General features: G+C 40.0%; 2 protein-coding genes and 2 pseudogenes across 3 annotated transcripts; all 4 read right to left on the reverse strand.

Moving 5' to 3' along the window:
• Nucleotides 1-16413: 16413 nt before the first annotated feature.
• LOC149141841 (putative pectinesterase/pectinesterase inhibitor 61) lies at nt 16414-18304 on the reverse strand. Its single transcript, XM_089451347.1, has 3 exons — nt 17632-18304; nt 16905-17030; nt 16414-16577 (listed from the first exon to the last, which is right to left on the reverse strand). Exons 1-3 carry the CDS (start codon nt 18302-18304, stop codon nt 16414-16416), a joined length of 963 nt encoding a protein of 320 aa, XP_089307473.1.
• A 13127-nt stretch (nt 18305-31431) lies between these two features.
• Nucleotides 31432-132165, reverse strand: LOC149141842 (protein CLAVATA3 INSENSITIVE RECEPTOR KINASE 6-like; annotated as a pseudogene).
• Nucleotides 40198-42297, reverse strand: LOC149141843 (pectinesterase pseudogene; annotated as a pseudogene).
• A 106963-nt stretch (nt 132166-239128) lies between the features above and the next one.
• LOC149141844 (putative WRKY transcription factor 4) lies at nt 239129-279457 on the reverse strand. Of its 2 annotated transcripts, XM_089453146.1 has the most exons (5): nt 278486-279452; nt 240940-241763; nt 240688-240846; nt 239928-240208; nt 239289-239756 (listed from the first exon to the last, which is right to left on the reverse strand). In XM_089453146.1, exons 1-5 carry the CDS (start codon nt 279254-279256, stop codon nt 239668-239670), a joined length of 2124 nt encoding a protein of 707 aa, XP_089309272.1. In that variant the 5' UTR covers nt 279257-279452; the 3' UTR covers nt 239289-239667. The 2 variants fall into 2 exon arrangements, with proteins under 2 accessions (XP_089309271.1, XP_089309272.1); XM_089453145.1 differs by having other exon boundaries at nt 239129-240208; nt 278486-279457.
• Between the last annotated feature and the right edge of the window lie 3043 nt (nt 279458-282500).

A 282500-nucleotide genomic window follows, 5' to 3' on the forward strand; every position in this document is an offset into this window, starting at 1 on the left:
GCACATCATCCTATCAGTCAGGGTGGGGTTGCACAACCAAAAACGGACATAGGAGTTGGAGCTAGTATCGTTCATATATCTGTTGACCCATCGATTGGATTTCATTAAGGGCTGGGTGGATAGATAGATGAGAATTCCTATCCACAGGGCAAAAACAAAGAATGTCAAAACATATAATGCAAAATGAAATTTGCTCGTCTCATCTGCTGCATCACCCACCTGGTAATAGGGATCAGGTATACCCCCCTCGTTGTAGCCACCTGGTAAATGAAGGATCCGTGGGACATGTCATCTCCCCCGCGTTTAAAGGGGATGTCACAGCAGCTCTTCGGATACATAGAACCCTCGCATCAGCCCAATAGCAAACAACTAACTGGGGCAATAGACTCCAGAGCGCCCACTGGCTGGCGCTGTATCGCCCGCCTTGCTTGCTATGCTGCGCCGGTTACCAAACTTGACTTCGAAACGGGTCCATTTCAAAACATTGGAAATGTCGAAGAAGTCATAAACCTACCTGTACAAAACTATTGAATGTATCACCGTATATGATATGGAAGAGTTTCACATCTCTCCCATTTGGCTGGGGTTTTCCTAGCCAAAGACGAAATAGGACTGGGGGGGAGAGGGGGGGGGTACAATCCCTCTCCCATTGCTAATATTTATTTTGACCTTTCTCGATGGCCTTAAGCAAACAACTTTAACCACTCACTAGGTTGGGTGAAGATATATCCCAGAGTGATAGGAAGAGGAAACTCTATGCTAGCGGGTTATTATCCATTCATCACACCTTTTCAAGATCAAAAGGCAGATAGATATAGGTCTAGCAAATCATCTGATGAAGCAGTAGAGGATATGGGTCTGATTCCCGTTATACATGTTGCGGTTAATGAAAAATACCAATCCAGAGAGATACGCCCACATTAAGATCTAAAATCGTCATCCACCTCCAGAAAATGTTCGTCGAAACAAAAAAATGACAAGAATACAATGCCGCATTCCCCGAAGATCAAGAAGCAATAGAAGATCTATTAGGAAAAATCTTTCTCCGAGACAGAATTTTCACAGTTACATCAAATTACAAGCCATACAAAAGTCGCTCCTTTCTCATGGAAATTTACCCATCACAAAGATGCACGGAGGGACAGAATGAGCTTCACATATACCTTTTCCACTCAATCCAGAAACAAGATCATACATCATCCCGGTTCGTCTCCATTTCCGTGAAACTATTCCTCAAGCAAGGCAACCGATAAGTCACCGAAAGATTCGTGTGATAACAATTCGTCAGCGATGCCCGGAGTTCTAAGAGGGATGGAGATCCCTCATATAACAAAGTGATGGCGGGGGACAACTGCCCCAAATAGCAATGAATCCAAACCCTTAGGTATCTACAAAAGAAGATGAATCCAACTAGCAAAAGGATGTAGCAATCCCAACATCAGCTAGTTACAAACATCCAGGAAGTTGCCTTGAAAAGAAACCACAGACCCAAAGTTTGAACTCAACTCAAATCGTATTGAGGAATATATCTAATACATGCCAGACCACACCATAATCAAGAATTACTAGGCTTTGGGCCCTCGGAAAAAAGCCCCCTCTCAGTGGATCCAACATAAGTGGAAGCTAAAGGGCCATATTAAGCTGGAACTTGGAGCTAAAGGCTTCTTAACCATTAGGTTTTCCAACATAGAAGAGCGAATGAGAACATTCGAGAATGGCCCATATTATTTTAATTATGTGGGATAAATCTAAACACATAAAAGACACAAAAATGTATCGATTGCAACAAATATTAAAACACAAAAGCAAGCTAAAGATATGGAAAAAGGAAATAAAATTGAAATATACTCCAAGCTAAACATGACTTAGAAGCCCAAACGGAGAACATTCAACAAGAAGCTATACACTAGGGCCAGTCGAATGAAATAATAAAGGAGAAAGCTAGAATCCTGTAACACCCTCCTCCCACATCAACCCGAGTAACCAACCAACTAGGGTAAATATGCAAGGAGAGGCCACTATGATATGATTCGACCTCCTAAGTCACATTAAGGAAGTGGAACCGACGGAAACACACCATACAGACATTCAACATCAGCATTAGGACCCTCGGGAACCAATCCAACCTTTTTGCCAACCAGCCCCTGGGTCCCACTAAGATTTTGGACCACTTGACCTCTGGACGCTCTCATGCTATGGGCATGCCAACGTCTAGGGACCTTTGGACGCTCTCACAGGCCTGCAAGCCAACGTCCAGGGACTTTTTTGCATAGTGTTGTGCCAGCGTCCTGAGATTTGAGCCACTTTTTCAGGCCCAAAGCCCAGGTCACTGCCCATAATAGAATGACATCTTCAGAACAGTAAGATAACAGGGAAATGACAGTGCAAAAGAAATTGCTTGAATAAGACCTTGACTGGACCCCTACTAGCCATGACAGGTATTTCGTCAAACATATCACAAATATGTAATCTGCAGGTGTAAATAACAGATCTGAGCATAGGGGTCTCATACTTATATGAGATTCTCTATGAGGCATTGTTTCCTTGTCACTTTAACCGCAGTTTCATCCATTAGGCCATAGATACGTTGTTCATTCATATACAAGTAAAAACATGATGGGAGCCACACATAGCCATTGTCATAATACATATTCATAACCAGCATAATAACAATAGAAATACCAAGGATACAATAGCCATAGAATCCACATATAAACCGATATATTACTCATAGAAGTACAAGGAGAAATAGCCTCATATTACTGATGCAAAAGCCAACCCGGTATGGGACTTCCTCGTTCCACCCGATCGTAGAATGGCTAAGACAAATCTCTCTTCAGCCATTCACCCCAATGCCATGTTCCAAGCACGAATGTAGGATCTCATAAAACACATCAATCAAAACCATCCAGGGCTTCCAGAGGCGAAACACCTAAACCCATCAAACAATGGTTCCACCTCACGGTGGGACATCACAAAACCATCATGAGATTGGTCTCCACCCAAGCCTTCTAGGGCTACAGAGCGTTTGCTCCAACCCAGCTTCCATGACTAGTAACTCAACCCACGGCTGCTACCAGGGTCCAGAGCATTTGCCCAACCCAAGGCTCCACGACTAGTATCTCATCCCACAGCTTATACAGGGCTCTACAACGTTTTTCCAACCAAGGCTCCAGGTCTAGTAACTCATCCCACAGCGTATACAGGGCTCTAGAGTGTTTTTCCAACCAAGGCTCCGGGACTAGTAACTTAACCCACCAAGGGCTCCAGAGCGCTTGTCCAATCAAGGCTCCAAGACTAATAACTCAACCCAAGCTGTTGCAGGGCTTCCAGAGCGTTTGTCCAACCAGGCTCCAGGAACTAATAACTCAACCCAAGCTAAAGGGAACATGAGAACCAACCAGAAAAACAAAGAAATGAACCCACAACACTAGGGCTATCCAGGAAATGGCAAGGCTACGAAAAACCATTGTCAATCCAGACAATCCTCCATGCCAATGACAACTCATAACCAAGAAACCACATGCATGCGAAAACTAGTGAGGAAAACATACATGAAACTCGGTACCTGCAAGAAAAACCTGTTGTAGCTGCTAATCACGATGTCCTCTTGTGCTTTCCTGCTCTTCCTTTGCCTTCTTGCTCCAAAACTCCAAGTGTGCTCCAAGAAAACTCTAAGTGTCCAAGAGTATGAGAGAGAGAGCTCCCAAACTTAACTGGCATAAGCTAACACTGACCAAGCCTTGCCCATTGATCCTCAGAAGCCTTTTTATGAACGGGGCATCTATTTTCTTCATTTCCCATTATTTTCCTTCATTTTCCTACTCGCATGCAACCTGTGACCTTTCACCTCCCTTTTCTCCTAATTTCCATTATTTTCATAAATAAATCTGCCAAAATGCAATTTTTCCTTTCCAAAGCCTTTTCCATTGCCTTTGCCCATTTCCTTAGCCATAATAAACCGGATGAACACCCACTAGGATATTTTTCCCACCATACAGATTGGAATACATGTCCCGTGACTGTGGTCTTATATATTTTTACATGAATTTTTAACCAGGGTTGTTACAAACCCTCACCTAACTTGAGGAATCGAAGAAAACGGGATGAAATCTTTGGCATCACAAGTCTAGAATATGTTGGTCGAAGGGGGAGAGAAATACAACCTTCTTCCATAACTCGATGCTTCAACGCCGCCATCATAATTAAATCTCATCCATGAGAAATTAGGAAGGCTCAAGGATCACGACCGTGAGGCTGTGGCAAAAAGAGGTAGTGCACTTTTACAAATATTTATTGTCTGAGCCTATGCCTCATCGAAAGGAAGCCGCCACACAAAGAAACGTGCAATGTGTACCTTCATTAGCCACCAACATGTCGAATCGAGCCTTCTTACATGAAATCACCGTTGAAGAAGTGGAATAGGCGGTTGAATCTACACGCAAAAATAAATCTCCTAGACCGGATAGTCATCTATGGGAAGCCGTGGAGGAATCAAGAAAGTCAAAATCTATATCGAAAGCTTTGGATGCCACCTTCATCACCTTAGTCCCGAAGAGAAATAGAGTGCGGGACCGAGAAAAATTTATCGTATTTTCCAATGATATTTTATTTATAAGGTGACCGCTAAGATCATTTCTGGTCCCCTTAGACCTCTCCTCCCACACCTCACCTTGGTTGAGTAAATAGGATATGTGGAAGGGCGAAAATTTTTGGATGGAATCATGATTGCCCATCAAACCACTCACTCTTTGAAAACTTTCAAAAACTAGGCATCTTGCTTAAATTGGATCACTCCAACGCTTTTGACAAACTCAATTCGAACTGTCTTTTTCAAATCCTTCACACTTCTAGTTTTGACCATGAATGGAACAGCTTGACCAAAACACTCATTTCTTCCGCTTTTTACTCTATTGCTTTAAATGGATCTCCCCATATTAATCCTTTCGTCGCCTCCTCAAGAATTTTGCATGTAGATCCTCTCTCCTTGTTCCGATTCATTTTTGCTATAGAAGGATTGGGTAGGTCTTTCAAAGCAATGATCTTAGATAAAAAAAAATATCAAAGGATCGTGTTCCTTTGGAGAAGATCTCCCGCTATCACACCAACAATGTGTGGATGACACCATGTGCATGGGAATTCCAACAATTCATGAAGTATAGTCTGAGCTGAAGTTTTGGAGGGCTTGTCACTTGCCTCATTTATGGAAATCAATAATGCTAAATCCCAATCATGGAAGAAAGGGACAAATACGCCTTATTTAATTCAGAGATAACAAAAGTCTCCAAGATTCAACGAACTCTCCTTGTTGGAGCGCACAATGTTTGATCTCTCCTTGATTGTGTGAACAAGAAAGCGAATGTGCTAGAGAGCGAGAAAATAATATAGAACTCCATGATTCAGAACTCTGTAGATCAGTTCAAATCTCCAAGATTCAAAAAATTCAGAAATCAAAACTCTGCAATTCAATTCACGTCTCCATGATTCAAATAAATCTCCATCACTCTGCGTACCATATTTGAACTCTCCTTTCCTGCGCGAACAAGAAAACAAGAAACATGTGAAAGAGGTAGTAGCGACCAAGAAATGAAACGCAGTAGGAAAAAGTTTTTCTTTTGAAAATTGAAATGTTTGACCTTCAATTAAAGCCTCTAAATTTTTTGTGGTTTAATATAATTAATTTAATTAGTTATTTAATTTAGTTGTTTTCTTTGTTTGAAAGTTTAGTTCATATTAAGGACATCTTTTGTTTTACATTTACTGTGGATACGAGAATCATAGATGGGAAGAGAAAGCTATATAATTACATTGGCTTAAAGTTCAACAACCAAGATAGTAGCAGTTAAATCAAAATCGACATCTTGGTTTGAAAAGGTGCTCGAAGCCAAATCCAAGTTGGTGCCTAACATATATCAAGAATCCGTTACAATAGCAATGTGGCTACAAGACTCCAATATCATACCCAACTTAATCGTAAATGGTATTGACCCAAGCAACCTTGGAGAAAAAAGGTACTATAATTCTTGAGGGCGGCAGAGAAATCAACCCAATAGGCTATTCATCAAATCTGATGGAATGGCTTGGGCTTCTTGTATCAAGATGGAAGGGTGTGTATTTTGTCACTTCACTTTCTTAATACTCTCTTGTAGCTTGATCAAATCTTTATGTAACTTCTTCATATCTTAGTCATTTTGTATCTCAAACTTCTTCGATCTACTCAAAATGGATCCCCGTTCCCAGCAATTGTTTTATGTGCTTTTCAACATTTCTTGTAACTTTGATGAGGCATTGTGTATCACTAACTAGTTTGATTTCCAGCACTACATTTTCTCTTCTAATTATAGAACTCTTTTCTTCAACATTTCATACTCTTCTTGAAATTTTTGGTTTATATCTCGCAAATGTTATAGTCTTTCTCATTGGTTTTTCAATGGCCGTTTCAGGTCTCCATAAGACAAGAAACGAGCTCTAATATGAATGCAATATGTAAACAAACTATCAATATTCCATAAGGAAACTCATCAATATAGATCCAAACATGATACTACAAATACAATGAGATTATACTCTATTTCCTAGTGATTACTTAGATTAAGCTCTACTATGAGTAGCATACTATTTTATTAATGATAAATAACTTAGTAAATAAGCTCATAACTACAATAGTAGATAGACTACATCATTAACGTTTTGAATGCAAGGCGTACGTTCGAGATCTAAGAGGCTGAAACTCTAAAGAGAGATGAGCATTATGCCTTTGTAGTTTATTTCTGAAATTTCTAATGCAAAATGCAAAGAAAGATTGACCCACGGTGGAGAAAATAGACATGGTGGTCTGTGATGGGATGCAACAAATTGCTCCGTTTTTTTTCTTTACCTTGATAACACCATTTGCATCGCTCAAGTTAATGGAAGCAAAAGTCATTACAACAATTACGAAATCGATTTCTTTCCTTGCGACTTGCTTTTTAATGTCTCCTTATAGCTAATAGGGTTAGGACTTTCTTCCTTTCTAAAATATTGGTCTTTTCTTGCTTAGGATGTTGTGGTGTAACAAACTCGGTTGATTTTCCATGTAAATAAAATAAAACCAAGATAATGGGACATGTATGCCAAGTTGAATGGTGGGAAAAACACTATAGTGGGCATCGGTTGTGGATTAATAATGACAATGGAAATTGGCAAAGACAAAGGGGAAATCATTGGAATTTAATTATGAAAATAAAGTAAAATAAGATAAAAGGAAGGTGAAGAGACACAAATTTGCATGCAAGGGAAATTAGAGGGAACATGAAAGAAAATGAAGAAAAAGGGGAAACCAATTATGAAAAGGCATCACAGAAACAATTCACAATTTTTGTCAGTTTTTGGCTAGCTTTTGAGAGTTTGGTGTGGGGGGGGGGGGCTCTAGTTCATTCTCTCTCTCTCATACTCTTGCACACTTAGAGCATTCTTGGAGCACTCTAGCATTCAATTGGATTGGAGAAAGGAAGCAAGGGAGCATAAGGGGGACATTTGGATCATCAAACAACAAGGATACTTTGCTGGTAACATGTTGCATGTGTGATCTCCTTGTTGATTTTTGGATGCATGGTATATTCATGCGGTTCCTTGGCTATGTGTTGTCATTGGCATGGAGATTCGCCTAGATTGACAGTGGTTTCAGTCTTGCATTGCCATTTTCTGGATAACCATGGTGTTGTGGGTTTCCCACTTGTTTTTGTAATTGGTTCTTAGGTTCCCTATGGCTGTGGGTTGTAACAAATGTTCTGGAGCCCGGGAAGGACTTGGGTTGAGTTACTAGTTCTTGGAGCCTGCGGATTTGGATGAATGCTCTAGAGCCTTGTGGGTTGACTTTTTAGTCCCTGGAGCCGCGGGTTGGAACAAATACTTTGGAGCCCTGATTTAGCTGTGGGTTGAGTTACTAGTTCCTGGAGCCCTGGATATCTTGGGTAGACACTGATGCGGTTGACTTTAGTGATTTCTGGATTGTATGGGTGAGATCACTATGGTTGAGGGTTGAGGTGGTTTTGCCTCTAGAAGCCCATGTTGGTTTTGTTTTGGTTTAACATTTATGATCCCACATTCATGCTTGGAATATGGCGCGGGAGTGATAGGATGAAAGAAAGATTTGGTTCAGACCAATCTATGGGCGAGTGGTACGTGGAAGTGCCTGACTTGGTTGCCATTTTCATATGTTAATATGATATATTTCCCTATTGTGATATACGGGCATTTTTACCGATTATTATAGTAATATTATGGTTGGTTTGTCGTGGTTTATATTCTAGTTTATATGTTGGTTATATGATGGTAATATGGTCTATCCTATTTATGGATCTTGCCACGTTTTGATAAGTTAATGAATGGTTGATGAATGCATGGACTAACTAATGTTGTTCCAACTAGCTAGGGAGGGAATAGAGCCTTCTTGGTGATTCTCAGAGGAAGATTATCAATTTATGAATAGATATGGATTCGTGACCTTTAGCCGTCATGTTTACCATATGTTTGATGAAATGTCTATCAGGGATTAGGCATGTCTAGGTCAATTTCTTGCTTGAGTTTTGATTGATTAGCTTTGTCAACACGTTTGAATGCATTTTGGAAAGTTACAGGAAGTTATGGGAAGTGGTCTATAGGAAACTTTTAAAAAGTGGCTTAGACCTCCGAACTACTCGCATTGAGCAGGGAATCTCGGCCATAACCGCATGGAGGCAAACCTATGCATGCGGTTGGAACCTCATAACCACTCTGATGTTGTGTTGTGCATGCAGTTGCGAAGTTTCTCTCGTGAAAAGATTTCCCGCTCAGGGATTGGTCACTTGAGTTGGCTTGCAGACTCTTAAGTGGTCTGTAGTCCCGAGGGATGTCTATAAAGTTGTCGGTGTGTCGTCCCCACTTCCATAAGTGAAATTGGAGGTCGGGACATATCATAGTGACACTCGTCTCATGTTTACCTTGGAAAGCTTGTAAAAGTGGGTAAATGTGGGTGGGGCGTTGCATGTGGGTACCCTTTTATTGTGCTATATGCTAAAAAATAGAGATGCTAAACTCGTATGACCATAAACCTATAAAATTTGTTCTCGCGTGGAGAAATTTTAGGTCAAGAAAATACGGAGTGCCTAGGATATTGATCCATTTTATGGTTTCAGAAGCTGTTTTTATGGAGTGCTTGAGATAAGATGCCCAAAGCCAAATCCAAGTTGATACCTAAGAGATATCAAGAATTCATTACAATAACAATGTGGCCGCAAGAATCCAATATCATATTAATTGTAAATGCTACTAATCCAAGCGACCTTGAAGAAAACAAATGTACTACAATTCTTGAAGGAGGGAGGGAAATCAATGTGATAGGCTATTCATCAAATTAGATGAAATGGCTTGGGCTTCTTGTATTAAGACGGAAGTGTGTGTGTTTTTTGTCCCTTCACTTTGTTAATACTCTCTTATGGCTTGATCAAAACCCAAAAATAAAATTTTATTTATATATTGGACACAATATTTACGTGGAAAATCTATCTTTCACTATAACAACAATAAAATATTACATTTCACTTGCTTGTTTTTCACCCACTTCCTTTTACTCAAAATTGTTAAAAAAGGTTAGATTGGAAAGTGCATTGGGAAAAACCCAAAACTAAGCACTTTGAACTCCATGGTTCTAGATTTCTCGCTCAATGGTGTACTTTATTACAACCATTAGTTTTCCAAATAGATTTTCCCTAGCTATCATCCAAAATGGATTTAAACGAGTGCTACACAGTAGCTATTCTCTGTCTCTTAGTTTAAATATAACTAAATTAAAGTAAAATGATTGAATTCAAGTTAGTGTTAAGGTTTACAATTTGGTCCATTAAGGTTTCACTAATTGGTAAATCGAGGTAATTTCTTAAATTGTAATTATCTATTGGTTTGGAGGTAAGAACAACTTTGTTGCTAATTTCATTTGTGATATGAAGTCATCCACCACCATAAGTGGATTATGATCTAAAACTACTTCTCATTGGCTATTCGATTGTCTTCTTCTTATGTGAGAAGACATGTAAACTAACCCCCCAAAAACATTTGGCATGAGTGAAAGTTCCCCCCTAAAAAATTACCAGCGAAGAGTATTTTGGATGGTCATGTTTTGTCAGTATGCACATGATACCCCTAAAAAACTACCAGCAAAGTATTTTGCATGGTCATGTTTTGTCAATATGCACATGATGGTGGCGTTGCATATTAGCATCTTAGACATTAATAGATGATAGATCAATATCTTTGAAATGATCCCAAAAAACTATTAATTTGATTTTTTAAAATTGATTAGAATTTTAGATTTATGAGAATTTCTACTTTTATATAGTTAATTTATGATAATAGAAGGCAAAAAAAAAAAAAATTATTACAAAGCTTATTATATTAATATAGCGCTAATAATTAAAATATTTACCATTTTTATTAAATTTTTAAAAACTAAAAAATATATATTATATATAAAAAAAATATAGGGTAGTAAAAAAAATATAGTTTTAACACTTTAAGAATTACAAAAATATTATATATAAATAATATGTTGTAATTGGAAAATGCAATTTTGGCACCGTAAAAAGTAGAAAATCACTTAATTACACTAAATTAAATATGTTGTAGTTGAGATTGAAATTTTGATATTTTAAATCAGTTACAATACAAAAATAAATGAAAGAGATAAGTAAACTTCACTTCACAAGGCTTGGAATTTAATGTAGTTTTATGGGGTTGTATTCACACAACTTTACGTGTCACACGGATCCACTAAATTAGCTTAGCCAAAGAACGTTAAGTTAATATCGCCTTATAAAGTTTCATCACATAACACGTTGCGTGTAATTTAATGTTGATTTTTTCTCAATATTAAATTAAGACATCGCCTTATAAAGTTTCATCACATAACACGTTGCGTGTAATTTAATGTTGATTTTTTCTCAATATTAAATTAAGACATTTCAGTGGGGGTATTTGCAAAACTTTTAGCATTCCTCGGAAAAAATCACATCACAGGGGTGAACGTGAAATCAATAAAATGAGATAGATCTTTTTATTTCGATCAATTTTATTTAAATCCCATAAATATTTTTAAAAATCATAAATTTAAGTTATTTAATTCGTAAAATTGAAGCGTTTCAAGATTTTTGAGGACACTAAATCTATATATACATTAAAAACTCATTGCAAATAATAAAGCATATTTAAATATAGCTATTACTTATTTTTACTAAATTTATAAATAATTATGTATATGTTAAATAAAGCATAAGCGTCCATATAGCCATGAAAAACCAAAATATTAATTTATATACATTAAAAACTCATTGCAAATAATAAAGCATATTTAAATATAGCTATTACTTATTTTTACTAAATTTATAAATAATTATGTATATATTAAATAAAGCATAAGCGTCCATATAGCCATGAAAAACCAAAATATTAATTTATTCGCTGAATTTAAATATGGAACAACACTTTTTAGTAGACAAAATAATAAATTTAACGAATCCAAATTACTATTTGTTTTATCATTTTGGTTTGTTTTACCTTACTGGGAAGAAAGGGATGTTCTTAAATATGGAAAAACACTTTTTAGTAAACAAAATAATAAATTTAACGAATCCAAATTACTATTTGTTTTACCTTTTTGGGAAGAAAGGGATGTTGGAGCACTTAGGAACATGCCTGCACCAAAATCTAGGAATCATATTTCTATAGGCAACCTGGTCCTACAACATGATTCTCCGCAAAGTCGGGATATCCTATATTCAATCAATAAGCAAGAGATTAAGTAAGCATGTTAATAAAGACTAAGCTCCGTTTGTGCTTTTATTGATGGATTCAATGAATAAGCAAGAGATTAAGTAAGCATGCTAATAAAGACTAAGCTCCGTTTGTGTTTTTATTGGTGGAACTGGCATCAATCGCCGCACTATATGAGCCACTACTACTTTAAGTGTACCAGCAACCATAGAAAGCACGAGACAAGACAAGAGGGAGACCACATCTCCCATCAAATGATCAATTTCCAAGGTTTTTCGAAATATGATTTGTTTAATGTGTTTATTTATATGTTGTATTGTTGGTAATTAATATTATTATCTAATCACTCAATATGAACCCAAAGCAAGAGTAACATGCTCATTTTGATAGCCAATCAATTTGAATATAAATAAATTAAATTATTTTTTAAAAATAATAAATTTTAATTTCTAATGTTAAACTATTGAAATATTGCATTGGGTTTTTGGTCAAAGCCAAACTAATATGGTTTGACCAAAAACCCAATGCAATATCTACTACCTCCCACAGAGATAATAAGATTTCCTTGTAACAATATCCTAAAGACATAGGTCATTTCAACTTCCCTGATTACAAAGATTACACATGTTCTCTTCTCTCCCTATCCTATCTGGATTTTGACGAACGACCCACTATTGAAGTGTCTTAACTAGAACTCTTAGAGGTTGCTCTTAGCTTAGCTTACAAGTGTCACCACACATTTTGGAAGCAATTTATGGTAGGACTACACTTTGAAGTCTTTTGACTTACAGTAGTAGTCGTGTGCCAAACATGCCCTTATTTTGCTTTTAAATTAACCACTTAACATGCCCTTATTTTGCTTTTAAATTAACCACTTCCAAGAATCACATATTTGCTCCACGCTACATAATTTGGAGCAACTCAAAAATCCTTGCATAAAGAAATTTTAAATGCTATAGTGCAACTTTTAGTCAATGTCCCAACTTGAGGGTTGAGAAAAGCTTAATTACTTGATAGAAAACTATATTGGAGGAGCTATTCTAGATTAAAAATTTTACTCAAAGTTATCCTCTTGAGATTTATGATTTACTTGGGCCTCCTCTTGAGAAAGGCGAGCCACAATGCGCATGTGGGAGCTTAATCAACATGGTAGTAACGTCTAATCCCAGTGATTTGCAAACTCAAAAATAAAAAACCTGCCTCGGTTGTGGTAAAATTTCTAGAATTTGCAAGTAATCTTAGCAAAAATCCATCGACTCAAAGTCTAACAAGCTATATGCAAGTAATTTGTGCTTATATTCGTCACTTTGGTGCAGAAAAACCATGTTGGAAATGTAACCTAGAGGTGAGATTAGAGAGTATACTACAATAATTTAACAAGAAAACACCCAAAGCAGTGGTGCCATCATAGTGCACCTCACCGTGAAATTGCAAGGAAGCTATAACACCCAACCCTTCTTGGTGGAAATTCAAGATGCTCCAAGATAAACAAGCCTCCAACATGTCATAGGTATACAATTCCAAACATGAGACCAACATTTATCACAAGTCTCCGTGGACTTGAGAGTTCCATTGCTTTCGAAACCAATGATGAATCTTCATCGATAAAGTTAGAATGCCTCTCGGATATGATTTTCGTCCCCTTATATTTTAAAAGTTCCAACCTTTTGTGAATCTTCCCTCCTTTCTTCCCATCCATCACCTTCCAACATCCTAACCGCTCCACACATCTTCTGGCAATGACCAAGGTTAAACTGAGTGCATAAGAGTCCTACTTGCACCATCTCCTCAAGTTCAACTGTGTCATAACTGGGTTTAATATCCTTGTCTATCATGATGTCAATTTAATCATTTCGAACAAAATTATCAAGAAGATTATTGAACTTGGCCCTATGTAGGGGTTAGCTCCATCGATGTTGGCTCTAGCAATGTTGGATCATCACCCTTAGCCTTGGAATCACTATAAAATTAGACCAGAATTTTCTCAACAAAGGGAATGCAACGACCGCGGTAATGGAAAATTAAAAACACCACCTGATACCACTACATGGGCTTTGATATTGATCGTATTGGGATGTGCGTTGAACCTGCCATGTCCGAGCACTTTCTGAATGGTTGATTCCTCCATCGTTGCCGCCTCAAAGAGTTTTCTTGGGGGCACGAATTTTTATGGACCCTTTATTCATCATTCTCTCACATCCTCCCCCTCCATTAGCGATCCAACTAACCTATTTTTTCTTGGCCACAAAGATTGGATAATTTTTTCTAGCAGTTAAAGGCAACGCTCTGTTCTAAGCTTGTTCTACACCTCCGAGCCGAGCAACAATCCAAGCAATAATACAAAGCCATATGCATTTCCCATTTGGGCGGTGGGCATTTTTCTTAATCTTTCCTTTGTATTCTCTCTCAGTCGTCTGCGGAGGTCCTTTGTTCATCGATTTTTCTTAATCTTTCCTTTGTATTATCTCTTAGTCTTCTGTGACGGTCCTTTCTTCATCGCAGAGCGACAAATATATTTGCAGAACTAGTAATCCATGGACTTGTGTGGATTGGCCATGGTTTGCTAGTCAGCTAATAAATGATCATGGATTTTCTTGGAGTCAGAGATATAGATTAAAGGTGTGACTCGATTTTGGAATATAGTAATGTGGTCCACCGTGTGATGCATCAATAAAAGTGAAATTCACATCATCCCCCCCATTGAAGCCACATCCGGAAGGGCAAGAAAGTATACGATAAAAGTGTGAGACGTTAACTGTTGGGCTTTAAAATCTGACCTGGGGCAATATGTCCATATGAGCCATCGAACACCTGACATTACATTCTCCTGACCCAGGATCTCTGCAGCTCTGGCCAGACCAAAATCAGAATCCAGTAATATGTTATCTGGTTTAACATCCCTATGTATTATTGGAGGGGAACAACAATGATGCAAGTAGGAAAATCCCTTAGCAGCACCAAAAGCAATCTTATAACAAGTAGGCCAATCCAACGTTCCCCCTTCAGTATGAAGCTGTTCATATAGGCTACCGTTTGGCATGAATTGCTACACTAACAGATCGTAATCTGAGCTAGATATGCAACAAAGCAGCTGGGCAAAGTTGCCATGCCTAATCTTCCCTAAAGTCTCCACCTCTGCTCGAAATTCTCTGTCTTAGTTCTAGTTGTTCAAGGTCCTTTTCACAGAAACAATATCATCATTTTCCAGTTTTGCGTTAGGATAATGACTAAAATCATGACAAGACATGCTGTGACCATTCTCGGTCTTATGGGAATGATGATCATCCATGCTCACAATTTCATAGAGGTGAAAGTGTTCTGGGAAAAGTTGGAAGGGAGGGAATACTCTCTACTAAGTTATTGACTCAATATGCAATGTGCATATATTATTGAAGACTTATCTACTAACTTTGAGTTACTTCCTCAAGACACTGACTTAATGAATTTTCCCTCTGCAAATTTACTATGAAACTCTCCTCCCTTGTTCCTTTCCTTGCCATTCTCTATTGAGGACTTTTTAGTTTGTTCCTCGGGTGTATGCAATAATTTTATCAGGGATGCAAACCTTTCAGTATACCTCGGCACAATTTACTCCCCTGGAGGGTTTTTATTTGGCATGCAAATGATTCTGGAAGTCTAATGTAATTATGAGGTCAAAAATCATGGTTCATCGCATTGTAAACTCTTAGAATATGGCAACTTGAGCATGTCTGTTGAATAGCCCAAGATTTTGTATTTTATATGAGCACTAATAAAAACAAATTAAGGATTTGAGTTGTTGAAAAGCATACACATTTTAGTGTCCAAGCAAAAACAGTGATATCTTTATGTGAAGAAGATTGGGGGAGGTATTATAATGTAAGTGACCAGGAAACACAAATCCACTTTACACACTGTAAAACCAGAATTAAATCAATTCATAAGCTTGGGGTTTAATAGAGCATCACCAAAAAAAAATATACATCACACTGCATATTCACCAACAAATATCAAAGCCAGAAATCGAGTGAATAATCAAATAATCCTTTTAGAGTCATAAACACTGTAAACCAACCTGTGCATATTCACCAACAAATATCAAAGCCAGAAATAGAGTGCATAACCAAATAATCCTTTTAGAGTCATAAACACTATAAACCAACGAGTGTCCAAGCTAAGTATATGTGACAATGTCTACGTACCATATCATCCAAATAAGGTCTGGACAAACCACTCATTGTGAGGTGGAGATGAGATTGCATCATCTTTGGTGAGTTATGTAAAAAAAAAAAAAACCTTTGAATTTTTGAAATCAAGAATAACATAACAGTATAAAAATGAAAGACCAGAAAAATAACATGTGAGAGATTATACATATAAGAGTTATGGATTACATTTTAACATGAGATGAGAGGAAGTGCATGATTTTTGGCCTCCTCTCCTCACGGTATTGCATTTCGGCATTTCAGAGTCCAGTAAGGATTTAAAATATTGTATCCTTATTGCCATAAAAAAATAATAATAAAATTTGTAGGCCTTCTATACAAGGGATCCCACTGCAGAAGCAGAGATAAAAAGAATAATAAATTTGCAGGCCTTCTAGATAAGGGATCCCACTGCAGAACCAGAGATAAAAATAGCCACACTGTACTATTTTGCTTCCTCATCAGTTTCAATCACCCTATAACCAGGCCAAGTTACGCGCTCATCTAGAATTGCACCAGGCCCAGTATTCATGTATTCCCCGAAGCATGAGCTTTTTAATGCAACTTCTCCAGACCGTTCCAACCAGCCAGCAGGATCAATCAGGTCACCTAAAAATGATTGCATGTAAACAGGTCGAGGTACAATTTCCAGGTCCTCCCGAGGTATGTTGAATAGAATTCCATCAAGGGAGGGACATCATTTGCTGCTGTAACTATACAATTTTGTATTGAGATGCCGGTGTTCTGGTTGGGGTCATTCCTGCCTTGGGCAGTGATGGTGTTCTTTTGATTGGGCATGCCTTGTGGAGCATAAATGTTACATAACTTAAAAACCACTGCTGCATTGCCAAAAATGAAATCAATTGTTCCAAAGATGTCATGTTCTCTATAAAACTGCCTAAGAGAATGAACGTAAAGAGTGTCTTGGTAACCAACAATGCCTGCAATGATAAATCGCTGCAAAATCGGCCCCCAGACGTAGAGCCACAGCTTGATGCTTGTCAGGCCCAGCATTGTTCATAAAGGTCATGTCACGTGCAACAAATCCTGCACCGGATGCAACTGCAATGCAGGGATTCACTAAATCCGTTATCAATCTCGCTCTTCATTGCCGATGTCAAAACTTGGCTCAGTGCCGCTCTCACAAACCATGATACATGCGTCGAGGGTTTCCAGAACTTGATTGGAGGCAAGGCCGCTCACAGTTTCGCCACTGACATACAAAAAGAAGCCAAAAAGTTCTCCCAGTTGATCAGCAATTCGTTGGCTCTCTTCCAAATCAGCTTCCAAAATAATGCTTTACCTGGTGAACAGACGAATAAGTCTGCTGTTACACAAAACCCTCGACGGGTTATGAAACATGGTTGAAAAACCAATTAAACAGCTACAGAGAAAGAGGAGGAGTAATTCAAGATATTGGATTAAACAATCAAACAAAAATGCATGTATGAAACATGGTTGAAAAACCAATTAACCAGCGACAGAGAAAGAGAAAGAGTATTTCGAGATATTGGATTAAACAATCTACGAAACAAAAATGCATGTATGAAACATGGTTGAAAAACCAATTAACCAGCTACAGCGAAAGAGAAAGAGTATTTCAAGATACTGGATTAAACAATCAAACAAAAACGGATGCAGACAGAAAGGGTTGGAAAAGTACCAAAGGTAGCCGAACTGAAAGCAGTAGAGCCCTCTTTCGCATTTTTGCTGGAGACAACAACAGTCTTTCCCTTGCCATCGCCAACAAACATTATGTTGGTTTTTCGTTTAGAAATTCTGACAGTCTCACCGTACATTATGTACTTTCTACCTCTTAAATGTGAGGGTGCCTTCTGGACAGCGTCGGTTATGCTTACATAGTTGCCACTGCCATCCTGACCCACAACAGCATCAGGTTTCAAGTCTGCAGGGGAAAGCTGTAGGAGTAAACGATCAGTTGCTGATAACCACATAGGGAATTCATTCATGTCATATCCACCCAACAACCCATAATGCTGATAGAATTCCTGATCCAGACCAGCATTATGCTTTGCTAACATCCGTCGAGGGTTTTGTGTAACAGCAGACTTATTCCTCTGTTCACCGGGTAAAGCATTATTTTGGAAGCTGGTTTGAAAGAGAGCCAACGAATTGCTGATCAACTGGGAGAACTTTTTGGCTTCTTTTTGTATATCAGTGGCGAAACTGTGAGCGGCCTTGCCTCCAATCAAGTTCTGGAAACCCTCGACGCATGTATCCTGGTTTGTGAGAGCGGCACTGAGCCAAGTTTTGACATCGGCAATGAAGAGCGAGATTGATAACGGATTTAGTGAATCCCTGCATTGCAGCTGCATCCGGTGCAGGATTTGTTGCACGTGACATGACCTTTATGAACAATGCTGGGCCTGACAAGCATCAAGCTGTGGCTCTACGTCTGGGGGCCGATTTTGCAGCGATTTATCATTGCAGGCATTGTTGGTTACCAAGACACTCTTTACGTTCATTCTCAATTTTGTGTTATAATATAATTAATTTAATTCGTTATCTTATCTAATCTAATCTTATCTCGTTGTTTTCTTTGTTTTGAAATTGTATTTCTGTTACATGCCTTACAAATTAATTCTCATAGATGGGAAGGGAAAGCTATCTAAGGGAAAGCTATCTAATTACATGCAATTAAATCAAAATTGAGGGTTTGGTTTGAAAAGGTGCTCAAAGCCAAATCCATGTTTGGTGACTAAGAGATATCAAGAATTCATTACAATAGCAATAGCAATGTGGCCGCAAGAATCCAATACCATGTCCAACTTAATCATAAATGTCACTTATCCAAGCGGCCTTGGAGAAAGCAAGGTACTATAATTCTTGAGGGCGGGAGGGAAATCAACATATTCATCAAATCCTGTGAAATGGCTTGGGCTTCTTGTATCAAGATGGAAGGGCGTGCTTTTGTCTCTTCACTTTGTCACCCATGAAATGGCTTGGGCTTCTTGTATCAAGATGGAAGGGTGTGCTTTTGTCTCTTCCCTTTGTTAGTACTCTCTTGTACCTTGATCAAATCTTTATGTAACTTCTTCATATCTTACTCACTTTGCATCTCAAGCTTCTTCAATCTACTAAAAATCATTACAACAATTATGAAATCAATTTCTTTCCTTGCGACTTCCTTTTTAATGTCTCCTTATAGCTAATAGGGTTAGGATTTTCTTCCTTTCTAAAATATTGGTCTTTTCTTGCTTATGATGTTGTGGGTGCCTTTTCATTGCACCGTATGCTATAAAAATAGAGGTGTTAAACTTGTGTGATCATAAGCCTACAGAACTTGCTCTCACATGGACAAATTTTTGGTCAAGTAAAGATGAAGTGTCCAGGCTATTGATCCATTTTATGGTTTTAGATGTTGTCTTTATAGAGTGCTTGAGCTCTAAACATAGACAGGAACGAGTAGTATTTCATACCATGTACCTATTCTTCTTCAAATTCGAAAGGATGATAGAATGAATCCAATCCCATTTAAGCTCAATTCAAATTGGGTAAAAGGTTAATAATTCATAAAGTTAGTGACAAAAGAGCGCACGAGATATGAACCAACGTCTGATGGTTCATTGATGTTCCAAATCAATATAAACCTAAAGAAAGTGGAGAAATCCATTATGGAATGGGAAAAGAACAAAAATTCTTCTTACAACGTGTTAATGAGAATAAAGTGGAATTCAAATCAATGGAGGAGGGGAAGAGGAACTTGTTATAACAGGAAGAGTTAAAGTGGAGGCCGATGCAAGTTTTTTCATAAAAAATGTGAAGAAGAACTTAGTAGAAGTGCGCTATGTTATTTAAAATACCCTAATTTGTCGACGTCAACGCTTGGTTTAGAGACAGTCGTCAGCGATGCCTGGAGTTCTAAGAGGGAGTGGGGATCCCTCGTATAACAAAGTGATGGCGGGGGACAACTACCCCAAATAGCCAGTGAATCCAAACCCTTAGGTATCTACAAAAGAAGATGAATCCAACTAGCAAAAAGATGCAGCAATCCCAACATCAGTTAGTTGTAGACATCTAGGAAGTTGCCTTCAAAAGAAACCACAGACCCAAAGTTTGAACTCAACTCAAATCGTATTGAGGAATATATCTAATACATGCCAGACCACACCATAATCAGGAATTACTAGGATTTTGGCCCTCGGAAAAAATCCCCCTCTTAGTGGATCCAACATAAGTGGAAACCAAAGGGCCATATTAAGCTGGAACTTGGAGCTAAAGGCTTCTTCACCATTTGTTTTTCCAACACATAAGAGTGAATGAGAACATTTGAGAATGGCCCATATTTTTTAACTATGTGGGATAAAGCTAAACACATAAAAGACACAAAAATGTATCGATTGCAACAAATATTAAAACACAAAAGCAAGCTAAAGATATGGAAAAAGGAAATAAAATTGAAATATACTCCAAGCTAAACATGACTTAGAAGCCCAAACGGAGAACATTCAACAAGAAGCTATACACTAAGGCAAGTCGAATGAAATAATAAAGGAGAAAGCTAGATCCTGTAACACCCTCCTCCCACATCTACCCGAGTAACCGGCCAACTAGGGTAAATATGCGAGGAGAGGCCACTATGATATGATTCGACCTCCTAAGTCACATTAAGGAAGTGGAACCGACGGAAACACATCATACAGACATTCAACATCAACATTAGGTCCCTTGGGAACCAACCCAACCTTTTTGCCAACCAGCCCCTGGGTCCCACTGAGATTTTGGACCACTTGACCTCTGGACGCTCTCATGCTATGGGCATGCCAACGTCTAGGGACCTTTGGGCGCTCTCACAGGCCTGCAAGCCAGCGTCGAGGGACTTTTTTGCACAGTGTTGTGCCAACGTCCCCGAGATTTGAGCCACTTTTTCAGGCCCAGAGTCCAGGTCACTGCCCATAATAGAATAACATCTTCAGAACAGTAAGATAATAGGGAAATGACAGTGCAAAAGCAATTACTTGAATAAGACCTTGACTGGACCCCTACTAGCCATGACAGGCATTTCGTCAAACATATCACGAATATGTAATCTACAGGTGTAAATAACAGATCTAAGCATAGGGGTCTCATACTTATCTGAGATTCGCTATGAGGCATTGTTTCCTTGTCACTTTAGCTGCAGTTTCATCCATTAGGCCATAGATACATTGTTCATTCATATACAAGTAAAAACATGATGGGAGCCATACATAGCCATTGTCATAATACATATTCATAACCAGCATAATAACAACAGAAATACCAAGGATACAATAGCCATAGAATCCACATATAAACTAGTATATTACTCATAGAAGTACAAGGAGAAATAACCTCATATTAATGATGCAAAAGCCAACCCGGTATGGGACTTCCACGTTCCACCTGCCGTAGAATGGCTGAGCCAAATCTCTCTTCAGCCATTCACCCCAGTGCCATGTTCCAAGCACGAATGCGGGATCTCATAAAACACATCAATCAAAACCATCCAGGGCTTCAAGAGGCGAAACCACCTCAACCATCAAACAATGGTTCCACCTCATGGTGGGTCATCACAAAACCATCATGAGATTGGTCTCCACCCAAGCCTTCCAGGCTCCAGAGCGTTTGTTCCAACCCAGCTTCCAAGACTAGTAACTCAACCCACGGCTGCTACCGAGGTCCAGCGCGTTTGCCCAACCCAAGGCTCCACGACTAGTATCTCATCCCACAGCTTATACAGGGCTCTACAACGTTTTTCCAACCAAGGCTCCAGGTCTAGTAACTCATCCCGCAGCGTATACAGGGCTCTAGAGCGTTTTTCCAACCAAGGCTCCGGGACTAGTAACTTAACCCACCAAGGGCTCCAGAGCGCTTGTCCAATCTAGGCTCCAAGACTAATAACTCAACCCAAGCTGTTGCAGGGCTTCTAGAGCGTTTGTCCAACCAAGGCTCCAGGAACTAATAACTCAACCCAAGCTAAAGGGAACATGAGAACCAACCAGAAAAACAAAGAAATGAACCCACAACACTAGGGCTATCCAGGAAATGGCAAGGCTACGAAAAACCATTGTCAATCCAGACAATCCTCCATGCCAATGACAACTCATAACCATGAAACCACATGCATGCGAAAACTAGTGAGGAAAACATACATGAAACTCGGTACCTGCAAGAAAAACCTGTTGTAGCTGCTGATCACGATGTCCTCTTGTGCTTTCCTGCTCTTCCTTTTCCTTCTTGCTCCAAAACTCCAAGTGTGCTCCAAGAAAACTCTAAGTGTCCAAGAGTATGAGAGAGAGAGCTCCCAAACTGAACTGGCATAAGCTTACACTGACCAAGCCTTGCCCATTGATCCTCATAAGCCTTTTTATGAACGGGGCATCTATTTTATTCATTTCCCATTATTTTCCTTCATTTTCCTACTCGCATGCAACCTGTGACCTTTCACCTCCCTTTTCTCCTAATTTCCATTATTTTCATAAATAAATCTGCCAAAATGCAATTTTGCCTTTCCAAAGCCTTTTCCATTGCCTTTGCCCATTTCCTTAGCCATAATAAACCGGATGAACACCCACTAGGATATTTTTCCCACCATACAGCTTGGAATACATGTCCCGTGACCGTGGTCTTATATATTTTTACGGAATTTTTAACCAGAATTGTTACAAATCCTCACCCAACTTGAGGAATCGAAGAAAACAAGATGAAATCCTTTGGCATCACAAGTCTAGAATACGTTGGTTGAAGGGGAGAGAAATACAACCTTCTTCCATAACTCGATGCCTCATCGAAAGGAAGCCACCACACAAAGAAACGTGCAATGTGTACCTTCACTAGCCACCAACATGTCGAATCGGGCCTTCTTACATGAAATCACCATTGAAGAAGTGGAATAGGCGGTTGAATCAATGCGCAAAAATAAAGAACGTCAAAATCTATATCGAAAGCTTTGGATGCCACCTTCATCACCTTAGTCCCGAAGAGAAATAGAGTGCGGGACCCGAGAAAATTTATCGTATTTTCCAATGATATTTCATTTATAAGGTGACCACTAAGATCATTTCTGGTCCCCTTAGACCTCTCCTCCCACACCTCACCTTGGTTGAGTAAATAGGATATGTGGAAGGGCGAAAATTTTTGGATGGAATCATGATTGCCCATCAAACCACTCACTCTTTGAAAACTTTCAAAAAACTAGGCATCTTGCTTAAATTGGATCACTCCAACACTTTTGACAAACTCAATTGGAACTGTCTTTTTCAAATCCTTCACACTTCTAGTTTTGACCATGAATGGATCAGCTTGACCAAAACACTCATTTCTTCCGCTTTTTACTCTATTGCTTTAAATGGATCTCCCCATATTAATCCTTTCGTCGCCTCCTCAAGAATTTTGCATGTAGATCCTCTCTCCTTGTTCCGCTTCATTTTTGCTATAGAAGGATTGGGTAGGTCTTTCAAAGCAATGATCTTAGAAAAAAAAAATATATCAGAGGATCGTGTTCCTTTGGAGAAGATCTCCCGCTATCACACCAACAATTTGTGGATGACACCATGTGCATGGGAATTCCAACCATTCATGAAGTATAGTCTGAGCTGAAGTTTTGGAGGGCTTGTCACTTGCCTCATTTATGGAAATCAATAATGCTAAATCTCAATCATGGAAGAAAGGGACAAATACGCCTTATTTAATTCAGAGATAACAAAACTCTCCAAGATTCAACGAACTCTCCTTGTTGGAGCGCACAATGTTTGATCTCTCCTTGATTGTGTGAACAAGAAAGCGAATGTGCTAGAGAGCGAAAAAATAATATAGAACTCCATGATTCAAGAAATCAGAACTCTGTAGATCAGTTCAAATCTCCAAGATTCAAAAAATTCAGAAATCAAAACTCTGCAATTCAATTCACGTCTCCACGATTCAAATAACTCTCCATCACTCTGTGTACCATATTTGAACTCTCCTTTCCTGTGCGAACAAGAAAACAAGAAACAACATGTGAAAGAGGTAGTAGCGACCAAGAAATGAAACGCAGCTGGAAAAAGTTTTTTCTTTTGAAAATTGAAATGTTTGACCTTCAATTAAAGCCTCTAAATTTTTTGTGGTTTAATATAATTAATTTAATTAGTTATTTAATTTAGTTGTTTTCTTTGTTTGAAAGTTTAGTTCATATTAAGGACATATTTTGTTTTACATTCACTGTGTATACGAGAATCATAGATGGGAAGAGAAAGCTATATAATTACATTGTTCAACAACCAAGATAGTAGCAGTTAAATCAAAATCGACATCTTGGTTTGAAAAGGTGCTCGAAGCCAAATCCAAGTTGGTGCCTAACATATATCAAGAATCCGTTACAATAGCAATGTGGCTACAAGACTCCAATATCATACCCAACTTAATCGTAAATGGTACTGACCCAAGCAACCTTGGAGAAAGAAAGGTACTATAATTCTTGAGGGCGGCAGCGAAATCAACCCAATAGGCTATTCATCAAATCTGATGGAATGGCTTGGGCTTCTTGTATCAAGATGGAAGGGTGTGTATTTTTTCACTCACTTTCTTAATAATCGCTTGTAGCTTGATCAAATCTTTATGTAACTTCTTCATATCTTAGTCATTTTGTATCTCAAACTTCTTCAATCTACTCATTTTTGTGCTTTTCAACATTTCTTGTAACTTTGATTAGGCATTGTGTATCACTAACTAGTTTGATTTCCAGCACTACATTTTCTCTTCTAATTATTGAACTCTTTTCTTCAACATATCATCCTCTTCTTCGAAATTTTTGGTTTATATCTCGCAAATGTTATAGTCTTTCTCATTGGGTTTTCCAATGGCCGTTTCAGGTCTCCATAAGACAAGAAACGAGCTCTAATATGAATGCAATACGTAAACAAACTATATAGATCCAAACATGCTACTACAAATACAATGAGATTATACTCTATTTCCTAGTGATTACTTAGATTAAGCTCTACTATGAGTAGCATACTATTTTATTAATGATAAATAACTCAGTAAATAAGCTCATAACTACAATAGTAGATAGACTACATCATTAACGTTTTGAATGCAAGACGTACGTTCGAGATCTAAGAGGCTGAAACTCTAAAGAGAGATGAGCATTATGCCTTTGTAGTTTATTTCTGAAATTTCTAATGCAAAATGCAAAGAAAGATTGACCCACAATGGAGAAAATAGACATGGTGGTCCGTGATGGGATGCAACAAATTGCTCCGTTTTTTTTTCTTTACCTTGACAACACCCATTTGCATCGCTCAAGTTAATGGAAGCAAAAATCATTACAACAATTACAAAATTGATTTCTTTCCTTGCGACTTGCTTTTTAATGTCTCCTTATAGCTAATAGGGTTAGGACTTTCTTCCTTTCTAAAATATTGGTCTTTTCTTGCTTAGGATGTTGTGGTGTAACAACTTCGGTTGATTTTCCACGTAAATAAAATAAAACCAAGATAATGGGACATGTATGCCAAGTTGAATGGTGGGAAAAACACTATAGTGGGAATGAGTTGTGGATTAATAATGACAATGGAAATTGGCAAAGACAAAGGGGAGATAATTGGCATTTAATTATGAAAATAAAGTAAAATAAGATAAAAGGAAGGTGAAGAGACACAAATTTGCATGCAAGGGAAATTAGAGGGAACATGAAAGAAAATGAAGAAAAATGGGAAACCAATGATGAAAAGGCATCACAAAACAATTCACAATTTTTGCCAGTTTTTGGCTAGCTTTTGAGAGTTTGGTGGGGGGGGGGGCGGCTCTAGTTCATTCTCTCACTCTCATACTCTTGCACACTTAGAGCATTCTTGGAGCACTCTAGCATTCAATTGATTGGAGGAAGGAAGCAAGGGAGCATAAGGGGGACATTTGGATCATCAACTACAACAAGGATACTTTGCTAGTAACATGTTGCATGTGTGATCTCCTTGTTGATTTTTGGATCCATGGTATATGCATGCGGTTCCTTGGCTATGTGTTGTCATTGGCATGAAGATTCGCCTAGATTGACAGTGGTTTCAGTCTTGCATTGCCATTTTCTGGATAACCATGGTGTTGTGGGTTTCCCACTTGTTTTTGTAATTGGTTCTTAGGTTCCCTATGGCTGTGGGTTGGAACAAATGTTCTAGAGCCCGGGAAGGACTTGGGTTGAGTTACTAGTTCTTGGAGCCTGCGGGTTTGGACGAATGCTCTAGAGCCTTGTGGATTGACCTTTTAGTCCCTGGAGCCGCGGGTTGGAACAAATACTTTGGAGCCCTGATTTAGCTGTGGGTTGAGTTACTAGTTCCTGGAGCCCTGGATATCTTGGGTAGACACTGATGCGGTTGACTTTAGTGATTTCTGGATTGTATGGGGGAGATCACTATGGTTGAGGGTTGAGGTGGTTTTGCCTCTAGAAGCCCATGTTGGTTTTGTTTTGGTTTAACATTTATGATCCCACATTCAAGCTTGGAATATGGCACGGGAGTGATAGGATGAAAGAAAGATTTGGTTCAGACCAATCTATGGGTGGGTGGTACGTGGAAGTGCCTAACTTGGTTGCCATTTTCATATATTAATATGATATATTTCCCTATTGTGATATACGGGCATTTTTACTGATTATTATAGTGATATTATGGTTGGTTTGCCGTGGTTTATATTCTAGTTTATATGTTGGTTATATGGTGGTAATATGGTCTATCCTATTTATGGATCTTGCCACGTTTTGATAAGTTAATGAATGGTTGATGAATGCATGGACTAACTAATGTTGTTCCAACTAGCTAGGGAGGGAATAGAGCCTTCTTGGTGATTCTCAGAGGAAGATTATCAATTTATGAGTAGATATGGATTCGTGACCTTTAGCCGTCATGTTTACCATATGTTTGATGAAATGTCTATCAGGGATTAGGCATGTCTAGGTCAATTTCTTGCTTGAGTTTTGATTGATTAGCTTTGTCAACACGTTTGAATGCATTATGGAAAGTTACAGGAAGTTATGGGAAGTGGTCTTTAGGAAACTTTTAAAAAGTGGCTCAGGCCTCCGAACTACTCGCATTGAACTGGGAATCTCGGCCATAACCGCATGGAGGCAAGCCTATGCATGCGGTTGGAACCTCATAACCACTTTGATGTTGTGTTGTGCATACAGTTGCGAAGTTTCTCTTGTGAAAAGAGCTCCCGCTCAGGGATTGGTCACTTGGGTTGGCTTGCAGACTCTTAAGTGGTCTGTAGTCCCCGAGGGATGTCTATAAAGTTGTCGATGTGTCGTCTCCACTTCCATAAGTGGAAATTGGAGGTCGGGACATATCATAGTGACACTCGTCTCATGTTTACCCTGGAAATCTTGTAAAAGTGGGTAAATGTGGGTGGGGCGTTGCATGTGGGTACCCTTTTATTGTGCTATATGCTAAAAAATAGAGATGCTAAACTCGTATGACCATAAACCTATAAAACTTGTTCTCGCGTGGAGAAATTTTAGGTCAAGAAAATACGGGGTGCCTAGGATATTGATCCATTTTATGGTTTCAGAAGCTATTTTTATGGAGTGCTTGAGATAAGATGCCCAAAGCCAAATCCAAGTTGATACCTAAGAGATATCAAGAATTCATTACAATAACAATGTGGTTGCAAGAATCCAATATCATATTAATTGTAAATGCTACTAATCCAAGCGACCTTGAAGAAAACAACGTACTACAATTCTTGAAGGAGGGACGAAAATCAATGTGATAGGCTATTCCTCAAATTAGATGAAATGGCTTGGGTTTCTTGTATTAAGACGGAAGTGTGTGTTTTTTGTCCCTTCACTTTGTTAATACTCTCTTATGGCTTGATCAAAACCCAAAAGTAAAATTTTATTTATATATTGGACACAATATTTACGTGGAAAATCTATCTTTCACTATAACAACAATAAAATATTACATTTCACTTGCTTGTTTTTCACCCACTTCCTTTTACTCAAAATTGTTAAAAAAGGTTAGAAGACTCCCTCTTTGTTGGAAAGTGCATTGGAAAAAACCCAAAACTAAGCACTTTGAACTCCATGGTTCTAGATTTCTGGCTCAATGGTGTACTTTATTACAACCATTAGTTGTCCAAATAAATTTTCCCTAGCTATCATCCAAAATGGATTTAAACGAGTGCTACACAGTAGCTATTCTCTGTCTCTTAGTTTAAATATAACTAAATTAAAGTAAAATGATTGAATTCTAGTTAGTGTTAAGGTTTACAATTTTGTCCATTAAGGTTTCACTAATTGGTAAATTGGGGTAATTTCTTAAATTGTAATTATCTATTGGTTTGGAGGTAAGAACAACTTTGTTGCTAATTTCATTTGTGATATGAAGTCATCCACCACCATAAGTGGATTATGATCTAAAACTACTTCTCATTGGCTATTCGATTGTCTTCTTCTTATGTGAGAAGACATGTAACTAACCCAAAACCCAGAAACATTTGGCATGAGTGAAAGTTCACCCCCCTAAAAAATTACCAGCGAAGTATTTTGGATGGTCATGTTTTGTCAGTATGCACATGATACCCCCTAAAAAACTACCAGCAAAGTATTTTGGATGGTCATGTTTTGTCAATATGCACATGATGGTGGCGTTGAATATTAGGATCTTAGACATTAATAGATGATAGATCAATATCTTTGAAATGATCCCAAAAAACTATTAATTTGATTTTTTAAAATTGACTAGAATTTTAGATATATGAAAATTTCTACTTTTATATAGTTAATTTATGATAATAAGAGGGAAAAAAAATATTATTACAAAGCTTATTATATAGCGCTAGTAATTAAAATATTTACCATTTTTATTAAATTTTAAAAAATTAAAAAAATATATATTATATATAAAAAATATAGGGTAATAAAAAAAATATAGTTTTAACATCTTAAGAATTACAAAAATATTACATATTATTTGGAAAATGCAATTTTGGCACCGTAAAAATTAGAAAACCACTTAATTATACTAAATTAAATATGTTGTAGTTGAGAATCAAATTTTGATATTTTAAATTAGTTACAATACAAAAATAAATAAAAGAGACAGGTAAACTTCACTTCAGATGGCTTGGAATTTAATGTAGTTTTATCGGGTTGTATTCAAACAACTTTACATGTCACACCAATCCACTAAATTAACTTAGCCAAAGGACCTTAAGTTAACAACGTCTTATAAAGTTTCATCACATAACACGTGGCGTGCAATTTAATGTTGATTTTTTCTCAATATTAAATTAAGACATTTCGGTGGGGGTATTTGCAAAACTTTTAGCATTCCTTGGAAAAATCATAGGGTAAAATGAAATAGATCTTTTATTTTGATCAATTTTATTTAAATCCCATAAATATTTTTAAAAATCATATATTTAAGTTATTTAATTCGTAAAAATTGAAGCGTTTCAAGATTTTTGAGGGCACTGAATCTATATATATATTAAAAACTCATTTCAAACAATAAAGCATATTTAAATATACCATATATACATTAAAAACTCATTTCAAATAATAAAGCATATTTAAATATACCTATTACTTATTTTTACTAAATTTATAAATAATCATGTATATGTTAAATAAAGCATAAGCCTCCATATAGCCATGAAAAACCAAAATATTAATTTATTCACTGAATTTAAATATGGAAAAACACTTTTTAGTAAACAAAATTATAAATTTAACGAATCCAGATTACTATTTGTTTTATCTTTTTGGTTTGTTTTACCTTTCTGGGAAGAAAGGGATGTTCTTAAATATGGAAAAACACTTTTTAGTAAACAAAATAATATATTTAACGAATCCAAATTACTATTTGTTTTACCTTTTTGGGAAGAAAGGGATGTTCGAGCACTTAGGAACATGCACGCACCAAAATCTAGGAATCATATTTCTATAGGCAACTTGGTCCTACAACATGATTCTTTGCGCTAGATTTATATGGCAAAGTCGGGATATCCTATATTCAATCAATAAGCAAGAGATTAAGTAAGCATGTTAATAAAGACTCAGCTCCGTTTGTGTTTTTATTGATGGATTCATTCAATAAGCAAGAGATTAAGCAAGCGTGTTAATAAAGACTCCATTTGTGTTTTTATTGATGGAAGTGGCATGAATAGCTGCACTATATGAGCCACTACTACTTTAAGTGTATCAGTAACCATAGAAAGCACGAGATAAGACAAGAGGGAGATGACATTCCCCATCAAATGATCAATTTCCAAGGTTCTTCGAAATATGATTTGTTTAATGTGTTTATTTATATGTTGTATTGTTGGTAGTTAATATTATTATCTAATCACTCAATATGAACCCAAAGCAAGAGTAACATGCTCATTTTGATAGCCAATCAATTTGCATATAAATAAATTAAATTATTTTTTTAAAATAATAAATATTATTTTCTAATGTTAAACTATTGAAATATTGCATTGGGTTTTTGGTCAAAGCCAAACTAATATGGTTCAACCAAAAACCCAATGCAATATCTACTACCTCCCACAAAGATAATAAGATTTCCTTGTAACAATATCCTAAAGACATAGGTCATTTCAACTTCCCTACTTACAAAGATTACATATGTTCTCTTCTCTCCCTATCCTATTTGGATTTCGACAAACGACCCACTATTGAAGTGTCTTAACTAGAACTCTTAGAGGTTGCTCTTAGCTTAGCTTACAAGTGTCACCACCCATTTTGGAAGAAATTTATGGTAGGACTACACTTTGAAGTCTTTTGACTTACAATAGTAGTCGTGTGCCAAACATGCCCTTACTTTGCTTTTAAATTAACCACTTAACATGCCATTATTTTGCTTTTAAATTAACCACTTCCAAGAATCACATATTTGCTCCACACCACATAATTTGGAGCAACTAAAAAATCCTTGCATAAAGAAATTTTAAATGCTACAGTGCAATTTTTAGTCAATGTCCCAACTTGAGGGTTGAGAAAAGCTTAATTACTTGATAGAAAATTATATTGGAGGAGCTATTCTAGATAAAAAGTTTTACTCAAAGCTATCCTCTTGAGATTTATAATTCACTTGGGCCTCCTCTTGAGAAAGGCGAGCCACAATGTGCATGTGGGAGCTTAATCAACATGGAATAACTTCTAATCCCAGTGATTTGCAAACTCAAAAATAAAAAACCTGCCTCGGCTGTGGTAAAATTTCTAGAATTTGCAGGTAACCTTAGCAACAATTCATCGACTCAAAGTCTAACAAGCTATATGTCAGTAAGTTGTGCTTATATTCGTCACTTTGGTGCAGAAAAACCATGTTGGAAATATAACCTAGAGGTGAGATTAGAGAGTATACTACAATAATTTAACAAGAAAACACCCAAAGCAGTGATGCCATCATAGTGCACCTCACCATGAAATTGCAAGGAAGCTATAACAACCAACCCTTCTTGGTGGAAATTCAAGATGCTCCAAGATAAACAAGCCTCCAACATGTCATAGGTATACAATTCCAAACATGAGACCAACATTTATCATAAGTCTCCGTGGACTTGACAGTTCCATTGCTTTTGAAACCAATGATGAATCTTCATCTATAAAGTTAGAATGCCTCTCGGATATGATTTCCATCCCCTTATATTTTAAGAGTTCCAACCTTTTGTGAATCTTCCCACCTTTCTTCCAATCCATCACCTTCCAACATCCTAACCGCTCCACACATCTTCTGGCAATGACCAAGGTTAAACTGAGTGCATAAGAGTCCTACTTGCACCATCTCCTCAAGTTCAACTGTGTCATAATAGGGTTTAATATCCTTTTCTATCATGATGTCAATTTAATCATTTCGAACAAAATGATCAAGAATATTATTAAACTTGGCCCTATGGAGGGGTTAGCTCCATCGATGTTGGCTCTTGCAATGTTGGGTCAACACCCTTAGCCTTGGAATCACTAAAATTAGACAAGAATTTTCTCAACAAAGGGAAAGCAACGAGTGCGGTAATGGAAAACTAAAAACTCCACCTGATACCACTACATGGGCTTTGATATTGATCGTATTGGGATGTGTGTTGAACCTGCCATGTCCGAGCACTTTCTGAATGGTTGATTCCTCCATCGTTGCCGACTCAAAGAGTTTTCTTGGGGGCACGAATTTTTATGGACCCTTTATTCATCATTCTCTCACATCCTCCCCCTCCATTAGTGATCCAACTAGCCTATTTTTTCTTGGCCACAAAGATTGGATAATTTTGTCTAGCAGTTAAAGGCAACACTCTGTTCTAAGCTTGTTCTACACCTGTGAGCCGAGCAACAATCCAAGCAATAATACAAAGCCATATGCATTTCCCATTTGGGCGGTGGGCATTTTTCTTAATCTTTCCTTTGTATTCTCTCTCTGTCGTCTGTGGAGGTCCTTTGTTCATCGATTTTTCTTAATCTTTCCTTTGTATTCTCTCTTAGTCATCCGTGACAGCCCTTTCTTCATCGCAGAGCGACAAATATATTTTCAGAACTAGTGGTCCATGGACTTGTGTGGATTGGCCATGGTTTGCTAGTCAGCTAATCAATGATCATGGATTTTCTTGGAGTCAGAGATATAGATTAAAGGTGTGACTCGATTTTGGAATATAGTAATGTGGTCCACCGTGTGATGCATCAATAAAAGTGAAATTCACATCATCCCCCCCATTGAAGCCACATCCGGAAGGGCAAGAAAGTATACGATAAAAGTGTGAGACGTTAACTGTTGGGCTTTAAACTCTGACCCGGGGAAATATATCCATATGAGCCATCAAACACCTAACATTACATTCTCCTGACCCAGGATCTTTGCAACTCTAGCGAGACCAAAATTAGAATCCAGTAATATGTTATCTGGTTTAACATCCCTATGTATTATTGGAGGGGAACAACAATGATGCAGGTAGGAAAATCCCTTAGCAGCACCAAAAGCAATCTTATAACAAGTAGGCTAATCCAGCGTTCCCCCTTTAGTATGAAGCTGTTCATATAGGCTACCGTTTGGCATGAATTGCTACACTAACCGATCGTAATCTGAGCTAGATATGCAACAAAGCAGTTAGGCAAAGTTGCCATGCCTAATATTTGTTGACACCTAATCCTCATGATTGGGTGAATATATGTAAATAGATAAATGAGTAATATGAACAGTCATCGGGAGATGAACTAAACAATCTCTCGCTCATGTATATAATGAAGACCTACCTGATGGAATAATACATACGAATCATTTTTGCCTTGAGGAGTTACTGCCTGGCTTGACATGGTATCAGAGCCAGCTCCATTTTTTTAACTTTTATGTCCTTTGTAACTCCCTAGTCTGCTCATTTGCTCTCCGTATAGAAGCACTGCTCCATATAAAAGCGATGCTCCTCCATATAATTCGTTGTCCATATAATTCAGTGCCTATACGCTTGTCTATATATTTCGCTGTCCATATAATTCAGTGCCTGTACACTTGTCTATATATTTCATTGTCCATATAATTCAGTGCCTGTACGCTTGTCTATAATTCGCTGTCCATATAATTCAGGGTCTGACATTTTCGCTGTCCATATATTTTCGCTGTCTGTTTGCAGCCCAGGTTCTAACTATTCTCAGTCACTGTTTACACAGCTATCATGCTGCCACCATAGTGGCTACCGCTACAACTCTCCACCTCCGCCATCCGAATGAGCTTGTCTTTGCATTTTTGTTATTCACAAAACCATATTTGGTCTGTCGGTTCTTGTCTGAGGGGCAGAAGAAGGATACCCAAGTCGTGTTACCATTGCGCCATGTGGGTAAACCCACGACCTCACCTTTGACAACGCACTGTTTCACTTCCTTCAAACGCTACCCAATAATGCATTGTTTCATTTCCTTAGCGCCGGGGTTCCGAGCTCATGCGTGGAGGCACCATGAAACATTTTGAAGCGATAAAATTTTGATGATGCTTTTTTCTATTAGGGTTTCACTATAAACACATGCTTCGAAGTTCGTTCATTTGTGCGATTGGTTTTCGTAATTAGTTACATTTTATGGGCCTCATCTATTCAACAAGGAGGTATCAAATCTCAGGGCCTCTTACTGGGAATATAGACTCGTTTTCTCATTGTTATGTTCATGTGCATGTGAGTGCACCAGCCGAGAATTCCAACTGCACCTTACAATCCACGCTCACCGCCCCTTGGTGATTGTGAGAAGACTTGTCCGTTGTTACTGCATTTTTTATTGTGAGAAGATGCAAACGTACCTTTGTTGGAGCGTTGTCCAGTTGAATGCCTTATAAAGTTTTGTATATTTATAGAGTTTTGTGTATTGACACTATATTTTTCTTTCCCATTAAGAGTAAAATTTTGCAGCAGAAGTTTTTTTTGTTACAGTATGCATTCAATCATATCCATGGTGGGAATAGTTCTCACTGGCAAGGAGAACTATCTTGAATGGACCTGGATGATAAAACACACCCTCATTTTCAATGAGCCGTGGAAAGGAGTGTGTGTCGGAGACAAAGACAATGAACCTATATAGCCTACCTCAGACAAAGAGCATGTCATTTGGGAAAACAAGAACAACAAAGCTTATGCATTAATCACAACATCTGTAAATGAAGAGGTGAGTCGCCATATTTCATCATATTCCACTACCTTTGAAGCCTTACAAAAGCTGAAAGAACTCTATGACTCACATTCTGCACTTGAAGTTGTTCAAATCATGATTAAACACTTCACTCTTGAACTGCAAAATAATGATCCTCTTGCTCCTGCATCTGAAGTAAAGTCTATAATGCATGATATCAAATCCACTAAGGTTGAATTGGATATTCCTCTTATCACTTTTCTCAAGGCACTTTATCCTACTTACTCCAATTATCTTGAGTCATTGCAAGCAAATGGAAATCTCAAAGATATCACCTTTGACTCTCTTGTGAAAAAGTTTCCTGAAAGAGAGAAAGCTTTTGGAAAGAAGACAGCCCCAGAATCTTCTGAAGAGGCTGTGTGCCTTGCTCATAAAGAAAAACATCCTACTCAAAATTCTTCAAGAGGAAGAGGTGGTCGAAGAGGAAGAGGAAGATATTTTAGAGGCGGGGGGGCAGACATTCTCAAGGAGAAAAGGCAGATTTGCACTGCATTCACTGCAAAAGAAATGGATCATATGATGCCTCTACATGCAAGCTACCATGGGACAAAATTGAGCAGAAAAGAAACCAATAGAAAGGTAAAACTGATGATACAGACAAAGATAAAGCACCTGAATCCGCTCACTATGTTGTGGCGTAATGTAACATTGGAGTAAATGAAGATTTATTTAATGCTTCACTTGCTTCTTGGAAAAATGATTGGTTGCTTGATTCAGGAGCAACCTGCCTCATAACTCATAGAAAAGATTTTTTTGAAGATTTCACTAACAATTTTGATGGAGCAGTATACTTTGCAGACCAATCAAAAATCAAGCCATCAGGGCTTGGCACAATCAAGCTTAAACTGCCTGGTCTTCCAGACTTTCTTCTGCATCATGTTCTATATCTCCCATAGCTCAAGAGAAACTTGTTGTCCTTGGTCCACATCCGCCAGAAAGGTCACTCCATTCATATGTTTGATGGCAAGCTTGAGGTAAGAAAAGCATCTGACCACTCACTTGTCATGAGGGGAATAGAAGAAGAAAGGCTTCTCAAGCTGGAAGGAACCTCTGCTCGTGCACAACATTTCTCATACAATTCTTATCATGAAGAAGGTACACTTCCATCAAGTTTATTATGGCATGCTAGATTTGGACATTTGAATTGTGACAGTCTTTGCTTGTTGAAGAAAAATGGTGTTGCTGGTTTGCCTACAATTCCTAGGAAACTTAAGCAATGTGATGCTTGCATTCTAGGAAAGCATAGCAAATAGTATTTTCATGATTCACATTCAAAAGCACATAGAAAACTTGAACTCATTCATTCAGATTTATGTGGTCCAATGCCTATTCCTTCTACAAATGGAAATAAATATATCATGAAATTTATTGATGACTACACCAGAATGTGTTGGGTTTATTTATTGAAGAACAAATTTGATGCTTTTCAAACATTCAAGAATTTTCATAAATGGATTGAAAATGATGCACAATCTCATATTGGGTCTATTCGCAGCAATAATGGAAAAGAGTACACATCAAATGAATTTGAAAACTATCTTCGCCAACATGGGATCAAACATCAAAAAACTGTGCCTTATAATCCCCAACAGAATGGTGTAGCTGAAAGAATGAATAGGACAATATTAAATATGGTACGATCCATGCTCTTCTTCAAAAATGTAAAGATAATGTTTTGGGCTGATGCTATTCTATGTGCTGCATATATAAAGAATATTTGTCCATCTAATGCTATAAGAAACAAGACTCCATATGAAATGTGGTATGGACATGTTCCTTCGGTAAAGCATCTCAGGGTCTTTGGTTCCACTTGTTATGCCTTGATACCAAAGGTACATAGAAACAAACATGGTGCTATAAGTCGTAAGTGTATCTTCCTGGGGTATTCAAACACCTCCAAAGCATACCGTCTCTATGATGAAGTAAATAAAAAGTTTGTTATATCTAGAGATATAATTTTTCTTGAATTATCCAAAACTGACAATGTTGTTGAGCGGCAACTTGATCGCTTGGATAGATTCGCAAAAGCAGAATCATTTCAAGAATTTGATAATCAGATTCCACATCTTGAAGGGGGGATTCCTATACTAGATCAACATGTGGAATCTTCTTTTGAAGAACACTCTCCCCCGCATGAAACTCCAACAACAGATGATGCTTTAAGTTATGTGATTGATAGAATTGGAAGACTCAATCTTGATTCAATACCAACTCAATCAACGGAGCAGCGTGGACCATCTAAGAAAGGTCCCCCAAAGTGGCTGACAAAGACAGTTCATCCTGATGAGGTTGGAAAGACAGGAACTCGAAATTCAAACCGACAAAATGGAGGTGATGTAGATGACTCTAATTCACCTATTGATATGGATGTTTCTTATGATTGTGAATTGAACTTGTCTACAGATTTTGAACTAACTTCCTTCAAAGAAGCTGCTTCTCATAATGAATGGAAAGAAGCGATGCAAAAGGAGTATGATGCCCTCATAAAGAACGACACTTGGAAGCTGGTTGATCCTCCATTAGGAACCAAACCAATTGGCTGCAAGTGGGTCTACAAAAACAAGTATAAAGTTGATGGTTCACTTAACAAGCACAAAGCTAGGCTTGTGGCAAAAGGTTTTGCACAGAAGGAAGGGGTCGATTATGAGGAGACTTTTGCCCCCACAGCAAAATGGGCTACCATCCGAACACTCTTTGCCCTAGCAGCTCAGAACGGTTGGAAAATCCATCAAATGGATGTAAAAATTACTTTCTTGAATGGAGATCTAAAAGAGAATGTTTTTAAGTCCCAGCCTGAAGGATTTGCTGTGAAAGGACATGAACATATAGTATCCAAATTGGTGGAGTCCTTGTATGGCCTCAAACAAGCACCGCAAGCCTGGTATGAAAAACTAACTGAGCATCTTATGAAACTCAATTTCAAACATTTTGATCTTGATGATGCAACTTTATTTGTCAAGAAATTTGGCAAAACAATTGTATATCTTGTGGTATATGTAGATGATCTTTTAATGACAGGGAACAATGAAAGGTACATTGCATCCATAAAGAAGGAATTGGGGAAAAGTTTTGAAATGATTGATTTGGGATATGTTCATTACTATCTTGGTATTGAAGTAACCCAACATCCGAAGTCCATATTTCTTTCTCAAAAGAAATACATTGGAGATCTATTGAACATGCTTGGCATGACAGAAGGCAATCCTCTTACTACTCCAATGGAACAAAACTTAAAGCTCACATCTATTGAAGGAAAAGAATTTGGGGATGCAACAAAGTATAGACAACTTGTAGGAAGTCTCAACTATCTAACTACTACCAGACCAGACATTTCGTTTTCTGTTGGAATCCTCTCTAGGTTTATGCACAAGCCTTGTGAGGGACATTGGTCTGCTGCAAAAAGAGTTCTAAGGTACTTGAAGGGAACTCAAGACTTTGGAATCAAGTATACACAGGTGGACGACTTCAACTTGATTGGATACTCTGATTCAGAATTCGATGGAGACAAAGAAATTGAGGTATCTACTTTAGGATATGCTATGAGTCTTGGATCAGGAGCTGTCTCCTTGAGATCACGCAAACAATCAGTTCCAGTAGATTCCACAACAGAAGCAGAATATGTGGCAGCCGCTGAAGCAACAAAAGAAATTGTGTGGCTAAGGAAAATTCTTGAAGATTTGTAGGTAAAACAAGTACAATCAACTCCACTCATGATTGACAATACCTCTGCAATAAAGTTGGCCAAGAACCCAAAGTTCCATGATCGAATGAAGCACATCAATACTAAATATCATCTGATTCGACATCATGTTGAGGCCAAAACAATCCATCTCCCTCATTGTTCCACAAATGAGCAAATTGAAAACATCTTCACCAAAGCACTTGGAAGAGAAAAGCTTGAACGATTCAGAACGATGCTTGGACTCACCAACATCCCTTCAGATTAAGGGGGGGAATGTTGACACCTAATCCTCATGATTTGGTGAATATATGTAAATAGATAAATAAGTAATATGAACAGTCATCAGGAGATGAACTGAATAGTCTCTCCCTCATGTATATAATGAAAACCTACATGATGGAATAATACATACGAATCATTTTTGCCTTGAGGAGTTACTACCTGGCCTGACAATCTTCCCTAAAGTCTCTACCTCTGCTCGAAATTCTCTGTCTTAGTTCTAGTTGTTCAAGGTCCTTTTCATAGAAACAATATCATCATTTTCCAGTTTTGCATAAGGATAATGACTAAAATCATGAAAAGACATGCTGTGACCATTCTCGATCTTATGGCCATTTTGATCATTCATGCTCAAAATTTCATAGAGGTCCAAGTGTCATGGGAAAAGTTGGAAGGGAGGGAATACTCTCTACTAAGTGATTGACTCAATATGCAATGTGCATATATTATTGAGGACTTATTTACTAACTTTGAGTTACTTCCTCAAGACACTGACTTAATGAAATTTCCGTCTGCAAATTTACTATGAAACTCTCCTCCCCTGTTCCTTTCCTTGCTATTCTCTATTGAGGACTTTTTAGTTTGTTCCTCGAGTGTATGCAATAATTTTATCAGGGATGCAAACCTTTCAGTATACCTCAGCACAATTTACTCCCCTAGAGGGTTTTTATTTGGCATGCAAATGATTTTGGAAGTCTAATGTAATTATGAGGTCAAAAATCATTGTTCATTTCATTGTAAACTCTTATAATATGGCAACTTGAGCATGTCTGTTGAATAGCCCAAAATTTTGTATTTTATATGAGCACTAATAAAATCAAATTAAGGATTTGAGTTGTTGAAAAGCATGTATATATGTCCAAGAAAAAACAATGATATCTTTATGTGAAAAAAGAAAGGGTGAGCTATTATAATGTAAGTGACGAGGAAACACAAATCCACTTTACACACTGTACTACACCATAAAACCCAGAATTAAATCAATTCATAAGCTTGGGGTTTAATAGAGCATCACCAAAAAAAAATTATACATCACAGTGCATATTCACCAACAAATATCAAAGCCAGAAATAGAGTGTATAATCAAATAATCCTTTTAGAATCATAAACACTATAAACCAACCCGTGCATATTCACCAACAAATATCAAAGCCAGAAATAGAGTGCATAACCAAATAATCCTTTTAGAGTCATAAACACTATAAACCAACCAGTGTCCACGCTAAGTATATGTGACAATGTCTACATACCATATCATCCAAATAAGCTCTAGACAAACCACTCATTGTGAGGTGGAGATGAGATTGCATTATCTTTAGTGAGTTATGTCCCAAAAAAAAAAAAAAATCTTTGAATTTTTGAAATCAAGAATAACATAACAGTATAAAAATAAAAGAACAGAAAAATAACATGTGAGAGATTATACATATAAGAATTATGGATTACATTTTAACATGAGATGAGAGGAAGTGCATGATTTTTTGGCCTCCTCTCCTCATAGTATTGCATTTCGGCATTTCAGAGTCTAGTAAGGATTTAAAATATTGTATCCTTATTGCCATAAAAAAAAATAAAAAAAATAAAAATTTGTAGGCCTTCTATACAAGGGATCCCACTACAGAAGCAAAGATAAAAAAAATAATAAATTTGCAGGCCTTCTAGATAAGGGATCCCACTGCAGAACCAGAGATAAAAAGAGCCACATTGTACTATTTTTCTTCCTCATCAGTTTCAATCACCCTATAACTAGCCCAAGTTACGCGCTCATCTAGAATTGCGCCAGGCCCAGTATTCATGTATTCCCCGAAGCGTAAGCTTTTTAATGAAAATTCTCCAGATCGTTCCAACCATCCAGCAAGATCAATGAGGTCACCTAAAAATGATTGCATGTAAATAGTTTGAGAGTACAATTTCCAGGTCCTCCCGAGGTATGTTGAATAGAATTCCATCAAGGGAGAGACATCATTTGCTGCTGTAACTATACAATTTTGGATTGAGATGCCCGTGTTTTGATTCGGGTCATTCCTGCCTTGGGCATTGATGGTGTTCTTTTGATTGGGCATGCCTTGTCGAGCATAAATGTTACATAACTTAAAAACCACTACCGCATTGCCAAAAATGAAATCAGTTGTTCCAAAGATGTCACATTCTCTATAAAACTGCCTAAGAGAATGAACGTAAAGAGTGTCTTGGTAACCAACAATGCTGCAATGATAAATCGCTGCAAAGTCAGCCCCCACCTGTAGAGCCACAACTTGATGCTTGTTAGGGCCTGCATTGTTCATAAAGGTCATGTCACGTGCAACAAATCCTGCACCGGATGCAGCTGCAATGCAGGGATTCACTAGTCAGTGATTATTGATTGACCTTATCTCCATACGTACATGTTATGAAACATGGTTGAAAAACCAATTAAACAACTACAGAGAAAGAGAAGGAGCATTTCAAGATATTGGATTAAACAATCAAACGAAAATGCATGTTTTAAACATGGTTGAAAAACCGATTAACCAGCTACAAAGAAAGAGAAAGAGTATTTCAAGATATTGGATTAAACAATCTACGAAACAAAAATGCATGTATGAAACACGGTTGAAAAACCAATTAACCAGCTACAGCGAAAGAGAAATAGTATTTCAAGATACTAGATTAAACAATCAAACAAAAATGAATGCAGACAAAAAGCATTGGAAAAGTACCAAAGGTAGCCGAACTGAAAGTAGTAGAGCCCTCTTTCGCATTTTTGCTGGAGACAACAACAATCTTTCCCTTGCCATTGCCAACAAACATTATGTTGGTTTTTCGTTTAGAAATTCTGATAGTTTCATCGTACACTCCAGCTTTTACGTAGATTATGTATTTTCTACCTCTTAAATGTGAGGGTACCTTCTGGATAGTGTCGGTTATGCTTACATAGTTGCCACTGGCATCTTGAGACACAGCAGCATCAGGTTTTAAGTCTGCAGGGGAAAGCTGTAGGAGTAAACGATCAGTTGCTAATAACCACATAGGGAATTCATTCATGTCATATCCACCCAACAACCCATAATGCGGATAGAATTCCTGAACCAGACCAACATTATTCTTTGCTAACATCCGTCGAGGGTTTTGTGTAACAACATACTTATTCATCTGTTCACTAGGTAAAGCATTATTTTGGAAGCTGGTTTGGGAGAGAGCCAATGAATTGCTGATCAACTGGGAGAACTTTTTGGCTTCTTTTTATATGTCAGTGGTGAAACTGTGAGTGGCCTTGCCTCCAATCAAGTTCTGGAAACCCTCGACGCATGTATCCTGGTTTGTGAGAGCGGCACTGAGCCAAGTTTTGACATCGGCAATGAAGAGCGAGATTGATAACGGATTCTTCTTGTTGGACATGCCTTTCATTTGGACCAGCGTGGCATTCATATGATATATTGTATCGTGGAGCATCTCCACACAATCCTGCTAGGCCACACCTTCGTCTCCCCAAACAGGAACAGGGGCTCATCAACACCTAGATATGTGACCACCGTAGACACGCACAGCTCGGGATGGAATGTCTTAGAGAAGGCGGTATGTATAAACTGGGAACAATTTTGATTGGATTTCCAATCACCTCCTCCTCCTCTACCATCAGGGCTAGGGCTAGCACTGGACCTGATTCTCCAAATTACAGTCCCGGATACAGAACCCAGAAGAAGAAGGCAGGCAATTACCATAATAACCAACACCATCAACACCCATTTGTTCCTCGCCCGCTCATCGCCGGGCGTCATCATTAAAGGGACAATTCACAAATCTCTCGAGGATTCAACAAACTCTTATTGTCAGTGTTTGCTTGTGCCAACACTTGAGTGGGAAAACAATTCAGATTGCAGATTGCTTCTGCGAACGCTTGAGCGAGAAAACAATTGAGATTACAGATATCATGTTGGTGCCTAAGAGATATCAAGAATTCATTACAATAGCAATAGCAATATGGCCACAAGAATCCAATACCATGTCCAACTTAATCATAAATGTCACTTATCTAAGTGGCCTTGGAGAAAGCAAGGTACTATAATTCTTGAGGGCGGGAGGGAAATCAACATATTCATCAAATCCCATGAAATGGCTTGGGCTTCTTGTATCAAGATGGAAGGGTGTGCTTTTGTGTTATGAAACCAGCTCAAAAACATGATGGGAGCCACACATATCCACTGTCATAATACATATTCATAACCAACATAATAACAATAGAAATACCAAGGATACAATAGCCATAGAATCCACATATAAACCAATATATTACTCATATAAGTACAAGGAGAAATAACCTCATATTAATGATGCAAAAGCGAACCTAGTATGGGACTTCCTCGTTCCACCTGGCCGTAGAATGGCTGAGACAAATCTCTCTTCAACCATTCACCCCAGTGCCATATTCCAAGCATGAATGTGGGATCTCATAAAACACATGAATCAAAACCATCCAGGGCTTCTAGAGGCGAAACCACCTCAACCCATCAAACAATGTTTCCACCTCACGGTGGGGAATCACAAAACCATCATGAGATTGGTCTCTACCCAAGCCTTCCAGGGCTCCACAACGGTTGTTCCAACCCAGCTTCGAAGACTAGTAAATCAACCCACGGTTGCTACTGGGGTCAAGAGCGTTTGTCCAACCAAGGCTCCACGACTAGTAACTCATCCCACAGCTTATACAGGGCTCTAGAGCGTTTTTCCAACCAAGGCTCCAGGACTAGTAACTTAACCCACCAAGGGCTCCAGAGCATTTGTCCAATCAAGGCTCTAGGACTAGTAACTCAACCCAAGCTCTTACAGGGCTTCCAGAACGTTTGTCCAACCAAGGCTCCAGGAACTAATAACTCAACCCAAGCCAAAGGGAACATGAGAACCAACCAGAAAAACAAAGAAATGAACCCACAACACCAGGGCTATTCAGGAAATGGAAAGGCTACGAAAAACCATTGTCAATCCAGACAATCCTCCATGCCAATGACAACTCATAACCAAGAAACCACATGCATGCCAAAACTAGTGAGGAAAACATACATGAAACTCAGTACCTGCAAGCAAAACCTGTTGTAGCTACTGATCATGATGTCCTCTTATGTTTTCCTGCTCTTCCTTTGCCTTCTTGCTCCAAAACTCCAAGTGTGCTCCAAGAAAACTCTAAGTGTCCAAGAGTATGAGAGAGAAAGCTCCCAAACTAAACTGGCATAAGCTTACATCGACCAAGCCTTGCCCATTGATCCTCATAAGCCTTTTTATTAATGAGGCATCTATTTTCTTCATTTCCCATTATTTGCCTTCATTTTACTACTCACATGCAACCTATGACCTTTCACCTCCCTTTTCTCCTAATTTCCATTATTTTCATAAATAAATGTGCCAAAATGCAATTTTGCCTTTCCAAAGCCTTTTCCATTGCCTTTTCCCATTTCCTTAGCCATAATAAACCGAATGAACACCCACTAGGATATTTTTCCCACCATACAACTTGGAATCATGTCCTGTGACCGTGGTCTTATATACTTTTACATGATTTAACCAGGGTTGTTACAAATCCTCACCCAACTTGAGGAATCGAGGAAAACGGGATGAAATCCTTTGGTATCACAAGTCTAGAATACGTTAGTTGTAGGGGAAAGAAATAGAACCTTCTTCCATAACTCGATGCTTCAACACCACCATCATAATTAAATCTCATCCATGAGAAATTAGGAAGGCTCAAGGATCACGACCGTGAGGCTGTGGCATAAGAGGTATTGCATTTTTACAAATATTTATTGTTCGACCCTATGCCTCATCGAAAGGAAGTTGCCACACAAAGAAATGTGCAATGTATACCTTCACTAGCCACCAACATGTCGAATCAGGCCTTCTTACATGAAATCACCATTGAAGAAGTGGAATAAGTGGTTGAATCAATGCGCAAAAATAAACCTCCTAGACCAGATAGTGATCTATGGGAAGTAGTGGAGGAATCAAGAACGTCAAAATCTATATCGAAAGCTTTGGATGCCACCTTCATCACCTTAGTCCCGAAGGGAAATAGAGTGCGGGACCCGAGCAAATTTATCGTATTTTCCAATGATATTTCATTTATAAGGTGACCACTAAGATCATTTCTAGTCCCCTTAAACCTCTCCTCCCACACCTCACCTTGGCTGAGTAAATAGGATATGTGGAAGGGCAAAAATTTTTGGACGGAATCATGATTGCCCATCAAACCACTCACTCTTTGAAAACTTTCAAAAAACTAGCCATCTTGCTTAAACTGGATCACTCTAACGCTTTTGACAAACTCGTTGGAACTATCTTTTTCAAGTCCTTCACAGTTCTGGTTTTGACCATGAATGTATCAGCTTGACCAAAACACTCATTTCTTCCGATTTTTACTCTATTGCTTTAAATTGATCTCCCCATAATCCTTTTGTTGCCTCCTCAAGAATTTGGCATGTAGATCCTCTCTCCTTGTTCCGCTTCATTTTAGCTATAGAAGGATTGGGTAGGCCTTTCAAAGCAATGATCTTAGAGAAAAAATATCAAAGGATTGTGTTCCTTTTGAGAAGATCTCCCACTATCACACCAACAATTTGTGGATGACACCATGTGCATGGGAATTCCAGCAATTCATGAAGTATAGTCTTAGCTGAAGTTTTGGAGGACTTCTCACTTGCCTCATTTATGGAAATCAATAATGCTAAATCTCAATCATGGAAGAAAGGGACAAATATGCCTTATTTAATTCAGAGATAACAAAACTCTCCAAGATTCAACGAACTCTCCTTGTTGGAGCTCACAATGTTTAATCTCTCCTTGATTGTGTGAACAAGAAAGCGAATGTGCTAGAGAGCGAGAAAAGAATACAGAACTCCATGATTCAAGAAATCAAAATTCTATAAATCAATTCAAATCTCCAAGGTTCAAAATATTCAGAAATCAAAACTCTACAATTCAATTCACGTCTCCACTATTCAAATAAATCTCCGTCACTCTGTGTACCATATTTGAACTCTCATTTCCTGTGCGAACAAAAAAACAAGAAACAACATGTGAAAGAGGTAGTAGCAACCAAGAAATGAAATGCAACGAGAATTTTTTTTTTTTTTTTAAATTCAAATGTTTTACCTTCAATTGAAGCCTCTAAAATTTTTGTGGTTTAATATAATTAATTTAATTAGTTATTTAATTTAGTTGTTTTCTTTGATTGAAAGTTTAGTTCATATTAAGGACATCTTTTGTTTTACATTTACTGTGTATACGAGAATCATAGATGGGAAGAGTGTTACAGGAAAATTTGGGCACATCAACCCCGACTTCCAATTTCGTATTATTAGGGTCCATTAACCCCTAATTTAGTTGTTTTCATTCCCTAATGAAGTTAACCTACATCATGCTTTCCTCCCAAGAGTTTCATGTCACCATTCATCCAAAAAATGCCCCTAGAGAGATCAGCGCAGATGGCTCTTTATCAGGCTACAATGCATTGCAGGAACTGCACTGTCTGGGTGCTATGCATCGCACCTAGCCTTTGTTTCACTTGCGATGAGCGAGATTCATTGAATTTTTTAAATGAATCCATTTGATTCCTCATCCAATGGATCCTTCTGGAAGTTTCCAGATGGATTGGAGCTCGCTTTTGGATGAGGAAGAGGATGAATGAACCTTAATCCATTATTCCTTCCTCCATGGAACCACTTCCCAATTATGGAAAAGCATTCATGAGGGCCATTAATGGCCCAACTTCCTCCATTCAGCTATACATGGACCAAGCATTCAAAGGCTTGGGGAGGTTGGAACTTCTTGAGTTAAGGAAATGTTGTTTGAGTGAGACTTGAAAGAGAGTAATGTTATCATGTCAAATTGTTGCTTCATGAGGAGAGAAGGGTTTGAAACTAGAAGGAAGACACTGAATCAAACATGGCTTCAAGGGTTGTAATCTTTCCTTTATCAATAAAGAGTTCTATGCTTTTTCCCATTCATGTGTTTATATGATGTATATTGTACTTTCAATTCTATAATATGTTTAGTTAACAGATCGATATGTATGCTTTGATGGTTTTCTGTCTCGGCTTGTGTGTAGGTACCTTCCAAGCGAGTTAAGTACGGAAGGGAGCGGTGAAAGCAGTCAAAGGGAAGAGGGATTGAGCAAGAGATACAGGTTGGTTCTTTTGTTCCTCTTTATTTTATCTGTTAGCTATAGGAAAAGCAATGGAATTACTTTAGCTGTTGTTCTAGACTAGCTACTAGGTCTACGGGTTAGTAGTTTGAAGAAACACTAAATTTGCCCAAAACAAATTGGCAACTCCACTTGGGAATGATCCTATCCCTTGTAGTAGCTTATCCACCTCCTTAGACACCTTGACATACTTTACTTGTTTTAATTCAACCTTTTGCATTGAATTTTGGTCAAAATTTGAGGTTAGATGACTCTTGAGTGGCCTCACAGGAATCTGTGCAGGCTGGCCTTAGATACAATGCTATGCATCGCACTTAGGCCTTGTTTGACCTGTGCTGATTAACAAAGGAATATTTTAATCAGCGCAGTTTTGCCCTCTTTGGCGTGCGTTGATCAATGCAGACTGTCCCTCTTTGACCTGCACTGATCAGTTTTCAATTCATTGAAATCAGCGCAGTTTTTAGTGAGAGACAATGCTATGCAGCACAGTTAGCCCCTTTTTGACCTACGCTGATCAACCTTAAGTTAAATTCCCACATTTGGTTTGAGTTTTGCCAAAATTCTTCTAATTGCTTGCTTGCTGAAAATTAATGATGTCTTATCTCTGAAAATAGTTTTTTCATCTCCTTAGCCAGCCATCCCTACTTTGATTGGATTGATTAATGTTTCTTTAATTTTTTCTTTGTCATTATGAGTCTATCGTTAAAGTTAGAATATAATCGATTGGTTTTGTCAATAGAAAAGTGTCGTAAAATCGTCATTTTCTTCGAAAAATGAAGTGTCGTAAAATCTTCCTTCATAAATTATGGATTGATTTATTTGTGCATTTGATTTGTATTTTCATTTAAAGTGTTGAAAATCTTCATTTCTTTAAAATCAAAAGTGTCGTACAGTCTTCCTTTCCCTTTAAAAGAAATTGTCGCAAATCGTCATTTTTTATGAAAAGAATTTTGAATCATTTGTGCATTAGTTTTTCTTATTGCATCATTCACATTAAGAGAAACTGAAAAGAAAAACAAGCATTGTGCATACTGAGTTTGTGAATGATTGAAAGGAACGGTTTATGGAATTGCATTAGTTTGTGCTCTTTGATGTTTGTTCAGAAAGTACTTGTATGCTCTATCCCTCATAGCTAGGATTTTCATTGTTGAAAACAAATGGAAAGAGTGCTTCTCATTCTAGTTGCATTCTTAGGAATTTCGGGAAACATCTCGTGGTGAACCCTCAAAGGCAAATTTTAAGCAAGATCAACCTAAAATTTACATCAATTAATCTAATAATGGATTGGAACTTAACACAAACATCTAGAGGTCTAGGCTAGAGATGTGTTCCGACATCTTTAAACCTAGTGGCTGTTGTTTTCATTGAGGTTAGGTGATTTCTCCTCTATAATTTGATAAGTACTAGTACGGACTTGTGCTCCCTGTACCGTCGAGTATATAGTGGGAGACTCCAATAGGTTGAAATCCTTTATCTCTAGGAAGTCGAGTCTGCCGCCTAACCAATCACAATGCACCGAACACAGCATTCGGGAAGACTGAGTGTCGTACGGTAAATCCTTGGTAATTTCTCTTTCATTTACCACCAAGGTGTATATTGCAGTTTTGTGATTAGTTTAGTAAACCCTCTTGTCTAGTATCTCCACAGCAGTCACTTTCATTCCTTTTCAACTCCTTAAAAGAAAAGGTTCATCTGAGCACTTGGCCCTTGAAGCTCATTAAACATCGAAGGCGACTAGAGTCATCTTTTTTTTTTTTCTCAACAATTTAAAAATGAAAAAGCGAAGTTGTGTTCCAGTGTTGTAAAAATTAATTGACCGTGGATAACATCCTCCACACTTTTTTCTTAGTTGATCTTAGGTTGAAACATATGGCGACGAATCCAGAGTCCACCAATCAAGGAATTCCTTTTGATGGGAATCCTAGTCATTTTCCTCCATTTGGAAATATTGGTGCTCCATATATGGCTACATTGTCCCTTATGAGATTTACCATTGGCTTGCCAATATGGTTGTTTTCAACCTCCTTTGTTGAAAATAGCGTGATTTCTCCGCAATTGAGTACACCTCCAACTGGACAAAATCAACCTCCAATTGATCCTAAAGTTGACCCTTTGCCTTCTTCCTCCACTGTTTCTTCCTCCCCTTCTTCCTCTTCGCATGGTGAAAGTATTGGTACTAGTAACCAAGTGGCTAAGAAGAAGAAGAAGAAGAAAATTCAGCAAAGGCAAAACAAAGCAACCATTGCTTTAAATGCAACATTTGATGAGAAACCGTCCATCAAGCCTCACAAAGTTCGATATCCATTCAAACTTTGTGCGGGAGACCATCTTCTTTGAAATTGTCCTGATATTCCTCAGAATTTAGAAGAATGGTCTTCCCGTTCACATCATCATATGTCATCAACTTCTGGAGATCATGTTGGTGACACACCATCAACTAGTGGTAGTAAAGATCATGGAAAGAAGGGAAAATTTAAGTTTCCATGTAGGTTATGTGAAGGGAATCACCCCATTCACCTTTGTCCTTATCTGGATGAAGCCAAAAGAGTGTTGGATAACTGTGCTACTTCACAGCGAAAGAGAAATAGTATTTCATGATACTAGATTAAACAATCAAACAAAAATGAATCCAGACAAAAAGGTTTGGAAAAATACCAAAGGTAGCCGAACTGAAAGCAGTAGAGCCCTCTTTCGCATTTTTGCTGGAGACAACAACAGTCTTTCCCTTGCCATCACCAACAAACATTATGCTGTTTTTTCGTTTAGAAATTCTGACAGTTTCATGGTACACTCTAACTTTTACGTAGATTATGTATTTTCTACCTCTTAAATGTGAGGGTGCCTCTGGAGAACGTTGATTATGCTTTCATAGTTGCCATTGCCATCCTGAGCCACAAAAACATCAGGTCTTAAGTCTGCAGGGGAAAGTTGTAGGAGTAAACGATCAGTTGCTGATAACCACATAGGGAATTCATTCATGTCATATCCACCCAACAACCCATAATGCTGATAGAATTCCTGAACCAGACCAACATTATTCTTTGGTAACATCCGTCGAGGGTTTTGTGTAACAACAGACTTATTCATCTGTTCACCAGGTAAAGCATTATTTTGGAAGATGGTTTGGAAGAGAGTCAATGAATTGTTGATCAATCGGGAGAACATTTTGGCTTCTTTTTGTATGTCAGTGGCGAAACTACGAGTGGCCTTGCCTCCAATCAAGTTCTCGAAACTCTCGACGCATGTACCCTGGATATCTTTGGTAGACATTAATGCAGTTGATTTTAGTGATTTCTGGAATGTATGGGTGACATCACTATGGTTGAGGGTTGAGGTGGTTTGGCCTCTAGAAGCCCATGTTGTTTTTGTTTTAGTTTAACCTTTATGATCCCACATTCATGCTTGGAATATGGTGCGGGAGTGATAGGTTGAAAGAAAGATTTGGTTCAGACCAATCTATGGTCGGGTGGTACGTGGAAGTACCTGAGTTGGTTGGTATTTTCATATGTTAATATGATATATTTTCTTATTGTGATATATGAGAATTTGTACCGATTATTATAGTGATATTATGGTTGGTTTGCCATGGTTTATATTCGTTTGTATGTTGGTTATATGACGGTAATATGGTCCATAATATTTATGGCTCTTGTCCTATTTTGATAAGTTAATGAATGGTTGATGAATTCATGGACTAACCAATGTTGTTCCAACTAGCTGGAGGTGGAATAGAGCCTTCTTGGTGATTCTGAGTGGAAGATTATCAATTTATGAATAGAAATGGATTCATGACTTGTAGCCATCATGTTTACCATATGTTTGATGAAATGCCTATCATGGATTAGGCATGTCTAGGTTAATTTCTTGCTTGAGTTTTGACTGATTAGCTTTTTCAACACCTTTGAATGCATTCTGGAAAGTTACAGGCATTTATGGGACGTGGTCTATAGGCTACTTTTAAAAACTGGCTCAGACCTCCGAACTTCTCGCATTGAACTGGGAAATCTCAGTCATAACCGCATGGAGGCAAGCCTATGCATGTGGTTGGAACCTAATAACCACTCTTATGTTGTGTTGTGCATGCAGTTGGGAAGTTTCTCTGGTGAAAAGAGCTCCCGCTTAGGGATTAGTTACTTCGGGTGGCTTGTAGACTCCTAAGCGGTCTGTAGTCCCTGAGGGATGTCTATAAAGTTGTCGGTGTGTCGTCCCCACTTCCATAAGTGGAAATTGGAGGTTGGGACATATCATAATGGCACTTGTATCATGTTTACCTTGGAAATCTTGTAAAAGTGGGTAAATGTGGGTGGGACGTTACATGTGGGTTGTAGAAATTCTCTACAAATATTGCTTTGAGACCATGTAGAAAATCTAAATATAGGTTAACCCGATAATGAAATATAAATCAAAGAAGAATACTATAACCTACTTCTACTATCAATTTGCGGAAGCTTAAAGATCGAGATGAACACATATAACCAGAAGAAGAAGAATCAATGCACAATACACATGAGAATACTTTGGGGAAAGCCTCAGCTAAAAACCTCACTATCTATATTATCATACAAGGCAGAAATACATAAGAATTATACAAAGCCTTAGCTCTCACAGCTAGCCAGCTCTTAGTACAATCCTCACAGATGCTCACAGTTAATCTTGGCTGCTCTCCAAGCTCTTATTTGCTTGCGCTGTTCCTAGTGGATGATCTTCACCTCAGCAAGTGGATGACCTCTCTCACACACTGTCAGAACTGCGCAATCCTCAAGTAATGATTCCTTGACTGCATGCTTGAGTTTTCTCTATAAGAAAACACATGCAACTGATAGTACATTGTCATTGACTTTAATCTCAACTGGGTCTTTCTCAGAATAGACATGCATGAGTTTCTGATGAGGGAATCTTCAGTTAACTGGAGTAGCACTAGTTGAGTTTCATCAATTGACTGTTAACTCCCTATTAGTTCCTCAAACAATATGGAAATAATTTAATTGGACTTAACTCAGTAAACTGAGTTAACTAATTACAACTCAAATATCACTGAATATTATCTCCATAATTTAAGGGATAACTGTTACATGACTTCGGAAAGGCTTCTAACTTGAATTTCTCCAAATAATTAAATTGAAACAAATTAATTAATTATTTCCAAGTAGCTGTTAAGACTAAATTCAATTTTAATTCACAATTTAAATCAAGGATAAATTAAATTGAAATATTCTTGTTGCCACATTTTAACACTCCCTCTCAACAAGAAAGGGATTAATGTCCACCCCGATCTTGTCTCTATGGAACTCGAATTCACACTTTGATAATGCCTTTGTCAAAATGTCAGCATCTTGCTCCTCTGTCGAAATATACTGCAGCAACATGATCCTCCTCACTACACAGTTTCTGAGATGATGATACCGAATGTCAATGTGCTTGGACATATCATGAAATACTGGATTCCCAGAGAGTTTGATACAACTCTGATTATCACAATAGATCACAGTTGGATCCATCCTCTGGTCAAACAAACCAACTAGGATTTTCTGCACCCAGATGGCCTCCTAATGTGCTCTTTCGATCTGATGGACTCTCTACCCAATCTGCATCAGTGAAGCCCTGTAACTTCACTCCCTCTATCCATTTGTACCATAATCCATATTGAGATGTGCCTCTGAGGTATCTCAATACATGCTTCGCCGCATTCCAAAACATCTTGGTAGATTGAACCATCGCTTGACTCAGCTGGTTCAACGCATAGCACAAATTTGGTCATGTCTTCACTAAGTACATCAAGGAACCCACAAGATGCCTGTACGCAGTAGCCTCTACCACTTCTCTTAAAGTAGCATCTTCATTCCTCTAGTTACCTGTTAGAGGAGTCTGCATGGGCTTTCACTTCTCCATGTGGAATCTCCTGAGTATCGCGTTGGCATACTTGCCCTGAGACACAAACAACTCCCCATCCTTTTGCCACACTTCCATGCCAAGGAAGTAATGCACAAGACCCAAGTATTTCATCTCAAATTCTCTTGCAAAGTCCTCCTTGCAAGACACAATCAACTGATCATCACCAGTCAATATGAGATCATCAACATAAAGTACAATGATCAACAACTTACCTTTCACCTCGATGTGGTACAGGTTTTCATCCACTTCACTCTTTGTGAAGCCCAACCCGATGAAGTAGTTGTCTATCCTAGTGTACCAAGCATGAGGTGCTTGCTTCAGCTCGTACAACGCTCTCTTGAGTCGGAACACATGCGACTCACAATCCAAGGTATCAAAACCTTCCGGCTGCTCTATGTAGACCTCTTCCTCAATCTCGCCATTGAGGAATGCAGTCTTCACATCCATCTGATGGATATTCCAACCCATCTGTGCTGATAGTGCTAACATAGATCTAATAGACGAGTACCTTGCAACAAGAGAAAAAGTCTCATCATAGTCAATCCCCTCGACCTATGAAAAGCCACGGGCAACAAATCTTACCTTATGCTTTTCCACACTACCATCAGCGACTTGCTTTACCTTGTAAAGCTAAGAGGAACTCACAACTGACTTGTTCTCTAATCTCGGAACCACGTCCCAAACATTGTTACGAACTATGGAGTCATACTCCTCCACCATAGCATAAACCCAAATCGGTGGCTGCACTGCTTCCTGAAAGGAAGATGGCTCGGTCTCAATACATTCCTTAGCAAGGTCCATGTATCTAGCGTACCTCTCAGGTGACCTCCTCTATCTGCACTGAGAAGATGGTGCTCCCACATTCTCTTTCACATCCTTCAAAAATCTGTCAGCTCCTCTTGTGCGCTTTTGTCCATCTATGGAAGACTCTGCTTGAGTGGATGTCTCCACTCCTGGAACCTCTGCATGCGGTTGCTCTGCATCAGTCTGTGGCTCCTCCTCCTTAGGAACCAACAGTTCCTCCACAGCCTGTAGTTGGAGCTCCCTCTCAAGGGAAACTCGCATGGCCTTCTGTTCATAACACTTGAGATCTCTGCGAAGCACTATCCTCCGACTGGTAGGCAAGTACACCCGATAGTTGTGAGTTGTATCAGTGTACCCCACAAGTATTCCCAACTTTGCTGTCGGCTTAAGCTTCTTCCATGCATCCTTTGTCACAGGACAATATACCGATGAGCCAAAGATCCTGAAGTGACCCACATCTAGTCTCTTACCGGAGAAAGCTTCCTCTAGTGTCTTCATCCCAAGTATGCGATGCAGGCTTCTATTATGCAAATAGACCGTTGTGTTGCATGCCTCCGCCTACAAGTGAAGTGGTAGGACTTGGTCATGCAACATTGCCCGTGCTGCCCCTACAGTAGTTCTATTCTTCCTCTCGGCCACCCCATTCTGCTGTGGGTTATGAGGTGCCGTCAACTCCCGTTTAATTCCTTCCGCTGCACAGAAGTCCTTAAACTCTTGAGAGACATATTCTCCATCGTTGTCTCTTCTCAAGGCCTTGATCTTCTTCTCTGACTCTTTCTCGACCAAAGCTTTGAACTCACAAAACTTTGTGAAGGTTTGGTCCTTCTTCTGCATGAAATAAATCCAGCATTTACGAGAATAATCATCAATGAAAATCACAAAATACCTTTGCTTCGCTGTGGGTTCCATCGAGAATGGTCCACACACTTCAGTATGAACTCACTCTAGGATGGCCTTTGTTCAATTGTCTTGATCTTGAAAGGAAGACTTGGTGTACTTTCCCAAGGTACAACCTTTGCATTTGTCAACTTGCTCAAGTTTACCTTTGGGAAGTCTTGTAGATATTTTTTGCATTATCTTCAAAGCCCCATGATGCAAATGGTCCAACCACCTGTGCCACAACTCGCCAATGTCTTGGTTTTTCACCAATTCTGCTTTCGTACTAAATGCTGCACAATCATCTACCTCTAGTTTATAGAGATTCTTCACCCGAATCCCTATCCTCTTAGTCTGACCTGTGGCTATGCATATTAGGAACACCTTTCCTTTACTGAAGACAACATCGTAGCCTTTGTCCTCCAACATCGCGACCGATACCAAGTTCTTCTTCAGTCCAGGCACATACTTCACATTTGTCAAGGTGATAGGAGCTCCATGCTCCCTCTGAAAAGCAACCGTGCCCACTCCTGAAACACTATACTTTCCGTCATCACCTATCTCTATGCCCATCTTGAGGTCTTTCTCCTCCAAGGTACTGAATAAACTTTTATTGTTGGTCATGTGGAATGAGGCTCCATTGTCAAGATACCAGACACAACCCATCATCGATGACACCATGTATGAGATGAGGGTAAAGTCCATTTCGAACTGAGAGGCTAATGCCTCACCTTCCGATCCTTCCGAGGATCCCTTCTTGGACTTCTTTGATGGGCAATTAGTCGCATAATGTCCCATCTCATGACAATTAAAGCATCTCACTTTAGGCATGTTACCCTTCTTCCCTCCATGAGAAGAATTCGATTTGGAATGGGAAGCCTTCCCCTTCCCTTTCCTTGCCTCACTCGCTAAGGCCAGATTTTCTTCATCATCATCCTTGGATGAAGAACCATCTCGTGTGCTCCTCCTGATCTCCTCCTGCATAGGATCCGACCAAAGTTGTTCCCAATCCCGCAGTTTCTCCCTCCCATTCACAGAGTCCTGGTAGCTATTCCAACTCTTTGGAAGGCCAAGGAGAGCGAGGCTCACCCATATCATCATCAGGAGTAGTTATTCCCACACTGCCAAGCTCATCTCTATAGGTGGTGAGCTTTTTCAGAGATGTGGAAATAGTATCGCCCTTCTCCATCTTGATTCTTCGAAGCTTATCCTTGAGCACCAATTTCATTTGGTCGCTACTGTTCTGGTAGAGGTCCTTCAATGTCTTCCACATTGAAAACGGAGTATCCTTCCCATGGAGACTTGAGACAACATGGTATCGAACTCCCTCAAGGATGATCCGTCTCGCCTTTGCCACACACTTCTTCCACTCAAGCAACTCTTGTGCATTAGTTGAAGCTGGCTTTGGGATTTCTTGATCAATGAAATCCTTCAAGCCATTGTCTTCTAATACAACCTCCATTATATCTTTCCATGCTATGTAATTCGAGCTACCTTCCAAGGCATACTCGAGTCTCAAGCCATAGAATGCTATTGGCCAACCTTGAAGTATGATAAGAATTCGATTTTCACCTACAACCCTGAACTTCAAACTTCAAATTTGTTGAGATTGCAACAAGATGATGGAGCTTAGTGAAAAGAGTCGCCTTCACTAAGTGGGCCCGCAGGCTATTTTTGGCGCAAGTCTATTTTTAGACTATGTCTATTTTTAGACATATGGATCATGTCTATGTTTATGGATGATTGATCAAGTTGGGAAAATAGATGGACTTCTATTTTTGATGAAAGTGTGAGTGATCACAGTGTGAGTGATCAAGTCTATTTTTAGACTGGCTGTCAAAAATAGAAAAGTCAAATATTATTATCTCACAATAATATTTGGACTATAAACTTAATCTTATTCTCTTGGAGCACTTCAGTTTGAGCTATGGAAGTGGCACATGCAGCTGTCAGAAGGAAATTCGTTTTTCTTATGAGTCAGTTGAGTTGTTGCATGCATGACTTCAGTTAGAACTCAAGTGAGTTGAGTTTAGTGGACTGGAGGTACAGTTGATGGAGTTGTGTTCAGTTTAACTTAGTTAAACTGGTTGTAGTTAGTCTAACTGCAGATAGACTAATGATGAGTTGTTAAACTAATTATTAACTCATAATACAACTAAAGAATACATCAGTTAACTCAGTTGCATGTCAGTGCATGTTCAGTTCAACAGGGACAGGTGGTAGAGAATCAGATTGCTATCAGTTGTGACTATAGTTGTGCACCAGATCTTGCACAATCAAAGGATTGAGTATGCCAATGAGTTTGCTCACGTATTTGGCCCGCATTTTAGCCTTTGCTCACGTCCACAAAGAGTGAGTGACTATTTTGCAGGTGAAAATCGAGTTTGGGAAGCAATTCTCATCAGTTCTCGAGCAGGTATTGAGCAGTGGAGGCAGGCAAGCAGTGGAAGAGATTTGGAGATCAAATCTGAGCTGTATTGTGTGTAACAGGTGGAGATACTTGTGAGAAGTATTATGCTTTGTATTGTTACATGATTCAATCAATATAATATACAGATAGTGTGGGGTTTTTAGCGAGATGCTTTCCCCAGGATACATACTGTGTTTATGAGTTTGATTGATGCTTCTATGTGCGCCTGTGAATGTTTCTGCTTCTGTAAAATGATGATCAACGTAGAGGAGATTATGTATTATACATGTTCCGCTTATAATTGTATGATCAGGATAATCTCTGTGAATATGTGTTAAATTATTCAAAATTTCTACATGGTATCAGAGCTAGATAATTGTAGAAAAAGTTTCTACATGGTATCGGAGCAGCTTGATTTGTAGAAGAGATTTTTACAGGATATCAAGCGAGGGTTGATCGGAAGCAGTTGAGTTGGTTGCTGGTGGAATTCGAATTTGCAGCAGTGTTGTTGAAAATGTCTTTCAACGAATTGCAAATGTTATTCCAAAGCAAGAGCGACCTGGCGCTCAAGGATAAACTCAGTAACAATAAAGGTGAGAATGGATCTTCATCAAAGGTATCTGATGAAGAGAATTGTGCTTTGGCTGCCAAGCAAAGAAGGGGAAGAACGAGAAAGCTTCTCATTCCGGTGCGAAAGGCAAGAAGCAGGATATGTCCAAGGTGAAATGTTTTCACTGTCACCAGCATGGACACTATGCCACAAATTGTCCGCAGAAGAAGAAGAACAAGCAAGCTGCTGGATCTGCAGGGGGAGAGGCCTTAGCTTCTCAGTTTGAGCTTGATTTTTCATTGATCGCATGCTTGGTTTCAAGTGTGATGGGATCAGTGTGGTTCTTGGACAGTGGTGCGTCTTTTCACATGACGGGAGATAGAGATTTGTTCTCTGATCTGGAGGACAAAGATCTTGGAGTGCACATCGAGATGGGCGATGATGGTAGATACAGTGCGACCGGTATCGGTACCATTTCCTTTGAGAGGGAGTCTGGTAAACCCTTTGTATTGAAGGAAGTCATGCATGTTCCAGGATTGAAGAAGAATCTCATCTCAGTGGCGATGTTAGAAGATAAGGGGTATGATGTTGTTTTCAGCGAGGGAAAGGCCTTCCTGCGCAGCAAGACAACTGGTGAGACCCGGAAGATAGGGGTTCGAGTGAGGAACCTTTATCAGTTGCATGTAGATGGATGCGCAGCAATGGCAGGCAAGGCAGAAGGATTGGTGAGCCGGGATGATGGCGAGTTGTGGCACAGGAGATTGGGTCACCTTCACCATGGAGCCTTGAAGATACTGCAGCAGATCACTACAGGGCTTCCTAAAGGCACACTTGCGCAGTCAGATCAATGCAAGGGGTGTACTTTGGGGAAGTTTGTGAAAGCCACCTTTCACGAGAAGGATAGTCGCGCCACGACGATCCTTGAGAGAATTCACACAGACGTGTGTGGACCTTTCTCAGTTGCTTCGACAGCAAAACACAGGTATTATGTGATTTTTGTTGATGATTTCTCTCGTAAGTGCTGGATCTTCTTCATGCAGAAGAAGAGCGAGACATATTCAAAGTTCTGTGAATTCAAAGCACTGGTCGAGAAGGAGTCGGGGAAGAAGGTGAAGGCTCTTAGGAGCGATAATGGTGGTGAATACATCTCGGACGAGTTCAAGGATTTCTGCAAGGCAGAAGGGATTCGTAGAGAGCTCATAGCTCCCCATAACCCACAGCAGAACGGGGTAGCTGAGCGGAAGAACAGAACAATTGTGGGTGCTGCACGGGCAATGTTGCATGATCAGGGCCTACCCCTTCACTTGTGGGCGGAAGCATGCAATACAGCAGTTTATGTGCAGAACCGTTGTCCTCATAGGATACTTGGCATGAGTACACCCGAGGAGGCTTATTCTGGTAAGAAGCCTGATCTTTCTCATTTGAGGATTTTTGGTGCTAACGTTTACATGCATGTGACGAAGGATGCCAGAAAGAAGTTGGAGCCGACTGCAGAGGTTGGGATATTTGTGGGGTACACTGATACGCCCCACAACTATCGTGTGTATTTGCCAGACAGTGGTAAAACTGTTGTGCGACGGGATATAAAATTTCAGGAGGAGAAAGCCATGAAGTGTTCGCTTGAGAGGGAGCTACACTTGCATGCAGATGAGGAGCTATTAGTTCCTAAGGATGAGCTTCAGGACGTGGATCAGCCACAGGACGAGGTTCATGGAGTGGAAGAGACCACTCATGCAGCGCCAACCATCAGAGGGCGAAAGCGCTTGACAGAAGCTGAGCGACTGGCTCAAGATGCAGAGAAAGTTGTAGGACCACCTACAGCCCAACGCAGGCAGAGACAGTCACCTGATCGGTACACTGGATACATGGCTCTTATGAGCAAGTGTGTTGTGAATGAGCCATCCTCTTTCAAGGAAGCTGTGGAGGATCCCGCATGGGTAGACGCCATGGTGGAAGAGTATGATTCTATTGTCAGAAACAGTGCATGGGAGATTGTTCCTAGACCGGAAGGGAAATCAGTGGTGGGTTCGAGATGGATCTACAAAGTTAAGCAGGCAGCTGACGGGAGTGTGGAGAAGTACAAGGCAAGATTTGTTGCCCGAGGCTTTTCACAGATTGAGGGGATCGATTATGAGGAGACCTTTGCACCTGTCGCAAGGTATTCTTCCATACGGACGATTCTTGCTCTCTCAGCGCAGATGGGATGGCACATTCATCAGATGGATGTGAAGACTGCGTTCCTCAACGGAGTCATTGAGGAGGAGGTGTACATTGAGCAACCCGAAGGCTTTGAAGTCTTCAGCAGCGAGTCGCATGTGTGCAGGCTCAAGAGAGCGTTGTATGGGTTGAAGCAAGCACCACGTGCTTGGTACACACGGATAGACAGCTATTTCACAGGACTTGGATTCTCCAAGAGCGAGGCGGATCCGAACCTATACCAGATTGTGGTGGAGGGTAAGTTGCTTATCATTGTACTGTATGTTGATGATTTGATTCTAACGGGTGATGAGCTGTTGATACTGTCATGCAAGAAGGATCTTGCTACAGAGTTTGAGATGAAGGATTTGGGCCTCCTTCACTATTTCCTAGGATTGGAAATATGGCAGCGCAGTGGTGGACTGTTTGTTTCTCAGGGCAAGTATGCTCGGGAGATACTGGAGAAGTTCAACATGCATGGTTGCAAGCCTGTTGATACTCCTCTTCCTGGAGGTTGGAGGAAGGAGGATGCCACTTCGGGAGAAGAAGTGGATGCCACTGTTTATCGACAGTTGGTGGGGTCGCTGATGTATTTGGTCAATACACGACCTGATATATGCTATGCAGTTAACCAGCTTTCACAAGCTATGGTTAAGCCTACCAAGCTCTTCTGGAAGGCGGGCAAGCATGTATTGCGCTACTTGAGAGGCACATCGGGATATGGTTTGTGGTACAGACAGGAGGATGAGGTGAAGCTATGTGGCTTCACGGATGCAGATTGGGCAGGGAGCCCAACGGACAGGAAGAGCACATCAGGAGGGGTCTTCAGTATCGAATCGACAGCAGTTTCTTGGTACAGCAGGAAGCAGATATCTGTGGCACTCAGTTCAGCGGAGGCCGAGTATATGGCAGCAAGTTTGGCTGCATGCGAGGCTATATGGATGAGGAAGATCCTGGTTGGTTTGTTCGGTTCTCATTTGGATCCTACTGTGATTTACTGTGATAACCAGAGTTGCATTAAACTCTCGGCTAATCCTGTATTTCATGATAGATCTAAACATATTGACATCAGGTACCATCATATCAGAGATTGTGTGCAGCGGAGGATCATGTTACTTTCGTACATTCCAACGGAGGATCAGGATGCTGATATTCTGACGAAGGCTCTCACCAGGAGCAAATTCGAGTACCACCGAGGCAGGATAGGGGTTGCTGATAATCCATATCTTGTCGAGAGGGAGTGTTGAGATTGCAACAAGATGATGGAGCTTAGTGAAAAGAGTCGCCTTCACTAAGTGGGCCCGCATGCTATTTTTGGCGCAAGTCTATTTTTAGACTATGTCTATTTTTAGACATATGGATCATGTCTATGTTTATGGATGATTGATCAAGTTGGGAAAATAGATGGACTTCTATTTTTGATGAAAGTGTGAGTGATCACAGTGTGAGTGATCAAGTCTATTTTTAGACTGGCTGTCAAAAATAGAAAAGTCAAATATTATTATCTCACAATAATTTTTGGACTATAAACTTAATCTTATTCTCTTGGAGCACTTCAGTTTGAGCTACGGAAGTGGCACATGCAGCTGTCAGAAGGAAATTCGTTTTTCTTATGAGTCAGTTGAGTTGTTGCATGCATGACTTCAGTTAGAACTCAAGTGAGTTGAGTTTAGTGGACTGGAGGTACAGTTGATGGAGTTGTGTTCAGTTTAACTTAGTTAAACTGGTTGTAGTTAGTCTAACTGCAGATAGACTAATGATGAGTTGTTAAACTAATTATTAACTCATAATACAACTAAAGAATACATCAGTTAACTCAGTTGCATGTCAGTGCATGTTCAGTTCAACAGGGACAGGTGGTAGAGAATCAGATTGCTATCAGTTGTGACTATAGTTGTGCACCAGATCTTGCACAATCAAAGGATTGAGTATGCCAATGAGTTTGCTCACGTATTTGGCCCGCATTTTAGCCTTTGCTCACGTCCACAAAGAGTGAGTGACTATTTTGCAGGTGAAAATCGAGTTTGGGAAGCAATTCTCATCAGTTCTCGAGCAGTGGAGGCAGGCAAGCAGTGGAAGAGATTTGGAGATCAAATCTGAGCTGTATTGTGTGTAACAGGTGGAGATACTTGTGAGAAGTATTATGCTTTGTATTGTTACATGATTCAATCAATATAATATACAGATAGTGTGGGGTTTTTAGCGAGATGCTTTCCCCGGGATACATACTGTGTTTATGAGTTTGATTGATGCTTCTATGTGCGCCTGTGAATGTTTCTGCTTCTGTAAATTGATGATCAACGTAGAGGAGATTATGTATTATACATGTTCCGCTTATAATTGTATGATCAGGATAATCTCTGTGAATATGTGTTAAATTATTCAAAATTTCTACAAAATTCTCTTCTCAGTATACTGTTCACAGCTCCGATACCGTGTAGAAATTCTCTACAAATATTTCTCTGAGACCATGTAGAAAATTTGAATGTAGGTTAACCCGATAATGCAATATAAATCAAAGCAGAATACTATAACCTACTTCTACTATCAATTGGTGGAAGATTAAAGATTGAGCTGAACACATATAACTAGAAGAAGAAGAATCAATGCACAATACACATGATAATACTTTGGGGAAAGCCTTAGCTAAAAACCCCACTATATGTATTATCATACAAGGTGGAAATACATAGGAATTATAAAAAGCCTTAGCTCTCACAGCCAGCCAGATCTTAGTACAATCCTCACAGATGCTCACACGAAATCTTGGCTGCTCTTGAGCTTTCCTCTCTGCCCTCCAAGCTCCTATTTGCTTGCACTGTTCCTAGTGGATGATCTTCACCTCACCAAGTGGATGACCTCTCTCACACACTATCAGAACTGCGCAATCCTCAAGGAATGATTCCTTGACTGCATGCACGAGTTTTATTTATAAGAAAACACATGCAACTGATAGTACACTGTCCTTAACTTTAATCTCAATTGGGTATTTCTCAGAATAGACATGCATGAGTTTCCAATGAGGGAATCTTTATTTAACTGGAGTAGCACTAGTTGAGTGCATGCATGCATCAACTCATTGTCAACTCTCTATTAGTTCCTCAAACAGTTTGGAACTAATTTAATTGGACTTAACTCAGTAAACTGAGTTAACTAATTACAACTCAAATATAACTTAATCTTATCTCCTTAATTTAAGGGATAACTATTGCGTGACATCAGAAAGGCTTCTAACTTGAATTTCTCTAACTAATTAATTAATTATTTCCAATTAACTGTTAAGACTTAATTCGATTTTAATTCACAATTTAATTCAAGGACAACTTAAATTGGAATATTCGTGTTGCCACATTTCAACATGGGTACCTTTTTATTGTGCTATATGCTAAAAAAATAGATGCTAAACTTGTATGATCATAAACCTATAGAACTTGTTCTCATGTGGAGAAAATTTAGGTCAAGAAAATATGAAGTGCTTAGGATATTGATCTATTTTATGGTTTCAGAAGTTGTTTTTATGGAGTGCTTGAGATAAGCTGCCCAAAGCCAAATCCAAGTTGATACCTAAGAGATATCAAGAATTCATTACACTAACTATGTGGCTGCAACAATCCACTATCATATCCAACTTAATTGTAAATGCTACTAATCCAAGCCACCTTGAAGAAAACAACGTACTATAATTCTTGAAGGAGGGAGGGAAATCAACGTGATGGGCTATTCATTAAATTAGATGAAATGGCTTGGGCTTCTTGTATTAAGACAATGTGTGTGTTTTTTGTCTCTTCACTTTGTTAATACTCTCTTATGGCTTGATTAATTTATATATTGGACACAATATTTATGTGGAAAATCTCATTTGGGGAAGGCAAGGGATTAGTATCTTTTTATTATAATAACAATAAAATATTACATTTCACTTGCTTTTTTTCACTCACTTCCTTTTACTCTAAATTGATATTAAAGGTGTCAGGACTCTAATGACAGCTAAGTTGCTTTGACACAACAAAGCTGCATCTTTACAAGTTTCATGCTTGGACCTGTGGGTTATGGGTCCACGTATTAATCGGAATCCTTCAAATCAGCGAACTTCATAATAAAACCCGACCAATCACCGTCGGTCTCGATGGATGGAAATCAACGAGGTTTTAATCTCGTTGTATAAAACTTTATCGCCTACGTTTCAAATGTTAGCCTTCTCGCATATTTGGAAGCGATATGCGTCCGATCACCATCCAACGAACGGTCTAATCACTCGGAACTGTAAAATCCTTTTAATAAGTTTATCGGGTCCGTTAGGCAAGATAACTTGCTTGCAAGTTTCCGTGGGATCACCGTGGATCTTCTTCCATCGCACTGTTGTCGCGTCATTCACTCGTCAATTAGGTCGGATGATCTCCATCGTCGATGTGACCTCGCTCCCTCTAATGGCTATCGAGCAATCTCGCGCTCCAACTAGCATGATAATTAATATTCCGAAAGCACGTAAGAAAAGTTGTTTTCCAGTGCTACATGTCAACCGCCAAGGTTAATCGTGTAGAATTCAGAAATACAACTTCCCACCTTTAGGCCGCGCGAGAAACTGCTTACCACTGGCCGAATACCACCCACGTGCTTAAATCAAACCCTTAAAGGAACTCGGCTTAATAAAGGGTTAATGCTTAATATTCGTCGATCTGGCTGATCCGAAGGTTTCTACTGTGCTGTTCAATTGACTCCAGTTTCGATTGAACACTTCTCCTCCGTTGATTTGTTCTCTATCCAACGACTCTCTCTTTTTCTTATTGATGGAATTCACATTGCGCACACATCTATCTCTGCCGTACTTTTTCGAAGGCGAAGTTAATAGAACTTCATCCTTTACACTCACATACACATATTTATTAACTTATAGTAAGAACATATATATAAAGACACAAATACACAAAATACAGATAACACACATATTTCCATTATATACAGATCTCGATTATAGGCTACAACCTTTCGACGTTAGTCACAAATTTCCCTGCGACTACTTTGTGTACTTCATCCTCTATGTTATTTTATACAACACAGACTCTTTTATATAAGAAATTACAAAAGGCGTGGATCATCTAGGATCCACGATTTCATCCTACAATCGCTCAATCAAATCCCTTAAATCTCTCTATACGCATATATGGCAAATAATTACATTAAATCAAGCCTTATCAATTCCATCAATTTAGTTCTATTTAAAAAGAATTTGCCTCGGTTTGCAATGATTGTCCACGTTTCCCTTTTCACAGCTCAAAATTTCAATTTTGATTAAGGGTGGTCAGATGCTCCTGCATTAGACTCCCAAGGCACAAAAATTTATGACCTCCTAGTCATATGCTTCCTCCATCCCTTAGCAATTATACCCACATCCTCTGTGGAATTTCCTTTATGATCTTTCTATGAGTTGCAACAAAACCTCTGCAGTAACAAGTCCTCCCTGCTACACGATACCTCACCAAGATTCTCTCCTTTGAGCTTAGTATTTCGGCATCTCTCTAGTTCTCTCTTATTTGGAACCATTTGATCACTCCTAGCTCTAGGTTGCTGCAATCTTCTCACCTTCTTTCGTAGCACAAAAATATAAAGACCATACGCTTACCAATCTTCAACATATTTGCACCTTCTTCTTTTGTACGCAAAATCTTCTTTCTCATAGGAAACCTTTTCCTGCTCTGACACCAAAAATGATGACAGCTCAGCTGCTTTGACATAGAAAAGCTGTATCTTTACAAATTTCATGCGTGAACCTTTGGGTTATGGACCCACATATTCATCGAAATCCTTCAAATCAGTGGAATTCATAACAAAACCCGACCAATCACCGTCGGTCTTGTTAGCACTCCAGGAAACTCTCCTAGGTTGTAGCTCGGAGATGCCTGGAAACATATAATTCGTCAATATCATTCTCTGAACTATTGGAATGGATTGGGGTTTGGATCAATTCAGATGACCGTTTCAACTCTGTTTTCACTCAAGACATGCATGAACACCCTCAGCTTGACAAGGCTTTTGACCACTAATGCTCAATAGTTTATAGATTCAATGAATAGATGGAGAATCCTGACTGTACCAGCAGATACATACATAAACACATATGAATGGCTAGTTACAGAAAGTAAATGAAGCTTACAAATCTAATTCATGAACGCAAAGATAAGATGATAGTTATCTGGCATTCGACACAGAAGAAAACATGAATAACCCATTCAAGTGCAAGCTTAGAATAGAGGAGAAGATGGCGATTGAACATGTAATAGCAAAAGAATCTTGTATTACTGGAATGAAGATGAGACACTGGGAGGAATAGAGTATCCATAGTCTCCAAAAGTTGAACCCCTCTTCCTTCAAATGTTCAGCCATTTATATGCTTTTTACAACACTCTCGAACTCTCTAAGGCTTGAGATGTCTTAATCTATCCCCTGTGTCTTCTAACTACTTAATGTTGTAACTAGACAACATGAGCTCAGAGAACTCTGTTTTTAACAAATACGGTAATCAAATGCTGGCAATTTCACCGTGTTGTCAGGTGGTTCACTCGTGCCAGCGCATTCCATGATCATTACTATTGGTTCGGCTACATCGTGTTGTTGTTTTTTTTCCCTTTCGGCCATGCGTTCTGTTATTTCAGTTCAATTGTCCGACTGTCAAAAACATTGACAAAGCCAACAAATTTCCTCCCCAGGTGACTGGTGGGAAGTGGGGTATGGGGCCGTTGGATGGTGTGGATCGACGGTTGGTCTGTTGCTCAAGCGGCAGAGATCGAGCCAAGGAAGAATAGATAAGAGAGTACGCAAGAGCCGTCAGATCAATATGATCAATGGACATGATCATATCGCTAATCGCAGAGGTGAAGGGTTGGCAGACAGTGCGATGAAATTGCGATACGCAGATGGGCGATTAAGCGATGCATGATAGTCGTTGGATCGGCGAATGAAATGGATGGTGGAGATCGATCTGATCGGAGAGGAGATCGATCTGATCGGAGATCGAAGAAATGAGAGCGTAGTGGAAAGGAGATGAATCGAGAGTGGATCGACCGATTTTATGAGCGTGGATGTATATTTTTTTTAAGTCTGCCTTATGGCCAAAGCGGAGCAAGAGGAGATGTGGACCTTCGAAGCTACAACAAGGGACATTTATGTTAAAATTGTAGCACTGCACCTCAGGGCTAATGCTGGATCCTTCTGAGGATGAAAGCCTCCCTATGAGGTTTCAAGAACTGTAGACTACTACCTTTCCAGTAACAACCAAAACAAACTTATCTCCAAGTGTTCCATTGGGCATGGAGTTTATTTGCATAGAAAACAAAAACTGAAAAAACCTATTACAATATTAAGGCCTTAAAGCCTCATATGAAGTAAAGTAAACACCTTCCCCCTCCAAGTTATGCAGAATGAAAGTATTGTTCATCTGAACTTGAGCAATGACAAACGGTCCCGTCCATAAGGCATCAAATTTACCATGGTTGCCATTCTTTTCCTTCAATGCATCCCATTTGAGAACCCAGTAACCAACCTGAAAACTGTCCATTTTTGCCTTTCTATCAAAGGTTTCTTTGATCTTCTTCTGATGAATTCTTGACTTCTCAACTAGTTGTTCTCTGATCTGTTGTAATTCAACCAAGTTACTCATTCTCCTCGCCATGTCATTCTCTTCATCTTGTTCTTCTTGCAAGAACTTGGCCATAGGGAGAATCAGGTGGATATGAAAAATAACATCAGTGCCATAAACCAACTTAAATGGAGAATTTCCTATGGACTTCTTGTTGGTAACTCTGTCAGCCCATAGTGCAAACTTCAACTTGGAATCCCAGTTCTTTTTGTTGTCTTCCAGCAGTTTTTTGATTATCCTTACAAGACTCTTTTTAGATGATTCTGCCAGGGCATTGCCTTGAGGATAATATGAGGTAGAATGCACCAATTGAATGCCCATGGATTCACACATGTCCACCAATTATTCTGCCCTGGAAGCTACTGCATTATCATTGACTAGTTTGGTTGGGCAACCAAATATAGTGAAAATATTCTCATTCAAGAACTTTATGATAACCTGATGATTAGCATTTTTAGTGGGTATAGTCTCAATCCATTTGGTGAAATAATCAGTGGCTACCAAGATCCATTTGTGATGGCCACTGGAATGTGGATTGATCTCACCTATGAAGTCCAAGCCCCACTGCTGGAAGGGGCCATTGGCATGTACCGACTTCGAGGGAAGATATTTTAGCTATTTTCTTCCTGCAAACTTCTGACATTTGTCACAAGAATTCACAAAAGAAAACACATCAGAGAACATAGTAGGTCAATAATACCCATCTCTCAAGATCTCGTGGGCTGTGGTTTTCCAATAATGATTCCCTCCATAGATGCTAGAATGGAACTGGTGCATGACTTCCATAGATTGTCCTTTGTCTAGACATCTCAAGAGGATCCCTGATGGGTCTTTCCAATAAAGTAGGTTTTTAGTAATGCAGAATTTGGATAATCTGAGCTTAATGGCTCGGGCTTGAATTGAGCTATGCCCTGGAGGGACTTTTAGCTTCTGCAAAAAATGAACTACATTGGAATACCATTCACAAGTGGCTATAATTTTAGCCAAAGACTGATTCTGCTCTTGCTCTTCTACTCCTTCCTTTGTCCGCTCACCACCTAAATTTGAACCTATGCAATTGGTGTCTAACAAACTGCAATTTTCCTCAGCCATAAGCTTAGCCAAGCCCTGGCCTTTGACAAGCTTCGTGGGCTCCACCTCTAAGTTGAAATCTATGAATTTTGCAATCCATTTAGCTCTCTTTCCATCAATATCTGGCTGAGTTAGGAAATCTTTTATTGAGGCCGAAGGTACATACGCAACCACTTTGGAATGCATGATATAAATTCTGAATGTCTTTAAAGATTTTATGAGAGCATAAGCTTGTTTTTCAATAAGGTCATACCTTAGTTCAACCTCCCTCAAAGTTTCGCTAAAAAAGGCCACAGGGTGCTTTATACCTTCATCATTTTTCTGCAATAGAACTACTGCAAGTGTATCATAAGAGGCAAAAGAGAAGATATAAAACTCCCTGGTATAATCTGGACTAATTAGAGTGGGAGCTTCCATGATAGCTTGTTTGATGGCTTCAAAAGAGCTTCTTGCACCATCTGTCCATTTTATTTCTCATCCTTTCTTCAACATGGAAGTGATGTGCTTCACTACCTCTGCAAAGTTTGGAATAAACCTCTTGACAAAGTTAATCTTACCCAGGAAAGATTGAATGTCCATTTTTGACCTTGGGATGGACAATGTATGCATTGCTTGAACTCTTGCTAGATCAATCTTCACACCTTCAACAGAAACAATATGTCCCAGAAGTTTTCCTTCTTCTAGAGAAAACTGTGACTTCTTTGGGTTCACAGAAATTCCAAAACGTCTACACTTTAGAAACACCTTCTTCAAATGCTGCAAATGGTCCTTGTGACTGCTGGAAAAGACTGTTATGTCATCAAGGTAAATAAGGACAAACTTGTCCTTCTCTCCCACGAAGGCTATGTCCATAGCCCTCTGAAAAGTAGCCCCAACATTCATCAGCCCAAAAGGCATCTTGGAGTACATGAAAGTGCCCCAAGGAGTAGTGAAGGTGGTCTTTTCCTGATCTTCTGGATGTATAATAATCTAATTGTAACCTGAAAATCCATCTAAGAAAGACATGACTCTAGCCCCTGAAACTTTTTGCAGTAAGTGTTCCATCTTAGGCAGGGGGTAGTTGTCTTTTCTAGAGCATTTGTTCAGATTCCTGAAGTCAACACAAAGCCTGATTTCTCCATTCTTATTTCTTACTACCACACGGTTAGCTATCCACTTTGAATACCTTAGGGGAACTATGATCTTGGCATCCAACAACTTCTTGATTTTCTTTTCAATCAAAGGCAATAAGAGAGGGTTGATAGGTCTTAATTTCTGCTTAAAACGGATGGTGTTCTTCTCCAGTGGAATCTTATGCTAAATGATGTTGGTGCCATAGGTCTTGAGATCACTGCACTCCCAAGCAAAAATATCAACAAATTGTTTCATCAGGGTGCAATACTCGGAACTTTGGGTAGAAAACAAGTGAGTGGACAAATTTATGTACTTTGGATGGGCTGAACTCCCTACATTATGTCTATGAACTGCAGGCTCATTTTATTTTTTGGCAAACTTATAAGGTACATCATTATGATCAAACAACTTCTCTAGGGGCACCAATCCTTTGAGTATATGGTTACTAGGCAGCTGAACAATGCTACCCTGACCAGTCTCGTCCTTTAGCTTGGACTGGTTGCATTCTTCAATGGTTTCGTTTTCTTGGTCAATGTGTATTTCAGAAAATTCATCAATGACTTGTAAAAACCTATTAATTTCATTATCATCTTCAAAAAATTTCTAGTATTTGACATTGTCAGGCATAGATGGTCTATATTTCACTTGAACTTCATAAGTCAATTTAGGAGGCAAAGGAGGAATAAACATGCTAGCAGACACAGTAAGGGAATCAACAAGCTGGTTCTTCATTCAAGGGATGTAAGAAATGCTAAAACTATTAAAAGAACCCTTGAGCTTCCATACCTCATCTTTGTATGCTTTCAGCCTTGTACGCTTTGCTTGGAAAGTTTTGTTGACCTGCTGAATGATAAGGTTTGCATCTCCAAACACCTTCAGACCTTTGATGCCCATTTATTTAGTAGCGTTTAAGCCCAATATCAAGGCTTCGTACTCTGTTATGTTATTTGTGATATGAAAAGTTAACTTGAAAGATAAATGAATGCATTCTTGTTTGGGGGACACAAGGACTACACCTGCCCCTGTAGCTTCCTTAGAGCAAGCTCCATCAAAGAACATGTCCCAAATTTGTGGGCCTTCTTCCTCTGTGATCTGGAAAACCAGTTTCCTAAGCTACATGGAGGCCAACTGGGATTCTTCAATCTAAAGAATACAGGCTCCAAAATCAGTGTCGACAACATAGATGGGATGATTAGTGGGATTCCTTTCATCACTGATGATATAAGCCAACTGAGCTTCTCTGTATAATCTCCTACTCTCACCTCCAAAAATTGGGACAATAGCATAGGACAGATCATTTTGCAATGTTCCACCTAATCTCTTGATCCAACCTCTGGAAAGAAACATGCCAAACTTGGGGGGTACATTTGCTACCACAATATCCATCATCATGCTCTTCATGGGCAGCTGAGACAAGGTGATGGCTAGGTCTTTGATTAACCCCAAACATTTCACTTTTCTAGAGTCAAAAGAAAACAAGTCATGATAAGACTTGGTAATGTTAAGACCCAACTCATCCATGACAGCCTTGGGCATTAGATTATGGCTGGCTCTTGTGTCCAGAAGGCAATTGTGAAGGATTTTGTCATGAATAGTCAAACAAACATAGAATGATAGGGAGTTGTCCTCACAATTTTCAATCATTGGGCTGAGAACAACAGCTGGTTTGTCATCTTGCAGATTTACATAGTCAATGGAGGCTTGGATGGCTTTAGGCTCAAGGGCCTTGAGGGTAGATCTCTTGAAGGACTCATTCTTCACTAGTTCAATCAGAGGTATAGGTATGCTTAGCTTTTGAATTTTTGTTTCAAAACTGAAAGGAGAAGGAGACTTGTCAAGGCCTCTTACCTCGTGAGCTGGAGCTTTGAGGATGATGGGATCAACTGGCGGTTGTTTCTGCTTATTAGCTTGCTATATTGCAGGGACATCAACTCTATGAACATGAGTTTCCTTGGCATTATTCATCTTCGACCTTAGATCATATCTGTGTTGATCATCAGTTTGCAGAACAGCTCCACCATCCCACTCTTGGCTGATCTGGTCATTGAATAATGACTTTCCATAGGCAGCTGAGGTCAAAAAGGAGGCACAGCCTTTGTCTTCCAGACAATGGATCTCATCATCATCTTCAAACTGCTCTTCTTCCATGACTACATTCTGGAAAGTGATCTTCACCCTTTGGTCTTCATTGGCATCTTTTCTTCTTTGCAGAATCTGCAACTGCTCATTAGCTCTTCTATATGGATTTGGATTTCTAGGAGCAAAGGTATTAGGAAATCTTCCTTTCCTAGGGTGCTACTCAACCTTTAATTTTGAGATTTTAGAGGCTAATGACTCTATCATCTTGGTCATTTTATCTATCTTGGGATCTGAAGATGATGAAGATTCGCCCCTCTGTGTCCTTCTATCAACATTCCCCTTGAGCTTCTCTGCAGCCATGATGTTTGATTCTACTTCCAAGGTTGTATCTTGCATTAGCAAAGGTAGCACATCATCTCTCCCTCAACAGTAGACAAAATTTAGAATCAAAGGCACTGGCATAGGTGAGTTTAGTAGAGGTGGTGGTGGGTTTTACATCAGCTAGTATCTTGCTGTACATGTGGTTAAACCTCTTATTAAATTCAGACAACAACTCACCATTTTCCCTCTTTAAGTTCCCAAACTCGGTGTGGTAGTAGAGTAGATCCTTCTTATCCCCCCAATGCTTTAGGAATGCATCATCTAAAGCCTCAATATCTGCTATAGACCTTGGGGTCAGTTCTCTGAACCATTTTCTAGCCTCTCCATCTAGACTTTGGACAAAGACTCTCATCCATACATCAGCTTCACTAATGTCCAGGTTATCAGCATAGCTATAGAATGATTCAAGATGTTCCTCAGCTGTAACACCTTCAGTCCTAGTGAACTTAGGCATATACTTCTGATATTCTCCAATAGGCGCGAAATTCAAAGGAGTGGGCAGTACTAGAGGTCCATACCTAGCAGCTATGATTCTTTCCATTTTGGTAGGTCCTTGTGGACTTGCCATAGCTATGGTGGCTATAAGGATATTGGAAGTCTGAATGACAGAGGGTTGAGGAGTGACTGATAGGACTAAAGGAGTATGATGGATAGGAGGAGAGGCTTCCTTTGGGCTTACAACGAAAGAAGAACCTAAAGAATAAGCAGGGAAAATTTTAAGAACCCCCCCAAATTTACATGTATAATAAATGGGCGAATCTCCATGGTATATAGGAAAAATGGAAGGCGATTTTATCAATAATATGATATGTATATATAATTTTTTGGCGAATCTCTCACCAGGCATGGCAAATATTTTACTCAATTATAAAATCTTGTGTTTATTGAATACACAAATGAAATCATTGCATTTCTTTAAAATATCTTTTGAAATCAAAATTACCGAAATTACATATCGATAACCTAGTGGGTGTAGGATAAAATTCAACCGTGCCATTCACAGAAAGCATGAGAAAAAACCTAATACTATATATAAAACCAAGAAAAATTCAAATTCATCACTTCTAGGGACCTCTCGTAACCACCCTGCCAATACACAAGTATGTTCCTGTTTGCAATTAGAAAAATTACCGAAATCACAATCTGTTTACTCCAGCATATGTTGGAAAGTTATAGAATGATGACTAGTGCAATCAATCCATTCCTTTTAGCCCTAGATTTGTTTCAGTTTAAAACAGAAGTATACAAATATACTTGTCCAATGTCTATGCTTTAACCATTCACCTTAAGATGTTTTTACAATATAAAATCCTAAGTCTATTTAATATATTCATTATCATAAAAACCAACCTATATCCATCTTAACTCCACATCTACCACTCTTAGGGGATGAAATCTATTTATCCCTCTGAGCACTTGGTAGACCCAGAATTAAGATGGATCTAAGATGATAGAATTTCCCCTTTAAATAGTCTATGCTCACATGAATACCATGGTATTACCATGGGTCAATACCATGGGTTATCATAAAGCTGGAGCTTAAAAATTACTATTAGTAATTTATAAAAATTAATAAAATTAATAGTTGATTTTTATTTTATTTTTTATTTTAACCAAGCTAAAATGTCTAACATACATTAAATTACAACATCCATTTTTACTCTTGATCGGATCAAATATTTTTTCACTCTATGCTAGTTTGCATATCACGATATTTGATACCTCTCGGGGGAGTAAAGATGGATCTATGCTGGTTTAATTCCCCCATTTAAATAGGCTACATTCCAGGTGAATACCATGGGTCAATACCATGTGCCATTTTGGTGAATACCATGGGTCAATACCATGTGCCATTTTTATTTTTATTAATACTAATATTAGGGTTAATAATGTTTTTTTGCATGGTATTAATAACAATCTAGTCCATGGTATTTGTCCCATAGTATTTTTCCCATAGGTTTCACCTAAATATAACGCATTTTTTGAGTGTTCGTAAATATAAGGTGACTTATGGAGTAAATATAAAAAAATGTTTTATTTGTTTACCATACCTCTCGTTTATTTATATTTTTATTAATTTACCATACCTCTTTTACAAATATGGTATTTGGCCCATAGGATTCACTTAAATAAAACCTCTTTCTTGAGCCTTCATAAATAGAACGAGGGTTATGGACTAAATATAAAAAGAGGTTTTATTTATTTACCATGCGTCTAGTTTATTTATATTTTTATTTATTTACCATACCTTTTGAGTAAGTATAAAAAGACGTTTTATTTATTTACCATACCTCCACTTTACTTATATTTTTATTTGTTTACACCCTTGCATGTATATAAGGTGACTTATGGAGTAAATATAAAAAATGATTTATTTATTTACCATACCTCTCATTTATTTATATTTTTATTAATTTACCATACCTCTTTTATAAATATGGTATTTGGGCCTTTGGCCCATAGGATTCACTTAAATAAAACCTATTCTTGAAAATGGGCGAATGGATTCACTTAAATAAAACCTATTCTTGAAAATGGGCGAATGGAAGGTTGTAACTCCTAATTTCAAGGGCTAAATTTACCTTTTTTACCCTCTCCCTTAAAATAAGGTGGGCTATTTGAGGTGATTTGTAAAAATGTACTATGATACAAAATATTCGCCCACTAAAAATTTAAAAACCCTTAATTTCGCCAAAGGGCGACCCTAAAATTTTCTATGAGAATAAGGAGCTCTATGAATCTTTGAGATTTTTCCTTCACTGCTAGTATTAGATGCTATACTCTCAACACATATTTGTTCTATTACAGGATTTTCTTGAAGAGATATAGAATAATGTTTAGAGCTACCTGAACCTGATGCTCCTTTTTGCAATGCCTTTCTTTATTTGATTATTTTTTTCAGGGTCAGGTATTGGGTCAGCTCGTGGCATCTAAGGATTTCCCCGATTATGCCTCACAAACTGAGCCAGAACTATGGAGTGGAGTCGCCAAGAGGTTTGTCCTCCAGTAGAGTCGCCAGATAGATGACTACAACCCAAATAGTGTCCAGAATTTGTCTATCATCAAAGATGGATATGTGTCATCTCCTAGGGAAGCTGAGCTTTAGTATCCTCTCCAAAACAATGATGCCAATTATGTTAGCACTCCAGGAAACTCTCCTAGGTTGTAGCTTGGAGATTCCTGGAAACATATAAATCTTCAATTTCATTCTCTGAACTATTGGAATGGATTGGGGTTTGGATCAAGTCATATGATTGTTTCAACTCTATTTTCACTCAAGACATGCATGAACACCCTTAGCTTCACAAGGATTTCGACCACTAATTCTCAATAGTTTATAGATTCAATGAATAGATGGAGAATCCTGACTGTACCAGCAGATACATACATAAACACATATGAATGGCTAGTTACAGAAAGTAAATGAAGCTTACGAATCTAATTTATCAATGTAGAGATAAGACGAAAGCTATGTGGCATTTGACACAGATGAAAACATGAATAACCCATTCAAGTGCAAGCTTAGAACAAAGGAGAAGATGGCGATTGAACATGTAACAACAAAAGAATCTTGTATTACTGGAATGAAGATGAGACGATGGGAGGAATAGAATATCCACAGTGTCCAAAAGTTGAACCCCTCTTCCTTCGAACTTTCAGCCATTTATAGGCTTTTTACAATACTCTCGAACTCTCTGAGGCTCAAGATGTCTTAATATATCTTCTATGCCTTCTAACTACTTAATGCCGTAACTAGACAACATGAGCTCAGAGAGCTCTGTTTCTAACAAACACGGTAATCAAATGCTGGTAATTTCGCTTCGTTGTCAGGTGGTTCACTCGTGCCAGCACGTTCCATGATCATTATTGTTGGTTCGGTTGCATCATGCTGTTGCTTTTTCCCCTTTCGGCCATGCGTTTTGTTATTTAAGTTCAACTGTTTGATTGTCAAAAACACTGAAAAGCCAATAAATTTCCTCCCCGGGTGACTGGTGGGAAGTGGGGTACAGGGCCGTTGGATGGTGTGGATCGACAGTCGGGTTGTTGGTCAGGCAGCGGAGATCGAGCCAAGGAAGAATATATGAGAGAGTGCACAAGATCCATTGGATTGATATGATCAATGGACAGGATCATATTGTTAATCGCAGAGGTGAAGGGTTGGCGTACAGTACGATGAAATTGCAATACGTCGATGGGTGATTAAGCGATGCGCGATAGCCGTTGGATCGACGAATGAAATGGACAGCAGAGATTGATATGATCGGAGATCGGAGAAATGAGAGCGCAGCGGAAAGGAGATGAACCGAGAGTGGAGCCGCCAATTTTATGAGCGTGGGTGTATAATTTTTTAAGTCCGGATTATGGCCAAAGTGGAGCAAGAGGAGACGTAGATCGTCATAGCTAAAATAGGGGACATTTCCATTAAAATAGCAGCACTGCACCTCAGGGCTAACAGTTCTTGATGGCCGGAACTCAACGAGGATTTAATCTCGTTGTATAAAACTTTATTGCGTCCATTTCAAATTTTAGCCTTCACGCACATTCGGAAGTGATATGCATCCGATCACCATCCAACGAACGATCTGATCACTCGGAACTATAAACTCTTTTTAATGAGTTCATCGGGTTCGCTAGCCGAGATAACTTGCTTGCAAGTTTCCATGCGATCACTGTGGATCTTCTTCCATCAGACGATTGTTGCATTGTCCGCTCTCCAATTAGGTCGGACGATCTCCATCGTCGATGTGACCCCGCTCCATCCAATGGTTGTCGCGCGATATCGCCCTCCAACTAGCATGATGATTAATATTCTGAAAGCACGCGAGAAAAGTTGTTTTCCAGTGCTATGTGTCAACCGCTAAGGTTAATGGCGTAGAATTCAAAAATAATGCTTCCCACCTTTAGGCTGCATTAGAAACTGCTTACCACTGGCCGAATACTACCCACATGCTTAAATCAAGCCCTTAAAGGAACTCGTCTTAATAAAGGGTTAGCGCTTAATATCTATCGATCTAGACGATTCGACGGTTTCCGCTGTGCTGTTCAATCGACTCTATTTTCGATTGAACACTTCTCCTTCGTTGATCTATTCTCTATCCAACGACTCTCTCTTTTTCTTATTGATGGAATTCACATTATGCACACATCTATCTCTGTTGTACTTTTTCAAAGGCGAAGTTCATAGAACTTCGTCCTTTACACTCACATACGCATATTTATTAAGTTACAGTAAGAACATATATATAAAGGCACAGACACACAAAATATAGATAACACACATATTTCCATTATATACAAATCTTGATTATAGGCTAAGGCCTCTCGGCCTTAGTGACAAATTGCCCTGCGAATACATTGTGTACTCTATCCTCTATGTTATTTCATAAAACACAGACTCTCTTATATAAGAAATTACAAAAGGCATGGATCATCTAGGATCCATGATTTCCTCCTACAATCGCTCAATCAAATCCCCTAAATCTCTCTATATGCATACATGGCAGATAATTACATTAAATCAAGCCTTATAAATTCCATCAATTTAGCTTTGTTTAAACAAAATTTGCCACAGTTTGCAATGATAGTCCACGTTTCCCTTTTCATAGCTCAAAATTTCAATTTTGAATAAGGGTGCTCAGATGCTCTTGCATCAGACTCCCAAGGCACAAAAATTTATGACCTCCTAGTCATATGCTTCCTCCATCACTTAGCAATTCTACCCACATCCTCTGTGGAATTTCCTTTATGATATTTTTGTGAGCTACAACAAGACCTCTGTAGTAACAAGTCCTCCTTGCTACATGATACCTCACCAAGCTTCTCTCCTCTAAGCTTTAGTCTTCCAGCATCTCTTTGGCTCTCTCTTCTTTGGAACCATTTGAGAATTCCTGGCTCTAGGTTGCTGCAATCTTCTCACCTTCTTCTGCTATTACTTTGCACAAATACCATGCACTTACCAATCTTCAACATATTTGCACCTTCTTCTTTTTTATGCAAAATCTTCTTTCTCACAGGAAACCTTTTCTTGCTCTCATACCAAAAATGATGACATCTCAGCTGCTTTGACACAACAAAGCTGCATCTTTACAAATTTCATGCGTGGACCTGTGGGTTATGGGCCCACGTATTCATTAGAAGCCTTCAAGTCAGCGGACTTGATAACAAAACCCGACCAATCACCGTCGGTCTCGATGGCTGGAACTCAATGACGTTTTAATCTTGTTGTATAAAAATTTATCGCATCTGTTTCAAATGTTAGCCTTCACGCACATTCAGAAGCGATATGCATCTGATCACCATCCAACGAACGGTCTGATCACTCGGAACTGTAAACTATTTTTAATGAGTTTATCGGGTCCGCTAGCTGAGATAACTTGCTTGCAAGTTTCCACACAATCACCATGTATCTTCTTCCATCAAATGGTTGTCGTGTCGTTCGCTCGCCAATTAGGTCAGACGATCTCCACCGTCAATGTGACCCCGCTCCATCCAACGGCTGTCATGTGATCTCGTGCTCCAACTATCACGACGATTAATATTCCGAAAGCACATGAGAAAAGTTGTTTTCTAGTGCTACGTGTCAACTGCGAAGGTTAATCGCATAGAATTCAAAAATATAGCTTCCCACCTTTAGGCTGCGCGAGAAACTACTTACCATTGGCCGAATACCACCCACGTGCTTAAATCAAACCCTTAAAGGAACTCGGCTTAATAAAGTGTTAGCACTTAATATTTGTTGATCTGCCCGATCCGATGGTTTTCGTTGTGCTGTTCAATCGACTCCAGTTTCGATTGAACACTTCTCCTCTGTTGATATGTTCTCTATCCAACGAATCTCTCTTTTTCTTATTGATGGAATTCACATTATGCACACATCTATCTCTGTCGTACTTTATCGAAGGTGAAGTTCATAGAACTTCGTCCTTTACACTCACATACGCATATTTATTAACTTACAATAAGAACATATATATAAATACACAGACACACAAATACAAATAACACACATATTTCCATTATATACATCTCTCAATTACAGGCTAAGGCCTCTCGGCCTTAGTCACAAATTGCCTTGCGACTACATTGTGTACTCTATCCTCTATGTTATTTCATACATGTTGTGGGGGAAAGTATCCAACTCGGAATGACCCTAACCCACTCTAAGGGTGACAGTTCCTTAGCAACAGCTGAAAGCAAAGCTATCTAAAGTTTCTTCTTTATGACATGCAAGAGATAAAAGTAAGAGATCCACTTACCAATGTCTTGCGCAAATGGTCGATCCAATCTCCTTTGATTGCCGCTTGCTCCCAGCTCCAAGTCTTTTCACGGGCCCAGCTACACGAGATCCTGCAAACAAGACAAAGAAAGGAAACTACAAGAAGCATGCATTCATAATCGATTCAAGGATTAGCATAAATCAAAGACGCAAGTAAGACAATACACCATTGAAACACATGCGAATAGAAGAACCTCAAAAGCTTTATTAATATATGGAAGTAAGGTTCAGGCGGTGATACAACCATGAGAGGTCCAATCCAGCATCACCTTCCCGGCGGAGAGAAATCTCTTCTTCACCTCCCTCAAGCAATCACCCAATGCTCACAACTGTAAACCAACAGCAATTCTTTGCACTAAATTCCGGCCTCCTAGATCCCATGGGATGAGATCCTTATATAGAGTTTTGGAGTGAAGATAAGTCAGCTTGATGTGTGACTTGTTGTCCTCTTCAACTCCAGTTGTTCTTCAGTTCTTCACTTGGAGTTTCTGTCTTCCACTTGGAGTTTTAGAAGCTCTTAACTCATCATTAGGCGAATCTTATCATCAAGTGTCTTTTTAGAAGCTTCCTGGGCACTGGCACTTTGAGAAAAAGATTTCTCCACATGTCCAAGTACGCCCAACGCAGGTAGCCTTTGTTCTACTTGCTATGCAACACAGGTAGCCTTTGTTGTACCTGCTATGCAGCGCAGATGCCTAGTGGAGCAGCTGCAATGATCCAAAACTGACCTGTTTTTGAGTGTTTTTCAGTGGAGAACTGACTTGCAGTGCTGTGGTTTTCTGACCTTGTTCCTCTAAGGGTAAGAACAACTTGTTTAGGGACTTTGGATCCCTTAGATTATTGACATTTCATGCTCTATGCTATAAGGCACAAAAATGTCTATAACAGTTGCCCCCTAAAGTATGAGGTCGTTTATCGGGTGAAATGCTTTATTAGGAGGATCCGAAGTTCATTCAATCGCCGGGAGGTGACCTGTAACAAAATACAATACAATACATTATCTTTTCATACTTTCTTTTCATGATCTAGCTGATGCGGGCATTTCCCATGCTCAGCTTTATAAATACATTTGCTGTACATAAACAGACGATCGTCTGATAGTAGACTGATAATTCTCTGCTTTTAATTATCATCCTTTTAGTAGGATGATCATCTGCTGCACATGTCTATGTTTTTATCTCCTGAATATATATCGCAGCCCGGATGGATGAAACTAGATCCGGGGTCTTCAAACTTCCGATCTTCACACTAAGTACAAGTCGATCCATGTGAGAATTTCTTGGAGTCGAACATGGAAAGACATCGCTTGATTACCAGTCAATAATGTAAACTGTTAACAGGCGCGAGAGGAATCACCGATAATGATGATGACCCTCAAGGTACTGCAGCACAATTCACGTGGCGTGAATATAGGATCTGACGTCGAACACCACGCAAAGTCTCCCGGTCGAAGGTCATTAATGTATACCTATCGCCGGAAGTGAGAAACTTGCCATTGAGGCATGCAAGCTTCAAAGTACTGAGGGGGTGTTCCTAGATCAACTTCTTGGATAGTGAGCTGATGTCGACAAGAAGCGATCCGTCAAAGGAGGGCCTTAATGAATCCCACATCAGTGACACGGAACGGAACTAGTGATGATGGTGAAAACGATCTGTGAAATATGATCCAGGGTGGCGGTCATGGAAGGATGAAAGATGATGTATGGTAGTGGATGGGACCCGGTTGATACTTTCTGAATGACATCTCTTGAACATATCTCGACACTGATGTGATGGATCGGTAGCATTACCCCATTTGGATGGTATGGCGAGACCATGGTGAAGGGACCGGTGAATGATAATAACCCAACCCGATATTTACGGAGGCAAAAGTGTCATGTTCAAGAGCGACTTGCTACCATTAAGCTTTGAGGTTCTTCCCAATTTTCCCCAGTCATTTCTGACCAGTACCTCTTTATTTTTGTCAAGCTTGAGGAGGATAACATATGCTTGTTCTATAACCTGCCCTTCGGGCAAGCCCATCGCTATTTTTTAACGAGCCTAGCGATAGGGAAACTCGTTCTCGTCCACAGACAAGTTTGTCGCTATCTAATATTTTTAACGAGCCCAGCGACAAAGACAACTCGGTCCTTTTCATTTTTAGAGAGTCTGAAAAGTGTACATAAAGTAGACTCCAGGGGTCCTTTTTCGTCATCTAATCCCTTAAGTCCGAAAAAGTATAAAACAATACAAAAGGGATGAATGTTCGATATCTTTATCGAGCCGAACTAGACAAGCGCTCGATCTTTTTGTGCAATAATCCCTCAGGTCCAAAAAGATTAAAATCTAGAGGAGGGATAGCTCTTCCAGTCCTTTTAACGAGCTGGAAGGCCAAAACTCGGCAAACTTTTCATATTTTACGAGTCAGTGAAAAGAGCTCAAAGAAGACTCGTATTTTGAGGAACGAGTGATAAACAGGGATAGCAGCAGATTCCAGGTACGGGTTGGAATTTTCCAATCACGGCAGTATTACAAGGATGGCTAGGTGGGATCACTCTTCGCAGCTGTTCCTCAAAATAGGTAAACAATCGAGTGGATGTGAATGATCGGCCAAATGAAAAGTGGAGGTGACGGTGCACAAACACGACCAAGGCTTTTATGGCTGATGAATTTACGGTCTCAAATGGTTATTTACCGGTTCATTTTTTCTGAATGAGCTTGAACTCTGGAGGAAGCCTGCTCACATGCTTACGTTTATTTTTTAACGAGCATGAACTTTGCCAAAACTGCTCGTTTATTTTGCATGCCCCCAGCATCATAATAATGCATGTCAAAGGAGGGTGCCCCCCAAGCTTCATTGCATTCAACTTGGTGGTTGGAATGAAGGTTTACCTTTGAATTTTGAAAAGGGGATTTGTTTCATTTTTTTAATGAGGTTGACATAGTAAAAGAACTATCCTCGTGACTCCTTGTTTCATTTTTTAACGAGGTTGACACGAGATAAGAACCGTCCTCGGAGCCCATGTATTTACAGTATTTCCATTAGGGCGATGATCCATGCTGACAAAATGTTTAGGAATCTTCCGAATCCGTTAGATATAGAAGATTTCACATTGTAGGTTTCCACTGTGGCTACTTCCGCCAGATTACTCGCCGGCGGTAGGGCAAAAGTACCCATCAAGGCAGGGTCTTTTAGGAGACCTACTCCAATATTTTGAAGCGAACGATCGCTTTCATGGATCATTGGAGCGCTTCCCGTAACTTGTGAACTGTCGGGGAGGAAAGTTTGTTGGTCGACGACTGTAGTTCCTCCTTGAAAGGGAAATGCAATCTTCCTGAAGTAGGTCGACACAACTGCGGCCATGGCATATATCCAGGGCCTTCCTAGTAGGATGTTGTAATCGAGGTTTCCATCGATTACTTCAACATCGACTTCTACTGTTTTGCCCCCCAGTTCAACTTGCAAGTTACTTAAAATCCCGTATGGAGTGTATGATCGTCCATCAAATGCTTTTAATGTCGTTGACGATTTCGACAAGGGTGGTGAGCCTAAATTTTTCCAGCAACTCATCGACATAAGACATGTAGATGCCCCCTCATCAATAATTGTTCGATGAACAGTCTTGTTGAGGGCTTTCACTTGAATAAGGAAAGCTAGTTGAGCTGGTAACTTAGGGTCATATCCTTTATGATCAAAAGCCACAAGATTGGAATCCATTGGGCCAATCCCACCTATGGCTGATAATAAAGCTTGCTCTTGGGAGGTGCAATTTTGCGCTACCTCAAGTGTCGACATAGCGGACGACGATTGGGCGAGGTCCTCTATTATATTATAATCCTGTGTTATTTTTTCACGAGGATTAAATGTCGATTTGTGTACTACTCCCTTTGGCGACTTTATCATTGGTTTAGGAACGATGGGTGGCACGACTTTGGTCAAAGTTGTTGTTGAACTACTAGGTTGTTTATTTGCCTTGTTGTTCAACTGCTTTGGATTCCTGTAATCTTTATTCCTTGTCAAAGCATTATTCTGCTGCTTTGAGGTAGACAACATAAGCACTTGGGATCGGGAAGCATTTTGATTAGCAACCAGGTTTTGTCTTGGATTAGGAAATGGATCAGTCAATACTGCTGGGGTTTTTGAACTCTTGAAGAGTTTCTTAACTTCAGCTATATGTGGACAATCTTTCGTCCAATGATCCTCATCGCATATATGACACCCTGTCGGGGGTTTCCCTTTCCTTTTATTTTTCTTCTTGCCCCCTGGTTGCTTCAGTTGTTTTCTCTTGTCGGTCGACATGGCATTTACTTCTGAGGCAAGAAGTTCCTCATTTGCATTTTGACTAGAAATTTTGCGTTTGCCAGTCACGCCATTACTGGCGTGAGAGTCAGTATTCGATTTAGGAGGGGGAGGAATTGAAAATTCAGGTCTAGGGGCATCAGGTATTTTGTCGTAGAGCGTGCCAAACTGAGTATATACTAAGTCTAAATATTGAGCGCGAGCAATGACTTGCTCCTCTGTTACGACTCCTCCCTTTGCCACATCTTCCGTTATAGCCGGAAGTAACGACTTTATAAACCATTCAGCTAATAGCTGATCAGGAACGTATGTTTTCACCATCCTACGACGATGATGCCACTCATGTATATGATCAGATATGTGAGTGGCCATTGTCTGTTTGAAGTTGGTAAGGAGTTCTGTTCCCGTTTCATACCTTATCGGTAATTGAAAATGGGTTAAGAAAGTCGTGGCTAAGGAGCTGAAATTGTCGAAAGAGGCTCTTGGAAATTCAATGTACCATTTAGCCGCTGGACCTGTCAATGTCCTCTGGAAGAGGCGAAGTCTTATCGAATCATCGTTTAGAGTGTTCGATGAACACCACAGATGAAAAGTCATGACGTGATTCGACGGGTCTTCACCTGGATTTCCATTGAATTTAGGAATGTCTGATGGAAGTTTGTGAGGAATCATGGGCCACCAAGGGGCGTAGGCGATAGGATCGTTTGTCAACCGATGTAGATCGGGTAACTCCAGAGTTGCCACGAATGGCAGCTGCTGACTCAAGTTAGGTGAAGCGTACCCAGGATACGATGGAATCGCCTGAGCAGTTGGTCTTTTCATACCAGCATAATGTAATTGATGCTGATATGATTGATACGGTTGATGGACTACTCCACTATAGAGTGGTTGGTTTTGACCGTACTGTAAGTATGGTTGTCCATTGTTCGCAAAAATTTGCTGCTCGGTACCTTGGTACACTTGCTGGAACTGCGGTTGTTGATACTGCACCAACCATGGTTGTGACGCCATTGGTTGTTGTGCTATGCTTACCACTGGGCCAAGATGAGGGGTGAGGTTACCCGTTTGTGCTTGTGTCGCCCCGCCAGTTGGCGATTGTGGTTGAGTTGCAGGGTCAAAGGGTTGTTGCATTACAACCTGAGAAAACTGAGGTTGACATGCAACAGGTATTGTTTGAACTTGCGACACAGTCACAATAGCTGGTGTCGTCGGGATGTTCGTCACAGGCATCTGTTGTTGCATAGAATACACAACTCTTGGTTGCCGGGGTAGCATAGGTATCCAACCACTGGTAGTTATTCCAGTATAACTTGGGTATGGTTGTGAACTCCCGTATGGGTACCCTCCCGGAGGGGGTAATGAAAAAACATATTGCCCCCCATACGGTGGTGGTCCGGAACCGAGAGGATTTATTACACCTCGAGGACCGGATTGCCCAAGTTGATTTTCGAAAGGATCAATTTGTTGAGTTCCAACATAGGAGTTACCGGGTATTATCCCAGGAGAACAAACAGGAACAGACCATACTGTCGTCATGGCCCCCGAAGGGACTCTCTCCAACTGTTGAGAGCTAGGGACAGATGGTATGCCGGCGAACATTGTCGGAATGACTGCAGGGAGTTCTGCTGTCGCTGTGTCACTTGGCACAGTCCTAGATGTCTACGGTTGTTCAGACATTTTTAGTCTATCCAGTAGATTGCCTAGCGATTCTACAAGAACTTACGATGCCAAAAGACTAACTTCGAAGATCAACGCAGGAATAGGAGGTGATTATGTTCCGTTTAAAAATGAATTTTATATGACGACGCTTTTAGACACAACTTGCTTTTTCACTTTTTAAGAGTCGAGAAAAAGCTAAAGATGACTCTAGTCTCCTTCGATGTATTAACGAGCCCGAAGTGACAAATGCTCGGATGGACTTTTTCAGTTATAGAGTTTGAAAAAGGCCAAAAGAAACTACTCTGGAGTTCTAGGCAAGGGTGTGCCAAACCTTTCACGAAACCACAGAATACGTTTTACGGTACGAGTGGTCGATCTTCGTGAATGCTGTGTTCACTGCATCGCGATCAGTAGGGCGGCCGACACGGCTTCCTATGGATAAAGGCTTTGTTCCTATAGGGGTCCCCCAATATACGCGACGGTACGCGGGGGCACAAGTCCGTATTAGTGCTATCGTCCCTCAAGAGGAATCACCCACCTTCGTAGTGATCAACAGTCACTATGTTTAACGACGCCGGTTCACGTCTCTACCTAGACCTCTACTGTGTTTCGTTATGTTTCAAAGCGTTGTTCGATAAATTCAGTTCTTTTTAGGTTGATCTTGCTTAGCAGTTTGCCTTTACGGATCACCACGTGATGTATGATACAACTCCTAAATGCAGTCTAAGAATGATAAGCAAGCTTTTTCAATTCTTTCAACTTATGAAAACCTTAACTACTGAAGGAAAAGAAAGACATCATCTTTTCAAACAGATCATAGAGCACACACTGATGCACTTTTCCTAAATCGACATGCAAACTGTCAAAATGCACATGCACAATGCAAGTATTTCTTTTCTTCTTCCTTAATGTTGATGTATTACAAAAAGAAAGTTGGTGTATAATTTCGAATTCAATTTCAAGTGAAAGAAAACAAGTTTTTGTCCAACAATCAAAAGAACACCTTAAGATTCACTCGTTTCAACACAAGAAATACTGAAATTTGAACCATATAACGAAAGCAGATGCTCAAGCAGCTATGAACAGCAATAAACTAACTCTTAGAATCACAACGACACTTTCTCACAGTTCTAGATTCAAGAGGTCATAGCAAGACTAGTTCACTTTCGCTATGGGAAACTGTGAATGACAGCAAGAAATACAATAAGAACAATCATGGTTTCTTCATACAACTGAGGCAGAATGAAGGCAAAGAGAAGTGGTTTCAGCTGGGTATACAGGTTGACAACAGGCTGCAAAAACAATACTGAAAACTGGGCAACAGACAGTGGAGAATCCAAGTTGCACAAGGCAAAACTGGATCAGCGCAGGTGCTGCACTGTCAATCTGAGATGCAGCGCAGGTAGCCCCTTCGGGACCTGCGTTGCAGTGCAGGTACCCTTTGTGGCAGCTGCACTGATGAGACAAGTCACGTCTCTCTTAGATTCCGGGTCACAGTTTGCTCAAAAATGAGCGGTTTTTGGCCAAATCAGAGGCTGTCAGTCAAGTATACACTAGAGGATGATTAAAGGAAGATGAACACTATCATAAAGAGCTAAAAAGAGTCCTTGTGGATCTGCTCTTCAAATCATAAACAGGCCCAGCACTGGGCTAGAGTAGCTACCCTCTAGTTTGCATTCGAAGGACTCGCATGCAGTTCGATTCGGTACTCTTTTGTTTAAGAAATGAATAGCAAGAAACACAAGCTACCAACAAGACACGCTCCCCAGCGGAGTCGCCAGTCTGTTGTGGGGGAAAGTATCCAACTCGGAATGACCCTAACCCACTCTAAGGGTGACAGTTCCTTAGCAACAGCTGAAAGCAAAGCTATCTAAAGTTTCTTCTTTATGACATGCAAGAGATAAAAGGAAGAGATCCACTTACCGATGTCTTGCGCAAATGGTCGATCCAATCTCCTTTGATTGCCGCTTGCTCCCAGCTCCAAGTCTTTTCACGGGCCCAGCTACACGTGATCCTGCAAACAAGACAAAGAAAGGAAACTACAAGAAGCATGCATTCATAATCGATTCAAGGATTAGCATAAATCAAAGACGCAAGTAAGACAATACACCATTGAAACACATGCGAATAGAAGAACCTCAAAAGCTTTATTAATATATGGAAGTAAGGTTCAGGCGGTGATACAACCATGAGAGGTCCAATCCAGCATCACCTTCCCGACGGAGAGAAATCTCTTCTTCACCTCCCTCAAGCAATCACCCAATGCTCACAACTGTAAACCAACAGCAATTCTTTGCACTAAATTCCGGCCTCCTAGATCCCATGGGATGAGATCCTTATATAGAGTTTTGGAGTGAAGATAAGTCAGCTTGATGTGTGACTTGTTGTCCTCTTCAACTCCAGTTGTTCTTTAGTTCTTCACTTGGAGTTTCTGTCTTCCACTTGGAGTTTTAGAAGCTCTTAACTCATCATTAGGCGAATCTTATCATCAAGTGTCTTTTTAGAAGCTTCCTGGGCACTGGCACTTTGAGAAAAAGATTTCTCCACATGTCCAAGTACGCCCAACGCAGGTAGCCTTTGTTCTACTTGCTATGCAACGCAGGTAGCCTTTGTTGTACCTGCTATGCAGCGCAGATGCCTAGTGGAGCAGCTGCAATGATCCAAAACTGACCTGATTTTGAGTGTTTTTCAGTGGAGAACTGACTTGCAGTGTTGTGGTTTGCTGACCTTGTTCCTCTAAGGGTAAGAACAACTTGTTTAGGGACTTTGGATCCCTTAGATTATTGACATTTCATGCTCTATGCTGTAAGGCACAAAAATGTCTATAACAATACAACACAAACTTTGTTATATAAGAAATTACAAAAGGCGTGGATCATCTAGGATCCACAATTTCCTCCTACAATCGCTCAATCAAATCCCTAAATCTCTCTATATGCATACATGACAGATAATTACATTAAATCAAGCCTTATCAATTCCATCAATTTAGCTTTGTTTAAACAAAATTTGCCCCGGTTTGAAATGATTGTCCACGTTTTCCTTTTCACAGCTCAAAATTTCAATTTTGATTAAGGGTGGGCAGATGCTCCTGCATCAGACTCCCTCTTTGTTGGAAAGTGCATTGGAAAAAACCCAAAACTAAGCACTTTGAACTCCATGGTTCTAGATTTCTCGTTGAATGGTGTACTTTATTACCACCATTGGTTGTCCAAATAAATTTTCCCTAGCTATCATTTGAAATGGATTTAAATAAGTCCTACATAGTAGCTATTCTCTCTCACTTAGTTTAAACATAACTAAACTAAATGATGCAGGAGAATTTGGACTTAGCCAACAATGTGATTGTTTGTTCACATGTTGTGGCTAAATGAGTTGAATTTCATTGAACTGAGTGGTCAAAAGTCAGTTTTAGTAGAGAGGGTTGGATCTCTCGAAAATGACCTTTACTTCATTATGGTAATACTTAGAAAATTGTATTATTTTTAGTCTAAGGGAGAAGTTGTTAGCATAGGTGTGTAACAGAGCTTAAGAATAGAGATTTGATTGTTAGATTGATTAAAATAGAGATCGAGTTGTTAATGCAATTAGAATAGGATTTGACTCATAAAAGAGAAAAGAATGTAATGGAGAAGGATTAGCTGAGATGATAGAAAATTAAGTGAGTAAGTGAGAGTTTGAGTGATAGATAGGGTTTTGAGATTGAGACAGAGGTCAAATAAATTGTTGTAATTGAGCCGAGAGGGCCAAGACTCTGTAACTTCTATTTTATTGAATAAATTGATTAAGTGTGCAGTTGTGTGTTAATCTTGGTGCAGAATCTCATTTATATATGTGTATTAGCATTCTGGACCCCAAACAGGTATTTTCTCTATTTTAACACTTTAATTATAAATCTCAGCATTTATGTGTTTATCATTAATCACGGTCATTTAGCGTTAAAGGGTAATCTTGGGATTAAGCGCTAAACCTTCCTTAAGTACTTTATTAAAGTTTGATTTAAAGCACGTGGGTTGTATTTGATGAGCGGGAAGCAGTATATCACATGCCTTTCAAGTGGTAATTGGTAATATTATGAGTCCACTTGATTAGCTTTAGAGATCGACACGTAGTAAACAGAGGAGAGAGAAAAAACTTTTCTCGCGTGCCTCCGAAGTGATAAAGACCGTGCTTGAGTCCGCGCGAGATCGCACGATGACAGTTGGATCGGACGGAGTAGATCGATGGTGGAAAATTGATGAGCCATTTGGTGATCGAGGAAAGTGATAGAAGTTAGATCTGGAGAGAGGATATCAACGGTGCGGAGTGAAGCGCTTGGCTAAAGGTAAAGTCAACGTGGGATCAACGATATTTAGTGAGAAAAGCGGAACCCTCAGGAAAAAGTAAGCCATGTACAAAATCCATTTAAAGGCATATGATTGGCTATAAAGTAACCATTAGTCTATTTTTAAGACTACCACCTTATTTCGTCAACCTCCTGTGTCATTTTTGGTACCAGAGCACAGAGATTGAGCTTTGCTGCAATAAACATGCCACCGAGCAAAGAAGCTGGCATAGGTCGAGGAAGACCTGAAGCAAATGCAATTTTGTTGAAGGAGATCTGGAGTCTGCGTACAAGGATGGACACAATGGAGACTACTCATAGGATAGCACCTGATGAAGGAGTTTCCAGTGCTGCAGAAGAATATTCCGAGGAAGAAGAAGAGGAGGAAAATGAAACTACCAAAGTTATCAAGATGTTGGCTAAAGTAGGTGGAAAACCAAAGGTGGAAATTCCTGTGTATGAAGGGAATCTCAATGTAGAAGTTCTAATAGATTGGATCAGTTCATTGGATAAATATTTTGACTATGAGGAGGTTGATGATAAAAAGAAGGTGAAATTTGTTGTTACCAGATTGAAGGGTCATGCAACTATTTGGTGGGATGAACTACAAACATCCAGAATAAGAAAAGGAAAGTCCAAGCTCAAGCAATGGGATAAAATGGTGAGTAAAATGAAAGCTAAGTTTATGCCAAAATTATCAGTTAAATCTTTTCAAACAGTTACATAATTTAAGGCAAAAAGGAATGTCTATCAAATAATATACAGAAGAGTTTTATAGGCTAAGTATTAGAGCAGGACATGCAGAGGATGACATGGAGAAGGTAGCCAAATACATCAATGTCTTGAGATATGACATACAGGATGAGATCAGCTTCTTGAGCCTGAAGACAATTGAAGATGCCTATCAAGCAGGTTTGAAGGCAGAAGGGAAGATGTTGAGGAAACAAAATAAGAGGAATAGAGGGATAAGTTCAGTAAGAGGTAGAGGAACTACTAGACCAAGGTTCAACAGCATCAAAGTGAAGCCGGAAGTTCAAGTAATAGACCACCACAGAGAAGGGACTTTAATAGAGGAAGATTTGCACCAATAGGAAGAGGCCGAGGAAGATATATTCGATGTTATACATGTTGAGAATGGGGACATGGATCATGGGACTGTCCTCATAATAAAGAAATAAGTCATAGGAATGTGAATGTGGCTGAGGCAAATGAAGAAAAACCTCAAATTGCAGACAAGGAAGAATCCCCTGAAGTAGGAGAATCCCTGTTGTTGAAAAGGGTATTACTTAAGGCGGAGAAAGAGACTGGAGAACCAGCTCAGAGAAAGAGTTTATTCAGGACTACATGCAAATCCAAAGGTAAATGTTGTATAGTGATAATTGATAGTGGAAGCACTGATAACCTTGTTTCTACAAAAATGGTGGACAAGCTAGGATTAGTGAAGACAGTACACCCTACTCCTTACAAAGTGTCATGGTTGCAGAAAGGACATCAGATTATTGTGAAAAAACAATGCAAGGTAGAGATACAGATTGGTACTTACAAAGATGTAATATTGTGTGATGTAATGCCAATGGATGTATGCCATGTATTGTTGGGAAGGCTTTGGCAGTTTGATCGGAAAGCCATTCATGATGGGAGGAGAAATACTTATACTCTGGAGAAGGATGGAAATAAACATACACTGCTGCCACTGAACGATGAAGCTGACAAAGGAGCACCTAGAAACAACATTATGCTGATGAGTGGAAAGGAGTTGTTGCAAGAGGTTGGAGAAGGTGAAGAAATGCATTTTGCTGTCATAGGGATACCTAAGGTAATTTTTACTTCCACAAACTTAGATGATTTACTTGAAGAAATAAAAACTATGTTGAATGATTTTGTTGATGTTATTGTGGATGAGTTGCCAAATGCATTGCCACCAATCATGAGTATTAGTCATCACATTGACCTAATACCAGGAGAAAGTTTGCCAAACAAAGCAGCATACAAATTAACTCCTCAAGTGAATGTAGAAGTTGGAAGACAAGTGCAAGAATTGATGGATAAGGGACTAATCAGAGATAGTCTTAGTCCATGTGTTGTACCAACAATACTCAGTCCAAAGAAAGGAGGTGAATGGCATATCTGTACTGATTCTAGAGCCATAAACAAGATCATTATTAGGTATAGATTTCCTTTACCACGCATGGATGATTTGATGGATTGTTTGAGTGGGTCAAAGTATTTTACTAAAATAGATATGAAGAGTGGATATCATCAAATAAGAATTAGAGAAGGAGATGAATGGAAGATTTCATTTAAAACAAATAGTGGGTTGTATGAGTGGTTAGTGATTCCTTTTGGACTCACTAATGCACCTAGCACATTCATGAGATTGATGAATGAAGTCTTGAAGGAATATGCAGGTAAGATTGTTATTGTTTATTTTGATGATATTCTAGTGTCTAGTAGAAGCAAAGAAGAACATATAGAGCATCTTAAGTTGGTTTTAAGAACTCTGCAAAAAGAGAAACTACTGAGAAATCTAAATAAATGTAGTTTCATGAAAGAAGAATTAATTTACTTGGGATTTGTAGTTTCTATATAAGGGTTGAAAATGAATCTAGAGAAAATCCAAGCAATTTGGAACTGGCCTATTCCAAGGAACATATTTGAGGTAAGAAGCTTTCATGGTCTTGCAAGCTTTTATAGGAAATTTATCAGAGGTTTTAATCAGATTTGTGCACCAAACTTGAAACAATCAAGGAGACTAATCAGCCATTCAAGTGGACAAAAGCAGTAGACAAGAATTTTAAGTTGCTGAAGAAGAAAATCATAGATAAACCAGTTTTAGCTTTACCTGATTTTGAAAAAGGATTTCAAGTTGAAATAGATGCTAGTGGAGTTGCAATTGGAGCAGTTTTGAGTCAGGAACAGAGACCAATAGCATACTTTAGTGAGAAAATAAATGAAGGTAAGAATAAGTATTCTTCTTATGATAAATAATTCTATGCTATTGTACAAGCTTTAAAAAATGGAGACATTATTTGCTACCAAAGGAGTTTATATTATACTCTAACAATCATGCATTATAGTTCATAAACAACCAGCCAAAATTGAACCAAAAACATGCCAAATGGGTATAGATTTTATAGATTTTTACTTTTGTGATCAAACATACCAGTGGTAAGTTGGACAAGGTTGTTGATGCTTTGAGAAGGGTGAATTTCATTGTGCAAGAATAAAGTTGGGGTTGTAGGATTGGAAGAAATGGTTGATATGTATAAAGATTATGTAGATTTCAAAGATATTTATGCAGCTATACAAAATCCAATAGTTCATAATAGAAGTTAGTGGTTAGATTATCTTATCCAAGGAGGTTTACTGTTTAAAGTTAACAAATTGTGCATTCCAAAATGTTCTATGAGGGAAAACATAATTAAGGAGAAACACAGTGGAGGACTATCTAGTCACTTTGGACAAGACAAAACGTTTTCTCAAGTAAATGCTTTTTACTATTGGCTAAAGATGCAAAATGATGTTAAGAAGTTTGTCGAGAAGTGCAGGATATGTCAGCATGCTAAAGGGAGAAGCCAAAATACAGGATTGTTCCAGCCATTGCCAATACCAAACCGACCATGGGATGCAATTAGTATGGATTTTGTTTTGGGGTTACCTAGAAATCAAAGGGGGATGATTCCATTTATGTTGTGGTAGATAGATTTTCCAAGATGGCACATTTCATTGCATGTAAGAAGACTAGTGATGCAACACATATTGCTAATCTATTTTTTTAAGAAGTTGTAAGGTTACATGGATTACCTGTAAGTATTGTGTCTGATAGGGATACAAAGTTTGTTGGCCATTTCAGGAGAACTCTTTGGAAGAAACTAGGTGCTAACCTTAGTTTCAGTTTAGCATACCATCCTCAAACATATCGACAAACCGAAGTGGTAAACAAAAGCTTAGGGAACATATTGAGAAGCTTAGTGTATCAAAATCTAAGCAGTGGGATTTAGCACTTGCTCAGGCTGAGTTTTCTTATAATGAAACTCCAAACGGAAGTACTGGAATGATTCCATTTCAGATTGTTTTTGGGGTGAATCCAAGTGGTGTGTATGAGCTCAGAAATTGGGCAAACAGGGGACAACAAGTGCAAAAGCTGAAGAGTTTGCAGAGCAGATGAAGAGACTAGAAGAAGATGTCAAAGGCAGATTGTAGGAAAGCAGTGGCAAATACAAACAAAGAGCTGATATGAAAAGAAGAGAGAAAGTATTCCAAGTGGAAGATTTAATGATGGTATATTTGAGAAAATAAAGATTTCTTGCTAAGTCTTACAATAACTAAAAATGAAAAATATAGGACCATGTAGAATTGTAAGAAAGTTTTCAACTAATGCTTATGAAATTGAATTGCCAGAAGGAATTGGAATATCACCTATCTTCAATCTTGCATATATGTACCCATACAAAGAGATAGAGAAAAAGCTACAGAAGGAACCTACAAAAGATGAAGTTCAAACTTTGAATTGGGAAGAAAAAATTCCCAAGACAATTAAGAAAGAGGTGGAAGCTGTTTTGGAGAAAAGAGTATCCAAAAGAACCAGAGGACAGGTTTATTTTCAGTATCTAGTCAAATGGAAAGGACAGCCAGTGGAGGATGCTAGTTGGTTGACAACAGCAGAGTTGCAGAAGTATGGAGTAAACCCTGAAAGTCTGAGGGATGATTCTTTTCTTCCCCGGGAGTCTGATGCAAGAGCATTTGGACTTAGCCAACAATGTGATTGTTTGTTCACATGTTGTGGCTAAATGAGTTGAATTTCATTGACCTGAGTGGTCAAAAGTTAGTTTTAGTAGAGAGGATTGGATCTCTTGAAAATGATCTTTACTTCATTATTGTAATAACTAGAAAATTGTATTATTTTTAATCTAAGGGATAAGTTGTTAGCATAAGTGTGTAACAGAGCTTAAGAATAGAGATTTGATTGTTAGATTGATTAAAATAGAGATCGAGTTGTTAATGCAGTTAGAATAGGATTTAACTCATAAAAGATAAAATAATGTAATGGAGAAGGATTAGCTGAGATGATAGAAAATTAAGTGAGTAAGCGAGAATTTGAGTGATAGATAGGGTTTTGAGATTGAGACAGAGGTCATATAAATTGTTGTAATTGAGTTGAGAGGGCCAAGACTCTGTAACTTCTATTTTATTGAATAAATTGATTAAGTGTGCAATTGTGTGTTAATCCTGGTGCAGAATCTCATTTACATCTGTGTATCAACATTCTGGACCCTAAACGAGTATTTCCTCTATTTTAACGCTTTAATTATAAATCTCAACGTTTATGTGTTTATCGTTAATCACGGTCATTTAGCGTTAAAGGGTAATCTTGGGATTCAACGCTAAACCTTCCTTAAACGCTTTATTAAAGTTTGATTTAAAGAACGTGGGCTGTATTTGATGAGCTAGAAGTGGTATATCACGTGCCTTTCAAGTGGTAATATTCCAATTTCGCGCGATTAGCTTTAGAGCTCGACACGTAGCAAACAGAGGAGAGAGAAAACAACTTTTCTTACGTGCCTCTGAAGTGATAAAGACCATTCTTGAGTCCGCACGAGATCGTGCAACGACCGTTGGATCGGGCAAAGTAGATCGACGGTGGAAAATTGATGGGCCATTTGCTGATCGAGGAAAATGATAGTCGTTAGATCTGGAGAGAGGAGATCAACAATGAAGAGTGAAGCGCTTAGCTAAAGGCAAAGTCAACGTGGGACCAGTGGTATTTAGTGATAAAAGAGGGACCCTCAGGAAAAAGTAAGCCACATACAAAATCCGTTTAAACGCATCTGATTGGTTATAAAGTAAGCATTACTCTATTTTTAAGACTACCACCTTATTTCGTCAACCTCCTGCGTCATTAAAGTAAAATGATTGAATTCAAGTTAGTTTTAAGGTTTACAATTTGGTGAATTAAGGTTTCACTAATTGGTAAATTGAGGTAATTTCTTAAATTGTAATTATCTATTGTTTGCAAGTAAGAACAACTTCGTTGCTAATTTCATTTGTTGAAATATGAATTCATCCACCACCATAAGTGGATTATGATTTAACACTACTTCTCATTGGCTATTCGATTGTCTTCCTTTGATGTGAGAAAACATGTAACTAACCCAAAACCCAAAAGCATTTGGCATGAGTGAAAGTTCACCCCCTAAAAAACTACCAGCAAAGTATTTTGGATGGTCATGTTTTGTCAATATGCACATGATGATGGTGTTGCATATTAGGATCTTAGACATTAATAGATGATAGATCAATATGTTTGAAATGATCCCAAAAAAACTATTAATTTGATTAGAATTTTAGATTTATGAAAATTTCTACTTTTATATAGTTAATTTATGATAATAAAAGGCAATTTTTTTATTATTATTACAAAGCTTATTATATAGCGCTAATAATTAGAATATTTTCTGTTTTTATTAAAAAATTTAAAATTAAAAAATATAGGGTAATAAAAAAAATATAGTTTTACATTTTAAAAATTACAAAATATTATATATAAATAATATGTTATAATTAGAAAATGTAATTTTCACACCCTAAAAGCTAGAAACTACTTAATTATATTAAATTAAATATGTTGTAGTTGAGATTGAAATTTTGATATTTTAAGTTAGTTACAATACAAAAATAAATAAATAAGACATGTAAACTTCACTTCACGCGGCCTGGAATTTAATGTAGTTTTATCCGGTTTTATTCACACAACTTTACATGTCACATAAATCCACTAAATTAGTTGAGCAAAAGGACGTTAAGTTAACAATGTATTATAAAGTGTTTCATCACATAACACGTTGCGTGCAATTTAATGTTTAGTTTGTTTCAATATTAAATTAAGACTTGCCCTTATTTTGCTTTTAAATGAACCAATTCCAAGAATCACATATTTGCTCCACACTACATTGGAGAAACTCAAAAATCCTTGCGTAAAGAAATTTTAAATGCTATAGTGCAATTTTTAGTCAATGTCCCAACTTCACGAGTTGAGAAAAGCTTAATTACTTGATATAAAATTATATTGGAGGAGCTATTTAGGATAAAAATTTTGACTCAAAGCTATCCTCTTGAGATTTATGATTCACTTGGGCCTCCTATTGAGAAAGGTTAGCCACAATGTGCATGTGGGAGCTTAATCAACATGGAGTAAGGTCTAATCCCAGTGATTTGCAAACTCAAAAATAAAAAACCTGTCTTGGCTGTGGAAAAATTTCTAGAATTTGTAGGTAATCTTAGCAAAAAGCCATTGACTCAAAGTCTATCAAGCTATATGCAAGTAAGTTTTGCTTATATTCATCACTTTGGTGTAGAAAAACCATGTTGGAAATATAACCTAGAGGTGAGATTAGAGAGTATACTACAATAATTTAACAAGAAAACACCCAAAACAGTGATGCCATCATAGTGCACCTGGCCGTGAAATTGCAAGGAAGCTATGACAACCAACCCTTCCTGGTGGAAATTCAAGATGCTTCAAGATAAATAAGCCTCCAACATGTCATAGGAATATAATTCCAAACACGAAATCAACATTTATCATAAGTCTCCGTGGACCTGATAGTTCCATTGCATTCGAAACCAATGGTGAATCTTCATCAATAAAGTTAGAATGCATCTCAGATATGATTTATATCCCCCTTGTATTTTAAGAGTTCCAACCTTTTGTGAAGCTTCCTAGCTTTCATCCAATACATCACTTTCCAACATCCTAACCGCTTCAGACATATTATGGAAATGAACAAGGTTAAACTGAGTGCATAACAGTCCTACTTGCACCATTTCCTCAAGTTCAACTCTGTCATAATTGGGTTTAATATCCTTGTCTATCATGATGTCAATCCTACTCTCCTGGTGTATTTTTTTTTTTTTAACCCAATCAAGCATCACTCCTTTCTGGTTTGTTGCCCGACCAAAATCCAAAGCCTTTTGCCTAGTTATGAGTTCCAATAATAATATGCCAAAACCAAATACATCGGTCATCTCACAGGATTAGCCTTTTGAGAGGTACTCATGGGCTATGTGCTCAACAATACCCCTAATAGTTTTAGTCACATGTGAATCCCTGTGATACAAAAGTTTTGCTAATCCAAAGTCACCTGCAATAGCTTCAAAATATTCATCCAGTAAGATGTTGGATGCTTTTACATCACGATGAATTATCTTGGGATCACACTGCTCATGTAGGTACATAAGTCCCTAGCACTTGCCAAGGATACCTTGTTCCTTGTATCCCAATTCAATGTAAGTTTTCCATGAATAGTATCTCTCAAGTGAGATGCAACGCTTTCGTTTAGCACGTAGGGATAAACCAATAGTCATTCCATGGATGTCATGCAAAATCCACATAATCTCAATGAATTCCCTTGCACATGCAAGCTAATCATCTCAACTTCTATCTGAAATTGGACTTCTCCCCCTGTAGTGTTAGCATCTTTCAATCTCTTAACGGCTACAAGAGTGCCATCTTGTAGGCATCCCTTGTACACATTCCCAAATCCTCCTGAAATTAGCATATTATTGCTACTAAAATTATCAGATGCAACCTAAAGCTCTTTGAAATGGAATCTCTATAAGGCAAATTCTAGATCAAGCTGCTCATTCAAATAATAATTAACAAAAACAAAAAACAACAACCCTTGTTGATTGTGTCTTTGTCTCCACCAGAGGAAAATTTCAATTCCAACCCCAATTGTACCCGCAAAACCAAGACTCGCACCTAAATCTCCAAGCACTGTATGCTTTCTACAAAATCCAAAGGGCTCTGTAATAGTTTCTTACTATTAGTAGTCAAAGACATGGGTGTCGAAGCTTCTCGAGGGCAAAGGTGTACAACACCTAGCCCACATTCCAAAGGTTTTGTAAATTCTAGTCTCAACATTATCGAATATGATTTCATAAAAGGGTTTGTTGCTTGTTGTTGATGTATGCTGTAAACACGAAAATATACAAAAGATAAATATGATTCTTGGTAAATTTCTGAACAAAAATAAATTCCCTTTGATATCAATCACATAATATTGATCAGTGGATGTTGTGAGGAAGGTAATATGGTAGAGACTTCAATTATTGCAGGGTGGAGTCTCACTTTGTATCTTGATAATCATAATGAGTTGATTGATGTTCACTAAAAACTAAAAACGTTAATTTAATCATTTCAAACAAAATTATCGAGAAGATTATTGAACTTATCCCTGTGGAGGGGTTAACTCCATCGATGTTGGCTCTTGCAATGTTAGGTCATCACCCTTATCCTTGGAATCACTAAAATTATACCAGAATTTTCTCAACAAAGGGAATGCAATGAGTGCGGTAATGGAAAAATAAAAACACCACCGAATACCACTACATGGGCTTTGATATTTATCATATTGGGATGTGTGTTGAACCTGCCATGTCTGAGCACTTTCTAAATGGTTGATTCCTCATCTAGAATTGCACCAGGCCCAATATTCATGTATTCCCCAAAGTATAAGTGTTTTAATGCAAATTCTCCAGACCATTCCAACCAGCCAGCAGGATCAATGAGGTCACCTAAAAATGATTGTATGTAAATAGTTCGAGAGTACAATTTCTAAGGCCTCTCGAGGTATGTTGAATAGAATTCCATCAGGGGAGCGACATCATTTGCCGTTGTAACTATACAATTTTGTATCGAGATGCTCGTGTTTTGATTTGGGTCATTTTTGCCTTGGGATGTGATTGTGTTATTTTTATTGGGCATGCCTTATCGAGCATAAATGATACATAACTTAAAAACCACTGCCGCATTGCCAAAAATGAAATCAATTGCTCCAAAGATGTCACATTCTCTATAAAACTGCTTAAGAGAATGAACGTAAAGAGTTTCTTGGTAACCTACAATGTTGTAATGATAAATCACTGCAAAATTGGCCCCCACCCATAGAGTCACGACTTGATGCTTTTCAGGCCTGACATTGTTCATAAAGGTCATGTCACGTGCAACAAATCTTGCACCGGATGCAGTTGCAATGCAGGGATTCACTAGTCAGTGATTATTAATTGACCTTATCTCCATACATACATGTCATGAAACATGGTTAAAAAACCAATTAAACAGCTACAGAGAAAGAGAACGAGTGCTTCAAGATATTGGATTAAACAATCAAACAAAAATGCATGTATGAAACATGGTTGAAAAAACATTTAACCAGTTACAGAGAAAGGGAAAGAGTATTTCAAGATATTGGATTAAACAATCTACGAAACAAAAATGCATGTATGAAACATGGTTGAAAACCCAACTAACCAGCTACAGAGAAAGAGAAAGAGTATTTCAAGGTACTGGATTAAACAATCAAACAAAAATGAATGCAAACAAAAAGGTTTGGAAAAGTACCAAAGGTAGCCGAACTGAACATAGTATAGCCCTCTTTTGCATTTTTGCTGGAGACAACAACAGTCTTTCCCTTGCCATTGCCAACAAACATTATTTTTGTTTTTTCGTTTAGAAATTCTAACAGTTTCATCGTACACTCCAACTTTTACGTAGATTATGGATTTTCTACCTCTTAAATGTGAGGGTGCCTTCTGGAAAACGTCAATTATGCTTACATAGTTGCCACTACGATCCTGAGCCACAACAACATCAGGTTTTAAGTCTGTTATCACTCAGAATTATCCTTAGAAGTTATCAGAAGAAGGAAGCATCTGAGGTAACCACAAACCAATCTTTTAGGCTTATGCTCTAGCCAACCTAAGTCCAGAGAGGGCTCTCTCTTTATGATTTAACTTTGTTTTTATGGGATTTTAGGCTAGTTCTTAGTGTTCATTGGGTTTTGGTTTTGATTTTAAGGTTGGGTGGTGGAATTCTTGGAGCAAATGAATAGAGCTTGGCCTTCAAGCCATTGGGCTATCTAGTCAACAAATGGATAGCATAACTGGACCAGATCATTAAAGGGAATGTTCATAGGGTAGCTAGCAAAATAAAATGCAAATCTTCAGGCCTAATGGGTGAAGTAATTCTAACCAGGGTGAAAGGGCCATTAAGAATCCTTGGATTGGGATCAAAATGAAGAACAAAGGATGATCATGAGAAAAGGGCAATTGAGAATCCTTTGCTATAGAGGGAGCAATTAAGAAATCCCTAGCTAAGATAGTTTAGTAGAAAACATTCAGAATGTAAAACAATCAAGATAGAGTGCATTCAAGAAATTAATGAAATATCATTCCTTATTATACATTTAGATTTTAGAGAAACAAATAAGATTATGAAAAAATCATGAGAAAAAAAACATTGAACATGGAAGAATACTTAGTTGTATTTCGCTTTACACAAGAATCCTGTAAAATATCTAATCTTTATCCCTTGATCGAGCAAGCCAATCCAATCATTGATACAATAGAATTTTGATTTGAGAGAAAAAGACTATAGAAATGTCTTGGAATCCACCCTACATACTTCGAAATGTGAAGTATTTATACAAAAATATTTACAAAATATCTCAAAACAACTTGAGACTTAATCTAGGGAATAAGAATATCTTCTTGCATGAAGATAAAGACAGATGTTAAATTGCTTCATGTTGTCCCTTTTATTATGGTGTTGCTGGCTGTTTCTGTTGACTTGGAGCCCTTTAAGCTGGCTGATAGTTGTGGTATTTCTACACTAGAATCTTCTTTACTTTTATCATTCACTGATACTCTTTGATTCTGTTACCCTCTGACCCTGCTGATTTGTCTTTTACCTGTCTCACCTGGTTGCCTTCAGATTTACTGTGGTAACTTTCTGATGTAAAAATTTTCATAGTAAATCTGTCATTTTCTCCCACCATTCTGCCTCAGGCAATCTCACCTTCATAATTCTTTTGTAAATTTCATCTGCCTCTCTATATTTTGAAAAATTAGGCTTGGTGAAAAACAAATGTTTCACCTCATGTTCTAGGAAAAACAGGTTTTCCAATGTATCATATAATACTTTGCCTATTGGCAGGGCTTTAATGCCTGAAGAGCTGGCTTGTTCCTTGGCCAACCTCCTAAGTCTATCACTATAGTCCAATTGGGTCATGAGTTTGTCATTGGTGACCATAGGACTGGGAAGGCCCTTGTCCCTCAAAATTTGAAATTTAGCCATAAACTCGTCAATGGTTACCTACATGTTATGGCACTTTTCTTCTAAGTTGAGCATGAGGTTTCTTTTGGAAAGAACCTTTTTAATCTCTAGGATGGCTTCAGTCCTATCCTCTATGCCAAGCTCATGGAGCTCATATTTGTTCTTATTGTTCAGGAGGTGGATGAGTCGATTTGCATCCTCAGGTTTATCTCCTAATTCTTCCCTTACTTTCTGGATGGCTTCAGTGGCTACGTTCACCAATTCAGTGTGCTCAAATATAACTTGGATTGATGGCCAAATATATTAACAGAGTCAATGATATTGGCCCAGATCATCTCTTTACTCTGTCCTAGTGGCTTATGCAGTGTCAAATCTTTCTCTAGGACTTTGATTTTCTCACCCATTCTTTGGGCTTTCTGTGTTTCTTCTCTTTGCTGAATTTGGGAAAGTTTGCAATCAATTTCCAAACTTGCCACTTTCTCCTTTAATCTTTTGAGCTCTGTAGCTTGGATGGACATCTCCTCCATAGCTTTTACTAGTTCTGTTGTTTTCTCAGTTGATGTACCTACTGCTGTAGTGGAATCAGTTGTAATTGGCAATGCTGTGTCAGGTGGAGTTGTAGGTGCTAATGATGCTGCCATTGTGGAAGGAACTGTTGTTGATACTGTGGGGATGACAGTTCTGGGAGTTGTGGCCAGGTCACTTTTCTTGGACTGAATCAAAGTGTCCAACTCTTTCTCTGTTTCTTTAAGCTGATCATTTAGGTTTAGGAGTAGGTCCATAAGCTCTTCATGTCCTTGTTGTGCTTCTAGGACTTCCATTGTTTGAGGGTGATGCAACTGGGGAATTTTGAGCTGCTTCTTCAGTTCAGAAATGTCATCATTCTTCTCTTTAATTAGATGCTATGTTGCTTTCACATCCTTGGGATCATTTCCCAATTCTATCACTAAGTCCTCTAAGGACTTGATTCTTGTATCTTTGGCCTGTGAGGAGGCCTTCTCCAACTAAAATTGATTTGACATATTGTTTAAAGGGTTCTGCAATTGGTGGGTTGCTATGGCTTTCCCTATCAATGTAGAATAAATCATCTCACCTGTTTTCTTATGTAGCTCAATCTGGTCAATGGGATGAATATCCCTTGCCAGTACTTCAAAATCCACCCTTTTAAAATTTGTTGCTGTCCTCGGTTGCTGAGTGGTCAACTTGATGAAGGTCATTTGCATCTTCCCCTATTTGACATCAAAGGTTGACATAAGCCTTGTTTGATTGGTAGGGGTCATCTTCAAATACTGTGCATAGGTTTGGGCTTTTAGCCTCTCATTTCTAGCCTTTATTTCTTTGTATCTCTCCTTGATATCTTGGTCTTTATTTGTCGGCATTCTGAAAGAGGATACATCAACACTTTGCTGCCTTTCCAACATCTGAGTGTGTGATATGGAAGGTTCTAGGGTGCCTCCAGATGGAGTGACAAGCCTACTCCCATCTCTTTCTGTGCTTGTAACCTCAGCTATCTCCTCTGTATATTCCTGTTCAGAGACAGGATTGACTCTTTGTCTCTTAGCCTGGCTTGTCTCTGCATGGGCTTGTGATGTTGCTCTTTTTGAAGTAGTGGCCCCTTCCCTGTTTCTCTTGAGGCTTTTCTCCTCATTTAGAGGAGTTTGTAGAACTGGAGGGGTACTCATGGTGGTTTCTGGTTTATTTGATTTCTCTAGTATGTCTGTTTGATCTGGCACCTCTAACAGGTCTGGTACTTCTAATCCCTTTGGCACCTGTGATTCTTCAGGCACCTGCAAGAAAGAACGCTCATCAAGATTTTTCTCTAGGTCAATGAGTGCATTCTCAATGTCTACTTTGGTGCTGTCCTGATCTACTAAGGTCCCTTCTACCCATTCTGATTGGTTTGCAAAGGCTTCAATTTCAGGAATGGGGTGATGAATGAAAGGTCCTAGATTGACCTTCTACTTCTTCTTGGTTATGAATTCCAAAGGGTCATATATCCAGATAAAGATTTTTTGTAATTTCATGTTCTGCAATATTAAATTTGCTTCATGGCCTACTTCCCTTGAGTTACATATGAAGGGGCCTAATTGGTCTTTGATTTTGAAGTTGGCCTTCTTCTTAGCATTAACAAAATTTGTTTCATCTGCACTGATAATCTGCCTGTAGTACTCTAAAGCAAATAACCTCATTGGGAGGTATTTGGGGAGTTTGTATGGTGCCAACATGCAACCATAGATTCTGATCTCGGTATGGTTTTGGTACAAGTACCAATCACGTACCTTGGACTGTTTTGAAAATTGTAGGACCCTTCTTATGTCTGAACTGATTCTTGGAGGAGGGCTTCCTATCAACATTGTCACAATTGGATGCACAAATAGGTCAATAAAGTCAACATATGAATATGGGGAGTGAAATTTGTGGACCAATGGAGTCCAGAAAATGACTGATTTGGGTTGACCTTTTGTATCAAGCTTCTGCAGGGTGAATGGAAACTTGTCTAACTAGAAATATAGAAAAGGGTGGTACAAAACAGAGGAGTATTTGAAGACTCTCTCATTGCTCATTCTGAGAAACTAGTCATGCATCCTATCAGCTATAAATTTGGCATAGTCATAGATAACAACAGGAGGTTGTCCTGGAGTGTATATGGACATGAAGGCTAGAATAATCTCATCAATATATTCACTGGTGGTATAACCCAGGACTCTAGATATCATATCTACAATACTTCTGCCCCAAGGAGAAAATAAAGCTGCTACATATGGTGGGGGGTCTTTGGGGGTATACTTCTCTTCTAGGATGAAGGTTTGGATTATTTGGGCCAATCTTGCAGGGCTAAGCTTGGGAAATAAGTCCAACAGATCTCCAATGGAGAGGGGAGTCAAGTTTAGGCTAGGTTGGAGTTGTAGCATCTCATTGATAGATTCAACAGTGATGGTGAAAAGTATGGTCTGGTTAGGGGACATCACTGCTCTTTGACTGGGATATAATTGGCATGACAGTAGTGGACAATTTCTAGGAAAATGTGGACCTCTGGGAACTGGTACTTGGGAAAATTGGACTCCCACAGACCAATTTTATCAGCCTAGTTCAAGTATCTATCCCTACTTTGGCAATGTACTTTGAGTGGGGATTCATGGATAGTGGTGTCCTTTATCTGAAAATCCTTATCAGCCAGGGGAAGGTGGTCCAGGTCTAAGTAGGGTGTAGAGATGGGTCTCACATCCATGGCAATTGGGGCAGCCATTCTCAGTTCTTGTGGATTTGAGAGTGGGGGAGGTGATTTTCAGTCTTTTAGGGCAATGGTGGTTTAGTACAGAGTAAGCTTAAGTTGCTTGAGTTTCTTTAATTAATTTTTTACTTTAACTAATAAAACTCAGTAACTGGTTCTGAAATTGACAGGTTTTCCAGTGAATTATGGCTTAAATACCTGGAATTTAAGGAAAACTAGCTCTGAATAGGGCGGCTGGCAACTGCGAACGGTCGAAAAGGCTCTGTGTAGGCTAGAAAGTGAACTAGGTGCTCTGTGGCATCTTTAGGGTGCAATTGGACGTAGGTTGACAACTTCGACGTTTGCAGGTGCGTGCATGGAGGTTTACAGTTGAAAAAACGATAAAAACAAATGATTTGGGGATTTTTGGCTTTATGCGCGAAAGTCAATTTTGGCGGGTATGGGTGAACAATGGTCATTTTCCATGTAGTGGGTGAACTGTAACTATTTTGTCACGTAGCAAGCGGCCCGTAAGTGGTTTCCATCACACCGCTTTTGGGCATTCAGTGGTATTGGGTGGAGGCTGCCTGATTCCATACGTTGAACGAAATGTAGCATCAGGGGCCCGAAGGAAAACAACTTTATCGGGCGGGTATTGTTTGGACGTCGGTCCCGCCCGATATGGGTAAGGGCCGTTGGATGTGGAGGGAGGCAATCATACGGTGATCGGGAGGGGAAGCTGCATGGAGGCTAGTGGAGGGCCCGATGGATGATTTAATGCGGCGGTTTTTGAGTTAATGACAGATTAAAGTGGGGTTAAGGTGTCAGGATCATTAACGACGAGTTTAAACATGGGATTATCTAACTTAATCGCAAATCGATTAGTTATTTGGTTTTTAGGGTTTGGGTGAAATTATAGATTATATTTTAAACTAGGGTATAGGGCTAGTTAATTTTCAGGAGTTAAATATATACGGGGAAAAAGGGTTCTTGTTTGCGAGATTTAATAAATAAAATTAGTAATTGATAAAATGAGCGGAAAGGGGCACCATACCCTAAGTAAATGTTTTTCATGATTCTGAATGCTTTTTCACATGTTAACATCAAACTTAAGGTAATGTGTGTTTTGGTGGATTTTTTGGGAAAAAGGGGTTTTACATGGGGGTGATTACTTTTCCTATGTAAATAACGTTTAACCTTAGAAAAAGGGGTTTTATTAGGGAAATGAGGGGAAATGAAGGGGGATGAATGAACTGAAATGGGGGGATGAATTTTTATGAGGGGGTTTTAGTACTTATGGCCTATAATTCATTGGGCCGAGGGTCTGGTCCCTCCAAAAGTCAGAGAAATGTTCGAGCCTCTTTGACTTAGGGTTTTTAAGTACTTTGAACTTTATTGTGGGAAATTAGTTAAGTAAAAGATGAAATGAATGAGGGACGTTAACTAATTGACCTTGATATCCATTTTTGTGCTTGATTGCCCACTCACATTTGGAACTTTTATGTTGAGAATGATAAATATGCTTTTTGTCTAACCAATCATCATAATTTCTGCAATCTTTCTTCTACTTACCCATCTACTCATCCTACCATGTTTACTTCTCTTTATTAGGGTGCATTCGAGCTAGCAAACCCTTATCAAACATTTTTCTTTCTCTTTATAATTGTAAACTAACTAAATCTAACCTTATTACATCCAAGGGCTTAGGTTAAACAATTGAGATCCTTTTATTTACTCTACCTATCTAATTATCTGCCAAGGTTACACTCTTTGGCAGGATTTTTATTCTCTATCTATCAACATGAAATTTAAAGCATGGCATAATCAATATTAAATAGTTTGATTACCATGGATTGTGTTAAGGATTACAAGCTGCACACAATCCTTTATTCTGCACAAAATTAAATAGTAGTGGCATTTTGGCTTGCTCAATTTCATGGTCTTTTTCCTTTTCTTGGGGTTCATATTTTTCATCGTTTTTGAATTTTTTATTCTTTTTGTGCTTTGATTATTCTTTTAGGACATACACTCTTTACATTTTTTAATTTATCAACATGGAAAACATTTGCACAAAGAAAAGGTATGTACATATTACAAGTTTTAATCTCAGTCATTCAAAAATTATGACTCCTATTGGTATAGGAACCTAACAGTGGATCCACTTGGGGATGAAATTTCCTGGTGAAATGTCAAGAACTTTGTAGATCAGTGGCCTTTTGAATTGCTGTGATATTTTCTTGCAACCTTTCCCTTTTATGCTTCTGCATTATTATTATTTATGACAGTAAAACTTTTAAAGGTTAGGGCGTTCTCTCCGGGCTTTAACTTCAAAAATCACCATCCAATCAAATCTAGACTTTTGAAAGTAAAGTATGTAATAATTATAAGTGAAATCAGTAACTATGTTCAATATAGTGTCTGAGAATTCGACCGTTCACTGGTTCTCCTTCTGCTTCTGTGCCATCCATTTCTTTGAGGAATAAAGCATTATTACCTCTGAAGGAATAAATGATATATGGGCCTTTCCACAGGAAATCAAATTTCCCATGTTTACCTTTATCTTCTCTCCTTGAATCCCATTTTAAAACTTTGTCTCCTAGGTAAAAATCTTCTGCTTTAGTCCTTTTATCAAAAGTCTTCTTGATCCTTTCTTGCACAACTTGGGATCTGATGTACACTTCTTCCCTGGTTTGCTACAAGTGAATTTTTTGATTAATTTTTCTTTGGATGTCATTTGGTTCAACCTGTAATTCTTGGAGCAGCTTCATTACTAGTGTTCCCAAGGAAGATGGGAAAACAACTTCCATCCCATAAACTAATTGATAAGTACTAGTACTAATTAATTTCTTTGTGGTTAACCTATCTACGCATAAGGAATTTACTAGCTTTTTGTTCCATGTTTTCTTGTTATCCTCTAACAATTTTTTGATGATATTTACCAGACTTTTATTTGAGGATTCTGCTAGTCCATTTCCTTGGGGGTAATAAGTTGTGGAATGGCCCAAAATTATATGATACTTACTACAGAAGTCTATCATTTTTCTAGATTTGAAAGCTGCTGCATTATTAGTGATGATTTTGGTTGGGCACCCAAATCTAGATAGGATGTTGGCCTCAAGGAGGGTTATTATAACAGTGTCAATGGCTTGCCTTGATGGTATGGCTTCTATCCATTTGGTAAAATAATCTGTAGCAGTAAGGATCCATTTTTGTTGGGCAGAGGAAGGTGGGTAGATTTCACCAATGAAATCAAGACCCCATTATTGAAAAAGTGCTTTAGCAGAGATTGGTTTTAGGGGCAAGGGTAGAAGTTTTTTCTTTCCTTCAAAAATTTGACATTTATGACATGAGGTTACAAATTTCTTTACATCAGCAAACAAAGTAGGCCAATAGAAATCGTCTCTAAGAATCTTGTCAGCATTGGTTTTTTGGTAAAGATGTCCTCCACAGTCACTTGCATGAAATTCTTGTAACACTTTGTCAGATTCTTCTTTTAATAAACAGTTAAGAAGGATACATTCATAATTCCTCCAAAACAAAGCATTATCTACTATGAAAAATTTTAAGCATTTCATTTTTAAAAACTTGCCTTTGGTGCTGGATAATTCATGAGGATCTTGTAGATTTAGTAAAACATATATGATGTCAACATACCAAGGTGATTCAATAAATGTCTGGCTGATTGGTGGAGTCTCCATCTCCTCTCCATTATCCATTTCTACAATAAAATTTATATCTAAAGCCTGACAGTTTGATTTAGCCATGAGCTTGGCTAAACCTTGGCCCTTGATTAACTTTGTTGGTTTGATTTCTGGGTCATATTCTAATATGGTAGCAATCCATTTCCCACTTTTTCCATTTGGGCCATCCTGAGTTAGGATATCCTTGACTACTGAATTGGGGACATAGGCTATTATATGAGAATATAGAATGTAAACTCTGAAATCTTTGATAGCTTTGACCAAAGCAAAGGCTTGCTTTTCCATTATGTTGTATTTTAAGGGGGCATCTCTCAGGGCTTTGCTATAAAAGGCAATAGGTTGGTCATAACCCTGATCATTTTTCTGTAGTAAAACTGCAAGAATTGTATGTTTTGAAGCAAAGGAAAATAAAATGAAGTCCCTGTCAAATTTCAGACTGATCAAAACTAGTGTTTTAGTTAAGGCTAGCTTAATGTCTTCAAAGGATTTCTTAGCCTCAACGGTCCATTTTAAGGTCGAATCTTTTTTCAACATATTATTCAATGATCTAATCAATTCTGCTAAGTTGGATATAAATCTCCTAAGAAAGTGAATTTTCCATAAAAAGGCTTGTAATTCCCTAATGCTCCTAGGATGTTGTATCTATAAGATGGCTTCTATTCTTGCAGGATCTATTCGGATACCATCTTTTGAAATTATATGGCCTAATAACTTTCCCTCTTCTAACCCAAATAAAGATTTCTTGGGATTTAAAGAAATTCCATACTTCCTGCATTTGATGAAAACCTGCCTTAGATGATCTAAGTGCTGATTATCAGATTTTGAGAATACAGTGATGTCATCTAAATATATTACTAGGAAGTCATGAATTTCCTTGGCAAAATCTATGTCCATGGCTCTTTGGAAAGTGGCCCCTGCATTCATCAATCCAAAAGGCATCTTCACATACATGAATGTGCCCCAAGGAGTAGTAAACACAGTTTTGGCTTGATCATCTGGGTGAACTAAAATCTAATTGTAACCAGAAAACCCATCCAATAATGAGATTCTGGTTGATCCAACTACCCTTTGTAAAATATGATCCATTTTAGGGAGAGGGTAATTGTCTTTGAGTGAAACTTTATTAAGGTTCCTGAGATCAACACAAAGTCTGATCTCACCAATTTTCTTCCTTGTTGGCACTAAATTTGAAACCCAATCAAAGAATCTGATTGGTGCTATTATCTTGGCCTCATACATCCTTCGGATTTCCTTTTCAATAGAAGGCAATAGGATGGTATTAATTCTACTAAGATTTTGCCTGAAAGGTTTTTGGTTTTATTTTATGGGGATGGTGTGTTGTATGATGCTGGTGTCATAGGACTTGAGGTCCTCATAACTCCAAGCAAAGACATCTTGGAATTCCTTTAATAGTTAAAGGTATTTCACCTTTTTTGTAGGAGGTAATGGCTTTGAAAGTTTAATTAATTTTGGGTTTTCCTTAGTGCATATATTACACTCCTCAATATCAGACTTTAAGGGTTCCATCTTTTGTTTTCTAGTGACATCATTTAAGTTAAACAAGTCTTCCAAAGGGGTTAATCCTTTGGGAAAAAAGTTGTCTTTGAGATTAATGACTTCAGAGTCCTTGTCAATTATTTCATCAACCTCGACTTGCTTTAGGTTTTCTACATCTGATTTTGGAAATTTAGTGGGGTGAAATCTATCTATCTTTTCATTTTCTATTTCATTTATCTATATTTTATCTTTAAAATCAGGATCTAATATTATGTCAGTATCTATATTACTATTTACAAATTCTTCTTCCAAGGTTAAAAAATTGTTTATTTTCTGATCATTAGAAAATACTTGCCAGTTTTTCAAGTTATCTGAGATAGTAGGTCTGTGCCTGAGCTGAACAGTGTACTGATAATTAGGTTGAAAAGGTAACTTACAAGTGCTGGCAAACATTGCTAAACTATGAGCCTACATATTATGCTTTCTAGGAATTACAACAACCTTGGTTTCTAGGAAAGTGTTTAGTATTTCTATAATGGTTCCTTTGTAACAACTTAATCTAGGGTATTTGGTCATATATACAGCCTTGATTTGTTTTATAACTAATTCAGAGTCTCCCATGATAGAAACTCTGATAGCTCCTAGCTTCCTAACTAATTTAAGATCTAAAAGAAGTGCTTCACACTCAGCCATGTTGTTAGTGCATTTGAAATTCAATCTGTAAGCATGGCCCTCTGAGTGATCATTCTCTAGATTGTATATCCACACTCCTGCTCTTGCTCCTAACTTATTCACTGATCCATCAAATTCAAGGTGCCATAATATCTCATGTTCATAATTCTCACTGTCTGGGGGAACAAAATTTTCATTGTTTGAGGTGTTTTGATCATTCTTTCCATTGGAAAGCTCTTGTGTTTGGACAGTTACATTTTTAGCTGTAACTGCAATTTCTTTTGGTTTTGAAACAATGTTGTTTGAAGTAGTTTGTGGTGTTTGTTCAACATTGTACAAAATAAAAGAATCAATGTCAAAATGCATTGAGTAGATAGGGAAGTTTTGAGGCCTATCCTCGCTACTCACTACATATTTCATTAGGGTTTCTCTGTACAGCTTTTTAGGTTGTCCAAAAACTAAGATTGTAGCATATGACATGTCAAGTTGCAAAGATCCTTGGAGTTTAGCTACCCATGATCTAGATAATAGCACGCCATATTTAGGTGGGATGTCAGCAACTACTATATCTATGAGAATGCTCTTAGTAGGATATTGTGCTAAGGTAACACACAAATCCTTGATTAACCCTAGACACTTTACTTGACTTGAGTCAAATGAAAATAAGTCCTTGTAAGGTCTAGTAAAGTCCAAGTTTAATTTTTCCATAACCGATTTAGGCATTAAATTGTGTGAAGCCCCCCAATCTAACATTGCATTGTGTAATATTTTATCATGAATGATAAGGCTAATATAAAAGGGTGGTATCCCTCCTTCTAATGGTTTTCCATTAACATCAGGACCGAATATAAGCTCAGGCTAATCATCAAACAAGTTGACAGAGTCTTCATTCTCAACAAAGTTTAAGGTTTTGTTTATTTGAGACTTACAGGTTTCACTTTTGATCAACTCTGTTAAGGGAACTGAAATTTTAATTTTAGCTACCTCTGCTCCCAAATTGAAAGGCAAAGGGCCTTTTTCTATTTGAGGACTTGGATTTTCTATAGTAGGAATTGGAGTAGGTTTCTCTTCTTTTTCTGCATTTAAGTTCTTTTTATGTGGATTTTCTAATATGGTGCTTGGAGATTTCTCCATGTTTCCTTGGAGGTGATTGAAGTGGATGGGTGATCATCAGGGGGTTGGTCATGGGTTATATCTATGATGGTGGGACCAGGAGGGTTCTGATTTGGTCGAGGAAGGATTTGGAGAGTCTTAGTAACTGGAGCTGTTTTGATTTTCTTGGGTTGATTTAGCACTGTTTTCTTGGTCTGGTTAGGAGTATGAATATTCTTTTTACTCCTCAAGTTGTATTGTTTGTGCACTTCAAAGATGGAAGAATCATATCCATGTTTATAATCAAATGATTCTCTGGATTGGGTCTGCAATTGTTGCAGCATATGCAGTTCTTGCTCATCTTGGGTCAAGAAGAAAATTTCCTCATCATCTAAACCCATCAAGTTAATGTGTGTGTCTTGTTCAGGGTCATCTGAATGGGATGTTTCAGCATGGTTTTCTTGAAAGGGAGGCCTAATATTTTGATCATGTCCATTCTTTCCAGTATTTTGATTCTGATTCTTTCTAAAGTTTGGGTTTCTCACTGGAGGTTCCTGTTGATTATTCCATTGAGCCTTCCTCTCAATGTTTTCTATCCTATCCATCAGTTTTTCCATACCCTTGGTTAGAAAATCTATTTTAAGGTTAGAGGGTGAGGCTTCATCTTTGGTATATCCTCTCCTTTCGTTCCTAACCCTAGCTCTTTTTGCTAGCAAGTTGGCTTCTACACTAACTGCTACATTCTGCATGTCTTCTAAGGTTGGGGGATTTCTCTCTCTGAGTTGGAATGCCATATTAGTATCAAACCCATCAGGAAATTTTATCAGAGCTAAGTCAGGTGGGGGCATAAGATTGACTGGTATTGCATTGTATATATTGTTAAATTTGGTGCAGTAATCCTGGACTGTTTCATTTGGTCCTCTTTTAATGTTTTCGTATTCTGAAAGGATATGCAGTGGGTTCTTTTTCTTTTCCCATCTATTTAAAAATTACTGATAAAATATATCTAGACTATCTATTCTATTAGGAGGTAATGATCTAAACCATTTCCTAACATCACCAGCTAAAGTATGAGCAAAAGGTCTCATTTAAACATCTCCAATATCAATTTCATGTAATTAAAGGTAGTCTGTCATTTTGTTTACACGATGTTGTGTTGTATAAGGTCCTATGCCATCAAATTGAACAATTTTGTTTTGGTAGTCTTGTGGCATGGCACCAAGTGGGGCAAGTACCACAAGAGAAGCATATCTATTTGTCATGGCTCTAAGTTGGGTAGGGATAAGAAGTGGGGTTGGGGTACCAGGAGATGATACAATAGCTAATGGAGAACTAGGAGTAATAGGTGATTGATGGGTGATGGTAGGTTGGTAGGGAAGTGAAGGTATAAATGGAGGTGAGGAATGAACTTCAGAGGTGGAAGGGAATAATGGTGAACTAAGGGTAGTTGACACTGGTTCAGAAAGCTCAAGGATCTTAGCAGTAGTAAGGGATGACTGAGGGGAATTTATAATATACTCATCAATTGACTAGTTTGCCTTTTGGACTTCGAGATCTGCAATAAACTCTGGATCTAGAACTATGTCATCAAGTGCACTTTCAGACCTGGTTCTAAATAGGGAAAGGTCAAATGACTCATCAAAGGGGAGGTCTTCTAGAAACAACCACTCATCAGGGCATGAATTTGCTTTGATTGAAGGTGTTGGACTGACTGAACTTTCTTGTCTTTTGGATCTTATCGAAATCAGGTTGGGGTTATCCACTACTGGGGCAGGGTTTGGATCTGGATTGGCCCTAGTATAGTGAATTCTCCTTGAAGCCAGAATTTCGAGCTTTTCTAATTATTTTCTTTTCATGAAATTTTGTAAATAACTTCTAATAAACCATTCAAGAGGCTCGAAATAAAGATTTGAAATTTTCTCAAAGGTTTATTAAGACTGAGGATTTGGACTCCCCAGTATGGTTAGCACTATGTTATCACTCAGAATTATCCTTAGAAGTTATCAGAAGAAGAAAGCATCCGAGGTAACCACAAAACAATCTTTTAGGCTTAGGCTCTAGACAACCTAAGTCCACGGAGAGCTCTCTCTTTATGATTTAACTTTGTTTTTATGGGATTTTAGGCTAGTTCTTAGTGTTCATGGGGTTTTCGTTTTGATTTTAAGGTTGGGTGGTGGAATTCTTGGAGAAGATGGATAGAGATTGGTCTTCAAGCCATTGGGCTTTGGAGTCAACAAATGGATAACATAACTGGACCAAATCATTAAAGGGAATGTTCACAGGGCAAGCTAGCAAAACAAAATGCAAACCTTCAGGCCTAATGGGTGAATGAATTCTAACCAGGGTGAAAGGGCACTTAAGAATTCTTCGACCGGGATTAGAATGAAGAACGGAGGATGATCATGAGCAAAGGGCAATTGAGAATCCTTTGCTATAGAGTAGAGGAGAAACTACGGAAGCTAAGGAGTAGTTAAGAATTCCCTAGCTAAGATAGTTTAGTAGAAAACATTCAAAATGTAAAATAGTCAAGACAGAGTGCATTCAAGCAATTTCTGAAATATCATTCCTTGTTATACATTTAGATTTTAGAGAAACAAATAAGATTATGAAAAAAACATGAGGAAAAACAACATTGAACATGGAATAATACTTATTTGTATTTCGTTTTACACAAGAGTCCTGTAAAATATATGATCTTTATTCCTTGATCCAGCAAGCCAATCCAGTCATTGATACAATAGAATTTTGATTTGAGAGAAAAAGTCTATAGAAATGTCTTGGAATCCACCCTACATACTTCAAAATGTGAATATTTATACAAAAATATTTACAAAATATCTCAAAACAACTTGAGACTTAAACTAGGGAATAAGAATATCTTCTTGCATGAAGATAGAGGCAGATGTTAAACTACTTCATGTTGTTCCTTTTATTATGGTGTTGCTGGATGTTTCTGTTGAGTTGGGGCCCTTTAAGTTGGCTGATAATTGTGGTATTTCTACGCTGGAACCTTCTTTACTTTGATCTTTCACTGATACTATTTGACTCTGTTACCCTTTGACCCTGCTGATTTGTCTTTTACCTATCTTTATTGTGGTAACTTTCTGATGTAAAATTTTTTCATAGTAAACCTGTCATTTTCTCCCACCATTCTAACTCAGGCAATCTCGCCTTCAACATTCTTCTGTAAATTTCATCTACCTCTGTGTATTCTGCAAAATTGGGCTTGGTGAGAAACAAATGTTTCACCTCATGTTCTAGGAAAAATAGGTTTTCCAATGTATCATATAATACTTTCCCTGTTGGCAGGGCTTTAATGCCTGAAGAGCTGGATTGTTCCTTGGCCAACCTCCTAAGTCTATCACTATAGTCCAATTTGGTCATGAGTTTGTCATTGATGACTATAGGACTCGGAAGGCCCTTGTCCCTCAAAATTTGAAATTTAGCCATAAACCTGTCCATGGCTACCTGCATGTTATGGTACTTTTCTTCTAAGTTGAGCATGAGGTTTTTTTTGGAAAGAACCTTTTTAATCTCTAGGATGGCTTCAGTCCTATCCTCTATGCTAAGATCATGGAGCTCATATCTATTCTTACTATTCAGGAGGTGGATGAGTTGATTTGCATCCTCAGGTTTATCTCTTAATTCTTCCCTTACTTTCTGGATGGCTTCAGTGGCTACCTTCACCAATTCAGTTTTCTCAAATATAACTTGGATTGATGGCCAAATATCATTAATAGAGTCAATGATATTGGCCCAAAGCATCTCTTTAGTTTGTCCTAGTGGCTTCTGTAGTGTCAAATATTTCTCTAGGACTTTGAGTTTCTCACCCATTCTTTGGGCTTTCTGTGTTTCTTCTCTTTGCTAAATTTGGGCAAGTTTGCAATCAATTTCCAAGCTTTCCACTTTATCCTTTAATATTTTGAGCTCTGTAGCTTGGATGGACATCTCCTCCATAGATTTTACCAGTTCTGTTGTTTTCTCAGTTGATGTAGCTAATACTATAGTGGACTCAATTGTAATTGGCAGTGCTGTGGTAGGTGGAGCTGTAGGTGCCAATGATGCTGCCATTGTGGAAGGAACTATTGTTGATACTGTGGGGATGAGAGTTCCGAGAGTTGTGGCTACGTCACTTTGCTTGGAATGAATCAAAGTGTCCAACTCCTTCTCTGTTTCTTTAAGCTAATCATTTAGCTTTAGGACTAAGTGCATAAGCTCTTCATGTCCTTGTTGTGCTTCTAGGACTTCCATTGTTTGAGGGTGATGCAGCTGGGGAATTTTGAGCTGCTTCTTTAGTGCAGCAATGTCACCATTCTTCTATTTAATTAGTTGCTTTGTTGCTTTCACATCCTTGGGATCATGTCCCAATTATATCACTAAGTCCTCTAAGGACTTGATTCTTGTATCTTTTGCATATGAGGAGGCCTTCTCCAACTAAAACTGAGCTAAAATATTGTTTAAAGAGTTCTGCAATTGGTGGGCTGCTATTGATTTCCCTATCAATGTAGAATAAATCATCTCACTTGTTTGCTTATGTAGCTCAATCTGGTCAATGGGATGAATATCCCTTGCCAGTACTTCAAAATCCACCCTTTTCAAATCTGTTGTTGTCCTCGACCACTGAGTAGTCAGCTTGATGAAGGTCATTTGCATCTTCTCCTCTTTGACATCAAAGGCTGACATAAGCCTTGTTTGATTGGTAGGGGTCATCTTCAGATACTGTGCATAGGTTTGGGCTTTCAGCCTCTCATTTCTAGCCTTTATTTGTTTGTACCTCTCCTTGATATATTGGTCTTTATCTACTAGCAGTTTGAAAGAGGATACCTCAACACTTTGTTTCCTTTCCAACATCTGAGTGTGTGATATGGAAGGTTCTAGGGTGCCTCCAGATGGAGTGGAAAGCCTACTCCCATCTCTTTCTGTGCTTGTAACCTTAGCTGTCTCCTCTATATATTCTTGTTCAGAGACAGGATTGGCTCTTTGTCTCTTAGCCTGGCTTGTCTCTGCATGAGCTTGTGATGTTGCTCTTTTTGAAGTAGTGGCCCCTTCCCTGTTTCTCTTAAGGCTTTTCTCCTCAATTAGAGGAGTTTTTAAAATTGGAGGGGTACTCATGGTGGTTTCTGGTTTATTTGATTTCTCTGGTATGTCTGTTTGATCTGGCACCTCTGACAGGTCTGGTACTTCTGATCCCTCTAGCACCTGTGATTCTTCTGGCACATGCAGGAAAGAACCCTCATCAAGCTATTTCTCTAGGTCAATGAGTGCATTCTCAATGTCTACTTTGGTGCTATCCTGATCTACTAATGTCCCTTCTACCCATTCTGATTGGTTTGAAAAGGCTTCAATTTTAGGAATGGGGTGATGAATGAAAGGTCCTAGCTTGACCTTTTGTCTCTTCTTGGTTATGAATTCCAAAGGGTCATATCTCTAGGTAAAGGTTTTTTGGAATTTCATGTTTTGCAATATTAAATCTGCTTCATGGCTTGTGTCCCTTGAGTTACATATGAAGGGGCCTAATCGGTCTTTGATTTTGAAGTTGGCCTTCTTCTTGGCACTAACAAAATTTGTTTCATCTGCATTGATAATCTGCCTGTAGAACTCTAAAGAAAATAACCTCATTGGGAGGTATTTGGGGAGTTTGTATGGTGCTAGCATGCAAATAGATTCTGATCTCGGTATGGTTTTGGTGCAAGTACCAATCACGTACCTTGGACTGTTTTGACAATTGCAGGACCCTTTTTATGTTTGAACTGATTCTTGGAGGAGGGCTTCCCATCAACATTGTCATAATTGGATGCACAAATAGGTCAATAAAGTCAGCATTTGAATATGGGGAGTGAAATTTGTGGACCAATGGAGTCCAAAAAATGGCTGATCTGGGTTGAACTTTTGTATCAAGCTTCTGCAAGGTGAATGGAAACTTGTCTGACTGGAAATATAGAAAAAGGTGGTACAAAACAGAGGAGTATTTGAAGACTCTCATTGCTCATTCTGAGAAACTGGTCATGCATCTTATCAACTATAAATTTGGTATAGTCAGATAACAACAGGAGGTTGTCCTGGAGTGTATATGGACATGAAGGCTAGAATAATCTCATCAATATATTCAGTGGTGGTATAACCCAGGACTCTAGATGTCATATCTACAATACTTCTGCCCCAAGGAGAAATAAAGTTGCTACATATGGTGGGGGGTCTTTGGGGGTATACTTCTCTTCTAGGATGAAGGTTTGGAATATTTGGGCCAATCTTGCAGGTCTGAGCTTGGGAAATAAGTCCAACAGATCTCCAATGGAGAGGGGAGTCAAGTTTGAGCCATGCTGGAGTTGTAGCATCTCATTAATAGATTCAACAATGATGGTGAAAAGTATGGTCTGGTTAGGGGACTTCACTGCTCTTTCACTAGCGATATAATTGGCATGATAGTAGTGGACAATTTCTAGGAAAATGTGGAACTCTGGGAATTGGTACTTGGGAAAATTGGACTCCCACAGACCAATTTTATCAGCCTAGTTCAAGTATCTATCCCTAGTTTCGTAGTGTGGTTTGAGTGGGGATTCATGGATAGTGGTGTCCTTTATCTGAAAATCCCTATCAGCCAAGGGAAGGTGGTCCAGGTCTAAGTGGGGTGTAGAGATGGGTCTCACATCCATGGCAATTGGGGCAGCCATTCTCAGTTCTTGTGGATTTGAGAGTGGGGGAGGTGATTTTCAGTCTTTTAGGGAAATGGTGGTTCAGTACAGAGTAAGCTTAAGTTGCTTGAGTTTATTTAATTAATTTTTTACTTTAACTAATAAAACTTAGTAACTGGTTCTGAAATTGACAAGTTTTCCAGTGAATTATGGCTTAAATACCTGGAATTTAAGGAAAACTAGCTTTGAACAGGGCGGCTGGCAACTGCGAATGGTCGAAAAGGCTCTGTGTAGGCTGGAAAGTGAACTGGGTGCTCTGTGGTGTCTTTAGGGTGCAATTGGACATAGGTTGACAACTTCGACGTTCGCAGGTGCGTGCATGGAGGTTTACAGTTGAAAAGACGATTAAAAAAAATGATTTGGGGCTTTTTGGATTTATGCGCGAAAGTCAATTTTGGCAGGTACGGGTGAACAACGGTCATTTGTCGTGTAGGGGGTGAACTGTAACTATTTTGTCGCGTAGCGGGCGGGCAGTAAGTGGTTTCCATCACACCGCTTTTGGGCATTCGGTGATATTGGGGGGAGCTGCCCGATTCCATATGTTGAATGACATGTAGCATTGGGGGCCCGACCGAAAATAGCTTTATCGGGCGGGTATTGTTCGGACGTCGGGCCCGCCCGATATGGGTAAGGGCCGTTGGATGTGGAGGGAGGCGATCATACAGTGATCGGGTGGGGAAGCTACACGAAGGCTAGTGGAGGGCCCGACAGGTGATTTAGTGCACCAGTTTTTGAGTTAATGACGGATTAAAGCGGGGTTAAGGCGTCAGGATCATTAGCGACGAGTTTAAACAGGGGATTATCTAACTTAATCACAAATCGATTAGTTAGTGGGTTTTCGGGGTTTGGGTGAAATTATAGTTTATATTTTAAACTAGGGTATAGGGCTAGTTAATATGCGGGAGTTAAATATATACGGGGAAAAAGGGTTTTTGTTTGCGGGATTTAATAAATAAAATTAGTAATTAATAAAATGAGCGGAAAGGGGCACCATACCCTAAGTAAATGTTTTTCGTGATTTTGAATGCTTTTTCACATGTTAACATCAAACTTAGGGTAATGTGTGTTTTGGTGGATTTTTTGGAAAAATGGTGTTTTTCATAGGGGTGATTTCTTTTCTTAAGTAAATAGCGTTTAACCTTAGAAAAAGGGGTTTTATTAGGGAAATGAGAGGAAATGAAGGGGGGTGAATGAAATGAAATGGGGGATGAAAATATATGAGGGGGTTTTAGTACTTATGGCCTATAAGTCATTGAGTCGAGGGTCTGGCCCCTCCAAAAGTCAGAGAAATGCTCTGAGCCTCTTTGACTTAGGGTTTTAAGTACTTTGAACTTTATTATGGGAAATTAGTTAAGTAAAAGGTGAAATGAATAAGGGAATTTAACTAATTGACCTTGATATCCATTTGCATACTTGATTGCCCACTCACATTTGGAACTTTCATGGTGAGAATGATAAATATGCCTTTTGTTTAACAATCATCATAATTTCTGCAACCTTTCTTCTACTTACCCATCTACTCATCCTACCATTTTTACTTCTCTTTATTAGGGTGCATTTGAGCTAGCAAACCCTTATCAAACATTTTTCTTTCTCTTTACAATAGTGAACTAACTAAATCTAACCTTATTACATCCAAGGGCTCAGGTTAAACAATTGAGCTCCTTTTATTTACTCTACCTATTTAATTATCTACCAAGGTTACACTGTTTGGCTAGATTTTTATTCTCTATCTATCAACATGAAATTTAAAGCATGGCATAATCAAGATTAAAGAGTTTGATTACCATGGATTGTGGCAAGGATTACAAGATGCACACAATCATTTATTTTGCACAAAAGTAAATAGTAGTGGCATTTTGGCTTGCTCACTTTCATGGTATTTTTCCTTTTCTTGGTGTTCATATTGTTCATCATTTTTGACCTTTTTATTCTTTTTGTCCTTTGATTATTCTTTTAGGACATACCCTCTTTACATTTTTTAATTTATCAATATGGAAAACATTTGCACAAAGCAAAGATATGTATGTATTACAAGTTTTAATCTTAGTCATTCAAAAATTATGACTCTATTGGTATTGGAACCTAACAAAGTCTGCAGGGGAAAGCTGTAGGAGTAAATGATTAGTTAATGATAACCACATAGGGAATTCATTCATGTCATATCCAACCAACAACCCATAATGTTGATAGAATTCCTGATCCAGACCAGCATTATTCATTTCTAACATCCACCGAGGGTTTTGTGTAACAACATAATTATTCGTTTGTTCACCAAGTAAAGCATTATTTTGGAAGCTGATTTGGAAGAGAGCCAATGAATTTCTGATCAATTGGGAGAACTTTTTGGCTTCTTCTTATATGTCAGTGGCGAAATTATGAGTGGCCTTGCCTCCAATCAAGTTCTGGAAACCCTCGACGCATGTATCCTAGTTTGTGAGAGCGGCACTGAGCCAAGTTTTGACATCGGAAATGAAGAGTGAGATTGATAACAAATTCTTCTTCTTGTACATGGATTTCATGTGGACCAGCCTAGCATTCAGATGATATATTTTATCATGGAGCAGATCCGCACAATCCTATTGGGCCACACCTTTGTCTCCCAAAACAGGAACAGGGGCTGCAACATTCAAATAATACGATTGCAAAACCTGAGCTATGGTGGCTTCAATGGTGACATGAACAAGATCTCTGGGTTCCACCAGCTCATCAACACCTAGATATGTGACCACCATAGATATGCACAACTTAGGATGGAATGTCTTAGAACAGGCGATATGTATAAAATGGGAACAATTTTCTTTGGATTACCAACCTCCTCCTCCTCCTCCTCCTCCTCTACCATCAGGGCTAGCGCTAGCACTGGGCCTGATTCTCCAAATTACAATCCCAGATACAGAACCGAGAAGAAGAAGGCAGGAAATTACCATAATAACCAGCACCATCGACACCCATTTGTTCATCGTCTGCTCATCATCGGGCATGATTGTTGAAGGCACAATTCAGACATATCTCGGAGATTCAACCAACTCTTCTTGCCAGCCTTTTCTTGTGCGAAGACTTCAGTGGGAAAACAATTTAGATTGTAGATTGCTTGTCTGAACACTTTAGCAGGAAAACAATTCAGTTTGCAAATTTCTTGTGCGAACACTTCTGTGGGAAAACAATTGAGATTATAGATTGCTTGTGTGAACCCTTCAGTGGGAAAACAATTGAGATTGTAGATTGTTGCTTGTGCGAACAACAAGAAACAGAAATCAAGAAAACAAGAAAAATAGAGCAACCACCAATATATAAAATAATGCAACGGGAAAAGTTAAAACGGTTCTTTGGAAAAGTCAAATCTAATGTTTGAACAACCTCTCAAATTTTTTTTGACTGAATAATATTAATTAAATTCTCAAATTTTTGTGTTATAATATAATTAATTTAATTTGTTATCTAATCTAATCTAGTTGTTTTCTTTGTTTTGAAATTGTATTTCTGTTACATTTCCTTAGAAATTCTCATAGATGGGAAGAGAAAGCTATCTAATTACATGCAATTAAATCAAAATTGAGGTTTTGGTTTGAAAAGGTGCTCAAAGCCAAAGCCAAAGCCAAATCCAAATCCAAGCTGGTGTGTAAGAGATATCAATAATTCATTACAATAGCAATAGAAATGTGGCCACAAGAATCCAATATCATGTCCAACTTAATCATAAATGTTACTTATCCAAGCACCCTTGGAGAAAGCAAGGTACTATAATTCTTGAGGGCGGAAGGGAAATCAACCCGACAGGATATTGATCAAATCCCATGAAATGTCTTGGGCTTCTTGTATCAAGATGGTAGGGTGTGCTTTCGTCTCTTCACTTTGTTAATACTCTCTTGTAGCTTGATCAAATATTTTTTTAACTTCTTCATATCTTACTCATTTTTCATCTCAAGCTTCTCCAATCTACTAGAATCATTAGAATAATTATGAAATCAATTTCTTTCCTTGCGACTTCCTTTTTAATGTCTCCTTATAGCTAATAGGGTTAGGACTTTCTTCCTTTCTAAAATATTGGTCTTTTCTTGCTTATGATGTTGTGGGTACCTTTTCATTGCACCGTATGCTATAAAAATAGGTGTTAAACTTGTGTGATCATAAGCCTACAAAACTTGTTCTCGCATGGAGAAATTTTACGTCAAGTAAAGATGAAGTGTCCAGGATATTGATCCATTTTATGGTTTTAGATGTTGTCTTTATAGAGTGCTTGAGCTCTAAACATAGATAGTAACGAGTAGTATTTCGTACCATGTACCTTTTCTTCTTCAAATTCGAAAGGATGATAGAATGAACCCAATCCCATTTAAGCTCAATTCAAATTGGGTAAAACATTAATAATTCATAAAGTTAGTGAAAAAAGAGCGCATGATATACGAACCAACTTCTGAAGGTTCATTGATGTTCCAAATCAATATAAACCTAAAGAAAGTGAAGAAATCCATTATGGAATGGGAAAAAACAAAAATGCTTCTTACAATGTGTTAATGGGAATAAGGTGGAATTTAAATCAATGGATGATCCAAAATGGATCTAGAACAGACTTCTAGGTCTAAAATGTTCCTCACAGAGGAAAATTAAAGTCAAGGGATTCTCCTGGAAATAGTCCCATTTCATAGATTGTTTCATTCTGAATCCAATGCAATTTGAACGGACCAAAACAGACTTCGGGTAAAGAAGTTTGCCATTAACCTTAGAAAAGGAGGCATTTCTTATTAAATGTGGCCTAAAGGGTTAATATTAGCCTTATGCGCTAAAAACCCTGTTAAGCGCTAAACCTTTATAAAGCGCATTCACTTTAAAATTCGGATAAAGCACGTGGGCAGTAACAACCAAACAGACTCGAAGAATTTATAGAAAATAGGCTAAAACCTCTGAGTTCCGAAAAGAAGCAGTAAGCGGTATTTCGGGCAGGTTCCAAGCAGTAAGCTGTATTGGATGGGCTCTGCCTGATTACATACATTGACAAATGCGTGGCATGATGGAGGAGAGAGGAAACCACTTTTTCTGGTGGTTAATCCCCGTGTAAGTTATGCGCCCAAAATGGACTGTTAGCCATCAGATTAGAGGTCGCGCATCAACAGTCAGGATCTGATCAGCGAATCGGTGATTGGCATGGCCAAAGGAAATAACCCCCAGGCCATTACCAATGCAATATGCCGATAGCGATATGTGATATCGATCGTTCGATCGAGGAGTCAAATCAACGGTCCAGATTTAATTGGCGATCAAGATATCGGTAAATCCCCGATACCAAAGGGTCGATACCAATGCAATATGTCGATAGCGAAATGTGATATCGACTGTCTGCAAGATCAATGGTCCAGATTTGATCGGTGATTGGCGATCGGTGATCCCCGACACAAAGGCCAATGCACCATGCATTTTGAGATAGTGATATGCCAATAGAAGGTAGACCTGATAGGGATTGTGGATGTGATTTCATAATATTTGAAATCTGGAAATGCAAGATTTCTTTCTATTTCATGTGTATTGGGTTTTTGACCATTACGCCATGCGATAGCGATTTTGATTGAATGGTGGACCCGATGGGTTTATCAATGTGATTGAATGCATTTTGAAGTTTGGTAAAACACTCAATCATGTGTTTTCGACAGTTTTCCTGTGTATTGCATTATGTGGCCATTTCTACAGGAAGAAGGCTGAATGGTTGTGTTTCATGTGCCCGCTGATTCATTGCAATAGGAAACTGATTCTTTTGTGGAAATAGTCGGGTTCTTCAATGATGGAGGACTGTAACCAATGCATGATAAAAAAAAAATAGAGAGCGTGATTGACCAGGGGTCGTTGGGGAATTGAAAAAGGTTGCTGGAAGGTTGTTGAGAGTCGTTTGGAGGTCAAGTGAACTATAGAGGCACGCAGAGGTCGGGAGAAGTTCGGAGAGCAGAAGAGCCAGAGCTAGAGCCAGAGCTAGAGAGCTAGAGTGAGATCCAGAGCCAAGAACAACAAAGAGATCAAATGATCCAGTTGTTGCTGGTGTCCAAAGTGTGCTAAGGATAGAAGAAGTCACTCTAGAGACAATGAAAGAATTCTGAGGGAGCCAGTGCAAGCTAGAGCAAGGTCGCTCAGAGCACTGATTAAAGGAATCTAGTCCAGAGAAGCCTAGATCTATTTGCATAGGTATGGACAACCAGCGGGATAAGATGGTAGCCTAAGTCCATTGTTTCTGTGTAAACCAATGGAGTTGAGTGTGGAGCTTGTAAAAGAATTGATGCCATAATCCTAGAGAGCCTAGTTGAGTTGACTAGAGCTCAAGGAGACGTAGCCCAAGAGGTTTGGGTGAACTCCATATTATATTTCTGTTATGTGTGCTTTTTTATTTGATGCTTTACTTATTGTCACATGTATTTAAATATCAGCATAAGCAACATCACTTAAAGCACTTAATAGTTAAAGGAAAACTAAAAGAATACACCTATTTTCAAGAACTTTTTAATTATGAAATTGGTTAATCATAAGGTCTTGGAAATATTTAAGATTTGAAGCGGGAGAGGTTCTTGTAAGCTTGACAAGAAGCCTTTAGTGCCCCATTTTCATCCAGGTGGTATCAGAGCTTAAAATTTGATTAATCCCACCTTCAAAGAAGGTTATATCGAAACTGGTTATACCTTGAAGTAGGTGGTATCATGATGCAAGTGGTATTAGATCAGAATGTTGAATGATAGAGCAAAAGATTGCTTGTCTGAAAGGTGTTTGGGTAGTTAAGGATTGATTGTCTGATTGATTGTATGCTTGTTTGTGGACTGACTATTGTTTGAGTTTACAGAGGTGAAGGGAAAGTTATTGATAGCTCAGTCAAGGAGAGGACAAGAAGGAAGAAGGGCTGAAGGCATTCTTCTTATCCCAAAGGACCTCAAAGCAATCCTTGAAGCACAAGAGGATTGTTGCAAAAGGTTTCTTGAATAAGCTCTTTATTAATCTTGTTTGAAGTTTTTTTGATCATTTTGATAATGACAACTTCTACAAGTGAGTCCTCAAATTCCTCCTTCATCACAAGATTCTTTGATGGAGACATGAAGCAAGACTTGTTCATCATGATGGAAAAGGTGAGAGAAATGTATGAGGATGGAAGGAAGAGCAACATACTTGGAGAGCAGTTGAATTCTGTGGAGGAAGAGAAGCAGTTGCTTTCTGACAAATTACAAGAAATGGAGAGGCAAATTCATATTGAAAATATGAACCTAGAAAATATGCTTGAGTTGGAGACACAACCCTTTGTTGCAAAAGAAGCCTTATTCAAGTATTAGCTTGAATAAGAGGTAAACAAGTCCTGTTTGTCTTCAATTTCCTCTAAGAATGATTATGTTGGTTCTTTTGAAAAACATACCAGAGGCATAGGTTCCAAGTTAATGTCCAGGATGGGCTATGAAGGAAAAGGCTTGGGAAAACATGCACAAGGTATTGTTGAGCCAATAATAGTTGAGGAAAGGCCTAAGTATTTGGGTCTTGGCTATGGAGAGTCTTATGGAGAAAGTTACAAAGCTGCCATGAAGACAATGGAAACAGTTCCAAGAAGGAGTTTCATTTCAGGTCTTCTGCCTCAAGAGTGCAAAGATTGTATTCATGGAGAATGCAATAGCTTGAAACGTCATTTGCAAGATGAAGGTGTTCATAAGCATGCACTTGAACCAGAGAGTTGTGGAAACTCTAAAAGCCTTGAAGAGATTGATGATGTTCCAAAGGGAGCCACTTCTTCATTCAATTCACCTCCTCATGAAGGCAATAAAGGTGAAAGAGAAAGGTATAAATATGGTTCTAACCATATTCCTTTTGATTATGTTCAGCATGGTAAATTTCCATATAAGTATGGGAAAATAATTTCATGTTCCTTTTGTGGTTTGGATAACCATAATGTTTCTAGATGTTGGAAGAGAATGGCCACATACAGGAAAATTTTTAGGGAAAGGAAGCAAGAAGCCAAAGGTCCATTGGACAAGGCAAATCATACTGTCAAGAGGAAGCACATGTGTTGCACCTATTGCCATAAGCAAGGAAATGTTGCTACAAAATGTTAGGCTGTGAACCCAACAATGCTTCCACAAAAGTTGAAGAAGGTGGAAGGAGAAAATGGTAGAAATGGAAGGGAAGTTTCCATGAATGATGTGTTTTAGGATGATTCACATGTTGATGCTGATGTGCAAGCAAAGGAAGCACCTTTGAAATGGATTGGTAAGAAATGGTTAGAGTTCTTATCCAATTAAGATTGCATGTCTATTGATGCATTTGTTTGCATTTCTTTTGTTAATGAGATGCAAGTTGCAGGGTTTTACCAAGAAGGTGAATGGAAAAAGTTGAGTAGGAGACTCACTTTGTTGCTGCAACATTATATTTATTTCATCTTCTAAAGTATAGTGTGCTTAAGTGAAATTTGAAGGATGAAATGCATGCATGACAATGATGTGCATGAACACGGGGATGTTGATGATTTCATTGTAATTGAACACGTATGTGTAATTAAATTGAAGGGTTGATTGCTTTGTTGTAAAAATGAATGTAATATTGACATGGGAAAAGTTGATGTGGTCTCCAATATGGAGATGATGATGAAGTGTTTCATCTTTTGAAAAGAATCCTTGGGATATTTTCTACATGCTTGACTTGAAGGGTCATTTGTTTTAAAGGCATGTTTTGTGGGCTTGTTATCTAGTCCATCATTTGTATGTAGATTTAAGACATGGAGGTGTTCACAACATGTGAAAATCTATTTCTATTGTTGAAGTAGGAGTTTAGGCCATCCAGTTGTTGTCTATATTTCTGTTGTTGTTAAAAGTTGTTGTTGACAGCATGTCAAACAGGTACAAATGTAAATTTTTGTGAAGCATATGTAACTTCACATTTGTTTGAGCCACCTTGGATCAATGATCAAGGAGGAGAAGTTCAAGCTACCTTCTGTGACCATCTCAACAGGATTTTTGCATGAAGTCAAGGAGGAAAACAGTTCTTCCCAAAAGGACCAGCACATCCAGGAAGGAAAGTGGTCAAAGGCTCTGGTTCAGAGGCACTATGCAAGGTAAGTGTATGGAGGCTGAAAGAAGAGGGTGTCGTTACTCTCATTTATTGTTCAGATCAGTATGCCAGTCTTTTGGAGACCAAAAGTTCTTTTAGTGGGAAGGTGTGATCCAAAATGGATCTAGAATAGACTTCTAAGTCTAAAGTGTTCCTCACAGAGGAAAATTAAAGTCAAGGGCTGCTCTTGGAAATAGTCCCACTGCATAGATTGTTTCATTCTTAATCCAACGCAATTTGAATGGACCAAAACAGACTTTAGATGAATAAGTTATCGCAAAAAGAAGTTTTCCATTAACCTTAGAAAAGGAGGAATTTATTATTAAATGTGGCCTAAAAACCCTTGTTAAGTGCTAAAAATTTATAAAGCGCATTCGCATTGAAATTCAAATAAAGCACATGGGCAGTAGCGACCAGACGGACCCGAAGAATTTATAGAAAATAGGATAAAACCTCTGAGTTCCAAAAAGAAGGCAATAAGCGGTATTTTGGGTGGGCTCCAAGCAGTAAGCGGTATTGGACGGGCTCCGCCCGATTCCATACATTGATCGAAGTGTGGCACGACGGAGGAGAGAGGAAACCACTTTCGGGTGGTTAATCCCCGTGTAAGTTATGTGCTCGCAATGGATTGTCAGCCATCGGATTAGAGGTCGTGGATCAACAGTTAGGATCTGATTGGCGGATCGACGATCAACATGACCAAAGGAAAGAACCCCCTGCCATTACCAATGCAATATGCTGATAGCGATATGCGATATCGACCGTCTGATCGAGGAGTCAGATCAACAGTCCAAATTTAATTGAAGATTGAGAGATTGGCGAATCCTTGATACCAAAGGGACATTACCAATGCGATATGCGATATCGATCCTCTGATTGAGGAGCAAGATCAATGGTCGAGATTTGATCGACGATTAGTGATCCCCAACACAAAGGCCAACGCACCATGCGATTTGCGATATGCCGATAGAAGGCGGAACTGATAGGGATTGTGGACACAATTTCATAATATTTGAAATCCAGAAATGCAGGATTTCTTTGTATTTCCTGTGTATTGGGCTTTTGACCATTACGCCATGTGGTAGCGATTTGCGATAGAATGGTGGACCTGATGGGTTTATCAATGTGTTTGAACGCATTTTGAAGTCTAGTAAAATGCTCAATAATGTGTTTTCGACAATTTTCCTATGTATTGCATTATGTGGCCATTTCTACAGGAGGAAGGCCAAACGGTTGGGTTTCTTGTGCCTGCTGATTCATTGCAATAGGAAACTGATTCTTTTGTGGAAACAGTTGGGTTCTTCAATGATGGAGGACTGTAACCGATGCATGATAAAAACACAGAGAGCACAATTGACCAGGGGTCATTGGGGGATTGAAAAAGGTCGTTGGAAGGTTGCTAAGGGTCGCTTGGAGGTCAAGCGAACTACAGAGGCATGCAAAGGCTAGGAGAAGCTCAGAGAGCTGAAGAGCCAGAGCCAGAGCTAGAGCTAGAGAGCCAGAGCCAAGAACAGTAAAGAGATCAAATGATCCAGTTGTTTCTGGTGTCCAAAGTGTGCTGAAGATAGAAGAAGGCATTCCATAGACAGTGAAATAATTCTGAGGGAGTCAGTGCAAGCTAGAGCAAGGTCGCTTAGAGCGTTGATTGAAGTAATCTAGTCCAGAGAAGCCTAGATCTGTCTGCAGAAGTATGGATAGCCAGTGGGATAAGATGGTATTCTAAGCCCATTGTTTCTGTGTAAACCAATGGAGTTGAGTGTGGAGCTTGTAAAAGAATTGATGCCATAATCCCAAAGAGCCTAGTTGAGTTGACTAGAGCTCAAGGAGATGTAGCCCAAGAGGTTTGGGTGAACTCCATATTATATTGTTGTTATGTGTGTTTGTTTATTTGCTGCTTTACTTACTGTCACATGTATTTAAATATCAGCATAAGCAACAAAACTTAAAGCACTTAACAGTTAAACGCAAACTAAAAGCATACACCTATTTTCAAGCACTTTTTAATTCTGCAATTGGTTAATCATAAGGTCTTGGAAATATTTAAGCTTCAGAGTGGGAGAGGTTCTTGTAAGCTTGACAAGAAGCCTTTAGTGCCTAATTTTCAGATCAATGGAGGAGGGGAAGAGGAACTTGTTATAACAGGGAGAGTTAAAGTGGCGGTCGATGCAAGTTTTTTCATAAAAAATGTGAAGAAGAACTTAGTAGAAGTGAGCTCTGCTATTTAAAATACCCTAATCTATTGATGCCAACACTTGGTTTAGAGACAGTCATCAACGATGCCTAGAGTTCTAAGAGGGAGTGGAGATCCCTCCTATAACAAAGTGATGGTAGGGGACAACTGCTTCAAATAGCCAATGAATCCAAACCCTTAAGTATCTACAAAAGAAGATGAAGCCAACTAGCAAAAAGATGTAGCAATCCTAACACCAGCTAGTTAAAAACATCTAGGAAGTTGCCTTCCAAAAGAAAACATAGACCAAAAGTTTGAACTCAACTCAAATAGTATTGAGGAATATATCTAATACATGCCATACCACACCATAATCAAGAATTACTAGGAAAAAAGCCCTCTCTCAATGGATCCAACATATGTGGAAATCAAAGGGCCATATTAAGCTAGAACTTGGAGCTAAAGGCTTCTTCACCATTAGTTTTTCCAACATAGAAGAGCGAATGAGAACATTCGAGAATGGTCTGAATTATTTTAATTATGTGGGATAAATCTAAACACATAAAAGGCACAAAAATGTATCGATTGCAACAAATATTAAAACACAAAAACCAGCGAAATATATGGAAAAAGGAAAAAATTCGAAATATACTCCAAGCTAAACATGACTTCGAACATTCAACAAGAAGCTATACACTAGGGAAAGTCGAATGAGACAATAAAGGAGAAATCTAGAATCATGTAACACTCCCCTCATACATCTACCCAAGTAATCGGCCAACCAGGGAAAATATGCGGGGAGAGGCCACTATGATACGATTTGACCTCCTAAGTCATGTTGGTTTGAGGGGGCTTGACCCAGGTTTGGAGTTAATTAGCCAAACAAATCCCTACACTACTGGCCCTTTTGGCATCAACCCGTGGAGCGTGGACTGAAGTCTCACCCGAAGCAGTATGGGGGGATGTTGGAACCAAGTTTTCGCACCCTTGAGATGTCTGAGGGGTCGATTTAGTCCAACTATGCCTACCTTCGTGTAGGTCGCTTCACGCACTGTCTTGGCTTGCGAGACCTTCGCAATCTATTATAATTACCTCTTGCGCAGTCCTAACCAGGGACTAAGGTGCTTTCACGCTGCTAGGGTAGCATTTTGCGCTATTTCCCCAAGTTACACCACGTATCTTACTTATCCTCTTAAAAATGTTAGCTAACTTCGCGTAAACATATACTTTATCTTACATTTACTTAATCAACACAATCATATATGTTTGCGCATCATATAATAGTAAATTTTAAATTCATACCCCATATACTCAATGCATAAAAATTGGAAATAGATACACAGAATTGATGCGAAAAAATCTCTTTATTAATGCCTCAACGGTTACAGACTCGACTCACCCTGTGCACTCAGTTGCAGGGGTTTGTACACTCAGCTACAGACTACTAGGCCTATGCACACTCAGCTGCAAATCCTTCTCCTACTCTACGACCCAAAGACTTGACTCTATACTTAGATATTCCTCTATCCTTATTCCATGATCACTCTAATTCTTTTCTCCGCTTTACAACTTAGAACTTCGCTCTATTTATACAATCCCATGGTCCGCGGGCCATGGGTAGATCTATAAAGCCGAAATTATATTAAAAAATTGAGGGCAGACAACCCTATGACTCATTTACAACTTCATGCTTCACGCCCACAAAATGCAGAGTCTTTACATCGGATTTACACTTTTTAGCCAAAATCTGGACTTTAAGCCCCAAAATTTTCCCCGGGGGATCCCGCGCCCAATAGGCCCCCAACACAAACATTGTGGCTCGCTCTCGAGTCACTCTATTGGTACAGAGATCTTCACGTGGAGACCTCCCAACTCTGCCTGGACTGCTGCAAGATCGACAACGCACTGAGCAGCTGCCTACTACACTTCCTGGACGCGTTGCTTAAATACTGTTGTAGCTGAACTGCTGCCCTGCACATGTTCCTGCGTTCCTTGCATCTTCATGAGCTTGGCTTCAATCGAGGTTGTAATGACAAACACCTCATTGATCCATGGTTGTACGGGCGCCTTCAAGACAAATTCCTTATGTTGCGCAGCGTCGACCTACTCCTTGAGTGCTTTTTCCTGCTGCATCCGTGCGAGCCTCTGTGTAAGGGCCACCATCTGCGTGATCCATTTTATTTCATTGTACTATTTCTACAGCTCACATGCCTCTGTTTTTAAGTGCTATATGTTCATGTCCTCCTGTAGAGTGGTCAAGACCTCGAACAACTCTTCAAACAGTTTGGTGCAGTCCTTCACTGCACTGCTGATCTCCACTATTCCTGCTGTAATGGCACTGGCTCACTGTTCCTTCACCTCAGGCAGAGTTGAAGGCTACGCCTTCAATTTCAGCTCAGCTATCTGAAGGTTTAGCTCTAGCTAAACCTTAGCCATTTCTTCTTTCGCCTCACGCACCCTTGTTGCTAGTCTTCGGATGCGCGCCTCTGCTGGGATATCCAATTTAGGGACCATCTTGCAGGCTTCTTCAAACACCTCCACTAGCTGCCTATTTTGTGTCACAACCTCGTCATGCTGCAGGCTCAGTTGTTTCATATAAATCCATTTCTCGCTCATCAACTGGAGTGCGCGACTCTCCCTGGCCTGCAGTTCTGCAGTCACTCCGTCCTGCAAAACATAGAGTGTCTCTTGAGGGAGCGCAACCATGTTTAACCCAAATCCCTTCAGCGCACTGACCACAGGCCTGTTGGCCTCATTTCTATAACTAGTGCACCCTATGGTAGCATTATAGTGTTGGTCACGAGGGCGCGCAACATTTCCTCAACCGCGGCCATGCCTACTACAGTGCTGGTCGATAGATTACCAACCTGAGGAGTGCGCACCTGCAACTCTTGTATCTGTGTTCGGAGGGCCCCCAACACCATTTGGTTTTCCTCCATGAACTACTAGAGGGCCTCTGTGGTGACATCCCGCATCATCTCCCTGATGTCATGGAGATCCCCCTCAGTGAGGGTGATTGGGTTGAAAGAAGTCTTGGAGGCTTTTGACTTCTTCTGCGGCCCTACCTGCTCTCTCGAGCATTGTCGCTTCAGCTGTGTGGACACTGTCTGTGGGTCCACACCACCTTCCTCTATTTCTGTCTCTTGTTTAGGTGAAGGTGACTCTAGCCCTTGCATTCCTTCTTTGCTTCTTGTTGTTGTTCTTTTGTTGCCTTTGCAGTGTCCTGCGCCTCCTGCACCTTTACTGCTACTACCTCGTTCCTTCTCTTCTCTACCAACTGCACCATCTGCAGTTTTTCCTCCTCCTTATTCCTCTATGTAGCAAAATTTTCTAATTCCACCACATAGCTGGCTGTAGCGTGCCACTCCGAAGGCCACAATTCAAGCACGGCGAATATGACATTGTCTGTGGCCAGGTAAGGGAGCTCGTTCCATTTCTTCACGAGGTCCTTGTGCGCCCTGACATACACATGATGGAAGTCCACCTTGAACTTTATGAAGCTCTGTAGACTATTGTAGATAGTAGGCGATAATCGTGGCTTGCGGTTAATGTTCATCTCCATGAACACCCATAATATCTTGTTATCTCTGATCCTTTGTGCATCTTTAGTTGCCCATAGTGAAGCGTGCTTCGTTGCCTCCAGAAGATCCTTCACAATTGTGGGGAACTGGCCGCCCTCAGGAAATTCCCAAGCCACCAACATTATGGATAGCAGAAGCCATGCATAGTGGAAAGTCTTTCCCTGTTCCTGTGCCTCGCGGCAGTTTTCCAGGAATTCTCGGCACAAATAATCTGCCCAGTTAAACTAGACTCCCTCTGTGCATTGCATGGCAAGTGAAACCACCAGCGTGGGCACCTCATCTACGCGGCACTTCCGCATAAACTTCCCAGCCAGTATCTGTGTCGTGACTCTAACTGCAACATTGTTGATACTGGAGATCGGGTACCCTCTCTTTTTCTTCTACAGCTTGAACTTTTTCTTCATGGCCTCCACGATGGCCAAATCATCACTTTTACCCTCGGATATGTCCGTTGGATCCTCCCCTTTGCAAGGGAGCCATGCAATTCTATGAATTAGGTGGTCCGTGAAGGGGATGGGCTCCTCCAGCCACAAACACCCATCATGCACCCGGCAGAGTAGCTGCTTGATGATGAAGATAGTTACTGGGGCACAATGGTAATGCAACTCCCAGAGTAGGTTTAACAACCTTGCTTTCTCTACTCCTCGCAACCACTTGTGCGGCTCCAAGTCTATAACTCCCACTGCTGTATTTTTCTTCAGTCGCATTAGCTACGCGGTTGCCAAATGTGGGAATTTCTCGTGGTCCGTGAGATCCCATTCTTCAAATTTTAGAACCGACACCCATCCCAAGTGTGCTCCATAAAAAACTATATCATCGAGTAGCAACAGAGTCAGCAGAGAGCTCTTGCTCTCATCTAGGTTCTTGGGCACCTGCGCTTTCCCCTTCCGCGGAGGAACATACGCGGGCAACCTGGTTAGAGGGTCTGCACCCTAGGTTTCTTCCTCCATTTCTTCGTCCTCTTCCTCTACCAGGATTTCTTCGAAGTCTTCTTCCTCCTCATCGGCTTCCAAATTGATCGCCTTCCCCTTTTCTTCCATGGTGAGCGTCGTCCATAACAGATTCCTAGGGGACACGCGCACCGGTACCACAGGCTGCTTATCTTTCTTAGGACTTGGTGTGCACGGTTATTTATGGATTTATGCCACTATCCCGACTCTTTCTGGGGCTTCTCCTACTGTCATAGCCTACACGGCCTCTTCAGTGGATCCTCTTCAATACTCATGGCTTCTTTAGACGTTGCCATATTGTTGTTTCACAAATCTCTCAACGGCTTAGGTAAGTGCTCAAACAATGCCTTCGACTTCAAAATATTGAACAAATCGGGGTTCATGAATCTCTAGGCGCGCAATAGCTCAATTCTCAAATGGCCAAGTGTTGTTTGCTGGGCAACCCTTTGCAATTTATAGCGCCTTTTGAATTCAAATTCAACTATTCCCCTGAAATTCGGTCCATTAATGCTCCCTTGGCAGAAAATTTTCCCAAATCTAGCCCATAAAGTTCGCCTTAAATGCCTGCCATCCACTCCATTTGGTCTCAAACCAAGCATCACATCGTGAATAGTGACTATAATGGTCACTTTTCAGCCAACCCGTGCGACAGCACAGCCACCCTTGTGCTGTTGTGGACCCTGTGAAACCTCGCTACTGTGCGCAATCCTAACATCGCACAACTCTCGAGCAGAGTAGTTTATAGTCCCGCGCCTCCTTTCAGTTGCCTGGAGTGCTAAGACTATGCTTCCCATGGCTAGTGAGATGGCTGGGCCACCTGTGTAAGGCTTCAACCGACTACCATTTACTTTTCCCGGGAATAGTTCGCCATTTAGCTTCTCCAACTGCACCGCGCCACCATATGTGATTTCCTTAATAACATATGGTCCCATCCAATGCATTTTGAGCTTCCCCGGGAATTTACCAAATTTACTATCGTATAAAAATACCAAATCATTCACCTTAAAGGTGTGTAACTTGATATGTCGATCGTGCCAAGCCTTTTTGCGCTGCTTTTGTACCTACTGATGGAATCCAACCAAAAATTGTTCTTCTTCAAGCTCCTCCAATTGTGTGAGCCTCTCCTCCAGGGCTCCACCATCCGTCATACCTATGAGCACTGCTATGCACAGACTAGGCATGATATACTCCATCGAAATTACGAATTTCACTCCATAGACAAGCCAGAAAGGTGTTTGTCTTGTCAGTTTCTTACATGTCGTCCTATAAGCCCATAATACTATGGGTACGCGCAGGTCCCAATCACTTCGTTGCGCATTACATACCTTGGTCAGTGTAGTCTCTAGTACTTTGTTAAATGCTTCTACTGTCCCATTAGCGTGCGGGTGATACAATGTGCATTTTTGGTGATACACCTGAAACTCTTCAGTCAACGTGCTGATCGTCCCATTCAGGAAATGTGTACCGCAATCGCTTATCAAGATCTTCGGAGATCCAAATCATGTCAATAAGTGTTCAAACAGAAAATTCGTGGCTGTCGCAGCCATGCAATCTTTTACCAGCTACGCTTCTACCCAACGAGTCAAGTACTCTATCACAGTGATAATATATCTCGCACCTATTTTTCCTTGAGGTTTGATAGGTCCTGTTAGCACTCCAAGAAACTCTCCTAGGTTGTAGCTCGGAGATGCCTGGTAACATATAAATCTTCAATATTGTTCTCTGAACTATTGGAATGGATTGTGGTTTGGATCAAGTTAGATGACTGTTCAACTCTGTTTTCACTCAAGACATGTGGTGGGCTCCAGTATTGTAGCAATAATGCTACAACTCCTGGAGCTTCCTTCTCTAATTTTATCAACCCGGTAGTTTGTAACAAACTTGGAAGCGACGGTGTTGTATGCACAAGTACTAGCTCTTGTCGCAGCTGTCACTTGGTCAGCTGGCACAAGTCCGCTAGGGCTCAAGCCAACTTCTATGAGTTCTTAGAAGAAGCTTTTTAAGTGATGAACGAAAGCTATCTCAAAGGAAATTAACCTACTTTGCAAGAGTGAACTGAAAGCCAACAAAACATGGAAACCCTAGTAAACCCTAATTCTACCAGCTTAATCCTTATGATGCAATGGTGGGAATGCAACTTCTAAAAGTGATGCCATTACTTCTATTGAGATGAGATGCATGTGTCTAAAATACTTTCATCTGAAGAGAACATTTTTTTGTATTTTTGCTCAAGTTGTTGGAGTTATTATTACTGTGCTTCTTACTGGGTCTTGACTGTGCAGGGGTAGATCAAGGGGAGGAAGGCTTGGAAAAGGTCAGGAGGACTCTGAGGGGGTCCAAGGGATCCCTAACATCATTTCACAGAAGTTCACAAAGTTCAGATGCCTGGCAACCGTGTTTGCAAGCTTCTACAGGATGTCTACAGGGGGTTCTACAGGAAGTTCAGGATTTCTACAGGAAGTCCCGTAATTTCTACAGGATGTTCTGCAATCGGAGTTTTGGGTGATGGATGAGTGAATGAGCTGTATGGGTGGATAGGGAGGTAGGAGGGGAGCTTGTGATGGCTTATGGACAGAGAGATGAGATGGAGAGGGGGTGTGTAAAGCTGGTTGGTCTAGAGGAGGGTAGAGGCAATGGAAGGCCGAAAAGATAAAACAACGTGGATGATAGAAGAGTTGGGAGGCAAATGATCTAACTGGGAGATAAGTAGATGGCCTAGGCATGGCTTAGAAGGATAAGGAAACGATGGAGTGGTGCTACGCAGTGTAAATGAAACAAATCACCCCTGTCTTGCGTATAACCGAAATGTCATCAACCTACTCTAACTGTTTTATTAGAAACCAAAGAACAGCGATGTCGTTTTTAAGGGAAAATCGTGCATGGTGCTGAAACAAAGAGTTATTGCTCAAGATCTAAATGCATGGACGCTTCTACAAACGGAAATATTACGTTAAAGCTTGCATGAACATGTAAAACTGTGTTTTTGGTAGTTGGCACGGTCTGCACTCCCAGTCCCCAAATAGAGGTGAAAGTGAGTGTGCATTCAACCCTTTTTGGAACTCAGATTAACTTCAATCTCCCTACTCTAATCTAAACTACTGAAGCAACTTTGTTCATAACACTAAATTATGTAACCACACCAAGAAATTCGAATCAGCAAACTGTGTTTCCAAGTGCATGTAAAGGAAAAGAAATATAATGCTGAAAGAAAGAAAGGTAACAATACAAAGGAAGGAAGCCTTAGGCTCTCAGGTTGGGTCCAACCCTGAGAGCTTAAGCTCCTTTAAGAACTCAGAGCTGCCTCAAATCTGCCTGCTTATTCATTAAAAGATAATAGTCAAAAGTCTGATAACATGCCAAAAATGGCTTACAAAGAGCAAAACAGAGCTATCAGCTCGTAATCCAGAATAAACAACAAAGTTTCAAAAAGTCTTTTTTCGAAGGCTATAGCCTCAACATTTATACATTATGAAGGCCAAGCTGGCCTCCTAAATTAGTGGGGCTTGGCTGACCAACTAAAAGTAAACTGTTGTTCCCTTAGAATCCGTTGGTTGCCCTCTAGCTCGGTGGTGATAGCTGTTGGAGCTCGGAGTTGTGGGTGGAGATCACGAGGAAGGCCATTCAATGCCGTGGACAACCTTCCTACAAAACCTCAATGCCACCTTGGCTGTCTCCTAGCCTTCATCTGCGTGGTTTTGCTCCATTTAATGTCAAAAAACCTGAAATAAACATGTATTAGCCACCTAGGAATAGTGACTGCCCTTCATTCGTACAAATAACATAAATATACTAAAAAATGATGCATAAGTCATGAAAAATGAAGGGTTGAGCAAGGGTAGTGAGGCCAAATGAGCCCAAAATGTTACCAAATTTGGGGCTCATCATCACCCCCCAGCTAAAATATTTGCTCATCCTTGAGCAACTAATCCAGCTCCTCATCCTTCATTGCCTTTACTGCCACCCTTACATCCCAAGCCTCTATAGTAGTGTCCTCCTTGCTGATATGGAACCCAGCCTTTCTGTTCACCTCTTCCCACTGTTCATTATCATCTTTCTCTGTGCTGCCTTCCATCAATCCTAGTAGCAGTGGTGGGCTTAGCTTGAGGCCAATCCAGCTGGCCTGGAGGTTTTGCATGGATTTCTTATAGAGGGCCACCCGTACTAGAGCTTCCCTCATCTGAGTTGGGGTATGATACTCTCTGATTTTCAGACTGTGGGCCAATGTATTCCATCGGCGGGTGCAAGCTTGGACAGAGTTGTCTCCTAACAGTCTCTCCATGTCCTCAAAATGCGCTATGGCCTGGGCCTGCTGATCCATATATCTCAATGAAGCTTGAGGGTCGGTGGACAAGTGTTGGTGTGCCGAGATTAGTGCAACTGGATCCCCTGGTTCTGCTCTAATTAGCAATGGCTCATTTAGCTCTCAGTTCATGACCGCTTTGGCTTCTGCTACTCTTTTGTCCTCATGGTTCAACCATGAGGCAAATGCCATTAATTGCATATCTCCTAAGGCCGTATTGGGATCCCATGAAATTACATTAGGCAGGGCCAAATTATGGAGGTAGAACTCCGCTAATTTGGCCTTATCCTCTGATGAGCTGGTACTGCATAATTCAGTGAATTGTTGTGGGTCTTGGAGCTGAGAGATACCCCTTTGCGCCAAGGTATTGATTTGAAATTGCAGCCATTGGTCTTTCAGGTACAGGCCATAGGATTTGGCCGGCTGTCTGCATTGTATAGCATCCATGGCCCAACTGGCCATGCAGGCCAATTGTGCCTCTTTCTGCTGCAGCTGTTGTCTGAGAGCTTGCACCTCAATTTGTGCTTGTTGTTTTGCTTCCTGTAGATGCAAGGTTGGCTCCCCAAGACCGGTTTGCAGTTCCTTTTTGCCTTGCTGTTCTGCTGTGCTGTCCCCTGAGGGTGTGCATGTTCCTCTCCTCAGCTCTTGTAGCTGCAGTCTAAGTTTTTCATTTTCTTCCTGTACGAACACCCGCTGGCAATTTGCCACGTGTTTAGCCATAGCCAATTCCTTTCTAGCCTCCTTGAGTTGTTCCTCCAATGGGCCTATGTCTGCAACACCTTTTGATTTGGCTATTTTCATCCACGTGTGGGTTCGTACTCGCTCTTCCTCCAATGCAAAGAACAGTGGCACAGTGAATTTCTGAGGTATAATTTTGCCAGCCTCTAAGAAGTTGTAATATGAACTCAGACTTGGCTGAGGGCTAGGCTCTGGAATATGCTCTTTCTCTACTTCTTTTGGTGGCTCTACTTCGCCCTCCCTCGGTGGTGGTGAGGGTGCTTCTCCTTCCATCCTCTCGGTCTCCTTAAGCCAGGCTAAGGTTTCCTGTAGAGCATCCTCAGCATCATGTAGCCAGGCTTTTGAGGCCAACTGGTCCAACCTATCCTTCCAAGTAGTTTTCTTTGGGCTCCCCCTCTCATAGGTGACTGATATCTTTGAGGGGGACCTCTCCTTGGGCGAAGTAGGGGCATCCTCTATAGTGATTGGGCTGTTGGATGGAGGCTGTGGCTTGCCCGTTTTTATTCTCACACTTCTACTAGCTTTGAAATATAGAGGGGTCTCCCTCTTTCTCTTCTCCTTTGGCTTAGGAGGTGTACTGAGGGCGGCCAGCACGGCTGCTGCCTCCCTTGCAAGAATGTCAGCTTTCTTCTCCTTGGGTTTCGCTTCCTCAGGGCTTCCTGTAGAAGACCCTTTTTCAGTTGATTTCTGGCTTCGTGTAGAAGCCGGTTTTCGTGTTCCTGTAGAAACAAGTGGCACCGCTTTAGTTTGTTTTGCTGAATGTGTTTTACTTTTTGACTTGGTTGCGGCTGCTGTCGAGGTGCCTTTGCTGACGTGGACCTGCTCAGCTTTGTCCACTCTGCTTTGTAATCTTTTCTCTCTGACCGTCAACATGGGTGTGTCATCCTTCTCTTTGGCACCCTTTTTCTCTTGTTTCTTCTTTTGCTCTTTCTTCTGCTCCGTGGTCGTGGTCTTCTGGCCTTTTTCTTTCTTCCCTGCGGGCACTGACTCCGTCTCCTCACTGCTGGATGAACCGAGCTCTTCGGTCAACATCTTTATATCACCATCCTTGGTCAAATTTCTGAAGGCTTCCCATGAGAGAGGAACCTTGTATGTGTGGAGCGCATCCTCCACGAGGAGTTTAATGAGTCCATGGTGGGCTACCTGGTTTGGTGTGCCTTCTTTCAACTTGGTGGCACATTCAATCATAGACTGTAGTAGAAAGTAGGGGATACTTAGTTTGTTTTCTACAGGTAGGTCCATCTGATGCCTTAATTCCGTGAGTAACCGAAAATGGTACCCATATACAATGCTAAACCGACCTTCGCAGGTGATGTACTTCATAATCTAGAGGCTAACTTCACTCCAAAGTGGCAGTAAGCTGGTTTTATGAACACCGTTTTTATCTTCTGAGAATTCCTCCTCTGGGGGGAAGAATTCCTTCTTAGCCTTCTGGCCCAATTTCCTCTCTTCTTTATCCCATGGTAATCCCATTGGGAGCTCAGTAACTCGGCTGATGAATTTTGGGGTGAGTCTGAGACTCAAACCCCTGAAGTTGACGGTGGCCAATGTTTTGGATTTCGGCTTCAGAGCTTGCAAGAACTCCTCTGCCACCTCATCGTCATAGCCCTGCAATTTGTCGCAGAACGACATCCATTGCGCTTGCGTGAACAGCTCCACCACCTCAGGATTCTCTCTTAGCTTTGTTGAGTTGGTTGGTTCCCTTCTGATGAACCCACCCGACATGGTGAAAAACTGGTGCGTTAGCTGGAGGTGGCGAGTGCGGAAGAAAATTGGCCTACTGGGACAGAGCGTAGAATTACGCCTCTACCACGCATACAATTCCTGAAAACTTATCTCCCGATGAGCCTTAACACGGCTTAATTATAACTCACATCCTGTAGGACGACAATTCATGCAAACGGCAGACAATACTTGCAATTCTTTTACGACCAGACTGTAGAACGTCGACTCTGCCACCCTCGAAACCAATTGCATGGAAGGTTCAGGCTTACCTTTTTAATCCGCCACCTCTTGACGTGAGGAACCCAATTACCTGTAGAAGTAGCGCACGAATTCTGGAGGATACTGTAGTGGGTCTGCGCCTTCTGTGCTGCTATCAGACGTTCAAACGGTCGAAGGCTTGGAGTGTCGAGCTTCAGAGGAATGCGGATGCTCACTCGACTTCCAAACGGCTGATGATAAATGCGTGGGGTGGCGATCTAGCCGATAGATTTGAATCCGGCGGAATTTGTGGCGCGGGGGTGAGCTGTCCCTGCCGGACCATTGGATGACGTCGTCTACTCATTCCCCTGCAAATTCCCTGACTGCTGCATCATTCTCCGCAGATCCGCCACCTTCATTTCTGTTACAACTCGTTTCTCCCCGACTGGACGGTTCTCACGTGTCCACTACCCGTTCTTTTTCCACGGCCACCATTCTACACATCCGACTAGACCAGCTGACTGGTCGACGTGGCTAGTTGAATGGCCATGCAACTGCTCAACCCGTTCATTTCATGCTTGCAAACATTTCAAAGTAATATTCATGTAATTCGACGAAAGAAAGGGCGAGGCACTTACCTGTGCGGCCGCGACATGCTTTTCCAGGCTTCAGGACGACGATGACTAGATTTGCTTGCTGCTGTTATTTGCACAGGTCCGGATTTGCTTGCTGCTGCTGCTATTTGCACAGGTCCGGATTTGCTTGCTGCTGCTGATGATGAAGCGTATGACTCCGCTGTATGCGTCCACTTTGTTATTGCATGTTGCAGGCGATCGAATGGTGTACACTCTAGTTGGCTAAACTGCTACGGGATTCCTGTAGGATGTCCTATAGCAGTTTGTCCTCCTTGGGTGCATGTTGAACGATGAAGACAGTGGCATCACGATCACACTCGCAGGGCCCTTGGATAGCTGGGTTGAGTATTGCATCGCATCTCAGTGTCTTCTTTCATTTCAGAATTGCTTCCTCTTGATAATTCACTAATCTGCTTTGATTGTGCAGGTATCTTCATTGCATGTCGACAGGGGTGGTAGAAGGAGGTGACAACAGTGTGTGAGGGAGAAAATAGTAGCTTGCATGTGTCCATACCGGACCTTGGTCGTTAGATCTCCTCATACAATTAGTTATGGGCCGTCGAAAACTTCTACAGGAAGTTTCCTGTAGAAATACAGAACTTCCTGTAGAAAGTCTGTAACTTCCTGTAGAAGACTAAGCTGTGATGAAATCGTGCCCATACCTTGGAGAAGATGAGTGTTCTCGGAGGAGGTGCTGGTAGGGTCTCTTGGCAGCATGATATGGACCCTTGTCTTCAAGTTGAGGGACCTCTTCTTCCTTCATAAACCTGCAACCTGCATGCATTACCACATTGTGAACTTGTTGTCCCTGTTGTTTTTTTTTTTTTTTGTTTTTTTTTTCTTTTTTCTTTTTTTTTTGAAAGACAGCAGGGGTGCCTCAATGAGGTTTTCACCCTTGCCATCTGCCTCAAGCGCCTCGGAAAGGTTTTCACTCAAGGGTATTTTTCATACTTTTTTCTTTTTTGAAAGACAGCAGGGGCGCCTCAATGAGGTTTTCACCTCTACCATCTGCCTTGGGAGCCTCAGAGAGGTTTTCACCCAAGGATCTTTATTTTTTCTCTTTTTTTTTTCTTTTTTTTTTTTTAAGATCTTCAGGGTATGCCCAAAACAGAGGCAGAACCCTTCTCTATGACCAGCACTGATTTCTCCACAGTTTTAATGAATTCTTGTCTTGAGAGAGGTTTCCTGTAGATTTTCATTCGATGCCCATTGACAAGCATGGGGATGGCCTCCTCGTCAATGGTCCAAATGAGGACAGATCCATTGTCATGAAATTTCTCTACTACATATGGTCCTAGCCATCTGGTTCTCAGCTTCCCCTTGAAATATTTATGCCTGGAATCATACAACAGTGCCCAATCTCCTGGCTGAAATTGCTTGTCATTGAGGTGTTGGTCATGCCACACCTTCCTCTGAAGTTGAAAAACTTCTGTGTGAAGAAGGGCCTGCATTCGGTGCTCATCCAATCCATTCAGCTGCAATAACCTTTCTTGTTGGGCATGGCTGAGGTCTAGGTCCAGCTAAGCTGCCATCCTCAAAGTGTTGTATTCAAATTCGATAGACAGCAAATCTTTCTTCCCATAGACCAGCTCATAAGGTGTGAAGCCGGTTGTGGTCTTCCCAGGAACCCTGAAGGTTGAGTTTGAGCATGGTATCCCTGGTCATCACATTAATGGCAGCCCCCAGATCAATCAAGGTGTGAGGTATGATGGTGCCATTGATGTGGACATCTACTACAGGACTCCCAGGATCTAGATACTTTGGGTAGATGACTTGTCCCAACATGAGGTCAGACAGTTGTCCCATGACATTGATGGTTGAAGCATCCCTCTTTCGCCTGCCTGGGTGTTTGAACACTTTTCCTTAACCAGTTTGTTGTATATTGGCACATCCTTGATGGCTTGGAGAAGTGGAATTTTCACACACAACTGTTTGAGTTCTCCCAGAAGCTCATCCTCCTCTGGGTTGGGTTGTGTGGTGGCTGTTAGTCTCTCGGGAAAGGGTGGAATAGCCTTTGGTTCACTTTCCTGTTTATCTTCCTCATCCTCTGGGGGAGGAGGTTGGCGATCCGGAAGAGTCTTTCCAGATCGCAGGTTGATCTCCTGGATCTCCACAGCATAGGTAGGGCATGATGTTTCCCCAGTGTATACCTGCTGGGCATGTCTGTTGTTTGGGTTCGGGTTCGTTTGAGTAGGCATTTGAGGTTGCCTTGGAGGAGCAGGAGGTAATGGTTGTGGTTGAGCTGGTGGTGGAGGCAAAATGGCGGGAGGAGTATTGTATTGGGGCCTCCACCCCGATTGAGGTGCATTCCACTGAGGTTGTGGCTGGGCATGTGAGTGATACGAATGAGTAGTGGGTTGAGTATGGTACTGAGGTGGATAAGACCATGGAGGAGGCACAGACCAGGAAGGATGAGCAGGGGGACCCCAGGAAGGCATAGGAGTAGATTGGTTGGGGTTGTAATAAGCTTGGGGTGCCCCTTGCATCCCCTGCTGGTAAGGTCTACGTCCTTGTGGCCTCCTCTGGTTGAGGAAATAGAGAGGTTCAGTGGGGGCTTCTGCCCCTTGATACATGGCTTTAAGCCCAGGTAAGGTTGGACATTGATTTGTGGGATGGTCCTCCTCACAAACGAAACATACCTCAACCGAATGTAATGGGCATTTGTTCTTAGGGTGTCTCCTTGTGCACCTAGGGCAGAAGATAGCCAAGGCCCTCTCAGCTTCTTCCTTTTTCTGCTGGATCCTGAAGGTATCAAGTTGCATGGAAATGGTCTGTCTTACCTCACTTTTGAGATCCTCTAATTGATTTGCAAACTCATGTTTGGAGAAAGGAATACCAGCTGAGAGGAGGTTTCCTCTACCTCGTTTCCGTGTTGCCCTAGAGTGGTTTCTAAACACAGTCTTTATGTCCTCATAAGGCAGTTGGTAAATATCTCCTCCAGCTAACATGTGAAGGGTATCTAAGAGGTCTTCAGGGACTCCTCGGAGCAGGACCAACTTGAGGGATTCAGGGTCAAGTGTGCACCTGGCCCGTTTATAGCTAAGTTGGAACCTTTCCTCATAATCCTCTAAGGACTCATCATTTCCCATGGTCATCCAGAAGATTTCTCCCTTGGTTTCCTTGGACCTACAGTAGTCCCGGTACTTGGTATTGAAAGCTTGCTGCATCTGAGCCCAAGTGGTGATACTGTTCCCAGGTAAGCCCATGAACCAGCGTAATGCTGCATCCTTAAGGGTTGAGGGGAAGAGTTTCAGCTTCTGCTCATCTTCAGTATAGTCATAGGTTCGACAAAGGACAGCAAACTCAAACAGGAAGGTATCAGGATCTTCAGTAGTCAGTCCATGGAAGTGAGGTAAAGCGGAGGGGCTAATGTTCTTCATTTTCATGTCCCCATTGGTCTCTCGGATGGGGAAGGCACCTTCTATTCTCTCATCTTCTCCTCTATTGTCAGCCATAGCTTCAAGTGGAATGGTCTCTAACTCTTCTTCTGCTATAGGATCTTCGTATATCTCAGGAGGTTCGCCTATAGGTTCTTCAGAATCACTCTCACCAAAGAAGAGAGAAGGGTGGCTCAGTGATGTGGTGGGGGTGTTGGGTAAGAATTTGCCTGTTTTATCTCGATTCCTACGAGGCATGAAATGGAAATATTTTTGATTGCTTTTGTTTTTTTCTCTGGTACCTGCAAAAACTAAAACAGATTGATCTACAACTAACTATCTTGCTGAAATGAAAATGCAGAATTGAAATGAAAGCAGAAAAGAACTAATCTACTTTGCTCAAATGAAATTGCAGGAATGGAAATGCTAGTCTACGCTTGCAGAATTGAAATGCTAATCTATGCTTGCAAAGATGAAATTGCGGGATTGAAATGTTAATCTATTAAAGCAGGAAATGTCTATGCTACTTTTGCAGAATGGAAATGAAATAAACTACTTGGCAGAAGGCGAGAGTAGGAAAATAGAAGAAAAGCAACAATTACTAATACTCTGACGCATCCCCGGCAACGGCGCCAAAAAGATGGTGGGCTCCAGTATTGTAGCAATAATGCTACAACTCCTGGAGCTTCCTTCTCTAATTTTATCAACCCGGTAGTTTGTAACAAACTTGGAAGCGACGGTGTTGTATGCACAAGTACTAGCTCTTGCCGCAGCTGTCACTTGGTCAGCTGGCACAAGTCCGCTAGGGCTCAAGCCAACTTCTATGAGTTCTTAGAAGAAGATTTTTAAGTGATGAACGAAAGCTATCTCAAAGGAAATTAACCTACTTTGCAAGAGTGAACTGAAAGCCAACAAAACATGGAAACCCTAGTAAACCCTAATTCTACCAGCTTAATCCTTATGATGCAATGGTGGGAATGCAACTTCTAAAAGTGATGTCATTACTTCTATTGAGATGAGATGCATGTGTCTAAAATACTTTCATCTGAAGAGAACATTTTTTTGTATTTTTGCTCAAGTTGTTGGAGTTATTATGACTGTGCTTCTTACTGGGTCTTGACTGTGCAGGGGTAGATCAAGGGGAGGAAGGCTTGGAAAAGGTCAGGAGGACTCTGAGGGGGTCCAAGGGATCCCTACCATCATTCCACAGAAGTTCACAAAGTTCAGATGCCTGGCAACCGTGTTTGCAAGCTTCTACAGGATGTCTGCAGGGGGTTCTACAGGAAGTTCAGGATTTCTACAGGAAGTCCCGTAATTTCTACAGGATGTTCTGCAATCGGAGTTTTGGGTGATGGATGAGTGAATGAGTTGTATGGGTGGATAGGGAGGTAGGAGGGGACCTTGTGATGGCTTATGGACAGAGAGATGAGATGGAGAGGGGGTGTGTAAGCTGGTTGGTCTAGAGGAGAGTAGAGGCAATGGAAGGCCGAAAAGATAAAACAACGTGGATGATAGAAGAGTTGGGAGGCAAATGATCTAACTGGGAGATAAGTAGATGGCCTAGGCACGGCTTAGAAGGATAAGGAAACGATGGAGTGGTGCTGCGCAGTGTAAATGAAACAAATCACCCCTGTCTTGCGTATAACCGAAATGTCATCAACCTACTCTAATTGTTTTATTAGAAACCAAAGAACAACAATGTTGTTTTTAAGGGAAAATCGTGCATGGTGCTGAAACAAAGAGTTATTGCTCATGATCTAAATGCATGGACGCTTCTACAAACGGAAATATTACGTTAAATCTTGCATGAACATGTAAAACTGTGTTTTTGGTAGTTGGCACGGTCTGCACTCCCAGTCCCCAAACAGAGGTGAAAGTGAGTGTGCATTCAACCCTTTTTGGAACTCAGATTAACTTCAATCTCCCTACTCTAATCTAAACTACTGAAGCAACTTTGTTCATAACACTAACCTATGTAACCACACCAAGAAATTCGAATCAGCAAACTGTGTTTCCAAGTGCATGTAAAGGAAAAGAAATATAATGCTGAAAGAAAGAAAGGTAACAATACAAAGGAAGGAAGCCTTAGGCTCTCAGGTTGGGCCCAACCCTGAGAGCTTAAGCTCCTTTAAGAACTCAGAGCTGCCTCAAATCTGCCTGCTTATTCATTAAAAGATAATAGTCAAAAGTCTGATAACATGCCAAAAATGGCTTACAAAGAGCAAAACAGAGCTATCAGCTCGTAATCCAGAATAAACAACAAAGTTTCAAAAAGTCTTTTTTCGAAGGCTACACCCTCAACATTTATACATTATGAGGGCCAAGCTGGCCTCCTAAATTAGTGGGGCTTGGCTGACCAACTAAAAGTAAACCGTTGTTCCCTTAGAATCCGTTGGCTGCCCTCTAGCTCGGTGGTGATAGCTATTGGAGCTCGGAGTTGTGGGTGGAGATCACAAGGAAGGCCATTCAATGTCATGGATAACCTTCCTACAAAACCTCAATGCCACCTTGGCTGTCTCCTAGCCTTCATCTGCGTGGTTTTGCTCCATTTAATGTCAAAAAACCTGAAATAAACATGTATTAGCCACCTAGGAATAGTGACTGCCCTTCATTCGTACAAATAACATAAATATACTAAAAAATGATGCATAAGTCATGAAAAATGAAGGGTTGAGCAAGGGTAGTGAGGCCAAATGAGCCCAAAATGTTACCAAATTTGGGGCTCATCAACATGCATGAACACCCTCAGCTTGACAAGGCTTTCAACCACTAATGCTCAATAGTTTATAGATTCAATGAATAGATGGAGAATCCTGACTGTACCAATAGATACATACATAAACACATATGAATGGCTAGCTACAGAGAGTAAATTAAGCTTGCAAATCTAATTTATCAACGTAGAGATAAGATGACAGTTATCTGGCATTAGATACAAAAGAAAACATGAATAACATATTCAAGTGCAAGCTTAGAACAAAGGAGAAGATGGGAGTTGAACATGTAACAACAAAAGAAGCTTGTATTACTGGAATGAAGATGAGATGCTAGGAGGAATAGAGTATCCACAATCTCCAAAAGTTGAACCCCAATTCCTTTGAACTTTCAGCCATTTATAAGCTTTTTACAATACTCTCAAACTCACTGAGGCTCGAGATGTCTTAATCTGTCCCCTCTGTATTCTAACTACTTGATGCCATATGAGCTCAGAGAGCTCTGTTTCTAACAAACACGGTAATCAAATTCTGGTAATTTCGTCGTGCTGTTAGGTGGTTCACTCGTGCCAGCACATTCAATGATCATTTCTGTTGGTTTGGCTGCATCGTGCTGTTGTTTTTCCCCTTTTGGCCATGCATTCTGTTATTTCAGTTCAACTGTCTGACTATCAAAAACACTGACAAATCCAACAAATTTCCTTCCCGGGTGACTGGTGGGAAGTGGGGTACGGGGCTGTTGGATGGTGTTGATCGACGGTTGGGCTGTTGGTCAGGCGACGGAGATCGAGCCAAGGAAGAATAGATGAGAGAGTGCACAGGAGCCGTCAGATCGATATGATCAATGGACAGGATCATATCGCTAATCGCAGAGGTGAAGGGTTGGCAGACAGTGCGATGAAATTGTGATACGCCGATGGGCGATTAAGCAATACGCGATAGCCATTGGATTGGTGAATGAAATGGATGCCGGAGATCGATCTGCTTGGAGATCAGAGAAATGAGAGCACAGCGGAAAGGAGATGAACCGAGAGTGGAAATGTCGATTTTATGAGCATGAGTGTATAATTTTTTAAGTCTGGCTTATCGCCAAAGCAGAGCAAGAGGAGACATGGACCGTCGGAGCTAAAACAGGGGACATTTCTGTTAAAATAACAGTACTACACCTCAGGGCTAACACTGGCTCCTTCTGGGGATGAAAGCCTCCCTGTGAGGTTTCAAGAACTGCTGACTACTGCCTTTCCAGTAACAACCAAAACAAACTTATCTCCTAGTTTTCCATTGGGCATGGAGTTTATTTGCATAGAAAACAAAAACTGAAAAAACCTATTACAATATTAAGGCCTTAAAGCCTCATATGAAGTAAAGTTTCAAAAAACGCCCATTGATTGGGCCATCAAAAATACCTCCCCCCTCCAAATTGTGCAGAATGAAAGTATTGTTCATCTGAACTTGAGTAATAATAAACAGTCCCGTCCTTAAGGCATCAAATTTACCATGGTTGCCCTTATTTTTCCTTTAATGCATTCCATTTGAGAACACAGTCACCAACCTGAAAACTGTCCATTTTTGCCTTTCTATCAAAGGTTTCTTTGATCTTCTTCTGATGAATTCTCGACTTCTCAACCAGTTGTTCTATGATCTCTTGTAATTCAACCAAGTTACTCATTCTCCTCGCCATGTCATTCTCTTCATCCTGTTCTTCTTGCAAGAATTTGGCCACAGGGAGAATCAGCTGAATAGGAAAAACAACATCAGCACCATAAACCAGCGTAAATGGAGAATTTCCTATAGACTTCTTGTTGGTAACTATGTCAGCCCATAGTGAAAACTTCAACTTGGAATCCCAGTTCTTTTTGTTGTCCTCCAACATTTTTTTGATTATCCTTACAAGACTCTTGTTAGATGATTTTGCTGGGCCATTGTTGTTGGGAAAAGTATCCAATACGGAATGACCCTATCCCACTCTAAGGGTGATAGTACCTCAGCAACAATCAAAGCAAAGCTATCTAAGATTTCTTCTTTATGAAAGTAAAATAGGGGAGAAAGAGATCCACTAACCGATGTCTTTCGCTAATGGTTGATCCAATCTTCTCTCCTTGCTGCTTGCTCCCAGCTCCTTGCTCTTTCACTGGCCCAGTTACACCAAGATCCTGCAAAATGGCAAGAGAGGGAAACTACAAGAAGCATACATTCATAATTGATTCAAGGATTAGAATAAATCAAATACACAAGCATAACAATACATCATTGAGACACATGCATATAGAAGAACCTCAAATGCTTTATTAATGGAAGAAGTAAAGTTCAGGAAGTGATACAACCATAAGAGGCCCAATCCAGCATCACCTTCCCAGCAGAAAGAAATCTCCTCTTCACCTCCTTCAAAGCAAATCACCCAATAGTTCTAAACTCAAACCAACAGCAATTCTTTGCATTCACCAGATTCCAGCCTCCCTAGACCTCATGAGAGAGATCTATATATAGGAGTTTTGGAGAAAGGATGAGTCAGCTTGAGGCTGGCATGAAGCTGACTAGTGTCCTCTCCCACTTCAGTTATTCTTCAGTTCTTGAGTCCACTTGGAGGTTCTTGCTTCCACTTGGAGATCTAGACCCTCTTACTCATCACCAGTCGAATTCCCTGATCCAAGTGTCATTTTGGAAGCTTCCTGGGCATTGACACCTTGAGGAATGACTGTGCCACATGTCCAAACTCGCCCAGCGCAGGTAGCCTTCTTTGCAGTTGACATTCAACGCAGGTAGACAGTGGAGCACTTGACATTCAGCGCAGATGCTCAGTGGAGCAGTTGACATGATCCAGAATTGCCTTGTTTTTGAGTGTTTTCAGGTGGAGAACTGTTATTCAGTGCTGTGGTTTGCTGATCTTGTACCTCTAGGGGTAGGAAAAACATGTTTAGGGACTTTGGATCCCTTAGATTATGGACATTTCATGCTTCATGCTGTAAGGCACAAAAATGTCTATAACAGTTGCCCCCTAAAGTATGAGGTCGTTTATCGGGTGAAATGCTTTATCAGGAGGATCCGAAGTTCATTCAATCGCTGAGAGGTGACCTGTAATAAGATACAATACAATACATTATTTTTCATACTACTTTTCATGATCTAGCTGAGGCGGGCATTCCCATGCTCAGCTTTATAAATACATTTTTCTGTACATAGAACAGACGATCGTCTGATGGTAGACTGATAATTCTCTGCTGAAATTATCATCCTTTGAGTAGGATGATCATCTGCTGCACATGTCAATGTCTTTATTTCCTGAATATATATCGCAGCCCGGATGGATGAAACTAGATCCGGGGTCTTCAAACTCGTTCGATCTTCACTCTAAGTACAAGTCAATCCATGTGAGAATTGCGTTGAAGTCGAACATGGAAAGACATCGCTTGATTACCGGTCAATGACGTAAACCGTTAACAAGCGCGAGAGGAGTCACCGATAATGATAATGACCCTCAAGGTACTGCAGTACAATTCACGTGGTGTGAATATAGGACTTGGCGTCGAACACCACGCAAAATCTTCTGGTCGAAGGTCATTGATGTATACCTGTCGCCGGAAGTGAGAAACTTGCCATTGAGGCATGCAAGTTTCAAAGTACTGAGGGGGTTGTTCCTAGATCAACTCCTTGGATAATGAGCTGATGTCGACAAGGAGCGATCCGTCAAAGGAGGGCCTTAATGAATCCCACATCAGTGACACGGAACAAAGCTAATGATTTTAATGGAGGTGAAAACAATCTGTGAAATATGATTCAGGGTGGCGGTCATGAAAGGATGAAAGATGATGTATGGTAGTGGATGGGACACGGTTGACTCTTTCTGAACAACATCTCTTGAACATATAACGACACTGATGTGATGGATCGGTAGCATTACCCCAAATGTGGATGGTTTGGCGAGACCATGGTGATGAGACCAGTGAATGAAACAACCCAACCCGATGTGGTACGGAGGAAAAGTGTCATGTTCAAGAGCGACTTGCTACCATTACAGCTTTGAGGTTCTCCCAATTTTTCCCCAGTCATTTCTGACCAGTACCTCTTTATTTTTGTCAAGCTTGAGGAGGATAACATATGCTTGTTCTATAACCTGCCCTTCGGGCAAGCCCATCGCTATGTTTTAACGAGCCTAGCGATAGGGAAACTCGCTCTCGTCTAAAGACAAGTTTGTCGCTATTTAATCATTTTAACGAGTCTAACGACAAGGAAAACTCGGTCCTTTTCATTTTTAGAGAGTCTGAAAAGGTACATAAAGTCAACTCCACAATTCCTTTTTCGTCATCTAATCCCTTAAGTCCGAAAAAGTATAAAACAATACAAAAGGGATGAATTTTCGATAATTTTAACGAGCCGAATAAAACAAGCGCTCGACCTTTTTGTGCAATAATCCCTCAGGTCCAAAAAGATTAAAATCTAGAGGAGGGATAGCTCTTCCGGTCTTTTTAACGAGCTGGAAGGCCAAAACTCGACAAACTTTTCATATTTTACGAGTCAGTTGAAAAGAGCTCAAAGAAGACTCGTCTTTTGAGGAACGAGTGATAAACAGGGATAGCAGCAGATTCCAGGTACAGGTTGGAATTTTTCAATCACGGCAGTGTCACAAGGATGGCTAGGTGAAATCACTCTTCGCAGCTGTTCCTCAAAATGGGTAAACAATCATATGGCGGTGGACGATCGGCCATATGAAAGTGAAGGTGGTAGGTGCACATACGACCAAGGCTTTTATGGCTGATGAATTTACGGTCTCAAATGTTTATTTACCGGTACTGGGTTCATTTTTTAAAGAGCTCGAATGCACCAAAACACTGCTCAATCTTATGTTTATTTTTTAACGAGCATGAACTATGTGCTAAAACTGCTCGGATCTTCGCTTTTCTATTTTTTAACGAGCACAAATTCCGCGGTAAAACTGCTCGATATACCAGTCATAAGATAAGAAATGTCCCCTGTGAGATCTCTATTTTTTAAGGAGCTTTATCTCACGAAGCTATGCTCCTTCTCCTTTCTTTATGCAAGTTCGGAAACGGCTAATCCTACGAGTTTAAAGGGTTAGACCTACAGGTTTAAAGGGAGGACCTAAAAATTTAAAAAATAAATAGTCGTCCCTTGCTTGCACTCCAAAAGGTTGCATGCCCCCAGGTATAAAATACAATTTCAAGGCTACCCCTACTTATCCGTCAAAACATTTGTTTTAAAGGGTGAGGCTTACCTCTTTCAGGCTACCCAAAGATTGTTCTGTTAATCTTTCAAACTGAACACTTCTTCGGCGATGTCTACCTAAATAGACAACGGTGAATGACCCTGTTCCGTCAAACACATAACTTTGACAAAAGAATCATTTTCCAGAACAACCCCTCTTCCATCCACGGATGGGGTACGGACTAGTCATATTCTCTCGTGGAAATTCTATCTTATACCGAAGGTTTTCTCTGCCCGAAGCAGACCAGGATGCATGCCCCCTGGGTTCCAGTCCCATCTTTCTGAATCACTCGCACTCATCGGGAAGGAGGACTGGGGGTGGAGACATTTCTTGATTGAATAGACCATTCAGGGTTGGTATGTGACTATTTGCGATGCGTGATCCCGGAAATGAAAGTTGGTCTACGAGCTTGACCATTCTTCCTTCGTGTGGAAAACACATTACTCTAAAGAGTGAGGAGACTATTGCTCCCATGCAATATATATAGTCTCGTCCAAGGAGTAGGTTATAATCCAAGGGTCCTTGAACGACCATCACGTTCATTTGAACGGCCTTCCCTTTCAATGTAATAGGCACATTGGGGAGGATCCCTAATGGTCGACTGGTTCCTTTATCGAAACCCGAGAGATTTCTTATCTCAGGCAAAAGCGCCGGGGAACCCAGTGCTTTCCAAGCAATAGAGGAAAGGATACTCACAGATGCCCCTTCATCAATGATAGTTCCAGCCATTACCATTCTGTATATTTGGACCATGATTCTGAATGGTATACTGGCTGGCAACCGGGGTCTGCCTAGTTGGTTCCAATCAAAGGACACAACCAGGTTGCTTGGTGGTGGGACCGAATACACGGCCGGATATGACCCTGACGATGTTCCTTCCTGCGATAAAGGAATGGGCGCATTGCCCTGATGCTTGTCAGAGTCTGTGTTGATGAAAAGAATCTGGATGGTGTCATCCTTATTCTCTTCAGTGAGGGTGTCATTTGAAGATGAATCTTCAGTGACGGTGTCATTTGAAGATGAAACTTCTGAAGGGAGAACCGGGTCAACTGCCGTATCGACCTTTGGACTTTCGTCCGGTCTGGATTCAATAGGTTCATTTTCAATGATTGACGCTTCAGCTGACCACTTGAGCGGGCCAGCTGTATTCTCAACCAAAGAAGGACTTGGCACGAGTTTTTTGTATCCAGGAGGAAGTCTCAACGGTGAAACCGGACGATCTTCCAAAACTCGCTTCGCTTCGTCTAAGAAGGGACAACGGTGGATGGCGTGATCGCCTTCACACAGTCTGCAGGGGGATCTTGCTCCCCCTCTTTGTCTTGAACCTTCACTTTCGCTGGTTGACGGTAAGCATTCAACATGGCTATCAGAGGTTGATGCTCCCGAATTGTGCAAACGAGGGGACCAGTCCCTTAGTATCCGGGGAATACAGGGACAATCTCTATGGAAGTGGTCTCCTCTACATATGACACATGGCGATTTAGGCCCGGTCTGTGCTGTGTGTGGATTTTTGTCAGATGTCTTTTGCTTGCCCCCAGTCGCCTTAGGCTCCTTCTTCTTCTCTCTTTTCTTCTTCTCCTTCTTCTCCATGGGAGCTTGGCTTTTTCCGGCTCTACCTTGCGAAGATGAAGGATTGGAGGAAGAGTTATAGGAAGTAGAAGGCTGGTGGGCAGCTCTAGACTGATCTAACTGTTGACTCGACTGTTCAGGAACCATGGTGTTCTGAACTACATTGGTTGAGAATAGCCAAACTGGCAGGCCAATTGTCAGTCCTGGAAGCGACAATGTGGCCATGTGGGGCGCACCAACTTCTCCCCAAGAGGAGAAAGGACTAGGATTTCCATCATGGGGAATTCCTTGGTTGGGGCGTTCCATGTTCTCAACCTACAGATCAACGCAGGAATAGGAGGTGATTATGTTCCGTTTAAAATAAATTTTATAACGACGCTTTAGACACAACTTGCTTTTTCACTTTTTAAGAGTCGAGAAAAAGCTAAAGATGACTCTAGTCTCCTTCGATGTTTTAACGAGCCCGAAGTGACAAATGCTCGGATGGACGTTTTCAGTTATAGAGTTTGAAAAAGGCCAAAAGAAACTACTCTGGAGTTCTAGGCAGAGGGTGTGCCAAACTTTTCGCAAAACCACAGAATACGTTTTACGGTACGAGTGGTCGATCTTCGTGAATGTTGTGTTCACTGCATTGCGATCAGTAGGGCGGCCGACACGGCTTCCTATGGATAAAGGCTTTGTTCCTATAGGGGTCTCCCAATATATACGCGACGGTACGTGGGAGCACAAGTCCGTATTGATACTTATCGCTTCACCGTGGAGGAATCACCCAACCACTCAACGCTAAGATATCACGTTTAACGACGCCGGAACACGTCTCTAGCTTAGACCTCTATGTGTTTGTGTTATGTTTCAAAGCGTTGTTATGTAAATTCAATTTATTTTAGGTTGATCTTGTTTAGCAGTTTGCCTTTATGGATCACCACGAGATGTATGGTACAACTCCTAAATGCAGTCTAAGATGATAAGCAAGCTTTTCAATCTTTCAATTTTGAGAATCTTAACTACTGAGGGAAAAGAAAGACATCATCTTTTCACACAGATCATAGAGCACACACTAATGCACTTTTCCCTAAATCAACATGCAAGCTGTCAAAATGCACATGCACAATGCAGGTATTTCTTTTCTCTTTCTTAATGTTGATGTATTACAAAAAGAAAGCTGTTGTATAACTTTGAATTTAATTTCAAGTGAAAGCAAACAAGCTTTTGTCCAAAATCAAAAGACACCTTAAGATTTACTTGTTTCAATACTAGAAATACATAAATTCAAACCATATGACGAAAGCAAAAGCTCAATCAGCTATGAACAGCAAAAAAACTAACTCTTAAGATCAGAACGACACTTATCACAGGTCTAGATCTAAGAGGCCACAGCAAGACTAGTTTACTTTCGTTATGGGAAACTGCAAATGATGTAAGAAATACACAAAGAACAAATACAGTTTCTTTATACAACCGAGGCGGAATAGTGGCAAAGAAAGGTGGTTTCAGATAGGTACATTGACTGATAACAGGCTGCAAAAACAAGGATGAAAATAGGGCAACAGAAAGCAAGGAACCCCAGTTTCACAAGGCCTAACTGGTTCAGCGCAGGTGGAACACTGTCAGTTTGACATTCAGCGCAGGTAGCCCCTTCGGGACCTGCGATGAAATGCAGACTGCCTTCACAGTGCCTGCAATGAAGAAAGAAACTCTCGTTTCCCTCAGGTTCTGGGTTACAGATTGCTCAAAAATCAACAGTTTTTGGCCAAATCAAAGCTATCAATCTAGTACACACTAAAGGATGAAAAGGAGGATGAAAAGCTATCACTAAGAGCTGTTCAGAGTCCTTGTGGATCAGCTCTTCAAATCATAAACATGCCCAGAAACTGAGCTAGAGTAGCTGCCCTCTACTTTGCATTTGAAAGATCCAAATGCAGTTCGATTCGGTACTCCCTGTGTTTAGGAAATGAATAGCAAAAAACACAAACAACCAACAAGATACGATCCCTAGCGGAGTCGCCAATTTGTTGTTGGGAAAAGAATCCAATACGGAATGACCCTATCCCACTCTAAGGGTGATAGTACCTCAGCAACAATCAAAGCAAAGCTATCTAAGATTTCTTCTTTATGAAAGTAAAATAGGGGAGAAAGAGATCCACTAACCGATGTCTTTCGCTAATGGTTGATCCAATCTTCTCTCCTTGCTGCTTGCTCCCAGCTCCTTGCTCTTTCACTGGCCCAGTTACACCAAGATCCTGCAAAATGGCAAGAGAGGGAAACTACAAGAAGCTTACATTCATAATTGATTCAAGGATTAGAATAAATCAAATACACAAGCATAACAATACATCATTGAGACACATGCATATAGAAGAACCTCAAATGCTTTATTAATGGAAGAAGTAAAGTTCAGGAAGTGATACAACCATAAGAGGCCCAATCCAGCATCACCTTCCCAGCAGAAAGAAATCTCCTCTTCACCTCCTTCAAAGCAAATCACCCAATAGTTCTAAACTCAAACCAACAGCAATTCTTTGCATTCACCAGATTCCAGCCTCCCTAGACCTCATGAGAGAGATCTATATATAGGAGTTTTGGAGAAAGGATGAGTCAGCTTGAGGCTGGCATGAAGCTGACTAGTGTCCTCTCCCACTTCAGTTATTCTTCAGTTCTTGAGTCCACTTGGAGGTTCTTGCTTCCACTCGGAGATCTAGACCCTCTTACTCATCACCAGTCGAATTCCCTGATCCAAGTGTCATTTTGGAAGCTTCCTGGGCATTGACACCTTGAGGAATGACTGTGCCACATGTCCAAACTCGCCCAGCGCAGGTAGCCTTCTTTGCAGTTGACATTCAACGCAGGTAGACAGTGGAGCACTTGACATTCAGCGCAGATGCTCAGTGGAGCAGTTGACATGATCCAGAATTGCCTTGTTTTTTAGTGTTTTCAGGTGGAGAACTGTTATTCAGTGTTGTGGTTTGCTGATCTTGTTCCTCTAGGGGTAGGAACAACATGTTTAGGGACTTTGGATCCCTTAGATTATGGACATTTCATGCTTCATGCTGTAAGGCACAAAAATGTCTATAACAGCCATTACCATGGGGATAATATGAAGTAGAATGAACCAATTGAATTCCCATGGATTCACGCATGTCCACCAATTCTTCTACCCTGAAAGTTGTTGCATTTCAGTGACTATTTTGGTTGGGCAACCAAATCTAGTGAAAATATTCTCATTCAAGAACTTTATGATAACTTGATGATTAGCATTTTTAGTGGATATATCCTCAATCCATTTGGTGAAATAATCAGTGGCTACCAAGATCCATTTGTGATGGCCAATGGAATGTGGATTGATCTCACCTATGAAGTCCAAGCCCCACTGCTAAAAGGGACCATTGGCGTGTACTGGCTTCAAGGGCAGAGATTTTAGTTGTTGTCTTCTTGCAAACCTATGACATTTGTCACAAGACTTGACGAAAGAAAACACATCAGTGAACAAAGTAAGCCAATAATACCTAGCTTTCAGGATCTTGTGTGCTGTGGTTTTCCAATAATGATGCCCTCCACAGATGCTATAATGGAACTGGTGCATGAATTCCACATATTGTCCTTTGTCTAGACATCTCAAGAGGATCCCTGATGGGTCTTTCCAATAAAGTAGGTTTTTATTAATGCATAATTTGGCTGATCTGAGCTTAATGGCCCGGGCTTGACTTGAGCTATGCCCTGGAGGGACTTCTAGCTTCTGAAAAAAATGAACTACACTGGAATACCATTCATAGGTGGCTAGATTTTCAGCCAAAGACTGATTCTGCTCTTGATCTTCTGCTACTTCCTCTATCCGCTCACCACCTGAATTTGAACCTATGCAATTGATGTCTAACAAAATGCAATTTTCCTTAGCCATAAGCTTAGCCAAGCCCCAAGCTTTGACAAGCTTGGTGGGCTTCACCTCTATGTTGAACTCTATGAATTTTTCAATCAATTTAGCTCTCTTTCCATCAATATCTGGCTGAGTTAGGAAATATTTTACTGAGGCTGAAAGTACATACACAATCACTTTGGAAAGCAGAATATAAATTCTGAATGCCTTTAAAGATTTTATGAGAGCATAATCTTGTTTTTCAATAAGGTCATACTTTAGTTCAGCCTCCCTCAGAGTTTTGCTGAAATAGGCCAAAGGGTGCTCCACACCTTCATCATTTTTCTACAACAGCACTGCTGCAAGTGTATCATAAGAGGCAAAAGAGAAGATATAAAACTCCCTGGTATAATCTGGACTGATCAGAGTGGGAGCTTCCATGATAGCTTTTTTGATGGCTTCAAAAGAGCTTCTTGCACCATCTGTCCATTTTATTTCTGATCCTTTCTTCAACATGGAAGTGATGTGATTCACTAGCTCTGCAAAGTTTGGAATAAATCTCTTGACAAAGTTAATCTTACCCAGGAAAGATTGATTTTTGACCTTGGGATGGACAATGTCTGAATTGCTTGAACTCTTGTTGGATCGATCTTCACACCTTCAGCAGAAACAATATGTCCCAGAAGTTTGCCTTCTTCTAGAGAAAACTGTGACTTCTTTGGGTTCAAAGAAATTCCAAACCTTCTGCACTTTAGAAACACCTTCTTCAAATGCTACAAATGGTTCTTGTGACTGCTGGAAAAGACTGTTATGTCATCAAGGTAAATAAGGACAAACTTGTCCTTCTCTCCCACAAAGGCTATGTCTATGGCCCTCTGAAAAGTAGCCCCAACATTCATCAGTCCAAAAGGCATCTTGGAGTACATGAAAGTTCCCCAAGGAGTAACGAAGGCGGTCTTTTCCTGATATTTTGGATGTAAAACAATTTGATTGTAACCTGAAAATCCATCTAAGAAAGACATGACTCTAGCCCCTGAAACTTTTTGCAGCAAGTGTTCCATCTTAGGCAGGGGTAGTTGTCTTTTTTAGAGCATTTTTTCAGATTCCTGAAGTCAACACAAAGCTTGATTTCTCCATTCTTCCTTCTTCCTAACACAAGGTTAGCTATCCACTTTGAATACCTTAGGGGAACTATGATCTTGGCATCCAACAACTTTTTGATTTCCTTTTCAATCAAAGGCAATAAGAGAGGGTTGATAGGCCTTAATTTCTGCTTAAAAGGGATGGTGTTCTTCTCCAGCGGAATCTTATGCTGAATGATGGTGGTGTCATAGGTCTTAAGATCACTGTAATCCCAAGCAAAAATATCAGCAAATTGTTTCATCAAGTTGAAATACTTGGAACTTTGGGCAGAAGACAAGTGAGTGGATAGATTTATGTACTTTGGATGGGTTGGACTCCCTACATTATGTCTATGAACTGCAGACTCATTTTATTTTTTGGTAGGCTTATAAGGTACATCATTATGATCAAACAACTTCTATAGGGGCACCAATCATTTGGGTATATGGTTACTAGGCAGCTGAACAATGCTATCCTGACCAATCTCATCCTTTAGCTTGGACTGGTTGCCTTCTTCAATGGTTTCATTTTCTTGGTCAATGTGCATTTCAGAAAATTCATCAATGACTTGCAAAAACCTATTAATTTCATCATCATCTTCAAAAACTTTCCAGTATTGACATTGTTATGTAAAGGAGGTTGCCCCCTCGAAGAGGCTGAATTCTAAGGCGTGGATCTCTCTTTTCTATCTTTTTGTGAGCTGGTTTCATAACAGGTAGAGATGGTCTATATTTCACCTGAACTTCATAAGTCAATTTAGGAGGCAAAGGAGGAATAAACGTGCTAGCAGACACAATAAGGGAATCAACAAGATGGTTCTTCATTCTAGAGATGTACAGAATGTTGAAACTATTAAAAGAACCCTTGAGCTTCCATACCTCATCTCTATATGCTTTCAGCCTTGGACGCTTTGCTTGGAAAGTTTTGTTGACCTGCTGAATGATAAGGTTTGCATCTCCAAACACCTTCAGACCTTTGATGCCCATTTCTTTAGCAACGTTTAAGCCCAATATCAAGGCTTCATACTCTGCTATGTTATTTGTGACCTAAAAAGTTAAATTGAAAGATAAATGAATGCATTCTTGTGTGGGGGACACAAATACTACACCTACCCCTGCAACTTCCTTAGAGAAAGCTCCATCAAAGAACATGTCCCAAATTTGTGGGCCTTCTTCCTCTGTGATTTGGCAAACTGTTTTCCTAAGCTGCATGGAGGCCAACTAGAAATCTTCAATCTGAAGAATATAGGCTCCAAAATCAGTGTCGATAGCATAGATGGGATGATTAGTGGGATTCGTTTCATCATTGATGATATAAGCCAATTGATCTTCTCTGTATAATCTCCTACTCTCACCTCCAAAAATTGGGACAATACCATAGGACAGACCATTTTGCAATGTTCAACCTAATCTCTTGATCCAACCTCTGGAAAGAAACATGCCAAACTTGGGGGGTACTTCTACTACCACAATATCCATCATCATGCTCTTCATGGGCAGCCGAGACAAGGTGATGGCTAGGTGTTTGATTAATCCCAAACATTTCACTTTTCTAGAGTCAAAAGAAAACAGGTCATGATAAGACTTGGTAATGTCAAGACCCAACTCATCCATGACAGCCTTGGGCATTAGATTATGGTTGGCTCCTGTGTCCAGAAGGTAGTTGTGAAGGATTTTGTCATGAATAGTCAAAGAGACATAGAATGATGGGGAGTTGTCATCACAATTTTCAAGCATTGGGCTGAGAACAACAATTGGTTTGTTGTCTTGTAGATTTACATACTCAATGGAGGCTTGGATGGCTTTAGGCTCAAGGGCCTCGAGGATAGATCTCTTGAAGGACTCATTCTTCACTAGTTCAATCAGAGGTATAGGTATGCTTAGCTTCTGAATTTTTGATTCAAAACTGAAAGGAGAAGGAGACTTGTCAAGGCCTCTTACCTCGTGAGCTGAAGCTTTGAGGATGATGGGGTCAACTGTCGGTCGTTTCTGCTTTTTAGCTTGCTGTATTGTAGGGACAACAGCTCTTTGAACATGAGTTTCCTTGGCATTATTCATCTTCGACCACAGATCACATATGTGTTGATCATTAGTTTGCAGAACAACTCCACCATCCCACTCTTGGCTGATCTGGTCATTGAATAATGACTTTTCATAGGTAGCTGATGTAAAAAAGGAGGCACTACCTTTGTCTTCCAGACAATGGATCTCATCATCTTCTTCAAACTGCTCTTCTTCCATGACTACATTCTGGAAAGGGGTCTTCACCCTTTGGTCTTCATTAGCATCTTTACTTCTTTACAAAATTTGCAACTGCTTATTAGTTCTTCTATATGGATTTGGATTTCTAGGAGAAAAGGTATTAGGAACTCTTCCTTTCCGAGGGTGTTGTTCAAACTTTAATTTGGAGATTTCAGAGGCTAATGACTCTATCATCTTGGTCATTTTATCTATCTTGGGATTTGAAGATGATGAAGATTCGCCCCTCTGTCTCCTTCTATCAACATTCCCCTTGAGCTTCTCTGCAGCCATGATGTTTGATTCTCCTTCCAAGGCTACATCCTGCATATCAGCCAAGGTAGCACATCATATCTCCTTCAACAGTAGATAGAAGTCTGAATCAAAGGCACTGGCATAGGTGAGTTTAGCAGAGGTGGTGGTGTGTTTTACTTTCGCTGGTATCTTGTTGTACATGTGGTTAAACCTCTTATTAAAATCAGACAACAACTCGCCATTTTCCCTCTTTAAGTTCCCAAACTCGATGTGGTAGTAGAGTAGATCCTTCTTATCCCCCCAATGCTTTAGGAATGCATCATCTAAATCCTCAATATCTGCTATAGACCTTGGGGTTAGTTCTCTGAACCATTTTCTAGCCTCTCCATCTAGACTTTGGACAGAGACTCTCATCCTTACATCAGCTTCACTAATTTCCAGGTTATTAGAATAGCTATAGAATGATTCCAGATGTTCCTCAGCTATAACACCTTTAGTCCCAGTGAACTTAGGCATATACTTCTGATATTCTCCAGTATGCGTGGCATTCAAAGGAGTCGGTAGTACTAGAGGTCCATACCTAGCAGCTATGATTCTTTCCATTTTGGTAGGTGCTTGTGGACCTGCCATAGCTATGGTGGCTATAAGGGTACTGGAATTTTGAATGACAGAGGGTTGAGGAGTGACTGGTAGGACTAAAGGAGTATGATGGATAGGAGGAGACGCTTTCTTTGGGCTTACAACGAAAGAAGAACCTAAAGAATAAATAGCTCTATGAATCTCTGAGATTTTTTCTTCGCTACTAGTATTAGATGCTATACTCTCAACATGTATTTGTTCTATTACAGGATTTTCTGGAAGAGATATAGAATAATGTTTAGAGCTACCTGAACCTGATGCTCCTTTCTGCAACACCTTTCTTTCTTTGATTATTTTTCAGGGTCAGGGACTGGGTCAGCTCGTGGCTTCTGAGGATTTCCCCGAGTATGCCTCACAAACTAAGCCAGAACTATGGATTGGAGTCGCCAAGAGGTTCGTCCTCCAGTAGAGTCGCCAGATAGATGACTACAACCCAAATAGTTTCCAGAATTTGTCTATCATCAAAGCTGGATCTGTGTCGTCTCCCAGGGAAGTTGAGATTCAGTCTCCTCTCCTCTGCAACGACGCCAATTATGTTAGCACTCCAGGAAACTCTCCTAGGTTGTAGCTCGGAGATGCCTAGTAACATATAAATCTTCAATATTGTTCTCGAATTATTGGAATGGATTGGGGTTTGGATCAAGTCAGATGACTGTTCAACTCTATTTTCACTCAAGAGATCCATGAACACACTCAGCTTGACAAGGCTTTCGACCACTAATGCTCAATAGCTTATAGATTCAATGAATAGATGAAAAATCTTGACTATACCAGCATATACATACATAAACACATATGAATGGCTAGCTATAGAAAGTAAATGAAGCTTGCAAATCTAATTTATCAATGCAGAGATAAGATGACAGTTATCTGGTATTAGATACAAAAGAAAACATGAATAACCTATTCAAGTGCAAGCTTAGAATAGAGGAGAAGATGGGAATTGAACACGTAACAGAAGACGAAGCTTGTATTACTGGAATGAAGATGAGATGCTAAGAGGAACAAAGTATCCACAATCTCCAAAAGTTGAACTCTAACTCCTTCGAACTTTTGGCCATTTATAGGATTTTTACAATACTCTCAAACTCACTAAGGCTCGAGATGTCTTAATCTGTCCCCTCTGTCTTCTAACTACTTGATGCCATAACTAGACAAACATGAGCTCATAGAACTCTGTTTCTAACAAACACGCTAGTCATATTCTGGTAATTTCTCCGCGCTGTCAGGTGGTTCACTCGTGCCAGTGCGTTCCATGATCATTTTTGTTGGTTTGGCTACATTGTGCTATTGTTTTCCCTTTCGTCCATGCATTCTGTTATTTCAGTCCAACTGTCTGACTGTCAAAAACACTGATAAAGCCAACAAATTTCCTCCCTGGGTGATTGGTGGGAAGTGGGGTACGTGGCCGTTGGATGGTGTGGATCGGCGGTCGGGCTGTTGGTCAGGCGGCGGAGATCGAGCCAAGGAAGAATAGATGAGAGAGTGCACAGGAGCCATCAGATCGATATGATCAATGGACAAGATCATATCTCTAATCGAAGAGCTGAAGGGTTGGCGGACAGTGCAATGAAATTGAAATATGCCAATGGGTGATTAAGCGATGTGCGATAACCGTTGGATCGGTGAATGAAATGTACGGCGGAGATCGATCTACTCGGAGATTGGAGAAATGAGAGCGCAGCGGAAAGGAGATGATCCGAGAGCGGACTTGCCGATTTTATGAGCGTGGCTGTATAATTTTTTAAGTCCGGCTTATGGCCAAATTGAAGCAAGAGGAGACGTGGACCATCGAAGCTAAAATAGGGGACATTTTCGTTAAAATAGCAACATTGCACCTCAGGGCTAACAGGTCCTATGAAGTCGATTGCCCACTTTTCAAAGGGTTGCAACATCATTTTCGGATTCAAAGGCATCTCGTCCCTCTATGATGGTTTACTTGTTCTTTGACATACATCACAAGCCTTGTAATGTGCTTTTGAATCTTGATGAAGGGTCGGCCACCACAACCCTGTGCGGAGAATCTTTTGCGTGGTCGCTCTCCCTACATAATTTCCTCCTGCAGCACCCCCATGAGCATCCGTCAGGATATTTCTTCGTTCAAATTTAGGTACATACCTTCGTAGTATCTCAAAATTCCCCATCTTATATAGGTGCCTTGCAATGACAGAGAAATTTGCCATGCGCACCACTAGTTCCTTCTTTTGGTGGATAGAGTACCCTTTCGGCACAGTTCCAGCCATGAGAAAGTGACTTATATCTTCAAAATGTCCATCCACGACATGCACAATAAAGATTTTCGCGTTAGGTAATCCTTCCTCCAGACTAGTAGGTTCCTCTCGTATCTCAATGCGCGACAGGTGATCTAGTCCTGTGTTCAATCGTCCAGGTTTCACAACAAATTCAAAGTCATATTTTTGGAAAAATAAAATCCATCTGCATATTTGCCCCCAAACATAGGCTTATTGACCAAGTACTTCAACACGGAATGATCTATATACATCTTAAAGTGACCTTCGAGCAAGTAGTGTCTAGCCAGTCCCTCGCGTTCAGTGGTGGAATAGTTCTTCTCTACTTTAGACAATCTGCAACTCGCGAACGCGATAGGGTGAACCAAGCCCTCTCCACCATCCTGTGTTAGTACCTCTCCCAACACTATACACGATACATCAACATGGACATGAAACTCTTTGTTCTAGTTTGGGAAGACAAGAATCGGTGCAGTGACCATCTTTTCCTTCAAGATATCTAGGTTTTTTTTGCAGTCATCATTCTAGCAGAATGTAAATCCTTCTTCAACAGTTTCTCCATCGACGTGGTAATTTGGGAATAAATTTTGATAAACTTTTGATAGTACCCTGTATGTCCCAAAGTAGCACGCAACTGTTTCACACTTTGCGGCGCTCCCAAATTCAGACTCACCGCAATATTCGCAAGATCTACCGTCAGCCCTGTTTGCAAACCACATGTCCCAATAGGTTCCCAAAAGGAACAAGAAACACACACTTCTTGAGGTTAAGCGCGATTTGTTATCTTCGGCAAGTATCCAACATCAAGCGTAAGCTCGCTACATGGCGCTTAACCAGCCCAAATACAATCCAATCATCAAAATAAAACTCCAAGAACTTATGAATATATTCCTTCAATGATGCAACAACCACGCACGAAAATATGGCCAGCACGTTCTTCAACCCAAATGACATGATAGTGTATTGAAAGTAACCCCACTCAATCGCGAAGGTTTTCTTGCTCCTATACTCCGCGCAATTTTGATTTGGTGGTACCCTGAGAACCCGTTTGGGAAAGAATATGCTTGATGCCCACTTACATTGAACAATGTAAACTTTGAAATAGGAACTCATACTGTTACCCGTTTTGTATAGATAGCACAAAAGTGACCCGATTTTGAAAAGGGGTGATGCAGAACACACATGTTTTTTTTAGAGCATAGTTTTTGGCACTATAAATTTTTTTATGTACATTGCATTTTAGAATGGTAGTGTTTTTGATATTGATTTTAAAAAGTGGTAATTCTACACCAGGTCCTTTTTTTTTTTCTTCTTCTATTTGAAATGTAAATAATTATTTTGTAAATTTAATAATTTTTGAAGTGGTCTTTTTCTTCATATTGTCTTGTTTTGATTTTAATTTTAATTTTTTTTGTAGTGAGGTTTTTAATGTTTTGCATATTTAAAGAAGGTGGTCGATATTTTGAATTTTCGATTTTCTACATATTTATACATCGTTGATTATTTTTTCAATCCACATGAAATAATTGTTTCTAAAAAAAATAATTTTTAACAATTGACATAAAAATAACCATTTTTAACATAAATATAACTAAAAAACCACACGTTTTGATAATATTTTGCTAGAAATGACATGTCAAAATCACAATTTTTATACGAAAACTTTAACTAAAAATGGTTAAATAATAATTTTTATTTTTTATGAATTTCATGTCAAAAAATAATAATAATCATTTTTTTTCTTCAAAAAATAGTGATTAACTTAAAAATTAATGCGAAAATCACATATTACAAATATTGAACACATAACAACCTTAATTGAGTGTATATTCTTCTCATAAAATGTAAAAGTTGAAACATTGCAAGTATAACTACTTAATAGTTACAAAAAATGAGCTTGATTTCCAAGCATAACTTAAATTTAATCAACAATGTCACATAATCCAAACTCTTCGTCCTCTAGAGTTTCATCATTGTCTTCCACAATATTTTCTGCTTCATTTTGCTCATTTTCCTCTTCTAATGGATCTTTGATGTCTGCGAATCTTCCAATGTATGTCTTTCCAAACATTCCGTGTAATGGTGGTTGGGGTTCCTTTACCTCTTTTGCCACACGTGATTCACTAAAGTCCCCTTTCTTCAACCCAATTTTTTTCATTGCATATGGAAGAAATTGAAGAGCATTAATTCTTTGTTGAACGAAATTGCATTGTATTGGATCTTTTTCAATTGCAGTGCAGTTTCTTCCTTTTTGAAGGCAACATGCTACTGTTGTATCTAATTATTAAGCACAAAAGAAATAATCAAGTAAATTAGTACAATGACATATTAATTAAAAAATAACATGCTGAAATTCAATTCCATATAATAAAACTTACCTGAGCCAGAAAATAAATCCAGAACCCAATCTCCTTAATTTGAACATATGTTTATATTGTGGCTTTTGATAAATGTTAACTATCTCTTCTTTTGCTTCTTTGTCTTCATATGTTAGCTTTCTCACAACAACATCATAAGTATTTGGCTATGACTCTTTCCGTCTACTCGATTAAAAATCATAGACATATAGCTATCATCTTTTGCCCAACTATCAATACGAATGAACTAGCAATCATTTATAAATAGTTGATCTTCACGGTTAAGAAGATTTGACTTTTGCCTGCAACATGAAATAGTGAAAGTTCAATTAACTTGTACATAAATGAATTTTTCAACATTAATCAAATATACATTTTAAACATCTTACCATGTAAGCTGCATCCTTGAATTTGTTTTCCCTTTGAAGCTTGACAATACCATTGCCAATTGTGTTTCTGAGTGAAATGTCACAAATCTCCATAATGGTGATGACGTGACTTCTAGAAATCTTGCAACCACTTTACGAAGAGCTTGATAAGTATAAGGTTCACTATCACAGTCAATGTTTGGAATATTGAAACCATGGCGAATATCTGCAATAAGTAGAGCATAATCCCTTTTAGGTATGGGATTAGCAATATCTTCACCATTTCGGGAATCCCCCAACAAACCCATGGGCAGGCGGGCAGGCCGTCGGAGTGGCACAGAATGAGCTGATGTAGCCCCAACACGGCGGCCTGCCCGCCCGCCCGCGGGGTGGTTGGGCGATTCCGTCCCCATGGGTGGGCAAGCGGGTCATCGGGGTGGCATGGTGTGAGCTGTTGTAGCCCCACCCCGACGGCCTGCCCGCTTCCCCGCGGGGTGGTTGGGCGATTCCAGGAATCGCCCAACCACCTCGCGGGTGGGCGGGGGGCCGCCAGGGTGGCGCGGGGTGGGCTGTCGCAGCCCCACCTTGGCAGCTCGCTTGCTTGCTCGCGGGGTGTTGGGCAATTCTAGGAATCACCCAACCACCCCGAGGGTGGGCTGGCGGGACACCGGGGTGGTGCGGGGTGGGCTGCCACAACCCCACCCCGGCGGCCCACCCGCCCGCTCGCGGGGTGGTTGGGTGATTCCAGGAATTGCCCAACCACCCCGCGGGCGGGCTGCCGGGGTAGCATGGGGTGGGCTGCCGCAGCCCCACCCCGGCGGCCCGCCCGCCCGCCCACCTGCGGGGTGGTTGGGCGGTTCCCGTGGGGTGGTTGGGCGGGCCGCAGGGGTGGTGCGGGGTGGGCTATCGCAGCCCCACCCCGGCGGCAGGAATTTCCCAACCACCCACGAGCAGGCAGGCTGGCTGCCAGGGTGGAGCGAGGTGGGCTGCAACAGCCCCACCCTGGCAGCCTGCCCGCTCACCCGCGAGGTGGTTGGGCGATTCCCGCGGGGAGGTTGGGGGGGCCGAAGGGGTGGTGTGGGGTGGGCTGTCGCAGCCATACCCCAGGGGCCCACCTGCTCGCCTGCGGGGTGGGCTGCCACAGCCCCACCCCGACAGCCTGCCCCCTACCCGAGGGGTGGTTGGGTTATTCCTTGAATCGTCTAACCACCCCGTGGGTGTGCGAGTGGGCCGCCGGAGTAGCGCGGGGTGGGTTGCCGTAGCCCCACTCAAGCGGCCCACCCGCCAGCCCGTGGGCTGGTCGGGTGATTCCCGAAATCACCCAACCACCCTGTGAGCGGGCGGGCGGGCCACAGGAGTGGCATGCGGTGGGCTGTCGCAGCCCCACCCTAGAACCCCGCATGACCGCCTACGGGGAATCGCCCAAACACCCCGCGAGCGGCTAGGCGAGCCGCTGGGGTGGCGCGGGGTTGGCTTCCGCAGCCGCACCCCAGTGGCCTGTTTGCCCGTTGGCAGGGCGGTTGGGCAATTCCCGGGTAGTTGGCGCGGGGTGGGTTGCCGCACCCCCACCCCGGCGGCCTGCTCACCCGCCCGCGGGGTGGTTGGGCGATTCCAGCCCACAGTGTGCCACCCCGGAATCACCTAACCACCCTGCAGGCGGGAGGGCGGGCCGCCACCGTGGGGTTGCGCGAAATCGCCCAACCACCCCCCGGGAGGGCATGTGGGCCGTCGAGTTGGGGTTGTGCCAAACCGCCCAACAACCCTGCGGGCGGCTGGGTGGGCCACTGGGGTGGCGCAGGGTGGGCTGCCACTACCCCATCCCGGTGGCTCGCTCGCTTGCCTGCGGGGTGGTTAGGTGATTCGCCCAACCACCCCACGGACGGGCAGGCGGGCCGCCGGGGTGGCGCAGGTTGGGCTACTGCGACCCCACCCCGGCAGCTCGCCTGCCCGCCCTCGGGGTGGTTGGGCGATTTCAGGTGGGGTGGCCTGCCCGCTCACCCGCGGATTGCCTAACCACCACGCAGGATGGCGGGAGGGTCGTCGTGGTGGAGCAAGGTGGGTTGCCGCAGCCCCACCCCGGTGGCATGGCCGCCCGCCCTCACGCTGGTTGGGCGATTCCGGGAATCGCCCAACCACCCCGCGGGCAGGCAGGTGGGCCACCGGGGTGGTGCGCGGTGGGTTGTCGCAGCCCCACCCCAGCAACCTGCCCGTGGAGTGGTTGGGTGATTCTAGGAATCTCCCAACCACTTCGGGGGTAGGAGGGCGGGCTGCTGGGGTGGCGCGGGGTGGGCCACGATAGCCCCACACTGCGCCACCCCAACAGCCCTCACGCCTACCCACGGGGTGGTTAGGCAATTCCGGGAATCGCCCAACCACCCCCCGGGCGAGTGGGCGAATAGCTGGGGTGGGGTTGCAGCAGCCCACCCGCGCCAGCTCGGGGGCCCGCTCGCCTGCCCGCGGGGTGGTTGGGCAATTCCTGGAATTCCCCAACCACCCCGCGGGCGAGCAGGCAGGCTGTCGGGGTGGGGCTGTGGCAGTGCACCCTGCAGACCACCCTGAGCCACCTTGGTGGGCTGCCCTCTTGCCCACGGGGTGGTTGGGCGGGCGGGTTGCCGGGGTGGGGCTGCTGCAGTCCACCTCGTGCCACCCCGCGCCACCCTGGAGGCCCGCCCGCGGGGGTGTTGGGTTGTTTCGGGCCACCATGGTGGCGCGAGGTGGGGCTACCGTAGCCCCACCCTGTGCCACCCAGGCGGCCCGCCTGGTGGCCTGCATGGTAGTTAGGCGATGTTGCAGCCCTAGCCCGCGCCACCCTGGCGGCTTGCCCGCTCGCCTGCGGGGTGGTTAGGCGATTCCAGGAATCTCCCAACCACCCCGCGAGCAGGCGGGCGGGCCGCTGTGGTGGCGTGGGGTGGTGGGTGATTCCAGGAATCACCCAACCCGCCTGCCTGCGGGGTGGTGGGTGATTCCAGGAATCGCCCAACCAGCTTGTGGGCGGGCGGGCAGGATGCTGGGGTGGTGAGGGGTGGGTTGTCGTAGCCCCACCCTGGTTGTAAGGACCTGCGGTTCCTTAGCACGCCCACCTGATGTGCGAAGTTGTCTTGTTGGTGAACGAGCAACTTGAACAAAGGAAAAATATGCAAAGTGTGAAGTCCTACAACCAATGTGCGAGGAGACACATTATAATGCACATGAGGAGAGGACGAGCGAAGAACTTATAGCATGGGAGCATGCTTGGCTAGCCCATGGGCCGACCTACGATCCAAGAAAAGGCTGACATACATTTGGAAGGATTTGCAATGAAGTAGGGATGTGTAAACATGTGGAGGACGAGTCGGCTTGCGCAAATCGACTTGCCCTTCCACTCATATAAATATAACGATGCGTGGAGTCATTTCATCATCGAACTTTTTGTCAACAAATTCGTGCAAAGGAGAAGTGCACAGATTTAAGGTGTAGTCGCAGCGAAGAAGGGAAGGCACTATTCTATGTGTCCAACCTTGGGCAAGGCCGCATGGAGGTAAACACATTATCTCAGTCTTGGGTGAGAACGCAGGTAGGAGCGCCCGTCGTTCGGACGAAGGAGCGCGGGTGTAGACTTGGTGAAGTCGCCTGCCCGACACACAAACATAACGCGGTGGAGTTTTGGTGAAGCCATGCGAAGGAGACGAGGGTGTCTTGGTGACTTGGTGAAGTCGCCCACCCGTCGTGCACGTAACAAGGCTCGGTTGAGAAGCGCGGTTGGCAGCTCGTGTGAGGGCGCACCCACCCAGCTTGGGCAAGGAACTTTGGCTGGCACACAAAGGTGTGACAAGTTGTAATTTTGGCTAAGTATGAAACTTGGTGTTTCCCAATTATACTTGTGAAGCTTTGTAATATTGGAAAGTTGATTAATATATTATATTCGGGCAGACTCATTGTTCAGGGAGTTGCCCCTCCCTTTATACTGTGCAACTGTGTTCTTCATGTATAATTTCTGTTGATAATGAATCTGTATGGGCGTTCATTGGTATAAAGGAAACATAATAATTACTTGGTCAAGAAACACAAAATAAGTAGGACAAGTGGTTAGGCGTAGTCCATGAACATAAGTATTGGTGAAAAGAAAGTGTTCGATGGTGCCGCACCTCACCAAGTACGGTTGAAAGACTACCGTAGGCCTGGGGGCGTGACAGTTGGTATCAGAGCCGAATTGAAAACTTGAGGAGAAGTTTTGCAGGAAGTTGATGTTGAAGTATTGAAGCTGATACACAACTTCACTACGTGACAGTTGGTATCAGAGTAGCTGATTCGGGCATTGAAAGTTGAAGATGCTACACACCTACACTGAAGTGTAGGTGGTATCGGAGCAGGTTGCTCGTGATGAAGTGCAGGTGTGCACACACTCGGAAGTTGGTGACAGTGAAGCAGGTACTTGCAGGTGAAAGAAGCTGTTTCACATACAAGTGGAACAAGGGCTGGTTCAGGTTGCAGGTAACTTGGTAAAGCTATTGGATGGTCGATACTCGATCACCAAGAAGGAAGAAGGAAGTAGAAATGGCAGGTGAATCTCAACTTTTATCCTGTGAATCTAGCCACAATACGACTGAGGCTTGGATAAACAAGATACTAGAGAGAGTGGAGGCATTGGAATCTTACTGGACTACAAAGATAGATCTAGTCATGAAAGAACTAGAGGATCATGTGCAGTTGAGGGAAGAGTTTGATGAACTCCGGACTCGACATGAGTACACTGAGCTTAAGTGTACACAACTTGAGAATGAAGTCAAGGAGATTGGAGAAGTAGGGGATAAAGTTTTGGCAGAGATCGTGAACTTGCCGAAATCTCTTGATGGTGCAAATGATGAGATCGCGGTGTTGAAGAAGGTCGTGAGACATAACTCAGGTGGAGAAGTGTCTTAGGTGAAAGTCAAGGAACCAGAATCTTATGATGGTACAAGAAGTGCGAAGACTCTTGGTAATTTTCTCTGGGATATGGAGCAATACTTGGAACGCTTGGGTCTATCTGATGATGAGACAAAGGTGATAGTGGCTACTCAATTCCTAATGAAAGATGCTAAGACGTGGTGGAGAAGACAGATGGATCAAATTGCTAATGGCAATGCTGATGACATTACTTCTTAGGATGATATGAAGAAAGCTTTGCAAGCTCATTTCAGTCCTCAGAATGAAACGTGGGAAGCAAGGATGAAGATTAAGTTCATAAAGCAGACAGGGAACCTACAGACATATAAGTGGGAGTTTGCAAGTGTGGTTCTGGAACTTCCTGACATGGCGGAGAGGGACAAGGTGTTCAACTTAATCATTGGATTGAAACCTTGGGCACGCAATGAAGTGAAGAGGCAGAAGATTAAAACACTTGAAGAAGCTTTTGTTGTTGTGGACAGGTTGGTGGAGCATTATGATGAGACTTTTGATGAGAGGAAAAAGAAGTTCGATAAGCTGAAAGAGGAGAAGAAAGATGAAGCTTCGAAGTCAGATGAGAAGACAAAGAAACCATTGAAGTGTTGGATTTGTGCTGAACAACATACGGTGAAGAATTGTCCTTCTAGACCGAAAGTGGCCGCTATTGCACAACCTAATGCGAAGAAAGAAGAACCTTCTATGGGGATTGTTAGGACCTCATATTGTCCCTTTTTGACCATACATTTTGCCATGTTATCACCCTTTTCAACTTATATTTAAAAGTCCTTGTTAGTGTTTTAACCCAATTATCTCAAAGGTATGCAATGACTCTTCTCATCACTATACGTTTAATTATTTAGCATATAATCACGATATCTTCATAGTTAATCTTTAAATTGTTAAGTTGTTGAACAGTTAAAGAATGATGTGCAGTCCGCGTTGCTGAAATTGCCTGGAGTTTGCAAGATTATTTTTGTAGGTGCTGAAACAGTAAGAACGACATGCAAATCTCGAAGCTGAAACATTTTAGATTTGCATTATAAATTTGACAGCAACAGAGGAACCAGATTGATCACCGAGGAAGCTGTTACACTGGATGTAACACTCATAATCTAAAGACAGTATTACTGTAACAACATTTTGTTGACGGGAAATTGATTTCCCTATTTTTGTATAATGGGTTAAAATAGAATTTATAATTTTGTAATAGATGTCTCCTCTTTATAAAGAGGAGACATCTACATTAGAGGGGAATGAACAGACTGTGGAGGAGGCTCAGTTGAAGGAACATGACTAGAATCCTTTTTGTAATATGATAGATTGATGGATGAATAAAATTTTGTTCTGAACATATTTTTCTAGTTCTTGTCTCTTGGGGAATCTTGTGAGAAGGACAGGGCCCACCTTCATCACAAGATTCACCCATTATATTTCTACAGTGTGTCAAGTGTGTCTTTTATTCATACCTTGTCAACAAGTACTGTTTACTGAATATTGTTTATAATACCTTTGCTGAAACTCTGTTTCTTTCTCAATTGATTATTGTTCAAAGTTAATTCATGAGTGTTTCACCAGTGATTAAGTTACAGAGTGAATTGGCAAGCTAGATAATCAGAGGCAGGTGCTGAATATTCCCGCTCTAGGGATAGGGTCTTGATTCTCTGTTACAGCATAGCCATTATTTTCCTTTGCATATTGATTCTTTTCCATTATATGACTCTTTGAATGAAATTAAGCATTCTTTGATAGTTATCTGCAGTAGAGTGTATTTGTTGTAATTCAGAGTGGAGCTTCAGTTTGTTAAATTGAGGTGTGATTTGTTTGTACTACAACTTTTGTTGCTTTTAGAATTGAGTACATATAGTACACAGTTGCCTTTGAAATAACAAGACTTCCTTGGGTTGACAATTTATGTAGCACTTTGTTGTTTAAACCAATAAGAAACTAAAGTGACCAACAGGGATGATGCAGATTCTTGGTGGTGTTGTTGCTACGGAAGTGGTCTCTCAGAGAGATCCTGAAAGGAACAACTTCGAGTATGTTCGGATGAAGATTGGAGGTATGGAGGTACTCACTATGGTAGATAGTGGAGCTACTCATAACTTCATGAGTGAAGATGTTGCGAGAAGAATTGGGCTGAAATTTGTACCAGTGAAGGCACAAATGAAGACAGTGAATTCTCCTCTTGAATCGGTACTTGGTGTAGCTGAAAGAGTGGACACAACACTAGGTGAGTGGACTAGGAAAGTCGACTTCACTATAGTGCAGATTGATGACTATGAGGCTATGCTGGGGATGGAATTTTTTAAACAATTTGATGCTATGATTGTTCCTCATTTGAAGAAGCTGTACATTTACGATGGAAGGGAAGATGTACCCATTGGTGTTCCAACCATTGGTGTGACAAAGCCTGATTGTAAACTGGCAGTGATGCAGATGGAGGATGAGAAGCACATGGAAGACATGAGTAAGCAGTTGTCTACTATTGAGACAAAGCTTACCGAGCAGTCATTGGTTATCAGGACACTTTTTGATAGTATCTTGGATTTGTCAAGAAGGCTAGAGGAGGTTGAGGATGATGATGATGACGAGGAGGTTTATGTGAGACCGAATGTCCGAGAGGAGGATCGGGTTGCATATCTACAGAGGATGGAGATAGAGGATCCTAACAGATGGATTGAGCTTATTAGTGAGGGTGAGCCTTCAGGCTGTATTCCCTCTACATCTTCTTAGATGACATAGAAGATGGGGCTCATTGTTAGCTGCTCATGGCAATGAGTCCTTAAAACAGGTTGAGCAAGTATGATAGATGGTGCAGGAATGGTTCAGCATTAAGCATCATGAAATGTTGCAGATAGGATGGAGTTTCCATGGACCTAAGCATGGGGAGAGATTCTTGGTGAGTCCAGGATGTGGTAGAATCCAAGATAAACTGGTGAAGGCATAAGGATGGACATTCTTATGATTTGAGAGTGGAAATTGGACTGAGCACCCGACTAGTTCAAATCATGGGGGCTAGCAGTGTACCAGAGAGATGTTGGCATTAGGCAGGCAGGAAGGATGACAGTCCATAGGATGGGACGACACATGATGGAGATGGTGGTTCTACATATGTTGTAGGGATGTTTGCAGTATGTGGAGGAGTCGATATCATGGACCGAGGATGAGATAGTTGTTGATGTTGATCTTGGTGGATGGATACCAGGATGTGATGTTGTCGAGGACGACAACGATTTTAGGTGGAGGAGGATGTAAGGACCTGTGGTTCCTTGGCACGCCTACCCGATGTGCGAAGTTGGCTTGTTGGTGAATGAGCGAAGGAAGGAAAAATATGCGAAGTGCAAAGTCCTACAACCGATGTGTGAGGAGACACGTTATAATGTGCATGAGGAGAGGACGAGTTAAGAAATTATAGTGTGGGAGCATGCTTGGCTAGCCCATGGGCTGACCTACAATCCAACCAAAGGCCGACATACATTTGGAAGGATTTGCAATGAAGTAGGGGTGTGTAAACATGTGGACGACGAGTCGGCTTGGGCAGCTCGACTCGCCCTTCCACTCATATAAATATAACGATGCGTGGAGTCATTTCATCATCAAACTTTCAGTCAACAAACTCGAGCAAAGGAATAGTGCACAGATTTAAGGTGTATCTACAGCAAAGAAGGGAAGGCGTTGTTCTATGCGCCAAACCTTGGGCAAGGCCACACGGAGGTAAATGCATTGTCTTAGTCTTAGGTGAGAATGCAGGTAGGAGCGCTCGTCATTTGGACGAAGGAGCACGGGTGGAGACTTGGTGAAGTTACACACCCGGCACACAAACAAAACGCAGTGGAGTTTTGGTGAAGCCGTGCGAAGGAGATGAGGGTGTCTTGGTGACTTAGTGGAGTCGCCCGCCTGTCCTGCACGTAACAAGGTTCGGTTGAGAAGTGCGGTTGGAAGCTTGTGTGAGGGCGTGCCCGCCCAGCTTGGGCAAGGAACTTTGGTTGGCACACGAAGGTGTGACAAGTTGTAATTTTGGCTAATTGGCAGCTCGTGTGAGGGCGTGCCCGCCCAGCTTGGGCAAGGAACTTTGGTTGGCACACAAAGGTGTGACAAGTTGTAATTTTGGCTAAGTATGAAACTTGGTGTTTCCCAAGTATACTTGTGAAGCTTTGTAATATTGGAAAGTTGATTAATATATTATATTTAGGCAGACTCATTGTTTAGGGAGTTGCCCCTCCCTTTATACTGTGCAATTGTGTTCTTCATGTATAATTGCTATTGATAATGAATGTGTATGGGTGTTCATTGGTATAAAGGAAACATAATAATTACTTGGTTGAGAAACACAAACTAAGTAGGACAAGTGGTTAGGCGTAGTCCATGAACATAAGTGTTGGTGAAAAGAAAGTGTTCGATGGTGCCACACCTCGCCAAGTACGGTTGAAAGACTATCATAGCCCTGGGGGTGTGACACTGGTGGCTCGCTTGCCCACCCATGGGGTGGTTGGGTGATTCCCTAAACCGCCCAACCACCGCATGGGCAGGCGAGCCCGCCCCTGGGGTGGTGCGGGGTGGGTTGCTGTAGCCCCACCCTGGTTGTCACGCCCCTACACCTGCGATAGTCTTTCAACCACTTATAGCGAGGTGTGGCACCACTGAGCACTTTCTTTTCACCAATACTTATGTTCATGGACTACGCCTTAACATCCGATACTTAGTATTATTTTTCTTCACCAAGTATTATTATTAGCCTTTATACTAATGAACACCCATACACATTCATTATCCACAACAATTATAAATAAACAACACAATTGCAACAGTATAAAGGGAGGGGAAACTCCATGAATAAGAGTCTTACCTGATTTCAATATATTTTCAGTCTTTCATAGAAATACAAGTATACCTTGGCAACACCAAGTTTTATACTTAGACAAATTTCAGACTTCGTGTCTTGCCCACGAGCTGCCCACCTTGTGCACGCCTTGCACGGTGGTCACTTTCACAATCCACACTTAGCCAATTCTTCATTTTTCCAACCATCGGGCACATGTCGGTGCAGCCTCACACGGTTCGTTTCAGCCATGGGCGGGTGCCTTCGTTCGCCCTCCACTCAAGCTCGTTTCACCACGGGCAGGTGCCTTCGTGTGCCCTCTACCCGAGTTTACCAACTAACGAGAGGATGCGTTCGTGCAGCCCTCCACCCGAGTTACCGACCAGCAGGCGAGCACCTTCGTGCAACTGTCCACCCGAACACTTAACCGACGAGTGGGTGCCTCGTGCAGCCCTCCACCCGCATACACAACCGATGGGCGGGCGCGCCTTCGTGCAGCTTGCCTACCCGTATCACCAACCGTTCACCCGGCGGGCATGCCTTCGTGCGGCCTACCTATCCGAACTCGTCCAACCAACTACGGGTGCCTCCGACCCGACTCGTTCACCAACTTCGTGTGACCTCCGTGTGGGATTTCCCGGCGGGCGGGTGCATCAACTTGCAGTTCTGCACCTCCTTCGCTAGCTCCTCCACACTTCGACCTGCACCACTTTGTACCTTCCTTGGATGCTCGATTTGATGATCGAATGCATTGATTTGATGCCTTATCTCCTCCGTTCATCCAACAATATATACGGGTAGTGGGCATGGTTAGCTCACCCGGCCGACCCATGCCAAACTCACCCAGCAGACCTGTTCATAATGTGTAGCTCACCCATGAGGTGGGTCGGCCCGCCCATCACATGGGACCACCCCCTCAACTCACCCAACACTTCACCAACATTTGGTCGGCCCATGGGTGACTCGCCCAACTCATCCCCATGGTATAAATTCACCCAGCCAACCTTCTCCACGCGCATTTTCACTTCGCACGCTTGCTTGTTTGGCCGCAGCTCGCTCGCACTTCGCACGGTGGTAGGAACTCAGACCGCAAGTCCTTACATCCTCCTCCACCTGAAGTCATTGTCGTCCTCGACAATATAACATCCCAGTAACCATCCTGCCACCAAGATCATCATCTCATCAAGATAATCATCTCATCCTCGGTCCATGATATCAACCAATCCATACACTGCAAACATCCCTGCAACATATGTAAAACAATTGTCTCCACCATGTGTCGTCCCATCCTGTGAATTGTCCTCAGATACTCCAACATAATGCCAACATCTCTATGCACACTTCTGGACCTCATGATTTGAACTAGTCAGGTGATTAGTCCAACTGTAATGCTTAAACCATAAGAATGCACATCCTTATGCCTACACCAGTCTTTCTCAGACTCTGCCACATCCTAGACTCACCAAGAATCTCTCCCATGCTCAGGTCCATGGAAACTCCATCTCATCTATAACATGTCATGATGCTAATGCCAAACCATTCCTGCACCATCTGTCATACCTGCACAACCTGTTTTAAGGACTCACTGCCATGAGCAGCTAACAATGAGACCCATCTCCTATGTCATCTAAGAATATGTAGAGGGAGTAGAGCCTAAAGGCTCACCCTCACTAATAATCTCAATCCATCTGTCAGGATCCTCTATCTCCATCCTCTGCAGATATGTAACCTGATCCTCCTCATGGACATTCGGTCTCACATAAACATCCTCGTCATCATCATCCTCAACTTCCTCTAGCCTTCTTGACAATTCCAAGATACTATCAGATAGTGTCTTGATAACCAATGACTGCTCGGTAAGTTTTTCCTCAACAGTATACAACCGCTTACACACATATCCAAGTGCTTCTCATCCTCCATCTGCATCACTGCTAGTTTATAATCAGGCCTTGTCACACCAATAGTTGGAACACCAATGGGTACAACTTCCCTTCCATCGTAAATGTACAACTTCTTCAAATGTGGAACAATCATAGCATCATATTGTTTCAAGAATTCCATCCCCAACACAGCTTCATAGTCATCAATCCACACTGTATTGAAGTCGACTTTCCCGGTCCACTCACCTAGTGTTGTGTCCACCCTTTTAGCTACACCAAGTACATAATCAAGAGGAGAATTCACCGTCTTCATTTGTGGCTTCACTGGTACAAATTTCAGCCCAATTCTTCTCCCAACATCTTCACTCATGAAGTTATGAGTAGCTCCACTATCTACCATAGTGAGTACCTCCATACAGCCAATCTTCATCCGAACATACTCCAATCTATTCCTTTTAGGATCTCTCGGAGGGACCACTTCTGTAGCAGCAACAAATCCAAGAATCTGCATCATCCCCATAGAAGGTTCTTCTTTCTTCGTATTAGTCTGTGCAATAGCGGCCACTTTTGGTCTATAAGGACAATTCTTCACCATATGTGGTTCAACACAAATCCAACACTTCAATGGCTTCTTTGTCTTCGTCTTCTCATCCGATTTTGAAGCATCATCTTTCTTCTTCTCTTTCAGCTTATCGAACTTCTTCTTTCTCTCATTAGAAGTTTCGTCATAATGCTCCACCAATCGATCCACAGCAGCAAAACTTTCTTCAAGTGTCTTTATCTTCTACCTCTTCACTTCATTGCGTGCCCAAGGTTTCAATCCAATAATGAAGTTGAACACCTTGTCCCTCTCCACCGTGTTAGGAAGTTCCAGAACTGCACTTGCAAACTCCCACTGATATGTCTGTATGTTCCTTGTCTGCTTAATAAATTTAATCTTCTTCCTTGCTTCCCACGTTTCATCCTAAGGACTGAAATGATCCTGCAAAGCTTTCTTCATATCATCCCATGAAGTAATGTCACCAGCACTCCCATTAGCAATCTGACCCATTCTCCTTTGCCAACATATCATAGCATCTTTCGTCAAGAATTGAGCAGCCACTTTCACCTTTGTCTCATCATCGGATAGACCCAAGAGTTCCAAGTATTGCTCCATATCCCAGAGAAAGTTACCAAGAGTCTTCGCACTTCTTGTACCATCAAAAGATTCCGGTTCCTTGACCTTCACATGAGAGACTCCACCTGAGTTATGTCTCATGTCCTTCTTCAACACTGTGATCTCATCTCTCGCATCATCAAGAGATTTATGCAAGTTCAAGATCTCTACCAGACTTTGATCCCTCACTTCTCCAATCTCCTTGAATTCATCTTCAAGTTGTGTACACATAATATCAATGTACTCATGACGAGTCCGGAGTTCATCGAATTCTTCCCTCATCTTCTCGTTAGCCTTTGACCATGGCCATCTTCGCAATCTAGTAAGATTCCAATTCCTCCATTCTCTCTAATATCCTTTTAATGAAAGCCTCGGTCGCATTGTGGCTAGATTCACTTGATACAACATGAATTTTACTTGCCATTTCTGCTTCCTCCTTCCTTCTTTGTGATCTAGTATAGACCATCCACCAACTTCACCAAGTTCCCTACAAAACCGAGCCTGTTCTTGTCTCACTTGTATGTGAAACCAACTTCCTTCACCTGCAAGTACGTGTTTCCACTGTCACTTCGTCACAAACTAGCTCCAACCATGAGCTCTAATACCAACTGTCACACCCCTACACCTGCGGTAGTCTTTCAACCTCTTATAGTGAGGTGCGGCACCACCGAACACTTTCTTTTCACCAATAATTATATTCGTGGACTACGCCTTAACATTCGATACTTAGTTTTAGTTTTCTTCACCAAGTATTATTATTAGCCTTTATACTAATGAACACCCATAAACATTCATTATCCACAGCAATTATAAATAAACAACACAATTGCAACAGTATAAAGGGAGGGGCAACTCCCTGAATAAGAGTCTTGCCCAATTTCAATATATTTTCAATCTTTCATAAAAATACAAGTATACCTTGGCAACCCCAAGTTTTATACTTAGACAAATTTCAGACTTCGTGTCTTGGCCACGAGCTGCCCACCTCATGCACGCCTTGCACGGTGGTCACTCTCACAATCTACACTTAGCCAATTCTTCATTTTTCCAACCGTCGGAAACACCTCCGTGCAGCCTCACACAGTTAGTTTCAACCACGGGCAGGCACCTTCGTTCGCCCTCCACCCGAGCTCGTTTCACCACGGGCAGGCGCCTTCATGCACCCTCCACCCGAGTTTACCAACCGATGGGCAGGTGCCTTCGTGCAGCCCTCCACCCAAGTTACCGATCGGTGGGTGGGCTCCTTCGTGCAGCCCTCCTCCTGCACACTTGACCGACGGGCGGGCGCCTCGTGTAGCCCTCCACCCGCATACACAACCAACGAGCGGGTGCGCCTTCGTGCAACCTACCTACCCGTATCACCAACCATTCACCCAGTGGGCGTGACTTCGTGCAACCTGCCTACCTGAATTCGTCCAACCAACCATGGGTGCCTCCGACCCAACTCGTTCACCAACTTCGTGCGACCTCCGTGTGGGTCTGCTCGACGAGCGGGTGCATCAACCTATAGTTTTTCACCTCCTTCGCTAGCTTCTCCACACTTCAACTTGCACCACTTTGCACCTTCCTTGGATGCTCGACTTGATGATCGAATTCATTGATTTGATGCCTTAGCTCCTCCGTTCGTCCAACAATATATACGGGCAATGGGCATGGTTAGCTCACCCGGCCGACCCATGCCAAACTCGCCCATTAGGTGGGTCGACCCGCCCATCACACGGGACCACCCCCTCAACTCGCCCAACACTTCACCAACGTTCGGTCGGCCCGTGGGTGACTCGCACAACTCATCCCCACGGTATAAACTCGCCCAGCCAACCTTCTCCACGTGCATTTTCACTTCGCACGCTCACTTTTTTGGCCGCAGCTGGCTTGCACTTCGCACGGTGGTAGGAACTCGGATCGCAAGTCCTTACACCGGTGGCCCGATCGCCCGCCCGCGGTGTCACGCCCTGAGGCCGGCAGTAGTCTTTCAACCGCTCTTGGTGAGGTGCGGCACCACTGAACACTTTCTTTTCACCAATACTTATGTTCATGGACTACGCCTAACCACTTGTCCTACTTAGTTTGTGTTTCTAAACCAAGTAATTATTATGTTTCCTTTATACCAATGAACACCCATACACATTCATTATCATCAGCGATGATAAATTAAGAACAAAATTGCACAGTATAAAGGGAGGGGCAACTCCCTGAACAATGAGTCTGCTCGAATATAATATATTAATCAACTTTAAAATATTACAAAGCTTCACAAGTATACTTGGGAAACACCAAGTTTCATACTTAGCCAAATTTACAGCTTGTCACACCTTCGTGTGCCAACCAAAGTTCCTTGCCCAAGCTGGGCGGGCACGCCCTCACACGAGTTGCCAACCGCACTTCTCAACCGAACCTTGTTTTGTGCACGATGGGCAGTCGACTCCACCAATTCACCAAGACACCCTCGTCTCCTTCGCACAACGGTCTCACCGAAATTCCACCGCGTTATGTTTGTGTGCCGAGTGGGTGACTTCAACAAGTATCCACCCGCGCTCCTCGTCTGAACGATGGGCACTCCTACCCACGTTCTCACCCAAGATCGAGACCTGTGAATTTATCTCGTGCCGCCTTGTAAGGGCCTGCGGTTCCTTGGCATGCCCACCCAATGTGTGAAGTTGGCTTGTTGGTGAATGAGCAACTTGAACGAAGTAAAAATATGCGAAGTGCGAAGTCCTAAGACTGATGTGTGAGGAGACACGTTATAATGCACATGAGGAGAGGACGAGCGAAGAACTTATAGTGTGGGAGCATGCTTGGCTAGCCCACGGGCCGACCTACGATCCAAGCAAAGGCTAACATACATTTGGAAGGATTTGCGATGAAGTAGGGGCGTGTAAACATGTGGAGGACGAGTCGGCTTGGGTAGCTCGACTCGCCCTTCCACTCATATAAATATAACGATGTGTGGAGTCATTTCATCATCGAAATTTCAGTCATCAAACTCGAGCAAAGAGAAGTGCTCAGTTAAGAAGTGAAGCCGCAGCAATAAGGGAAGGCGTAGCAAGGTAATGTGCCCACTCTTGGGAAAGGCCGCACGGGATAAATGCACAGGTCTCAGTCTTGGGTGATAACGCGGGTAGGAATGCCTATTGTTTGGACGAGGAGCGTAGGTGGAGACTTGGTGAAGTCACCCACCCGACACACAAACATAACGCGATGGAATTTCGGTGAGACCATTGTGTGAAGGAGATGAGGGTGTCTTGGTGACTTGGTGGAGTCACCCGCCCGTCGTGCACAAACAAGATTCGGTTGAGAAGTGCGGTTGGGAGCTCATGTGAGGGCGCGCCCGCCCAGCTTGGGCAAAGAACTTTGGTTGGCACACGAAGGTGTGACAAGTTGTAAATTTGGCTAAGTATGAAACTTGGTGTTTCCCAAGTATAGTTGTGAAGCTTTGAAATATTGGAAAGTTGATTAATATATTATATTCGAGCAGACTCATTGTTCAAGGAGTTTCCCCTCCCTTTATACTATGCAATTGCATTCTTCATTTATAATTGTTGATGATAATGAATGTGTATGGGTGTTCATTGGTATAAAGGAAACATAATAATTACTTGGTTGAGAAACACAAACTAAGTAGGACAAGTGGTTAGGCGTAGTCCATGAACATAAGTATTGGTGAAAAGAAAGTGTTCGGTGGTGCCGCACCTCCCCAAGAGTGGTTGAAAGACTATTGTCGGCCTGGGGGCCTGACAGGCCTTGCCCAAGAGTGGGCGCATTACCTTGCTGCGCCTTCCCTTGTTGCTACGGCTTCACTTCTTAACTTCGCATTTCTCCTTGCTTGAGTTCGATGATCGAAAATTCGATGCTCCAATGACTCCACGCATTATTGTTTTTATACGGATGGAAGGGTGAGTCGAGTTGCCCAAGCTATCCTCCATGTAATGAGCACCCCCTACTCCATCGCAAATCCTTCATTATGTGTGTTGGACTTTGCTTGAATTGTAGGTCGGCTCGTGGGCTAGCCAGGCATGCTCCCCACGTGATAACCACTTTGCTCGTCCTCTCCTCATGCGCATTATTGCGTTGCAACTTCGTACACCGGTCGTTGGACTTCGCACTTCGTTCGTTCAAGTCACTCGTTCACCAACAAGCCAACTTCGCACATCGGGTGGGCGTGCCAAGGACCGCAGGTCCTTACAACCTCCTCCACCTGAAATCACTGTCGTCCTAGACAACATCCCATCCTGGTATCCATCCACTATGATCTTCATCAATAACTATCTCATCCTTGATCCATGATATCGACTCCTCCACATACTGCAACATCCCTGAAACATACGTAGAACCACCATCTCCATCATGTGTCGTCCCATCCTGTGAATTTTCATCCTTCCTGCCTACCTAATGTCAACATCTCTCCGGTACATTGCTAGCCCTCATGACTTGAACTAGTTGGGTGATCAGTCCCTCTGTCACGCTCAAATCATAAGAATGTCCATCCTTATGCCTTCGCCAGTCTATCTCGGATTCTGCCACATCCTAGACTCACCAAGAATCTTACCCATGCTTAGGTCCATGGAAACTCCATCCCATCTGCAACATGTCATGATGCTTAATGCCGAACCATTCCTACACCATTTGTCATAACTGCTCAACCTATTTTGAGGACTCACTGCCATGAGTAGCTAACAATGAGCCCCATCTTCTATGTCATCTAATAAGATGTAGAGGGAGTAGAGCCTAAAGGCTCACCCTCACTAATAAGCTCAATCCATCTGTCAGGATCCTCTATCTCCATCCTCTATAGATATGCAACCCGATTCTCCTCTGGGACATTCGGTCTCACATAAACCTCCTTTCCATCATCATCATCCTCAACCTCCTCTAGCCTTCTTCACAAATCCAATAGTCCTGATAACCAATGACTTCTTGGTAAGCTTTTCCTCAATAGTAGACAACCGCTTACTCATGTCTTCCATGCGCTTCTCATCCTCCATCTGCATCACTGCCAGTTTACAACCAGGCTTTTTCACACCAATGGATGGAACACCAATGGGTACATCTTCCCTTCCATCGTAAATGTACAACTTCTTCAAATGTGGAACAATCATATCATCAAATTGTTTCAAGAATTCCATCCCCAACATAGCCTCATAGTCATCAATCCATACTATAGTGAATTCGACTTTCCCAGTCCACTCACCTAGTGTTGTGTCCACTCTTTCAGCTACACCAAGTACCGAATCACGAGGAGAATTCACTGTCTTCATTTGTGCCTTCATTGGTACAAATTTCAGCCCAATTCTTCTCGCAACATCTTCACTCATGAAGTTATGAGTAGCTCCACTATCTACCATAGTGGGTACCTCCATACCTCTAATCTTCATCCAAACATACTCCAAGCTGTTCCTTTTAGGATCTCTCCGAGAGACCACTTCTGTAGCAGCAGCAACACCAAGAATCTGCATCATCCCCACAAAAGGTTCTTCTTTCTTTGCATTAGATTGTGCAATAGCGGCCACTTTCGGTCTTGAAGGACAATTCTTCACCGTATGTGGTTCAACACAAATCCAAAACTTCAATGGCTTCTTCATCTTCTCATCCGACTTAGAAGATTCATCTTTCTTCTTCTCTTTCGGCTTGTCGGACTTCTTCCTCCTCTCATTAGAAGTCTCATCATAATGCTCCACCAACCTGTCCACAGCCGCAAAAGTTTCTTCAAGTGTTTTTATCTTTTGCCTCATCACTTCATTGCGTGCCCAAGGCTTCAATCCAATAATGAAGTTGAACACCTTGTCCCTCTCCGCCATGTCAGGAAGTTCCAGAACCGCACTTGAAAACTCCCGCTGATATGTATGTAGGTTCCATGTCTGCTTTATGAACCTAATCTTCATCCTTGCTTCCCACGTTTCATCTTGAGGACTAAAATGAGCCTGCAAAGCTTTCTTCATATCATCCCAAGAAGTGATGTCATCAGCACTACCATTGGCAATATGATCCATCCGTCTTCTCCATCACATCTTAGCATCTTTTGTCAGGAATTGAGCAGCCACTTTCACCTTTGTCTCATCATCGGATAGACCCAAGCGTTCCAAGTATTTCTCCATATCCCAGAGAAAGTTAACAAGCGTCTTCACGCTTCGTGTACCATCATAAGATTTGTGCTTCATTTGATGAGAACATTCACCAACAACAAGGAGTTGGTGCGCCCTGCCATTACACTGTTTGCCACTAGTTTCATATCTCTTCAATCCCTCCTGAATTCTATGTGGGATGTGAAGAGAATATTTCTTTAATAGGAGTGTCGTGCTTTGTCATATAGCCGCAAGCCAGAGGGAGAGGCCATATCCAAGTTAGTTTAATACCAAGAAAGCTTGTGGGCGGGAGTGCAGGAGGTGTGTAGCATTACTGGATCTTTGGTAAAGGTTCTTATATTAGTTGATGAAGGCAAACCTGCAATGGGCTACTTGTATAAGGCCATGGATAGGACCAAATAATACATTCGCATCTACTATGATGATAAGGGAGATGAGGGGTTTGAGAAACAACAACTTATATGGGATGTGATTGATGAGTGATGAAACAATATACTCCATCATCCCATTCATGTTGTAGGGATCCTGAACCCTGCATTTTCTTACTCCTATGGTTTCTTATTTGATGTTGAGATCATGCATGGATTCTTCACTTCTATTCAGAAGACGGTGTCATCTCCAGCAAAATGTGCATAAATCTCCATAGAAATCGAGATATACAGGATGGAAAGTGGCACATTTAACTTTGACAAGGCTATCCATGATAGGAAGACTAAAATGCCAGGTAAGATTTAGTTTGTTTCAAAATTCATTGTCTCTTCAAGTTCATACTTTGCTTCAACTTTCAAATTTCATTTTTTTCTTATGTTTATCTTATGTGTTGTAGATGCATGGTGGAGAAGCTATGGTGGCAGAGTACCAATCTCCAAAGGCTTTCCATTCGAGTGCTCAGCCAAAAATGTAGCTCCTCAGGATGCGAGTGCAACTAGAGTGTATTTGAAAAAATACACACCAAGAAGCGCAACAGGTTAAAATATTCCAATTAATTTTTTGAATTCATTAATAATATACTTTTATAATTATTAATTTATAATTTGTAATATTAATTTATGACCCTTGTATAGGTTGGAGTCCCAACGACTTAATGAAATGGTCTAAGTATACTACAATCTTTGATTGTGGGTGACGCAAATTGAGACGAAACCTAATGTGGAGGCCATCTCGTTGGATAAGATTGACACCACTGTTGAATGGAGGGTTGAGGCTGAGCGGCCTATCATGGAGTCGTTCCCTGATTCGTTAGAGCAGGATGTAGTGGAGAGGGTAGAGGAGGAGGAGGAGGTGACACCACCTACCCTTGTCACCAGTATAGGACATGGTCTACCTCCTATATGTCCTAGTTCTTTAGCTTCTAAAGCACATCAAAGTCCACTGCCAACCCCACCGCCTTCTTCATCTAAAGGGAATTTTGTTACATTTTCTCGCAAGAGGGGCAGAGGTAATCAATAGTATTAGTTATTTGATTCATTTAATTGTATATGACATTATGACTCATGATATGAGATACATTGTTATATTTATTTATTTTTTTGAGGCTGAGTTGGGACTTGGGACTTAGTATCCAAGACATGATTCACTGTTATGTGTGATGTAGCACTAGACATGATCATTGATATCACACATCTTAAATACTAGTTATATTTTCATATATATGTGTCAATGCATTTATTTTATGTTGTGGATGCTTTAGATATTAAAAAATTTGAAAAAACAGTGAATGTTTTTTGTATTTGTCGTTTTTTTCCCGATTTTTCCCCATTTTTTACGTTTTTTTCCCAATTTCTCACCCTCGCTGATTTAATCTTGATCACGTTGTTCGCAACATTAATATAAACTTATTCTTCTAGGTCCCCATTTAAAAATGCATATTTAACATCCATTTGATAATACCTTAAAGTTATGAAAGCTAGAAAATGCAAGACACATTCTTATGGCTTCAAGCCTAGCTACAGGCGCAAATGTCTCTTTAAATTCTATCCCTTCTTGTCGAGCATATCCTTTGCATACAAGTCTTGCTTTGTTTCGAATTACTTCTCCACTTTCATTCAATTTTTTCTTAAACACACACTTTATCCCAATTACATTTTTATTATGAAGCCTTGGTACAAGTTCCCAAGTATGGTTAGTTTCTATTTGATCAAGTTCTTCATGCATTTCCTTAACCCAACATTCATATTTTCTTGCTTGATTCACATTTTGAGGTTCAAATCTGGATAGTAAGGCTAAGTGATTAGGTGATTCAACAAAAGTTCTTCTAGTTTGTATTCCTGCTTCCTTATCACCTAGTATTTGATAATACAGATGATTTTTCTGAACATACCTTGGTGGAGTCTTTTTTGACGTGCTTGTATTTTCATTTCCTTATTTTGATGCTTCTCTTTCTTCTTCTCCTACAACTTCTTGGATTTTAGTAGGGAGAGGTTCATCATCTGATTGTGCTTCCTTTTTGGTACCTGTGGATGCTTCATCAATCACAACATCTATAATTTCAACAATCTTTTGGAGCCTTTTATTATAACATTTATATCCTTTGCTTATGGAAGAGTATCCAAGAAGGATTCCTTCATCAACTTTGGATTCAAACTTTCCAAGCTTATCATCATTTTTCTTTATGAAACATTTTCTTCCAAAGATTATAAAGTGTTTGATAGTTGCAGGCTTACTATACCAGAGTTCATATGCAATTTTATCATTGTTTACTCAAACATGGGCCTTGTTAATTATATCCAAGATTGTATGTATTGCTTCTCCCTAGAAGGTGCAAGGTGTTCCTGACTCATCAAGCATGGAACACACCATTTGTTGAACTGTTTTGATCATTCTTTCTGCCACTCCATTTTGTTGAGGAGTTTTAGCTAGGGAAAATTTTCTTTTGATGGCATGTTTCTCACAAAAATTGAAATTTCATCTAATATAAACTCTCCTCCTCTATCAAATCTAAGACATTTGATTTTTAGTTCCAATTCATTTTCCACCAAGCATTGAATATTTTGAACTTTTCAAATGCCTCATATTTATAATTTAGTAAACCAAACCAACACGTTCTTGTAAAGTCATCAATCAATAGCATGAAGCATTGTTCACCACAAGGAGACTTCTTTCTCATAGGTCCACGTAAATCAGTGTGAACAAGTTCAAGGGCTTTACTTGAAATGCATTCTTTAGCTTTAAACTGAACTCTGGATTTCTTATCAAATTGAAATGATTTGCAAATACTATTTTCAGGTGGAGAAATGTTGGGAAAGTCACAAAATTCTCCCATCTTGCTTGATTTGTATAGTTGAGAAAAGCAGAGGTATTACAATCTTTTGTGCCAAAGCCAACTTTCTTCAGAATTTCTCAAAAATATTGTTCTTTGTCGCCCTCTAGGATATATACATTGCCTAGGGTTGTGTTTCCTTTGATTATGATCTTACCTGTATCCAAATTTATTACCACACAATCCTTTGATCTGAAAATAACTTCATGCCCCTGATCACACAATTGATTAACACTTAACAAATTATGTCTTAGCTCATCAACAAATAATGCATTCTCAGCGTTGACCTTTTCTTTCAAAACACATATCATTTTCCTTTAATAGTAGCAGGTGAGTTATTTCCAAAAGTCACATTATTTTCTTTCTTAATTTCATTAAAAGAAACAAATTTATTTTTGTCACCTATCATATGATTTAAACACTTGTTGTCAATGTACCATAGATTCTTTTGATCTCCTACATACAATGCTAGACCACAATTTTCAAAGGAAGTAATTTTCTTTTTCCATGCCTTGGGAGGTTTTGTCTTTTCTTCATGTTGATAAGATGAATTCATATTTCTTCTTCATTCAGTTTCTTCATGACCAAATTTATTGCAAATAGAACATTCAACTTCATTCTGAAGAGGGGAGAAAGAATTATAAGAATACGTCTTTTTCCCATTTGCATTATGTCGTTTTCTTGCTTCTCCAATAATAATTCTTTAATAAGCAACACAATGAAATTCTTTGTGACAAAAGTTTTGACCATTGAAGTAAGAATAAATGGGAGTATAATACCTTTTTGAGTAGCTTTCCCTTTGTTCATGGAAAGGTTGTTTTTCCTAAGAAAAGTTTGATCCTTCATTCTTTCGCTGAGACCTATAATTTTGATGATTGATTCCTTTTACCACATTGGCGTAGCTTTTTGTACCTGTTTCAGAAGATTTGATAGGTTATGACATTTCACCATTTTTATTTGAATTGTATCTAAGACCTAACTTGATTAGTGGAGAACGTTGTACTTTAACTATTTCTTCTAAAGTTTCAGATCCTTTAGAAAATCTAATATTTAGAGCCTTTGTTTTCTCAAGTTCCTTTCTTAGACCCACAATTTCAAGTTCTAAGTTTTCATAGTGCCTTTCCCTTTCTTGGACTTGTTTCTTCAAAGATTCTTCTACTAATTTAGCTTCTTCTAGACAAATCTTTAGCTGAGTTATTTCTTCAACAAGGGTGTTTTCTTTATACATATTGATTTCCTTTTCTTGATTCTTGTTTATGACCCTGAGTCTATCAATTTATTCTAGAGCATCCATAAATACATCATTAGATTCATCTATACATTGTTCTTCAAATTCCATAAGTAATTGACAATATATATCTAATTCATCATCCTCATTATTGGAAGAATATTCATTATCTTCACGAGTATAAAAACTTTTCTTGCTAGCAAAACTTCTTTTATCATTCTTCTTTGAAGCATTCTCTCAATTTTCATGATTTTCTTTATAAGGACACTTAAAGGCATAGTGATCTACTCCTCCACAAGCAAAACATTTAAAAAGAAGCTTACCTTTGAACCTACTAGTTCCTACTTGGAGCTTCTTCACAAAATTAGTTTCTTCTTTGTTTAAAATGTAACTTGTTTTCTTAGGCTCTTCTTTTTCTTTCCCTTTGTTTGTGGCTTTGCATGTTTCTTCTCCAGTATTTGATGTACCCCCTTTTCTCATCTAATAAGCTACTAAAATCCCATGGAGATGTTAAACAATGAGATTCTTCAAATCCAACATTTCTTCAATGGCGGAAACTTTGGAATCGAACTTTAGGGTTAGTGATCTTAAAATATTTTCAACAACAGTGGTATCCTTTATTTTGTTACCAATATTTTTCATTGATTTAACAATCTCATCTACTCTAAGGAAAAATATTGCAATTATTTCATCCATGGTTGCGAGGGATCATCCCCCCTATCGAACCCACTCCCAAAGCGCGCTCCGGGCGGGAACGCATCGAGAGCGACCCCGGGAGTGAAAATTTCGCTCCCTACCTTTTAAGGAGTGATAGAGGGAGTTATAACAAAAAAATTTGAGTGGGGCAGCTTAATGTTCAAGCCTATGGCCCTAGTGTTGGCATTCTCCTTTATCTTTCATTCTCATCCTTTTACACAAATTTTAAACATTAGCATGAAATGACTCAGGATGTTTGAGAGTGGTTTCGACCTCATTGGATTTCATATGGAGAAAGTAGACTTTTAGATCTCACTCAAAATCCAACAGACTCGTCATTTTTCAGGATTTTAGGATTGTGGGGGATTGCAATGTTTCCATTGGATTTTGCCATGTACTAGGGTATGGAACTTGTATTTAATAAATATCACCAATCCCTCTTTGCAGTGGAGACTCCCAATAAAGCACGAGACAAGAAATTAAAAATTTCTCATGGCAAGAGTGTCGAGTAGTAGATAATAGATTTACTTGTCTTTTCTAGCTTCTAGTATTTTTTATAACTATTGACTCTTTTGTATTTATTATGGTATTTCTTGTAAACAATATATGACAATTTAAATTTGAAGTTTGAAGTTCATTTACAAATCATTGGTAATGAATTATGAATATGATGCTTCGTGAGAGTTGTAACATTTCATTTCATGTTAGATATTCTTTGTTATAGTTTGGTTACTTTGTAATGGTTATGGTTACAAGTACAATTTTAGTGATAAATGATAACAATTGTTATATATTGAATTTTGAAAGCTTGAAACTTTAAGATTGATGAATCGTGAGACTCGATATGTCGTATGTTACTAACTTGTGGACGTGGTTGATGAAGATTATAAATTCTAGATGATTGATGTTATATAGTTCAATCCATGTTTTTATGTGTTTTATATCTAATTCATCATTCTACGTGATTTTGTGGACATATATGCATCAAAATATAAAAAATTATCCCGAACCTGGAGCTTTTGAAAATGTCGCTCCCTGCTCCCGCTCCCAAGTAACCTTGCTTTCATCATCATGCATTCTTAGAGTCTCGAACTGAATTCTATATGTTTGAAGTTTAGCACTTTTTACGTTAGTTTCACCTTCATAGCTCTGGAAAAGCTTATCCTATATTTCCTTTGCAGTATTCAACTACATGACTTTCACAAACTCGAATTCATTCAAACTTCTCAAGATAACATTGACAGCATTTGCATTGATCTCATACTATTTCTTCCCTGCATCATCTCTAAGAATGGAGGTTGGGTATTGATATCCACCTTCAACAATTGCCCATACATCAGCTCCTAGTGCCTACAAATGTACTCTCATTCTGACTTTCCAAAATATAAAGTTAGTTCCATTAAACAAAGGTGGCTTAATCGAATATAGTCTCTCTTGAGTGCTCATATTGATATATCTCCATTTAAGCGATCAAGCTTCTTTTGAGGGACCTGCTCTAATACCAACTGTTAGGAAAAATATTGACCGGGGGGGAGGGGTGGGTAAATCAGTATATTTTTTATTTACTTTAAACTTTCAATTCCATATTCTACTCTATTGTTCTTCATGAAACCCAAGTATGTACACGACTCTAGTGAATGTAAAACGTGTATATTTAGATAACTTAATTTTACATAAATTCCATTAGTGATTTAATTTAACCAATGTATTATTAACTCATTAACCATCCAATACGCAGTAAAAAATAGATCAATCACAACACATAAGAAACATACTTAGAACACCAGGATTTTAGGTGGAAACCCAAATGTGGAAGAAAACCACCGTTGTTGATGTTTTTGTCTTCTTTCTCATTATATAAAGAAAATATTCATTCATTTTGTACTAGTGTATACTTTTACCAACACGCAGGCACCCTACCTGCAAGAGGCTGCAATCTCCACTCGTTCTCCAGCACCCATTGGAAGGGAGCTACAACCCCCCAATCTTGTTTACCAACTCCTACCGGAAGGGAGCTCCTACCCTATCACTGAAGGTTGCAACTGTTATCACCAAAAAAATAATCACCTAGTCATTTCTTACTAGGTGGATCGAAATACACCATGTAGGATTGATTTTACCATGGTAAAGCCATTTTCACCATAGGAAATAATTTAGTAAACCATTTTTCCTAAATTATTTCTAATTAAAAATCCAAAACCCGATAAGAATAATTAAATAAATAATTTTTTTAATATTATTTATAAATAATTATTAAAGCATTATTGATAATTATTTCTTAACACCTTTTGACTTAATTACCTTAGAATAATTAAATAAATCATTATTTATTTATTATTCCTTTTCTATTTTTGGAATAATTGTTAAACCATTATTTAATAGTTATTTCAAATTCACACTTTTCTTAATTCTCATAAAGTGATTAATAAATCATTTTTATTTGTTAATTAATACAACCACTTTATAAATAAAAATATTTGACCATTTTGAATATATTTTCTCTCTCCAAAAAATATAATAATGTATTCCCAATGGCTAAATTTTGATTTGGTCAATAATATTTTATTACTTTCCAATTCCTAACTTAGCTCTATAATTTATTATAAATAAGAGGGTTTTCCATTCATTCTTCACCTTGATCGTTCTCATTGTCACCACTATCGTCCTATCACATTTGAGCTCCCACTTGAGTTCACGTCATGTTTGTTTTATGTCCATTGCAAGATTGAGAGAGAGAGAAACAAAGCATTGAAGCACAAGGACATCAAAATCACCCATCACACAGAGGGGGATCTATAGACCCAAGTTTATAAGTTCTCTTCACCAGGTGTTTCATTTACATTAATAAAATTTTCTATTCATATGATCCATTGAGTTGTTACATTTTCATTTTCGTTGTTATATGTTTTGGGTTGCATATGATCTTTTGTTGCACGGTTTTTCTTCTTTTTCCATTGCAGATCCGAAGCGTAAACAACCATATTTTGTTGTTAGGGTCACTTGTCACCATTAACTTAAATGAAGCATTTTTGGTACACTCACTAAGGATTTTCATACTAGCAAATGGAGACTCCACTAATGTAGTAATTTAGAACCTTGGTGATTGTTGTTTCAGCTATATTCAGTGTTTTCCAACTATTTTGAGCCCTCTCAATTTCTATTTTTAGATCTATTCTATTTTTTTTAGAATTTTCTGCTTATGTTGGGGTTTCGCATATTTCCGCAAGTCATGGGGACCAGTCGAGCAGGAGACAACATAATTTGGGTTTGACCTTTCGAGTGAGAAGCGGGAGAAGAGTGTACTTTTTGGCCCATTAATTGCACCTAGTGCACTTTTCTACCTAGAATCTACGCCCAACGCACTTTTCATGTCATTTTTCGCAATCTGTAATATTTATAAAAAAACAGCTTTTTTCTAGTTTTGTCGATATTGTTGTGTGTGTGTCGGGAAGGGTTCTTGTTATTTCCTGAGCCACCTCTAGGCCTAGATCGTCATAGTAGTTCCTCATTGAGGAAGGAAAAATCCCCCTAGGGTTTAGAGTACACCTTCCCTATTTAGGAAGAGAATTGTTGAGTTGAGGAGTCTAGTGTGCAACATTTTCAACCACTCATTTTTAGGGTTTTTTTCCATTGTTTTGCAACCCTTTTGGACAAGTTTCTTCAACACTTTACTCCCTTTAGAGTTTTTTGTTTCCTTTCCCACTTAAGATCCATTTCTATATCCTAGTTTTTGGAGCTTCGTACTTGTCCTTTTCCAGCATTTTCACCTCAGTTTTTTGTTGGTTTTCTAACCCATTTTCAGTAGATTGTTGCCTTTAGATCCCAATCCCTTAGAAATTTTATCTTTTGGTCATTATGTGTGTCATTGAGTTTCTTTTTTTTCCCTATTTTCTCTTGCTGCTTGATTTCTTTCTTGAGTGGGGAGTTGTGTGCTTCATTTTACTATTTATTCATTATTCATTTTCAATATTATTTACAATTTATGCGCTTTTATTTTTAGCAGCATTGACATCATCAAAACTTGTTCAATTAACTCATCCACTTGATACATTTTTCACATACACACCCTAAGCAAACGAGAGCTTGGTTAGAACTGCGAAGCCAAGACTTGAAACACTACACCTTAATAATTCAACTCGCGTAGATTAATCCCACTTGGGCAACATGGCTAAAAAAATCTTTGTAGTTAGGTGTAGGATCAGTGAGGTAGGCTTCAAATTAACACCCACTAGTCACTTACATTGAGACATATAAAGTTGACATATTGGGGAGCTTAAAATCCTTCACCTTCTCAGGTCCAAATTCAGAGTGTGTTAAAAACCCAATTTAGAGAGGTTAGGCTATATCATGGTACGAGTGGTTCTCCTCGAGGCTACCCAACTTGTGGTAAGGAATTATGTGTCGAAGTTGATCACCAAGAAGCTCAAGGCTCAACCACCCCCATGGGAAAAAGGTAACCTTAGTGGCCAATCTTAGGAAAATACCCTATAGGACTGGTTGTGGGCAAACAGTTGGTCCTCCAACCCACCTTTCTCTAGACAACTTTGCTTGCGGGGATCAAATTCTGTCAAGTAAAAAGTCTCTTGGAAGGCCATCTGAAATAATAGATCTAGGACTTGTTTGAGGATTTAAATCACATTTAGGCTAGAGATCGTTTTTTCTTTGATAGGATGTGTTTGCTTGAATTAGAGTAGCATATTAATATAGGTAGTTTACACTTGGCACCACTACAATAGGTGTTTTTTTATTGTTTGTTACCCTTTTCTCCTATCATCATCCTTTAGTCTGTTGAGTCATATTTACCTTGACACATTGCACCCCGTAGGCATTTGTTGTGGAGATTTCATGGCCTTCACCCCTAGTTTCCTTTAGGACATCTTACTCCCTCTCATCGAGTTTGAACCCATCCTCCTAGTCCTCCATTGAGTCCCCATACTGACTCTAGTTCTTTTGATTCTTCCAGTTCTTTCTCTGATTTTGCATCTTCCCATCCCCGCATCGCCACCATGTAAACCACTAATGTGGGTGGAGGAAACCAAGGTGGTAACCAAGTAACCCCGTCGGTGGAACCTCTACTGGTATGGCCACTAACCCTCCCTTGCTTCCTTATATGGTTGGTTTGATCCTCCTTGATTTCATCTAGCTCATTAATGACCCTCTTCTCCATAACCCAAATTGGCCTCCTATGCCTACCAAGATTCCTTCCGACATTCCCAAGTTCGAAGGTAATCCTGGAGAAGACCCCACAAATCATGTTCACTCTTTTCACATGTGGTGTTCATCAAATTCCATTACTGAAGACTCCATTCATCTTCGCCTCTTCCAACACACCCTTATTGGAGCTGCTACTAGATGGTATGTGGATCAACCACATGCCTCTCATTCCACCTTTGTGACTCTCTCCAAATATTTTATTTCCTACTTCCAGTTACCTCTCCAATACGACACAGGTACAAAACTCTTGACCTCTTTTCACCAAAGTTTTCCACCTGCCTTTCTGACCATGTTCAAGTATTGCGTAGAAGGAGGAGCATGTGTAGAGCCCTTGAGTTTGAGGACCTTGTATATATGGATTGGTTTCTTAGAACTCTTTTGGCACCCATAGGTAAATATGTCACCTCTCACTTCCCTCGGAATGAAGAAGAATCTCTCCAGATAGCCTTAAAATATGATATCATATATGCCCAGTCAGGTTATGTGTATATTGTCCTCCCTGATCTGCCTCGACCTAGTGTTGCTAATGCATCGAGGGCATCTCATGCCACTGATGACATCGTTGGATCTCTTTCTCACCCTCAACCATCACCATATCCTCAACCCCCTATGAGTTATGGTCAACCCCGGGGGGGCAGCTCCGCTTACGCCTATCCCCCTCCTGATCCTTCGCATGTAAACTCTTACCAAGGTACAAGCACATCATATACATATCCCCATCTACATCAATTGATGTCTAGGCCAGTTGTTGCTCAACATGGTTATCCTAATGTTTTCATGAATCCTTACTACCCTTATGCACTGCCTAGCACTCCAGCGCCACTGGCACCATCACCTCAACCTCCCATGCCAGCACCTCTTCTACCACAACAACAACCACCTCCATAGAATGAAGTTTATGCTCAGCAGAGTGCCACCAATCCCCCTAACCCAAAGAGAAGGAACAAGGGGAAAGTTAACCAAAATCAGCAACCTCAAGGTAACCAAGAAAATCAAGGTCGACAACCTAATGCCACTAAGGGTGACCAGCCTAATCTCGCAACCCAGCAACTGGGCAAAAAACCCAAGCAAAACAAGTCTCTTGGAACCAATAAACCTTGTACCTATTGTGGAGTTTTTGGCCAGTATACTCATGAATGTCCCCTTTTACCTCAAATGTGCCAAGCATGGGAAGCTTAAGTAGATGCTTCTAGAGGACCTTAGCCCATTGCTCCACCTCCTCCCCCTTTTGCTTCATCACAACCGGTTGTGCTTACAAATACTTTTCCTCATCAAGGATATGTGGCTTCCCAACCCAAACAAAATATTGTAGCCCCTCAACCTTCACAATCTGGCCATGAAAATTACCATATCATCATGATGAATTCCGAAGAAGTCAACACCAAACTAGTCAACCTCCAAATTCGGTCGCACTAATATGAAAAACCTCCTATGAAGTCAACGACTGATTCCCAACCCAAAATTTCCACTGAGCCTCCATCATCATCAAATGGTACCTTACATATCCCTCCACCTAAGTTTGAGGTTAGCCCCAAGATCCCCAAAGGTCCCTTACATCAAAACATTGTTTCTTCTAAAGTTGCCCATACCTATAGCATAGTAGATGACTTGGATCAGTCTCCTATTGCCATGTCAATGCTCGAAGTCCTCTAGACGTACCCATCCCAACGGAAAGCTCTACTATCTAATTTGGGCATTATGGATCCCTCTAACGATCGTACGATTGTCTTTGATGTTGATAAAGCGGAACATCCCCCCTTCCTTCATCTATTGCCTTTCAAATACCAGACTCCATTAAAAAACACCATTGTCCAGTAGTGTATAATAGAAGAAGGTGTCTCTACATGTGTGATGGCCGCTAGTGTTTGGAAGCAACTTGGTTCCCCTGACCTGTCCCCATCCACTATCACTCTTCATGCTTGGGATGGTCACCCCTCATAACCCCTTGGTTTATATCACAACTTCCCCATCACTATTGTTGGAAAGAAAATCTTGATTGATATTGAAGTCATTAATGCCCCATTAGATTATAACATCTTTTTTGGTCATCGTTACACCTATGCCATGTCCCTCGTCGCATCTATTTTATTTCGCAAGATGTGCTTTCCTCATAATGGAATGATCGTCATGATTGATTAGTTCACTTACTATGACCCTCAGTGTCAGACCTCTCCTCAGACCACTATCTCATTGATAACTGACGATAAGACTATCCCTTCCATAACCGATGTTTCTCTTGGAGTCTACAAAGGTTCCACACCGCTTGGGGCTTACAACGTCCCACCACCTACTCCTTCTGAGCCTATCTCTTCCAGTGCTTTCATGCCTCAAGTGTCGCATGTCGTACAAAAGCGATCTAATATGCCTTCTCAGCAACTAGTTCCTCCGCAACCTCCTTCTCAAGATTCAACTCATCCTTCAGGTACAATTCCTCTATACCAATTTCCTACTACTGGTATCTCTCCCAATCCTTTTCCACCCGCAATCGTTCCCCCAGGTCTCTCCCGTCCCGGAGCAGTTCCTCTAGGTCATTACAACTATGGTCAAATACCTTTCTTGTTCCCTCCACCAGGAATTTTTTTCTACCCTTGTAATGGCCATGTTGAGTCTTCCCAAAATCACCTTGGGGATCCTAGTCTAGTACATTGATCCTCCTGCAAACACTCCTCCTTGCCAACTCAAACCTTATATATATTTCACTCTGATTCAACCAGTTGTAACTACCCCTTCCTTTGCGTCAATTCCATAGCAACCTCAACACACAGCCACTCATGTTCTGAAAGCATCTAGTGATGGGGGCAAAGCCCAGAAAAAGAGAACCAAAGACAAGGCACCCCAAGAAACTCTTGCTCCTCCTAAACCTCCAAAGCCTTCTTCCCCATGTGCTTTGTGTGATGTTGTTGGGCATGCCACCAATAATTTTCCTGAGCTCCATCATATTAAGAATGTGGCCTTTGATACCTTTTCTTACTCTAAAATTCATGAGATCCATGTTACCTTACCTGAGTCAGCGAACAAGAACAAAACCTTATGCATGAATCACCCTTGTGCTTTGTGTGATAACTATGGACATTACTCCCATCATTGTCCCTATCTCAGAGATTTTTGCGATACACTTCAAGTGCTTTGCAAGTTAGATGTCGTTCATAGTGCTTTCACCTCTTCTCCACCTGCGAGTCGTATCCCCAATGATTCATCAAAACAGGGGGTTTCTCAACCCACCAATGTGATTCCCCCTCTAGATGTCGAGATGACGGATAGTTCAACCCCTATTCTCTCCCTGTCATCATTCATGGGATCGATATATTCAGACTCTTTAGGAGTTTCCTATTGTTCTTCTTTCGAACCTTCTTTGGCAAACACTTTGGTCTTAACATCGATAGATGTCTCATCTACTAGTCATCCCCCCAACCATTTTTTTGATGCGCATGTGAACGTTGTCTCTCATGAAGATGCCTCGTGTAGTTCCTCATCATGTGGTCCTTCTTCCCCCTGTCCCCCCATCTTTCAATCCGATGAAGACAACATGAAATCTATGACCTCCTCTAATTATCCTTGCGATGATATGCACCATCGTGCGTACATCCTTCGCAATAAACACATGATCAATACGTTATGGAGTCCAAAGACTTCATCCATGGTGAGGTTGATTGGATTAAAAATTCCATTTTTGCACCAAATGCTTTCGAAGAAGGAAATATGCCTAACATTTCCCCTACCATCAAAATTAACATTTCGAATAAACCAGGAATTGAATAAAATATCACCTTGGGGGCACAAAGTACTCCGGAAGAAATTGAATCTTACACTAAGTTATTCAAATAATTTCATGATGTTTTCGCCTCGTCCTATTCTAAGATGCCCTGACTTGATCTTACCATTATTGAACACCATATCGACACATGGCCTGATGTCATTCTCATTCGCAAAAAGCAAAGTTCTATCTATCCTTCCAAGTGTGATGTTGTTAAATCCGAAATCGATAAGCTCAAGCAGGCTCGTTTCATTTACCCCATCGAATACACCACATGGGTGTCCAATCTTGTTCTTGTTCTTAAGAAACAAGGCACCATTTGTGTCTACACGAACTTTCGTGACCTGAACAAAGCTTGTCCCAAAGGCAATTTCCCCACACCTTTCATCGACCAAATCATTGACGAGTGCCATGAGCTCCTTTCCTTTATGGATGGATTCTCGGGGTACAATCAAATTCATATCTCCTTTTCCGATCAACTTAAAACTGCATTTACTAGTCCTAGAGGAACCCTTGCTTATAGAGTCATGTCTTTCGATTTAAAGAATGTTGGGACCACTTTTCAGTATGCCATGTCCTATTGTTTTCATGACCTGGCTCACATTATCCTTGCGTATCTAGATGATCTCACCACTCGTTCCAAGCTCCGATCGCAAAACCTTAATGATTTGTATGCCATCTTCCTGTCACATGTATAACACTCGCCTCAATCACCTCAAATGTGTCTTTTGTGTTCCTGTCGAACATATTTTGGGCTTCACTGGGTCAAAAGACGATATCACTCTTGACCCTCTCAAAATTCAAGCCATTCTCGAACTTCCTCCTCCTCACACCCTTCACCAGCTACAAAGCCAACTTTCCTCGTCCATTTATTCCTGACTATGCCACCACTTCTCATGGGTTTCATAGAATCCTTTGATATAACATTCCATTCGTTTGGGATGATCAAGCTCAAAAGTTTTTTTGACACCCTCAAACGTGCTCTCACTTCCACTCTCTTAATTAGCCCACCTAAATTTTAGAGGGACTTCATCTTGTATGTCTCAACTTACACCTATTTGGTTTTCGACGTCTTAATAAAAGAATATGGAACCAGAAATGAACATGTCATCTACTATGTTAGTAAGAACCTTAACGGTCCCCCTGTGTCTAATTCCCATGAAAAAAAGTTGGTGCTAGTCGTTGTGTTCTTTGTTCAAAAATGGTGTCATTGTATCCTTACTCATACCACCAAGTTCGTGACCAATTCCAACCCCATGGCCTTCTTGTTAGTCGATAGATCATCAATGGGAAGTATGCCTGTTGGATAGTTATCCTCCATGAATTTGATTTGAAATTTGTCACCCCAAAGAGTAAGAAAGGTTTAGCCCTTGCTGATTTCATTTCTGAATTTCCTACTGGTGCACCAAATCCACAAGTAAATGATGACCTTCCAGATGAATACTTGTTCTATATAACCTCGGATGATCCTTGGTATGGCGACATCCTCACCTATTTGCGAACACAAAAATTCACCCCCCATCTCAATCGTGATGATTGGTGACTTATTCAACATCAAGCCCCTCACCATCTCCTTATCGGTGACAATATTTATCATTATGGTGTCGACACTATCCTTCGTCGTTGTCTCAACCATGTTGAAACTAATCAAGTGCTCAATGCCTATCACGATGGCACTTGTGGTGGTCATTTCTCCAGAATTTCCACTGCCCAGAAATTCATGTGTGTCGGATACTTTTGGCCTTCTCTGTTTAGAGATTGCATTGAAACAGTCAAACACTGTACCAATCGCCAATTATATGCCCCTAAAGCCCAAGATCCACCTACTCGCCTCCATCTTGTCATCGATGTTGGTCCTTTCTGTAAATGGGCCATTGACTTTATGAAGTGTCGACTCCATCTTCTAATAGCCATAATTATATTATCCTGGTCGTTGACTATTTCACCAAATGGGTTGAAGCCATGCCCACGTTCAATAACATCGCAGCTACTGCCACCCTATTCTTCTTTAACCATCTTATTGCTCAATTCAAGGTTTCGAAGCAATTGGTTTTCTAACCATGGCTGACACTTTGAAGATGAGATCTAACATTAGCTATCTTCATTGTTGAACTTTGAACACCAATATGCATCATCTTATTACCCCCAAGGCAATGGCCAACTTGAAGTTGTCAATAAAATCCTTATAACTATGATTCAGCGGATGGTGAATAAACACAAGACCAACTAGCATCCTATGCTCTTCCCTGCATTGTGGGTCTATAGAACCTCTGTCAAAACCACCACCGAGTTCACTCCTTTCCACCTTGTTTTTGGAAAGGAGGCAGTCTTACCGATCGAGTGTTAAATATTCTCCCTCCACCTTGTTGTTGAACTCCTCCAGGACACCCAACCTTTAGAACAAAGACTCGCCATGCTTGAGCGCCCTAATGATGACCATCGCGTTGCATTACAAACCATTGAAGTGGCCAAAAAGTGAACCAAAGTTCAGTATGACCATAAAGTCCACCCTCATTCCTTTCATATGAAGGTGGCCTCGTTCTTGTCTATGACCAAGCTCATGATGTCCTGGGGCATGGGAAGTTTGAACATGTTATGAAACCAGCTCAAGAAAAGATAGAAAAGATAAATCAACGCCTTAGAATTCAGCCTCTTCGAGGGGGAAACCTCCTTTACATTACATAAATGAACAATTCTTGGATGATACAAATGAAAAGACCTCCTTTCTATATATAGGAGTCTAAGGGGTCATAACATAATCATAGCTGACATAATAATAATAATGTAAGGGCACAATAATAACAATAGTGGGCTTCTATGGGGCACAATAGTAACAATATGGGCACTACATGGGTACATCAATATAATAAGTGGGTTGTACTAATAACCATAAGGGGTTACACTAGTAGTATAGGGGCCTAACAGAACCATTATGGCTAGGTCCTTACATCATTTGTAAGTGTTTAGGAAAGGGGGCATACCTTTTAGAATTCTTCCCAACCCTCGTAATGCATTCTACTTGAAGAATTTTTACCCATAACATTTCCCATTGAAATGCATGTCCTTTTTTCTTTTTTGCATTTAGATAGCTTGCATCCCCCATCATCTCATTTTTTTGTCTTCTTGCGCATTTTAGATGGATCCATCATCCACACCCCATATCGGTTATTCCAATGGTGCAAGTCGCTTCTCCAAGAATCTAGCCTCAGCAACTTGGGTCATTTTCACCCATTTTCATTCATTATTCCACTACAACGACATTTGCATTGGATCTGCTACCAATAACAAAGTCGAATATGATGCAGTGATAGGTTTGTTAGCCAATGCCCTTTATCATCGCATCATTCACCTTCATGTTTGTCTTGATTCCTTGTTACTTGTCATGCAACTGAATGGTTCTTATCATGTGCGTAATCCTGTCCTATTTAGAAAATATCTATGAGTTAAGCTTTTGGCACATGAATTTGAATCCATTACATTCAGCTATGTTCCTAGAGTACAAAATACCTATGTAGATATCATTGCAAATATCATTCTATATTGGAATTTATCACATGCATATACAAGGAGACATCCATAACATAAACAAATGGTGAACCACAATCGTCATAAAAAGATGCATAACCATATTATGTATCATAATATCCAACATATAGTGTTTGGAGTCCACTACTCTAAATACATTTGACATACCCATAGCATGTTACATACAAAAATGGGGGCACACATGTCCCTATTCCTAATCGCTTCCCTCTATTGAATCCTATGCTAATGGGTCCAGTCCCCCAGCTCGTAAGTCTCAAACTGCCTATCTGACCATAGTTATACGCCGGGTGATACCTCACCACTCCAAGGGAAGACTAGTACATGCATCTATATATTGATCTGCTAGCTCATGCCACCCATGCTCTGTCACCTCGGTTAGTAGAAGGTCGAATCTATGATGGAGGTCCTCCATTAATGCATCACTATCTGATATTCATTGTGATGTTGATCATGTTTGATCTATGACCCTAGGTGTTGCATCTCATCCTGTATATCATGTCGGCCTCACTGGTGCAATATCTACATGTCATAAGTTTTAAAACTAGTACCACATACATATATTTTTTAAACTATACATGCAACTAAGCTATAACAACTATCAATTACCATATGGGCCCCATGCTTGTCCTGGCAGTAGTGGTAGATTAGGATCCCCCTGAAAGTTCATTCCACTATATAGATAGTCGTCTATATAAAATGGCATTTGATCCTAATGAGAGAAGAAATCAGGTCAAAACACCCTTCTGACTCCCACTCCTCCACCTTGTTGTAGTATCTACCCCCAATGGCGTATCCTGGGCTCCTGTGGGCCCCCATCATGGATCTGTACATGTGGATGGATGGTAGGGATCTTCTCAAAGAAGAATGAGCATAAAATTGTCCTAAATGAATAGTTATATTGGCATGTTTCCTGCATAGAATCAACTGGCGTTTCAACGATATCAGCAACATCTAGGCCCACCCATAGTAGGTCCCTCCCAACACACTCTCCACCAGCATCATCTGCCCTCTAGAAATGCAATGGAAGGCATGACTACCTAAGATCCACACCACTGTTACGGCCATAGATCGTGTCTCAAGTCTCTCTAAGTCTTGTATCTGAATGCTTGTGTCCTTCACCCGAGTACCAGGTACACAATGACGATCCAAAAATTATCCATTATGCCTCCCACGAGGCAGAATTGGATGAATCTCTCCCACCACCCCCAAGGGTGGCAATCGTGTCATAAAGTATATGTCCTAAATCGTTATTTTGATCCTATGTCGTTGTATCACAAAGGCCTCCTGATCAGGATCCCAGTAACTCACAATTTGGGATAAAAGTGGCTCACCCACCCTCATCAATGGGTTCTCCAAGAACTTAAGCAACCCACATAGCACCAAAGCCCCTTTGACAGCCTGATTCCCCTGAATCTCAGTACGAAGAGCATCAAAATATCGTTCTTGTCGTACCAAATTTAACTATGCCATACCTGCAAAATACCACTACATTTTATCAATTTAGAGTCATTACATGCATGTTTCAAACCCATCCCTAGCTTCCCAGGACCCACCAACACCAATTCTTCCTCATGTTCAAAGCGTAGTTTTTCCTCCAAAAAATGCATTGGGTGCACTTTTCACCCTTGGGCGCAAAAAATAGCCAAAAAAATTGTTGCGACCATGAGGAAGAGCACGGGTTTTTTCCAATCAACTGAAACCGTAATGTGAAATTTCAATCCACTAAAATTGATAAATAAGGTTAGGCCACCTACTTGAAAGTCACACATCTGAATTCCAATAGTTGGTTTGTCCGCTACGAGCTCCCCAAGATTTAGGGCCTTCTCCTCTCCAAATTCTCCAATAGCTCATTATGCAAATGAATTGCATTTGGGGGCAAGAAGCCCTTTTACAAGAAAAACCCTAGTTTTTTTGTCGCATGTTGCGACCAAACCTTAGCTCGATTTGATGAACCATCAGCACCGTTGGAAATCTCTCACCGAGTTCTATAATGGGTTTCTTTTTGTTTTTGGTAATTTGAAACTTCACCAAGAAGCCATTTTTTCCATGAGGTCTCACTTTGCCACCCCTCAAAACCGGATCTCTTCATATGAGTCACATGTACTTTGGTACTAGTTTGCCTTTGCACTTGTTGACTTAAGTGTCGAGTTTTGTCATGAGTAACCACTATTTACTCATGTTTTCATGGTCCCCTTCGGGCCTCTCCCGTGTGGCAGCATCATCGAGTCACCCTTGTTCAAAGCATCAGAGATGAGTCACCCTTGCATCCATGGAGTCTGTTAAGAGTCCCATCAAGTCTTGTTACAATGTATCATCCATCTTTGTGTCACATTCATTCCATTTTTTTCATATTTGGCCTCTAGCTATACTGCTCTATCTTTGAAAAGCCTTTGTCTGAGTAATTGACCATCCCCTCTCGAATCAAGTCAATCATTGCCAGGTCAACCATGCATATTATGCTCTGACAAGGGAAGTCGTTAGTCCATCTCTCATCTTCTCTTCTTTCATCATCATCCATGGTGCCAGTCCATCAGTCACATTATTATGATCCTCATGCCTTTGTTGAGGAATCCTCATTGCCTCAACTCTGGCAAGCCCTCTTCTGTCGACTTCGGCACATTTATTCTAGGAGAGTGGTTTCAAGGGAAGTGTACCTTGGTTACAGCCTTCATCATTGTTCGGTGCCTCAAATCAATCATAGGGAATCATCATTTCCTTTTGACTTGGTTGTTTCTCATGTGCTTGAATCCAACTCATTATCACAAAATCGAGAATGTACACTTGATGGTCCAATGATCCAACAGATTGTACCAGTATTTCCCAGGCATGTGAGAGATGTTTCAAACCTCGTGAGGGGGTCGCCCTTCAGGTAGCCCCCCACATGCACTAATGCCAGTAGCTCATGATCCAGCCTCAGATGCAATTTTGTATATTTGACTGGCTCAGTTCTCGCTGCTTACAGTGCCCACAACATGCATGTCTCATTCAGATGATCCATTCAAATCTTCAGAACCCTTTGTTGTTCAACAAGGCTTCTTCATTTGTGATCCCCCTCACCATGTTAGCTTGAAGGGCATTATGTCTCAAGTACTCATATCAATAAATGTTATTGTATTCAATCATGGTCCCTGTTTTCCAGGCATATTATGTATATGGGACTCATTGTATCATTGTACCATTGTCTGGCCCATTGATGCCAACATGTCATGTATCATGTATTTTGTAGCTCATACCCACATTGTTGGGAACATCATTATTATTTGTACTCATTTATCTCGGTGTGTATGCGTATGCCTACCCCGCCTCATTTGAGATTATGTACTCCAAAATAAAAAGAGACTTATATCATTTTAGTAGGTCTCACCCCCTCCATTTCAAGTCCTTCCTTGCATTACTTCGACTCTCTCTCCCCCTCTATGACTACCCTTTCGTGTCTTGTGAAAGTGCAACCTACAACGTATTTTGGTCATACGATTTTCCCATGACGCTCTTATGTTGGGGGGAATCTGTTATCACCCAAAAAATGATCACCTAGCCATTTCTTACTAGGTTGATCAAAATACACCATGTAGAAACGATTTTAGCATGGTAAAGCCACTTTCACCATAAGAAATAATTTAATAAACCATTTTTCCTGAATTATTTTTCATTTAAATTCAAAACCCCATAAGAATAAATAAATAAACCATTGTTTATTTAATATTATTTAGAGATAATTATTAAAATGTTATTTAATAATTATTTCTCAACACCTTTTCACTTAATTACCTTAGAATAATTAAATAAATCACTATTTATTTATTATTCCTTATTTTTATTTTTGGAATAATTGCTAAACCATTATTTAATAATTATTTCAAATTCACATTTTTCTTAATTCTCACAAAGTGATTAATAAAAAAAAAATATTTGTTAATAACTTCAACCATTTTCTAAATAGAGATATTTGACCATTTTGGATATCTTTTCCCTCTCCCAAAAATATAGTAAAGTATTCCCAACGACTAGATTTTGATTTGGTCAATAATATTTTATTATTTTCCAATCTCTAATTTAACTCTATATTTTATTATAAATAAGAGGGTTTTCAATTCATTCTTCACTTTGATCATTCTCATCGTCACCACTATCGTCTTATCACATTTGAGCTCCCACTTGATTTCAAGTCATTTTTGTTTTCTGCCCATCGGAAGATTGAGAGAGAGAAACAGAATGTTGAAGCACAAGGACATCAAAAGGACCCATCCCACGGAGGGGGATCTATAGACCCAAGTTTATAAGTTCTCCTCGCTAGGTGTTTCATTTACATTAATAAACTTTGTCTATTCATATGATCCATTGGGTTGCTACACTTTCATTTTCGTTGTTATATATTTTTGGTTGCATATGATCTTTTGTTGTAGGGTTTTTCTTCTTTTCTCATTGCAGATCTGAAGCATAAACAGTCATATTTTGTTGCTAGGGTCACTTGTCACTAGTGACTTAATTGAAGCATTTTTTGTACACTTACTAAGAATTTTCATGCTAACAACAACCCTCAACACCTTTTGGACCACGTTTCAGAATGTTTCACACTAGATCCATTTATCAAACAATCAGCAAGCAACATATAGGCCACCTTTCATCAAATTTTATCATTGGACCCACACCAACAGTAAGCCCAAACCAATATTTCAAACTGAAATATTGAATTTGAATCACTGAAGCACTGTAAACCAACTCAATCTCTGAAACATAAAGCTACTGAATACAAAAGTTAACTAGAAGAAATGAACTTCAGTATATATATGTGATTGTTCTTAATAGAACCAGTGTATATACACACTTCCTCTGCATAAAACCTGCATACAGATCTCAAATTACTGAACATTGAATCATTTGGCTAATTGAATCATTATAGCACTGACCCACTCACTCAATCAAGCACTGAACTAATCACAGATCATTGAACCATACCCAATCATCATAATTGATCAATATATCAATTCACAACTCAATCAACCTAAGAAACATTGTCAGAAAGGTACCCTTACTCCCTAGTGCACACATGTACATCCTGTTGGAAATCATGATTGTCGTTAAACCAAAACCTGTAGGTGTTAGTCAACGATCGCATCGCCAAAGATAAGGAACCATGAGAGGCAGTCATTCCATGTCACGAAACACACGGCGAGTGTTGGTTTATCCAATGCCCAACAATCTCCCCCCAAATGTGAGTCAAGTATGTATCGAACTCGTGACCTACACTTTGATACCACTTGTTGGGAATCACGGTTGTCATTAAACCAAAACATGCAAGTGTTAGTCAATGACCGCATCGCCGGAGATAAGGATCCATGAAAGTCGGTTAGTCCATGTCACGGAACACACGGGGAGCATTGGTTTATCAAACACACCCAACACCTTAATCTCTATCTCCTTATATAGCTTTTTCCTCAACCAGTACCTTAGGTAAATCCTTTGGTAATATTGTTAGTATTTGTTGACGGGATCAAATAAACGTTGCCGCGACAATTAATATGCGCAAATACCAAGGCAATGGCCTCTGGTATCCATATTTCCATGGTTTGGATTATGAACGCGACTTTACTCACATGAGTTACGTATGTACGCGACCCTTCTTCATAAGAACCACATATATTTTCTCAAACTTCACTTTTGTCATCCATTTGTAATTGTACTGACATTTCTCTGTCCATGTCCTTTGTAACATCTATACCAATATTCTTGATATTTGCATTAGTTCCACAATCATCATATTGACATCAAGTACATTTATACCAAGCAGGTTTCCATCAAGGAAAACACATTAGCCATAATGCCAACAAGCAGAATTGTTGAAGGTCTCATTTGTGGCAAGTCATAGTATGTCAAAGGAAGAGAAGTAGTCTATTGCAAGAAGAGAGAGGAAAGCATTTTTTCAGGGGGAGCAAAGGTATGTTACAGGAAAAGAAAAACAGGAAGTTTGTCAAGGGGAGACACCCTTTGCCATTGATGTCAAAGGGGGAGAGAAAACAGGTCAGGCGGATCAAAAGCACAAAGTCAAGGGAAGCAATGATCGCAGGGGAGTATGTGTTGTCATCAATGAAAAAATGGGAGATTGTTGAATGGTGTTGTCACTAATGCCAACTTCAGGTCTTGAATGCTCTTAATATTTGTTTGGTTTGCATCTTCAAATCACTGAAAACCCTAAAATCCCTTGAAACTCCAAATAGCCCCACACTTGTTGAAGATTTTTTTAGAACAAAGATCAATGAATTTGCCTCCATGACCGTCGTTAGTTGATGCTCCTCCTCATTCCAATTCCAATGGTATATGGCATGCCATGAAAACCCTCGCCATTTGAGAGATATGGTTGTTCGAAAATGATGCACCCAACTTGTGGTCAAAATCCTAAACAGATGAATGGTGTGGTAACATTATATTGGCTAGATTAATGGCGCATATCATAAGAAAAGAAATGAGTTAAAATTTAATTTATTATGGTCAAATTTTAAAGGAAAAGGTCAAGAAAAAAAAATTGCAAAATTATTATGGTCCAAATATTTAAATTTTAAAAAGGGGATTTTGGCTCTATTTTAATTTTGAATTCCTTTTCTTGCCTACTTCGGTTGTCTCTCTAAATGCCTCCCCAAAATCTATATAATGGCATTGATGCCTTTCGAAAACGCAAGCAAAAAAAACGTTTGATTATATACTTACCTCTCAGCCATGGAGTGATTGAAAATTCTGAATTGATAGGCTCAACGTTTATTTCTTTATGCCTTGGGTTTACTTTGAGCGTGTTTGAGACCAAGTCGAAATTCTGGATGTATGGGCTATAATTTTGTTTGATAGTCTTCGCTAGGATCTTATGATCTTTTGCAGATAGCTCGAATTTCTGCTCTTAACATTTTGAAGCCATGATGTTGGCCCTACACAGCGATTCATCAACATCGAATTAAATGGTCGATCGTCTGTATAAGCTGGCCCCTCCAAAACTATTTATATACATAGTGAAATTGTATTCGATTGGTGTGAAATAACTCTGTAATCGTCCCTAAAATTTTCTGAGCGAGGAGTTTCTCTGTTTTGGTTCATTGATGAGCGGCCTATTCTTCCAATTATTCTGACATCAGAAGTGGCGTATTTATTTAGTCTATTGACATCATCGGAATTTGTCCAAGTGTCCGTTTGGAAGTACTAACGTATAGAACGTGAATTCCTCTAATAAAAGCAACCCCGTACTTTTTCTTTAGTTGGCCATTGACATATTCTTCTCTCTGTTGCATTGCTATTTTCCATTGCCATATTCATATACCTATCTAAACAAGTCAGATTGCCTCAGTAATCTACGCCAGAGTTGACTTTGACGACCATTGGGCGCACTCTGATGGATATGCGGAAATATGTCAGGGATTTTGCAGTGATTCCACCCCAGCTACCTCCGCTCTGAAAAATGCTCTAAACACTAGCTCGAAGCTCCCCTCTAAAATTGGAGTGTGAAATTACAACGACCAGCCTTGGACAGTGGAAAGAGCTAACCAGCCATATATTCGGTATTTAATGTTTTCAGAGTAGCACGTGACTTAACGCGATAACACGGAAGCGGGTAAATTCAGCATTAAATAATATTTGCCCGCTCCCGTGTTATCGAGCTAAATGGCGTGCTGCTCTGAGAGCATTAAATACTCAATATATGGCTGATTAGCTCCAGCCCTTGGACAGTAGCATAAACAGTCCTGACAATGTAGAGAAGCCAATGGACCAAACTTAATGAATCAAATGTTCTAATTGTCATAAGCAAGGTCGATGCTTGATCAAATAGGGCTCATCGTTGTAGCTTCATTTTTATTGTTGCGCGGATTCAGATTGACTCTGTACTCACGGTCAAATTTGGTTGATCTAAGGTAGATTCTATATTGTTCAAGATTATAGGGCTGTAACATTGAACTTGTGATGAAGTGCTGAGAATGTAATAGAGTGGGTTAACTGCGAAATTGACAGTTTGTTTGGAACTAAGACCTTGCTGCCTGTGATCTGGAAGAATTTTTGTTTCGACAAAACATATGTAACCCAAGGTTTAAATTAATGCAAGAATCAGTATGTAGGACAGAGGCTTATTTATTTGAACAGAGTTCACTTATGAATTGGACATATGTATTGTTGTTTATCCTTCTCTCATTTTGTAGAAAATGAATATTATATGCTTGAGATATTTATGTATGGTTTGATAGTGAATTGAGAGCTAGTAAATGCACATTGGTTGTCATCATAAGCAAATTTCAGTTCCAAAATTGAGCGAAGTATCAAGAGTAAATTGAGATTTCTATGTTACCGATGCCTATGATTAAGCCTCCGCTAGCCAGATCTTATTATGCAGAGATATGACAGTGTGGTTTTGGAACTTTAAAGTGGCACCGTTTGATCTAAGTTGTCACTATTACAGAATTTTGTTGGTATGAGGACACTTATGTTGCTGAACTTTGTTTGTGATTGGAAAGTATTGATACTGCTAGGCTGATGTATTTAGCAGCCTTTTGTGATAGGGTTTGCTATTTGTAGCATGTTATTGCTAAGAGTTTGACAGAGGCACATTGAGCTAGGGTTTTTGCCTAAACAAAGATACCAGGATTCTACAATATTTGTATGAGTTTAATGGTTGCAGTCAATTGCTTGAGGATATGATGTTGAGCTAGGTTTTGTAGTATAGAGCTGTAATGCTGAGATAGGAAAGATGTTGTATTGCAGTAAATTGTAAGCAGGAAATCTAGCGATTGTGTTAATATATAGAAAGGTTTGATGGTCTAATAAGAATTGTTTGTTGACCATAGATTAGTTGCAGAGGCTAATATGCATGATGATGACCATTGAAAGATGTTGAACAGTGATTTGGCAGAATTATTTATGCAGGTTTGCAGAGAGATGAGTAGTGAAGCTAGGGTTTGATGAATACATTAAGCAGTTGCAAATTCAGTTTGAGTAGAGTTTGTATTACAGATTGATTGTTGAGTGGAGTTCTGGTATTAGAGTTATTGCTAAGAGTTTGACAGAGGCACATTGAGCTAGGGTTTTTGCCTAAACAAAGATACCACGAATCTACAAATTTGTACGAGTTTAATGGTTGCAGTCAATTGCTTGAGGATATGATGTTGAGCCAGGTTTTGTAGTATAGAGATGTTTATGTTGACATTCTAATTGACCAGAGTGTAATGCTGAGATAGGAAAGATGTTGTATTGCAGTAAATTGTAAGTGGGAAATCTAGTGATTGATTGTATTGATATATAGAAAGGTTTGATGGTCTAATAAGAATTGTTTGTTGACCATTGATTAGTTGCAGAGGCTAATATGCATGATGATGACCATTGAAAGATGTTGAACAGTGATTTGGCAGAATTATTTATGCAAGTTTGCAGAGAGATGAGTCGTGAAGCTAGGGTTTGATGAATACATTAAGCAGTAGCAAATTGAGTTTGAGTAGAGTTTGTATTACAGATTGATTGTTGAGTGGAGTTCTGGTATTTTATCGTTGAGCAAAAGAGCCAGGGAGATAAGTATAAAGCCAAGGAGATAAGCACATAACTCTTTTCATTTTCCTTATTTCATTAATAAGGTTGGTTTCCAGGCCAAGGTTATACCTTACTTTAATAAGATGAAAGTAAGTAAAGAAAGACTTCGAAGATAAGGCTCTAGAGGGCAGACGGCACTGGGCCTTAACCTAAAGTCTTTGAGGGGAATAAATAGAAGTGTCCTGTGCCGCGGCTATTGTATGCCCCCATATGTCTATGACCATCCATCTATCGGCTATGACTTTCAAGCGACTACCGGCTATCATCAATGAGAACAGGCTATGAGTGGCTCTGACTGGTGCTTATGGGCTATGAATGGTGTATTGTTGAATGGTGTTGTTTATTGTTAACTTATATTTCATCTGATGATAAAGTTAATTAATAATAAGAGGACGCCACGTCACATGGGGCCCATGAAAAGCGATACCACTTTTCGGACCTCCCCCTTGGTCGTTAATGTGAAAAAGGATGAGGGTGGTGCAAAATGGTTTCCCCGTCATTGATCTAGGCAGGGAAGATCTTAACTGTGCAAAAGCACTCAAACTTTTGTGAAAGCGACAAGATGTCTTGTCAATCCTTGATCATAGGTAAAAAATCTGATTTAAACTTTATTAGATCATTTAATCGTGTTTAAATGCATGATTAACTAGATCAACGAGCTAATGAAACTTAAATTTACATTTTTGAGGGTGCATTTACTCTTGCAGACCCATTTATTATTTCTAAACTACTAAAACCTATTCTATCAACTAATTTTGATGAAATTTGACTAATGATTTAATTTATTCCCTAATCTAAATACATAAAATTTAAAATTGTTTGATCATGATTAAATTGTATGATACAAACAAAACTTATTTCTAGTGGCATTTTGGCTTGTTCACTGATACATTTTCTTTTCTTTTCATGGGGTTTCTTTTCATCATTTTTTATTCTTTGTTTTAATTTATTCTTATGTTTTATACCCTCTTATAAAAATAAAAATTATCAAAACTAATCATGTTACAACATCGGCTCCAATGGGGACTGCCTCCCCTTGTGGGATGCAGAGAACTAGTAGACCAGCTGCCTTATGTGTTGGGCATGGAGTCATACTATAAACCTGTGACCTGAAGCTGCAATCTGAAACCATATTGCCTGCACTAATCCAGAGACTCTTTCACACTGAAATCTGAAAATTGAAAACTACTGAAGTGAAAGACTTGACACTGCAAATGAAAATAAGCACAAGAGTGCCTAATTCATCGGGCTTAAGGAGTCAATTAGTTAATCAACAATAATTTTACTCCTTTTGATCCCTTGGAAGTCATTGCACTCAACCAAACCAAACTTGATACTGCAAACTTGAAACATAACTGAAACAATTGTTGATCTACTGCACACTAAATCTGAAAATAACTAATCAATCCCACACACCTCTATCTAACTGAACTGAAAAACTTTACACTGTTAGGTGTAATCTGCTTTCCAATGTAACCAAGTGAGGAGTGGGTTTATTAACAAAGCACATTGCCCGATGCCATTTTTTTTTGCCTGAAAAAAAAAGAGGAGAATTCCCAATAAACAAAAACCACAAAGAAACTTTTTATTAAAACCGATAATAACTGTAAAGGCTACATTGTGGCGGACAATCTGTCCTTTTACAAAATGTGACTTGTTACTTATAGTATTTTTCAGTTACAATACCACGGGTCAATTCCATGGGTGAATGAATACCATGGGTGGATGTCACAATACCATGGGCAAATACCATGAGTGAATAAATACCATGGGTGGATGCCACTTACAATACCATGGGTAAATTCCATGGGTGGATGAATACCATGAGTTGATGACATTTTCCATTCGGATCATTGCCAGCAGCTGAAAATCTGAAATATATGTACCATATAAACATCAAATCCCATAGGAAACTTATACTCACAAGTGAACTTTGGGAGCTGCATCCTCTATGGAAATATTAGATTTTTTATCATGGCTGAGAGGAAAAAACATATTTTGTTGTCTGCAACTATCAATGAGCCTTGTGTAGCTGAGGTCTCAAAACAGTGGGATCGGTAACCCAGTGGAATCGCCATATGACAAAGTGGAGTCGCCAGGTGAAAGCAATGCAACCAATAATAAATGCCTACTCCTTGTTCACCAGCAAGGAATAGATCTAATCTTTATCGTTCTTTGGAGAAAGATCTCTTCGTTGCTTCACTCCCCGACAACGGCGCCAAATGTTGTACGTGTTTCCCATAGGAAGTCCTTGGCTGCAAAAACTATGCCAGGAAACCAACTCAACCAGCCTTTAGGTTCACGCTAGCCCTTGAACCAGAGGGGGCTCCCTCAATTGTTACGAGGCTTTGTTTAACGTTGTTCACCTGTCACTAAACAGTAGCCTTTGAAGCACGATGGCCAGATTTATGGTTTTAATTGGGGGTGGTTGTCGATCAATGACAATCCCTATTCATGATTAAAGGCCTCTTTCACAGGGTCCCTTCTGAATGTGTCAGCTTCCAACTTAACAGAATGACTTAGCTTTTCAAGGATTATGATAGAAAAACGTAAGGAGATTCCTAATAATTGAGCAGTCAGCCTGACTACTTAAAAACTAGGGAAATTTGGATGCAACAAAACATATTCATGAGAAGATAGAAGGGCAACCAATAAAATCAGTTCAAAGAAGAGCTAACTCAGACAGACAGTCCAATATACTAATCTCTTTAAATGATTATTAATTTACAGGGGATTTCAACAAGATTAAAACTCAATCTATTTTTACCCAGATCTTCTATAATACTTTGAACATGTGCAGAAAACAAGTTATGGAAACACTAGAAAGACATACTAGAAACACAAATTTTGTCATAAACTGGAGTCGGAAGGCTTTCATTAGAAATCTTATAATAGAAGTTATTACAAAGTCAAGAGCCTTGGCATCAAAATCAACCACTATCACTTCAATTGATGAAGTATTTATATAATTTCTTCACAAAATATCTTGATAGAAAATATCAAGAGCTATTACAAATATCTGAAAACTGTATTACAAAAATAGAACACAAATAAAGGCAACTAGAACTATTTGAAGAGTTCTAGCACTATTTCTAGGCATTCTGGTGGTAAAGAAGAGCAATTCGAATTTGATTGCAACTCTTATTTGATGAGGTGGCATCCAAGTCACTAACTGTCCATGAGCTTTTTCCTCCCGAAATTCTGAAAAATAGGGTCCAATGATCCCTTTGTATATCCCAAATTAACTGAGAGAGGTTTTTGTACATGAGGATGTTAGAAACAAAAACCTCTTTACGATTTTGAAAATTCTTTTCCACTGCTTAGAAACTGCATTTGAAAACACTGACTAAAAACAAGAAAATTCAGGAAAATATGTCTGCAAAGCTTCATCCAAATCTGAAGCTTCAATCCTCGATCATAGGTAAAAAATATGATTTAAACTTTATTACATCATTTAATCATGTTTAAATGCATGATTAACTAAATCAATTTGCTAATGAAACTTAAATTTACATTTTTGAGGGCACATTTACTCTTGCAGACCCATTTATTATTTCTTGTGAAAATTTCTAAATCTAACACATCATAAACCCCTACTGCATTTTCTAGTTTACTATCTCCTACTTGTTCTTTCCATTAATAAGTTATTTAAATGCATAAATATCGAAGTAAACACAAATGCAACCTTCACAAATATATAGATCAACAACTAAAATAAACTGAGACAACATAAGGGACACCGTTATTTTTGGACAATCGTTCCCGGAAAAACCCAATGTGAGAAAATTGGTGCAGCATATAGAGGGTTTTATTATTAAGCAGAATCTGAATACAACTAGGGTGCCAAAAATGGCTCACCCTTCAGAGAATTTCCTTGGCAGCAATACCTCTATCCAAAGATAGATATTCGGGCTAATTAGCAACCGGATGAACAATCCCACAGTGACTCCGGCTATAACTTGTGCTGGACAGCGAAAGTTGTTCCACGCACTCTCTGAAACTGCGTCACCCTCTCTGGCTCTGCATCAACCAATCAACTCTCAGTTTGTCTCACTAAATCACCTCAGTGCAGCCTCTGAAGCCCGTTGCGTCAGCATCTATGGCCTCTGCGTCAGCTCCTTTGGCCCTTTGCGCAGGCCTTCCTTAGCCTCTACATCAACCCTTGTTGCCTCTGCGCCAGCCTTCCTAGGCTTTGCGCTGCCTCTTTTGGCACTCTCCTGCCTCTCTGATATGTATTCCTCGGCCTCCTGCCAAGCTGCCCCTCACTGCAACTGATCACTTGTTCAGTTTCCTCAGCAAACCTCGCCCCAGAAAAATCAAACTGACTGATCTCTCTTGGTGTCTTGGTGTATTTCCAACTGACCCTCAAGCCTCCTCTTATACTTTACATGTTGACGATTCAACGGCCGAGATTAAGTCCCTAATCAACGGCTAAGATTAGATCTGGCTTGATCATCGTTATTTAGAACTTTCTCACCCACATTGTATTAATACACATTAATATTTTAATTTTCCGATGCTTAGACTTAGGGTCTCATTAAAAATATTAATTATTTTAATATCTCTCCATCTGGGAGGAATTTCCCCAAACGATTTATGGGTCTTGGAGATCTCATGTGCCTTAGCCTCTCCACCAATTTTCATGACTAGAGCACATCCGATGCTACCAAAACTCAACGCTCCCTCTTAGCGAGGAATGTGCTCTATTAATGCTTCACCATAGAAACATCACACTGATCTTCCGCATCAGTACCTGTGTTGATGCTTGGCCTACTGCCTCACATCCCTTGCGCAGTTGCTCCCTGTACTGCTTCCCATGACACTGTCACTACCATTGCTACATCGATACTGCAGCTCCCTCTCAACTTGTATCATGTTGCCCATATCACTGCCACAGCTAACTACTGCACTGCAACTCAGTTACCGAGAAGTAAGTAACTGACTTCACCCAAACATTGATATCCCGGTCAATCTGGAAGCCTCATGATGTTGAAGCTACCTCTGTTGTTATCTTGTGTTCCCTATGTTGCCATTGCACTACTATAAACACCTTTGTGCCTCTCGCACTGTTGTGACCTCCACTACGTTACCTGAAATTTCTGCACTCTAGCAATGCCTTGTCGCTCCATCACACCTTGCTCCACCCGACACCTATCATCATGCTACTGTCATTAAGGGCTCCCGTAGCCGGATGTGATCCAAGAGTTTGGGCACCTCAAGGATCATGCCCCTGCGTGTAGTCCTCCTGACCACAACTCAATGTCACCCCACCTCTTCTCTAGAGGTGCATGAGCACTCATGGCGCAATCGTCATCAGTCTCGACATCCTTCTCCGCCTTTGTTGGAGCTGCCTTTGAAGTCGAAGCTTCTCCCTTGCCTTTCTTCCTGGGGCATTGAGATGCATCATGTCCCAGCTCCCCACAGTTGAAGCACTTGACCTTGGAAATGTCCTTCTTCTTTCTCTTCCCTTGATGTCCTGCAGATGCTAGAGCCGCATCCTACTCTTTCTTGACTCAAACTCCCTTACCACTACCCCCACCTTGGTTAACCTCCTGATTTCCTCCTGTCGAAGAGTTGCCCAAATCTCCTCCCAACTAGGTAGAGTCGCTCTGCCCAAGATGCTTTGGACAAACGTCTCCCAGTCCTCGGAGACTGCATTCAGAGCAGTCCTGACCATAAACTCTGGATCCGGTGTAGACCCCACGGAAGTAAGTTGGTGGTCAATTCCTTGTAACCTGAGGAGGAAGTGATCTATCTCCTCTCCTTTCTACATCTGATATGACCTCAGTTGATTTTCCAATAACATCTTCCGCTGCACGAAAGAGCCTTGGTATAAGGTGGTCAGCGCCTCCCACATCTCCCTTGTGTTCTTCTCAGCAATATGTGGTTGTAGAAATTTTGAATAATTTAACACATATTCAATGGAGATTATCCTGATCATGTACTAATGCGGAAAACATACACAATACATAAGCTCCTCTACGTTGATCAAGAATATAGCAGCATCAATAACAATAAAACATCAAGAGCATTCACACATTAACACAGTATGTATCACGGGGAAAGCATCTCGCTAAAAAACCCACACTATCTGTATATTAATGATTGAGTCATGTAACATTACACAGCATAATACTTCTCACAAGTATCTCCACCTGTTACACACAATACAGCTCAGATTTGATCTCCAAATCTCCCCCGCTACTTGCCTGCCTCCACTGCTCAAGAACTGATGAGAATTGCTTCCCAAACTCGATTTTCACCTGCAAAATAGTCACTCACTCTTTGTGGACGTGAGCAAAGGCTAAAATGCGGGCCAAATACGTGAGCAAACTCATTGGCATACTCAATCCTTTGATTGTGCAAGATCTGGTGCACAACTATAGTCACAACTGATAGCAATCTGATTCTCTACCACCTGTCCCTGTTGAACTGAACATGCACTGACATGCAACTGAGTTAACTGATGTATTCTTTAGTTGTATTATGAGTTAATAATTAGTTTAACAACTCATCATTAGTCTATCTGCAGTTAGACTAACTACAACCAGTTTAACTAAGTTAAACTGAACACAACTCCATCAACTGTACCTCCAGTCCACTAAACTCAACTCACTTGAGTTCTAACTGAAGTCATGCATGCAACAACTCAACTGACTCATAAGAAAAACGAATTTCCTTCTGACAGCTGCATGTGCCACTTCCGTAGCTCAAACTGAAGTGCTCCAAGAGAATAAGATTAAGTTTATAGTCCAAATATTATTGTGAGATAATAATATTTGACTTTTCTATTTTTTGACAGCCAGTCTAAAAATAGACTTGATCACTCACACTGTGATCACTCACACTTTCATCAAAAATAGAAGTCCATCTATTTTCCCAACTTGATCAATCATCCATAAACATAGACATGATCCATATGTCTAAAAATAGACTTGCGCCAAAAATAGCCTGCGGGCCCACTTAGTGAAGGCGACTCTTTTCACTAAGCTCCATCATCTTGTTGCAATCTCAACACTCCCTCTCGACAAGATATGGATTATCAGCAACCCCTATCCTGCCTCGGTGGTACTCGAATTTGCTCCTGGTGAGAGCCTTCGTCAGAATATCAGCATCCTGATCCTCCGTTGAAATGTACGAAAGTAACATGATCCTCCGCTGCACACAATCTCTGATATGATGGTACCTGATGTCAATATGTTTAGATCTATCATGAAATACAGGATTAGCCGAGAGTTTAATGCAACTCTGGTTATCACAGTAAATCACAGTAGGATCCAAATGAGAACCGAACAAACCAACCAGGATCTTCCTCATCCATATAGCCTCGCATGCAGCCAAACTTGCTGCCATATACTCGGCCTCCGCTGAACTGAGTGCCACAGATCTCTGCTTCCTGCTGTACCAAGAAACTGCTGTCGATCCGATACTGAAGACCCCTCCTGATGTGCTCTTTCTGTCTGTTGGGCTCCCTGCCCAATCTGCATCCGTGAAGCCACATAGCTTCACCTCATCCTCCTGTCTGTACCACAAACCATATCCCGATGTGCCTCTCAAGTAGCGCAATACATGCTTGCCCGCCTTCCAGAAGAGCTTGGTAGGCTTAACCATAGCTTGTGAAAGCTGGTTAACTGCATAGCATATATCAGGTCGTGTATTGACCAAATACATCAGCGACCCCACCAACTGTCGATAAACAGTGGCATCCACTTCTTCTCCCGAAGTGGCATCCTCCTTCCTCCAACCTCCAGGAAGAGGAGTATCAACAGGCTTGCAGCCATGCATGTTGAACTTCTCCAGTATCTCCCGAGCATACTTGCCCTGAGAAACAAACAGTCCACCACTGCGCTGCCATATTTCCAATCCTAGGAAATAGTGAAGGAGGCCCAAATCCTTCATCTCAAACTCTGTAGCAAGATCCTTCTTGCATGACAGTATCAACAGCTCATCACCCGTTAGAATCAAATCATCAACATACAGTACAATGATAAGCAACTTACCCTCCACCACAATCTGGTATAGGTTCGAATCCGCCTCGCTCTTGGAGAATCCAAGTCCTGTGAAATAGCTGTCTATCCGTGTGTACCAAGCACGTGGTGCTTGCTTCAACCCATACAGCGCTCTCTTGAGCCTGCACACATGCGACTCGCTGCTGAAGACTTCAAAGCCTTCGGGTTGCTCAATGTACACCTCCTCCTCAATGACTCCGTTGAGGAACGCAGTCTTCACATCCATCTGATGAATGTGCCATCCCATCTGCGCTGAGAGAGCAAGAATCGTCCGTATGGAAGAATACCTTGCGACAGGTGCAAAGGTCTCCTCATAATCGATCCCCTCAATCTGTGAAAAGCCTCGGGCAACAAATCTTGCCTTGTACTTCTCCACACTCCCGTCAGCTGCCTGCTTAACTTTGTAGATCCATCTCGAACCTACCACTGATTTCCCTTCCGGTCTAGGAACAATCTCCCATGCACTGTTTCTGACAATAGAATCATACTCTTCCACCATGGCGTCTACCCATGCGGGATCCTCCACAGCTTCCTCGAAAGAGGATGGCTCAGTCACAACACACTTGCTCATAAGAGCCATGTATCCAGTGTACCGATCAGGTGACTGTCTCTGCCTGCGTTGGGCTGTAGGTGGTCCTACAACTTTCTCTGCATCTTGAGCCAGTCGCTCAGCTTCTGTCAAGCGCTTTCGCCCTCTGATGGTTGGCGCTGCATGAGTGGTCTCTTCCACTCCATGAACCTCGTCCTGTGGCTGATCCACGTCCTGAAGCTCATCCTTAGGAACTAATAGCTCCTCATCTGCATGCAAGTGTAGCTCCCTCTCAAGCGAACACTTCATGGCTTTCTCCTCCTGAAATTTTATATCCCGTCGCACAACAGTTTTACCACTGTCTGGCAAATACACACGATAGTTGTGGGGCGTATCAGTGTACCCCACAAATATCCCAACCTCTGCAGTCGGCTCCAACTTCTTTCTGGCATCCTTCGTCACGTGCATGTAAACGTTAGCACCAAAAATCCTCAAATGAGAAAGATCAGGCTTCTTACCAGAATAAGCCTCCTCGGGTGTACTCATGCCAAGTATCCTATGAGGACAACGGTTCTGCACATAAACTGTTGTATTGCATGCTTCCGCCCACAAGTGAAGGGGTAGGCCCTGATCATGCAACATTGCCCGTGCAGCACCCACAATCGTTCTGTTCTTCCGCTCAGCTACCCCGTTCTGTTGTGGGTTATGGGGAGCTATGAGCTCTCTACGAATCCCTTCTGCCTTGCAGAAATCCTTGAACTCGTCCGAGATGTATTCACCACCATTATCGCTCCTAAGAGCCTTCACCTTCTTCCCCGACTCCTTCTCGACCAGTGCTTTGAATTCACAGAACTTTGAATATGTCTCGCTCTTCTTCTGCATGAAGAAGATCCAGCACTTACGAGAGAAATCATCAACAAAAATCACATAATACCTGTGTTTTGCTGTCGAAGCAACTGAGAAAGGTCCACACACGTCTGTGTGAATTCTCTCAAGGATCGTCGTGGCGCGACTATCCTTCTCGTGAAAGGTGGCTTTCACAAACTTCCCCAAAGTACACCCCTTGCATTGATCTGACTGCGCAAGTGTGCCTTTAGGAAGCCCTGTAGTGATCTGCTGCAGTATCTTCAAGGCTCCATGGTGAAGGTGACCCAATCTCCTGTGCCACAACTCGCCATCATCCCGGCTCACCAATCCTTCTGCCTTGCCTGCCATTGCTGCGCATCCATCTACATGCAACTGATAAAGGTTCCTCACTCGAACCCCTATCTTCCGGGTCTCACCAGTTGTCTTGCTGCGCAGGAAGGCCTTTCCCTCGCTGAAAACAACATCATACCCCTTGTCTTCTAACATCGCCACTGAGATGAGATTCTTCTTCAATCCTGGAACATGCATGACTTCCTTCAATACAAAGGGTTTACCAGACTCCCTCTCAAAGGAAATGGTACCGATACAGGTCGCACTGTATCTACCATCATCGCCCATCTCGATGTGCACTCCAAGATCTTTGTCCTCCAGATCAGAGAACAAATCTCTATCTCCCGTCATGTGAAAAGACGCACCACTGTCCAGGAACCACACTGATCCCATCACACTTGAAACCAAGCATGCGATCAATGAAAAATCAAGCTCAAACTGAGAAGCTAAAGCCTCTCCCCCTGCAGATCCAGCAGCTTGCTTGTTCTTCTTCTTCTGCGGACAATTTGTGGCATAGTGTCCATGCTGGTGACAGTGAAAACACTTCACTTTGGACATATCCTGCTTCTTGCCTTTCGCACCAGACTGAGAAGCTTTCTTGCTCTTCCCTTTCTTTGCTTTGGCAGCCAAAGCACAATTCTCTTCATCAGATACCTTTGATGAAGATCCATTCTCACCTTTATTGTTTCTGAGTTTATATTTGAGCGCCAGGTCGCTCTTGCTTTGGAATAACATTCGCAATCCGTTGAAAGACATTTCAACAACACTGTTGCAAAATTCGAATTCCACCAGCACCAACTCAACTGCTTCCGATCAACCCTCGCTTGATATCCTGTAAAAATCTCTTCTACAAATCAAGCTGCTCCAATACCATGTAGAAACTTTTTCTACAATTATCTAGCTCTGATACCATGTAGAAATTTTGAATAATTTAACACATATTCAATGGAGATTATCCTGATCATGTACTAATGCGGAAAACATACACAATACATAAGCTCCTCTACGTTGATCAAGAATATAGCAGCATCAATAACAATAAAACATCAAGAGCATTCACACATTAACACAGTATGTATCACGGGGAAAGCATCTCGCTAAAAACCCCACACTATCTGTATATTAATGATTGAGTCATGTAACATTACACAGCATAATACTTCTCACAAGTATCTCCACCTGTTACACACAATACAGCTCAGATTTGATCTCCAAATCTCCCCCGCTGCTTGCCTGCCTCCACTGCTCAATACCTGCTCAAGAACTGATGAGAATTGCTTCCCAAACTCGATTTTCACCTGCAAAATAGTCACTCACTCTTTGTGGACGTGAGCAAAGGCTAAAATGCGGGCCAAATACGTGAGCAAACTCATTGGCATACTCAATCCTTTGATTGTGCAAGATCTGGTGCACAACTATAGTCACAACTGATAGCAATCTGATTCTCTACCACCTGTCCCTGTTGAACTGAACATGCACTGACATGCAACTGAGTTAACTGATGTATTCTTTAGTTGTATTATGAGTTAATAATTAGTTTAACAACTCATCATTAGTCTATCTGCAGTTAGACTAACTACAACCAGTTTAACTAAGTTAAACTGAACACAACTCCATCAACTGTACCTCCAGTCCACTAAACTCAACTCACTTGAGTTCTAACTGAAATCATGCATGCAACAACTCAACTGACTCATAAGAAAAACGAATTTCCTTCTGACAGCTGCATGTGCCACTTCCGTAGCTCAAACTGAAGTGCTCCAAGAGAATAAGATTAAGTTTATAGTCCAAATATTATTGTGAGATAATAATATTTGACTTTTCTATTTTTTGACAGCCAGTCTAAAAATAGACTTGATCACTCACACTGTGATCACTCACACTTTCATCAAAAATAGAAGTCCATCTATTTTCCCAACTTGATCAATCATCCATAAACATAGACATGATCCATATGTCTAAAAATAGACATAGTCTAAAAATAGACTTGCGCCAAAAATAGCCTGCGGGCCCACTTAGTGAAGGCGACTCTTTTCACTAAGCTCCATCATCTTGTTGCAATCTCAACAGTGGTATGACATGATCATTGACCCCGTCTAGGATCATGCATTTCGCCTTTGCCTCGGCCTCCTCATACTTCTCATTAGCATTCGGATCAACTGGGACAGCTACAGTTTTCAAGGCATAGTCCTTGATGCGATGTTTATCTAGGATTGCCAAGACCCTGGCCTTCCAGAAGACAAAATTAGAAGCCCCGCCCAATCTGTCATGATCCCTCAATCCATTCATTGCCATCTCTGCTCCTCTTCTAGACTCCCTCTGAGTCTCGACTTCCCTCCTAGAAATCAGCCAACTGTCGAATCACTCCTCTCCAATCCCCTTTTGCTGCTACAAATCGGATTTGTATTTCTTGGCTAGAAATCTGTCGAGGTAGTGCTTCCCTCTACCTTGGTTTCGTCTCCTTAGACACTGTTTGGCTTAGACAGAAACAACATCCCACCAGCTCCTCAAATCTCAATCTGCACATCTCCCTTAACCCAGTAACTGAAGAATCTGAACCCTTCTGGCTCTACGCAATCATAATGAGAGTTGGATCAACTCCTCCTAGCCTCAGCGTTAATCCTTCCTAACTGAGAAAGATGATCGAGAACTGCGTAGGCCTAATCTACCCCTTCTCTACCTCTGCGCTGGGTCTCCTCTTGGCTCAAAATGCTAACGCAGGCTCTGCATGAGCCTATGCGTCACTCCTCTTGCCTCTTCAGCTTTGTCTCTCGGGGCAGCGGCTTCACTGCTGCAAATCCTCATATTTCTCCTGCTAGTGTCTTCAATCCTCCTTGATCTGCAATCACTCTGATACCATGTGAAAATTTCTGAATCTAACACATCAAAAACCCCTACTGCATTTTCTGGTTTACTATCTCCTACTTGTTCTTTGCATTAACAAGTTATTTAAATGCATAAATACCGAAGTAAACACAAATGCAGCCTTCAAAAATATACAGATCAACCACTAAAATAAATTGAGACAACACAAGGGATACTGTTAGTTTTGGACAATCGTCCCCGAAAAAACCAATGCGGGAAAACCAGTGTAGCATATAGAGGGTTTTATTATTAAGCAGATTCTAAATACAACTAGGGTGCCAGAAATGGCTCACCCTTCAGAGAATTTCCTTGGAAGCAATACCTTTATCCGAGACAGATATTCAGGTTGATCGGCAACCGAATGAACGATCCCACTGTGACTCCAGCTATTCCTTGCGTTGGACAGCGAAAGCTGCTCCACGCAATCTCTGGAACTACGTCACCCTCTCTGGGTTTGTGTCAGCTAATCAGCGCTCAGTTTGTCTCACTGAATCACCTCAGTGCAGCCCTTGAAGCCCTAGGCATCAATTGTGTCAACCACTATGGTCTCTGTGTCAACTCATTTGGCCCTTTGCATGCTTTGCGTTGGCCTCCTTAACCTCTACGTCAACCCTTGTTGCCTCTCCGCCAGCCTTCCTAGGCTCTGCGCTACCTCTTCCGACGCTCTGTTGCCTCTCTAATATGTATTCCTCGACCTCCTACTGAGCTGCCCCTCAGTGAAACTGATCACTTGTTCGATTTCTTCAGCAAACCTTGCCCCAGAAAATCGCACTGACTGGTCTCTCTTGGTGTCTTGGTGTATTTCTAACTGACCCTCAAGCCTCTTCTTATACTTTTCCTGTTGACAATTCAACGGTTGAGATTACGTCCCTAATCAACAGTTGAGATTACGTCCCTAATCAACGGCTAAGATTATATCTGGCTTGATCCTCGTTATTTAGAACTTTCTCACCCATATTATATTAATATACATTAATATTTTAATTTTCCTATGTTTAAACTTAGGGTCTCACTAAAAATATTAATTATTTTAATATCTCTCCATCCGGGTGGAATTTCCCCAAACGATTTCTAGGTCTTGGAGATCTCATGTGCCTTAGCCTCTCCACCAATTTTCATGGCTAGAGCGCATCCGATGCTACCAAAAATCAACATTTATAAACTGCTAAAACCTATTCTACCAACTAATTTCGATGAAATTTGACTGGTGATTTAATTTATTCCCTAATCTAAATACATAATTTAAAATTGTTCGATCATGATTAAACTATATGATACAAACAAAACTTATTTCTAGTGGCATTTTGGCTTGCTCACTGATAAATTTTCTTTTCTTTTCATGGGGTTTCTTTTCATCATTTTTTATTCTTTTGTTTCATTTAATTTTTATTTATTTATACCCTATTTTATAAAAATAAAAATTATCAAAACTAATCATGTTACAACACCATGGATGGACTCTTCCGAAATAAACTTAACTTTGGCCCTTTGGTCATGACAATTTTGTCCCTTCACATCAGGGCACAATTCGACCCTTTTGGTTTGATGACTCGGCCCCCAATAAGCTTGTTCTTGTTACCCACCAGAATGGGTAACCCCATAGGAGGAAATTTTTCTCTTGCATTTGACAGCCAGTTGGTCAACCAAATAGCCAATAGCCCTTGCCAGCCACCATTAGACGATGATATACCATGTGCCTCCACCACTCGCACCAGCTATGTGCCTCTTCTTATATGGCATTAGCACTTGGATGAAGGTGGGCTATCACTCAAAAGGTACTTTGATCATTTTGCAATCAAGTGCTTATACTTGTTTATTTATACTTGTTTATTTTGGGCATTTAGTATGAATGATAGGCGGATATGGAAGATTGTCAAACCTTGACCATAATCTTGTTTTCTCACCTTACCAGGAGGGTTAATCTTTGACCTTAGTCCAGTGGAACCTCCCTTATGGCCCTTTGGGTTATAGAAGGGGCACTACTTGGAAAGCCATGATTGAGATAGTATGTTCCATTCTCACTATGCCATACTTAACACCTCCCATCCCACATTACAAGCCCATGCCTCACCTCCATTCTTCAGTTACAACTTGCCATTGATTCTTGGGTATTCGGAACTCATATGTTCACAAACCTTGAGTAGGACCTAAAAACTTGGCCCTAGGAGGTTGATGTAGCTAAAGGAAAAGGAAAAGGCATATCATGGCCACAACAAAATGAAAGAAAAAAAATCAAAATGAAAAAAATGGCAAGTATGTTCCATTCTCACCATGCCATACTTAACACCTCCCATCCCACATTACAAGCCCATGCCTCACCTCCATTCTTATGGTAAAACTTGTCATTGATTCTTGGGGATTTGGAACTCATATGTTCACATACCTTGAGTAGGGCCTGGAAACTTGGCCCTGGGAGGTTGAGGCAGCTAAAGGAAAAGGAAAAACCATATCATGCCCACAACAAAATGAAAGAAAAAAATCAAAATGCAAAAGATGGCAAGTGACATAGAGATTAGCACGTGGGCAAAAGCCTAGCATGAGCTCTACCTACCTCGGATGGCCATCACCCAGTTCCTGAGTACATAATGCTCCATTACATTAAAACGGAACCCTTGCATGTCCCAACCCCAATGAGTGATGAAGTAACTCATCTTAAAGGGTAATAAAACAGCTACATCATACAAAGCAAGCTTTAACCCTTGAGCTATAAGTGGTAATACAAGGAATAATGAACAAGAAGTAAAAGGCACATGGGAGGGGTGGAAAAAATCTCTAAGCTTTGCATGTCCCATCCCAATGAGATGATGAAGTAACTCATCTTAAAGGGGTAATAAAATTGCTACATCATACAAAGCAAGTTCTAACCCTTGAGCTATAAGCAGTAATAGAAGGAATAATTTAGAAGTAAAAGGCACATAGGAGGGGTGGAAAAACCAAGGTCGAGCTGGTAGCTCATGCATCCATGAATGCTCCCTCCTCACATCTATACACTTGGGAGGTGGACACCCCCATCAGTTGGTCCCTTTGACCATGTCACTTGACCATGAAGTCTTCCCCCCTCTAACTACCACATTACTATTCACTAACACCTATCAATTGAAGGGTGGACTAAGGAAATGTTACTTCCCCTTAAAGGTTGGAAGCACCTAATAGGGTTGACCTTTAGTGACCCCAACCAAGAGAAAAACATGTTTGTGAGATCTTGGTCCTGATTTTGGAAGGGGATCCTTGTTTGAAGTATTAATTTACCCTTATCATTCAAGTTTGGTTCAGTTATATGCATTATTGATCTTAGTGTGAAATTTTCACGATTGCAACAATTAGATATTAATCTTCTAACTTATGCAATTTATTTGTCTTCGGAAAATTACGAAAAATAATGATTAATTCACTACTGCAATTTTCACAAACTTAAATATTGGAACTAAAAAAAAATGCGCACATAAAAAAATTTGACACCGGTATTTTTGGACAATACTCCCTGGAAAAGCCCCAATGTGGGGAAAACTAGTGCAGCAAATAAGGGTTTATATTATTATTCTTCAAAAATTTAAGAGTACAATAATATGCTTGCCCGATGTTGAATAAGCTCCAACAAACAATAATCTCCATTAGCAAAATAGTTTAGAGACACAGTCTCCTCTGCAAATCAATCTGGCCTCTTCCCAGCAATTCACACTCCTGGCTACTCACATGCTTGCCAGAAATTTGCATTGTCTACTTCGGGAAATTTATGCAGCCTCTAGAAATCACTTCCTACAAGTCGTATTGCCTCCAACACTGCTCTTGGCCCACTCGCTCTACCTTTGGGTGATAGATTTGGAATTGGCTCACTAAAATGAGCTCCTCTGCCACTTGCACTGTTAATTTTGGCCTCCTCCTACAGATAAAATCGACCTCTTTTCCTATCATTGAAACACTAGAAAATTTGTGGAAATCGTCTCTGGAATTCTCCTGCCAAATCTCTGTTGAAACCCTTGTTGTCAATGTATTCCTCTATTTCAACTACGCCCTTGCTTAATCACTACAACTGGGTAAGTCGAATTGCTCAAGTGTGTTTCTCCAACCCCATTGATTCGCTCTTATAATCTCTCATTGAGCAATCAACAACCAAGATCTAATTACAATCGATGGCTAAGATCATCTTGACCCCATCAAGTGACTTTTCTAGAAGTCTCTAGAATAAATTAATTTTTCTCAATTAATCTAATTTAATTAACCAGTTTTCCTAAGTTAGACTTAGGGAAAGTTTAATAACTAGCTAATTAATCTAACTGAGGTGATTTCTCACAAAAATTTCCTTGGTATTCTGGGTATGGGAGAAAATGTGTTCCCTAGCCTCAAACACCATAGAGACTAGAACACCTGTGTTTAAGTAGAGTAGCCCTCACTAAGCCTATCTTAAGAGATCTGGTAAATAGGTGTTCTAGTCTCTATGGTGTCTGTTGACCACTACGTGTCAATGACCCATAGCAATACACCCATTTTTTCACAAAGGGGATAACGCCTGATCGATGTGTCTGTGCCGTCCAACTATCATCATCAATCTGATCTTCATATTATAATGTAAACTCATTCTACATGTATATGATGTAAAAAATCTCAACAGATCTGTGTCATGTATGTAATTGCCTAGGTAAACCTAATTTTTTGGGAATGACCTATATTTTGGGAGGTTTTTTGTCTCACCGATCCATTCTGGGATGGTCGACAGAGTTTTCCTTCAGTATTACCCCAAATCCGGAATGTATTTTGTCACTGCAATCTTAGGCGAGTCCTAGTATTATAAATCGAGTCTATGTAAAAATGATATGGGAATAGTCCTAACTATTTGGTTACGTTATTTTATTACAAATTGCTTGGTCTGTTGGATTATATTTGTGTCGCAGAAATGGGTAGTCTGTGAGGGTCTGTTTCAAATGGGTTTTCCCCTTTATGATGTAAAGTGTCTTGAGGGTTGAAAAAATAATTTATCCCCTCATAGGTTAATTAATTAAATTTTCTGACCAAAAAATAATTAAAATCCTAAGCCAAAAATTTAATTAATTCTAGGTCCTAAGTAAATTTAAATTTTCCAAAGGCAAAATTCGTTGGTCCTTAAAATTCAAATTTTAAAAGGCCCAGGGCTAAGGTAAATTAATTATTTTGCTAAATTTTAAGCCTTTGGTCCCTAGGGTTTAAGTCAAAGTCAAATTTTTAAGGAAATTAACTCAAAAATTTTATTTTTGAGTTAATTAAAATGCATTTAATTGAAAAATTCGAATTTCCTCAAGAATTTAAAATTTTGAAAGATGAAATTAAAAGTATTTTAATCCTCATCAATGGTCGAGATTGCTTTGACAAGGATCACTCGAACTAGCCGTTGGAAGATTTATCTTTAAATAAGAGGTCATTTGTCAGTTGATCCATCTAATCTTCGAATCGTGTACTAAGCTCTCAAGCTCTCTTGTATACTTTTTTGAATTAATGCAAAAGTATTTGGGGTTTCAACGTAGTGTAGTGTTCCTATTCATGAATTTATGGTAACATTGTTTTAATTTCTGCTTAATATTATGTGAAAACTATCAATCAATAGCTCTCTTAGAATAATCTAAATATAGTATCTTATTCAGTTTGTTGGATCTAAGGTAACATTTTTAATTTTGATTGAAGTAGTAGAGAATCTCTCAGGTTCTCATTGAGCGTTTGGGGACAGTCCTCAGTTGGACCAGCCAACTCTTAACACATATTTTTTGAAGAGCCTACTTCATATAAACCTCAGGACGATAATCTTTTTTTTTTCTGCAGGGTGTTTTTGGGCTAGTACCTCTCTAAAATTTCAAAATCTTTTAAATATTTTGTGAAAAATTTGATAAATCTGGTTATTAAGAGCCATAGATTATCAGATCTAGGAGCGGAGTTGGACTCATACTCCTCAGATCTGATAGACCTATAAATTATTTGTATAGATCTGTTATTTACTTGTATAGACTTGTAAATTATTTGTATAGATCTGTTATTTACTTGTGTAGATCTAAAATTTTGTAACATAATTTTGAATTTTAACACTTGAGTTTTTTTTGTTTTCTCTATTTTTGTACATATTGGGTATTGGATTTTTCTCTTTTCACTTGTACAGGAATAGATCTGAGAAATCAACCAAGGAAATCTTCAGATCTGAGCCAGATCTAGACCCTGGAGGGCAAGATCTGGGCTCAAAGATTGTTTGCAGGCATAGATCTGAAATTTTATCCAAAGAGATCTTCAGATCTGGGCCAAATCTAGACCCTGGAGGGCAAGATCTGGACTCAGAAATTTGTTTGCAGGGCCAGCCATTAAAGATTTTGCAATAAATCTGAAGATCTGAAGCAAAATAATTTTTTCAGAACAAGGGTTTCAAGTTTTGGGGCTCCTAAGCCCAGATCTGCCTTCTCCTAGCCCAATGCTAGTTCTACTGGCCCTGTGCTAGCTCTCATTGGCCCTAGATTCCCCTTGCTCCATTTCTGATTTGAATATTTAATTTTCTGAAGCTAATCATTGATGGGTTTTAGCAAAAAATTTGGTAAAAATTTGTGTTTCAGGTATTGAAATTTTTTTTTGGCAGCTTGGGCAAGTGATTTTCAAGGCCTAGGATCTAAGGGTTTGATCTCTAAACCATATTTTTCCTCACTATTTGCTACAACAGTCATATAGTGGTGAAAAACACATCTAAGTGGTCTAAAATTAACTAAAAAATAATTGCTAAATACATTAATAAGTCATTTATGTTTTATGTGTATCAAAAATTTGGCCTAGATCTACATTTTGGGTGACTGTTATCTCTGAATAATTCTATTTCTGAAGTCTGAAATATAACAGTGCCAAAATTTCATGTGGGTTAATCTAAAATCAATTCCTAAGTTGTCTAATACATTAAGGAATTAATTTCTTGAAGTTGGCATTCATCATTAGGCTTATTTCATGTTTTAATTGTTAGTTGTAATAAGTATATCAAATCTTATATAATTCTAGACATCACATCATAACAAGCTAAAAAAATTTGATAATTCATGTGGGCAAGTTTGAAAACTTTTCGGAAATTTTCTGGCATAAAGATATCATTGATAACTTACTGTTTTCATTGTCATATTGTTATTGTCATAAAGTTTTTCTTACCGCTGTCGTAAAAACTAATTTCTGAAAATTAAGTACTCTATCATGGAATTGTGATAAAACGCATATATTTTGTTTCATACACTGAGTATTTTTCAAGAATCTGATATTAATTTGTGAAGACGATTTTGTTCTCTCTGAGCTATAATTGCATTTGAAAGAATCTAGAAGATTTGAAGTAAGCTTGTGATCTAATTATGATATTGCTAAGAGGTTTATCTTTCAATCTTTGTCTAGTGAAGTGAACATTCATTTTGACAATTAAGGGCTTCAATATATAACACTGAATCAGATCGTAGCACAAGCACTTTTCATCCTTGAATCTAACTTCATCTCATCTTCTAATCATCTCGTGCGTTTGCATATTAAGTTAGTTCTGCATAACTAAAATTTACTTCCAAGCATAAGCTTGGTCGATAGAGAGATAAGTATCCATCCATCTTTGCTTGAGAAGCCTGCTTTTAATAGTACTTAAAACGGTGACCTTGCAGTCGTCAGAGCCACAGCGCCAAAAGCACCAGGTATGTTATATTTTCAGGAGAGGTATCGTTAATCACACCTTAGTGTGCTTCACCTTATCTTCTTTCTGCCAATTACTATGAAATCAGGCTCAATATAGAAAGGATCGAAGGGTTAAAACTTAGATAGGCATTTAACTAAAATTAGCCAAAATTCTTGCTTCTCACATTAACTTTAGGATCTGCACTTCATATAAGATAGTCATTCATCCAAGCAACAGTTGCAAATCAATTACTAGGTCCTAAATTTCCTAACAAGATAGTTGACTCCATAGGGCACTGGCATCAACTGCTTAAAATCTAATCAAATCCTATAAATCTTGCTAAATCTAAATCAAGTACTTGGTCGCTTCACTGTGTCTCCCGAACTAGCTGGTTTCCAACTAGTTCTCCTTCATTCCATTTTCATAGGGTCTACCCCCCTTAGCCTGCTGTAGGGAGACAACTTAAACGGAGAGATTGGGGATCAGGGTGACAGCTCCCGATCTGAGCAGTTGTCGCGGTGCCTAGACATTTTGTGCGACAACAGTGTCTATGAGGGACAGATCTAAAGTACCATAAAAACTCTACCTGATGGATGGTTGTTTTCACTAGAATCCTTGTTGATTGACATCAGGTGCTTCAATAGCCCAGGCATTGGGCACCCTCTCCACAGGTAACCAAGCCCTTCAAAGAAGAACATTGGCCAAATCAAGTGCAATGTTGAGAGACTAGAGCGTTCTAGCAGCACTAGCAGATGACACATCCCAAAGTACCTCCAAGACCCAAGAATTGGTCGAATTTGACCTGGTTTTGAGGATTCTTCAAGATGACACCTCTGGACCCAATATGTCCCCAGGTTGGCCTTGACACACCCTAATGGGCAAGAGTTGATTCAAATCGAAGATGAGGATGGTCTCACCCTGAGAGACTAGGGAGGGCTTGTTGCACTAAACGAATTAGGCTTTATTTGACAAATGGAGACCCATTACGACCACTTTATAGCACCCCAGCTGGATCATGGAACCCCATAGGAGATGTTGAGGTGGATTTGGGGACCAACCCTCAAATTTTGGATCTTCCAAGCATCTACACATGTAACACCTCATCACCCTCGGATATGGAATTTGGAGCATTTATGATGGATGATGTCAACATTTAAGAGGCTATGGCTCACACGTGTGGGCAAATGAGGCATAATTTGTTGTTAGCTAATGGGTTGGCTTGTAAACCAAGGTTAATTAGCAATCAAACATGTTTTTTTAGGGGCTTTGTAAATCATAATTAGGTGACCTAATCCTCATATAAATAGAGGATAGGCTCATATCATTTCATTTTCATCACTTTTGATATTTTTCGCCCTCTCAAAGAATTCAACCTAGTTGAATTATGACTTGTATCTTATGGAGGTGTGATCTATGGTGGATTTTTGCTAATGAAGCTATTATTTGGCTTTGGTGATGTCATTTGGAGCAATAAAGGACTTGTTCGTGCATTCTATTTTGTAAGTGTACTTGCATTTGATAAATCTTTACTATGTTGTGCCTATTATATGAAATGGTTGATTATCTAGGGTTTCTATGTGCAAACTTATGGTTGAAAATTATTCTATGAACTCTTGATGATAGTATTGCATGCATTACCCACTCATAGAATGTGAATGACAATCCCATGGGTGAACCTTTCAACTAGATCTCCCCATTGACTTTGCTCACTCACAAAAGTGATAACTACGGTTTAAAACCTAGGGTTTCAGGTTCCTTTACTCTTTTGCCAAGGTTTAGTCATCTTTAACCATCCCCTAGACTCCATCACCTAAGGTCAAGGCACTGGCTTTTGTTACATGGTTAATCACATTGAAACACATCTTAAATCTTACCTCTCTTCTCTAAACCCAAATTTCGGCCTCTTAAGGTAAGCCACTGGCTAATGCTAGGGCATGTTTCTCAACTAGGGTTTGAAATGTTCCTTGGTAGAAGGATTTAACACATGGAGGTGAGGTATTTGCCTCAAAATCAAGTCAATCATGTGGCTAATTCCTCTATTTTAGGGCAAACGTCCCTTGCCCTAGGTAGATTTTGCCACAGAAAACCTTATTTTGTCCTAGGCTTCAACTTGGGGCTTATTGAAGGCTTCTGATTCCATAAATTAATGGTATACATCTATTTGAAGCCTTTTATTGGCCTTATGACCCTAGGCAAGCCTATTTACCTTCTTAATTCTCAAGCCTTAGGTCACGTTGTGCCCTAATTAGGCATTTTTGGTGGGTGTGAATTGCCTTTTTGTGTTAGCTAAGCCTTGTTGCTAAGTAGAGTGGCCCTCCTTGAGCCTATCTTGTCACCTTATCCCTTGCACTTGATAGATCATTTAGGTGAACTAGTATAGGGTAGCCTCCCTAGTGGTGAAAGTCCACAAAAGAGCAGAAGGAAGTGGTTGTAGTGACAGTGGGCCACACCTCATATTGTTGTCCCTTGGTCTAGCTCTTGTCTTGTGAGCCACCCTCACAAGACTTGCTAGATTTTGAGGCAACAGTTCTGCCACAATTAAATTACTTGTTCTCAGACAACAATTTAACCCATGCGAATTCAACCAGAATCGACCTCTGAAATGCAACAAATCAGCCTTCTCTTATGGACAGGGACTTAGCCCTCTAGAAAGCAATGATTGGTCTTCAATATAATGTAGAACTCAACCTCCATGAACAAGACAATAATGGCCTCCTCAAAATTGGAATTACAGAGATATGAAGCTTGACCCTACCCAAAAGGAACTTGATAAGAGTTTAGATTTCGGGCCTACTTGTAAAACAATCTTCAAACCACGCTCGACCCCTACCAAAAGGAATTTTGTGCAAGGATTTCACACTAGGGTTTTTGTCCTTTGAAAGAGCTAATTTGGCCACGCACCAAACTTGGCTTCTGGATAAAATTTGGCTAGGGTTTCAACCTACATCAAAATTTCATGCTCCTAGAATAGATGATAAACTCTCCACTGCTAATTCCCTCAAGATGGCAGGAAAACCAACTTTGATACCACTGTAATATTCTTTTTTATATATTTTAGGAATTTCGATAACTTTTATGTTTTTATTTCTTCAGACAATTTTCCATAGATAACTTCCACATAAAAATGTCATAGAAAAATAGATCAACTAGATGCAAAGATACGCAACAATAAACTCATCCAGTTATTTATTTATTATAATAAGAAAGTACATGTTGACAATTGTTCTAAATGCCAAAATCGATTTATAGGAAACCTAGTTGATGGTGATGTGAGTTGTTGTAAAGTCTCAAACTCCTAGAGACCATTGCAATTGGAACATCATTCCTTCGTGAAGCGCCAATGGAGAATCTGAAATGATTCCCCCATAAGACTAGCTAGGGTGAATGTTTCACCGATGAAACCAGAGAACAATTAGATCCTAGGGAGGATAGTCTCACCCCCAAAGATGATCCACATTCAAGGTTACAAACCCTCACACAATGCTCAAAGAGCCACAAAATCAATTCACCAAATTATTCACACATACATGCCCTCCTATGAGCTCATGCTTCTCTTTTTTATTATGATGGCTTATCGAAATACCATGGACAATACCTAGGTCGCCCAAATACCATGGATCAGTTTTTCTTCTTTTAAAATTTGACTTTATAGTAATTATTTTTCTTTAGTCACTTTTAATTAGCTCATTTCTTGATATTACATCATTACCTTTTTAATTTGTAGCCTACGGGAATGGCTAGGCTACTGAGTTGGTCTGTTCCCAATGCTCAGAAAAGGGACATTACAAGGATGCCATTGTCTTGTACTAGCTATGAAATGCCAACACCATTGAACATTATGATGTGAAGAGAGAGCAATCGTGGGACCTGAGTTACTAATTTCCTCAGCTTACTTTTACCACCCCTCAGTGGAGCAACCAGAGACTTATCCAAAGCTTCTTTCCCTTGGCCTCAAATGTTAGGAGTATCCCTCGCTCCTACATTCCCCTTAGGGATCATGCAGCTAGACTCCTTGTTGGATCCAAGTGACTCCGATAGCAAACCAACACCACTGTCGCCCCCCTCACCGTCAGCGATCAGACTCTCACATTCTTGACATCATTGAGCTTCAGCCCTAGACTTATTCACTTAGCCTTCTACATGATCTGGTTCTATACATGTTTATGAGGCTATCCTATTATTGTATCCTCTTTTACTTAATTTCAGTCTATCCTAGATTTAGCTTTGGCATTTTTCTAGGAGTTGCATTTGCACTCCCACATTGTAGTTGCACTGGTAGTATCCTTCAGTCCCATTGACCTATTTATGGTCATTCATTGGACATTAATAAAATTACTTTATCTTATTGACCCTTAAAGATGAAACATTTCTTTGATAAAATTACCAGATAATAAAGATATTTAAATCATTATATTTACACAACATTGTCATTGGCATTCTGTAATATACCCTGTTGTATATTTACAGAACACCGTTGTAACACAAGTTCACAATAATAATACAGCAACCTTACATATTCAGGGTACTGTACCTGACATGCTCAACTAAGAGTAGATTTAGGATAGATGACCTCCTGGCAAGTAGTGTTGATGGACAGCACAGTAAAATTTATATTAGAGCCTACCGTAGACTATCTTCTCCAAGTTAAGACTGTTATTAAGACATACAAGCCACTCTCTACAAAACCATGGTGACATAACATGTTGAGATGTCAAAAGACATAACACAGTTTTAGTACAGCTCTGGGACTCATGGTCAATGTTTCCGCAAGTTAAATTCATAAGTGAGCTTGTTATAGGGGATGGAGATGGTGATAACTATTGTGACTTATATTCAACATAAAAAAAACAGTATGATGAATCAAAAACACCCATTGGAATTTGGGGAGATGTGTCAATATGATTGAAGATGAAAAATCAATTGATAAGCCTACCCACCATGGAATGGATTAGTGTGGATGACCTGAAATTTGTGCCAATGTATAGCCCCTGACACCATGCATAAATAAATAGTACAATAAATTTGATAAGTTTCAGAAAATATTAAACTTGAAAAGTAGACCTTTGAAAAGAGTGTTCAAATTTTACACAGAATGCTTGCAATGCGACACCAGGTAAAGGTTACCAACTTATCCCGGAATGAATAAATCTAACAGGAGGGTAACAAACCCCCATTTAATGGCAGCGCTCAATAAAAAATTTCAGAAACTGAATTGTTTTCAATACACATGTTCTCAATGTTACAAGTAATGCCAGTGACGAACCTTGATAATTGTCTCAACTTCATAACTCATCCAAGAAAATTTATTTTTCAGGCCTATAGCCAACTAAAACCAATGATGTTAGAGGTCCCTTGTTCAGGTCCCAACTGTTTTATGTGACAAATAAAAATTCATGAAGGGCCTTCTTAAAAAGCATGGCCCACGAAAAGAATATAAAATATCATTATCCATTGTAAACATAAACGAATATACAATCTGTTGCCATATACATATGAAACATCAATGATACAGCAGTAAAACACCGAGGATTTTCTCCTCATATCCAGAGAAGCTATGCTTGAAGTCATATCAGATGAGTACCTGCACTCCTTGAAAAGAAGAAAATCTGAAGCATTTTCTCTTGAACCACTGCATCATCGCATCATAGTGGCAAGTCTTGAAAGTTTACAAATGAAGATATCTCGGTGCTTGCTACAAACAATACTTTAGCGGCACAATAACTTTGTGCATAGCATACGTGCACCAAACATATCCTCCGGTAACCCTGAAATTTATGATAATGCACTTGGATTTGACTGTTTTGGAATCATTGGCCAACATTATAGTATAAACCAGTTGGAACTGAGGTAGTATCAGGCTCTTCCTTTGGCCTCACAGTCCTTACGGGTATTGCTCCTGAAAAAGTGAATGTATAGTCATTTGGAAAAGGCCTTTCCATATTAATTTGATAAGATGCTATATTTGAAGCAGCTGATGAAGTAAAATTTTCCTTATTACCAACATAGTTTTGGGCTATATTGACAACAGATAATGGACCTTTAACTCCTTGACTATTCATATCCTGACCTTCAGTTCTACTCCAACCAGAAGAAGAGGGACACTTTCCAGCCTGCTGATCCAGTAACGAGATCGCGGAAGGCTTAGGAAGACTGCTGCTAGTAACGGCATTATTGGCAGCATGAAATTGTGACCCGGGGCCTGCAGAATCATGGCTGCTGTTCCTTGCTGCTGGAACATCATGGTTGTGCTTTCCTTCATAGGTTGTAATGACAGCTTTGATATCATTTGATGCCCTCTCAACATGCTTACGTACACTGCAGCCCACATTGGTGCATTTGTAATAACTCCTGCATGCAAAGAAACCCACCAAACGAACTAATTTGAATGAAATGATTGACATTACTCTCCAACCTAACAGAAAATGAAGAATAAATCCCTAGGTCATTTGAATGCATTTATCATGGCATAAGAAAACGTGTGGATCTTTTATTTAATCGATGCCAGTACTAGAAACCTAAAAAAGAAAAGAAAAAAACTTTCACTGTACCAGTGAAGGCAGAGCCCTATTGAAAAAGTCAAATCCTAAGAGACATCATAATGCACATAAACCACAAAACCCTTAAACAGCATACTATTCAACAATGTCAGCAAGGACCCTTCCATTTCAAGCAGTATTTTGTCAAGGAAAGACCAAAACGTATTGTTTTTCGTTTTGCTTGATGCCTAGCATAAATAATGTGAAGCCAACTAGAGCAAATGCTCACACAAACTCCAAGAGATAAATATTCAACAAGGCATCATCAACTGTCAGGAAAGAGCTATGTACCTAGGATGAGGATTCCCCTTGACCACTTTCTGTCCATATTTACGCCATCGATAACCATCATCCAGAATGTCCACATCACTTGTTGTTTGCACAACAACACGAGGCTCTTTAATTGTTCTAAGCGGAGCAGCTATTTCTTTTATGTTCTCCTCCTTCTTCCTGTTTCAGTGTCAAATCAAAGTCAATACAGGCCCAGGAAAGATTCCGAAACTTCTGGTCAGACAAAATAGATTTCTCCATTAGATCCATTACCTTCTTTTCGCCTCTGACTCATTATCATCTTCATTTGCATTATATGCCCTGCTGGCTTGATCATCATCTTCACCATCATCACTTGAACCAGATGACTGTTCAGCACTCCTTTGTCCACCATCATATTCCCTAGCAGATGTTGAGGGATCTGAAAAATTTGTATTTATTCCACTTCTTCCTCTTGGATCTCCAGAAAAAAACTGAATAGATCCATCAGTTTTACCATCCAGATTTTCATTCTTATCATCAGACCCACGTGTTACATATCTCCCATCCTGATCAGAGAGATATGGCTGCACAGCATTAGACATACGTCTACTAGATTGGGGTTTTGGATTATGATTGTGATCACCTTTGTAAACAATTTCAGTCACCTGCCCATCATGGGATCGTTCAACCTTTTTCTTTACAGGACACTTAGGATGAGTACATTTATAATAGCTGCGAGGGTACTCACTACCCTTAACCTGCTTCTGCCCATACTTGCGCCAATTATAGCCATCATCAGAAGGCCTTTCTGCAACAGGATAAACCGGTGGTAAAGATCTCTGATTGGATTCAGTAGATTGTGAAACCATTTCAGGACAGCCGATTGTTTTATTACTTTCTGATTGTGCTGGCATCTTCTGTTGATGAGAAACTCCATAAGTATTTCCATCAGCTCCTGCAATATATTCCATCTGAAGTGGCATCATTGCTGTACTTGTTGAAGACATCAAAGGTGGGTAAGATGATGCCTGAACTTGCATTTGTGGAAGGACCTGGGCCTGCGCTTGTGCCTGAACCTGTGCCAATACTTGCTGATGAGATATACCAAATGGCCCCTGACCAAAAAAAAGCAAATCAGCCACAAATGCTGTTATAAAATGTGTTAAAACTTAAAACCTTAAGCAATCAACAAAATGAAAGATAAAGACGGAAGAGAAAGATCCATTAAATGCTGACATTCATTCAATGAAGCTGTGGAAGTGATCACTTCATAATGTGATCAATAGAATGTTAAATTAATTAATTCCCTCAGATACATCCACAGTAATGGAAATCAAGAATACAAGCCTACAAGGAAGTTATATCATCTATTTGACATAAGAGACAACTTCTTAGACCTGTGATGCAACAACAATGTCGTTAACAGATCAGATGGATTTTTATCGTAGATTGTTGATTCTAGTAAATAAAAAAGATTACACTGACATCTACATATACAAGAAAAGCAGCTAATTACTGGAGGGAGGGATGCAGGTAGGTAGAGAAATATGAGACAACTGCAAGAGCACATAATCATTGGATGAGTGAAATTTAGCAGAAAAAAATAGAAAGGATCTCAGTGAAGTGAGAATGTTAATAGGCTGCAGAAGATTGAGATAATGAAAGCTTCCAACAAATCTAAAGCAGACCTCAAAGAAAAATCAACAGCAAAACAAATAGAACAACCCTTCTAAGGTTCAAGTACTTCTTCCAAGCACACAACCATTTCACAACCAATCAACTTGTACTAGGCCAAGCACCTCTCACAAGTATGAAATAACTAAAACACCCAACTCCCCCTTGACCAAGAGAACGATTTCAGTCAAATTAGCTTTGAAACCATGTAGAAATTTCAATTTACCACTTCTATTGCAAATTCACAAATTTCGCCTCAACCTTGAGGTTCCACAAATCTATTTCCTGTGGCCTTCCAACCTTAGGCCTGAATCTGAAATATAATTCACAACACTATATATTTCACTTCTATCCAACCGACAACATAAGGCAGCCCAAGAAAACAAGCATCGAACAAGTGTACTTCAATGCAAAAATGTTTTATCCCTTAGGGCACATTTCCCAAGTAAATAGCAGATCTGAAAATACTTAATACAGCCCTAAACTTGCCCCTTTAGCTTCCATATGTTTCTTGAATCACTTAACAAAATCTACTCAACATTATGTCAAATCAGCATGCATAACCAGCACTAGAAAATACTCGTACATTATGAAAACATAAGCTGAAAACCAAATCTGCAAGCACACAAAATTTGGATAGGGAGAACACATCATATATATTTATAATAAGTAATACCACAACCTAATACAAGTTGGTACAAGTCATGCTCCCCAAACACTAGCTAGGAAAACCATAAAATAGCCCTAGCCACCAACTCCTCCTAGCTAGGAATCACTCTCAACAAAAGTGGATTGTTCCACTAAAAGATCCTCAACAAACTAGCATACACAGCGACAAGTCCTTGGTACCTTCACTTGCATCACACAAGTGTATAAGATAGTCTCCCTCTATCTTCTCCACATCAAGCACTCCGAATAGTGCTAGGGTTTACAAATGCCACAAAACCCTATTCTTCTTCTCTCACAAGAACTAAAAGATCAAGTGTTCCCTTGACTCCTTTAGGGTTTCTCCCACACACTAGCTTCCCATGTCTTCTCAAGGCAAAATTCCAACCTTAATCTCAACTCAAACATTCTCAAAAACCTTAACATTCAAGATAGACAGCACATATAATGAAAATGTACAAAGAGACTAGTTTGTGCTATCTTTCACATCTCTAACACAAGCATGTGATATTACATGAGTGAACATTAATCGATATAATGAAACGACTCTCCTCCTTTATTTATATGAAAGGGGAGGAAGGCCAAAAATAACAAAGTGGACCTTGTCCACAATAAGCAACCTAACTAAACAATAGATAAGCTAACAAGTGAAGTCTTGCAACTCTAGGTGACATATGTCAATCTCCAAGGCATGAACCTCCAACAAGTAAGCATTCCAACATGAGTGCTCCATGAGATGTATCAAATGCTACTCTTCCAAAGGCCTCCAATGCTCCAGCCTTCCCTCCTAAGCCATATGTACCTTCGAGTCTATCGCGTCTACACAATCACTGCTTAAACCAAGCATCATCAAGTCAAGCACAAGACTCCATGCAAACAACCAAGTGGCCCCATGCTACGGAAGGCTCAATGATCTCCTCAAAGATACCCAATGCTCCTCCTCTCAGTGGGTTGTCCTTCCAAGCAAGCAACCAAAATCTCCAAAGGCATACCATAAAGAAAGTCACCATGCCACATAGGTCTCCAAACTCTAAAGAAAGAGGGTCAGACAAGCATCAAGTCAAGGTCTAGTAATCCATGAGAAGGCAACGTGTATGTCCACAATGTTACAACCAAGGGTAATCAACACACCATGCATCCCACATCACATGAAGCACCCTCAAACATGGTGTAAACACTTTTGGAGTAACCCCTAAAGCTAATGCTAGGTCCTTTTTGGGTCTTGTAACATAGTAGCAACTCTCTCTGTAATGTCCTTGATTCTGTGAGTATGAAATTTACTAAGGAGTTTGCCCCATTTGTAGATATTAATAAAAAGGGGCAAATATTATTTTATTCGAGAAGGGGAGCAAATGTTATTTTATTAGAAAAGGGTGACAAATATTATTAGAAAAGGGTGACAAATATTATTTTAGTGGAAAGTGAGCCCCACCAACAAAATAATATTAAAAAAAGGAGTCTAAAAGCTTGGGGAGAACTCATTAACATCTTATAAAAGGAGGTTGGGGATCATTTTCTATTCATCCTATCTGATCATGTGTCATCTCAAGTGAGTTTCAAATCGAGGGTTTCAAGCAAAATCCTCACCCTAGTTTTGGTGGATCTTATTGCCACCCTAGCTAGACATCATCCAATTTCACTCTCTCTTGCCACCCTAGTTGGAAATTTTCATTGAAGGGTTTATTGTTAATCTTTTGGAGAAGTTTGAAATAATTTGATTTTTGCAAGAGAATACAGTTCTAGGGATCAAACCACATCAAGAAGGCCAAATTCTTCCTCCAGCAGTTGGGCCAAATTATTTATCTTGCCAATCCAATCAAAGGCCGAGTTATTTTCCTTGCTTTCATTCGTTCCATTTAAAGGAGAAATTGCGCATGCATTTCTAGATTTCAGTTCGTCAAGAGGAGGGCCAAATTCCAAGTGTCAAAGGGATGAGTTTGGTTGGGGCCAAGTTGGATTGTTGCAACAATGATTAAGAGGGCCAAATCTCTCTGTCACATAGGGTCGAATTGACAATTTTTTGTGAAGTTCGTGGACTCCTTTGGCAGGCCGAAATCATCACTAAAAATTTTGAAACAAGGCCGAATTGTTCAAGACTTTCGCCCAACCTAGGTTCTGATATATTGCTCCAGATTTGATGCATAAACAAAGGACGGATTGGGCACCTGTTTAGTTGTCTTTCAAGCAAGGTTTGGATCAGCTAGAAGAGGGTTGAGTTTCATCTTAGTGGAGGCCAAAATTCTTCTACAAATCCAGTCACATTTTCCATCTTTTTCCTAGCAGAGATCGAGCTTCCTATTTTTGGGGATTATTCACCCTATTGGTTGTGTAATATTTTCTGAAGTTGAATTTGATAGTGGTTGGAACTATTCTCTGGCATTCTCAAGTATTGTAGCATTCCTTCGTCATAGAACGAGATATTTTTGTCAAAGAAGCCAAGCTTGTGAAAAATCGGTTACCCGATTCCTACTGCAACGATTGATGTTAATTCTTCTAATTGTTAATTTGATTAAACAATTTACTTCTTGTGTGCTACAGCAAATATCAAATTAAATACATTGCAGCCTACACAAATAAAAATTGTGGAAACTAAATACAACACAGGAGAGAAATAATCATCACATATGTCTACATAGTTATTTTTGGACAAATGTCCCTGAAAAAACCCAGTATGGGAAAATCAGTGCAGTGGTTGAGGGTTTGTATTATTAAGCAGTAGTAACCTAAGTACAAATCTATGGATGCTTCAGAACTAGCAATCCATGCAAAGAAAATAATTGACAAACATCTAGTGAGAAAATTCTCACTTCCACCAGTGATCAGACACTAACCTTAGCTCGAGATTAGTTGCCCCTTGTTGCCTCTACGTCTACCTCTGCGCAGTTTTGCATCAGCCTGCTAGGACCAGCACAATGTTGCACTAAGTGGGGATGAAACGAGGACGTTTTTTGGAAGAGGGGACGTGAAAGCGTCATTTTCCAAAAATCTAGGAAGCAAAGCGTCTCGGAAGCGTCTATCTATATATATATATATATATATATATATATATATATATATATATATTATATTTATTTATTTTTTTTTATTTTTTTTGCATTTATATTAAAAAAACATCCAAAATACCAAATTAGTTGTAGAAGACATGAAAGCATGCATATTTTTACATAAATCAAGATAGATATGGTATTCATTGTACATCAATGATTAATTATTCCAGCATCAACCATCTGCAATCTAGATTCCTCTTCTCTTGTCTAGCCTTTGCCTCTACTTCAATTCTATAGGGATTTTAGTCAACATTGCCTAATTTTGATCAAACAGCTTAATCCAAGCCTTATAATATGGGAGAGAAAGCTTAACATGCCTGATCAATGATTTTGACTTGAGTGAAGGGTACATAATTGTTAAGGCCATGACAAAGGAGTTCAACAATCAACAACACCAACACTTGGGGGGGTACATATAGGGCTTGTTGCTCTGGATTAAATGCTAATCACATGCCCTCATACATGATATAATCCAATGAAACACCACAATCCCATTGATCTTGAACATTGTTAAATCTGTTGAATTTTGAATGGGATATGAAATTCTATTTTCTCCATATGAAGTCCGATGAGGTTGGAGTCACTTTTACTTTAAGAATTTAACATTACCATTAGGGAGCGCCTTGGGAGTATTCGGAAAATGTAGTTCCTCAAAGAATAGTTCGAAATTTCCAAAAACAAAAAAAGCTTCGCGGAACCGTCCACCTTCTCTCGGATCTGCTTGCGATCTGCAGTGGATACACGCCCGAACCTCCACAGATCCACACCCGATCCTTTCTGGATCCGCGGATTAGGAAATAGGAACCGCAGATCGGGTAGTAGGAGCTACAGATCGAGGCCCCACGAATCCATTTTTGCAAGAACCGCCAAAAAAAAGACAATCCGTGGATCCGATTTTCCAATCCACGGTTCCACCGAAGGATCAGTGGCGGATCTGTACGACACGCAGATCTGTCGTTGGATCCTTGGGGGGGCGATGGTTCCTGCAACACTAGACCAGCGTCTCTCTCTCCTGCTTCTGATCAGTTGCAGCTGGTAAATCGACCTTCTGGCTCTCCGGGCTCCCACTCCGGCTCACGCCACTAAAACTCTACTTCTCCTCAGCAAATACAGATCTCCCTCTGAAGCTTTGCGCTGCCTCTCTACACTGCGTCAGCCTCTTTGTGGAGTACGTTGTTTCTCTACTATGCACTCCCCAGATCAGGGAAACTTCCTCCGATCTACTATCCCTGCGCCTCTCTCACTGCAAGAAATCACTTCAAATCTCTCTTTGGCAATTGTTGCGCTACTCTCTTCAGAAATTTGATCTCTAATCTCTTACTCGATGTTCTTTCCAAATGCCCATTAAGCCTCCACTTATGATCCTCCAAATGAGAACAAGCGACCCAGATTAGACTCTAATCAATGGCTCAGATCATTTTGGCTTGATCCTCATCTTCTTCTAGTAGTTTCACCTACTGTTTGATTAATACCCTTTATTTATTTTAATTTCCTATGTTTCAACTTAGGCACCCATTAAAAGTAATTAATTATTTTATAAAACTATCTCCGAGTGAAATTTCCAAAAATGATTTATAGGTATTGTGGAATACATATGTCTAAGCCTCCCTGCAAATTTTGAGGCTTAGAGCACATCCGATGCTACCAGAAATAAACACTCCCTCTTAGCAAGGAATGTTCTCTATTAATGCAACTTGTTGAAGCATTACTCTGACTTTGAAACATCTCCCTCTGTGTTGCTGATGTCTAACATCGTTGCCCACCAAATATTGCACAAATGTTGCATCTGTACTGTTGCTAACACTGCCACTGCCAACACTGCATCTGTACTGCAACCCTCATAATTTCTGCATCTATGTTGCTGCTAGCACTGCCACTGCCAACACTGCATCTGCACTGCAACCTTCTCCAACTGCTGCTGCTGCATTAGTAACAGAAAAGCATCCAAAATTACTGAACAGGGGTTCAACATGATGCATTTGTTGCTAGAGTTTTGACTACTGCTAGTCTTTGCACTGACCCTTTGAAGCCTCTGCGTTGTCGTTGACTCTGCACTGTGCCAACTGCACTACTGCCAACTTTGCTCTGTGTTGCTAAGTCTCTGGCACTCCTAGCCACTGCAATTGTCACTCCAACACTCCTCTACATCAATTGATCCTGGTCCATCCTGCTACTTCTGATCTGGGCTCTCGTAGCAAATTATTGATCCGAGGGGTGGACTCCTCAAGGATCCTGCCCATCTGCAGTTCTTTTGAACTACAGTTCTAGATCACCCCACCTCTCCCCTGGAGGTATCTGGGCAACCATCGCAAATTCTTCCTCCTCGATCTTTGCGGATGCAATCTTCAAATCATGCTTCTCGTCCTTGTCCTTCTTCTTAAGAGGACACTGTGTAGCGTAGTGACCAAGTTCACCACACCGAAAGCACTTGATCTTCGAAACATCTTTCTTCTTCTTTTGTTGCTCCTGTTGCCCCTTAGATGCAAGGGTTGCATTCTCTTCCTCCTTTGGCTTCGTCCCAATGCTGTTGCTACTACTATCAAGTTTGCACTTGACTAAGTCTCTCCTCATCTCTTCCTGCTGAAGAGCAGCCCACATTCCTTCCCAATCTGGCAATCTCTCTTTGCCCAAGATACTCTGGACAAACACTTGCCACTCTTTTGAGACTGAGTTCAGGGCCAGCCTCACCATCTCGGTAGGTTGAGGTGTTGACCCCACAGTTGCCAATGAGTCTCAGATTTCCTGAAGCTTCGTTAGGAACAGATCAATGTGTTCCCCCTTCTGCATCTGCGTGGATCTCATCTTCTGCTCCAAGTACATCTTCTGTTGCTCGGAAGATCCTTCGTATAGCGTGGCCAATGCTTCCCACATCTACCTAGCAATATCTTTGCCGGTAATGTGACACACTATGTGATCTCTCACTCAATCGAGGATCAATCGTTTGGCCTTCACCATTTTAGCCATGTACTTCTTGAGCAGATCTAGATCCGTGGGTGCAACTACCACACTATCAACATAGGTTTTGAGATCGTGCTCATCCAAAAGGCATGAGATCCTTGCCTTCCAAATCACATAGTTGGATGCACCCTCCAACCAATCCTGATCTCGCAACTCATGAGCTCCCATCTCTACCAGTGAAAAAGTTGAACTGCCTCCTCTCTCATCTGTGCAGCACCAGGCTAACCTACGCACTCCCTGCTGGAGTTAGTAGATTAGCTCCTCTTTGTTGTTGCTTAGCAATAGATAAATTGGACTTCTTGGTTGGAAGTCCTCTCAAGAAGAATTCCCTCAAGTGTGTCTTCTTCTCCCCCACTAACGTTATTCTGCCAGAACTGCTACAAAATATCTGCGTCGCAGCTGAAGATATGCTCTGCAAGGAAAAGTACGCTACTCACTTCTACCTCTAGAAAGTTTCGATCTGGAGATTGAATTTCTTTGTCGACTCACTCAGAAAAATCAAATTTTCCTCAAAACTTTGAACTCGACCCACGAACTGCACTACCTCTGGGGTTTGGAATTGCTGCCTCTGCAGTAATTTCGAACTCCTCTTCCTTTCTGCTTCTGAGCTCTTCTGCTCACAATCTGTTCTCTAATACCATGTGAAAAATCAGTTACTCAATTCCTACTGCAGCAACTGATGTTAATTCTTCTAATTGTTAATTTGATTAAGCAATTTACTTGTTGTGTGCTACAAGAAATATCGAATTAAATACATTGCAACCTACACAAATAAAAAATGTGGAAACTAAATACAACACGAGAGAAATAATTATCACACACATCTACACAGTTATTTTTGGAAAAATGTCCCCGGAAAAACCCAGTGTGGGAAAACTAGTGTAGCAACTGAGGGTTTGTATTATTAAGCAGTAGTAATCTGAGTACAAATCTATGGATGCTTCAGAACTAGCAATCCATGCAGGGAAAATAACTGACAAATGTCTACTGAGAAAATTCTCACTTCCACTGGTGATCAAACACTGACCTTAGCTCGAGATGAGTTGCCTCTGCGTCAGCCTACTTTTGATCAGTTATTGCTCTAGGAAATCGATCTTCTTGCTCTCCAGGCTCCCACTTCGGCTCTTGCCTCTGAAACTCGACTTCTCCTCAGCAAATATGGATCTCCCTCTAAAGCTCTGCACTGCGTCAGCCTCTCTGTGGAGTACGTTGTTTCTCTGCTATGCATTTCCCAGATCAGGAAAACTTCCTCCAATCTACTATCCCTGCCCCCCTCTCTCTGCAAGAAATCACTTCGAATCTCTCTCTGGCAACTGTTGCATTGCTCTCTTCAAAAATTCGATCTCTGATCTCTTACTCGATGTTCTTTCCAAATGCCCATCAATCCTCCTCTTAAAATCCTCCAGTTGAGAACCAACGGCCCATATTAGATCCTAATCAATGGCTCGGATCGTTTTGGCTTGATCCTCGTCTTCTTCTAGAAGTTTCACGCGCTATTTGATTAATACCCTTTAATTATTTTAATTTCCTAAGTTTAGACTTAGGCACCCATTAAAAATAATTAATTATTTTAAATAAAACCGTCTCTAGGTGGAATTTCCCAAAACGATTTATGGGTATTGTGGAATACATGTGTCCAATCCTCCCTGCAAATTTTGAGGCTTAGAGCACATCTGATGCTACCAGAAATCAACAAAGCTAAGGGATGAACATGATCTCTTGAATCTTGATGTTGTTGAAACAAGTCCCAGAATTTACATGCATAGTGTTGGTTGGAAGTGCCATCGATTCTCTGGCATATCAAACCATACTCAAGTGTTGTAGCATTCCTTCATCAAAGGTTGTGATATTTTATCAAGAAGGCTGATCTGATATTAAAATGCAATTTCCAGGCAGAGAAGAAATGGACTTGTTCCGCTTGTATCAGCGGACGTAAATTTGAGGTGTTGCCCTGATGATTGTTCCCAGTAGAAATCAGTTTTTGCCTTATATCTTGGTTGGAGTTTTTTCTTTGAGTTTGCTTTGAATTGTTTATTTCCAAGAATTTGCACTCTAATTGTTTGTAGAAATGTGTCAAAGGAAAAATGTCAAATTTTCGGAAATATTTGCTTGAATTTTGCTTAGGAATATTACAAGGGTATCAGAGCATGATCTTTGCCAACTATGGGGAAGCCAGGAAAATCATGGAAGAGTGGGGCATGCATGCACAGTCACTGGTGGAACTATATATGAAAATTGGTTACTGCAGCAACTGGATATTATTCTCCTAACTTTAACAATTTATTTGTCTTTTGTAATTATTATTATAGCAAATAGCGAAGAATTCACACTACAATTCTTCACAATAAAAATATGTTGTAGAAACAAAATTATGGAAGAGAGAAATAGATGCACACGCAATAAAACGACACTGTTGTTTTTGGACAATTGTCCCTTGAACAACTTTTAAGGGAAAACCAGTGCAAAAGATGAGGGTTTTATTATTATGCAGCAAAAATAGAGAATTACAATTGTTAGCCTTTCTGGCTTAGTTCTGACAATTTATCTCAACTGGAAATATACTGGGAAAATGTTTTTCCCTCATAGCAACTCGATCTGGCCTCTCTGGCAAACTCGCACTTCCCACGTATTCGCTCTACTGGTTTGAAAATGTGCACTACTTGGCTCCAAAAAAATTGTTTTGGCGTGAATCTGCCTCTAGGTGGAGCGTCTAGCCTCCCTCTGCCCTTGGAATTAATTCGCTCTACCTCCCGGGAATAGATCTGGGCACTAGCAACTGAATCGACCCTCCTTTCGGCAACTTGCACTGGGAACTGGCTAACTCGCACTATAGAATACGGCCTCTACTAGATAATTTGGCCTCCCTTTCCTAACTCTGGAACACTGGAAGACTTCCTAAGAATTTCTCTGAAAATTCCCACTACTGCAACCCCTGGTACTGTCTCTTCCCTGGCTCGAACTGCGCCTTGTTGAATACTGCAAACTGGGTAATTCAAACTACCTTGCTCATTGGATGTGTCTTCTCCAATCCCTTTGACCTGCTCTTATAATCACTCGCTAGAGCTTCAATGGCTAGATCTAATCATGATTGATGGCTCAAATCATCTTAGACTCCGTTAAGTTACTTTTTCAAAAGTCTCTAGAGCAAAATCAAATTTTCTTAATTAATACCCATTAATTAATCATTTTTCCTAAGTTCAACTTAGGAACTTTTTAATTATTGATCAATTAATTTAATTGAGATGTTTCTGTGTGTTTTCTCTTGGAACCTTTTCGGGGTTTTGGAGATCTCGTGGTCCTTAGCTTCTCTAACACCTTAGGGACTAGATCACCTATCTAATGCTACTCCAAAAATCAACACTATAGACATTCTAGTGACTCCAAGACGGAGTACACAAGGAATCATGGCGGAGATCCTCAGGAATAATGAAAAGCTAATAGAAATGTTGGCCTAGTTGAGTAGCAGTAGGATGAAAGACTAGAGCCATCCTCGTACTTATGACAGAAACCCTAGAGGTGTGCATGCCACAGGGATGAAGCCATTTACACCATATATGGGAGATCAGCAGAATCAAGACATACATAAGATAGTGGGAAAAATAACCCTCCCCAGCTTTGATGGTTCAGCTAGGAGCTTTGCTAAAGAGTGGGTGCAAAAACTAGACACATACCTCCAACAAAACCTCGTGAGAGAGGTGGATGATATTAAGTATGCCACCTTACATTTGGATGGAGTTGCACAGGAGTGGTGGTACCATGGGCTAACCACTTTGGGTCATGTAGGCATCACGTCATACACAGAGTTCACGTAGAGGCTCTTAGAGAGATTCAACCAAAAAGGCACCAAACCTCCTCAAAAGGAGTGGACAAGATGGGGACAGTTAGATGATGAGACCAAGAGGGGCCTCTATAGGAGGAAACTTTACTTCATCTGTTAGGATCTGTGGGCCCGAAAGCACAAGTACACTAAGGGCAAGGCCCACTACATAGAGGTGTTTCCTGACAACGAGCCTGAGGAGGAGGTTGAGCATGAGGTAGATAAGACGAGTGGTTGTGAGGAGCACTTAGATCTACCTAGTGTGACTTAGGAGTCACCACTACTGGGGAACCCATTGATGGCTCAGGCTAAGACATTGGTGGAGATAGTAGGACATGTACCCGTAGAGTTATCCATTGACGGGTGCCAGCGGCACAAAGGTATCTAAAGCGATGACAGAGTTTTTAGATGGTAGCCCCCAACAACACATTCAAAAGCTTAAGGCCAAACTTCTGGCAATGAAGAAGTAGGCCAAGACAGTCCAGGAAACCTTGTTACAACAAAATGATGAACTAGAGGACATGAGAGCGGTTTGTGCCAAGTCAGTGGCCAAGCTGACTTGCATTGGGGAACAATTGAAATCCCTAACGATGCAGCAAGAGGAGTATATGTCGGAGTGTTAGAGCAACCCTCTTCAGGCATACATAGACGAGGCTTGCAGCACTGTTAAGTTACCTTTGCACATTGGAGAGAGAGAGGCAAAGTTACCTAGACAGATCTTATGTATTGACCAGGCCAGTGATAGGAGGCGACATGAGTTGTGTGGGGTGCAGCGTTCACATGATGGAGTTGTTACGTGTATAGGTGTCCTTGCATTTGATCCCTCTCACGGGGTTGGGTGGCAAGAGGTATTGAGTTGTTATCCGGTGGAGTGAGCTAGGTGTTTGGATATATCCATGGACAGGAGCATAGTTTAGCAAGGGCCATGGGTTACTAGAGGAGCTCGAGGGCCAGACTATTGTTGGGATACAGGTGGGATTCGCCATCACATCATGGATTTGGTCAGTGTAGCGGGGTGGTGGATCCAGTGACTAAGCGTGCCCACACTTTCATATCCCCATCATAGTCCTAGACAACGTTAGTGACATGTTGGATTGACTGGAGAGCAAGACGACTCTGTGACTTGTCATGGCATGTTGGCTATGCATGGGGTTGCAGGATGATCGACGTACTCAGGCAGGAGCTTGTCGGAGGTGGTGGCATCAGCAGGCCATTAGATAGGGCCATATATGGAGACAATGATTTCCCATAGATATTTGGGGGATAGGGGTCACCAAGGAGCAACAATATAGTGACACCACCACTAGCACATAGGGAGATTTGCCTCTCAGATCTCTCAAGGAGGATCAGGAGGGGAGGTCCACACATCAAGGGTTGTGGTAGTGAGATAGTGGAGATGGTGATACAGACAGGATGCAGGTTGATGCATACTGACTCAGTCTTGGACCATAGCATCCAGTGGTGTATAAGGATATGCAGCGATGAGCAGTGGTATGCTGAGGATTATGAAGGTGCATGGTGGTATACAATAGTGTATGACACTGCATGACAAACTGAGGGAGTGCTACTAGCAGGGAGATATGTTGATGAGGATGTCAGCCATACCATTGGGGTGGGCATACTCAGGTTTGGAGAGCGGGTCGGTCACAGGGCTAGCCATGAGCGTCCATATGGGTTCTTGGACATACCCATCAAAGCCCACACATCTATCACTCTTTGGCATCATGTACAGTCAAGGGGAGCCTTTTTATATCTAACAGGTGCTCTCGTTATGGGAAGCAGGACTTGGGAGATTTGCCTAAGACCACTCTTTAAGATTCAGTGCATCAAGAACACGATAGAGATTCTCCAGTGGAGGAGCAGAGTCGGTGCACGAGTTGGCAACCACAAGTTGGGGAATGAGATGATCTTCAGCAGAGGTGGTATACATTTCATCCCTAAGCCCACACTTAGGGAGATGATCATGGAGGAGACACATGCCCTTCCTTTCATAGGACATGTCAGGATTCTGCATGAGCAAAGGATACCATGTACGACTGAGGCAATTTTCCAATGGGTGTCCAGACGCCAGACACTGTATGTGTACATTGTCAAGAGTGGGGATGGCAAGCTTAGTGATGATGGTTGGCAAGAGCAGGACAAATCCACATGCATTGAGTCTATTGCGGGAATCAGATATCTGTCTATTAGCAACATTCAAGGAGTAGCTATACGGCACATGTGGGTTCCAATAGCTCTTCGCACTACACAGCAGCAACCAGTAGAACTTGGGAGTTGTGAACTCTCGATTTGGCTAGGGGAACCAGGGATCTAGTTGATTGGTGGATCACTCCATTTCTTGGTGAGTAGGGTTATGATAGCGGGTGATCCAGTTCATTCTTGGGTTGACATGTGGGGGATCGTTGAGGCCTTCATCATATGGCAAGGCAAGTTTTCTCTATTGTTGCTCAGGATCGGGATTAGCCATGGATGGGTAGGATCTGACATTGTGGAGATGCCTTGGCAGGATATGTTCGGCCCTTACAAATATTTTGCCATTGGATTCTAGGACAGGAGGATTATATATGAGCACAGTGGGCAGTCAATCATAATCAGAGTGGCACAACATCAACATGGTGGTTTCTTTTTTAGATTAGCATGGGACCCCAGCATTACAGGACTTGGCAACTCAGCTACCATTAGGGATGAACTGGTTTTTACAGGGGAGATCACGTAGAACTTCCATTGGAGCTCAGTTTCATGGAGAGCATTTCACTTCTAGGTGACTCGTTGATATTATGGAGCATCTCACTAGCATGGCAGTGTGAACAACAAGTGGAGGTTGTGGATAGTTCAAGTGGAGGAGGATTGTACCTTCAGAAGTTCACCCTTGAGGTACATGTAGTTGATTTGCAGGTAGAGCAGCTCTCTAGGGTGTTGAATGGGTTATCGAGATTCTCTATTTATGGAAAATACAAAAAGGGCTACTGGTGTCTGTGGCAAATGGAACGAGGGAGACATCACACTAATCAGGATGGTTTGGGACCCCAATATCATGGGATTTATTCATGTCGAGGTGGAAAAACGGTGAGGAGTGGTTCAATGGCACATTTGGGACCCTGGCATTAGCTAGGCCAGCTTGGGGAGTAGCAGCATATGGTGAAATTGCTCAAGGACAAGCAATTTTTGGCGGGGAGAACTGTACAGTGTAATGTCCCTGATTTTATGAGTGCGAACATTACTAACAAGTTTGCCCAACTTTGATGATATAAATAAAAATGGGCAAATATTATTTTATTATTATTCAAGTAGGGTTTGGATCAGCTAGCAGAGGACCGAATTTCATCTTAGTGGAGGCGAAAATTCTTCTACAAATCCAGTCACATTTATCCATCTTTTTCCTAGCAGAGGTCAAGCTTTCTATTTTCTGAGATTATTCACGCCATTGACTGTGTAATATTTTCTGAAGTTGAATTTGATAGTGGCTGGAAGTGTTCTCTGGCATTCTCAAGTGTTGTAGCATTCCTTCATCGGAGAACGAGATATTTTTGTCAAGAAAGCCAAGCTAAGGGTTGAACATGATCTGTTGATGTTGCTGAAGCAAGTCGCAGAATTTACATGCAAAGTGTTGGCTGGAAGTGCCATAGATTCTCTGGCATATCAAACCATACTCAAGTGTTGTAGCATTCCTTCATCAGAGATTGTGATATTTTATCAAGTGGGCTGATCTGATATTAAAATGCAATTTTCAGGCAGAGGACAAATGAACTTTTTCCCCTTGTATCAGCTGAAGTAAATCTCAGGTGTTGCCCTTCATTTTGCTTTGTAAACATTGATGATTGTTCCCAATAGAAATCAGTTTTTGCCTCAGACCTTGGCTAGAGTTATTTCTCGGAGTTTGCTTTGAATTGTTTATTTCCCAAAATTTGCACTCTAATTATTTGTAGAAACATGTCAAAGGAAAAATGTCAAATTTTTGGAAACATTTGCTTGTATTTTTCTTAGGAATATTAAAATCTAATCTTTTGCATATTCAGTGAATATCCCAATTTTACCATAAATATCGCATGCAACTTGAGTAGCCTAAATAAGGAATCTGCAACAACATATTTATGCTTGTGTTGAATTTCAAAGTCAAAGCCTTGTAGTTTACTTACCCACTTTAATTGTTCACTAAAATTCCATGAGCATAATAATATAATATATACTTAAAGTTTGATGGTCTATTCACATGACAAGTGTTGGCCTAACAAATATGGCCTAAATTTTTCTACATAATGCATAAGAACCAACACTTCCTCATTGTATATGCATAACAACTTCTCCTTGACAATCAAATTTCTATTTTCAATGATTTTACATGAGCGTGGCTTTTGCCAACACCTGAAGCATCACATTACACTTCAAAAGGCTGCAAAAATTTTAGAAGTGCAAGTACACGGTTGGACATCATTGCCTTTTCCATTGATCAAACTTAAAAGGTGACCTCTCTGACCTTTGTCCATTTAAATTAATCTTGCTTGGTAGGATTGGTGAGGGATGCCATCAGGCCTCCAAAACCTTGAACAAACTTCCTACAGAAACTACATATCTCGTTAAGTCCACTCAATTAGTCATACTTTTGTTAGTGTGCTAGTCAAGGATGGCCTAAATCTTAGTTGGATCAGCTTTGACTCCTCATTAATCATATGTCCTAACTAGACAAGCTCACTCTTTGCAAAGTCACATTTTGATTCCTTTGCACATGAGAGTTTAACTCCAAGGGCTCTGAAAGAATTCTGAAGTGTTTTGAATGATCTTGCAAGGTATTGTTATAAATAATGATATCATCAAAGAAAACCAAAGCAAAATTCCTTAAATATTGCTTGAAGATTCTATTCATCATAACTTGCACTGTGGTTGGTAAAATGGTTAGCACAAAAGGCATCATTCCAAACTCATAGTAGTCATGATGACTTCTAAAGGTTGTCCTAAACTTGTCACATCCCCTCACCCTTATCATTTGGTATCCCAATCTCAAATTAATCATGGTAAATATAGCTATCTAGTATCCCATATAATTGAGCTAAGAATTCATCTATATGTGCCACAAAGAATTTATTTTTGATGGTTCTATTGTCCAATTCCTTGTAGTCAATATGCATACGGAAGGAGGCATCCTTCTTCTTTGTTAGCACTATTGTGTTAAAATTGGTAACTAGGGCCAAATTCCACTTTGGACAGCTCATTTGATGGATATGATGATTGCATTGAATGGTCGCTTTAATTGTTGTTATACTATTTTGCATGTTGTAAATCTGCATATCTATAAAACCCTAACTTATAATAGCATTCTTTAGTTGATGGTGGCTAATGGGAAATCGCACTTCAACATATATAGACCATATCTCGGCCTCCAAGGCCTCACCAATACTTTTCTCTATTTCATCAGCAACTTTTCCACCTCTAAGCTTAACTTTGTCGAATATCCTGTAGGGTGTTTAGTTGCAAGTCCCTTAGGAAGTTATTTGTCTTAAATTCCCAGGTCATCTAACCTCTAAATCTTGTTAGGGAAGCCTCCCTTTTGGGGATAATATCCAATCACAAAACAACAAGGGAGAAACCACTCAAGTGACAATGGTGGTGGATCCCATTGTTGCCCTAAGACCTAGATTGCCTATTGAGGTTTTGCACTATGCTGCTAGAATTTTCAGTAACAAGCACCAAATCAACTCAAGTAATCTCCAACATCAAAATGGGTGATACACATGGTCAAAAGTGGCCTTTCTATATCAACGCTCAAATCTATCATTTAATCTTCTCATTCTCCATAAAAGAGCATTTGTATACAAGGCCATTGGTCAAAGGGTTGACTAGGGCAATGGCAATGATTTTATCTAATCTTTCTAACTAGACCATGAAGAGGACAAATCTCCCAATTTGAAAGTTATCTTCCTATATTGCTTAGTAGTGATCAGGGAGACTAGTATCCTACATAGCTAATCTCCAAGGTTGATAATGACACTACAAAGCCCAGATTGGTAAACATGACACTTCCACATATATTTTTGTCCTAAAATAAAATCACAAAATTCATGGGGGGAATGTCACACAATACCTCATCTTTGAAGGGTTGATGCCATATTGCAAGAATCACTACTCACTGATGTCGACGTCTCATCCCTAGCTCAACCAATTGATGGTGCACGACCGATAGCATGGCATTGTTGCTAGCTCCATCTTCTTGACAACCTGTACTAAGAAAATAATTTTTGGGTGCCACTATCAACAACAAAATGCAATTATATCCCCTTCACCCACATTTATGAGTGGAAGAGAAGTTCATTGTCCTCGAGGTTCTCTAGTTCCTCTAGTTGGACCTTTGTGGCGGAAATAGTAACACTTTATTTGGTGTTGATGATCTATTTTCCTCTATCAACAAGATCTTGTGACTTTCGGGCTAATCAAATTCCAAGGCTTTCAACTCAACCAACAATGGTTATTTGGTGTTTCGATTCACAATCGAACGCAGGAGATTTAATGGAACCAACAACAAATCCAAGATAGTGCAATATAAGAAAAAGGGGCATTACGCTAGAGTTGAACTACATATACAAGTTGAATTAAAAAAACCTTAACAAAAACCTGGTATTGTAATAAGTGATTACATTAATGTCTAAGCAAATGCACTAAGCTAGATAGATGGTTACAAAGAGAAATCATGAAATACAAATCAAAGTGGGCTTATGGACACCAAACTCAATATAGGGTCGATCGTGGATGAAATATAGCATGATTGTGATTTATGGATATCCAATTCAATATAGATGGGAGTGGGTTTACGGATCCCCAACTCACTATGCCTATATACACTGACGAGAGGGTATATGGAATCTGGATATCCAACACAAAATAGGACTAACCCTATTCACAACATCCCATCTTAATATGAACAAGAGGCCTTAGGGAAAGAGCATTACACCACAACCTCCCCATTAATGTTGAACACAAGCCATGTAGTGAACATATAAACCTCGTGAACGACATATTTCCCATGTTGATATGGTTCCACAAGTTAGTGAAAATGGTTTCTTGAAAAGGTATAGAAGAAAAATCCGTCGAAATATGTTGAGAGTCATCCATAAAATCATCTATAAAAAATAATGGGATACGTCTTATAGACATAGGACTAAAAGTTACATCAAAGAATATGATATAGTACTAAGCATTGCCACAAGAACAAGAAGTCGTAGACTTGAAAATGCCACTATGGACCAATAGCTAAGAATCATGCCTCGCATCATAATAAACCAAAGCGTCAATTGTAAAAACACCAACCCTTGCAAAATAAATAACATCTCCAAATGTGGTGGGATCAATATATTAGAAAATCAGAAAGGCAGAAAGATTTTCTTATCTTGATAATTACTTGAGAAGTATTTATACTTTTATTATCTTCTTCTTTAACTTTTTTTCATCAAGCAACTATCAAAACATAAATGCATGAAGATGAAACAACAAGAACACAGTATGTAGGCTCTCAGCCAGGGCAAAACCCTTCTCTAGGGAAAAACCCAACAAAAATTATTCTTCTTCTTTAAGAACCAATTCATAGTGAGACAACCAAGACAAAAACCTTCCTCCAACCACCAAGTTAGCCTCCAAGAAAGACTATTCAAACTCTAGCAAATCCTTCAATATTCAATATAAGTCAAATACTTCAAAACTAAGTCAAATAGGGTTTCAGCCCTCTTCCTTGCTCTGAAATTCTAGGCCTGCAGTAGTTCGGACTTGCAACTTCGCACTTCACCTCAAACCTCTCGCACGTGTGAACAAAAATAATGAAATTTTTGGTCTTCTTGATTGTTAGGGACTTCTTCCTTCTAAAATCAAGTTTCTTCTCTTCTTTGCACTTGTTTCTTCATCTGAAATAGCAGATCGAATCTTGCTTGGTGAGTGATCAAAATAGGTTGAATTCATCGCTAATATATAGGCGTTGAATCACCTTTATGGGGCTGACTTGCAATCTCTTGAGGCTGACTTGGTCGAGGAGTAATACATAACTAATTTACATAAAGTATTTTTTCTTTCTTTGACATAACAAACCCAAGAAGGGTCTAGAACATAATGACAAGGACAATGACTCATGACTCAACCCTAGAAGCACTCAATGGGTGCTTTGACCTATCAACATAACCAAATGAGCATGAAACCCATGCTTATAATTTTCTTTGATCTTTGCAATGATTTTTCTTTTCTTCTTTTTACAAGTACATAAGAATTACATAATGTCATGAACCATGCAACAATTATGAAGACCTATACTAGTTACATTTTCAACGCAATATCAACATCTCAAAACTATCAAGGCCAAATACGCAAGGTGCCTAGATAGATCTGCATATAAAGAGAGTTCAAGAAATCCATGAACAAAGTAGATAAATTCTTCAAAATATCTAACTAAAATACCCAAAGAAAAAAGTTGAGAGACATCTATCTATCCAAAAGAGTGCTTAAGGAAACACTCATAGAAGATACATCAATAAGAGGAGGTACATCAAACTATGAGAGAGAAAAATCCACTATAATAGGTTGGAAGTCAGCCATAGAACAATCCTAGGTAAGAGGTAATCGAAATGAAACCAATAAACTATGAATGGAGACTCCATTACAAATTGAATTTCTTTGTCCAATCACTTCATGAGTAGTGGGCTCATATAGACAATATATTGGAATATGGACCCATGTACTTGATCCAAAAAAGCTTAAATGAAAAATTGATGATGCATACCTTGATCAAGGGTTTAATGCAATAGATCAAATGCATATGTAGAATGCACGGCCTCATCTGCGTTGTAATTGTTTAATTGGTATCAACGAAAAGATCTATGTCACAACATGTTACTGTGGTAAGTTCTTTAATTTGCTATAGACAAACCATAAAAGACCCGAAGATATATCTCTCCTTATGACAAAAATTGCATCTAGGGTTCTTAAGTTCTTCCTTATCCAATGGTGCCAAGTATAAGTAGCCCTATTTACTAGCGCAAGCATCCACTTTGAATCCATTATGTTCAAAGATGATGCAAATAGGTCTACAAAAACTATCCTTGATTAGACTCAATGAAGAAAATTAGTATCAGATTCTTCCAAGAAATTTGTAGGGTACAAAATCTGCACTATAATTGTGTAAGCCCTAGGTAAAAAGCAAAGCCCCAAAGAGAGAATTTTTGCTGCAAAAATTAACAAGAAGGATAGCATTGGATTTTTTAAAACCCAAAAGGAGATATGATCTAAGAGCCATAGTTCCACAACTCTTAGGGCAATGTCACTAGCCAAAAATATTTGAATCAACCATTGCGAAGTCAACAATTCCCACCTAGTTAGCCTCTCAATATGTCTATAATTTCCACTATATATATGAATAGATAATATTACACTCGCGTAACAAAAATGACCTCTTATATATACTAGTTTTGTCCCATTGCCCATGTAGGCCCACTACTAGGTCAACCCATTGTTTGGGTATGCATTTGACCCCCTATCACTTTATATATCCCCATCGGGATCATTACATACATTGTGCTTGCTCTTTGCTTTCATTCCTTTCAAGCAGCATTTTTATTTAGTTACGTTTCACATAATCAAGAGCTCTCACCTACCTTGGGAATCAATTCACCCTCTCTCTCTCTTTCTCAGTGTTGCGAACATCACGATTTTTTCTCTAAAATGATATAATCACCATGTTTTCGACGTTTTTTTATTTTCAAAAAATCGCGATTTTTTTGAAAAAGTCATGATCCGATCAGTAAAAATTGTGACAGCAGAAAACGAGTTGTTAAGTTCGATTTTTGGTTTTTTTGTCATTTTTTCAAACAAAAAGCAAGATTGAGAGCTGAGGAGGAGAAGAAGTCATCTACAAGGGCCAAAGAGGAAAAAAGCGAAGGAATTTAGCATCCCAAGCAAGAAATATTTGAGTTTGGACCAAGTTTCTTCAGCAAAGCGTGGTTTCCAGGTATGAGCATCAAATTTGGCCCCTTTTTTTTGTTTTTTTCTTGTTTTTGCTTTGGTTTCTATAACCCATTGATTTTCAATGATTTTTTAGTGGATTTGATTGTGTTTTTTTTTTCATTTTTGTTGCATAAGAGTGGAGAGGGTTCATTTTGGTCAAAAATGCAAAAAAATGATTGTTAGATTTATAAGTTTAATTTCTTCTTGTGCCCTAGTTTTTTTGCATCATTTTTGCTTGGGTTTGAATATGCATTTTTTCCATTATTGTTGCATTGGGTTGAGGTTTTTTTTGTCAAGAATTCAATCTGTTGTATGTAAATTTTATTTTAATTTTTTTAACTTGCAATTCTTCTTGTGCACTACGTTCATAGTTCAACTTCAAACTTCATCTTACCTTAAAACTCAAGAGTTCAACAAAGTTACAAACATGCCAAGGAAATTGGACTCTCTATGGGAATTTGGTGAACCTGATGGAGGGTTTGACAGATCAAACTTGACTTGCAAGTTGTGTGGACATCATATGACGGGGGGTTATACAGATTGAAGTATCACCTTGCACAAATCCTTGGACATGAGGTAGGGCCTTGCACCAATACAAATCCAGAAATCATCTGAAGGGCCCTCAGAACATTGAAAGAAATAGAGCAAACCAAATTGTCCAAGTCAGATCTAAAGAGTCAACTAGCAGGGAGTAGAGTGTTAAGAGGTGAATATGAGAGTGGCACTGGTTCTACTTTAGCATCAATATCTACAACCAACCCTATAGCTGCCTCATCATATTTTGTTCCTAGAACCACGCCTGGTTCACAACCATCTATCTCTTCAATTATTAAAAAAAAGGAGAAAGAAGACGCTGACAAGTTGTTGGGAAAGTTTCTTCTTTGGAGTGATATTCCTTTCAGTGTTGCAAGTTATAATCCTTTTTTCCAGCCTGCTACTGATGCTATTGCAATTGTTGGCCCAAGGTACAAAGTCCCTTCTTATGATGACTTTAGAGGCCACATTCTTCAAAATGAAAAGGTTGACTGCACCAAGAGATTGGAGGAATTTAGGGCATCATTAGCACACACAAGATGCATAATGATGTCAAATGGTTGGACCGATCAAAAGGGTAGAAGCCTTATAAACTTTTTGGTTAATTTTCCCAAGGGGACAATGTTTATGAAATCTGTTGATGCATCTGCACATATCAAAGATGCACGATTATTATGTGATTCGCTGGATGTGTTTATTTTGGAGGTGGGTCCAGAATATGTTGTCCAAGTCATAACGGACAATGCAGCAAATTATGTTGTTGTTGGAAAGATGTTTATGGAGAGGCATCCTACTTTATTTTGGACACCTTGTGCTGCACATTGCATTGATTTGATGTTGGAGCACATAGGAAAAATTCCTTTTGTCAAAGATATTGTTGACTCATCAAAAAGCATTACAAAATTTATATATAATCATGCATCTATGATTCATTTGATGAGAACATTCACTAACAACAAGGAGTTGGTGCGCCCCGCCATTACACGGTTTGCCACCAATTTCATATCTCTACAATTCCTCTTGAATTCTATGTGGGATGTGAAGAGAATGTTTCTTTCAGATGAGTGGCATGCATTAGCATTTAGCCGCAAACCAGAAGGAGAGGCCATATGCAGATTAGTTTCGTACCAGGAAAGCTTCTGGGCAAGAGTGCAAGAGATGTGCAGCATCACTGAACCTTTGGTAAAGGTTCTTTGATTAGTTGATGGTGACAAGCCCGCAATGGGCTACTTGTATGAGGCCATGGACAGAGCCAAAGAATCCATTCGAACCTACTATGATGATAAGGGAGATGAAGGGTTTCAGAAACAACTCCTCCTATGGGAAGTGATTGATGAACAATGGAACCGCACACTCCATCGTCCTGTTCATGCTGTAGGGATCTACCTGAACCCCGCATTTGCTTATCCCTGTGGGTTCTTATTTTATGTTGAGATCATAGATGGATTTTTCAACTGTGTTCAGAGGATGGTGCCATATCCGGCAGAATGTGTAGAAATCTCCAAAGAAATGGAGATATACAGGATGGCAGGTGGCACATTTAGCTTCGACATGGTTGTGGTTGAGGTATGTTTTAGTTTGTTTCAAATTTCATTGTCTCTTCAAGTTCATAACTTCATACTTTGCTTCAACTTTCAAATTTCATTTTTTTCTTATGTTTATCTTATTTGTAATTTTGTTGTAGATGCATGGTGGAGAAGCTATGGAGGCAGAGCACCCAATCTGTGAAGGCTTGTCATTCGAGTGCTCAGCCAAACATGTAGCTCCTTAGCATGCGAGCGCAACTAGAGTGTATTTGAAAAAATACACACCAAGAAGCGCAATAGGTTAAAATTTAAAATATTCCAAATTTCCAATTAATTTTTTAAATTCATTGAATAATATTTATTATTTTATGACCCTTGAACAGGTTGGAGTCCCATCGACTTAATGACATGGTCTACGTCTACTATAGTCTTCGATTGTGGGTGAGGCAACTTGAGAGGACACCTAATATGGAGACCATCTCATTGGATGGGATTGACACCACTATTGCATGGAGGGTTGAGGCCTAGAGGTCTCTCATGGAGTCTGTCGCTGATTGGTTGGAGCAAGAGTTGTTGGAAATAATACTGAGAGGGGGGGGGGTGAATCAGTATTAGCTATTTAACAATTTTCCATTTCCATAAACAAATTGATATACGCTACTTCTGTTAATTAAACCTGCGTATATACGCAACTGTGTTTAGAGAAACCCGCGTATATCTTGCAGACTTCTAATTTAGTTAGTTGATCTTAATCTGTGTATTAGAACCATAAAAACAGTAATCAAGTGCAGTAAACAGTACAGGCAATCACACACATGAACACAAGATATAAGGTGGAAACCCAATGTGGGTGAAAACCACCTGCTGCAATTCGTCTCTATCTTCTTTTAATAAGAAACTTCTTTTTACAATATTTCTGTACTGGTGCAGTCTTATACCAGTACGCAGGCTTCTACCTACAGAAGGGTACAACCTTCTCTCGTTCTCCAGCTTCTCCTAGAAGGGAGCTACAAACCCCTTAGCTCTTGTACTAGCTGACGTACTAGTACGTAGGTGCTAACCTACAGAAGGTTGCAACCTTCTCTTTTCTTCCAGGGACCACGTTTCATAAATTTTCAGACTGGATCCATCAATAACATCAATCAAACATCAAATATATCTGCATCAAACATTCTCCTTTGCACCCACCAAAAACTGAATCAAACAATCACTTCTCTGAATGTTGTAACCAGAATACAGTAAGTTGTAACAGTAACCAGAAACCAATCCTGAACCCAGACCACTGCAGCAATAAACAGAAGTAGCTAACATATTTTAAGAGACGTACGCTACTTCAATATGTTGAACCTGCGTGCATACGCTTCTATGTTAAGGCAAACCTGCGTATACGCAGTTTTTAAATACCGAACCAGCGTGTATACGCGCCTTTTCTATGCGGAACCTGCGTACAGATCTATAAAAGATAATTTACCCTTTTCAAATATTCAGACATCAATTATACCCAAATCATCAGATTTATAGATCAAGTCATGCGCCAAATATAACAGATCAAAATCACACAAAGATACTTCTCTTCAAGCCTTGAGATCTTGACCCATTAATCGAACTTCTAGTGCTCAGGTTCCTCCTTGATTCAAATCCAGCTATGCACCATAACCCAATGACCAGTATTCTAGATCTTGTTCTTCATAAGATATCCAATACTTAAGTGCCTTTGCCTAATGATCTCCTTCCCCTTTTATAGTCTTAGGCCTTACTCAATACCATGGTCCAAAACCACTTAGAACCAATCGTTGGGTCCAAATACCTAGGTTCAATACTTCGGACGAGATACCATGGTCCAAAACCATAGGTCCGAATACCAAGGACCAAAAACCAAGCTTTCCAAACTGTACGCGCTTTTCTAGTGCATGAAAGTGCATGTATACGCATACACGCCTTTTGGTCTGTGAATCCGCGTGTATACGCGGCTTGGTCCATGGAAACATGCGTATACCTTCTTTTCCTTGATTCTGAGAGCCTGTGATCCTGAACTATCATCTGAGTGAGTTGTCAGCAAGGACAACACCTATATCATACCTCTGAGTGAGTTGCCATCAAGGATAACACCTATATCATACATGTATCATAATGCCAACAATCTCCCCCTTTGGACTTGATGGCAACACCCACACCAACCAAGTAATTCTCCCCCTTTGACATCACAGGCAAAGGGCGGACCAAGATATTCTCTTCCTTGATATACATTCTGCTATACCTGAGTACCTGCTGAAGTCTCTGATTGAGCTCCCACTTCGTATATGCCAAGATGTACCAATCCGTCCATGCTCCCTCTGAGTACATGCTGAAATCTCTGCTCTGCTGAAGTGTGTTGTTCATGCTCCCCCTGATTGTAAGCAAGGTCTGCAAAAAGATGTTCTACAAGAAGAACATGACTCTATACATCATAAATGATCTTCCTACCACCAAAGACTCATACATACATCCATCTCCCAACCAAGTGGGGATATACCAATATTGACTCATCCACCCAACCAAGTGGGGATACACCAAAAGCTTATACATGATAAAGCAAGAACATTACATCATCCATCCCAGGCATAGTGGGGAAACAAGATAGGTCATTACATGACCTTGATAATAAAAGAAATACATGACATAGAGACTAAATATCTAAGTATCATCAGCAGCATCTGTCAATCACCATCCAGACCAACAACCAAGATCTCCCTCTGCACCTGTTCCTCCTAAATCAAAAAACAACTGTGAAATTGTACCAAAATCTTCTAAGGTAATGCCAACAATGATGATGCATTATATGCTCCCCCTGAACCTATGCCAGATGATCACTGATAGACCCATATCAGACTCTTTTCATCCTGAGTCTGCCCACTGATATTCTTCAAACTAGCATATACGTGGATATATCCACAGAAACCAGCATATGTACGCATATCATTTTCATGAAACTCACGTACAACCACTGTTCTCTGAAACAGATAAGTTCAACAGCAAAATGATGTATCAACTACTCCCAGCTTCTATCTGAGGTATTCAAATGTCTCTCTGGGCAGTGGTTTGGTGAATATATCAGCAACCTATTCCTTGGAGGGAACATACTCCAATTTGACTTTTTGTTCAAGCACTTGTTCCCGAAGAAAATGATATTTGATAGGTATGTGCTTGGTCTTGGAATGCATGACAGGATTCTTTGAAATACTGATTGCACTTGTATTATCACATAAAATGGAGATAGGTGGAGTACAAGTGATTTTAATGGCTTGCAATGTTTGCATCATCCAAAGGAGTTGTGTGCAGCAAGATGTAGCAGCCACATATTATGCTTCAGCTATAGATAATGCAATTGAACATTGTTTCTTGCTGAACCAAGACACTAATATGGAACCCATAAAGAATGCACCACCACTAGTACTTTTTCTGTCATCCACGCTTCCTGCCCAATCTGCATCTATATATGTATGAAGTGTGAGATCTGTATCTCTAAGATACCATAAGCCATAGTTTTGTGCTCCCTGAAGATAATTGAAAATCCTTTTAACTGCTTGAAGGTGTGCTTATTTTGGAATTGCCTGGAATCTTCCAACTATTTCTACTACATGCATGATGTCTGGTCGGGTACCTGTCAGATAGAGCAGACTACCAATCATGGATCTATAGGTTGTTTGATGTACTGCTGTTAATTCATCATTTGCGCTGAGGCTACATCCTGTTACCATAGGGGTACATACTAGTTTCGAATCTTCCATGCCATATTTCTTCAAGATCTGCTTGAGGTACTTGGTTTGTGATAGAAAGATACCGTCTTTGTTTTGTTGGACTTGTAAACAAAGAAAATATGTGAGCTCACCAATCAGGGACATTTCAAATTCTTTCTGCATCACCAAGGCAAAGCTTTGACTCATGTCTTCTTCATTGCTAACAAAGATGATATCATCAACATACACAACAAGTATTAGCAATTTATCACTGTCAATTTTTATATATAGATTGCTATCTGCTAATCCTTTTGAAAAACCTTGTTGATGGAGGTATTTGTCCAGACAATAATACCAAGCCCTTGGAGCCTATTTAAGGCCATAGAGATCCTTTTTGAGTTTGCATACAAGTTTTGGATCATTTCTAAGGATGAATCCATCTGGTTGCTCAATATACACTTCTTCTTCTAAGTCTCCATTTAGAAAGGCAGATTTCACATCCATTTGATATACTTTGAATTTCTAAAGCTAGAAAGAGCAAGGAACATTCTTATGGCTTCAAGTCTGGCAACCAGTGCAAAAGTTTCTTCAAAGTCTATACCTTCTTGTTGAGCATACCCTTTACAAACAAGTCTGGCCTTGTTTCTAATAACATCTCCATTTTCTTTCAGCGTGTTTTTGAATATCCATTTTGTCCCTATGACATTCTTATCATTTGGTCTAAGAACCAACTCCCAAGTGTTATTCTTTTCAATCTGCTCAAGTTCTTCATTCATGGCCTTGACCCAACATTCATCTTTTCATGCTTCACTTACATTTCGTGGTTCAATGGAGGAGAGCAATGCTAGATAGCTTGAAGCTTCTGTAATAGTTCTTCTTGTTTGTACACCTGCCTCTTTCTGCCCCAAAATTTGAGTCTCTAAATGATTCTTCTGGAATTACCAGGATGGAGTCTTTTCTTCTACCCTTATCTGTTCTTTTGGTGCCTCATGTTTCTTCTTCATCATTAGTCTGATTTGATGCTGAAGGATAGTCCTCATCATCTTCAAAATCTTCGGATTTTACCTACTTTGGATTGTTGCCTGCTTCATCAACCACCACATCAATAATTTCAACAATTTTTCCAAGTCTTTTATTGTAACACTTATATCCTTTACTTCGGGGAGAGTAACCAAGGAGAATGCCTTCATCTGCTCTAGGTTCAAACTTGCCAAGCTTTTCATCAATCCTTTTGATGTAACATTTGCTTCCAAAGACTTTGAAGTATTTATAGTAGGAGTCTTACCATACCAAAGTTCATGAGGAGTTTGAGTGTTGTTTACCCGGACGTTTGTTTTGTTGAGAATAGTAACGGCAGCAAATGCAGCTTCACCCCAGAAGGTCGCAAGAGTTCCAGATTCATCAAGCATAGCACGAACCATTTGTTGAACCGTTCTGTTCATCCTTTCTACCACTCCATTTTGCTGAGGAGCCCTTGCAGTGAGAATTCCCTTCTTATTCCATGTTCTTCACAAAAGTCGAAAAATTCATCCGAGGTAAATTCCCCTCCTCGATCAAACTTGAGGCATTTGATTTTGCAATCTGATTCATTTTCAACCAAGGCTTTGAAAGCTTTGAACTTTTCGAAAGCTTCGTCTTTATGCTTCAGAAGTCCTATACAACACATCCTGGATAAATCGTCAATGAACAATATAAAGTATTCTTCTCCACGGGGTGACTTTTTCCTTGATGGACCACATAAATCAGTATAGACAAGTTCAAGTGGTTTACTAGCTAATCCTTCCTTCTCAGGGAAATGGGTTCTAATTTACTTACCAAACTGACATGATTTGCATATTATATTGTCTGGAATTCTGATGTCAGAAAGATCACGAACAGCCTAGTATTTGCATGCTTTCCTTATCTGAGGGAAGCTTAGATGCCCCAATCTTCTGTGTCATAGCCAGTGTTCATCATTTTTGCTTAGATAGCATTGTTGTTGTCCTCCCTTGAGTATGTATAAATTATTTGGAGTTCTTATGCCTTTGATTACTATTTCTCCTGTATCAAGCTCACGAACAATACATCCATTTGATCGAAATACTACCTCATTTCCTTGATCACACATTTGACTAACACTTAATAGATTATGCTTTAAGCCATCAACATACATAACATTTCCAGCTTTGACCTTTTCCTTTTAAAGAATAGAGCCTTTACCTTTTATGAGTGCAGGGATGTCATTTCCAAATGAGACCTTCCTCTCCTTTTCTAAGGCACTATATGACTGAAGTTTTTCTTTATCACCTGTCATATGTTTCGAGCATCCACTGTCGATGTACCACTGGTTTCTTGTCCTTCCGCATATAAGGCTATACCACATCTTTCTGTTTGCGGTTCTTTCTTTCTCCATGTTTTGGGACCCAATGAAGCTTGCTCCTTCTAAGATGTTTGTTGAAACTTACTCCTGCATTTAGAATCTTCATGACCGAAATTGCTACAAATAGAGCATTCTATTTCATTTTCAAGAGCAGAAAAGTTATTGTAGGTCCTCTTTATGATCCCAGTCATACTCCTTTGATTTCATGCTTCTCTAGTCATGATGGTCTTGTAGGCAACACATTGAGCAGCTTTGTGTCCAAAGTTATGACATGAGAAACATTGGCCATTAAAGAAATTCCTGCAATTATCAAATCTACTGACCAGGGGATTGTAGTTTCCATTGGCATTCATTCTTGAGGCAAATTGAGAATGATTTACCTGCGGTTGGTTGTAGCTTCTATTCATCCTTGAAGTAGATTGACCCCGATTTACCTAGTGATCCGCTTTATGCCTTTGCTGACGATTGTCAACCTGTTCACTTTTCCTTGTTGCATCAAGATAACTTTTGGAGGTGGATGGCTTCTGTATTTGAGATGCTTCTTCAGTATATCCAAGACCTGTTTTGATTAGAGGAGAACGTTGCACTTTGATAATCTCATCTAAAGTTTCAAATCCTTTAGCAAATCTAAGATTGAGAGCTTTTGTTTTCTCAATATCTTTTCTAAGTCCCACAATTTCACATTCTAACTTTTCATTGTGTTTTTCTCTTTTAGCAAGTTGGAATGTCAGAGTGTCTATAATCATACTCTTTTCTTCTAAACAGATTTTAAGTTTAGAAATTTCTTCATAGAGATCATCTTCATCTATAGCATCCAAGAAATCATCATCTTCAAAAGCCATCATAAGTCTATAATTATGTTCATCTTCATCACTATTTGAAAACCCATCGCTGTCTTCATGTGTATAATAGCTCTTTTTACTTACATTCTGTTTTTTGTTCCATTTAACTGGTTCCTTACCTTTATCAAGCTTATCTTTATGAGGACATTTGGCTGCATAGTGACCGACTCTTCCACAAGCAAAGCATTTGAAAGGTAGCTTACCTCTGAATCTTCCAGAACCCCTTTGAAGGTTTTTGACAAAGTTTGATTCTTCCTCTCCTTCTAATGTATGTCCTGACTCATTGTATTCTCCTTTTCCTGAAGCTTTGAATGCGGCTTCTCTCATGTCTAATGGACCCCCTTTTCTCATTTCGAAAGCAGTTAGGATTCCGTGCAGCTGTGACATGGTAATACTCTAAAGATTCTGCTTTTCTTCTATGGCAGAAACCTTTGATTCAAACTTAGAGGACAAAGATCTTAGAACCTTTTCAACTAAAGTGACTTCTTTTATCTCTTCACCCAAGTTTTTCATGCAATTAACAATCTCATCTATACGTAAGAAATAATTAGCCACACTTTCATCATTTTGCATTCTGAGAGTTTCATATTGAATTTTGAGATATTGTAGTTTTGCACGTTTTACCTGATCGTCTCCTTCATAGCTTAGAACAATATTGTCCCATATTTCTTTGGCAGTTTTGAGCTGCATAACCTTGACGAATTCTGATTGAGATAGACTCCCCAATAGAGTATTGACAGCCTTTGCATTTGTTTCATACTACTTTTTACCAGCCGTATCTGTAGGAGTTGCTGATGGAAATGTGTATCCTCCTTCCACGATATCCCAAACTTCTGTACCAAGAGATTGAAGATAGGTTGTGATTCTTACCTTCCAATAGACGAAGTTGCTCCCATCAAAGATTGGTGGCCTGATAGATACCTCTTTTTCGTAGTTGCTCATGATGATAGATCTTCCTTCAAGCGCTCAAACTTCTTCTGAAGGACATGCTCTGATACCAATTGTTGGAAATAATACTGAGAGTGGGGGGTGAATCAGTGTTAGCTATTTAACAATTTTCCATTTCCATAAACAAATTTATATACGCTACTTATGTTAATTAAACCTGCGTATATACGCAACTGTGTTTAGAGAAACCCGCGTATATCTTGCAGACTTCTAATTTAGTTAGCTGATCTTAATCTATGTATTAGAACCATAAAAACAGTAATCAAGTGCAGTAAACAGCACAGGTAATCACACACATGAACACAAGATATAAGGTGGAAACCCAAAGTGGGTGAAAACCACCTGCTGCAATTCGTCTCTATCTTCTTTTAATAAGAAACTTCTTTTTACAATATTTCTGTACTGGTGCAGTCTTATACCAGTACGCAAGCTTCTACCTGCAGAAGGGTACAACCTTCTCTCGTTCTCCAGCTTCTCTTGGAAGGGAGCTACAACCCCCTTAGCTCTTGTACTAGCCGATGTACTAGTATGTAGGTGCTGACCTACAGAAGGCTACAACCTTCTCTTTTCTTCCAAAGACCACATTTCATAAATTTTCAGACTGGATCCATCAATAACATCAAATATATCTGCATCAAACATTCTCCTTTGCACCCACCAAAAACTGAATCAAACAATCACTTCTCTGAATGTTGTAACCAAAATACAGTAATAGTAACCAGAAACCAATCCTGAACCCAGACCGCTGCAGCAATAAACAGAAGTAGCTAAAACATATTTTAAGAGACGTACGCTACTTCAATATGTTGAACCTACGTGCATACGCTTCTATGTTAAGGGAAACCTGCGTATACGCAGTTTTGAAATACCGAACCAGCATGTATACGCGCCTTTTCTATGCGGAACCTGCGTATAGATCTATAAAAGATAATTTACCCTTTTCAAATATTCAGACATCAATTATACCCAGATCATCAGATTTATAGATCAAGTCATGTGCCAAATATAACATATCAAAATCACACAAAGATACTTCTTGACCCATTAATCGAACTTCTAGCACTCAGGTTCCTCCTTGATCCAGCTATGCACCATAACCCAATGACCAGTATTCTGGATCTTGTTCTTCATAAGATATCCAATACTTGAGTACCTTTGCCTAATGATCTCCTTCCCTTTTATAGTCTTAGGCCTTATTCAATACCATGGTCCAAAACCACTTAGAACCAATACCTGGGTCCAAATACCTGGGTTCAACACTTCGGATGAGATACCATGGTCCAAAACCATAGGTCCGAATACCAAGGACCAAAAACCAAGCTTTTCAAATTGTACGCACTTTTATGTGCATGAAAGTGCGTGTATATGCATACGCGCCTTTTGGTATGTGAATCCGCGTGTATACGCGGCTTGGTCCACGGGAACCTGCGTATATCTCATTTTCCTTTATTTTGAGAGCCTGTGACCCTGAACTGTCATCTGAGTGAGTTGTCATCAAGGACAACACCTGTATCATACCTCTGAGTGAGTTGCCATCAAGAACAACACCTGTATCATACCTGTATCATAATGCCAACAAGAGTTAGTAGAGGGGGTAGAGGAGGAGGAGGAGGAGGAGATGACACCACCTACCCAGGCTACCCCTGTCACCAATAGAGGATGTGGTCTACCTCCTATAGCTCCTAGTTCTTCAGCTTCTAGAGCACAGCAGAGTCCACTACCAACTCCACCGCCATCTACATCTAGAGGGAAAGCTATTACATTTTCTCACAAGAGGGGCAGAGAAAATCAATGGTATTAGTTATTTGGTTCATTTCATTGTATACGACATTATGACTCATGATATGAGATACATTATTATATTTTTTGTTGATATTTTGAGGCTGAGTTGGGACTCCGGACTTACTATTCAGGACATGATTCATTGTTATGTGTAATGTAGCACTAGAAATGATATTACACATATTTTATATTAGTTCTTTTATCATATTTATGTGTCAATGCATTTATTTTATGTTGTAAATGCTTTAGATATTACAAAAAAAATAATAAAAAAATTTAATATTTTTGTATTTTCCCATTTTTTCCCCTCGCTGATTTAATCCCGATCGCGATGTTCACAACATTACTCTCTCTCTCCCTCCACTTGCTTGCACAAAATAGGAAAGTAGGCATAAACCCCTAATGCTTCTTGTTTGTTGTTTGCATTCAAGTTAAAAAGGGAAAGAGAAAGATTGCAACTCTATGATTTTTCTTTCATTTACAACCTTCATAGTTTAATAGGTTAAGTAGGAACCTAAGAAAAGGAGGTAAATGAGCTAGATTTGTATATTTCCCTTTCCTTGTTCAATTCATTCTTTGTTTTGTTTATTACACATACACTTAGCTAGTAATTAGGACAAAATTAATAGCCTTTTCTAGCCACAAGTGCATTAATGAAAAATCCATAACCTTAATAAATTTGGTGTGCCTTCCCTTCTTCCTTTCCCTTGCTTTCCCAATGTTGCCCATAAACCGAGTGGTGACTCCACCCTACCGAATGCAATCATCCTAGCTTGACAAGCATTATTTTGGTAGTGAGATTAGGGGTTGTCCTTGAGCTCTTCACCCCTCTATCCTAGGGTCAATTGGCCTCCTAGGTGGAATGCAATCATCCCACCCAAGGTTACAAATATCGATAACATATCACCAACATTGCAATATACTGTGATTCTTTTAGCTTGGCAATCATAGTGTTGTAAAAAATCGCAATTTTCTCCAATTCTGAAAAATATCACAATATATTGCTGAAAAATGGAAAATATTGACTGAGTCAAGATAATTTTGGATTTTTTTGGATTTTTTATACCTTGAAGATGCAACACAGGGGATTGAGAACAAAGGATACTCACTATTTCATATGCCTAGAGGGAGGGCATTTGATTGCATTTGCACTCAATGTTATTTTGGTTATATGCATTAGTTGTGGTATGAATTTGTATCATAATCATCTAAGTGTTTTATATATTTCATATTTTATATGTATTTCACTAAATTTAAATATTTTTTAATCTATATTATATATTTTAATATATAATATATAACGTGTCCTCCATGTCCTATTCCAGGGGGTCATCGTGTCACATGTCAGATACTCGTATTTTCATGTCCTACATGTCTCTTGTCCTCATGTCAGGTGACTTAGCCTAGAACCAAATAGTGCTAGATAAAATAAGATAGTTTTATCAATGTCCAACAAATGACCAAAAAAGTGGGTCAATTGGACTATAATGTACCCATCATGACCATAGCAAAAATGCACCCATCACTCAAACAAAATCTCAATTTGACATGTTAAGCTTTTCCTATCTTATTTTAATGCTTAGAGGGCAATGTTGATGATGAGGATCTCAGTATAGGCAATGATTTTGAAGATATCTAGTACTAGTTATCTGTCGTAGCAAGAATTTTTTATTGGACTATACAGGCTATTTAGGGCCTCTTTATTGATTTATTTTTCGTTCAAAGATGGATTGCATTTGCACTCAATGTTATTTTGGTTATATGCATTAGTTGGGTATTGAATTTATATCATAATCATGTAAATGTTTTATATATTTCATATTATTTGTGTATTTCACCACATTTTTATATTTTTAAAATATATTTTATATTTTTTAATCTATAATATATAGTGTGTCCTTTGTGTCTTGTTCTAGGGAGTCGTCGTGTCATGTGTCAGATACTCATATTTTCGTGTCCTACATGTCTCGTGTCCTCATGTCCATTGATTTAGCCTAGAACCAAATAGTGCTTGATACGATAAGATAGTTTTATCAATGTCCAACAAATGACCAAAAGGGTAGGTCAATTGGACTATAATGTACAACTGGGGATGACACTTTGTGGGAATGTACTAGGCTACTTCGAATGCAAAAGAAAAAATGACCTACAAGAGAGAAAAGATAAGTAAAAAGAAAGAAATAAAGAAAACTCTACAAAATCATTATGTTGGGATGAGGAAGTAAATGTTGTTGCATCCACCACTAGGAGGGAACAAATGCATTATCCAATGACATTGTTGGGAGAAAATCCAAGTGGGTGACCCTAGAAAAAAACTAGGGACCGCAAGCAAAGATTCTCCTAGCAATCAAGGCCAATGGATAAAATGCCATGGCAGTGGCCTAGCCCAAGTTATACCATTGAGGCAAGTCCATGTTAAAAGCATGTCCTCCTCTATGATCTTGTGGTACCTCGAATGACCCTAGGAAGTCACAACACAAGGTCTTGCAGATCTAGATCCTGTTCTGTTGGTCAAACGAGGATTTTTTCATCATTTAGTGCTACTAGACACATAGGTTGGTTGAAAAGAGGTGGTGAGTATCTTGATAGGTCTAGAGAAATGTCAAATGCAGAAAGTTCAACAGACCATATAGGACTTGAGACAAACAAACATCAAGAAAAAAGAGTACATCTAAATGTATCCTACTACAAGTATAAAATTATTATATGTGTTGAATATTGAAGCGAGTTTAATACAAAAGGGCAATAGAAGCAAAATGAAAATAACTTTTAGCTTTAAATACTAGATGTTTCTTTTCTTATCCTTTCTTTGTGAAGATTTTATGCAAAAATTCAAAGGATAGAAAATTTAAAAATAGGCAAAGGATATTCGATGTAAGGTATCTTTGTAAACGTAGGGCTATTCCCAAATTTTAGGGTTGTCCCATAGGTAAGTAGGGGGTATGCCGCAACATCCTTCCCTAAGAAACAAAGGAGGTGAGGTTCAATGCCCAAGGATGTGTCCTAGGTAAAATAGAATATTTAGCTTTAACACAAACATTAAATTAATAATTAACAACAATAGATAGATAGATAAAAAGAAACCAAAAAAACCTAAGTCTAATTGAACACACGTATGCTTCAGCAGGAAGCAAAATAGAGTGGACCGGAATCACACATACCAGCACAAGTAACTTGTGCAAACATAATAACATCCAAATTATTCTCAAGTCAATCAAACCTTTATTTGTTTCTGGTCCATGTGAGATGGCTGGCCTTTTAATGCCAAACTGCAAGTGGGATAATGTCCTTAATAGTCAAGAGTGCCCAAGGGGGGGTGCGAGGCAACTCAAGATCCTTGGAAGAAAGATCAGCATGTGGTTTAATGGCAAATTGTTTGATGACACCAGACTCGTGTTATAAGTTTCGTTGCCATATGTTTCAGGGTTGTTGGAGATCGACAGTCAAGACCAAGGCAACTACGTAGAGAATTCTGTGCTCGGATCTACAATTTTGATGTTTGTTGTCTAACTGCACCTAGGAGTACGATGTTTGATACTAGTGTAATTCTATCAAACAAATAAATTCCTTCCTCGATGGAGCCTGTGATCCTAGAAGCAATGAGCTTAAGGTATGTAAAGCTTTATAACATGTGATGTTGTGTTATAGGCAATAACTGACTCTTGTGAGGAGGAGTTCTAGTACGCCAAAGATTCCTAGTAGCAAAGTATACTTGCTACCTTGACCAAGATGAAAAAACCCATTGGATGAGATTCTGGCTCTGGTTTTATTCCAGAGCATTCATCCATTCTATGTCATTCTCAGTGCAGTAGCATAACAATTTTGGAAGAGGGTGGAATTCCTCATTTCCGTGGCTGGAAAAAAAGGATTAGTATATTGCTGTATTGCCTCACTCCACCCATCCAGCTGAATTTTCACTTTCTTTTATTTTGTTTTATTTAATGAAGAGAATATAATTCATTCGCGACAATGATAAAAATCCAAAAGACCAAAACCCACCTGGCCGCCTGGCAGAAACCCGGGCGAATCCAGCAGCATGGTGGGGCTGAAACCGGGAGGAATGAAAAAAGGCGAGATCGGAATGGGCGTAGACGACTTGAACGCTCTCAACCCCCTGCCGTTGCCGTTGCCGTTGCCAAGCCCACCAGCACCACCTTCATCGACAGTGTTGTTCTGGGCACCCAAAGTAGCTTCAGAGGGGGAGTACATCATCATCATCATCATGGCAGAGGCAGAAGTGGACTGAGCATTTGGAGAAGTCATGGCGCCGGCTAAGAGCTGCGAGAAGGACCTGCACTCGGAATCAGGGTCAGGGTCAGCGTCAACGTGGTCGGACATGAGGGTCGAGAAGAGCGTCGTCATGGGACCAGGGCTTCTCTTGAAGGGAAACGCTTGTTCTTCAGTGGAGGCCAGACGAAGCGGCAAATTCAGCCTCGGCTTCGACGTGCTGGAGCTGGAGCTGCTGGGCTGCCAAATCACAGCGCCTCTGCGTCTGTCTTCAACAGTGGTCGCGCTCTGCTTCCCCTCCATACTGTTTGCTACAAAATTCAAATTAGGTATTGCCTTAGGCAGAGGAAAACTGCTGTTTTTTCTGCAAATCAGGCGGCTATAGCTTAAGGAGACGCTGAATTGACGCTGGAAACATGGAATGGGGGGGCAGAGGAATTGTATGCAGGATCCCGAAGCTGAAATTTGGGTCCAAATGTAAATGTAAATGTAGTTTGGAATTCGTTTTTTTGGAATGAAACGCAAACAAACAAACGAAGGCATGTGCCCCTTTGACTTCAACCTGTGTGCCGTGTTCACGTAGGAAGAAGAAGTAGAAGCTGATTGTTTGGACAGATAGTATGAGACGGGAAATCCCAAAATCGTGTAATGCCCTCACTCGCTCGCTCCGTTAGCTGACGGTAGATGGGGCCGAAGCTTCGGAATACATGGGCAAATTAGATCGGGAATAAATAAAATTTATCTATCTTCATTTAATCTAGAAGTCTAATACACGAGGTGAAGAATTATTAACTCTGTTACTGGCTGGCTGTTGAATGCTGAGGGAGCCAGCAGTCCCTGTCCGGGCCTGTTTCCCTTCGCCCTTCCGCTGGGGAGGGAAGGTGCAAATCTCGCTTCAATTCCCAACAGTAAGTCAATTGGGTGGGCTCCATTCCCCACGCTTATTTCGTTTGATTACAATATCTTCCACATCTCTGTCACTCGCCGCCTCCTGCACAGAGGGAGCAACTAATTTCAAATCTCCTCCACTACAATTTTCCATGGTCAAACATGCAAACATATCCGCATCCACACTGTACTGGACTGCTCGCTTGACTTGACTTTCTCCATGACTTTTGAACACTTTTTGCTACTTCAAATTAATTAAATTGCATCTTACCTTACCTTAGATCTCCTTCTATATAATTCCATGGTCAAAAGAATATATCCCTCTATCTTTACTTTTCTCGACTTCTCTCGGTTTACTCGTTTTCTTGACTTCTTTCATTTTACTTTTGAGTCTCCTTATTAATGTTAATCCTCAAGTAATCTTGATATCAGTGTGTTATGATTGGGCAGTTGGAAAAGTTTTTAAGATTTTAAATATTTGGTCTTTATTCCTATGAAAGTGGTTGGGATTATTAATGTTAGTCCTTTAAGTAATTTGATTTTAAATATATTTTTTAATTTAATGAAAGTGATTGGGATTATTAATGTTAATCCTTAAGTAATTTGATATCAGTGTTATGATAATTTGATATCATTTGATAGTGTTATGATAATTTGGTATCATGATATGATTATGTATGATTAGGAAGTTGGAAAAGTTTTTAAGATTTTAATTTTTTTTAATTATATGAAAGTGGTTGGTATTAAGAAGTTTAATTTTCATAAATGTTGGTTTGAATTTTTTAATGTTGTTTAGGAATTATTATATTAATAATTTAATTTTAAGTTTAGAGTTTAGTTATATATTAAATTGGTGTATAAGATTTTTTTGTTTGTGGGATAAGGGACTTATTTTTTGGTAGTCATTTTCGTTGTTAAAGTTTATGAAGGGCATTTACTCTACTGCTCTCGATTTGAACCTGTGACCTCTTACAAGCAAGTATATGTTCTAGATTTGAACGTGCTACCTCTTACAAGGAAGCACATGTTTTGGATTTGAATATGTGTTGTATTACAATGAAGCACATGTTCTTATCTACGGAGGGTAACCCCCTTTGGATTTAAATTTGTGACCTTGTATGAGGAGACACGTATTCTTAACCATTAGACCCACTCAAGGGTCAAGGGGTTATAGTGTTAACAATGTAGTGTGATTCATGGTAATTCAACTAATTGTTTGTTTTAGTTACCGATTTCCCCATATGTGTGTTTGTGTGTGTGTGTGTAAACTAATTGTTTGTTTTAGTTACCGATTTCCCCATATGTGTGTTTGTGTGTGTGTGTGTAAATTAAAGGGGTGAGAGTCAATTTTATCTAAAGTGATTGGGAGGAAATATTGTTATCCTCCCCACCTAAGTTCAATTCCTACAAGTGGCATGATGAGCTTTATTGTAGTGACTTGAGACTTGTTGTTGAGTCTAAGCTTTGAGGAGGACCAAAAAATGTATATTCCTCATATGGGATATAAAGATATTTCTCATGAAAAACTTAAGAATAAGTATAATTCATTATTTATTATGTTATTAAACATTTGTTTAGTCTCTATCAATTGCTTGCTTTGTTCAAATCTGCATCTCCACATAAATCCTCCACTCTCTAACCTACATCAATGGTCCTTGTGCCTATCTATTTTGGTCTTCTATTTTTGTGCCTTATCATGTTATCTAGCACCCATGGCCACCTCCATCCCATAACCTTGTATATAGCATAGCTAAATCCACATCTCTACATCAATCTTTCACTATCTCACCTACACCATTGATCCTTATCTCTATATATTTTGGTCTTCTCTTTTTGTGCCTTTACATGTTATCTGCACCCAAAGTTGCATCCATCCTATAACCTTATGTATAACACGGTTCAATATCCACTAGATCCACCACCAAGGTCATAATAGGTATGTGCCGCAATACTCAATTGCGTAACAAAAGCATAGGAATATAATAATTTTAAAGAATTTAAATATTAAATCAAATATATTATTTCAGTAAACTATTTTGATTTTAAAAAGTTATCTTTTTTATTTTTGATCTCAGACTTTTGTGATCCATAATGATGTTTGAGATTCTCGTTTGGATTAATCACATCAAATAATTTTATGGTCAACATTTCGAACCTACCTTGGTCCCGAAGACCAACCTCATTGATAGGTTAGAAACGTTGACCATAAAATTATTCGATGCGATTAATCCGAAAGAGAATCTCAAACATCTTTTTTATTGTCAGCACTCATGGCAACCTTCATCCTATAATCTTATGTAGAACATGGCTTAATATCCACTATTGCATAACAAAGAGATAAAAGCATGGTAATTTTAAAGTATTTAAATATTAAATTAAACAAATTATTTTAGATGATTATCTTGATTTGAAAAAAGCATACATATAGATACGTAGGCAAATATTTAATTAAAAACTATGATTTATTATTAAAACTTGTAACTTTTGGTCAATGTTATTAATTTAAGCATATATCATTTCAAAGATAGGTGAGTTTTATAGATAAAATGATTAATTAAAGTAAAAAATAAAAATAAAAAACATGTCAAAAATAACCCACCAACAAAAATTAGCCACTAAAACAAATACCCTCAACAAATTTAACTTGCTACCATGAACATTCCAAACTATGTTTGAAAATTTGTACAAATTCATGTGCCCACAAATAGTGAAATCTTGTCTTTATCATGTTGCACACTCATTATCTAGCACCAATATAGTGACAGGCCAATTTAATTCTAAGTCGTGTTTATCTAAAAATGCAATAATCACACACATTAACTTTATACACCTATAATCATAACCAAATTACACCATCTCCTCATGGGCGTGATCACTCATCTTCATTTTCCACCCTAGA

Source organism: Pinus tabuliformis, chromosome X, assembly GCF_031772625.1.
Source record: "Pinus tabuliformis cultivar Carrire ecotype Pingquan chromosome X, CPIR1, whole genome shotgun sequence".
NCBI classification, from domain to species: domain Eukaryota; kingdom Viridiplantae; phylum Streptophyta; class Pinopsida; order Pinales; family Pinaceae; genus Pinus; species Pinus tabuliformis.

Coding starts and splice junctions, on each gene's coding strand:
- LOC149141844 (XM_089453145.1), bottom strand. CDS start 279,256: ATGCCTTCGTTTGTTTGTTTGCGTTTCATTCCAAAAAAACGAATTCCA. Junction 241,764..278,485: donor GGTTTCTGCCAGGCGGCCAG/GTGGGTTTTGGT, acceptor TTTTTTGGTCAG/GGGCCATTTGGTATATCTCA. Junction 240,847..240,939: donor GAGTCAGAGGCGAAAAGAAG/GTAATGGATCTA, acceptor ACACTGAAACAG/GAAGAAGGAGGAGAACATAA.
- LOC149141841 (XM_089451347.1), bottom strand. CDS start 18,304: ATGCAGCTGCAATGCAGGGATTCACTAAATCCGTTATCAATCTCGCTC. Junction 17,031..17,631: donor TTTCAGTTCGGCTACCTTTG/GTACTTTTCCAA, acceptor CCTGCATTGCAG/TTGCATCCGGTGCAGGATTT. Junction 16,578..16,904: donor GATTTATCATTGCAGGCATT/GTTGGTTACCAA, acceptor AATCATTTTTAG/GTGACCTGATTGATCCTGCT.